This window comes from Ovis aries, chromosome 6, assembly GCF_016772045.2.
Source record: "Ovis aries strain OAR_USU_Benz2616 breed Rambouillet chromosome 6, ARS-UI_Ramb_v3.0, whole genome shotgun sequence".
In the NCBI taxonomy this organism is placed as follows: Eukaryota; Metazoa; Chordata; class Mammalia; order Artiodactyla; family Bovidae; genus Ovis; species Ovis aries.
This window is the reverse complement of record NC_056059.1, coordinates 35495456-35783813: the sequence shown is the minus strand read 5'-3', so window position 1 is coordinate 35783813 and position 288358 is coordinate 35495456. Positions and strand designations below refer to the sequence as shown.

The window sequence follows — 288358 nt, the reverse complement described above, 5'->3', positions numbered from 1 at the left end:
AAAGTCCATTTGAGTCATACTTTAGATTCCACGCATAAGTGGTATGAAATGACATTTGCCTTTCTCTTCCTGACCCACTTCACTTAGTATGACAATCTCTAGTTGCATTCATGTTGGTGCAGATGACATTATTGCATTCCTTTCTATGGCTGAGTAATACTTCTTTGTATATATGACCACATCTTTTTTGTCCATTTATTTATTGATGAACATTTAGGTTGCTTCCATGTCTTGATTATTGTGAATAGGGCTGCTATGAACATAGGGGTGCATATATATTTCTGGATTAGAGTTTTGTCTCAATATATGCCCAGGAGTGGGATTACTGGCTCATATTGTAATTCTCTTTTTAGTTTTTTGTTTTCCACTGTTCCACATCAACTTGCATTCCCACCGACATTGTAGGAGGTTTCGCTTTTCTCCATATCCTTCCCAACATCTATTATTTGTATACTTTTTGATGATGGCCATTCTGTCCAGTTTGAGGTAGTACCTCATTGTAGTCTTGATTTGCATTTCCCTAATAGTTTGTGATGTTGAGCATCTTTTCATGTACCTATCAGCATTTTTATTTCTTGTTTGAAATGTCTATTTAGATATTCTGCCTATCTTTCCACTGAGTTGTTTGTTTTTCTGTTGTTGAGTTGTATGAGCAGTTTTTTTATTTTGGAATCAAGCCCTTATTGGTCAAATCATTTGCAAATATTTTCTTCCATTGTGTAGGTTGTCTTTTTGCTTTGGGTTTCTTTTTCTTGGCCAAAATATTGAAGAAAGACGTCTAGCTTGAGTTTTGGATTACATGATCTTGAAATCTCTTCAACACCTATTTGCATCCTATTATAAAAGCATATCAAGCTTAGTAAGTAATTTGACCATTCATTTTCATTCTTATATCCTTCCTCCTCTTAATGAATTCTGCAAGATTGGAATGAGTAAACAAACCACTGTCTGATTGGAATGATATAAAACAAATCCAGGAAAAACCCATGGGTAATTTTATTGTTCAGCATTTTATTTTTTTTTCATCTATGATCAATCTGTTACCCTGTTTTACTACTTAAAAGTTTTTTTTAAAGGCTTATTGTTGTTCAGTCACTAAGTTGTATCCGACTCTTTTGGAACCCTATGAACTGTAGCCAACCAGGCTCCCCTGTCCATGGAATTTCCCAGGCAAGAATACTGGAGTGGGTTTCCATTTCCACTTTTACAACCATCATTAATTATTGTTCCATTTTACTACTGCAAAGATAAATATGCATATATACTTCAAATTAACTGGTAAAATTAAAGTTTTATCTCCAAGTTACCTGTATTTGAAAGTGAATAATGGGGCATTAACAGTACATCATTGGTATATACTGTTGTTCTTGTTCATATCACTGATTTTATTTGCTTACATGTGATGGTGATCTGTATGAGTGGATTCATCACACATGTTGACTGTGCCAGAAATAACATTGCAGCAGACATTTAGCTATCTGGAGTTTAAGGTCAAGACCAAATATGACTCTAAATGTTAGATTTTGCCCAAATGAGGAAGAAAAGCCAAATTCTGAAACATTGCTAAATTATGTTCATTGTTTGGCAACTGTCCCACAAATCATCATGAGAACTGGATGGTACTGGATCAAGAGAGAACTAACCAAAACTCACTGCACCAGTAGCATGCCTTCACACTGTATTGGGAGCCTGAAAGATATTTTTTGATTGACTAGACTGATATATACACTTACACTGAGGCCAATGTACAATTAATCGAATATTATCCATTTTTAATTTGCTTGCTAGGTAATACTTTTCTTTTGTAGTCACTTTAATACTTTTAAAGTATTAAATAAACTTTAAATATGTAGAAGTGGCCTTATTAATAGAGCTTCTATAATCAAAAAATTAAAGCTTTATTTTTTAACTTAGGTAACATCAATATATTGTCATTCTGAAGGGGCAAAATAATTTTTATCATTTCTGAAGTAATATTTTAACTGCTTTTACTATCAGTTCTCATGGAAACATTCCTTGGACAGTTTACAAAATTTACTGGCAAACTTTAAACACAGTTCTGAGTGATTACTCTTTGACACTTGCTATTTGGAGTAGTATGACCTGGAAATATTTTTTAAAAGGCTATATTCACCCTGATCATTGACCTGGATTAGTCTACATGCTAGTTTGGCATGGCTCAATATCGTAGCAAAGTTTGAAATTTGTTGCCTTATGGGCATAACAGTTTACTTTCGTACAAAAGGCTCCATATAGAGTATGAGCGGAAACACTTCACTCTGTACGTGTCTTCAGGCACATCTGCTGCAAATCCATTATAAACCCTGAATTTATGTTCCAGGTATTGCCTTCTGACCTACCTGGACTTTTATTGGAATATAGCTGCTGCTGTTATAGGATGATACAAGTTTTGAATGAATCTATTCACATTTTAAATGAATATTAAGTCCTGAGATCAAAACAGTTGAATGATATAAATATCACCTAGTCATAGTTTATACCTTGGGTTTATATTCATTTGACTAAGGCTGGGCTTTTGCTCCATTGTGCATAGAATGTCCAGCTTCTCTTGATGAACGGTATAGAGGTTATAATAAAGTGCAAGGACCTAGTATGTCTTTATTTTATTTTTTAATTTTTATTTGTATGTATGTGCATGTAAGAGAGAGGGAGGGAGGTAGGGAGAGAGAAGACTAATATGTCTTTAATTACTTTGCTACTAAGAAATGAAATAGATATCTTTCAGGTCCTTGCTTATTCCAACACAATCATAAAATCATTCAGAAGGAACAGGAATAATAAGACAATGGGAAGAAAAGATCCAAAAGTAAATGAAAAAAGATTACCTGAAGGGATATCTGGAAATTAATTGTTATATCAGAAAGAGGTTCATTATTACTAGAGTCTATTCTAGAACTGATCTTTCTCCCATCCCACCCCCCCAAAAAAAAGCACAACAGCTCATATATTCCAGTTACTGTTTTTAGTTTTTAGCTGTGAATGTATGACCATTCAGTTCAGTTCAGTTCAGTGTGATTATTGAATTTCCTTTTTATGTCCTGCTGTAATAATTGCAGTATTTTTGCCTGGAGAATCCCCATGGACAGAGGAGCCAGGTGGCTACAGTCCATGCGGTTGCAAAGAGTTGGACATGACTTGGTGACTAAGCACAGCACAGTGATAGAATAAGTAATTAATAGCTTAGTAGAGTTAAACAGATCCCAGAAATGAATTCAAGAAAATAATCTGTAATTTGAAATAAAATATTTTTCAATATTTTTAAAGCCTACATTATATATTTAAAAAATACTTATGAGACTTTTTTTCAAATGGCAGTTTTGACACAAGAATGACTACATATTCAAAAATAAAGTGATTAGCCAATTAAGAGATTAAATATTCTTTCAGAAATACAACTGGTTCATATTTGGGCTTTCAATGTATGTTGTTTAAAAACAAACAGTTGGCTGTATTTCTGGTAAGATGTCATCATGTAAAGTAAAAAAAAATAAAATAAAGTAAATAAAGTATAAAGGATTAAGGAAAAAAACATTAAAACTAATAGGTATCAGACCTCTGCACTTGAACCCATTAATGTTACCTTCCAGGTAAAGTTGCTAAAGTAAGCTCTGATAAACCACACAAATTTGGATATGGTGTGGGCAAATTTTGCTCCTGAGGCATAATAGAACAATGAAGAGGCCACAAGTTCTGGGAAAAGTCTAACTGTGCAGATTTCCAATTCTTTGAAATACTAAGTTTATAACCTTGGGCGATTTGTTCTTATATTTTTCACGTGGGAGTATAGTTCCCTTACAATGTTGTGTTAGTTTCTGCTGTGCAGCGGAGTGAACCAGCTATGTGTACATATACATACCCCCTTTTTTGGATTTCCTTCCCACTTAGGTCACCATACAGCACTAAGCAGAGTTCCCTATGCTACAGATTTGGCTGGGGCTAATCATTTAACCTCAATTATCTTGAAGTTCAATGTCAAAATATAGTCAGATTGAGGGGGTTAGGGCTTCAATATACAAGTTTTGGGGACACACAATTCAATCCAGAATGGAGGTGGAGAACAGAAAGGGGGTTATGAGTTACAGTGAGAATTTACTTGCTCCTGAATCAAGGAAACAAGTTAGAAACCAAAAGAATACGGTTTCTCTAATTCATAGTATCATTTGCCAACTCCCCATTCTGACAAATAATATTATTTAAAGGCTTGTCCCATGTTATTTTGTCTCATTTGTATCATTTTGCAAACATTGAACCCTTATACAATTTTATTTTTAATTTCACTTTTTGAAGGAAATTGTAATGTCATCAAGTCAGGGTTTCTCACTGACTTCCCACAGTGGACATGAATATTTACATGCACTACTTGAGAAAAGGCATTTTTGCCTCCCATTTTACAATTTTCATTAGTGTTTATGAATGTTACATTTATCTCCAAAAGTGTGGTGCTTCTACCCTGTCAGCCAACACTCTCATCACCATATGGAGAATGTTTGATATTAATGAAAAACCTGGAAAATCATTATGCTGATTGATTTGCTTGGCTCCTGACAGCGGCAGCTCTGTACGCTTGAATTAATGTTTTTTGGACCAACTTTCAATCCCAAGCTGTCTGTGGGGGATCCTTAGCCCGGGTAGCAAATATCTGTGCATGAAATGGAAACTTCAGCCAAATGGGTCCCCTTGTGATACTCAGTGTTGACAGCCCTGGCTCAATCTCTACTCCTCGGATGAAAAAAGTGAATCTAATTGTTCGGACCCTCATTTTCTATTCCTTCAGGCAACTAATAACATTTTTCTTTAATATTTAATGAAGATGTAGTTATTAGTACTCTTTAATTTTATAATTAGATGTAGTTATTCTTAAAGTATTTCTCCTGTTATTTATTCTCGTTTTCCTCATATTTTACTCAACTTTAACAATACAGCAAACTGGGCTTTATCATCATCTTAAATCCAAAATTATGAAATAATTTTCTTCCTAAATATCAGTCTATGCGTTTAATGGATGTTAAGTGATCAGAATCATCAAAGGTTCAGCTCCAAATGCAGCTGACATTTTTATTTTATTTACTAGATAGATATATGATTCTCAACCCTAATTATTATGGATTCAGTGAAGAGGTTTTGAGTTCATCTTTAAAATTAATACATAATTTTGTTGCCTTAAATAATTTCAAAAAGAAAATTAAGATTTGCGTTAAAAGAAAGTTGATATTTAAAACGTCTCCCTTAAAAGTCACATTCATCTTCAAGATTCCTTAATCTTAGATGTATTTGATTATTGTTAATCAGTCTTACAGTTATGGTTCTAGGTAGCTGTAGTTAATTACATCTGTGGCTTGTGATGAGGGATATATTGCCTAGAAATCATATTATTGATGAACAGAAATATTAAGGTCTCCTATAATCTGATGCTTCAGTGAACAATGAAAGTGCCTTTAGGGCCTGTGGTCCCAAGGAAGGCAATTATTAAGGGGTGAGATTTGGGGCAGCTGACTGAAATCAAATCCAAATGAGACATAAAGATCCTGTCTTGTGAACAGATACTTACTGACTTGAGTTTTATAGGAAAAATGGTATTCTAAAGCTCTAATACATTTACTTATAAACTGAGCTTTTATTTGGCATGTGTCATTGCCATAAAATTTAGTGTTGTTTTTGCCTTAGTATGTATCAGTTCATGGTTTGAGCCGTGCTGCCTGCTGCCTCCTTCTCACTCAATGCTGAGCCTCAAGTGACAAAGATGCCAGGTAGCTGCAATGCCAGACTTCTGGAAGAGGCAGGTCATTATTGTTGGATGTCTTAAACATGAGGGTCATTCTCCTGCTGCCTTATTCCAGAGGCTAAAATGTTTCTTCTTATGTTACAGCAATGCTGAAGACTACTCAGTGCCATTAACTTATTACATTGCAATATAACATTTTTTCCGGTGAAGGAAATAATTTAAAAAAATTAGAAAACGCTAATGTGCTATGAATAAATTCTTGTTTATCAACTTGAATATGGCTAGTTCTAAGACTCTGTGTCCTCGGTCGCTCACAAAGATGGTACCATTATTAAACTGAAACAGCTGTATGTTTTAGATCAAGGTTCTACTTCTAGCTCTTCACTGAGCCATTATATACAGTTCAAAGTAGAGAATCAGTTTAGATGTAAAGTGAGTTTTCCCACCAACTCTTTTTACTCAATTCTGTCTCTTTATAACAAAAATTCAACCAGCAGATGGCACTATTTATTTCAGTGAGACATTTTGCTGTAGAAATTAGCAATTAATTGCTAAATGGGAAAATGAGTGGAATCCTTCACATTTTATTGTGAGTCTCCCCTTCAATTTATTTGTATTCAAATACCATGAAAAGATGAAAATCAACACAGATTTCCTTGTTTAAGGATGGATAGATACTTGCTTCTGTGAATTTGTGTTTTTCAAACAATGATATAAGGAAAGACATGATAAATTTAAAAATATTAATTTGAGGACTTTGCTATCAGCCTTTAAAATGTAAAATGCATGTATATACATATATAGACATAAATTTATAATTTTTTTAATATAATTCAGTCATATGATACAATGTGAAAATTGTTTCCTCAATGCTTTGATCAAACACAGTAAGTGTACATTCTGAAGATCTCTTCTCCCAACATAGCAGTAGATTTAACATAAAAAGTAGAAGTTATAAAGATTTAGCTACATTTAGAAACAAGACAGTGTTCTTTGTGGACCATAAATGGAACCGAAACACAAAATGATAAATGAGGTAGAACCTACAGGCCTGCCAGGCTTTGGGGCCCGAAGCAAGCTGATGCTGCCAGGAATCTTTGATCCTTTTGGTTAATGGAAACCAAATGTACCTCATGTGGGATAAGCACAGAACTCTGTTCTCTTCCTGAAACCAAAGACTCCTATTCAAGTGGAAAAGAGCTCAAAAAAAAAAAAAAAAAAAAAGGCTGTGACTTGCCCCTGCAGCTATGGTCTGACGAATAAGAAGGAAAAAGCCTCTTAGTCAATATCTGAGGCCACCTGTCTACTGGCTCAATGATTGGTCTAAGATATTGTCAACATCACTGTGCACATGAGCTCAGAATCACCAATACTGCACTGGTTGCCAGGTAGAGGCAATTTTAATACCTCCAGGCTGAGAGGTTGTGGTTAAAACGGAAACTTTGGTCAACATTAGCCTGAAAATCAGTGTTCTTGATGATGTCAGGAGAAATTATGAAAGAAAGCCAACAGACTCAACAATTTAAAATAACGGGATCTAATTAAAATTAAAAGCTTCTGCACAACAAAGGAAACTATAAGCAAGGTGAAAAGACAGCCTTCTGAATGGGAGAAAATAATAGCAAATGAAGCAACTGACAAACAACTAATCTCAAAAATATACAAGCAACTTATGCAGCTCAACTCCAGAAAAATAAACGACCCAATCAAAAAATGGGCCAAAGAACTAAATAGACATTTCTCCAAAGAAGACATACGGATGGCTAACAAACACATGAAAAGATGCTCAACATCACTCATTATTAGAGAAATGCAAATCAAAACCACAATGAGGTACCACTTCACACCAGTCAGAATGGCTGCGATCCAAAAATCTGCAAGCAATAAATGCTGGAGAAGGTGTGGAGAAAAGGGAACCCTCCTACACTGTTGGTGGGAATGCAAACTAGTACAGCTACTATGGAGAACAGTGTGGAGATTCCTTAAAAAATTGCAAATAGAACTACCTTATGACCCAGCAATCCCACTGCTGGGCATACACACCGAGGAAACCAGAATTGAAAGAGACACATGTACCCCAATGTTCATTGCAGCACTGTTTATAATAGCCAGGACATGGAAACAACCTAGATGTCCATCAGCAGATGAATGGATAAGAAAGCTTTGGTACATATACACAATGGAGTATTACTCAGCCATTAAAAAGAATTCATTTGAATCAGTTCTAATGAGATGGATGAAACTGGAGCCAATTATACAGAGTGAAGTAAGCCAGAAAGAAAAACACCAATACAGTATACTAACACATATATATGGAATTTAGGAAGATGGCAATGACGACCCTGTATGCAAGACAGGAAAAAAGACACAGATGTGTATAACGGACTTTTTGGACTCAGAGGGAGAGGGAGAGGGTGGGATGATTTGGGAGAATGGGAATTCTAACATGTATACTATCATGTAAGAATTGAATCGCCAGTCCATGTCTGACGTAGGGTGCAGCATGCTTGGGGCTGGTGCATGGGGATGACCCAGAGAGATGTTGTGGGGAGGGAGGTGGGAGGGGGGGTCATGTTTGGGAACGCATGTAAGAATTAAAGATTTTAAAATTAAAAAAATAAATAAATAAAAAATAAAATAAAATTTAAAAAAAAAGAAAACAAAAAAAATAAAATAATGAAACATTTTATTTTAGTTTTAGAAGAAAAGTAGGAATCAAAATTATATAATTGTTTCCAAATTTTAATAAAATGAGCCTTAATCTTGGCAATTAACTTTGAGGGCTAATCAGGATAACAAAGTATATTCACAGGGAAACACAGCCTAGAGAAATATCAGAATGTCAAAAATAAAGGAAAAAAACCTTGAAATCTACCAAGGAAGACAGATCCCCAAGAAAGAAGAACAGTTAGATTTCACAAGAGCAACAAAGATGCCAGAAGACAATAATAATTTACCTTTAAAGTACTGAGAGAAGCTAACTGTCCACCTGCTGCTGCTGCTGCTGCTAAGTCGCTTCAGTCGTGTACAACTCTGTGCGACCCCATAGATGGCAGCCCACCAGGCTCCCCCGTCCCTGGGGTTCTCCAGGCAAGAACACTGGAGTGGGTTGCCATTTCCTTCTCCAATGCATGAAAGTGAAAAGTGAAAGTGAAGTCGCTCAGTCGTATCTGATTCCTAGCGACCCCATGGACTGCAGCCCACCAGGCCCCTCCGCCCATGGGATTTTCCAGGCAAGAGTACTGGAGTGGGTTGCCATTGCCTTGTCCTAGGATATAGTGAATGGAGAATAAATGTATTTTCACACACACAGAATGTAAAATTTACTATCCATATTTTTCTAGAAGGCATTACTCAAATCTATACTGTAGCAAGAAGATTAAATCCAAAGAAAAAGAATGGGATGTATGAAAAAAACAACAACCCTGAAAATTGGTAAAATACATTAGCAAATTCAACTGTTAATCGTGAAATAGAAGAATAGCCAACCTAGGAGCTAAAAAAAGATGAAACTAAAATACTTGTCAGTAATAACAGATTGGTTGGGTGGGAGGCAGAAGATTCTTGCTTGATTTAGGAGGAAGATAAGAAATAATTTTGTATATAAAGGAATAATACTTACAGTCAGGAAATAAAGAAAAACAAGAACACAGGAGGTGAACAAAGGGCTTCAGGTTATATCTTAACCTTTTACACATTAAAATACAAAATATATGAATTAAATATGCTAGAATATTAACCTTTATTGAATGTGGGTGGTAGGTACATAGGTACAGAATTCTTTATATTATTCTCTGTACTTTTGTGAATGACAGAAATATTGCAAAATGTAAAATACCAAGGGAATATAGAAAGAAGGAAATGTTTCATTACACCATAAATTCATTAATTCCTCCCCTTCTCAGACCCAGCTGCTGAAGTTTGAGAGATGAAGAATTTTCCTAGGGCTAATATATTAGAGATCCCTGGAAAATAAGTTTCCTGAAAGAAATCAAGTGAGAAGAAATAAAAATGAAAGACAAAATCCGCTCAGTTTATGTAGTATATGGTCTGCTTGTTTTCAGTTTTGAAATCCTTAGTCTTCTGTTCATTTTACATTTGTTTTAATTGATTTCTGCTAATTAAGCAGATCATCACTGGAACACTTTGTGTCACATATAAAGTTATCTGCCTGCATAAATGCAAATTAATAATCTTTTTCTAAGCACTAAATTTGCCTTAGGAAATAATACTGCTAAGTATTGGTGTGTGTGTGTGTTTCTATGAACCAGAAGATTTTAACTGGACTACTGTGGCATTTTGAAAAACATCTAAATTGGCAGTTTTATTATAAGTCTTCTCCCAAATTTAGGGGCTTACATCAATACATATGACTAGTTTGGAACATGAATACATTTAAACCTGGGCATACTAAAGATTATTAAAGGATTATTCTTGGTAGGGTAGGGGATATTATCCAATGCCATACAACCTCTATTTCTAATATAAATGAGATTATTAAAATTTTAGCTTGTGTAAAACAAAGTAATTATTTTCTTATAGAGGGAAAAATATTTTTGGAGGCAGTCACAAATTATGCTTGGATCCTAGACAAAGTTAAAAAAACAAAACTACAGAAAAGCTTTGAATATCAATATGGTTTGAAGGCCTGATGGGAAAATACATACCTGGGTAAATAAATAGATTAAAAATTGTCAGTGACTTGACTCAAAATGAGAGACTGAGCGCACACTCACTCCTCGTCTTGCTGACAAATCTCTTCATGTTACAAAAAGGAAATATGCTTGTGAAAGGTAAGCCTGTAGAATGAGAATGGATTTTGATAATAGGCCATACGTTGCGAAAGAAATCTAGAATCAGTGGAATCAGCTGTTAGAACAAGGACAGAGAAAATGATGACCATAACATACGCAAACATGTAGTTTTGGTTGGGAAAAGGCAGTTTATCCCACAAGGCCCAGAGAAATTCCATGTTCAGCGTGAACACAAACACACAGGACCTCTAGAAAGTAGTCGGGATCATTCAGTGAAGGCTATGTTCAAACAAGCTGCAAGCAGGCCTCTCTTCTGCTCATGAATGTGGAGTGACTAACAGTCCGTGCAGTCAGGATAGTTGCCCTTCATGAGACAGTGTGTGCCAGAAGGAGAGAACATAGTGGAGGGAAGACATTGAAGATCAACATTTTCGGAAGTAAGAAAAGATCTCTTTAGATTTACATTCAGATGGGAGTATCTTTCCTTTTGTCCTTTGCCATTCGCTTCTCTTCTTTTCTCAGCTATTTATAGGATCTACCCAGTGTTAAATAAGATCAATAAAAAAAGAGTCATAAATAAAGACAACAGAGAAATTTTAGAACCATGATGTATCAGCTTCCTAAAGCTATCATAACAAAGAACAGTGAGTCTTAAAGCAGTGTGTCTTTTTTTTTTTTTTTCCCTAGATAAACAATTCTTTATTAGGGGTCAGGTTTGGAACAAGGTAGAAAACAGCAGCAAGAGTCCAGGTAGGGGGATGAAGAGGGGGACACCAGGCCTGGCGAGTTGGGCCACCGCCAGAGGTCAAATAGGAGCCCTGGGATGGAAGGGATCTGGAGAGGGGGTGCTGGGGTCAGTCTACAGGAGAGGACACGGATCAGCAGATGGTGTATTGTACATAGGGGACCTCGACATCCTCGCTGCTTGTCCTTACAGCGCAGCTCAAGTACCGGCGCTCACACATGGCGGCCAAGCTTTTGTTTCCACACATGGCTTACAGTCTGGGTCATCAGCTGATCCAATCATTCCTTGAGGTTGGTGACTGGCATGAAGACAGAGTAGAGCATAGACACGCCATGGGACAGGATAGTGATCTCCAGCTTATGCTCTTTCTTGAAGTAGTCAAGGACTGAGGGTCATCTCCTCGCTGTTAGGCTGCAAACCCTGTACCTCAAAGAGGTCCCACAATGTCCACTCTTGCTAATAGTAACAAGTCTGTTCTCTCACAGACCTGAAGGCCGGAAGTCTTAAATATGTTTGGCCAGGCCATGTTCTCTTTGAAGGCTCTAGAAGAGAATTTTTCCTTGTTTCTGCTGGTTGCTTTGTTGCTGTCAGTGCTTGGTGTTCCTTAGCTTGTAGACACATCATTCCAGCCTCTGCCCCTGTTACCACATGGCATTCTTCATATGTGTGTTTTGCTTAAATTTCTTATAAAGAAATCAGTCATCAAGCTAATACCCACCCTAGACTAGTATGACCTTATTTTAACTTGGTAATATATGCAGAGACCCTATTTCCAAATATGGTCACATTCACAAATACCAGGGATTAAGAACTGAATACATCTTTTTGGGGAACACAATTCAACCCATAGCACATTCAAATGATTTTTAAAAAGAATGAAAATCCTCCAGAATGATCATTATCACCAAGAAAAAGAGAGGTTACTTATACGGGAATAAAAATAAAATTGAGAATGATCTACATCATCAACTATACAGTATGGGAGAATAAAATGAAGTAATATCTTCAAAATATTGAAGATACATAGTTTGTACCTAGAATACTATATCCCCAAGAAATATCTTTCAAGTTGAGGACAAATAAAGAGTTTTTCAGTCATGTAAGTCTTCTAAAATTTAGCCCCTTGGCAAATTGCTGTTTATTGGACCCAACTATCATTCCCATCTTCATTTCCCATAGCCTTGTAACAGCCAAGGTTGCCCACATTATATATTTGTGGCCAATAATAAGTGAAATTGTTTCATGGAGTACCTGGGAAAGTTTTTTTTCCTTGATACAGATTCTGCTCTTTTGTTTTCCTCATCTTTCCTACTATAAGGCTTGCACGAGACCTATATCAGTAGCTATCTGTAAGTATAAAGAAAGGGAAAATTGCAGAAATGGTGACCTAATATTATGTATATCTGAACCAACATCTTGTAGTTACAAGACACAAATAACTCTCTATTTGTCTAAACTACTATTATATGGGTATTTTACTTGCAGACAGGGCATTCCCAATTAATACATTACCATTAGCTCCTTTGAAATAATTATTTGAAAATTTAATCTAGCAAAGAAAAAGAGTCTAACAGGGAATATGATGGAAAAGGAAAACAATGATGGTCAAAAGAATTATTAAATTTATAGTTAAATATATACAAGTGTTGGTGAAATTATGAACAAATTAGTAACATTTTAAAATTTAAATCCAAGAAGATTTCAGGTGATAATTTGGGAGAGTAGTAAAGGAGAGTGCAAATTGGATAATGCTTGTGATATATTTGGAGAATCAATATTAACTGTACACATGTAGAATTAAACATAGATTTAAGATGGTCACAAGAAGAATAAAAAGTCTATTATTCAACTTCTAAACCAAGAAACACACAATCAAGGAAACAAACATCAATACTTTGCCTAAGGTTTGTGTTGCTTGTGGTCACCTGGATGGAGATGAAGCAACGCTGTATTTAAAGAAACTTTGTCATGTTCAGCTGTGAGTGTAAGCAACTCTGCCTTGAATAAGACTTGATTATAAAGGCAGTATTTTAAAGACTTGATTATAAAGGCCACTGCTTGAGAACATTATATTAAGTATTGTGGGATGGTCAGGGTGATCTATAGAGGGACTCCCTATAGGGCAGAGAAGGGGAAACCCCTGTAGAGGAAGCATGGGACAGAATGAGAAGTGTTGGCAGACAGGTCAGTGGGGTTTCCCTCTCCCTTATGTACCTTGGTACATCAGCAGATCACTTGGTCGGAAATAAAGGTTGCTTGGAACATCACTGAATTTAAGTGGAAGGCCTATATGCAAAAGAGGGATTCTTGCCTCTAGTGAAACTGGAGTCTTCATCTAAAAATGTGTCTGCTCTGAGATCAGACTTGACATACTAATAAATCCATTTCTCCTGAGATCCTTATATCTCTGGTATGCAACCTAATTTTTAAATAGTTTTCTTCTTTCAGACGAAAGGCAGCCACAGTGATGAGATGGGAAAACTTTGGTTTGGGCTCCTCTTCCTCAATTCATGCAACTCTCTTTCTCAGACCCATTCCTCCAAGTGCACAGAATACTCGTGCTGTCATTCCCAAGTTTACTTTGCCTCCTGCCATCATGATTGCCTGTCCTTTGTTCATCCCATTGGAAGAAACCCTAACCTGTGCTGGAAGATGATAACGGTGAATGTACGATATCTAGTAGGCATGTTTGTGTTTTTAACTAAAGATACCTAAATGCCTGAGATCCTTGTGATGTGCCAATAAATATTAAATAATGGAATTTCAGGTACCCAGGTAGGCTATGGCAAGGAGATTTGTAAAATTGATTTTTTTTTCTTGTGTAATTTTTTTTAATCTACAAAAACTGAGAGAAATAGACCAAAATTTCTTCATAGTTCCTATGGGAACTTAACACTTTTGATCTGCATGATTGAGGATGCATTCCCTCTAGATACACCCCTAATTCTAATGCAAAGGAGCATGACAAAGCTGCACACCTCACCTTACATAAAGCAAGCTCTAGCTACTGCTGTCAGTTACATGATGCAAATAGTGCCAACAGCTAAGTTTACTACCTTTTTATCTACAGGTCAAAGAAGCCATATGAACTGCCATTACAGTTTTCAGGAGACACATGAGAACATGATTCAACAGAATGCATAGCTTTCCTTTGTTACATTGGAATAGCTCTTCTTTATTTTGGGAGGGAGTCCAGAAAGGAGATAGCTATGACAGCTCACCTGAAAAATTAAAATAGCCATCTGTTAAAAAAAAAACAGTTTTCAAAGGATCAGGTAGAAATATGACAAGCATGGTTAGGATTGGTATTTTTAGTAATTGTCATTCTTCTTGGAATAATTCCTCTCTGTCATTCTTCAAAGCACAGTAGATTCCATTCTTTTTATATATATAAGCACATACATTCTTATTGGGCTTTTTATAAACCATGACACATTTCTATCCAACTGCCTCCTTTTTCCATTTTCAGACTAACCTTTGATGACTTCATGATTGCTAGCAATTTAAAGTAATTCCCTGATTGACATTCTCCTTACCAAAATGGTAATTTCTCAATGACAGATGGTATCTAGCCTAAGCTCAATTATTAATTGGGGAACTCTTTTTCTTATAACAAAAATTTGGCCCAGTCAACCAGTTATTGAGCTTCTACCATGTGTTCACATTTGGATGACAAAATATAAAATGAAAGGCTTGAATCATTTCTGAGTGTCTACTATGGCTTCAGAACTTAAAAATTAATGACTTTGCTTAAAATTCAGAGACATTTAGCCAGCTTCCAGTTGTAGAGATATATAGTTTTGAAGTAATGGATTCAAGGTCAATTTCAAATCCATATAATTTGAAGACTGAGAAAAGACAACATAACATGCTACCTGCAGGCATAGAGAGACCCAAGTTTGGAAAGCTAGGGGCAAGGCTACAGAACAAAGAGAATGCCTGGCAGTCCAAAACACATCAGAAAAACAGGCAAGAGGATAAGGATATCCCAATTGCCAATCATTCTGTGACAGAAAATTTGGTGTACCTGGCTTTTCTGGAAGCACAGAGAAGAAAAAGGGACTTCATGTAGATTTAGATCCTGGGGCTGAGAGTAGGAGTTTATAGCTGGAAGAATGGCTTCATTGTTGGGTATGAGGTGCTCTGGACATCAAAGACAAGTCAGGACTGAACAATACTGTCACTGAGGCTCGGGGACGCCCTCTCTCAATCTCCTCATCCCATGATAACAACCCTAGGCTCATATTGCGTATTAACTTCCAGCATCACAGAGTAAACAGGGAGATTGACTCTTTGGAGGCTAGAAAAGCAGTGTTCTCTCCCTTAGGCTGTAGGAGAGGGATGTTTCTGAAAGTTTGATTTCTTCTTTCCTAATTTGAATATCTTTTCTCTTTTTCTGTCCTCCTCTCCGCAACCAACCCTACCTCTCCCCTCCCCTTTCCTTGTAATATTGCCTTAGCCAGTATATTCAGTAACATGTTAAAAAGCAGTGGTAAGAGGGGACATTTCAGCTTTATCCCCGGTCTTTGTGGGAAAGCTTCGAATTTTTCACCATTAAGTGTGTGTGTGTGTGTGTGTGTGTGTGTGTGTGTGCTCAGTTGTGTCCGACTCTTTGCAGCCCCATGGACTGTAGCCCTCCAGGGTCCTGGGATTTTTGCAGGCAAGAATACTGGAGCAGGTTCCATTTCCTACTCCAGGGGAACTTCCAGACCCAGGGATCAAACCCATTTCTCCAGCATTGACAAACTGATTCCTTACCACTGTGCCAACTGGAACCCAAACTCACTCTTTGGCAACCCCATGGGCTGTAGCCCACCAGGCTCCTCTGTCCATGAGATTTCCCAGGCAAGAATACTAGAGTGGGTCTCGAATTTTTCACCATTAAGTGTAATGTTAACTATTGGGGGTTTTGATAGATACTCCTTTTCAAATTGAGGATGCTTTCTTCTGTTCTTTTATTGAGGTTTCTTAAAATCATGAATGGATGTTGATATTGTCAAATATTTGTCCACATCTATAAATCCTCTGGAGAAGGAAACTACGACTCTAATCTTTTTGCCTGAGAAATCCCATGGACAGAGGAGCCTGGCAGGCTACAGTCGATGGGATCCCAAAAGAATCAGACTGTACTTAGCCACTGAAAAACAGCAACAGTTGATATGATAATTTGGCTTTTCTTCTTGGCTCATTGATATAATTTGTTCAGTTGCTAAGTCATGTCCAGTTCTTTGCGACCCCATGGACTACAACACGCTAGGCTTCCCTGTCCTTCACTCTCTCCCGGAGTTTGTTCAAACTCACGTCCATTGAGTCGGTGATGCTATTCAACCATCTTCTCCTCTGTAGCCCCCCTTCTCCTTTTGCCTTCAGTCTTTGCAGTGTCAGGCAGGGTCTTTTCCAGTAAGTGGGCTCTTTGTATCAGGTGGCCAAAGTATTGCAGTTTTGGCTTCAGCATCAGTCCTTCCAATAAATATTGACTGTTGATCTCTTTTAGGGCAGACTGGTTGGATCTCCTTGCTGTCCAAGGGACTTTGTACAGTCTTTTCCAGCACCACAATTCAAAAGCATCAATTCTTCAGCACTCAACCTTCTTTATGGTACACTCTCACATCTGTGCATGCCTACTGGAAAAACCATAGCTTTAACTATATGTTCCTTTGTCGGCAAAGTGATATCTCTGCCTTTTAATATGCTGTCTAGGTTTGTCATAGCTTTTCTTCCAAGGAGCAGTAGCTGCAGTCACTTTTGTAGTTGCAGCCACTGTCCACAGTGATTTTGGAGCCCAAGAAAATAAAATCTCTCACTACTTCCACTTATTTCCCCTTCTATTTGTCATGAAGTGATGGGACCAGATGCCATGATCTTAGTTTTTTTGAATGTTGTTTCAGGCCAGCTTTTTTACTGTCCTCTTTCACCTACATCAAGAGACTTTTTAGTTCCTTGTTGCTTTCTGCTATTAGAGTAGTGTTGTCTGCATATCTGAGATTCTTGATATTTCTCCTGGCAATCTTGATTCCAGTTTGTGAGTCATTCAGCTTGGCATCTTGATGTACTCCTTATAAGTTAAATAAGCAGGATGATAGCATACAGCCTTTTCATATTCCTTTCCCAAATTTTGAACCGATTCTTTGTTCCATATCCAGTTTTAACTGTTGCTTCTTGATTGGTATACAGGTTTCTCAGGAGACAGGTAAGGTGGCCTGGCATTCCCATTTCTTTACGAATTTGCCAGTTTGTTGTGATCCACACATTCAAAGGTCACATAGCCAATGAGGCAAAAGTAGATGCTTTTCTCGAATTCCCTTGCTTTCTCTATGATCCAATGGATTTTGGCAATCTGATCTCTGGTTCTTCTGCCTTTTTTAAACCCAGCTTGTACATCTGAAAGTTCTCAGTTCAAATACTGCTGAAGCCTACATTGAAGGATTTTTAGTGTTACCTTGCTAGTATGTGAAATGAGCACAGTTATACAGTATTTTGAACATTCTTTGGCATTGCCCTTCTTTGGCATTGGAATGAAAACTGATCTGAGGAATTTGTCTGAGGAAGCTTTACAAATAGCTGAGAAGAGAAGCGAAAGACAAGGGAGAAAGGTAAAGATGTACCCAACTTAATGCAGAGTTCCAGAGAATAGTAAGGAGATATTAGAAGGCCTTCTTAAGTGAACAAAGCAAAGAAATAGAGGAAAACAATAGAATAGGAAAAATTAGAGATCTCTTGAAGAAAATTAGATATATCAAGGGGACATTTCATGCGAGGATGTGCACAATAAAGGACAGAAATGGTATGGACCTAACAGCAGGAGATATTAAGAAGAGGTGGCAAGAATACAGAGAAGAACTATACCAAAAGAAAAAAAAAGATCTTAATGAGCCAGATAACCACGATGGTGTGTGATCACTCACCTAGGCCCAGACATCCTGGAGTATGAAATCAAGTGGGCCTCAGGCTTTCCTGGTGGCTCAGCTGGTCAAGAATACGCCTGCAATGTGGGAGACCTGGGTTCGATCCCTGGGTTGGGAAGATCCCCTGAAGAAGGGAACGGCTACCCACTCCAGTATTCTGGCCTGGAAAATTCCATGGACTATACAGTCCATGGGGTCACAAAGAGTCGGACACAACTGAATGACTTTCACTTAGGAAGCATCATTTAGTGGAGGTGATGGAATCGCAGCTGAGCTATTTAAAATCCATTTATATAATGAATTATATTAGTTGATTTTTAAATTACTTTTTCTTGGAGTAAAGTTGTAATGTTGTGTTTGTTTCTACTGTACAGCAAAATAAAACAGCCATACATATACATGGATCCCCTCCCTTTTGGACTTCCTTCCCGTTCAAGTCAGCACAGTACATTAGGTGGAGTTCCCTGTGCTATAGAGTGTGCTATAGAGTATGCTCTCGTGCATGTGTTTGATTGCGTCCTGATTTCTTGCTACCCCATGGACTATAGCCTGCCAGGCTCTTCTGTACATGAAATTTTCCAGGCAAGAATATTAGAATGGGTTGCCGTTTCCTACTCCAGGGGATCTTCCTGAACCAGGGATCAAACCTACGTCTCTTGCATCTTTCGCATTGGCCGATGGATTCTTTACCACTTAGCCACCTGGGGAGCCCCCGTGTTCTCTTTAGTTATCTGTATTATACATAGTATCAGTAGTGTATATGTGTCAGTCCCCCAGCTCCTCCTACCCCATTCTCCTTTGTGTCCATATATTTGACATCTGTGACTCTATTTCTGCTTTGCAAATAAGATCATCTGTACTGTTTCTCTAGATTCCACATTTACATGGCTGAGTAATATTCCAGCACACACACACACACACCCCACATCTTCTTTATGCATTCCTCTGTTGATGGACATTTAGGTTGCTTCCATGTCCTGGCCATTGTAAATACTGCTACACTGAACATTGGAGTGCATGTACCTTTTTGAATTATGGTTTTCTTTGGGTACCTTTAGGTAGTTTCCATGTTTTGGCTATTGTAGACAGTTGCTATGAATATAGGGGTGAATGTTTCTTTTTGAATTATGGTTTGGTCTGGATATATGCCCAGGAGTGGGATTGCTGGGTCATATGGTAGTTCTATTTTTATTTTTTTAAGGAACCTCCATATTGTTTTCCATAGTGGCTCTTTCAATTTACACTCCCACCAACAGTGCATGAGGGTTCCCTTTACTTCACATCATCTCCAGTATGTATTATTCGTAGATTTTTTGGATCATTTTCAAATGTTGAACCAGACTTACATACCTGAAATAAATTCCACTTGGTCATGATGTATACTTTTTTTTTTTAAATAGAAATAAATCTTCCCCACGCACCAGCACCAAGCATCCTGTATCCTGTATTGAACATAGACTGGCGATTCATTTCTTACATAATAGTATACATGTTTCAATGCCATTCTCCCAAATCATCCCACCCTCTCCCTCTCCCTCAGAGTCCAAAAGTCCATTTTATACATCTGTGTCTCTTTTGCTGTCTCGCATACAGGATTATTATTACCATCTTTCTAAATTCCAAATATATGTGTTATTATACTGTATTGGTGTTTTTCTTTCTGGCTTACTTCACTCTGTATAATCGGCTTCAGTTTCATCCACCTCATTAGAACTGATTCAAATGTATTCTTTTTAATGGCTGAGTAATACTCCATTGTGTATATGTACCACAGCTTTCTTATCCATTCATCTGCTGATGGACATCTAGGTTGTTTCCGTGTCCTGGCTATTATAAACAGTGCTATGATGAACATTGGGGTACACGTGTCTCTTTCAATTCTGGTTTCCTCAGTGTGTATGCCCAGCAGTGGGATTGCTGGGCTGTAAGGCAGTTCTATTTGCAATTTTTTAAGGAATCTCCACACTGTTCTCCATAGTGGCTGTACTAGTTTGCATTCCCACCAACACTGTAAGAAGGTTCCCTTTTCTCCACACCCTCTCCAGCATTTATTGCTTGCAGATTTTTGGATCGTAGCCATTCTGACTGGTGTGAAATGGTGCCTCATTGTGGTTTTGATGTGCATTTCTCTGATAATGAGTGATGTTGAGCATCTTTTCATGTGTTTGTTAGCCATCTGTATGTCTTCCTTGGAGAAATGTCTGTTTAGTTCTTTGGCCCATTTTTTGATTGGGTCGTTTATTTTTCTGGAATTGAGCTGCAGGTGTTGCTTGTATATTTTTGAGATTAGTTGTTTGTCAGTTGCTTCATTTGCTATTATTTTCTCCCATTCAGAAGGCTGTCTTTTCACCTTGCTTATATTTTCCTTTGTTGTGCAGATGCTTTTAATTTTAATTAGATCCCATTTGTTTATTTTTGCTTTTATTTCCAGAATTCTGGGAGGTGGATCATAGAGGATCCTGCTGTGATTTATGTCGGAGAGTGTTTTGCCTATGTTCTCCTCTAGGAGTTTTATAGTTTATGGTCTTAGGTTTAGATCTTTAATCCATTTTGAGTTTATTTTTGTGTGTGGTGTTAGAAAGTGATCTAGTTTCATTCTTTTACAAATGGTTGACCAGTTTTCCCAGCACCGCTTGTTAAAGAGATTGTCTTTTCTCCATTGTATGTTCTTGCCTCCTTTGTCAAAGATAAGGTGTCCATATGTGTGTGGATTTATCTCTGTGCTTTCTGTTTTGTTCTGTTGATCTATATGTCTGTCTCTGTGCCAGTACCATACTGTCTTGATGACTGTGGCTTTGTAGTAGAGCCTGAAGTCAGGCAGGTTGATGCCTGGCTATTCGAGGTTTTATGTATTTCCATACAAATTGTGAAATTATTTGTTCTAGCTGTGTGAAAAATACCGCTGGTAGCTTGATAGGGATTGCATTGAATCTGTAGATTGCTTTGGGTAGTATACTCATTTTCACTATGTTGATTCTTCTGATCCATGAACATGGTATATTTCTCCATCTATTAGTGTCCTCTTTGATTTCTTTCACCAGTGTTTTATAGTTTTCTATATATGTCTTTAGTTTCTTTAGGTAGATATATTCCTAAGTATTTTATTCTTTTCATTGCAATGGTGAATGGAATTGTTTCCTTAATTTCTTTTTCTGCTTTCTCATTTTTAGTGTATAGGAATGCAAGGGATTTCTGTGTGTTGATTTTATATCCTGCAACTTTACTATATTCATTGACTAGCTCTAGTAATTTTCTGGTGGAGTCTTTAGGGTTTTCCATGTAGAGGATCATGTCATCTGCAAACAGTGAGAGTTTTACTTCTTCTTTTCCAATTTGGATTCCTTTTATTTCTTTTTCTGCTCTGATTGCTGTGGCCAAAACTTCCAGAACTATGTTGAATAGTAGCAGTGAAAGTGGGCACCCTTGTCCTGTTCCTGACTTTAGGGGAAATACATTAAATTTTTCACCATTGAGGATAATGTTTGCTGTGGGTTTGTCATATATAGCTTTTATTATGTTGAGGTATGTTCCTTCTATTCCTGCTTTCTGGAGACTTTTTTTTATCATAAATGGATGTTGAGTTTTGTCAAAGACCTTCTCTGCATCTATTGAGATAATCATATGGCTTTTATTTTTCAATTTGTTAATGTGGTGAATTACATTGATTGATTTGCAGATATTGAAGAATCCTTGCATCCCTGGGATAAAGCCCACTTGGTCATGGTGTATGATCTTTTTAATGTGTTGTTGGATTCTGATTGCTAGAATTTTGTTGAGGATTTTTTCATCTATGTTCATCAGTGATATTGGCCTGTAGTTTTCTTTTTTTGTGGCATCTTTGTCAGGTTTTGGTATTAGGGTGATGGTGGCCTCATAGAATGAATTTGGAAGTTTACCTTCCTCTGCAATTTTCTGGAAGAGTTTGAGGAGGATAGGTGTTAGCTCTTCTCGAAATTTTTGGTAAATTCAGCTGTGAAGCCGTCTGGATCTGGGCTTTTGTTTGCTGGAAGATTTCTGATTACTGCTTCAATTTCCATGCTTGTGATGGGTCTGTTAAGATTTTCTATTTCTTCCTGGTTCAGTTTTGGAAAGTTGTACTACTCTAAGAATTTGTCCATTTCTTCCACGTTGTCCATTTTATTGGCATATAATTGCTGATAGTAGTCTCTTATGATCCTTTGTATTTCTGTGTTGTCTGTTGTGATCTCTCCATTTTCATTTCTAATTTTTTTGATTTGATTTTTCTCTCTTTGCTTCTTGATGAGTCTGGCTAATGGTTTGTCAATTTTATTTATCCTTTCAAAGAACCAGCTTTTGGCTTTGTTGATTTTTGCTATGGTCTCTTTTGTTTCTTTTGCATTTATTTCTGCCCTAATTTTTAAGATTTCTTTCCTTCTACTAACTCTGGGGTTCTCCAATTCTTCCTTTTCTAGTTGCTTTAGGTGTAGAGTTAGGTTATTTATTTGACTTTTTCTTATTTCTTGAGGTATGCCTGTATTGCTATGAACTTTCCTCTTAGCACTGCTTTTACAGTGTCCCACAGGTTTTGGATTGTTGTGTTTTCATTTTCATTAGTTTCTATGCATATTTTGATTTCTTTTTTGATTTCTTCTGTGATTTGTTGGTTATTCAGAAGTGTATTGTTCAGCCTCCATATGTTGGAATTTTAAATAGTTTTTCTCCTGTAATTGAGATCTAATCTTAATGCATTATGGTCAGAAAAGATGCTTGGAATGATTTTGATTTTTTTGAATTTGTCAAGGTTAGATTTATGGCCTAGATGTGATCTGTCCTGCAGAAGGTTCCATGAGCACTTGAGAAAAAGGTGAAATTCATTGTTTTGGGGTGAAATGTCCTATAGATATGAAATTAGGTCTAACTGGTCTATTGTATCATTTAAAGTTTGCATTTCTTTGTTAATTTTATGTTTAATTGATCTGCCCATAGGTGTGAGTGGGGTATTAAAGTCTCCCACTATTATTGTGTTATTGTTAATTTCCCCTTTCATACTTGTTAGCATTTGTCTTACATATGTTGGGGTGCATATATATTTATAATTGTTATATCTTCTTCTTGGATTGATCCTTTGATCATTATGTAGTGGCCTTCTTTGTCTCTTTTCACAGCCTTTGTTTTAAAGTCTATTTTATCAGATATGACTATTGCCACTCCTGCTTTCTTTTGGTCTCTATTTGCGTGATATATCTTTTTCTAGCCCTTCACTTTCAGTCTATATGTGTCCCTTGTTTTGAGGTGGGTCTCTTGTAGGCAGCATATATAGGGGTCTTGTTTTGTATCCATTCAGCCAGTCTTTGCCTTTTGGTTGGGGCATTCAACCCATTTACATTTAAGGTAATTATTGATAAGTATGATCCTGTTGCCATTTACTTTATTGTTTTGGGTTTGGGTTTATACACCCTTTTCGTGTTTCCTGTCTAGAGAATATCCTTTAGCATTTGTTGGAGAGTTGGTTTCATGGTGCTGAATTCTCTCAGCTTTTGCTTGTCTGTAAAGCTTTTTATTTCTCCTTCATATTTGAATGAGATTCTTGCTGGGTATAGTAATCTGGGCTGTAGATTATTTTCTTTCATCACTTTAAGTATGTCTTGCCATTCCCTCCTGGCCTGAAGAGTTTCTATTGAAAGATCAGCTGTTATCCTTATGGGAAGCCCCTTGTGTGTTATTTGTTGTTTTTCCCTTGCTGCTTTTAATATTTGTTCTTTGTGTTTGATCTTTGTTAATTTGATTAATATGTGTCTTGGGGTGTTTCATCTTGGGTTTATCCTGTTTGGGACTCTCTGGGTTTCTTTGACTTGGGTGATTATTTCCTTCCCCATTTTAGGGACGTTTTCAACTATTATCTCCTCAAGTATTTTCTCATGGTCTTTCTTTTTGTCTTCTTCTTCTGGGACTCCTATAATTCGAATGTTGGAGCATTTCATATTGTCCCAGATGTCTCTGAGATTGTCCTAATTTCTTTTAATTCGTTTTTCTTTTTTCCTCTCTGATTCATTTATTTATACCATTCTATCTTCTATTTCACTAATCCTATCTTCTGCCTCCATTATTCTACTATTTGTTGCCTCCAGAGTGTTTCTGATCTCATTTGTTGTGTTATTCATTATATATTGACTCTTTTTTATTTCTTCTTGGTCCTTGTTAAACCTTTCTTGCATCTTCTCAATCCTTGTCTCCAGGCTATTTATCTGTGATTCCATTTTGATTTCAAGATTTTGGATCATTGTCACTATCAATATTCGGAATTCTTTTTCAGGTAGATTCCCTATCTCTTCCTCCTTTGTTTGGTTTGGTGGGCATTTGTCCTGTTCCTTTACCTGCTGGGTATTCCTCTGTCTCTTCATCTTGGTTATATTGTTGCGTTTGGGGTGGCCTTTCTGTAATCTGGGAATTTGTGGAGTTCTCTTTATTATGGAGTTTCCTTGCTGTGGGTGGGGTTATATCAGTGGCTTGTCAAGGTTTCTTGGTTAGGGAAGCTTGTGTCAGTGTTCTGGTGGGTGGAGCTGGATTTCTTCTCTCTGGAGTGCAATGAAGTGTCCAGTAATGAGTTATGAGATGTCAGTGGTTTTAGAGTAACTTTGAGCTGTCTGTATATTGAAGCTCAGGGGTGTGTTCCTGTGTTGCTGGAGAATTTGCGTGGTATGTCTTGCTCTGGAACTTGTTGGCCCTTGGGTGGTGGTTGGTTTCAGTGTAGGTATGGAGCGTTTGATGAGCTCCTATCTATTAATGCTCCCTGGATTCAGGAGTTCTCTGATGTTCTCAGGATTTGGACTTAAGCCTCCTGCTTCTGGTTTACAGTTTTGTTTTTACAGTAGCCTCAAGACTTCTCCGTCTATACAGTACCGATGATAAAACATCTAGGTTAAAGATGAAAAGTTTCTCCACATTGAGGGACACCCAGAGAGATTCAAGTTTTAGAAGCAAGGAGTCCAAAATTCAGGAATCTGCAGGTCTGGCATCTTCCGATGCTTCCATCCCCTTGGCTTGCAAATGGCTGCCTCCCGCTATCTGCTCATGCAGTCTTCTCTGTGTGTCTACATTTTTGTCTTTATTGTTAGACCCAATCTGCTAACATTTTGTTGAGGACTTTTGCTTATATTAGTCTGTAGTTTTCCTTTCCTTGTAATCTCTTTGTCTGTTTTTGGTATTAGGATAATACTGGTTTCATAGAATGAGTTAAAAAGTACTCCATTCACTTCTATTTTCTAAAAGAGATTATATAGAATTGATTAGATTTATTCCTTAAATGTTTGGTAGTAGTCACCAGTGAATTCTGGGCCTGGTGCTTTCTGTTTTGTCATTTATGGTTGATTTAATTTCTTTAATAGATACAGGTCTATTCATATTGTCTATTTTTGTGTGTGTAAGCTGGTCAGATTGTGTCTTTCAAGAAACTGGTCCATTTCATCTAGGTTATGAAATGTGTATAGAATTGTTCATTATATTTTTTAACTTTTAATGTCCATTGGATCTGTAATGAGTCTCCTTTTTCATTTCTGATATTAGTAATTCGTGTTATTTCTCTTTTTCCCTAATTAGCTCAGCTAGAAGCTTATTAGTATTATTGATCTTGTCTAAGAACCAGCATTTGATTTAATTAAATTTCTCCTTGATTTCCTATTTTCAATTTTGTTGATTTCTGCTCTAATTTTTATTATTCCCTTTCTTATGTTTATTTTGAATTAAATTTGTTATTTTCTCCTAAGGTAGAAGCTTATGGTTGATTTTAGGTCTTTTTTTTTCTAACATTTTCATTCAATGCTATGAATATTTTCTTTCTGTATACACTTTCTTTCTGTGACTACCTTTGCTGCATCCCACAAAATTTGATGTTATGTTATTTAGTTTAAGATAATTTTTAATTTCTCTTCAAAGTTCTCTTTGCCTCATATGTTATTTAGAAGTGTGTTCTTAATATGTAGGTATCTGGTGATTTCCCAGCTATATTTCTGTTAATATTTTGTAGTTGAATTCCATTGTGATTCGAGAAAAGACTTTCTGTGACTTCTATAATTTTACATTTGTTAACATTATTTTTGGAGGAGGGAATGGCAAGCCATTCCAGTATTCTTTCTAGTCCATGGGGTCACAAAGCATTGGAGACAACCGAGGGACTAACACTACCATTGTTTTATCACATAGAATGATTTTCTGCCTTTGCACCTATTCATTTCTAATAGGGGAATGCTGTAGTCTTCAACTATAATAGTTGATTTATGTCTTTCTCCTTGCAGTTATATCAGGTTTTGCCTCATGTATTTCAAAACTCTGTTGTTGAATGTGTACATATTAAGAATTGTAATGTTTTCTTGAAAATTGGTCTCTCTTTATCCCTGACAACTTTTTAATAATGTTAGCATGGTTTAGTTTTGTATGTAGTGTGAAAAATGTTCTACCTTCATTCTTTTGCATGTAGCTTTTCAGTGTTCCCAGTATCACTTACAGAACAGACTCTTTGTCCATTGTATATTCTTGTCTTCCTTATTGTAGATTGAAGTGAAAGCGAACATCTTTTAGTTGTGTCTGACTCTTTGTGACCCTATGGACTATACAGTACATGGAATTATCCAGGCCAGAATACCGGAGTGGGTAGCTATTCCCTTCTCCAGGGGATTTTCCTAACCCAGGGATCAAACCCATGTCTCCCGCATTGCAGGTGGATTATTTTCCAGCTGAGCCACCAGGAAAGCCCAAGAATACTGGAGTGGGTAGCCTATCGCTTCTCCAGTGGATCTTCCTGGTCCAGGAGTCTAACTAGGGTCTCCTGCATTGCAGGCGGATTCTTTACTAACTGAACTACTAGGCAAACCCTTATTGTAGATTAATTGACCAGAAGTTCATGGGTTTCTCTGGGCTATCTGCTATGTTCTGTTGATCTACATGTTTGTTTTATACCAGAACCATGCTCTTCTTATTACTGTAGCTTTATAGTATAGTCTGAATACAGATAGAATAACAACTTCATATTTGTTTTATAGGAAAGGAAAATTTTCACTCTTTTAGTTTTTGCAGAAAAATCAGCTGTTAGACCCAAGGGTGTTCCCTCATAATGGACACTTTATTTTTTCTTGCTCTCTTTAGAATCTTCTAACTTTGACATTTTAATATTTCTGTGCTTCCTATACCTGGATATCTGTTTCCTTCTTAAGTATTGGGAATTGTTCAGCTTTAATTTAATTGGAAAATTCTGAAAGAGATGGGAATACCAGACCACTGACCTGCCTCTTGTGAAACCTATATGCAGGTCAGGAAGCAACAGTTAGAACTGGACATGGAACAACAGACTGGTTCTAAATAGGAAAAGGAGTACATCAAAGCTGTATACTGTCACCCTGCTTATTTAACTCATATGTAGAGTACATCATGAGAAATGCTGGACTGGAAGAAGCACAAGCTGGAATCAAGATTGCCGGGAGAAATATCAATGACCTCAGATATGCAGATGACACCACCCTTATGGCAGAAAATGAAGAGGAACTAAAAAGCTTCTGGATGAAAGTGAAAGAGGAGAGTGAAAAGTTGGCTTAAAGCTCAACATTCAGAAAACAAAGATCATGGCATCTGGTCCCATCACTTCATGGGAAATAGATGGGGGAACTGGAAACAGTGTCAGACTTTATTTTGGGGGGCTCCAAAATCACCACAGATGGTGACTGCAGCCATGAAATTAAAAGACGCTTACTCCTTGGAAGGAAAGTTATGACCAACCTAGACAGCAGATTAAAAAGCAGACACATTACTTTGACAACAAATGTCCATCTAGTCAAGGCTATGGTTTTTCCAGTAGTCATGTACGGATGTGAGAGTTGGACTGTGAAGAAAGCTGAGCACCGAAGAATTGATGGTTTTTAACTGTGGTGTTGGAGAAGACTCTTGAGAGTCCCTTGGACTGCAAGGAGATCCAACCAGTCCATCCTAAAGGAGATCAGTCCTGGGTGTTCATTGGAAGGACTGATGCTGAAGCTGAAACTCCAGTACTTTGGCCACCTCATGTGAAGAACTGACTCATTGGAAAAGACTCTGATGCTGGGAGGGATTGGAGGCAGGAGGAGAAGGGGACGACCGAGGATGAGATGGCTGGATGGCATCACTGACTTGATTCACATGAGTTTGGGTGAACTCTGGGAGTTGGTGATGGACAGGGAGGCCTGGTGTGCTGTGATTCATGGGGTCGCAAAGAGTTGGACATGACTGGGCGACTGAACTGAATTTAATTGGATGCATTTTTCACAGATTTTCCCCTATCTTTTCTTTCTGGGATCCCTATAATGTAAATGATGGTACACCTGATACTGTTTCAGACATCCCTTTAACTGTTCTCATTTCTATATTTGTTTTTCTTTTTGCTTCTTATTTTGCTTAACTTTCTCTTTCTCTATGAGATTACATGAAACAGTTACCTGTTCTAGTCTTGAAAGGCTGTCCTTATGGGGAGCATCTCTGTGCATTTTGTGTGTGCCCAGTATCTTCTTTGGAAGAGTTGGATTGAATTGAGCACAAGCCATGTCTTCCCCCAGTGTGTGATGGGAGCTATCATCATGGTGGGCCTGGAGGTGGAGAGTTAGAGCCAGAGCCTCGGTGAGCTGGGGCTTTTCCTCTGCTCACTGGCCAACACTTCCCTATTGATTTGGGATCTGGTCCCACATTTCCAGAACAGAAACCCTGATGTTTGGGACCTAGCTGGCTCTGTTCCCTCCAAGTGTGTGCTCTCCCCTTTTCATCCCTGGCACGTTTGATTCATAGAGGACTGTTAGAGCAAGAAGAACTGAATAGATACTCAACATGGGTCAGAGAATGGACTGAGTTGGTCCTGGTCCCAGTCAGTGTTCCAAGCCTCTCCCAGTGTGTTGCCTCCATAACAGCCAGCAATGGCTGCCCTTGCTGTGTTCAGATTCTGTTTTGAGTCTGAGCTGGCTCCATCCATATGTACTGTGTACTCTCCTCAGTTGCTGCAGCTCTCACCCTAGTGTGGAAGTATGACATGGAGCAGGAGAGGTTGGAATGAGTGTGCATCTAAACTTAGGTTGCACACATGGATGGTCACAGGTTAGGCCCTGATAAAACCCCAGAAGTTTAAGCTCTGTTTAAATAGTGTCTCCTGAGGGTAGACCATGTTAAGGAGAACAGAATGCTTTGGTATATTTTAGGTTAAATCCTTGTTTCTCCCACTGCTGGAAGCATGAGGAGAATTTTTTTTCTTTGATGTTTACTATGAGAACCTAGTAGAGCTCTAGGAGGTAAAAACTCATAAAAGTGTGGACACATTTCCCCCATCCACCAATGCCTTGGTCTCTTTGGAGGTTTTATTTCTAAGACTTGTTCACACTGAGACTCCAACAATTCATAATTACAGTTCAGAATTTCTTGTCTAGTCTTGGCACTGGTTCCCAAGAAGGATGCTGCTCATGGGTTCTGTTCCAGTAAGTTCTAATTCTTTGTATTTGCCTGTCAGTCTCTCCAATTTGGCAGTGACTTTACCTGTGTTCTCACTTCTGTTACAGCTCTAAGTTGCTGACTTTTCAGTTTATTCGGCTTTTATCCTTACTAGATAAAAAATTAAGGAGTGTTATTAGGAAGGAGTGGTGCCATCCAAGCTTCTTACCTGTTGGACTGGAAATAGGAGCTCTACAATTGCCTTTGAAATGTGTTTTTCAGTTCCTTCCAATGTTAATTTTTTACTAAGTTTTTCAAAATTTAAATACTTGGTTTCAATTTGTCATTTGAATATTTTTGGATGTTCAAATATCTTTGGATGCATTTGGATATTTTTTTTGCAGCTAGACCTATTTTTCTGTTTTACAAAATTCTGCTGACATCTTTTCCAGTCTTCCCTCAATAGCCACATGTTGGGAATCCTCACTGAGGCTTCTCTGCTTCTGTTTTCGTTTTGGATGTTTCATAAAACCCAAACAATAAACATTTAAGCTTATCAAGAGTTATTCATAATTTAAGTCTCTCAGATCACATAGATATTTCTCTTCCTCTGAATTGACATTAATGTAATTCATTTGGTGACTGCTGCTTTGTTACTATTCACAAATATTTATTTAATATTTGTCATTTAACATTGTGTATGCCAATGGTACTAATATTCCAAGTATATTTCAAAATTATTACTAGAAAGAATTGGCCTAATACCATTCAGTAAGCATTTTTAGAGACCTTAAAACATGATTACATTTTGTTTTACATTTATTTGTGTATTTTAAAATTAATCTATAGTTTATAAATAAATACTTAAATTTATTTGTTCTATTTTTATTCCTTATAATGGATTAAAATTTATGATAGATGTGTAATTTTTAAGTTGTTAACCTTTAACAATGTGCACACCACCCAAAACAAGAAATAGAACATTTATTTCCCACAGAAAGTTCTCTTGTGTTCTTTCCAGTCAAATGTTTTTCTTCCCAAAGCAACCACTTTAAGATTTCTGTGTTAAGAACTATAAAAAGTCTGTGATTTTACTCTTCTTGAAACCAAGTAAGTCATCCTGCCAATCTCACAGATTCTTGCAGAAGACATGATTTATAATATTAGTGAAACCATTTTGGATTCTAAGCAAAGAAGCTGTGAAAAATGATTATAGCCTTTAAAGCAAGGTTGAGGATGAAAACTCATAAGATACAGTGAACAATAATAGAAGCCTTCAGTGAGATGTCATGGATTTTATTATAGACAAAATATCTGTGTACTCCCCTCTCCCAAATTCATTTCTGGAGATCCTAACCCCTCAATGTGATGATGCTAAGAGACTGGGGCCTCAGGAGGTAATTGGGTCATTAGGGTGGAGTCCTCATGAATGAGATTACTGCCCTTATAAAATGAGACTCAAGAGTTTGCTCAGGCTCTCTGGTTTCTGCCCTGTAAAGATGAAAAAGCAGGTCAACAGACTGCAACCTACAAGAAGGAATCCACCATGCTCAACCACGCTGCCACCCTGATCTCAGACCTCAAGCCAGTACAGATTGGCCTCATGTTTACCAAGTGACTTCCAAGATTCTAGGCTTTGTTCTTTGATTCTGATTCTTATTTTGAGCTACATTATTTGAAAGGCAAGTGTCCATTTAGCATATTACAAAGTGAGAAAGACATATGTGAGATGATATTATGGGTTTATATGGAAAGTTTTTCCATTTTGCACATTAGTATAAAAGTGGTCTCTAAGTGCCTAAGGTTGACAACTGATGAAGAGACCTAAGCTGAGGTGATTGTCATCTTAGAAGAACCTGTAGAGCTTGAGATTAAAGTGATTCAATTGAGTGAATCTATAATTATACTTTGTAAAAGTGCATCTCTTTCTTGACAATTGGCTTTGCAATAAATTTTCTCTAAATTTGGATTATTTTCTTTTAACCATGTTTTTTAAAAAGTAAATGTGATGTACCGAATGATACATTACAAAGCCAAGGATAAGTCTATTTCTGGAAATTGAGCATAATTTTTGAATAAAAATACTTTAAGACAGAGTGAAAGAGCTAGCCTCCAAATTTTTAATTCTACTCAGCACATTTTTGACAGTTGAGGCAAGGGAAATATTCTATGTCTTTCTTATTAAGTTCAAGGCCTTTTTTAGTTTGTTTGGTAACTGCTGATCAGCATAAAGGGTACTAAACACTGAGAACTTAGAGGATGGATAATTTTTACCCTAAAAATAGAGAATGTTGGGTAGGAAGAGGGGATCTGGGCGGCTCTAATGCAATGGAGAGATGAATAGGCCACATTTGTGGTGGCTAGGTTTGCACAGCTGATTAAGAGATTGTTTTAAAATTATACTATTTTAAAATAACTTATCATCTTCATGAATGTAATGATTTTCCTCTCCTAGAGAAATTATTTTTCAGGAAACCAATCATGTTTCTAGTCAGTTCCTGTCAGTTTGATATTTTTTGTTCACAGAGAGACTACAGGGTGCCCAGATTTGATGGAGAAGAGCTATAGACACATATTTGTATTTGTTTACTCATTTATTTTTCTGTAGTTTAATGATCAATTTTGCTGTCTTCATAGTACAAAATGGGTTTCTACCACTTTGGTAAAGAATGTCAATTGTCTTTTAAGCTAAGAGTAGTCAGTGACACAGCTCTGACCAATGATCCATAAGTGGAGGTCAGTGGTGGGGCTTTCAGGAAGCTGTTTAAAGGGATATGATTTAACTGGTTTGTTCAAATGTAATTGTTATCAGAGAAATAATTTTACCACCAGAAATTAATTACCAAAGGCCAGAGGCTCTTCTTAAGAAAAAAAAAAATCAGCATTTTAAATAAAAAATCTAACAGCAAATTGGAAAGAAAGATGAAAGAGACCAGGTAGGGGTAGGTGTGGAATACCAAGTAATGGCACGTACTGAGGCAGAGGACGCGGGGTGTCTCCTCCCGGCCGCCACTGACCTCCGACACAGGGTAGCTCCTCTTGGCCGCCGCCCCTGACCTCGGGCGCGGGATATCTCCTCCCGGCCACTGCCCCTGACCTCGAACCTAGGGTAGCTCCTCTCAGCCGTTCCTGAGCCTTCGCAGCCTGGCACTCTAAGCCGGTGCCCCTGACCTCGGACGTGGGGTAGCTCTTCTCCGCCGCGCTTAGTGCACCGGCTTGCCACAGCCGCCTGCGCTTAGTGAGCTTTGCAGCCAAAGATGGAGAAGCTCTATATAGTCAACAAAAACAAGACCAGGAGCTGACTGTGGCTCAGATCATGAACTCCTTATAGCAAATTCAGACTTAAATTGAAGAAAGTAGGGAAAACCGCTAGACCATTCAGGTATGACCTAAATCAAATCCCTTATGATTATACAGTGGAAGTGAGAAATAGATTTAAGGGCCTAGATCTGATCGATAGAGTGCCTGATGAACTATGGAATGAGGTTCGTGACATTGTACAGGAGACGAGGATCAAGACCATTCCCATGGAAAAGAAATGCAAAAAAGCAAAATGGCTGTCTGGGGAGGCCTTACAAATAGCTGTGAAAAGAAGAGAGGCAAAAAGCAAAGGAGAAAAGGAAAGATATAAGCATTTGAATGCAGAGTTCCAAAGAATAGCAAGAAGAGATAAGAAAGCCTTCTTCAGCGATCAATGCAAAGAAATAGAGGAAAAGAACAGAATGGGAAAGACTAGAGATCTCTTCAAGAAAATTAGAGATACCAAGGGAACATTTCATGCAAAGATGGGCTTGATAAAGGACAGAAATGGTATGGACCTAACAGAAGCAGAAGATATTAAGAAGAGGTGGCAAGAATACATGGAAGAACTGTACAAAAAGATCTTCATGACCCAGATAATCATGATGATGTGATCACTAATCTAGAGCCAGACATCTAGGAATGTGAAGTCAAGTCTGCCTTAGAAAGCATCACTACGAACAAAGCTAGTGGAGGTGATGGAATTCCAGTTGAGCTGTTTCAAATCCTGAAAGATGATGCTGTGAAAGTGCTGCACTCAATATGCCAGCAAATTTGGAAAACTCAGCAGTGGCCACAGGACTGGAAAAGGTCAGTTTTCATTCCAATCCCAAAGAATGGCCAAAGAATGCTCAAACTACCGCACAATTGCATTCATCTCACATGCTAGTAAAGAAATGCTCAAAATTCTCCCAGCCACGCTTCAGCAATATGTGAACTGTGAACTCCCTGATGTTCAAGCTGGTTTTAGAAAAGGCAGAGGAACAAGAGATCAAATTGCCAACATCCACTGGATCATGGAAAAAGCAAGAGAGTTCCATAAACACATCTATTTCTGCTTTATTGACTATGCCAAAGCCTTTGACTGTGTGGATCACAATCAACTGTGGAAAATTCTGAAAGAGATGGGAATACCAGACCACGTGACCTGCCGCTTGAGAAATCTGTATGCAGGTCAGGAAGCAACAGTTAGAACTGGACATGGAACAACAGACTGGTTCCAAATAGGAACAGGAGTATGTCAAGGCTATATATTGTCACCCTGCTTATTTAACTTATATGCAGAGTACATCATGAGAAACGCTGGACTGAAAGAAACACAAGCTGGGATCAAGATTGCCGGGAGAAATATCAATAACCTCAGATATGCAGATGACACCATCCTTATGGCAGAAAGTGAAGAGGAACTAAAAAGCCTCTTGATGAAAGTGAAAGAGGAGAGTGAAAAAGTTGGCTTAGAGCTCAACATTCAGAAAACGAAGATCATGGTCCCATCAATTCATGGGAAATAGATGGGGAAACAGTGTCAGACTTTATTTTTTTGGGCTCCAAAATCACTGCAGATGGTGACTGCAACCATGAAATTAAAAGATGCTTACTCCTTGGAAGAAAAGTTATGACCAACCTAGATAGTATATTCAAAAGCAGAGACATTACTTTGCCGACTAAGGTCTGTCTAGTCAAGGCTATGGTTTTTCCTGTGGTCATGTATGGATGTGAGAGTTGGACTGTGAAGAAGGCTGAGCACCGAAGAATTGATGGTTTTAAACTGTGGTGTTGGAGAAGACTCTCGAGAGTCCCTTGGACTGCAAGGAGATCCAGCCAGTCCATTCTGAAGGAGATCAACCCTGGGATTTCTTTGGAAGGAATGATGCTAAAGCTGAAGCTCCAGTACTTTGGCCACCTCATGCGAAGAGTTGACTCATTGGAAAAGACTCTGATGCTGGGAGGGATTGGGGGCAGGAGGAGAAGGGGATGACTGAGGATGAGATGGCTGTATGGCATCACAGACTCGATGGACGTGAGTCTGAGTGAACTCCGGGAGATGGTGATGGACAGGGAGGCCTGGCGTGTTGCGATTCATGGGGTTGCAAAGAGTTGGACATGACTGAGCGACTGAACTGAGGCAGAGGATGGCTCCCCTGGTGGCTCAGACAGTAAAGCGTCTGCCTGCAGTGCGGGAGACCCAGGTTAGATTCCTGGGTTGGGAAGATCCCCTGGAGAAGGAAATGGCAACCCACTCCGGTACTCTTGCCTGGAAAATTCTGTGGACTATGTAGCCTGGTAGGCTACAGCCCATGGGGTCACAAAGAGTTGGACACGACTGAGCAACATCACTTCACTTCAAGGCAGAGGATAATCCATCAGGCTTGATAAAATTTATGGCAAAAATGTTCTTCACTCAGAAATTCTTTCAGATAAAGACTAATTCTTCTTTTTTGAAAAAAAAATCTTATTCCATTATTAATTTTTCTGTGATTTATACTGGCTTTTCCTACTGAGGCTGGAATTTGCACAGTTCATTTGTTTTCAGAATGTATCAAAAGATTATCTCCTACCCTTCCCAAAGTTGTAGCCACAGTAACAATTATATTCTAGTCTGAGACTCTGTTGAATAAATGTACCTCCTTACTCAGTATTGCCAAAATAGCTGAGTCTTAGCTCCAATGTTTGATTTATGAGTTCTTTCTTCAGTTTGCATGGTCATCTAGAGGAATTTAGCCTCCTTATTCACAAAAGGGGTTATTCAACTAAGTGAAAGTTAGACATTTGTGTGACAGTGATTAAGTTTGGAGTTTTCTCACTGGAACATCTTTGACAGAGTCAGGTCTGCTCTAACAGCAACTGTACACTAAGGGGAATGGCTCCCTGTGCTGCCACTTGGTCCTTCCATGCCAGCCACCTGCATCTAGAGTTACAGTCTGTGAGGAGATGCTGGGGGAAGCAAGCAAGTCATTTCTTTTCTCTAATCTGTAAATACTGAAAGAGAACTGCTGTTTCTTCCAGTGAGTATCCAACCTGTAATTTAAGATGAGATCCGGAACTTCTTTTTTTTTAATTAAAAAATTTTTTTTCATTTGCTTCTTTTTTTTTTTTTTTTTATTTGTTCATTAAGACAGGAACTCTTCATTTAACTCATCTATTTCCAAATTAGTGATTTGTTCTGTGCTCAGTTGAGTGGCTTTTCTGGGCTTATCCTGTGTAAGCAATCTGCTGGTAGGTTGGTTGTGGGCTGATTGATCCAGGGTTGCCTGAGCTGAGATAGCCCCTCTCTTCATCTGAGATTCTCTCATTTCTCATATCTCCAGAAGACCAGCCTATCCTTGTCCACATGGTGGCAGGAGTATGAAAGACAGTGTTACACGCAGGACCTCTTGAGATCTAGGCTTAGAAATGGGACACTGTCATTCCTATCAAATCTCTTCACCAGGCCATCCCACATTTAGAGATGAGGAAAAATCCTCCACCCTTTGTTGAGAGGAGCTAAAAATTATATTGAAAAGGACATGAATACAGAAAGTAGTGAGGATTTTATGTCACTTTTGCAAACTACCCAATTTGCCATTGGCCAAGATGATGGTTTTCAGGTCAGTACTGAAAAAATTGATCTTAGTTGAAGGCAGCAACTTAGCTGATACCACATTCAAGTAAGAGATTGCTTACATGGTGTGAGGTATAAGCACAGAGGCAGAGAAGTGCCTACATATTGATTTCTGCTTTGTCAATGGACTTTACTTTAAATCATGTTATTTTGTTGTTACTCTTTTATTAAGAGAAACTAAGAAATATCTTTAAAACGTGGCGCATGCAAATCTATGCTGCAATCAGTTTAATTCAGTAAAAGAATTTCCTTGAAACAAGGAAAAAAACAAGAGAGATTCATAGCCAACGAAGATTGTTTTACTACATTAGCTTCTTCCTGTTGAGAATCTGTCAAGTCTACGATTTGTTCAGATAACACTTGTTCTTGGTATAATAATGAAATTGTTGCCTTAGCCTACTGTATTCTCCTCTGTTATTATTTTGTTCAAGCAGGAGACTGTGCTGAACTGAACCATGAAATGAATTGTACTGAACATCAGCAACAAAATTGTTCTGGATGTCATCTGAATTTTCATTTCTGTTTGTTCACTTCTTTTTAGAGTTATAGCTTTGATAAGAATGTAATGTTTTTCATTAGATATTAACTCATAGAGGAAGACAACAAAGCTGAGTTAAATTAGCATAGTTTAATATAATAAAGGAATCATCCGCACCAGTAAAGTTACTCAGCACTAAACACAGATCTCCCAGTTCCATTCTTTCACGATGCAATATTTGTTAACTGTTCTCCACACATTGTTATGATGCCCAAGAGTTGTTCTTTAGCCCCAAAACATTTGAGCATGACTGAAGTGGGTAAAGGATTTGGCCAAGCAGATCTAGGGGAAGAAATTTCCAGCAGCTGGAAAGATAGAATTAGGCAAGTTCTTTGTGTTCTCTAGGAACAACAAGCTGATCACTATAGCTGGAGAAAATTGAGCTGGAAAAAAAAGGGAGGATATTAGATCAAAGAGGCAAAGTGGGGACAAATCATGTAAGTTTAGTGAGTTTGACTTTTACTCTGAAATATGGGAAGACAGTTATAGGATTTTGAGCAGAATCCTGGAGTGATTTGTTGTGTTTTTTCCAGTTTTTTTTTTTAATTGAAGTATAGTTGATTTATAATGTATTAATTTCTGCTAAATAGCAGAGTGCTTCTGTTACACGTATATGTATATTCTTTCTCATGATAGTTTATCACAGAATATTGAGGATTCCCTGTGCTGTAGGATTTTGGATCTTGTTGTTTATCCATTCTATATGTCTTTACCTATAAAATGATCACTTTGCCTGCTCTGTCAGAATAGAACATGTGTATGTTAAGGACTGGTAGTGGACAGACAGCTATATAATAGAAGCTGGGGACACATCAAGTAGTATGTTCTCTTTTCTTAAATCCATTCTGTTTCCTTCTTCTCATCAGATCAATATGTTAGAGGTATAATCTTTGCAAAGTACAATTCCAAGGCTTCTTTGCTAAAAGGTTTCAAGCTGAATTTGATTAAAAAAAAAAATAAACACTGTCATGAATTTAAAGGCAGGAAGAAGGGAGAACCAACCTCCCTCTTTCTGTTTGCTTTGAGTTACACCTTGAGTGGCTGCCCCACGTGTTCCATGGTTAGTCCATGCTGGACAGACCACTCTGGTTGCTACTTGGGTTGGGTGATCTTAGCTCTTGGGTTCTAGTAACACTACCTCAAAGGTTAGGATAGCAACTGCTTGTGGTAAGTAATGGCCAGATTATTTTAACTCTTCTACTTGTTTCTTCAGCTATTCTAACTTTTAAAAATAATTAATTGATTTCTATTAATTCCCCAAAGTAGTTTCTGTTATTCCATTGGATCTTGACTAATACAGTGGGCTATTATAACAGGCTAAAGATAATGGTGGCTCAGAAATTGGCAGTGGAAATGATAAGAAGGCATTAGAGCAAATATATATTTTGTAGGTTGATTCAGCAAGATTTCTGATAGGTTCTATGAGTTTTATAGGAGAAATAAAGAATCAAAAATAACTCTGCTGGGTTTGTCCAAGACATTAAAAATAGCGTTTCCATTAACTGAGATGAGAAATTAAAAGTAAGAGTAAAATGGAGGAAATCAGGAATTCAGTTTTGGACATGCTCTGTTTGAGATGTCTGTTACACACCTCATAGGCAATGTCAAATTTTCAGTTGGACACACACACACACATATATATATGTATATATGTATATGCTTCTGGTGTTCAAAAGATGGGACCAAGCTGGAGATATAAATTTGAAAATCAACAGCTTTTATAATTACATATGCAAAATTATTAGATTAGAAGAGATCATCCAAAAATGAGCATATATAAAGAAGAGAAGACTATGAAAAGTTAATGAGAACTACATTTACCACACCTTCAATTATTTAAAATCTTATATATTCAGTTCAATCACTCACTCATGTCCAACTCTGACAAAACATGGTCCACTGGAGAAGAGTGGCAAACCGCTTCTGTATTCTTGCCTTTAGAACCCCATAAACAGTGTGAAGAGGCAAACAGACACTGGAAGATGAACTCCCCAGGTCGGTAGGTGCCCAGTATACTACTAGAGAAGAGTAGAGAAATAACTCCAGAAAGAATGAAGAGATGGAGCCAAAGTGAAAACAGTGCCAGCTGTGGATGTGGCTGGTAGTGGAAGTAAAGAGCAATATTGCATAGGAACCTGGAGTGTCAGGTCCATGAATTAAGGTAAATTGGAAGTGGTCAAACAGGAAATGGCAAGAGTCAACATCGACATTTTAGAAATCAGTGAACTAAAATGGACTGGAATGGGTGAATTTAACTCAGATGACCATTACATCTACTACTGTGGGCAAGAATCCCTTAAAAGAAATGAAGTAGCCCTCATAGTCAACAGAAGAGTCTAAAATGTAATACTTCGGTGAAATATCAAAAATGACAGAATGATCTCTGTTCATTTCCAAGGCAAACCATTTGCTATCACAGTAATCCAAGTCTATGCCCCAACCACTAATGCCAAAGAAGCTGAAGCTGAACTGTTCTATGAAGATCTACAAGACCTTCTAGAAATAACACCAAAAAAAGATGTCCTTTTCATCATAGGAGACTGGAATACAAAAGTAGGAAGTCAAGAGATACCTGGAGTAACAGGCAAGTTTGGTCTTGGAATACAAAATGAAGCAGGGCAAAGGCTAACGGAGTTTTGTCAAGAGAGTGCACTGGTCATAGAAAATATCCTCTTCCAACAACACAAGAAACGACTCTGGTCAATAGTCCAAAATGGTGTCAGTGGTTGAAAATCTAAGTGTTGGCAGAGTTACATTCCAATCTGGAGGCTCTAATGGAGAATCTACCTGTTTTGGCTTCTATAAACCACCTACATCCCTGGGCTCAGTCCCTCCTTGTAACTTTAAAGGCAGTGTGGCTTGTTGAACACTTCTCATATTATATTACTGTAATCTTTTCCTCTGCCTTCTGCTTGTACTTTTAAGGACCCTTGTGACTACAGTAAGCCTACATAGATAATTCAGGCTGATATCCTTATCTCAATGTCTTTAACCTTAATTACATCTGCAAAGCCCCTTTCGCCTTGTAAGGTAACATATTCACAAATTCTGGGGATTAGGACGTGGACATAGCTTTGGGGGCAACTATTCATCCTAGCAATGTGACCACTATCTTTATGATGATTAGGCACTTGAAGTAAGACTAGTGCTGCTGAGAACAAGATATTTTTAAATGAAAATGTAAAGACCTGAATGTGGTTAGTGGCTATCTTTCTGGATAGCACAGATCTAGAGGAATAGGAGAGTGGATAGAAAAGGGCAATGTATTCTGATCACAGATGAGAATTGAGAGCCACATATGGTTCATAGTCATGAGTTTTAAATAAGACTTTAGCATGGCTGTGCATATTTCTACAGCCATTGTTTAACTAGTGACGGCACCCTTACACTTGACTTGAGGAAGCAGTATCAGAAAAATAACTGTAAACCAATGAAGAGGAAAGTTTTGGATTCAAGAAGCAGTGATGAGCAAAGGGGCCGGAAAAATGTTCATTTAACTAATAATTATTGAGGCTTCCACCCCAAAGTTTAATATAATTCTTAAATGAGGATTCACAAAACTTACCTAAACAATTTCTCACATAAACAATTATAATAATTTATCAAAATTCAAAGGGTTAATTCTTGACATTGATGGAAAAATGGATTGAAATATTTTGCTCCACATTTAAGGATAACTAATAGAATAATTCTTTGTGACCCTATGGACTATAGCCTCCCAGGCTTCTCTGTCCATGAAATTTTCAAAGCAAGAATACTGGAGTGGGTTGCCATGCCCTCTTCCAGGGGATCTTCGTGATCCAGGAATCGAACCTGTGTCTCTTATGTCTGCTGCACTGGCAGGCAAATTCATTACCACTAGCACCACCTGGGAAGCCTAATAGGATACTAGAAATGAGACGTAGAATTTATAATTCATCAAGAAGGATTGGGTCAGGAATATCCACTGGAGAAGGGATAAGCTACCACTCCAGTATTCTTGGACTTTCCTGGTGGCTCAGCTGGTAAGGAATCCACCTGCAATGTGAGAGACCTGGGTTCGATCTCTGGTTGGGAAGATCCCCTGGAGAAGGGAACGGATAACCAATCTAGTATTCTGGCCTGGAGAATTCTGTGGACTGCACATCCAGGGGGTCGCAAAGAGTTGGGCATGACTGAGTGACTTTCACTCAGTCAAGGAGAAAGAAGTAGCATAGTTAGATTAAATACAAAAAAAAAAAATTTAATGACAGTAAAAACATGAATAGAAAATAAAACACAAGATGGCAACAAAAAGTTTAAACATATTAATTAGATAAATTCTCCATTAAAGACAACATAATTAGTCGTTTTTAAGAGCCACATTTAAAGGACACACATCAATAAAAACTGAGTGGAGGAGTTAGAAGCCAGACAATAGACGGAGATTTCAACAGATGTGGGAGACATTCTTCCCAGTACAGGTTTGAATTCACAATGCCTTTGGGACTCTAAACAGACCCAATACAGGTCTAATTTAAATCACCAATTAGTAGTTCACCAAGATGGCAAAAGCAAAATAAACAAATCAATGTTTTTGAGGTGGGGGACAGTGTTCCTGGGTGCTACCTGCCCGTGAGTCTTCTAAAACAAAGCTTAAAAATTCACATGCCTTTCTATGAACCCAGATATTGCTTTTTTTCTTTCAAGACAGAAAATACTTTGAGAAACAAATATACATAAAGATAATAGAACCCTGTGCCAGTGCCAATATTAATCAAATTAGTTTCCCTTCCCCCCCCTTTTTTTTAATTTTATTGACTGATTTTTGGTTGTGCTGGGTCTTCTTTCCTGCACAGGCTACTTCTCTAGTCACAGTGCTTGGGCTTCTCATGGTGGCTTCTTGTTGTGGAGCACAGGCTTAGGTTCATGGACTTCAGTAGTTGCAACACATGGGCTCAGTAGCTGTGACTCCTGGGTGCTGGAGCACAGGCTTAGCCGTTGTGGCGCTAGGGCTTAGCTGCTCCTCGGCATGCAGGAGCTTCGCATCTTCCTGGACCAGGGATTGAACCCATGTCTATCGCATTGGCCGGCAGATTCTCTACTACTGAGTCACCAGGGAGGCCCAGTCTCCCCTTTCTAATGAAGAGAAAAAATGACTGTCAGGTGTTTGCACAAAATCAATAGGATTAACAATTTTAGACATTATCGATCACTTCCTACCTTTGAAAGATCAGAATTTGCTCACACTCCTGTCTCTTCTTGCCTTTGTCATTTTTATGCTTGATATTTTTAACTCTCTGTGGTTGCCTTAGTTACTTTAAATAATATTCCTTTGCCAATCTTTCTTATGACAATAACTTTAGACAAGGATCTGAACTACTTTTCATGTTACAAGAAGACATTATTGAACCTACCATTTAATTTTCTTCTCATCTCAGGCTCTCATGTAGACACCTTCATTATTGTAATTTCAAAGGACGATAACATTGCAGTTAATTCATCTGTGCTTAGTCAAAATTTGAGCAAAACATCCAAATTAAACAAGCTGTGATTTCATTATTATGTCTTTGTTCACTCCTGAGTCAAGTAGTATACTAGAATTTACCTTTCCTTCTCAATAAGTCTGATGCCATAATCCCTGTGACTCTAAAAACATCAAGCTCAAATGAATTTTTGATTCTCATGTTCCTTTGACAAGCCAAAATCAGGCCACATTTTACACTCTGCTTATTATTAGGACCATGTCTAGCTTCCTCTTATCAGTGTCCCCGCCAAATAGGTATATGTATTACAACTGATGAACCTATGTTGACACATCATAGTCATCCTCAGGCCATGGTTTACATCAGGGTTCATTCTCGGTATTGTACTTTCTATGGGTTTGAACAACTGTATAATGACATATGTATCACTGTAGCATCTTATAGAGTATTTTTACTTCCCTAAAAATCCTTTGTGTTCCTCCCGTTCATCCCTTCTCTCCAGCCTCCAGCAACACTGATGATCCTACTATCTCCACAGTCTTGTCTCTTCTAGAATGTCATGTAGTTAAGAGTCCAAAATCTCCAGCCTTTTCAGATTGGCCTCTTTCACTTAGTAATATGCATTTAAGACGTCCTTTTGTGGCTAATATCTCATTTCTTTTTAGTGCCAAATGGTATTCCATTGTCTGGATATAACATAGTTTATCCATTTGCCTCCTAAAGGACATTTTGATTGCTTCCAAGTTTTGGCAGTTGTGAATAAAGTGGCAGGTTCTTGTGAGAACATAAATTTTCAACTCTTTGAGTAAATACCAAAGAGCAGGATTGCTGGATTACATGGTACGAGTATGTTTAGTTTTGTAAAAAATGGCCAAACTATCTTCCAAAGTGGCTGTATTATTTTGCATGCCTGCCAGAAGTGAATGAGAATTCCTGTTGCTTCATATCTTTATCAGCGTTTGATGTTGTCTGTGTTCCATATGTAGATTTTGGCCATTCTAATAGGTGTGTAGTGGTATCTTGTCTTAATTTGCATTTCCTTTATGATATATAATATGGAACATATTTTCATGTGCTTATTTGCCATGTGTATATCATCTTTGATGAAGTGTCTGTTAAGATTTTTGGCCTATTTTTAAATCAGATTTCTGTTTCTTTATTCTTGACTTTTAAGTATTCTTTATATAATTGTGGATTTAAGTCCTTTATCAGATGTCTTTTTCAAATATTTTTTTCAGTCTGTGGCTTATCTTCTCATTCTTTTGACATTATCTTTCAGAGAGCAAAAATTTTAAATTTCAATCAATCAATTCTAGTTTTGTCAATGATTTCTATCAAGGATCAATGCTTCGATGTTACATCTAAATGCCATTAGCATACCCTAAATCACCAAGATTTTCTCCTATATTATCTTTTAGAAGTTTGAGAGTTTTGTATTTTACATTTAGCTCCATGATCCCTTTTAAGTTAATTTTTATAAAGCATGTGAGGTCTGTGTCTAGATTTATTTTTATGTAGATGCACAGCTGTTGCCATTAATATTTTCTCTTGGCATTTTATTTTTTTAATATAAAGGATGTCAATTATACATTCTTTAGGTTCAGTTCAGTCACTCAGTCATGTTCAACTCTGCAACTCCATGGACTTCAGCATGCCGGGCTTCCCTGTCCATCACCAACTCCTAGAACTTGTTCAAACTCATGTACGTAGAGTCCAGTGATGTCATCCAACCATCTCATCCTCTGTTGTCCCATTCTCCTCTACCTTCAATCTTTCCCAGCATCAAGGTGTTTTCAAATGAGTCAGCTTTTCACATCAGGTGGCCAAAGTATTGGAGTTTCAGCTTCAGCATCAGTCCTTCTCTTGAATATTCAGGACTGATTTCCTTTGACTGTACAAACAAAGCCTTTGACTGTATGGATCACAATAAACTGTGGAAAATTCTGAAAGAGATGGGAATACCAGATCACCTGACCTGCCTCTTGAGAAACCTATATGCAGGACAGGAAGCAACAGCTAGAACTGGACATGGAACAACAGACTGGTTCCAAATAGGAAAAGGAGTACCTCAAGGCTGTATATTGTCACCCTGCTTATTTAACTTCTATGCAGAGCACATCATGAGAAACACTGGGCTGGAGGAAACACAAGCTGGAATCAAGACTGCCAGGAGAAATATCAATAACCTCAGAGATGCAGATGACAACCCCCTTATGGCAGAGCATAAAGAGGAACTTAAAAGCCTCTTGATGAAAGTGAAAGAGGAGAGTGAACAAGTTAGCTTAAAGCTCAACATTTAGAAAACTAAGATCATGGCATCCGGTCCCATCACTTCTTGGGAAATAGATGGGGAAACAGCGGAAACAGTGTCAGACTTTATGTTTTGGGGCTCCAAAACCACTGCAGATGGCGAATGCAGCCATGAAATGAAAAGATGCTTACTCCTTGGAAGGAAAGTTATGACCAACCTAGATAGCATATTGAAAAGCAGAGACATTACTTTAACAACAAAGGTCTGTCTGATCAAGGCTATGGTGTTTCCTGTGGTCATGTATGGATGTGAGAGTTGGACTGTGAAGAAGGCTGAGCGCCAAAGAATTGATGCTTTTGAAGTGTGGTGTTGGAGAAGACTCTTGAGAGTCCCTTGGACTGGAAGGAGATCCAACCAGTCCTTTCTAAAGGAGATCAGCCCTGGGATTTCTTTGGAAGGAATGATGCTAAAGCTAAAACTCCAATACTTTGGCCACCTTATGCAAAGAGTTGACTTGTTGGAAAAGACTCTGATGCTGGGAGGGATTGGGGGCAGGAGGAGAAGGGGATGACAGGGGATGAGATGACTGGATGGCATCACTGACTCGATGGACATAAGTTTGAATGAACTCCAGGAGTTGGTGATGGACAGGGAGGCCTTGTGTTCTGCGATTCATGGGGTTGCAAAGAGTTGAACACAATGGATTTCCTTTAGGATGGACTGGCTGGATCTCCTTGCAGTCCAAGGGACTCTCAAGAGTCTTCTCCAACACCACAGTTCAAAAGCATCAATTCTTCAGTGCTCTACTTTCTTTATAGTCCAACTCTCACATCCATACATGATACTGGAAAATGCATAGCTTCGTCTAGATGGGCCTTTGTTGGAAAAGTAATGTCTCTGCTTTTTAATATGCTGTCTAGGTTGGTCATAGCTTTTCTTCCAAGGAGCAAGTGTATTTTAATTTCATGGCTGCAGTCACCATCTGCAGTGATTTGGAAGTCCCAAACATAAAGTCTCTCACTGTTTCCATTGTTTCCCCATCTATTTGCCATGAAGTGATGGGACCAGATGCCATGATCTTTGTTTTCTGATTGTTGAGTTCTAAGCCAACTTTTTCACTCTCTTCTTTTACTTTCAACAAGAGACTCTTTAGTTCTTCTTCGCTTTCTGCCATAAAGGTGATGTCATCCTCATATCTGAGGTTTATTAATATTTCTCCTGGCAGTCTTGGTTCCAGCTTGTGCTTCAGCCAGCCTAGCATTTATCATGATGTCCTCTGCATATAAGTTAAATAAGCATGATGACAATGTATAGCCTTGACATACTCCTTTCCCAATTTGGAACCAGTCTATTGTTCCATGTCCAGTTCTAACTATTGTTTCTTGACCTGCATATACATTTCTCAGGAGGCAGGTCAGGTGGGCCTGTATTCCCATCTCTTTAATAATTTTCCACAGTTTGCTGTGATCCACACAGTCAAAGGCTTTTGTGTAATCAATAAAGCAGAAGTAGATGTTTTTCTGGAGCTCTCTTATTGTATATTGCTAGATATATTTTCATAATCATCTATAATTAGTTTAAAATGAAAGAAAGAGAGAGAAGCACCTATAGAATAGTGGTGTTAAATCCTCCAAAACCAGTTCTTTGTTAAAGAAGCAGGGACACTACTGAAACTGTCAAAATCAACCTTTTTAGAACTCTGGAAACTAACCATGCTGCTGCTGCTAAGTCGCTTCTGTCATGTCTGACCCTGTGCTAAGAACAATCACAAAAAAATTTATTTTAGCAAATACTGAATCCTGGTAAGAACTGTGAGGTTTATGGTGTTTCAGATGCCTCATTCCCATTTATTTTCATCTAACAAGCTCTGTGGTAGCCTTGCAAAGCAACAGATCCATAACTACAGTCTTCGTAGCTGAGAAAACCACCAGCATACAAACCAGCAGATCAGGAAGAGAAGGCTTGAAACTTCCCCCAAATCTCATCCCATTTTGTTGTCATTGTTTGATCTTTATGGAAGCTACCTGAAAAGCTACATTCTCAGGACTTTTTTTTTTTAAATTAAATGCTACATCTCTAATCCCCAGTTAATTCAGTAAGCCTTACTGATTCTCTTAGTGAGAGTCCTCCTAGAACTCTGTTTTTATCATGTATCCTTTACTTGATTAAGAATCTTATGCAGTCTTGGACATTGTTTCTTTTTCATATCTTCTCTCTTTCCTTTTGTTACTTTTTATTTTTTTAATTGAAGCATAGTTGACTTGCAAAGTAGTGCTAATTACTGCTGTCAAGCAAAATTATTCAGTTACATATACATTCATTTTTATATTCTTTTCCATTATGGTTTATCTCAGGATATTAAATACAGTTCTCTGTGCTATACAGTAGGACCTTGTTGTTTATCCATTCTGTCTAAACTATTTTCTACCTGGGGCTTATCTTTATTTGGCCTGATTTAGAATTTGCACTATGAGAATAATCATATCCCCAGGATATGTGTCTAAAACAATCATGGACAGTTGTTTAAAATCATAGCTGCCTGAGGTGAAAATACCACTTGGGGCTAATAAAAAGCTGGCAAAGAAATTTAAAAGGAAAACTGGAGAACAAGAGGACTTTAGAGGACTTTTTAAAGCTCCTTGTTTTCCTAGTTATCTAAAAGGCCACAAATGTGAGCATGTCTACCAAATGCATGCCTAGTAAGCACATGAGAAGGACTGAATCTCTCACCTATGGTGGCTTTGAGTCTCCACAACAGGACTTGAAGGTTAAGACAACTGTAAAATGTATACTTCATGATAGTATCTATGGGTAAAATATCTATGAATAAATAAGAGCCTGGAACAAAATATTGCAGTGTATATGATGGAGTAGTTGTTAATAAACATCCTATAGAAATAAACATATGAGAGAAATATTACTTATAAATCAGTAAGATGAAGTCATACAATACAATAGAAAAATGGCAAAGCTTGCAAACAAAATTTAGCAGCTAAAATGACAAACTAAAAGCATAAAAAAGGATCAACTTTGTGAATAAACAGGAAAAGACAAATTAAACCAGATCCTATTCTGTGTATCACTGTGCTATTCAATATGGTAGACACTAGTCATGTACAGCTACTTAAATTTAAAATAATTTAAATTAAATAAAATTTAAGATTTGATGCCTTAATTGTGCTAGCCAGATTTTAAGTGTTAAATAGCCATATATAGCTAATAGCTACTACATTAGATAGCATGGAGATATTTCAGCAACTGCAGAAAATTCTACTGGGAAGAACTGGAATGTGAAATGTAAAATGAGGTGGTGGGAAAGGGGTCATGCTTTACTGCTGAGGAGAGTATGAATGTGTCTAGTCTTTTGGTATAGAAATGTGTCAATACTTATCAAAATAAAAAATGCATTAAGTACATTATTTTACCATTATGTTTATAATATCAAATAATTAGAAATACCCTATCACTGATAAAAATTTAATTTATATAACACATTGGGTGTAGAAAACAAGTCATAAAAAATACATGATATAATACAGTGTGTGTGCTTATAGGTTCCTGTCTGTAAAAGATCTCTAGGTATTTGTAACTGGCTAGAAATTGGCTTTTGAGGACACACAGTGAACCTTTATAGTGATATAATGAGCTTCCCAGGTGGTACTAGCAGTAAAGAACCCACCTACCAATGCAGGAGACATAAGAGATGCAGGTTTGATCCCTGGGTCAGGAAGATCCCCTGGAGTAGGGCATGGCAACCAACTCCTGTATTCTTGCCTAGAGAATCCCATGGACAGAGAAGCCCAGCAGGCTACGTCCATAGGGTCACAAAGAGTCGGACACGACTGAAGCAACTTAGAAAGTGTGCAATCGTCAGCCTGAAATCAAGTTAAAGTTTCAAAGAGATTATCGCACTTGGCTGTTTTTCTGAAGTGTTGTTTTCCTTTTATGATTTAAAGGAAAGATGATGTAAAGAAGCAAGGTAGTGGTGGAAACAATGTTCCACGTATTTTTTTCCACCATTGTAGAAATTTCATTCATATCAGGAAAACAGTGTTTGGTAAACGTTGCCATGTTTGCTAAGAAATTATGAGTGTCATATCATTCAAAAACATTGTTGCATTTAGGTGTGGAATTCTCAGTAATAAAGAATTGCGCATATGCGAGAAAAAGCATCAAAGAATGCTTTCATATTTTCTAATGCAGTTCTAAATAGAATTCAAATAGAATTCAATAAATGGCTTGATTGCAGCTATACCAAAATAGCCACAGAATGAACTACTATGCAGTTCATCTCTTACTGCTGTTTCGTACTGTTCGCTTTATGCCTCGTTCATTTCTGGAGGGCTCAGGGTGACATATCCACTTATGCAGAGCTATTCTTGTACACAACTGAAAGAATGGAAGAGACATTTGAATAATTGTTTTTGTAGAAGTGACGAACATACATAAATTATTCTAGTGGGATCTTTTAGTCTACTAGTGGAAGAAGAGGTTTTACTTTAACATCAGAACTTACAGTTAAGGCATTATAAATATGTCCAGTTCTCCTTTACTATATGCAAATGATTTCTGGTGGGAAAACTTTTATATCTTATACCTCCTCATCACTTGCATGTTAATTTTGAAAATTTTAGTATGAGTTTGATGAGTCATACTTAACATTTGTCAAGACATTTATTTTCTTATATGCATGATACTTTAAAAATAATTTTTATTGGGGTACAGTTGAATTACAGTGTTGCATTTCAGGTGTATAGCAAAGTGAATCTGTTATACAGATACATATATCCACTTTTTCTAGATTCTTTTCCCATATAGGCCATTACAGAGAACTGAGTAGAGTTTCCTGTGCTATATAGTAGGTTCTTACCAGTTATCTATTCTGTATACAGTAGTGTGTACTTTTGTATTTATTAATTAAACTCCCTTTGATACTCTTTAGGAAAATACTATGTGCATATTTTTAATACTATTATGTTAGTGATAAATACTTACATTGAATAAAACAGTAAACTAGCAGAATGTATTTCTAAATCATCCTTCTCTTAAACCCTTTTAATATTTCTCTCCCAATTTTGATTAACTGCTTCCCCCCACATACATACCCTTCACCCAGGTATAGTGCTGCATTAAGGTTCCCATCACCTTAGCCCATGAAGACCAGCCCTTCCTTATTAGGGCTGAATGTTTCTTCCAGTGAAATTTAATTACTTTATGTCTTATATCCCCAAGATGTTAGTTTCAGTAGGTTTTCTGTTGGAAAGGAATGTAAAACATTGGTGGTAACAACAACTGAGATGCTACATTTCTAAGATGCTGCTAAGATGTAACCAATAAGAACAAAAAGAATGGCAGAGTTACAGACAGAGAAGCAGTAACAGATATAGAGGCCTTGAGAGGGGCATCTCTGCTGTTCTTTAGGACATACTACACAAAAGCCCTTGTTGGCCCTGAATGATGTTTCAATAAAGTATTAAAGTTAATGCATCCAATCTGTTTTATTTGTAAATGTTAAATGTTTCTCATTTATCATATTCCAACAGAAGAAGGGATGGATGTTCCTAGCCATAGCATCCTTTTTGTTGTTTACAAGTTATGTCTGACTCTTTGTGACCCGCTGGACTGTAGCACCAGCCCTTCCTGTCCCTTACCATCCCGGAGTTTGCCCAAGTTCATGTCCATTGCATTGGTGATGCATGCATCCAGCCATCTCATCCTCTGATGCCCTCTTCTCCTTCTGCCCTCAGTCTTTCCCAGCTTCAGTGTCTTTTCCAGTGAATTGGCTTTTCACATCAGGTGGCTAAATATTGGAGCTTCAACAGCATTTCCAATAAATATCCAGGGTTGGTTTCCTTTAGGATTGAATGATTGGATTGCCTTGCTGTCTAAGGGACTCTCAAGAGTCTTCCCCAGCACCACAATTCAAAAGCATCGGTTCTTCAGCACTCAGCCTTCTTTATGGTCCAGCCTTCTTTATGGTCCTAATTTATGGTCTTTCACATCTGTAAATGACTACTCAAAAAATCATAGCTTCGACTGTACAGACCTTTGTCGACAAAGTGATGTCTGATTTTTTAGTACACCGTGTGGGTTGGTCATAACTTTTCTTCCAAGGAGCAAGCGTCTTTTAATTTCATGGCTCCTGTCACCATATGCAGTGATTTTGGAGCCCAATAAAATAAAATTTACCACTTTTTCCACTTTTTTTTTAACCATCTATTTGCCATGGAGTGATGGGACCCAATGCCATGCTCTTAGTTTTTTGAATGTTTTTTAAGCCAGCCTTTTCACCCTCCTCTTTCACCCTCATCAAGAAGCTATTTAGTTCCTCTTCACTTTCTGCCATTAGGATGCTGTCATCTGCATATCTGAGGTTGCTGATATTTCTCCCAGAAATCCTGATTCCAGCTTGTGCTTCATCCAGCCCCACATTTCCATTATGTACTCTGCATATAAGTTAAATAAGCAGGGTGACTATGTACATCCTTGACATACTCCTTTCCCAGTTTGGAACCATTCTATTGTTCTATGTCTGGTTCTAACTGTTGCTTCTTGACTTGCATACAGGTTTCTCAGGGGGCAGGTAAGGTGATCTGTTATTCCCATCTCTTTAAGAATTTTCTACAGTTTGTTGGGATCCATACCGTCAAAGGTGTTAGTGTAGTCAATGAAGCAGATACAGATTTTTGGGAGATTTTCCTTGCTTTCTCTGATCCAGTGGATGTTGATAATTTGACCTCTGGTTCCTCTGCCTTTTCTAAATCCATCTTGAATTTCTGGAAGTCCTTAGTTCACCTACTAATGAAGCCTAGCTTGAAAGACTTTGATCATGACCTTGATAGCATCTTAAATGAGTGCAACTGTGCAGTAGTTTGAGCATTCTTTGGGACTGGAATGAAAACTGACCTTTTCCAGTCCTGTGACTGGAACTGCTGAGTTTTCCAAATTTGCTGGCATGTTGAGTGCAGCACTTCAGCAGCATTTTCTTTTAAGATCTGCAATAGCTCACCTGGAATTCTATTACCTCCACTAGTTTTGTGGAGCTTCCAAAAGCCCACATAGAAATGCTTCCTAAGGCCCACTTGACCTCACTTTCTAGAATGTCTGGCTCTAGGTAAGTGAGTGATCACACCATCATGGTTATCTGGTCATTAAGACCTTTTTTGTACAATTCATCTGTGTATTCTTGCCACCTCTTCTTTTTAAAAATTAATTCATTTATTTTAATTGGAGGCTAATAACTTGATAATATTGTAGTGGTTTTTGCCGTACATTGACATGAATCAGCCATGGGTGTACATGTGTTCCCCATCCTGATCCCCCCTCCCACCTTCCTCCCCATCCCACTCCTCAGGGTCATCCCAGTGCACCAGCCCTGAGCACCCTGTATCATGCATCGAACCTGGACTGGAGGTCTATTTCATATATGATAATATGCATGATTCAATGCTATTCTCTCAAATCATCCCACCCTTGCCATCTCCCACAGAGTCCAAAAGTCTGTTCTTTACATCTGTGTCTCTTTTGCTGTCTTGCATATAGGGTCATCATTACCATCCTTCTAAATTCCATATGTATGTTAATAAACTGTATTCATGTTTTTCTTTCTGACTTACTTCACTCTGTATAATAGGCTCCAGTTTCATCCACCTCATTAGAACTGATTCAAATGTATTCTTTTTAATGGCTGAGTAATACTCCATCGTGTATATGTACCACAGCTTTCTTATCCATTCATCTGCTAATGGACATCTAGGTTGCTTCCATGTCCTGGCTATTATAAACAGTGCTGCGATGAACATTGGGGTACACATGTCTCTTTCAATTCTGGTTTCTTCAGTGTGTATGCCTAGCAGTGGGATTGCTAGGTCGTAGGGCAGTTCTATTCCAGTTTTTTAAGGAATCTCCACATTGTTCTCCATAGTGCTTGCCACCTCTTCTTAATACCTTCTGATTCTATTAAGTCCTTGGCATTTCTGTCCTTTATTGAGCCCAGTTTTGCATGAAATGTTCCCTTGGTATCTCTGGTTTTCGTGAAGGGGTCTTTAGTCTTTCTCATTTTATTGTTTTCCTCCATTTCTTTGCATTGTTCATTGAAGAAGGCCTTCTTATCTCTCCTTGCTATTCTTTGGAACTCTGCATTCCAATGGGTATATCTTTCCTTTTCTCCTTTGCCTTTTACTTCTCTTCATTTCTCAGCTATTTGTAAGGCCTCCTCACACAACCACTTTGCCTTCTTATATTTCTTTTTCTTGGCGATGATTTTGGTTACCACCTCCTGTACATTGTTAGGGATCTCTGTCCATAGATCTTCAGGCACTCTGTTTACCAGATCTAATCCCTTGAGTCTATTCATCATTTCCACTGTTTAATCATAAGGGATTTGACTTAGGCCATACCTGAATGGCCTAGTAGCTCCTACTCTCTTCACTGATTCCTAAGAAGTCAATATTCACTTTTGCCATCTCCTGCTTGACTGCATCCAATTTGCCTTGATTCGTGGACAAAATTCCAGATTCTTATGCAATATTGCTCCTTACAACATTGGGCTTTAAAGGTAACATCTTGTAAACATATAGTACAATACTACCACCAGAATAATTACATTGATTCAAGTAAAATATAGAACAGCTCAGCATAAATTTGATTCCTTAATATTTATTGAGTAAATGGATTAAAATTAGTGAGAGCTTACTATGCAGTGTGTTTTATATTCTTTCTTTTATTAATTCTAAGTATAGGGCTGCTCTATGGCTCAGCTTGTAAAGAATCCACCTGCAATGCAGAAGACCTGGGTTCGATCCCTGGGATGGGAAGATCCCCTGGAGAAGGGAAAGGCTACCCTCTCCAGTATTCTGGCCTGGAGAATTCCGTGAAATGTACAGCCCATGGGGGTCACAGAGTCAGACACAACTGAGTGACTTTCACTAAGTACAGGCCACTTTTGATGAGGCCCAGTTGAAAGTAGAAGAGTAAGGTTCAAGGTCTAGCTGACATTACAGCAGTCATTTTTTCTATTATAGCATGCTGCCCCTGAAAAAAAATCTCCACAATGTGTGTCACTGCTTCACATGCCTTGCACATATATCTGGGAATATATGGGCATCTGTTTCCATTAGGAAAACTTTGCTTATGCAGCTTTGGGGAGCCTCAGCTATAGGAAGATTTAAAACATGTCCAGGTCTAGGTCACCCAGCCCGTCAGTTGTTGAGTCAGGATTAAATTTGCAGTGTTTGTCTTCTGGATGCCCTCCTTGCTGTTTCACCTTTTGTATCATAGTCTCATCTGCTGAATGATCAGTGTTAGAGCTATGCAGAGAAAGAAGCAAGGACATTGTCGAAGGAGTCATTTGTATGTTCCAAAGAAAGAAAAGTATTTTTACAATAAAATCTGTGCAGATGAGTTATTTATGTCAAAACACATGCAGTTTATTACAAAATAATAAATGCAAAACTGAAAACTAGGTTATTTCAACAGTCTTCTACCATCAAGCTTCCAATCTTTTGGAGTGTCAAAAACCAACGTCTTTCTGAGCCTCTAGGAACTCAGACCCTTACCAGTACAAGGCTGAAGTAACAATTAATTTATAGAGCAAATATGCATTGAATATCTACTAAATGTCAGACTTAAAATACTGGGGACAAAAGCCCCTAATACCTTTCTAAAGGGGGGCACAGAATTTTAATGAATATGAAACAGATGGATACATTTCATATGCTTTGTGGAGGGAAACAATAAGGCTTTCAGTTCAGTTCAGTCGCTCAGTTGTGTCTGACTCTTTGGGACCCCATGAACTGCAGCTCGCCAGGCCTCCTGAACTCCTGAAGTTCACAATGTCCATTGAGTCAGTGACGCCATCCAACCATCCTATCCTTTGTCATCCCCTTCTCCTCCTGCCCCCAATCCCTCCCAGCATCAGGGGATTTTCCAATGAGTCAGCTCTTCGCATGAGGTGGCCAAGGTATTGGAGTTTCAGCTTCAACATCAGTCCTTCCAATGAACACCCAGGACTGATCTCCTTCAGAATGGACTGGTTGGATCTCCTTGCAGTCCAAGGGACTCAAGAACCTTCTCCAACACCACAGTTCAAAAGCATCAATTCTTCGGCCCTTAGCTTTCTTCACAGTCCAACTCACATCCGTACATGACCACTGGAAAAACCATAGCTTTGACTAGACGGACCTTTATTTTTAAAGTAATGTCTCTACTTTTGAATATGCTATCTAGGTTGGTCATAACTTTCCTTCCAAGGAGTAAACATCTTTTAATTTCATGGCTGCAATCACCATCTGCACTGATTTTGGAGCCCCCAAAAATAAAGTCAGCCACTGTTTCCCCATCTATTTCCCATGAAGTGATGGCACTGGATGCCATGATCTTCGTTTTCTGAATGTTGAGCTTTAAGCCAACTTTTTCGCTCTCCTCTTTCACTCTCATCAAGAGGCTTTTTAGTTCCTCTTCACTTTCTGCCATAAGGGTGGTGTCATCTGCATATCTGAGGTTATTGATATTTCTCCTGGCAATCTTGATTCCAGCTTGTGTTTCTTCCAGCCCAGCGTTTCTCATGATGTACTCTGCATAGAAGTTAAATAAGTAGGGTGACAATATACCACCTTGATGTACTCCTTTTCCTATTTGGAACCAGCCTGTTGTTCCATGTCCAGTTCTAACTGTCGCTTCCTGAGCTGCATACAGGTTTCTCAAGAGGCAAGTCAGGTGGTCTGGTATTCCCATCTCTTTCAGAATTTTCCACAGTTTATTGTGATCCACACAGTCAAAGGCTTTGGCATAGTCAATAAAGCATAAATAGATTTTTTTTCTGGAACTCTCTTGCTTTTTCCATGATCCAGCGGATATCGGCAATTTGATCTCTGGTTCCTCTGCCTTTTCTAAGACCAGATTAAACATCTGAAAGTTCACGGTTCACATATTGCTGAAGCCTGGGTTGGAGAATTTGAAGCGTCACTTTACTAGCGTGTGATATGAGTGCGATTGTGCGGTAGTTTGAGCATTCTTTGACATTGCCTTTCTTTGGGATTGGAATGAAAACTGACCTGTTCCAGTCCTGTGGCCTCTGCTTAGTTTTCCAAATTTGCTGGCATTATGATGATGCATAAAAGAGCAATTTCATCAAATGTGAGAGCTCAGAGAAAACTCTTTAAGGAAGTAACATTTAATATGAGGATAGAATGTTGAAAGGTTTTTTTTTTTTTTTTTTTTTTTTTTTTGCTCAGAAAGAAGCCTTGTGACCCAGGGACTAGTTTTGTCTACATGCTTGCCTGTTCATTTACCAGTCAGTTCTGCTGTCCACTGAGTCCCTTAATTGGAATTATCAGTGGCAACACTTACATATGGCCTCTCCTTGTGCCCAAAGCTTCTTCACAACATGGTGGCTGAATTTCAAGGATCAGGAAGAAGAGGGAGAGGGAGCTAATGCATGATAAAATTTTTAGTAAATGTATCCCTTATTTAGGTAATTCTGAGAGATGTTTATGATTGATAGTTGACACACAGTTAAATGACCAAATAGACATTAATACATCTAAAATTAAATGTGTGGTAAATATTCAATTTTTTACTAAAGAAAAAGTCTGAAACTAAAATTTAGGTTTTATATCTATGGTACCAAAATAGACTTGCAACTTTTTACAGATTGGCTAAAAGGGTTAAGGTGGCAGCTAAACCATACTCTATTTTGTAGGTTTGAACTGTAATAGTTAATATTCCTCCACTGTCTGAACAAAAAATTACTTGTTTCTAAATGAATTGTCTCCAATCACATTAACCCATGTCCACCTCTTTCTCTTTATCTACCTCTATCCTGCCACTTTACTTATTCCTGGGTGAGCAAATCTAATGTTTTCACTTCAACAAATAGCTGCAGAAAGAAGAATGGAACTGGAGGAATCAACTTGCCTGACTTCAGACTCTACTACAAAGCCACAGTCATCAAGACAGTATGGTACTGGCACAAAGACAGACATATAGATCAATGGAACAAAATAGAAAGCCCAGAGATAAATCCACACACATATGGACACCTTATCTTTGACAAAGGAGGCAAGAATATACAATGGAGTAAAGACAATCTCTTTAACAAGTGGTGCTGGGAAAACTGGTCAACCACTTGTAAAAGAATGAAACTAGATCACTTTCTAACACCGCACACAAAAATAAACTCAAAATGGATTAAAGATCTAAATGTAAGATCAGAAACTATAAAACTCCTAGAGGAGAACATAGGCAAAACACTCTCAGACATAAATCATAGCAGGATCCTCTATGATCCACCTCCCAGAATGCTGGAAATAAAAGCAAAAATAAACAAATGGGATCTAATTAAAATTAAAAGCTTCTGCACAACAAAGGAAAATATAAGCAAGGTGAAAAGACAGCCATCTGAATGGGAGAAAATAATAGCAAATGAAGCAACTGACAAACACCTAATCTCAAAAATATACAAGCATCTTCTGCAGCTCAACTCCAGAAAAATAAACGACCCAATCAAAAAATGGGCCAAAGAACTAAATAGACATTTCTCCAAAGAAGACATACAGATGGCTAACAAACACATGAAAAGATGCTCAACATCACTCATTATTAGAGAAATGCAAATCAAAACCACAATGAGGTACCACTTCACACCAGTCAGAATGGCTGTGATCCAAAAATCTGCAAGCAATAAATGCTGGAGAGGGTGTGGAGAAAAGGGAACCCTCCTACACTGTTGGTGGGAATGCAAACTAGTACAGCCACTATGGAGAACAGTGTGGAGATTCCTTAAAAATTGCAAATAGAACTACCTTATGACCCAGCAATCCCACTTCTGGGCATACACACCGAGGAAACCAGAATTGAAAGAGACACATGTACCCCAATGTTCATTGCAGCACTGTTTATAATAGCCAGGACATGGAAACAACCTAGATGTCCATCAGCAGATGAATGGATAAGAAAGCTGTGGTACATATACACAATGGAGTATTACTCAGCCGTTAAAAAGAATTCATTTGAATCAGTTCTGATGAGATGGATGAAACTGGAGCCGATTATACAGAGTGAAGTAAGCCAGAAAGAAAAACACCAATACAGTATACTAACACATATATATGGAATTTAGGAAGATGGCAATGACGACCCTGTATGCAAGACAGGGAAAGAGACACAGATGTGTATAACGGACTTTTGGACACAGAGGGAGAGGGAGAGGGTGGGATGATTTGGGAGAATGACATTCTAACATGTATACTATCATGTGAATTGAATCGCCAGTCTATGTCTGACGCAGGATGCAGCATGCTTGGGGCTGGTGCATGGGGATGACCCAGAAAGATGTTATGGGGAGGGAGGTGGGAGGGGGGTTCATGTTTGGGAATGCATGTAAGAATTAAAGATTTTAAAATTTAAAAAATAAAAAACTAAAAAAAAAAATAAATTAAAAAAAAAAAAAAACAAATAGCTGCAGCTGTGTGTGCTAACAGAGAGATTCTCAAGGGAAAAATGGGACTAAGCAGAGAGAAAGGAGAAACACAGACCAGTGTTGTTAGTGGTTAATTGCACGGGCTCTGAAACTCTATACTTCTGAGTTTGAAATTCCAGTTTACCATTTGTGTGACTTGTTTACTTAATGTCTTTGTACAATGGTTTTCTTTCTATGACATAAGGTTTAAAATATAGTGCATGTTTAGGTGGTCAGTAGTGGCTGATCTTTGCAATCCTTTGGACTGTAGCCTGCCAGACTTCTCTGTCCGTGGGGTTTTTTTCAGGTGAGAATACTGGAATGGGTTGCCATTTCCTGCTCTAGGGGATCTTCCCAAACCAGGTATCAAGCCTGCGCCTCCTGTGTTTCCTGCATTGTCAGTGATTCTTTCCCCACTGAGCCATCAGTGAAGCTCTTACCAGACAGAATGGCCAAAAATAACAACTTCTGGAAGAGGTTTGAAGAAAAGGGAACCCTCCTACTCTGCTGGTGGGAATGTAAACTGATACAGCCACTGTGGAGGGCAGTATGGAGATTCCTTAAAAAATCAGGAATAAAACTGCCATCTGACCCAGCCATACCACTTCTAGGCACATTCCATGAAGAAACCAAAACTGAAAAAGACGCACGTACCCCTATGTTCATTGCAGCACTATTTACACTAGGCAAGACATGGAAGCAACCTAGATGTCCATCAGCAGATGAATGGATAAAGAGCTGTGGTACATGTGTACAATGGAACGCTACTCAGCCATAAAAAGGAATGCATTTGCGTCAGTTCTAGTGAGGTGGATGCACCTAGAGCCTATTATACCGAGTGAGGTAAGTTAGAAAGAGAATAGCAAATACCGTATAATAATGCATATATATGGAATCTAGAAGGATGGTACTGAAAAATCTATTTGCAGAGCAGCAGTGGAGACACAGACATAGAGAACAGACTGATGGATAAAGGTGGGGGAGAAGAGGAAGAGGGTGAGATGAATGGAGAGAGTAGCATGGAGGCATATACACTGACCTATGAAACAGATAGCCAATGGGAATTTGCCGTGTGACTCGGGCAGCCCAAATGGGGGCTCTGTCATAAGCTAGAGGGGTGGGAATGGGCAGGTGGTGGGAGGGAGATTCAAGAAGAAGGGGACATATGTACACCTATGGTAAATTCATGTTGATGTATGACAGAAATCAAACCAATCTTGTAAACCAATCATCAATCAATTAAAAATAAATTTTTAAAAAATAGTACCAATCAAGTTGTTTAAGTATAAAACAATATAATGTTTATGAAGCACAGCTCAGTACTTAGCATATTTTAAGTTCTCAGGAAATATGAACTCTTAGGCCATATTTTTTTTAATAAGAAAAATGACACTAGTGAGGGTGAGCACATGGAGAATTAGGGTGAGGTGAGTGTTTACCATATGGCATACCCTCCAGGGTCTAGTCTTGCCGTCCAGTAGACTTCAGGTAGGCCCAGGAGAGTAGCTTCGTATCACTGAGAGCCAGCACGAGTGCAAGCAACACTGGCTTCTCTGTGTGTCTGGACCTCTCATGCTTCCTCAGCAATCTAAGTATGTTAGCTCCATTCTCATCCACAATGGCTCTTGCATTTTCACCTAGCCATAGTGTCTTTAGCTCTGTAGGTCAAATCAGGTGAGGTTTGTTTGCTTTTCTCACTGGGGCTCACAGCAGGTTTATTTGTGCTTAAAAGGGAAATATGGGCCAAGCAGATTCTAGAGTTTGAAAAATTCTCTCTGAAAATAGGCATGCTTGGACAAACAAAACACACAGCTGAGTTCCTATCCATCCCAGAGAGATGAGGAATTCCTCTCTCTGATGCCTTTGTTATGTTGCATATGATGTTGTCCTGTGATGTTGCTGTCATTATGGGCTGTTCAAAGTTGGCCCCACTCTCTCGTGTAGTGGCAGTTACTTAGCTTTCCATCCTGATGACAGTTAAGTCCCAAGTTGACTGTGTTACTCAGGGATTTGCAAAGAAACAGAAGCAATAGGATCTATAGAGATAATAAAACAGGGGATATATTACTGAATCTTGGCTCATGTGTTTTTGGAGGCTGGAAATCCCATAGTCTGTCATCTGTAAGCTGGAGGACCAGAAAAGCCAGTGGTATAATTCAGTCTGAACCCAAAGACCCGAGAATCAGAAGAGCAATGGCGTAATTCCCAGGCCAGAGGCCCGAGAGCCAGGTGGCACTGGTATAAAGAGTCCCAGATTCTGAAGGCCCAAGAGCCAGAAACACCAGTGTCTGGGGCAGGAAAAGATAGACATCCTATGTGAAAAAGAGAAAGCAAGAATTCACCTCTCCATTGCCTTTTTTATTCCATTTGGGCCCTCAAAAGATTGGATGATGCCAGCTCACTTTTGTGAGAGTGGATCTGCTTTACTCAGTCTATGGATTTAAATGCTAATCTCTTCTGGAAAGACTGTCACAACCAGGAGTAATGTTTTCCTAGTGTCTGGGCATCCTTAGGTCAATCAAGAGAACACACAAAACTAGCCATCATGTTGACCAAATGGCTGTCATTCACCATCATGCTCTTATCGTTAGGACCCAAGGTCAACCTGTTCCGTGTTCTTATTTTTTTCACCTGTTACCCAGACATAGACTCCTGGGATTAAGTAGTGCTTTGACTTATTCTCGTGTCAGTACAGCTTCATGTTTCTGTTTCCTGACCCCATCCTCTCCTCGGTTCTCCCTAAACTACTTTCCTAAGTCTACCACTCCATTGTTAATGAACTTCAGAGATCCTAAAACCCTTCACTAAATATTTTATGCCCCTTGGTGTTAGATGGAATCTCGTCTTCCCTAGAAGACCTTGACTAACCTTTTCTTCTTCCCAACAAATCTGCATATCCTCTCTCTTATCTCTCAGAGCAGAGAGACAGCATCTTAGCATCTTTGCACACCATTGTCACTGAGCACACACACACTCCTTGGCCTTCTTAAAAAATTGCATGCTCTTTCATGGTTCATGCCCATCACCCATATGACCTCCATCTCTCTAAGGTCTAAGAGCAACCCATAAGCTGTTTTTTTTTAATGGTGTTTAATTCTCTGATGTAGATGATACCATCTACCTCCAAAATCCTTGGTTTTTATGCTGTGAAATTCCTACTAGGGCTTTCAAATGTCCATACAACATGGGTTTCTCTTTTTTCCACCTCAAGTGATAGTTCACATTTTTAAGTCTGAAAGTGTAAAAGACACGAGACATTATTCCACTTACAAGTTAATGAATTAGCTAGCCTTTCTTCTTCTATCCTACTTACCTCAGTTCAGTTCAGTTCAGTCACTCAGTCGTGTTCAACTCTGCAACCCCATGAATTGCAGCACTCCAGGCCTCCCAGTCTATTACCAACTCCTAGAGTTCACTCAAACTAATGTCCATCGAGTCAGTGATGCCAGCCAGCCATCTCATCTTCTGTCATCCCCTTCTCCTCCTGCCCCCAATCCCTCCCACCATCACAGTCTTTTCCAATGAGTCAACTCTTTGCATGAGGTGGCCAAAGTACTGGAGTTTCAGCTTCAGCATCAGTCCTTCCAGTGAACACCCAGGACTGATCTCCTTTAAGACTGGTTGGATCTCCTTGCAGTCCAAGGGACTCAAGAGTCTTCTCCAACACCACAGTTCAAAAGCATCAATTCTTCGATGCTCAGCTTTCTTCACAGTCCAACTCTCACATCCATACATGACCACTGGAAAAACCATAGCCTTGACTAGATGGACCTTTGTTGGCAAAGTAATGTCTGCTTTTCAATATGCTATGTAGGTTGGTCATAACTTTCCTTCCAAGGAGTAAGCGTCTTTTAATTTCATGTCTGCAATCACCATCTGCAGTGATTTTGGAGCCCCCGGAAATGAAGTCTGACACTGTTTCTACTGTTTCCCCATCTATTTCCCATGAAGTGCTGGGACTGGATGCCATGATCTTCGTTTTCTGAATGTTGAGCTTTAAGCCAACTTTTTAACTCTCCTCTTTCACTTTCATCAAGAGGCTCTTTAGTTCCTCTTCAATTTCTGCCATTAGTGTGCTGTCATCTGCATATCTGAGGTTATTGATGTTTTTCCCGGCAACCTTGATTCCAGCTTGTGCTTTCTCCAGCCCAGCATTTCTCATGATGTACTCTGCATAGAAGTTAAATAAGCAGGGTGACAATATACAGCCTTGACATACTCCTTTTCCTATTTGGAACCAGTCTGTTGTTCCATGTCCAGTTCTAACTGTTGCTTCCTGACCTGCATATAGGTTTCTCAAGAGGCAGGTCACCAACCATCTATTTATCTACTAACAGAGACAGCAAACTAATGTATGAGAAAACAGATGGGACAGAGCATTTCAACAGTGCCCTAACTCCTCTTGGGCCAACACAGTGAGGGCCAGGTATCATTTCTGCATGCAGAGGTTGCACTGTAGAATAGGAACCCTGAAATTAGGATAACTGGAATTTATAGGGCAGCTGGCACATCTCCTTCCTCCTCTCCAGAGAGAGACTTTTGCTCCAAAACATAAACAACTTTTCTCCAGGGAGGAGAAGGAAGCATTTCTAGTTTTTATGCAGTACTTTGGTATATAAACACATGGCCTCAGGGGAGATCTATATTTGGGGTTGCTGTTCAGCCATCCTTTTTTTTTTTTTTTTTTTTCCCGGAAAGCCAGGGCCATCCAGGAACATGAAGACAATAGTAGTTTCACAGGACTCTGGGCCAAGTGGTCAAACTGCTTTCGCAGCAGCCCAGACCCACTGCAGGCCCCTTTCCTGCCCTGGATCCCACTCACGTGGCAGTCTTCCATAGCATCCACTGCAAGTCAGAGTACCATTCTTACCAATGCAATGTTCTGCCATGGACGCAAAGATGCTTCTTTCTTAGCTTTCTACATACTAAAGTCCTTTTAGGTGTGACATGCATTTATTTGTAGGGGACATCCCATCATGGCCTAGGCCATTGGGCCCGCAAAACTTTACCAATATAGTTGGCCCTGATTAATTCTTCATAGGGTTTATCTCCTAGTTTCCAGAGTTCATGCATTTAACCAAAACCTTTAACATATTTGCAACTTTTTGCTCAGCTGGTTCTATTAATGTGATGTTTGTGGTATTTTGTCAATGTTCAGATGGCCCAGGTCTTCTAAGTATGTTACGAATGATGGCAGGAGAGCTAATGTAGCCCTGAAGTAAGACCATAAAAGTATGCTGCTGTCTGTTCCAAATGACCACATTTTCTTAAACCTGCCTTCATAATAGGAACAGAAATGAAAACATTTGTTTGATCAGTGGCCACACACCATGTATCTGAGCCCATATCCACATCCTGCACAGCAAACAGAATTTAAATGTTTGATTAGAAACTAATTTGGGATATAGTAATAATCCCAATAATTTGCATTCTCTGAGAATTTAATTTCTGCCAATCTAAGATACATTACTGTTTTTGATTTACTCACTTGGCCAGTGGGAGTAGGATGGGATGGTGACAGTTCAGATGTTTCCAAATGGCCTTTGCCACTACAGTGTAATCTACCAATCAGGGAAAGGAACTGTGCCAACTGAAAAAAAAATGGACAACCTAAAAGCTGAGAAATATATTTTATTTGGTGGATTTTCTGGGGACTTAAGCCTAGAAGACAGCCTCAGATTGTCTCTGAAGGATTGCTCCAAAGAGGAAAGAGAGGAGCGAGGATTCATAGGAGCTTTTGAAACAAAAACCAGGTAGTCAGAATATCAAAAGGTTACTGTTCAAGAAAGCCAGGAATCTAAAGTTAATGCATTTAGTGCTTTTCTGTGTAGGGCAAGATGCAGTAGTCTGGGCTCACTGAAATCACTTCTTTGATATATACCAGAACTGTCTAGGGCCAACTTCCCTGTTTTTCTTCTCTTGGACCCCCTTAGGGTGCATAGTTGGGAGTGGCTGCTGGCTCGATGACTGCAACGTCCTTCGTTTACTGATATGGCAAGAAACATTTTTCATCCACAGAACTTATTTTGCTGTTGTTGTCTCTTAGTTGTGTCCACCTCCTTGTGACTCCATGAATGACAACACGCTGGGCTTCCCTGTCCTTCACTATCTCCCAGAGTTTGTTCAAATCAATGTCCGTTGAGTTGGTGATGCCATCCAACCCTCTCATCCTCTGTCGTCCTCTCCTCCTGCCCTCAATCTTTCCCAGCATCAGGGTCTTTTCCAGTGAGTTGCTTCTTTGCATCAGGTGGCCAAAGTATTCAGCTTCAGCATTAGTCCTTCCAATGGATATTCAAGGTTGACTTCTTTTCGGATTGACTGGTTTGATCTCCTTGCTGTCCAAGGCACACTCAAGCCTTCTCCAGAAGCACAGTTCAAAAGCATCAATTCTTCACTGCTAAGCCTTCTTAATGGTCCAACTCTCACATCTGTACATGACTGAATTCTAAAAACAACCAAGAATGTCTATACCAATGATACTATTTGGGACCAGGGACTGGAGAAATGACCATTGAGTGATTCTGGGGACCCAGGAAACTCCCTGTGACCCAACCTGTCACAATATTGTGCTTATTATAATAAGTTTCACTTTCCTGAACATCAAGTTAGCTCAGGATCAGTGTCTAACTTTCTTGGAAATATTTCATACCCCCTTCCTGTCAGTATGTGGTTACTTGAGTGAATGGCTGTAAATCTCTTTGAGGAAAGACTGGGAATCATTTTTCTGCATGCTTGCCCACTTGCATGGTTTTGCAGGGTTTTTCCTCCTGAAGACTTCAGTCAATATGTTTCAGATCTGCAAAAGGCTCAGGTCAAGAAACTGGGCAAGAATTGGAAATATTTTATAGGCAGAGGCCCTCAGCCTTCTTTATTAAATTCTTTTGATTTTATGGATTGAGTAATACCCTTGTAGGTTACCACCTAGGTTGTGTACAGGGGAGCTATATGTTAATAATCATTTCCATGGTGACCCTCGGTTCAGGTCCCAATCTGCCACTCCAAGCTTGCAGCTCATTGACTTGATTGCAACTTCTGATGGTTAAGTGCCATTTCCTAACTTGTATTATTTTGAAATTCTGACATTCTAATTCTGTTTTTTGAACCCACTTGTAATAGAATCTCCTTCTGTTCTCTCTTACAGATGAAAAGTCATCATTAGGTGTCTTAATGATGCTAGTGGTACTCTCACTGGAGTATGATTTATTACTTTTATAGATAAAAGTATCCTCTAACTCCATGTGCAGAATATGGTCAACTGGTAGATTTTCTAACTTTATGCTGATGTCCATCCCAATGCCTACCTCCACTATCTGCAGTTATTCCATTTCTGTCTCATTTACTCTGGGCCAATTGTCTCTCCAAACTTGTAAATGTCGTCCAAATTAGAGCTATCTAATTAGCATAGTAGCACCATCTTCTGGTGTCCTTGCCAGATTATTAGATTTTGTATCCAGGAAGAATACACTTATGTTAACAGACTTTTCCGTATCCAGCCTTCTGTTCATCTACATGCTCCTTGTCCAACTTCACAGTATAGCACTCTCAGCATCCAGTTCCTTATATCATTTCCAGGCTCCTGCTGGGACATGTTGGCTAAATCATGCAGTTTTTCAGGATATAGGCCATTTCCTTTCTCTCAGTCACAGCCCTTCACTGGCCATGCTCTGTTGCAGCTTGATGCTTCTTTTTGGTCTGGGGGCTAGGAAAGAAGGTGGGGCTAGGTTCTTATGATTGGGTAGGAGTATGATCTAGAGGCTGCTGCATTGCCTTCAAGCAAGAGAAAACTGGGACCTTCAGATTCCCCTTCTAACAGGGAGGTGTGGAAAGTTACTGTAGATCCAGAGGGCTCAAGGGGATCTGAAGCTTAATTATTCTCTATCAACATAGCCTCACCTCATGTCTCAGAGTCTCACTACTTTTTAGCTGGAGCTTTGGCTTGATGGGATCACCAACTCAATGGACATGAGTTTGAGTAAACTCTGGGAGTTGGTGATGAATAGGGAGGCCTGGCATGCTGCAGCCCACGTAGACTTTCTGTTAAAAAGTTGGACACGACTGAGCGAATGAACTGAACTAAGACTTCAGTATTCTTTAGATATGAGCTACTGGCCCAGACCCTTTGCTTTATCTGTCTTAGACTGTAGAAAACAAGTTACTTTATATGTGGCCTAGGAGGACCTCTAACTTTCACATTTTGCTTTTGATTTGTGAAAGTACCCTTGACTTTTCAGTGTCTTTCTCCACATATCAATTATACTTAGCAAGAGCAATCAGATTCCATTGTCCTTATAATTAGTGCTTCTACTGAACCTTCCAAAAGCCTGATGTGTTGAACCAGCCCGTGCAGTTCCCTTTTTTGGTGTTTCATCTATTTCATCTGGAGAAAATGTAATAATGTTCAATTGCATCTAACTTCATTCTATTTTGTTTGATGCCTTTCTTTTCCTCTAAAAATTCAAACTGAGTTGCAAGCCCCTATTTCAGTGTTGGGCACAACATAATTGTTTATTATGTATGTAAATATTAGGTTTCTTTTAGGGACTGTGTGATGATTTTCATTAATTTCAATAATTTACTTCTTTTTAATATAGTGCAACTAGAACCATCTAATTTTCAAGACTTACATACTGGAATTGGATTCTTTCTATTGGAAACAGATTGCAGTGGTTATCACTGATCAAAAATCTGCCTGATCAGGCCAGTGTGATGTGTTAGGGTCTGATCAGATGGCTCCAGGCCATAGCTTTTGCTCAAGCTTTTTGGAAGCAGACGTTATTATTCTTGACAGAAGCCTCTCTGCATGTAATGAAATAAGCTTCAGTTATGGTTCTAGATTAAAATTAGAATCAATTATGTCAATATTAGTTGCATCAACCATATTACATGGAGAAGTCATCACCTTTATACACATATACACACACATTTCCTATATAAAATTTTAAAACTGAATTATAATTCACTATGGATGCCAACAAAATTCTGGTAATGTTGCCTTAACCTGTGGAACATAATAAATCAGTTTTCATACCCTCCTTTGTCTATACTCACAGAAAACTCTGCCCTTCCTTCCTAGTTCAAGGCAGAACAGCATGCTCTCATAGACAGGGTGCCATTTTGGGTAGTTTTGGTACTCGAGAGTGGAGAGGGTCCAAGAGGAACCAGAGAAGGGGACGACAGAGGACGAGATGGTTGGATGGCATCACTGACTCGATGGACATGAGTTTGAGTAAGCTCCGGCAATTGGTGATGGACAGGGAAGCCTGGCTTGCTGCAGTCCATGGGGTTGCAAAGAGTCAGACATGACTGAGTGACTGAACTGAACTGAGGATGGTCAAGATATATGAGTGTAACTGATTTCCCTCTTCCAAAGAGAGAGAGAATGAGAAAGACGGAGCTTTGTGGAAAATTCCTGGTGTTTGCCTGGATGTCATTTGCCAGTGTGCAAAACAGCAAGGCTCCCATCTCCTCACAGACATCCATGCTTGCTCTTGTCACCTGTGCACTGCTGGCATCTGGCCCTGAGTCTAACACACCGCTGAATGCTCAAAGGGATCTGTTTTTTTTGTTTGTTTGTTTTTGTTTTTTGTCATTTCTGTTCTTGCTTGAGCCCCACTGATGTTGCTCCAGCTAGGCAGTCAGCTGCTCAGACAATGAGAGCCTGTCTCTTCATCTTGCAATTTCCTGCTTCCCATTCTCCACTCCCATGATCCAACAAAAGGAATTCATTAAAGGAGTTAAGTGCTTGGTTATTATTAGAGGAGGGAAAACAGATTGAGCTATTTTTGCCCACAGAGGTCTCTCACAACAGCCGCTGAAGTCAGCTCTTTCCTCACTTAGAGTAATCATAAAGAATCAGCAACAGTTTCTACAGATCACTGCCTTATGCCAACATAAAATAGGTAGAAAAGTAACTGATTTGTGTTGCTAAAAAACAAATACAAACTATGTAATTATTTAAAGAACTCATTATTTTCTTTTGCTCTTTGCTGATTTATGTGCCTCTTGTATCATTGCTGTATTTCTTGAGAAGTTCTGAATGTAAAGCAAGTACGACTGATACATGATTATTAATTTTCCTGAAGAACAAATAAAAAACCTTCTTTACTGACTCCAAAAGCAGTCAGTAACAGAGTAAAACTCTTGAAAATCAGAGGCTCTAATATCTGCTATTTTCAAAAAGAACTGCTAGCTTATTTCTAAAAGGAAACAATCCACTTAATTTTGATATATACATTATTCTATAGAAAAGTTGTTATTCTTTTATCATTCTTTTATCACCACTATTTTGTTAGTTTATCACCACTATATTTGTTATCACCACTATTTTACAATTTCTATAACATTTAATAGAGTTGAATGATTGCACTTCACATTCAAAGAGCAAAGAGAGAAAAAATAAACATTAAAGTCTATTGAGCTGAGTTTTTTGGTTATTCAAGTATGCCTGTGTGCATGCCAAGTTGCTTCAATCACATCGGACTCTTTGCGACCCCATGAACTGTAGCCCATCAGGCTCCTCTGTCCGTGGGATTCTATAGGCAAGAATACTGGAGTGGGTTGCCATGCCCTCCTCCAGGGGATCTTCCTGACCCAGGGATCAAATCCACATCTCTTATGTATCTTGCACCAGCTGGCAGGTTCTTTACCACTAGCATCATCAAGGAAGCCGTGTGTGCTAAATTGCTAAGTTGTGGCCGACCTTGTGATCCCATGGACTGTAGACTGCCAGGCTCCTCTGTCCATGGGATTTTCCAGGCAAGAACACTGGAGTGTGTTGCCATTTCCTTTTCCAGAGGATCTTCCAGACCCAGGGATTGAACCCATGTCCCTTACATCTCCTGCCTTGGCAGGCAGGTTCTTACCACTAGCATCACCTGGAAAGCCCTATTTAAGTATATACTTATATTAAAAAATTTGGATGTATTGTGTCATGCTTCTCTCTGTTTTACAAAGGAAGGCTGAGCACATGTTTTCATTGTATCACCTAAATGGGAAATAACCTGCTCATAACTGGTGAGCAAATATTTTTAAATGTATAATCATCAACTTTGATAATCATTAAAATTTAACTAGGTCAGTGATCACTCTCTTTTTCTCTTTGGCTGTAGGAAGTAGCTCTTTGGTTAGTATCTAGCTGGCAACCATTCTCCTTCTTTGGAAACTGCCCCTGATACAGAAGGGATGGGCCTCCCCCAGTTTTGGCTGTGCTGTGTAACCTGCTTCATCTGCTACGGTTGCCTGGGTCAGAGGTGGACACCTCACCAGTGGCCATTACATGATCCCAGGAATTTAGGAAGGTAACTGAGAGACACAGATGTTGGGAGCTTCTGGTAGTTAAGTTTTATTAGTGGCAGTTCCCCAGAGCCCTGTGAACTCCAGCGGCTGGTACCTGCTCTGATACCTGATTTACCCAAGACCCAGTTATTCAGCTCTAGCTGAGCTCCTGTGAGATGTGCCAGTATCTTCCAAAGACTGTGTTTACCTGTTTAGGTCCACTTGTCATCTGTTACTTGCAACCAAATGCAATTCAACTGTATATTGTCCTTATCACACATATATATTTGTTTTCACACTGTGAGTATTAATGCCATTTTACACTTCTCCTGCCTGTTAACAAATGTATGATAAACGTTTTTGTTTGAAAATCTGTACTCAAGTTAGAACATTTGCATTAACCATAGTGAAACAAAATTTCGAGGATATATATTAGAAAATCTACCTTTAATATTGTAGTTCTCTGAATATTGTTGGAAAAAAGTCCTTAATTTAAATATTCAGAAGGTAATCGGTCAAAATTGATTAATTAAAAAAATTCCATTATTGTACTTTTGGATAACTATGTTCCTAGAGAGCATATTTCTAGCGCTCAGTACACCACCTTAATTTTTTGATAATTCAGTATTCTCATGACAGCAGTGTAAAGGGTAGTTGTTAAAGGACACAGTGTAATAAAAATTATCTCAGCATTTTAAATAATGTTACAGATCTAACAGAGCTTTTTTTAGTAACACAGATTCTCTAAAAATATTTGTAATTCTTTTTAAAATGTGCAACTTCTTGCCATTTTACAAATAAGTAATATAAGCATCCAAAACAACCTTTTGGTAATATCAGAATGTCATTCCCTAATGAGGAATCAAATAAGTGATCCCCTTTCTCATTTACTACACACACACAAAAGCCACTTATCAAAAATTCAGTTTATTCTTGGCAGATAAAGTAGCAGCTATTTTTGTCCTTTGTTCCCTTGTGTGATTATCAGCATCTCTCAATTGTGAAACAAATCTTCCCAAATGCATATATTCCGTCTCATGCTCATCGTGGATGCTCCATCAATATTGTTGAGTGAAGATATACCTCTCTGGGAAGCTAACGAAGAACAGCTGCAGGGAAAGCCAAGATGGTGCACCTAGAGGAGAACCCAGAAGCTATGAAACAGTAGTGTGAACAGAGGGAATGAAAGAAAAATACCAGTTGTCAGCTTAAATGGAGACAGTGGAGATAATTGAACAGCTGATAAAGTAGATAGGAAGGGAAAGGATGACCCACAGCATTATTTTCTTTCTTTAGGTCACAGCTGTGATTCTTGTGGAAATAAAATGTGTTTCTGATTCACTCATAAGGAACATCAATCCATATGGCCTCTGCAACAGGAGAAGCAGATACAAAGAATGAGGCTTAGGAAGTATGACAACTAGATTCACTGCTGCTGCTAAGTCACTTTAGTCATGTCCGACTTTGTGCAGCCCCATAGACGGCAGCCCACCAGGCTCCCCCATCCCTGGGAGTCTCCAGGCAAGAACACAGGACTGGGTTGCCATTTCCTTCTCCAAAGTGTGAAAGTGAAAAGTGAAAGTGAAGTCCCTCAGTCGTGTCTGACTCTTAGCGACCCCATGGACTACAGCCTTCCAGGCTCCTCCGCCCATGGGATTTTCCTATGCTTGTTTAATTGTGGGAATGTTTGATTCTTTCTTTCTCTTTGGTTTTTATCTGTTTGTTTTGACGTAGGTTTATAATGAATTCTATTTCAAAGCCTGGTAGCCATACAAATAAAATATTGTTATTCGTTTTACTTTATACATTTTACAGAATTTCACCAGTGACTATAATTCCATGAGCTTTAGCTAAGACATTCTCTCTTTTTTCCCTTTCTTCCCAGTCATTTATGGTTCCTATGTGTGTGTTTGTTTTTTCAATATACCTGCTGACTAGCTAGAGAGGAAGTAGTAAGGATCCTGGGGCAACAGAGCCAGGCATTATATTTTTCGAAGATAATTTGCCCACATGATTAAGGAATATGTGAAATTATTCATCCAGTTGAGACCTACCAGAAAACTTACCCAGTTGTGCGTAACTCTTATTACTCCCTAGAGAGTAGTGAAGCCCATGTAACTGACTAAAATTAGTTGATTTATATTAAATTCTAACATCCTCACTTGATTATCTATCACTGAATATCTGGTCAGGAAGTGAGCTCTTAAATCATCATTCCCCCAAGTGTTTTCCTTAGAACAGTGGAACTGGAAATGGTTCCACAGGAAGTTTCAGAGTTTTGGAAACACTGCCTATAATGTTACACTCATAGAAGTGAAAAAAATAAGATTGATAAGTTGAAAATATTAGATAAAATGCTAAAATTTTAATGACTCTGAAAAGTACTGCTGTAGAGAATTTTATCTATCACATTTTTTTAATGTCTATTTAACTCACTAGAAACTAGTCTTTCCTGGAATAAATTTGATGGAAATAAGCTTTTAGTGAGTTTGAGATGTCTAGGAATTATAGAGTATTATTCTTCAGTTTATTTAACCTCTTCTGAGTCATACCCAGTTTAGAAATGGACGAAGGCTGTAAATGTTTTTAGCCAAAGAAAGATGTATAGACATATGGACATTAAATTTTACATAATGTTCAAAATTTTGCATATTATTTAAGGGTGATTCCTAAAAGTCACCACTGGCACCACGTTCAGGAAACGTGAACCTTCTGGTTCACTCACAAATTAAGCTCCTCTTTGGGTACTGCTACCATGAGGAGGGCATGGCAACCCACTGCAGTGTTCCTGCCTGGAGAGTCTCACGGACAGAGGAGCCTGGCGGACTGCGGTCCATAGAGTCACAAGGAGTTGAACACGACTGAAAAGACTCTGCACTCACACATGCGCCATGAAGCATACTTCATGGTATGTCTTCAAAACTTTTACTACTGACATTTGCTCAGTGCGGTATGTGCCTTTTGTCCTTGTCATGACCCTCTTAAATCACCTCCAAGAAGAAAGATATAGACATTATCAGAGAACCAGGAGCAAGGAAGTCAAGGTTGATATTTTTGTCTCCTTTTTGTCTATTCTGAAATACAGCATTTACACTATAAAATTTTAAATGCTTTCCTTTAGTGGATTAAGTTCAGAGATATAATTTCCTTACTCCATTTGTATTATACATATTCAGAAGCATAATATTGAGAAGTTCAAGTCTGCAAAACATTCTGAGCTTTATTATAGTCCGAGTACAAAATGCATAATGTATTTGGTTAGTATGAAGTCTATTCCAGATATATTTTTAATAAATTTTTCTATTATTTTCTTTTTTCTCTATATAAGTTAGGATTATGTAAGTAAATAAGTAGATTTTCATTTGCAATTTAAGTTTCTTTGCTTACGTATATTTTTACTAAGTCAAAAGCCTTTTTGGAATTTTCAAATCTCCAAAATACAAGAAGTTATTTCTTTTTAAAAAATATATTTATTTTTTAATTGAAGGATAATTGCTTTACAGAATTTTGTTGTTTTCAGTCAAACATAAATAGGAAAAGTTATTTCTTTATTAATAAACTTGAACACTTTATTTCAGATGTTTTTCCTTTGGTTTATTTTGTCCTAAGTTTTTATGGGTCAAGATCTCGTTTGCTAATTTTTTTTTCTTCTCTTTTTATAGTATTCCTCATAGTAGAATAAGGAATTACTGCATTTAATCCCAAATGTATATTTATTGGATTGTATATTTATTCAAATAATATTTTATATCATTTTAATTCTATTACACCTTACTCCTAAAAACTTGACTTTTTCTTACAACATTGAAGAGAAGAAATGAAGAAATACTATATGTAATAACGAGTGATTTAATTAGAGTTCAGTTAATCTTTTTAATGAAGTATACTAAATACCATTATTTCTAATTTACATCTAATTTTCAGAGATACAAAGCTATTTCCTAGGGTCACATAGCTAGAAAGTGGTTGAGCTGTAACTTTAAACTGACAGATTCTGATTTTAAACATCAGTATATTTTTATTTAAAAATAATTTCAAAGAAACTGGCAAAACAAGTTTTGGGGTTGAGGTTGTTAAATAAGAATTTTCCTTTAGAGAAGCATATTGCTATGGCTAAAACACAATAAATATTGAGTTAGTTGTACAATAGACAGATACCTTTCTTCTTTATGCTTTTGTGTCTCTTACCTTTGTTTTCCCTTGTTTTTACCTGTTTTAGGATTTAGATCTATGGCATGTCATGTAGAAAAACACTCTCATAATTTTTAATACATTACACATACACACACAATTTTGTGTATTTTTCTGAAGTATATCCATCCCCTAACCCCGAATGTGAAAGGCCTGAAGTAGCTGGCCTAGTTTGGAATCTCTTCTCTGGTGTATTTGCTGAGTTCACACCTGCTGCTTCTCCATCTGCTACAAATTTAGATCAGTATAGGACCTTCTTGAAATATGTGGAAAATGTCAAACATACTCCCAAAAAAGCACTGTCTTTTTTTAAAGCTGATTGTGTCCTGAGATGACTGAGGTTTTTCTTTCCCTAAAGATTCAGTTCAGTTCAGTTGCTCAGTCGTGTCCAACTCTTTGCAACACTATGGACTGCAACGTGCCAGACTTCCCTGTCCATCACCAACTCCCAGAACTTGCTCAAACTCATGTCCATCAAGTTGGTGATGCCATCCAACCATCTCATCCTCTGTTGTCCCCTTCTTCTCCTGCCTTCAATCTTTATCAGGATCTTTTCCAATGAGTCAGTTCTTCACATCAGGTGGCTAAAGTATCGGAGCTTCAGCATCAGTCCTTGCAATGAATATTCAGGATTGATTTCCTTTAGGACGGACTGGCTTGATCTCCTTGTTGTCCAAGAGAAGATCGCCTCTTCTCCAACACCACAGTTCAAAAGCATCAATTCTTCAGTGCTCTTCTTTATGGTCCAACTCTCACATCCCTGCATGACTACTGGAAAAACCATAGCTTTGATTATATGGACCTTTGTCAGCAAAGTAATGTTTCTGCATTTTAATATGCTGTCTAGGTTGGTCATAGCTTTTCTTCCAAGGAGCAAGCGTCTTTTAATTTCATGGCTGCAGTCACCATCTGCAGTGATTTTGGAGCCCAAAAAAATAAAGTCTGTCATTGTTTCCATTGTTTCCTCATCTATTTGCCATGAAGTGATGGGATCAGATTCCATGATCTTTTTTTGAATGTTGCGTTTTAACAGTTTTTCCACTCTCCTCTTCCACGTTCATCAAGAGGCTCTTTTTAGTTCCTTTTCACTTTCTGCCATAAGGGTGGTGTCATCTGCATATCCGAGGTTATTGATATTTCAGCCCAGCATTTCACATGATGTACTCTGCATATAAGTTAAATAAACAGGGTAACAGTATATAGCCTTGAAGTACTCCTTTCCCAATTTGGAACCAGTCCATTGTTCCATGTCTAATTCTAACTGTTGCTTCTTGACCTACATACAAGTGTTTCTCAGGAGGCAGGTAAGATGGTCTGGTATTCCCATCTCTTTAAGAATTTTCCACGGTTTGTTGTGATCTGCACAGTCAAAGGGGCGTCCCTTGTGGCTCAGCTGGTAAAGGATCTGCCTGCAACATGGGAGACCTGGGTTTTATCCCTGGGTTGAGAAGATCCCCTGGAGAGGGAAAAGGCTACCCACTCCAGTATTCTGGCCTGGAGAATTTCGTGGACTGTATAGTACATGGGGTCGCAAACAGTTGGACACGACAGAGCAACTTTCACCCATCACTCACATAGTCAAAGGCTTTAGCGTAGTCAATGAAGCAGACTAGATTTTTTCTGGAATTCTCTTGCTTTTCCTATGATCCAATGGATGTTGACAATTTGATCTCTGGTTCCTCGACCTTACTAAATCCAGCTTATATATCTGGAAGTTCTTGGTTCATGTACTGTTGAAGCCTGGCTTGGAGAATTTTGAGCATTGCTTTGCTAGTGTCTGAGATGAGTATAATTGTGCGGTAGTTTGAGCATTCTTTGGCATTGCCTTTCTTTGGTATGGAATGAAAACTGACCTTTTCCAGTCCTGGGGCCACTGCTGAGTTTTCCAAATTTGCTGGCATATTGAGTGCAGCACTTTTACAACATCATATTTTAGGATCTGAAATGGCTTGGCTGGAATTCCATCACCTCCACTACCTTTGTTCATAGTGATGCTTCCGAAGTCCCACTTGACTTCACACTCCATGATGTCTGGCTCTATGGAGTGATCACACAGTCGTGGTTATCTAGGTTATTAAGATCTTTTTTGTATAGTTCTTCTGTATCCTTACCACTTCTTCTTAATAACTTCTGCTTCTGTTAGGTCCATACCATTTCTGTCCTTTATTGTGCCCATCTTTGCATGAAATGTTCCCTTGGTATCTCTGGTTTTCCTGAAGGGGTCTTTAGTCTTTCTCATTCTATTGTTTTCCTCTATTTCTTTGCATTGATCACTTAGGAAGGCTTTCTTATCTCTCCTTACTTGTCTTTGGAACCCTGCATTCAGATGGATATATCTTTCCTTTTCTCCTTTGCCTTTCACTTCTCTTCTTTTGTCAGCTATTTGTAATGCCTCCTTAGACAAACATTCTGACTTTTTGCATTGCTTCTTCTTGGGGATGGTTTTGATCATTGCCTCTTGTACAATGCTACGAACCTCCGTCCATAGTTCTGCAAGCACTCTGTCGATCAAATCTAATGCCTTGAATCTATTTGTCACTTCCACTGTGTAATCTTAAGGGATTTGATTGAGATTGTATCTCAATGGTCTAGTGGTTTTCCCTACTTTCTTCACCTTAAGTCTGAATTTGGCAATGAGGAGTTTATGATCTGAGCCACAGTCAGTTCCTGATCTTTTTGCTGACTATACAGAGCTTCTGTATCTTAGGCTGCGAAGAATATAATCAATATGATTTTGGTATTGGCCATCTGTTGGTATCCATGTGTAGAGTAGTCTCTTGTGTTTGGAAGAGGGTGTTTGCTATGACTGATACATTCTCTTGACAAAACCGTTAGCCTTTGCCCTGCTTCATTCTGTACTCCAAGGCCAAACTTGCCTGTTACTCCAGGTATCTCTTGACTTCCTACTTTTGCATCTCAGTCTGCTGTGATGAAAAGGATGTCTTTTTTTTTTTTTTTTGGTTTTAGTTCTAGAAGGTCTTGTAGGTCTTCATAGAGCCATTGAACTTCAGCTTCTTTGGCATTAGTGTTTGGGGCATAGACTTGGATTACTGTGATATTGAATGGTTTGCCTTAGAAATGAACAGAGATGTTTCTGTCATTTTTTGAGATTGCATCCAAGTACTGCATTTTGGACTCTTTTGTTGACGATGAGGGCTGCACCATTTCTTCTAAGGGATTCTTGCCCACAGTAGTAGACATAATGGTCATCTGAATTAAATTCTCCCATTCTGGTCCATTTTAGTTCACTGATTCATAAAATGTTGATGTTCACTCTTGCCATCTCCTGTTTGACTTCTTCCAGTTTACCTTGATCATAGACCTAACATTCCAGGTTCATGTGCAATATTGTAATATTGTTCTTTACAGCATCAGACTTTACTTCCATCACTGGTCACATACACAGTTGGGTATTGTCTTCCCTTTGGCTCAGCCTCTTCATTCTTTCTAGAGCTATTTCTCCACTCTTCTCCAGTAGCATACTGGGCATATCCAGTAGCATATTTCCTAAAGTTTGGCACTCCCTCCTTTGTTTTCAATGATTTAAAGTTTATTTAAAGGATGAAGTCAACTTGATTGTGGTTTAAAGAACACAGAATTATCATTTCAAAAATAAATGTCACTTACTTGATGGTAGGCACTTAAAAGATGTTATCTATGCTATACTTATGTTACTTATACACCTGAAGGGAGTCCCTGGTGGCTCAGTGGTAAAGAGCCACTTTGGTAGCCACACTGGTAAAGGTGACCGGAGTCACAGGGGATGCAGCTTTGGTCCCTGGGTCAGGAAGACCCCCTGGAAGAGGAAATGGCAACCCACTCCAGTATTCTTGCCTGGAGAATTCCACGGAATGAGGAGCCTGGTGGGTTATGGTCCATAGGTTTGCAACGAGTCAGACACGACTGCAGCAGCTGAGCATGCGCACATACACTGAATTGTGTAACAAGTTTTAGTCGTAAGTTTATTTTTGGCAATTGTACAAATGGGTTTCTTTCCATCTTACTCTTAATACATCCAGTGAAAGACACTTGATATTTAGAAATGACATCTAATAGATTGAGTTATTCATTCAAATATTTACTCTGAGCAAGTTTCTACCTGAAACTGTACTATGAAAGTTCAAGAACGTGTTCAGTAAGGACCTTTATTAAATTATATTTGTGTGGGTATATAGGTCATTCTTAAATACTAAGTTCTTATTTTTTGTGCTTAAAATTTAGACATTGAATTTTGTGTTTTATTTTCTTGGACACTTGTATGTAAATTTATTATACTTCATTACTTAAGAATTATATATTCATTTCCCAACAAGCAATAAAGAAGTTATTAGGTTAAGAGTGGATGTAGTGGTTTGGAGAAAGAAGATAATGAATCCTAAGTCTGTAGTATACGAGAACTTTCAAGGATTGGAAGCATTCTTATGCTTCCAGGGTATGTTGGATTTTACTGTTAATAACTTTTATCCCTTCTAGAGACATATACTAGAATATTGCCATGAGTTCAGGTGAATTTTGCTTGGAATAGTTTTTGCAGCAATTAAGTGTTATTGGGTGAAAGTCTATTTTAATCTAGCCAAGATGACAAGACCATACAGTCTTAGGTGTTTGCTTATTTATAAAATGAAGGCACTGGACAATTATAAAGTGATGTTCTGATGCTCAGAAAGTTCTAGGCTATCAGGCAGCTTTTTTCTGTTAGTTTACCCCTGGGAAGGGTTGACTGGGGAGGAAAGGTAGGATCACTCTTCTGTAAGAGCTGCGGACACGAATTTGTTTTCTAGACTCTGATATACAGAACTGCTAAGGTCGTTTAGTCTTCCTACGTTTGTGTTAGATCCTAAATCTTGACTTTGCCTCACTCCTTTTGTTTTTGTTTTTTTTTTCTACCTTTTCACAATCTAGACTGTCTTGAATTATTCTTGCTTTCCTTGGGGGGAAGTTCACAATAGCAATCCCACTCTCAGCTTCTGTCTGAACTTAACAGAATGAAAGCATCCACCAAAAAGAAAACTTAACTAGATAACCACAGGCAACATAAATTCAGTCAAGAATCCACCTAGGAAATTTGACCTTTTACAAATGTGTGCTTTGAGGATTTTCCTAAAGCACAATGTCAATCAATCATATTCTCGGAATTCATATGTTAGGAGGCTTTGATTTTTTTTCCCTGAAAGAAAACAAAACAGTGAACTTCTACAAAGTGAATGTTGTATCTCAGAGATTGTGAGGCCCAAATACATGAAAATATACCTTTTCTATATTTTTGTTTCATCTCTGCCCAAGATATGTATGAAATCACTTGGTTTAGAACAAAATTCTCAGCATAATCTTTATTTAAAATTCTAAATTTCTCAAAGTGTCAAGATTACAGTAAAAACTTGATTATTTTGCCAAATGCCATGAGTTAAAGTAGACATTTTGGGCTATCCAATGGATATAGTGATAAGGCATTTTAAGTGGTTAATTTTTATTCTCTTCAGTACTCACCTTTTTGGTCTGCAGCCTGACCTTGGTCTTGCCAACTCATAGGGGACTCCAGAATCTCAGTGGGAACCCCAGGCTTTGATGGAAATCATGTTGCTCTGCTGTCAGGATTCCCTGATGCTGCCTGGGTGAAGAGTACTGGTTCCTCTGTCCCAGTACTGTGTCCTAGAGCCCCATCTCACCCACATGCCCCTGGCCATGCCTGGATGAAGAGTACTGGTTCGTCTGTCCCTAGAGCCACATCTCACCCACATGCCCCTGGCCATTTCTTTCTAGACCATTAGTGGGTTACCATTTTGGGAATTTTTTTCCCCCTATTACCTGTAGATCTAAAATTTTCCCCAGTATTTCCTTCTTCCCACAGATGAGTAAATTTCAGAATATCTTTTTTCCCAGTATGTTCTGTACTACAAAGCATCCAAGCCTTCTCTTAACTAAATGTTGTGAGGTACCTTCACAGTTTGTACCAACCACTCCATTGGGTCTTTTCCTTAAGGAAAAGAAATGCTTTTAATTTTATTGCTGGGTGGACAGCAATTGGGACTTCTGCTTAGAGCTTCTAGAAACCTAGAAGAAGTGGCAAATCAAAACATCCATCTCCATCTATTCTGGACATAATGTGGGCCTGCATTAAAGAGGAAGTCAGTGCAATTTGCCCAGTCACCCATCCTTAGGATGGTCTGGGACTTCTTTCTTAAGAAAGAACCTGATTATGAATGTCCTTGACTATGGGGAGTTATGATTTAGAAGGGTTCCATTTGACTGTGTTATGTTTTTAAAAGAGCTGTTTGGTCATACATTTCTACTAGACATAAAATAGAAGAAAAATGGTTCTTCTGCCTCTCTGCAAAATTATAACAATGAAAATAATCAGAAACAACAGCAATAACAAAGTATCTTCTTCCTGAAGACATTGAAAATTATAAAGTCTTTGTGTTTCCCATTCAGATTTTGGTTATTAAGAAATTTAGATTTCTAGGGTTTAAATGTATTGTTCCACACTATATTCTCAAGACATTTTCCTCCACTCTCTATAAATGAGGTCTCACATTTTAAAACATTTCAGATTTATTTTATAGTCCAGAGGGGTTTTTTGGTTTGTTCATTATTACTGTAAATCGGGTCTGAATATTTCTTATGTAGATTAGATAAGAACAAAAAATGCATTCAGAAATCAGAAACATTATACAGATATTAAGTGGTAAAGATTAAAATGTGAACAACTTCATACTGAATGCATTCCACATTTAAATATGCAAGATTACAAGATTGGTTTGTTTTAAGCTAGTGATGGGTGTATGTGGCAATAGGGATGGAAAGGTTTATCTGTAAAGAAATTGCTTTAAAAATTCAAGTTAATTACAGACTATCAATATGAATTATCATCTATAGGAAGGTGACTCTTCTGTGGAAATTGTTGTTACTCCAAAAAGAATTACTTTGAGTGACCGGTCCCTAGTGCATCCAGGAATTGTTGGCATGAAAACAATGACTAAAAGCTGTGTCTGATATCTTGGAACTACATAGGACAGTGACAAAACAGTGAGAGCAAAACTCCTTAATATTGATTTGCAGAGCTGTTCTTAAACATGACTGACATAGCTTTGAGTTGGACTACAATCTTTTTCAGAATGACACCAATGTTAAACAATATTTTATCTCCAAACATTGCTATCATATCCAGAATTCAGTATCAGTTATAAACAATATATAATATCCAAATGTTTTAAATCATGCTTCTATTTTTGGTTTAGAGGACATGAAGAAAATTGTGAAAAAGGTTTTTTTGTCTTAGTTTTACCCTTTCGCTCACCATTCTCTGGCAAATGGCCTAGCTACAAGCTTAGTACAGGTTGCTCGGTGTGCTCACAGCTGATTGCTGGGGAAGCATGCCGAGAGGGTGTGCCAGATATCTCATCATTCAACATGGCAGCCCATTTTCAACAGCAGGAGTCTGTCCTGCAGAACTCCAAGTGCTTAGCAGCTTCTCAAGACTTGCCTTGATCATTGCCATAAAGATCTGGGTGAGGCCTTATATGACAAATAATGTATGCTAGACGTTCATCTATCTGGATTTAGTCTTTGGTTATTTTTACCCCAAGAATTGATCACTGTCAAAACTGTAGTATTGGATGATAATTTTCTGCCACTCTAACTTAGTTCCCAGAATAATCTGTTTCAGATAGTTCATGTAGCACAGGATCCTGGCAAGCATCTTACCAGCTCACTTGCTTTTTTTGCCAGTGATCCTAGGGACTCACTAAAGAGGAAACAATATTTTCCTTTGTGACTATTGGCATTTCTGTTGCATTTTGTGTAAATTTTGTATAAAATGTTGCCTCCTTTGGGGTAAAAAATGAGAGTAGTATTGGGCAAGATAATGGGAAATGAATGAGATTTGTGAAATGAATGGGAATTCAATCGCCTGTTTTTTCTCCTTTCACCTTGTGGTTAGTACAAAATCTATTTTAGACCATATATATATCAAGAAGTGAAGTGAAAGTTGCTCAGTCGTGTCCAACTCTTTGTGACCCCACGGACTATACAGTCCATGGAATTCTCCAGGCCAGAATACTGGAGTAGGTAGCTTTTCCCTTCTCCAGGGGATCTTCCCACCCAGGGATCAAACTCAGGTCTCCTGCATTGTGGGCAGATTCTTTACCAGCTGAGCCACAAGGGGAGCCCAAGAATACTGGAGTGGGTAGGCTATCACTTCTCCAGCAGATCTTTTCTACCCAGGAATTGAACTGGAGTCTCCTACATTTCAGGTGGTCCTTTACCAACCAACTGAGATATCAGGGAAGCCTACACACACACACAGACACACAGACACACAGACACACAGACACACACACACACACACACACACACACACACGTCTTTTTTCTTCTTGTGACCAGAACCAAAATTACTGAATATATGATTATACATATAAAAATCATATCACTTGAATGTGAAGATGTATGACTTGATGAGTATAGCTGTGTCTAAAGATAGATGTGTTCCATGAATACAGTGTTTGGATTTGGCACATATTTATCTCTTAGTAAGTTATGATTTCTCAACTTTCTTTGAAGCTAAGTGATATTCTACAAATATCCATACTGGTTATTCAACCATTAAAATCCTCCCGTAACTCTTAGTAAACAGTCTCTACTCAAGTCTCCAGAGTGGCTCTGTGTATGTCCAGCCATGACTCTTCCATCATCCTACTCTTGATCAATGTTGTATTTATTGAGATATAATGGACACATAGCATTACATTATTTTCAGGTGTACAATATAAGGATAAATATTTGTATATGTTGTGAAATGATCATAAGAAGTCTTAACATCCATTCAGTTCAGTTCAGTCGCTCAGTCATGTCCGACTCTTTGCGACCCCATGAATCGCAGCACGCCAGGCCTCCCTGTTCATCACCATCTCCCGGAGTTCACTCAGACTCATGTCCATCGAGTCAGTGATGCCATCCAGCCATCTCATCCTCTGTCGTCCCCGTCTCCTCCTGCCCCCAATCCCTGCCAGCATCAGAGTCTTTTCCAATGAGTCAACTCTTCACATGAGGTGGCAAAAGTACTGGAGTTTCAGCTTCAGCATCAGTCCTTCCAAAGAAATCCCAGGGCTGACCTCCTTCAGAATGGACTGGCTGGATCTCCTTGCAGTCCAAGGGACTCTCAAGAGTCTTCTCCAACATCACAGTTCAAAAGCATCAATTGTTCGGCGCTCAGCTTTCTTCACAGTCCAACTCTCGCATCCATACATGACCACTGGAAAAACCATAGCCTTGACTAGACGGACCTTTGTTGGCAAAGTAATGTCTCCATTACCACCATATTTTTTGTTGTGATGAGAACTTATGTTTTAATACTCCTTATTTTATTTATTTGGTTGTGTTGGGTCTTAGTTGCAACATACAGGATCTTCACTACAGTGCATAGATCTTTAGTTATGGCACATGGGCTTGGTTGCTTTGCAGCATTTAGGATCTTAGTTCCCTGACCAGGGATCAAACCTGTGTCCTCTGTATTGCAAGGTGAATTTCGAACCACTGGACCACCAGGGAATTCTCAACCTCTTGTCTTTTTGACAATAGCCATTCCAAGTGTGAGGTGATATCCTGATGATTTTGATGTACATTTCCCTGATGATTAGTGATGATTCACCTTTTCATAACCATGTTGGCCATCTTTATGTCTTCTTTGGAAAAATGACTGTTCAGATTTCCTGCCGATGTTTTATTTGAATTATTTGCTATTGAGCTCTGTGTGTCTTTGTATATTTTGGACCATATTAACCTCTTAACAGATATATGATTTGCAAATGTTTTCTCCCATTCAGTAGATTGCTTTTTCATTTAGTTGATGATTTCCTTTGCTTGCAGCTTTTTATTTTGATATGGTCCCACTTGTTTCTCTTTTTTCTTGCTTTTATTACTTTTATTATTTTCTTTTGAATCCAAAATATAATTGCCAAGACTGATGTCAAGGCCTTATTGCTCATGCTTTTTATTCTAGGAATTTTATGGTTTCAGGTCTCACATTCAAGTCTTTCAACCGTTTTGAGTTAGTTTTGGTGTATAGTGTAAGATGGTAGTCCAGTTTCATTCTTCTGCCTGTGTCTGTCCAGTTTTTCCAACATCATTAATTGAAGAGACTGTCCTTTCACCATTGTATATTCCCAGCTTCTTTGTTGTAGATTAACTGACCTTATATGCAGAGATTTATTTTAGGGATCTCTATTCTATTTCATTGAGCTATCTGTTTTTATTACCAATACCGTATTGTTCTGACTGCTATAATTTTACAGTCATGGAGTATGGTGCCTTCAGCTTTATTCTTTTTTAAGATTGTGTTGGCTATTATAACTTTTATATTAGGATGTACATTAGGAATATATCTAAACATTTAAAATATTTATTTCTTATTTACCTTTAAAAATATAGTGTCCCCTACTACTACCACCACCACCACTTGTAGTACTACCATGAATAGCATCATGATTCATTGATCACTTATCATAGGTAAGTCATAGTCCTAAGCATTCTGCTTCTATTAACTCATGTAATCCACACAACACTGCTTTGAGGTACTATTACTGTCTTCTGCAGTTTTACAGACAAGAAAACAGAAACATCAAGAGCTTACATAACTTGGGCAAAGTAACACAGGTAGTAAATAACATAACTGGGAGTTAAACCTACGTAGTCTAGTTTTAGAATCCAGGATCCTCACCACTGCTGCTCCCAAGCTAATTAAGCAAGCACTCTTGATTATTTTTGGTAAAGAATATTGTATTCTTTTCTAAGATAAACACATAGACTTGCCACTATATTTGTTTAGACTTGACTTTACTGGAGCCCAGCTTTGCTTTGACATTTACAGATGGTCTAGCTTTAATCTCCCTGCAAGACATAAAGCAACCTGGTATTTAGTTCACCTGCAAAAGGCAGTTAGGAAACCCTAGAGGAACCTAATTAAAATGCAGCACATTTCCAAGGCACCATATCTTGCTGTGTTGCTATAGAAACAGTGGGGATTTCTGGTCACTGACCTTTAAGGGAATCTGAGGATACATTTTCATAAGGTTCATAAGAAGAGCTACTCAAGAATATTAACTGTATTTGCAGGATCAACTTTCAAAATCCCCTATGCAATCCTATCTGATTTTAGAAGTATATTCTATCAGTAAAACCTACTAGAGGCTCAAACTGGACTTTCTGAAGGAATGTTTTTTAACTGCTTCCAATATGCCATCTGTGCCACTGGATTTAAAATAATCAAAGGCAGTAGAAAAGAAACATAAAAGAAAATCTTAGATAATTAAATGGGAGACATTGAAGCTAAAATAAAATTTATAGATTTGGTGTTATAGCTATTCTATTGCATTTTGATTTTTGAAAGTTAGCTTACTCAAAGAATAAAATATAGTATTACTATATCACAAAATACACTTAGAAAATCAAGGCTTATATAATTTGAAAATATGTTAATTCATGTACTTTCATTTGTTCATTTATAAACTCATCCATTAATAAATATGTATCATTGAAAACATTTTATTTATACTTTAGCCATTTGATAGAAGCTAAGTACCCATGATGCAATAGGAAGGTGAAAAAGCCTGCCTTACTGTAATCTACTGTTACTATGTTGATATTTTTCTGTTCTACTGAAAGTAAATAGCTTAGTTTTAATGACATGCATAATTTAGTTATAAGGAAAGGTTGATCAGGGTATTAGGAGCTCTCTAATTTCTCCTAGAATTAGAAATAAATGTCCTTATGTATGAGTATCACTTATTTTAGACATAGACACCTGAAGACTAGAAATATAGTAATAATTATATGTAGAAAAGCAAGGCTACTACCCCATTCTCTGGACGTCAGTGAGATACTGACTGACTTGTGTGTCCTCACTCTGAGAAATGGTTTGGCATTGGCCCCGTACTGATTGGACTTCTGCTTTGGCCATTTCCCAGCTCTGTGGCTATGAGAACGTTACTTAGCCTGCAGGTACTCCTGTTTGCTCATATATAAAGTGAGGGCAGGAATGGAACTTAGAGCTGTTTTGAGAATAAATCAAGTTACTATTGATCAATCACATCTATGTTTGACATATAGTAACTAAACAAAGTATCTCCAATTCAAATTCCAGGGACAAAGCAAACAGGGAGATACCAGCCTGGTTGTACTCTTTCCCAAGACAGAACCCAGTAGGATGAATTCATGCCAGATAAAAAGTCATGCAGTAGACAAGGAGTCTTCACGTTTTCAGTTCGAAAGTGTGTTTTCCTTCCTCAGTGTGGATGTGGGAGGCACTATGGTTGCCCTTGAAGTGTGTGTGTGTGTGTGTGCATGCGTGCCATGAGTGCTGATCCAATGGTTACCCACTGGATGAGCCAGCATAGGGAATATCAATATCTCATGCTGGTGGGGAGCTTTGGAAAGAGATCTGACTTGGAATGTCAAACCACATATTCGATTGTTGTACTGCCAATTGTGGCCAAAGCCCATCCTGACCTGTTTTGCTAAAGTGCATGGAGCATATGAGGCTAAATAACTCAGATCTGGGGGCATGAGGTCTGCAAAATAAACCTGAGAGCAAGCTAACCATCAGGCCACTTGTCAGGAAGTTGTCTCAGCAGTGGCTATGAGACAAGATTCCTGACAAGGCTTATGTGCCTTGCACTACTTTCTAAGTGCTTTGTTCAAAATAACCACTACTGGTATATATCTTCCCATGGTATTTTCTAGGCACATATTAGTGTTAGAATAGAAGGCTTCTTGTACAAAAAGATCTAATTTTCCATGTGGTTTCTTCATTAATGTATCTAATAAAACAAGAGACTTACCACTTTTTTCCAGTTTGACTACAGCAGTTTAACACTCTCTATAGTCTGTTTCCAATTATGCAAAAAGGAAAGTTTCTGTGGTGATCAGGCTTATAATCATTATATTCATCCTAACTTGCTTCCTTGCCAATGCCTAATATACATCAAATTACTCATGATTGCATATAAGCTGCCTAGCACTTCTAGAATAGTTTCTTAAAATTATATCTTCTACTGGTGACTTTTTAAAGGGACTATGCTATTTTTTCTCCTGAATAATTAAAAAATCAAAAGATTGATTTGTATAGGTCTTTTGACATGAAAATTTATTGTCAGTACCCATGTGCAGTTAACAGATCTTCCCTAATTCAAAAAAAGAAAAAGAAGGAAATAAACGTTTCTAGAGATATATCCTGGAATTCATATGTTTAGCAGAATTCAAAGGCATCCAGGAAATTTTCATAAATCTAGAGATCTTACGGCAATTCTTTGGTAGTTCCCAGAGATGTTTAAAAGGTATTTCCTAGAAGGAAAAACATTAAAAAAAAAAAAGAAAATGCTAGGTTAATGTGCTAATATGCCTTATGAATATCCAAAGAGGACATCATCAAAATTATCTTATTATTATTATCTTCACTATTCTATAGAACTCAGTTTTTGTTTTTATTTATTTATTGAGGTATATAGTTGATTTACAATGTGTTAGTTTCTGCTGTACAGCAAAGTGATTCAGGTGTGTGTGTGTTCTTTTCCATTATGGTTTATCCTGGGATACTGAATACAGTTCCCTGTGCTATACAGTAGGATATTGTTTATCCATTCTATGTATACTAGTTTGTATTTTATAACCCCCGACTCCCAACCCTCCCCTCCCCCCTGGCAACCCTAAGACTGTTCTCTACATATGAACACATTAGTCTGTTTCATAGATAACAGCAGTTTCCTTTGTGTCGTACTTTAGATTCCACATATAACTGGTATCACACTGCATTCGTCTTTCTCTGACTGACTGAGCACGATAATCTGTAGGTCCGTCTGTGCTGTTGCCAGTGGCCTTACCCCATTCTTGTCATGGCTGAGCAGCATTTCACTATGCACACGCGCCACATCGTCATCCTCATCCCTCTTGTCAACGACCATTTAGGCTGTTTCCGTGTTTTGGCTACTGTGAATGGTTGCTATGAACATAGGGGTGTGTGTATCTTTTAGAATTATAGTGTGGTCTGGATATATGTCCAGGAGTGCAATTGCTGGCTCATAGGATAATTCTATTTTTGTTTTTTTTTTTGAAGAATCTCCATACTGTTTTCCATAGTGGCTGCACCAGCTTACATCCCCACCAACAGTGGAGGAGGGGAACCCACTTTTTTAGTATAGCCTCTTAAGGTACTAATGCATAGCAAAACAAACTTTGGACAGTGTTGCTTTAGGAAATTTCCTTAGTAAAGGGTTACTATTTCATCTCATCTTTTTTAAACACCTCTAAAATTCCTCCTCCTTCAGATGACTGTTAAGAGCTTTCAGTGAGTTGTGTTCTCATTTCATGTTGTTTATAAGCATGGTTTTATTATTAAAGTGAGAGGAGATAAAATTTTTGTAATGAGATACCATTTTATTTTAACTTTCACCATTTATATACAAACACAAGTTAATAAAACACACCACAAAACAGTAAAATTTTATAGTTAATATTTATAGGTGCATAGTTTCATGCTCATATATTTAAGTATTGTATATATTAACAAATTTCACAATACATCATTATTCTTTAGAATCATTAAAAGACACCATAAAATCTTATAATCTATGATAGTAAATCACTCACAATTTTTCAACAGCAACAAAAAAATAGTGAAGATTTAGAAATAAGTGGTAGTCACTTAGGTGTTTTTAATTTGTTTTAACATTTTATGTTTGAAGCCACAATATCCACAGCACACAAAGACCCTGCTACCATTTATTCAGTGAGAGGGAAGCACCGAAATGCTGAGTTGGTGGGGCAGGTACAGATAATCCAATCACTGCTGATGGAAGACTTCAAAACACACTGTGAAAACTTTGAGAAAAATGTCATGACTGGGCATGTTGGAACTGAGCACTTGTACAGGGTGGAACATCTTTCAGCAGGTCTCAGGAAACTGGGAGCAAAGATATCTCTTAGGCTTCGGGTTCGTAGTCCTGATACCCTTCCTAGTATAAGGAAAATCAGAAAGGCAACATGAAGTTTAGCATAAGTGACCAGTAATCAAGGGCTTCCAGGAAAATGGGATAGGACATGGCTTGCCATTTTGAAAAAAGGATATAGTCCTACAGATCTGAAACTATTCTCCTACATCCAATACAATTTTCTTTTTAACAGTTTCATCTGCCTTTCAAATACAAAAGTGAATTAATTAGGGTGGTAGTCAGATATCTGAATTCTGCTTCTAGATGTGCTGTTTAACAATCTGTGACCTGGTCCTGTAGGACAAAGCAGCTAGTCTGTCTTCTCTGACTCTCATTTTCTTCAATTAAAGCGTGAGAACCAAATCAGGTAATTTTTTGTAAAGAAATTAAGACACTTAAAGATTAAAAATTTCATCTTCATCTTCAGCTTTAATTATTCCTATTTCAAAGCTCCTCCTTACCCCTCCAATATTTGAGTAACACGTACAATAAAAATATCAATGGTCTTAACCAAAGAGGCCAAATCAGTCCTCCTAAAGAACAACTCTAATAATATCAGAATCCTGCTTAAAAACAAACATGTTTTCAATACTCAAGCTGCTTTCTGAATAAAGTACAAACTTAAATGGCTAGGTTTTTCTAGTAGTTCACAAGTCATCTTGGACCAATCTCTGCAGCTTTCATTTGTCACTATTCTCAGAGCCTGAATCACATTTAATTACTCACTGTGCCTCAGACATATCCACCTGGATTCCCAGGCATGTGTGCCTTGGAGATTTTCTTGTGCAAGAATGTCCTTCCTTCATTTTGACCTGTCACATCTCCCACCCCTTCCCACCCACCTCTTCTATAAAACTTACCCCGATTGAGCTAAAAAAAAATCTTGTAAAATACTAACTTTGTGCATGGTGTATATTTTTGCCCCTGTGATGCCTCATGCATAAAAGGCAGTAATGATTGTCACGGGTATCATGATAAATAAATGAAGGGATACATTTGTATTATTTTTTAATCAAACATACTGAAGTGTAAACTCCTTGTGTTCTTGTACTAGTAAATACTCTTTTATTCTCCTTAGTGTTTAGCATTGTGCATTCATTGGGAGCCCAAAAAGTTTGTTTTGGTATTTTTCTGTATGATCTTATGGAAAATCCCAATGAACTTTTTAGCCTATCCAATATTAAAAAAAAAACCAGAATATTGGTAAAATTAGGAAAATAAACAATTTAGTCTGTTTCTACAAGTGGGAGATTATCAATATACTTTTTAAAAATGCCATGAAGAAGAACAACCCTACTAGAACACACTTTAACTCAGGTTTTAATGGTGATGTCTTATTTTGATATCAAGGTAATATTGTTCTCACTTATTTTTTTAATAATTCAATATTTTTGTTAGAAATCTATTCAGATTTTCTATTTCTTCCCAAGTCAGTCATTCATCTAAAGGTATTTTCTAATTTCCCTTCTGAAACATTTTCTATTAAAGAAACTTTAAATTATGCTGTTTAGAATGATAGACTGAAATATATCCACTATTAAAAACCATGCATTTATCATATTTCTACTCTATAATTTTGATTTACTTTTACTATGCACACATCCAGCTAGAAATGTATGGTCAATAATAATTATGTTGTCTCGGTATTTAGTTGATTTCTCTAACTTTCCATTTTGGGATTTGTTTTAGAAGGTAACGTTTCTAGTAAAATAATTCTTTAATGTAGTGATCAGCAAACTCTTTCTGTAAAGGGCCAGGCTGAAAATATTTTAGGCTATGTGGTGCACATATGGTCTCTGTCTCTGCTGCTGCCTTTTTTAAAAATAACTCTTTACAAATGTAAAAACGATTCACAGCTTGCAAGCTGTCCACACGCTGGACATCCTGGATCTGGCCAACTTGTGCACCTAGAGAGTAAGTCATTCTCTTTGAGAACAAAGGTGAGGGAAATCTGAAGGTGGCAGACTTGGGGTGCCGATGACTAGACCCAATGTTAAGCTTTTAAGCTTTCTGTCTGGAGTTTTATATGCGTAAATTCTTACCTCAGAAGGCATTTCATAAGCCTCATTGTCAGGATCCACAGGCATATCTTCCAGAATTCCTTCCTGGGAGGCTCCTTCTTCACCCTAATATTTAAATGAAAAGCAAACAAAGATTATGAAGAGGTACCGTTATTTACTTCTAAAAATCACAATCATATTTTGAAAAAAATCTTATACACAGTACTGGCAGGGATGTGGTAAAAAATGACACTCTTTAATATTACTGATAATATTCTAAACTCTACAGTGCCTTTGGTAAAACACTGACACTACATGTGTTATCTCTAAAAATGGATGATTTTTTTTTTTTTGCCAAGTAATTTACTATTCAGAAAACAGTCCAAAGCTAGAGAACAGAGGTGTTTTTAATAGGATCAGTGACAGAATAACAAATTATTAACCTAAATATTCTAATAGATGATGAAGAGATAGAAAAATTATCATTCAGCTATTCAATAGATAATTATGAAAGCATCTATTACTATGACATAAGTTATATGAAAATAACCTCCTTTATAATGTTTAGCAGTATGTAAGTGTTGTATATATTATAGATATAATAGGTAGAATTCAGATGCAAAAGTGAAACAGACTGGAGGAAGGCACAACAGAATATTAAGAGTAATATTTGTTGGGCAGTTATGCATATATTTTTGTAAGCTTTTAACTTATGTATGCTTTTATATTATAAATGGTTATATATATTTTATATTTTATTTCTAAAGATGATAAAGAAACAAAAAAACTGAAATTTCAAGATTGAAACTGTACATATTTGGAGGAGCAAAAATCAAATATTTGGTCAGAAATAGGATACCACAAATTCAACCTGAAATGGTCATGGTTTTATTATTGTTCTTCATTAAGTACCTTTTGTTGCTTTGCATTTATTCCAGAAAAGGAATTATATAAAGGAGTCACTGAAAATTGAAAAAGCAAGGAAGCAACATGAGTCTATATAGAATCTCTCAAATATATCAAATAGTCCTTCAGTCAGTGTGGTGTCTATTTAAAACTATGCCTGACGTGGGGCGCTTCCCAGCTGGTACTAAAGAACCCACCTGCCAATGCAGGAGACATAAGAAATGCAGGTTCGATCCCTGGGTCAAGAAGATCCTCTGGAGGAGGTCGTGACAATCTAACTGAGTATTCTTGCCTAGAGAATCCCATGAACAGAGGAGCCTGGCAGGCTACACTCCATAGGGTCGCACAGGGTCAGACATGACTGAAGCGGTTTTGCACCCACACGTCTGATGTAAATAACATCTCCCCATGTCTTCATCATGTGAATGACTGACAGGTAGGGAGAGGGATAAGGAAGTGGCTGACAGTGAGAAAAGGTCAAACTAAAGCCCACTCTTAAATTAGCTGGGCAGAGAATTTTATAGGTCATCCTCCTCTGCCCAACTCCTGTTTGATTGATCTAAAAAGTCCTAGTTGTTTACAAATGAAATAAGGTAATATAAACCTTCGCTAAAATACTCTACTTCTAAACATGGAGTAAAGGTGGTATTTTCAGTGTTTTGCCTTTTGGTAATGTAAAGAATACAAGTTCTGCTGATTGGTGGTTAGATATAAGGACTATAATATCACAAGACTTGAGTTCAGATCCTAGCTGCTAAAGATTCCAGATCTTTCATGATGTTGGGCATGTTTCTTAAGCTTTCTGTAAGCATCAAATAGCCTTGGTGATAAAATGGGGCAACAATACCATTTTTTCATTGGGAAGAGCCAGTGACATCATTAGCCCTCTCAGTAGTTATTTAGATTAACTTTTAGTGATAGTCAAGTATGAAGATAATAAGGTAAATTTCTTGTTACTATCATTTTAAGCTCTTAGAGCTTTATTTCTCTAACCTAATTTGTTTAAAGATTTTGATACAGACTGGACAAGTCAATATGCTTTCTGACTTGCTTTCTACCACAAATAAGGTGTTAATTGTACAACTAAGACTGGTGAATGTTATTGGATATGTGTGTCTATGTGTACTTGGGTGTGTCTGTTGCACCTTTCAAAGTTCATCCAAGTAATGAATTCTTTGGCTAGATTGGTCATGTATTGGGTTCAAGCAAAAGCTACCCCTATTAATTTTAAATAATGATTTACTTAGGTTGCAAGTATTTAATAATTACTCATTTTTAAAAGTACATGCTTTTCTGACCATGTATTTACCTAATCCTTAAAATTACACTTCAAATATCCACAGTTTTTGAAGTAAAATATGTCACTTGTGGGTCAGGGCTTGAGAAGCCATAGATATAATATTAAAAAGGCCAAGTGATAAGGCAGAAATGAAGATACTTAGATAAATGGGGAAAAGTGGAAGCAAGTGAAACAAATACCATGATGGTTAATAAGTATTAAGATGGCATAAGAAGAGGCCCATATTTTCAGATGATCGTTATTTTCTAAAGGAATATATGTTGATATCACAAGTCTGACTGCTGACTTTAAATGTTGTTCTTTAGAGAATAAGACTATTGGTTTCATTAAAATAAAACACATTAATAAGCTATCATTAAGATATTTACCTGTATTACATTACATGAAATAGAAATAGCTCATAGACCTCCCATGAGGCAGAATATCCTTAACCACTTCCCAAGAAAATCTGGATTTAAAGAGGTTTAGTAATTTGCTCAAACTAGCACAGGTGACTCTAGACTCTGTGCCATTAACCACTATCCTGAACTACTTCCCCAAAAGAATTTTGGAATTCAAAATGTTTTATCTATAGATTGTAGAAACTGAGCAATAGGAAATTCTGTCATATCCCTGACTATGCCTTGACTATTCCTTTAGGACCCAGTTAACAGTCTATTCCTTGTAAACAAAATTGTCTTATAACTTGATTACTGAAACCCATCAAAGTTTATTCACAAGCATTATATCTTCTATGGGCTTGTTGTACCCTTCATACTATAAAAGTTTACCCAGAGGGAAAAAAAGAACAAAAAGTATTAGTCAAAACACAAGTGAGAGTTGCCTTTGTTTATCAACCTGATAAACAGGGTTTGTTTAAAACCCTGATAAATTCTCTAGTGTGTAAAAAAAAGAGAGAAAAACAACAGAGAAACTAGTGAGGGTTAAGGAAATAGTGGAGATGAAGTGGCAGTATAAAAGAGAATTACTCAAAATTCTTTAAAAATAAGGGTTATGCTGCTCAATTGCCTATTTTCTGTCCAGTATTGTGCTGCAGTATAATTTCACCATCCTACTATATTCTTCAAACATAGCCTATTGGCTCTAAATATTCATTAAAGTGCTACCCAGGGGTCAAAATAGGATGGGGGCGTATGAGGAAAGCACAGCAGAGGTAGGAGATGGACTGCATAATTGGAAGCAAGGAATTGGAATCAGAATCGACCAGGAAAAATGTGTCACAGGAAAATCATCAAACATGTATCTTGCCTTTCCGGTAAAAACTGTACCTAGGGTAAAACTGTACCTATGCAAACCTAGATAGCATATTCAAAAGCAGAGACATTACTTTGCCAACAAAGGTCCATCTAGTCAAGGCTATGGTTTTTCCAGTGGTCATGTATGGATGTGAGAGTTGGGCTGTGAAGAAAGCTGAGTGCCGAAGAATTGATGCTTTTGAACTGTGGTGTTGGAGAAGACTGTTGAGAGTCCCTTGGACGGCAAGGAGATCCAACCAGTCCATTCTACAGGAGATCAGTCCTGGGTGTTCCCTGGAAGGAATGATGCTAAAGCTGAAACTCCAGTACTTTGGCCACCTCATGTGAAGAGTTGACACATTGGAAAAGACTCTGATGCTGGGAGGGATTGGGGTAGGAGGAGAAGGGGACGACAGAGGATGAGATGGATGGATGGCATCACCGACTCGATGGATGTGAGTTTGAGTGAACTCCGGGAGTTGGTAATGGATAGGGAGGACTGGCGTGCTGTGATTCATGGGGTGGCAAAGAGTTGGACACGACTGAGCGACTAAACTGAACTGAGGGTAATCAAATAGTTGGCCACAGGTTTTCTTTATACAGATACCGTCTTTTCTTCTAAGAAAGGAATGAATTAGAATTCTATCACCTTTTTTACAGGGGATCTAGGCAAGGATCACTAACGGCTTGCCAATGTGACATGAAGAGATATAACCGCATACATGTGCCTGATGGCAGACATACCAATAAAAATATCTTTGCCAAACATTAGAATTCACTGAAACCTAAATATCACTAGAGCTGACAGTTTACAGCAAATACAAAGGACTGAAAACCAAGTCCACATCACTGGATGCAATCAGCAACTTTTGGACTGTGGGAAACGATACAGGACAAATAACTACTTCAACAAGTAAGTATTGCAAGAAAAACAAGTTTTGGGAAACCTATAAAGTGGACTTGAGAGAGCATTAGAAAATTACAATTTAAGAATCTTATTTCAGTCTTATTTGGAATCCTCGTTTAAGAAAATGAGAAACAAACATGAGAGGGGAGAATTTCAACGTTGCTTTGGATATTTAATTAAGGAGTTACTGTTTATTTTTAAAATGTAATATTGGGGTTTTACTTAAAGAAATTCTTTAAATTAAAATAATCAAGTTTTTAGATCAAAGAAGATATCTGGGTATTTGCTTGCAAATTATGTGGTTTGGATGGACAGAATTAAGTAGGCTATATAAGAAACAGGAGTCTATGTGATAGTGATTGGCTGCATTTAAAGGGAAGCAGGATATGTACCCTAAAATATGACACTTTGACAGGTGGATTACTTGAAGTGAAAGCAGTCAAGGCCCACCAGACTCTGGAGTAGCTTTTTACCTCCTCCATAACTGCCAAAAAGAGCATGGATTAGAGGCCTGTACCAGAAAGAGCTCTTACCAGAGATAACTTTTTTTTTTTTTTAATCTGAAAGCTTCATCTGCATGGCGGGGCAAACATCTGATTACCAGACATCTGTTCTTCTCATCTTCCTGTGAACTGCCCTCCTCCCCTTTGCAACTCTGGCCTCTATCCTATTCTTTAGCTCTGGGTAGTATATAAGCCTCAGTTGCCTGACTGCCTTTGAGTTTCTTGTCTTTGTGGGGCTCCCATATGTATAAAATCAAATTTGTATTTCTCCTGTGAATCTGTCTTATGTCAAAATTTAGTTACGAGACCAACCAAAGAACCTATAAGGAATGAAAGGAAAATTTTTCCTCCCCAGTAGTCTGGCACCCAATGTGGGGTTCTGCTTTGGCTGGACATCTTTTGTTCCATGGCTGGTACAGCTGAGAGATCCTGGAAGCTCTGGTAGAAGGTAAGAGTTCTTACCACATCAGTTTCCTGGGTCTCTGCCTGCAGGACGTGGTGGAAATAAGAGTAGGGAGAGTTCTTTTCTTTTTCGGGATTTAGATTAGCAGGAGAAAATATTTGTGTGAACCACTATCTTTGGTATAGTGACTCTGGTAAAGATTTCTTATGAATATTCTTGTTTTCTTTTGTGCTGTTTGTCATAAAGAGGATAATCATAGGGTTGAATATAGGCACAGATCCCATAAGCTTGTTTTTTAAACTGGTCTCACAGACTGGTGAGTTCATTGTTCTCACTAGGCTGGTGTCTCTTTAGACAAGTTCTGCTGTGTTTCCCCTATATTAAAAAACAACAACAGATAAAGTATTCTTTCTGTTTTGCTCAGCCACATCTGCCTGTTTCAACTTCCCTTTCCTGTTAAGATCTGCAGAGAATAACTCTGTCCAGATCACTAGGCCCAGGATATAAAGAATACTTGTGTAAATCTTGAAAGCCAGGAAGTGAATTTAACACAATCACTTGGGCTGGCTTCATTGATCCTTACAACAACTCCTACTTTTCCAGGGCCCTGTAATTGAGTTGGGTTCTGCTGGCTTCAGGCTTTCCTATGCAATGCAAATATATTCTGGTCCCCCAATGCAAAGAACTGGTGTTTATGGATGGCAGTAGTTCTAGTAAATTACAAAGTCCTTTTACCTCCACTTTCACAGATTTAGAGAGGCATTAAAAAGATTAGTTGCACTTTCACAGTCCCACTTACAGGGACTCTGATTCGCTTCTAAGATGTATTCTCCCGACCATAAACATTATTTTGGATATAATGCAGTTAACAGAGAAAACAGACAGTTCCCTATGGGGAGAAGGGGCATTCTTAAAGAAGAAACAGATGACCCAGGCCCTCCTAAATAATCAGGGAAAGGCCCAGTATTCAGGGGCTAAGAGAAGCAATAGTTGAGGTTTTTCCTCCTGAGGACGTTGGTCGAAGATTGAATTGTACAGTCAGGGGAGAAAAAAAGAAAAACATTAAAAACTTTATTCAGAAGTTTAACAGGCGTATGGCGTTAAACCCTGGACTCCAGAACATAGAAATCTTTTGATTTCCATCTTCTTTGGAAATCTCCTTGACATAAGGGAGCAAATTAAGATAATGTATTTGAATGGGTGAATCAGACATTTGATATCACTCAGGCTGCAACCCAACTCCTCGAGGAATTAAAATCAACAGTCCTTGTCTAATAAACCTTCACAAAACCAGAAATGCACCTCTAAAAAACAATGCAAAATACACCTATCTTTTACCAACCTCCAAACTTCCCCTTTTGATCTCAAAATGCTTGCACACACTGTAAAAGATCAAGACATTGAAACAAGTGTTCTAAAAAGAAGAAAATAGTAATTATGCTAGACTTTGGATCATAAACACACTCCCAAACTCCTTGGAGACATCATGCATTCTTTGTCACTTAAAGAAGTAAATCTTCCATATCTTTCAAATGTAAACACCCAAGGGAGATAACTAATATATAGCCCACAATCATCTGAGACAGAAGTAAACAAGGGGGGATGGAGAAAAGGTTTTTGAAAATACAAACTGCTATAAATTTTCCCTTCCTCAAAATTTAGTACACAGCTCCCATAAGATTACTTGTCAAGGACAAATACGAATCTTAAAAGTCTTCTCCACAAAAATTAGTAAAATGCTTTAGCCATTTGAGTAGGTGAACTTCACTTGTTCCACCTTCCAGAGACACAATTTGGATTCAGCTGTTACTTATGAACTAGTGAGCTCTGTTCTGTTGTATCTGATTCGTGGCTACAATTTTGGGATGGAAGCTATCTGTTCACTACAAATTGGCACTTGCCATCTACCTCTACAAGGATTAAATCACGTGCTGCAGCAGCTGCTAATTTTCAACACACCCTGAAAAGAGTTCAGGGTGGAGAGCAGAGATGAGGCAGTCTGTGCTCTGGGAAAACTCGCAGGACAGGTCTTTAGATAGATATTTTCAGCAGCCGATTTTTATTAAGCCCAATTCTTATATCTCCTTATGCCTAGAAAAAGCACTAAAATCTTTCATGGTGATGCCTGTTCGTTGTGACTAGCAGAAAGCTTCTGAAAAATATGTGTCTGATTGTATGTCTCTCTCCCTTCACCAAAATCACATATATACTGACCATTCCTCTGCTTCTTTACAGCAGTTTCGCAAAGCTATCTGTGGTTCTGTCTCTCAGACTTGCAGTACTCATTCTGCCCCCAAATAAAACTTAGCTTCTAAAAAATGTACAACCTGAGCTGCGAGTTGACATACAGGATCTCTGTCTGTGTATTTATATACATCTATAGATGTATGTTATGCATATGTGATATTTTTCTACTGGAAGGTATAGCTACAATTACTTTGTTAAAAAAAACTGACTTTAACTGGCTTAAAAAAATATGCACTTATTAATTTATATATTTCTAAACCCTGAGAAATAAGACACTAATCCAAATGCTTTCCAAGTTCATGTGGTCTGTGGTAATCTTTGATAAATAAAACTAGTTTACAAAAAAAAAAAACAAAAACCTAGTTTAAATTTGTCAGCTTAATTAAAATAGGCATATCTTCAGAGCTTTCTACCTAGGTTTACTAATAGTCAAATAAGCTCATATTATCTCTGTTACAGAATTTATCAGAAGGGAAAATAACCTAAGATGATGGCTTGCTGCTTTAATGTCTCATCTTATGAGTATTCTAAACATGGTTATTAAAAACAAGTGAATTAAATAATTGTAACGGAGATACAAATTTTAAGTGAACTTTTCAAAAATAATTATGTTTTACTATATGTCCTAAATCTCTTTGGTAATTTAGAGTTTTGCTATATTAAGTTAAATGATGGAAATTCATTGAGGTCATTTCCAAAGTAGGTAAAAGAGAGAAACATCAATTATTGGTTTTCACTTCTTATTATAGAAAAATTAAAGATATTTGCACCTGTCAGTAACATGTCTTGCGCCATATTTAAAAAAAAATTGTACTATGAGAAAGTGTACGCTTCTAGAAATTATGCAATATACTCCTAAAACGCTAATCTATGGAATATTAGTCTGACAATTCACACTTTATGTTTTCATTAGATATTAATATTTCCAAGACTTAAGAATTATAATTAACATATGTAATTAAAACTCTGCAAGAAGGTAAGATGTGTTTGAGAAAAGGTATGAAGTATAGAGATATGATTTATTAACGGGAAAAGACTAATTTTGTCCTAAAGTAACAATTATTTCTCTTATTTTCTGCTTTTTCATTTTGAAACTAAATGGATATACAAAGTTGAGAAGAAAAGTGGGGAGGGAAGAAGAAAAGAGAATTTTGCCTTGTGTAGTTAAGTTGGATAACATTGAATAAATTTATATATCTTTTCAAGAATAAGCTTTAATAACAATTAGCATATACCTATTTATGTAAAATTTTCTTTCATCTGTTACAACAACAAGATTTCCTTAGCCTACTGGTGTGCCCTTTGTAAGATTGTGAAAGGTTTCTCATTACCCTTTTAAGTAATCTGACTAGAATAAAGATTCTATATTTTATCAAAATCATTTCTTGTGCTTCATGTTATATTTACAAGTATTTGATTACTTAAGAAAACTGAGTCTTCTCTATCAAAAGAGCTATGTTTTTTAACAGCTATATAACTTTGTATCTGCCTGCAAAGTATTTTGTTGTCACTTTGGTTATGTGGATAACTAAATATTATATCACAATGATCTATGATCCTTGAATTCCCCATATCATACTCTAAATGAAATATTTTTGCCCTTGAAATAATTGGCATTTTCAAGAGTGTCCCTGAAACAGCTCTAAAGATTTATTCTCTCATATACATATGAGGATGTTAAACATTGTTTATTTGATATTTAAATTACATGGTAAGCATTGTCAGGCAGGAAGTAATACTAAATCTTCTTTGAGCTATGTTTCTCTAGATGTATGTTATTAATGTGTACTCCAGAAATTGTGTGCAATTCTTAAAAATATTATAACATTTTCAGTCATAATTCCAATTACCTAAAAATGTCACAAAAATAATCAAATTTCCTTATCAATTGCATTATAATGAATTCTCATTAAATCTTTATGACTGTTTTTTCTTTTGTGATTAATAAACACCTTCTCTTTTACTCTAGTGCTTTGGGAAAAGTGTACCTGCAAAAGTGCTTCACCTTTAAGAGGACTCCTGGAAAAGTACTGATTTCTGATACTTTCCAATCATACCATGGAACAGACTCAAGACTTCGAAAATAAACTATGGTACCAATGGGAAAAGATGGGAGGGAAGGGATAAACTGGGAGTTTGGATTACCATGTACATATTACTATAGATAAAATAATCAACAAAGACCTACTGTATAGCCCAGGGAATTATACTCAATACTCTGTAATAAGCTATATGGGAAAAGTATCTTGAAAAAGAATAGATACATGTATAACTAAACAACTTTGCAGTATACCTGAAACTAACACAATATTTTAAATCTACTCTGCTGCTGCTGCTGCTGAGTCACTTCAGTCGTGTCCGACTCTGTGCGACCCTATAGATGGCAGCCCACCAGGCTCCCCCGTCCCTGGGATTCTCCAGGCAAGAACACTGGAGTGAGTTGCCATTTCCTCCTCCAATGCATGAGAGTGAAAAGTGAAAGTGAAGTCGCTCAGTCGTGTCCGACTCCTAGCGACCCCATGGACTGCAGCCTACCAGGCTCCTCTGTCCATGGGATTTTCCAGGCAAGAGTACTGGAGTGGGGTGCCATTGCCTTCTCCTCTACTGCAGTATAAAACTGGACATGGAACAACAGACTGGCTCCAAATAGGGAAAGACGTGCATTAAGGCTGTATATTGTCACCCTGCTTATTTAACTTACATGCAGAGTACATCATGAAAAATGCTGGGCTGAATGAAGCCCAACCTGGAATCAAGATTGCCAGGAGAAACATCAATAACCTCATATATGCAGAAGACATCACTCTTATGGCAGAAAGTCAAGAACTGAAGAGCCTCTTAATAAAAATGAAAGAGGAGAGTGAAAAGTTGGCTTAAAACTCAACATTTAGAAAACTAAGATTATGGCATCTGGTCCCATCACTTCATGGCAAATAAATGAAGAAACAGTGGGGGAAAAAAAGGATTTAGATAGGGCCTTGTACCAGAAAGAGAGCTTTAACCAGAGGTAACTTTCAGATAAATTTTATTTTATCTGAGAGGCAAAGCAAACATCTGATTATCAAACATCTGCTCTTTGCCTCTTTCAGTGAATCTCTTCCTCCCCTTTGAAGCTGCAGGTTCCTATTCTTTAGCTTAGGATAGTGTATGAATTTCAATTTCCTGGCTGCTTTTGAATCTTGTATCTTTGTGGAGATCCCACCTGTACAAAATTAAATGTCTTTCTCCTGGCACTATGTTTTATGTCAATTTATTTATTAGACCAGCCAAAGAAACTAGAGGGGAAGAAGCAAAAATTTTTCTGCCCATTTTCCATCTTTAATTTTTGTAAGTTTTTAAAAGTATGTGTTCATTTCAATAGCTTTTCTGTTTTCTGAATATGATTATTTTAAATTTCTCAACTCCATAGTATTAATATATATTTAAGCATAGTAAAACATTTGGTAACTATTCCAAGAAAATATAACAAGAAACATTTCAGAGAGTCACTAGTTATAACTTTACTCAGATACCTGTATATTTACTGTTGTATAAACCTACCTCTAAAAAACTGTTATTTAGAAAGATCTCAACATAGTTCAACTCATTTAGAACTGTACCTAAGTATGCATTGAATGCTATAAAAGGAACCTTGAAATTTTGTAGTTTATGGATATTAAAGCCTTGTTTTTAAAACAATCATATTTGATAATGTGAAATGCAGCTTCTATTCATTTTTACCACAAAAGAAAAAAAAAACAACAAACATAATAAATGTTGAACACCTTTGAAAAAACATTCTGTTCCATTTTTATGTTAATGATGTATAAACTCAGAACATGTTAGGGTAATAAAATACAGGATAAAACTATATGGATTATGATATATGCCTGCATGTTTAGGAAAAGAATCTGTGTTCTATAGGTTCTATAGGGTAGTATATATAGATGTGGTAAAACAATACCTTTATTCTAATAATACCATTTCCAGAATATCTCTGGCCTCCTTTTAAAAATGGGATTGCTCTAAGGATGTCAACATATTGTACATGTAGTATCTCACCTCTGCCCGCAAACCTTGGAAATAAAAAAGGTTATCAAAAATATTACAGTGGTACAGCCCTCCATTGCTAATGAGCAAAGATACAGACTTATGAGAAGCTGCATGGAGCAGAAATGGTTGTGACTGACCTTTCCCACTATAGGACACAAATTCATGTTATTTTTAAAATGGAGCTCTTCTGTCAAATAGCTGATATATAACCAATTACCAACTGATGTGTGTCTAGCTGAATTCTTTATAAAACAAATCATAAAATGAGACTTAACTGATAATACCTTATAGGAAACCAGCCAAGGAAGACAGAGAAGCATATCAGCTTAGGGAGACAAGACACAGCGGATCACTCAGCCCTTTCAACTCAGTTACATACAGAGAGGGCTAAGAACTGCATTATTTGTGTAGTGAGTTAGATGTAAAAGAGAATGAGTAAGTGGAAGGGCAAGGCATTGACAGGAATTAAAGAGTGATAGACCTGGTACAGTCATAAAGACAAAGCTATAATTACAGCATTTTGAATGTTTTTGCACTGTTATTTCAATAGAGTAGTATTTTAGATTTTGTTGAAATTGTTTTCTTCTTGAAAAGTTCAAGTTTTTATAACATACTGCCATGTTATGCTTTAGATCTCCTAGTCCATAATCTTTCCATGAGCTTTCATTACTAATTTGTATAAGATATGGTTTAAGATAAAAGAAAGCACACACACACACAACTCTAGACCACTGATTATCTCTGGGGTTATCTCCTGAGACCATCTTAAATCTCCTAATTAAAAAGTGTAGCTGCAGCACATCATTTTCATCACAAATTGCACTTGCTACCAACAAGCAAAATTAGCAACAGGCTGAGTGAAGATGGGGCTCCTGGTCATCTGTTAGGCTTTCTTATTAGCAAATGACCTACACACCTCATTAGCTGTGTTAGATACCTATTGAGATTGTCTCAGCAAATTTACAAATTACTGTGTAATCAACCATCTGGATCACTTGGGGTTAGTCACACTGATGAACACCATTAAATCATATAGTAAGACAATATATTATATACACATACAAAGAAAATTCATACCTACAAAGAAATGTTTTCAGATTAAAAATGCAATTCTAAGACTCCACAGAAAAACTACTAGAACTGATAAATGAATTTGGCAAGGTAGCCAGATACAAGATTAACATACAGAAATTGGATGCATTTCTTTACCCTAATAATGAAATAACAGAAAGGAAATGTGAAAAAAAAAAAACCTTTAAAACTGCACCCCCCCAAAAAAATACTTAGAATAAACCTGACCAAGGAACTGAAAGAACAAAGGAAATCAAAGATTATTCAAAGAAATGGGAAGATATCCCATGGTCTTCAATAGGAAGAATTAATATTGTTAAAATAGCAATATTACCCAAAGCAATCTATAGATTTAATGCAAACCCTATCAAATTATCCATGGCATTTTTCACAGAACTAGAATAATCCCAAAATTCATATGGAACCATAAAAGACCCAGAATCTAAGCAATCCTGAGGAAAAAAGGAAAAGCAGGAGGTATAATTCTCTCAGACTTCAGACAATACTACAGAGATACAATAATCAAAACAGCATGCTCTTGGCACAGAAACAGACATATGGATCAATGGAACAGAATAGACAGCCCAGAAATAAACCTACACTCCCACAGTCAATTAAAATTAGATAAAAGAGGCGAGAATATAAAATGGGAAAAAGACATTCTCTTCAAGTGGTGCTGGCTAAGTTAGACAGCTGTATGTGGATCAGTGAAGTTAGTACACACTGTCACACCATGCACAAAAATAAAGTGATTTAGACTTAAATATCTCCAGTACTCTTGCCTGGAAAATCCCATGGACAGAGGAGCCTGGTAGGCTGCAGTCCATGGGGTCGCGAAGAGTGGGACATGACTGAGCGACTTCACTTTCACTTTTCACTTTCATGCACTGGAGAGGGAAATGGCAACCTACTCCAGTGTTCTTGCCTGGAGAATCCCAGGGATGGGGGAGCCTGGTGGGCTGCTGTCTATAGGGTCGCACAGAGTCAGACACGACTGAAGCAACTCAGCAGCAGCAGCAGCAGACTTAAATATAAGACAAAACACCATAAAACTCCTAGAAGAGATCACAGGCAAAACACTCTCTAACATAAACTGAACCACTATTTTCTTTGGTCAATCTCCCAAGAAAATAGAAATAATAACAAAAACAAATGGGACCTGATCAGGCTTAAAGTTCTTGCATAACAAAGGAAATCATAAAAAAAATGAAAAGGCAACCTGCAGAATGGGAGAAAATATTTGCAAATGATGTGACAAACAGGGTTTAATTTCCAAAACACACAAACAGCTCATACAACTCAACAACAACAAACAAACCCAATTAAAAAATGGGCAGAAGTCCTAAATAGACATTTCTCCAAAGAAGTAGTACAGCTTACCAACAGGAACATGAAAAGATGCTCAACACAGCTAATTATTAGAGAAATGCAAATCAAAACTACAACAAGGAGCCACCTCACACCAGTCAGAATGGCCATCATTAAAAAGTCTCCAAATAACAAATCCTACAGAGGATGGAGAGAAAAGGGAACCCTCTTAGCATTATTGGTGAGAATGTAAGTTGGTGCAGCCACTATGGAAAACAGTAAGGAGGTTCCTCAGAAAATTAAAAACAGAATATATGATCCAGCAATCCCACTCCTGGGCATATATCCAGACAACAATATAATTCAAAAAGATATATGTGCCCCTGTGTTCATAGAGAACTATTCACAACAGCTAACACGCGGAAACAGCGTAAATGTCCATCAACAGATGAACGCATAAAGAAGATGTACATAATGTATTACCACTGTACAATGTATGTACATAATGGAATACCACTGAGCTATAAAAAGGATGAAATCATGCCATTTGCTGCAACATGGATGCAACTAGGGATTATCATACCAAGTGAACTAAGGCAGAAGGAGAAATACAAACGCCACATGATAGCACGTATATATGGAATCTAAAACATGGCGCAAATGAAGCTGTCGATGAAACAGAAACAGACTCACAGACATGGAGAGCGGACTTGTGGGTGCCAAGGGAAGGTGGGGAGGGATGGACCATGATTCTGGGGTTAGTGGATGCAAACTGTTATGTATAGAATAGATAAACAACAAGGTCCTATTGTATAGCACAGAAAACTATATTCAGTATTCTCGGATAAACCATAATGGAAAATAAAATTTTAAACAACATGTATGTGTGTAACTGAATCACTTTGCTGTACAGAAGAAATTAACATAGTAAATCAGTAATACTTCAATTAAAAATAAAATGAAAATCTATTATAAATAATAGTTTTAGAGAAACCAATCTGATTTTGAAATAAGTACCTAGAAATTGATCATGCTCTATTTTGGATTATATATTATCATATTTACTCATTTTCTTGCCTTTTGCTTTTCTAATTCTTTCTTTAGTCTTGGCACTCCTTTCACAAAGAAAGAGAAAGGGAACAGATGAAATGAAAACTAGTTTGTTTTTAAGAGGTTTATGAGTAGAAGAGAGAGTAAAGCTAACATATTAAATCAATTTTAGTGCTATTCTTTGGGGGTTCTTTATCAGTATTCCTGAATCCAGCTTTAAATATATTCAGCCATAAACTATAAAATAATTAGTCTGGAAATCAGGAATCTGTGTGAAATCATTTTTGAGAAGAAATTTTCCTTCTATAGCAAAGAGGTAGTATTCTATCTTAAATCTTCATCCTTGGTAAGCATAACAAGTAGTTCAGTAAAACTGCCATATTTATGAAGTTCAGTTCAGTTCAATCGCTCAGTCGTGTCCGACTCTTCGCGACCCTATGAATCGCAGCATGCCAGGCCTCCCTGTCTATCACCAACTCCCAGAGTTCACTCAGACTCACGTCCATCGAGTCAGGGATGCCATCCAGCCATCTCATCCTCTGTCGTCCCCTTCTCCTCCTGCCCCCAATCCCTCCCAGCATCAGAGTCTTTTCCAATGAGTCAACTCATTTTTATGAAAGTGGCATGTAATTAGCTGACTCACCTAATATGACTTCATAGCAAAGCAACAATTGCCAGCTTTTCTCATGTTACTTGGATATAGATCTAGCTGCAAATACTCATATACAATAGGGAGTCTGGGAATAAAGTAGTTTCAGTTTTCAGGTCCAAAGATTAATCCTCTTCTTCCATTAATAAAATATTTTATGTCTAAATATATATTTATATTTGCTTATTACTTAAATCTGCATGGATGGAGTTCTTGAAGAGCTTCCACTTAGGAAGTGCTTGAATAAGACATCATCAGTATGAAAGTGGGTCAGACTTAGGAAGATCAACTCTTCTGTTGAGCTAAGAAGGAACCAGTCCTTTCACCTTTGCAATGCATTGATATTTGGCGGCAAGTCTTAAAACTAGTGGGAAGATCCGCTGGAGAAGGAAACAGCAACCCACTCCAGTCTTCTTACCAAGAAAATTACATGGAAAGAGAAGTCTTGCGGGCCACATTCCATAGGGTCACAAAGAGTTGGACACATGTGAGCAGCATATATTCATGCACTTAAAACTAGCAACTGGAAGAGGAATCAGTGGAGAGGGTAGATTTTGGCCTTAAGATGCCTCACTAAGAACAAAGCTAGTGGAGATGATGGAATTCCAGCTGAGCTATTTCAAATCCTAAAAGATGATCCTGTGGAAGTGCTGCACTAAGTATGCCAGCAAATTTGGACAACTCAGCAGTGGCCACAGGACTGGAAATGGTCAGTTTTCATTCCAATCCCAAAGAAAAGCAATGCCAAATGTTTAAACAACCACACAATTGCACTCATCTCATGTGCTAGCAAAGTCGTGCTCAAAATTCTTCAAGATAGGCTTCAATAGCACTTCAACTGAGAACTTCCAGATGTTCAAGCTGGATTTAGAAAAGGCAAAGGAACCAGAGATCAAATGGCCAACATCCATTGGATCACAGAAAAAAAACAAGAGAATTCCAGAAAAACATCTACTACTGCTTTACTGACTATGCCAAAGCCTTTGGCTGTGTGGATCACAGCAAACTGTGGAAAATTCTTAAGTGATGGGAATACCAGACCACCTAACCTGCCTCTTGAGAAACCTCTCTATGCAGGTCAAGAAGCAACAGTTAGATTGGACATGGAACAACAGAGTGGTTCCAAATTGGGAAAGGAGTATGTCAAGGCTGTATATTGTCACCCTGCTTATTTAACTTCTATGCAAAGCACATCGTGTGAAATGCTGGACCTGGATGACGCACAAGCTGGAATCAAGATTGCTGGGAGAAATATTAATAACCTCAAATATGCAGATGACAGCACCCTTATGGTAGAAAGCGAAGAGGAACTAAAGAGCCTCTTGATGAAAGTGAAATAAGATATTGAAAAAGCTGGCTGAAACTCAACATTCAAAAAATTAAGATCATTGCATCTGGCCCCATCACTTCATGGCAAACAGATGAGGAAACAATGGAGACAAAGACAGACTTTACTTTCTTGGGCTCCAAAATCACTGCAGATGATGAGTGCAGCCAAGAAATTAAAATATGCTTGTTCCTTCGAAGAAAAGCTATGACCAAACTAGACAGCATATTAAAAATCGGAATCATTACTTTACCGACAAAGGGCCATATAGTCAAAGCTATGTTCTTTCCAGTAGTCATGTGTAGATGTGAGAGTTGGACCAAAAAGAAAGCTGAGCACCGAAGAATTGATGCTTTTGAACTGTGGTGTTGAAGACTCTTGAAAGTCCCTTGTTCTGCAATGAGATCAAACCAGTCCATCCTAAACGAAATCAGTCCTAAATATCCATTGGAAAGTGAAAGTGAAAGTCGCTCAGTCATGTCCAACTCTTTGCAATCCCATGGACTTAGTCCATGGAATTCTCCAGGCCAGAATACTGGAATGGGTAGCCTTTCCCTTCCCCAGAGGATCTTCCCAACCCAGGATCGAACCCGGGTCTCCCACCTTGCAGGTAGATTCTTTACCAGCTGAGCCACAAGGGAAGTCCAAGAATATTGGAGAGGGTAGCCTATCCCTTCTCCAGCAGATCTTCCCAACCCAGGAATCGAACTGGGGTCTCCTGCCTTGCAGGGTAGATTCTTTACCAACTGAGCTATGAGGCACTGATGCTAAAGTTGAAGCTCCAGCACTTCGGCCACCTGATGCGAAGGACTGACTCTTTGGAAATGACCCTGATGTTTGAAAACATTGAAGGCAGGAGGAGAGGGGGATGACAGAGAACGAGATGGTTAGTGGCATCACTGACACAATGCACATGAGTTTGAGCAAGCTTCGGAAGTTGGTGATGGACAGGGAAGCCTGGGATGCTGCAATCCATGGGGTCGCAAAGAGTCAGACATGACTGAGTGACTGAACTGAACTGAACTGAGACAGGGAGTGTGCTTTCATATCTTAGGGATCCTAGGGAATGCTGAAAGGCCCCTGAGAAAGAGGAGATTTCTATCAAAAGCCAAGGCTCAGGTGTTTGCTCAAAAACAAGTGGAAAACTCTTCTTAATACCTGAAGGGGAGAAAATACTTCAGGCAAAACAAACTGCTCAAACACATAAAGGTGCATAGGACCTCTAAGGCTCTGAGGCAGAAAGAAAAGCCAAGATCTTCAAGATCAGGGCATGTGAAACCCAGGAAGAGAATCTTAAAGAATGAGTAAACATCTGTCTTCTTCATCTAAGAGAGAAGACACTAGGAAAAGATGTAACATAAATGGCTGAGCAGGAATGCAATACAGCCATGTGCAGGTGACAATCTGAGGTTTCACGATTCTCCATGATACTAGGAAGAGATCCCTGTCAGATGTGAAGGGTTTTCAAGACCTGGAGGAAAATTTTTCAAGAGGACCTCAGCTTTCAAGCTGGAATATTTTTGTCTAGCACATAAAATAGGGGATGTGGAGGGAACAAATCCCACAAAACACAGTGGTCAATTTCAGTAGGTACTGAAGTTACTCTACTGTGTAAATTCTACCCTCATTAAGTTTTGCCATATCAGATGTGGTTGTTTCTTTTGGATACTGAGAAAAACTTTCCTCTATCCATGTCTCAACAAATATGAGATAAAACAGAAGATTATCAAGACTTAGAAGATTATCAAGAAAGATAATGGGTGTATACATCCTCAGGTCAGTTCAGTTCAGTCGCTCAGTCACGTCCGACTCTTTGTAACCCCATGAATCACAGCACGCCAGGCTACCCTGTCCATCACCAACTCCCGGAGTTTACCCAAACTCATGTCCATCGAGTTGATGATGCCATCCAGCCATCTCATCTTCTGTCGTCCTCTTCTCCTCCTGCCCCCAATCCCTCCCAGCATCAGGGTCTTTTCGATGAGTCAAGTCTTCGCATGAGGTGGCCAAAGTATTGGAGTTTCAGCTTCTGCATCAGTCCTACCAATGAACACCCAGGACTGATCTCCTTTAGAACGGATTGGTTGGATCTCCTTGCAGTCTAAGGGACTTTAAAGAGTCATCTCCAGCACCACAGTTCAAAAGCATCAATTCTTCGGCATTCAGCCTTATTCACAGTCCAACTCTCACATCCATACATGACCACTGGAAAAACCATAGCTCTGACTAGACAGACCTTTGTTGGCAAAGTAATGTCTCTGCTTTTTAATATGCTATCAAGGTTGGTCATAACTTTCCTTCCAAGGAGTAAGTGTCTTTTAATTTCATGGCTGCACTCACCATCTGCAGTGATTTTGGAGCCCCCCAAAATAAAGTCTGATACTGTTTCCACTGTTTCCCCCTCTATTTCCCAAGAAGTGATGGGACCAGATGCCATGATCTTCATTTTCTGAATGTTGAGCTTTAAGCCAACTTTGTCACTCTCCTCTTTCACTTTCATCAAGAAGTTTTTTAGTTCCTCTTCATTTTCTGCCATAAGGGTGGTGTCATCTGCATATCTGAGGTTATTGATATTTCTCCTGGCAATCTTGATTCCAGCTTGTGCTTCTTCCAGCCCAGCATTTCTCATGATGTACTCTGCATATAAGTTAAATAAGCAGGGTGACAATATACAGCCTTGACATACTCCTTTTCCTATTTGGAACCAGTCTGTTGTTCCATGTTCAGTTCTAACTGCTGCTTCCTGACCTGCATACAGGTTTCTCAAGAGGCAGGTCAGGTGGTCTGGTATTCCCAACTCTTTCAGAATTTTCTACAGTTTATTGTGATCCACACAGTCAAAGGCTTTGGCATAGTCAGTAAAGCAGAAATAGATGTTTTGAAGGTCATTCAAATGAAGTATCCTTAAATGCTTAATTATCCATCTTACTCTTACATGAAATAACAGCTAAGGTTTATTTAGTGTTTACTCTGTATTAGCTGTGTTTCAAGAGTTTCACATGCATCATTTCATTTTAAAAACCAACTCCTGGTGGTTACTACAATTATTTATTTTTTCAGTGAATGAATAGAGACTGGCAATGTAGCTCTAAGCCCCAAGCTCAGCTACAAGGCAATTTCTTGACAAAAGCATCTTACTAAAACATTAAATTAAGCAGAGTGTTAAACAAAAGATAAGTTAAACAGAAGATAAAATTCAGTTTCAAAAAATTAACACTCTCAAAATGCAGTGTAAAATATGTTATGAACAAATATCTGAACTATCTCTACTATTACTTAAACACTTGTCACTATAAGGAAAAAAATTAGAGGCTCAAAGAACTGTATATATATATATATATATATATATATATATATATATATATATATATATCTGAGTGGTATATTTACACAGACAAAAATCAGACAGAATAGCATTTTAACCACATGGTTATTAAATCTGCAAACACTAAGTTGATTAACTTTTTGTTACAGGGTAAAATAGCTTATTATGAATTCAATACATAACATTTTTCAAGTTTAGACCTTTTCATTACACTGGTTCTTATAGACTATATAGTCAGAAAAAAGTTGTTCATTTTTTCCCCTAAACATATGGCACAGAAATTACAGTCTTCCAAATGGTTTGAATCATCACCTGAGTTTCTTTCTTCACTCCTTTGACCAACTAATAAAGCTTTTGCCTGGGTCACAGAGCTTCTCCTCCTTAGTTTTTCACTTGAAATGGTCATCTCTACCAATACCAGCAACATAATTTATCATTCTCATAATAAAAAGTAATGATCCAATAAGTCCCTGGGCAGATTTTACACTTAGTCATGATGTTTATTTATTGATTGATTCTGTATTATTCCAAAGAGAATTGAGAAAATTAAGATTTATTCATCACAACCAATGGATAACCTTTACTTTGTCTAACATTATCTTTTTTTCTACCTTTAATTAAGCACTAAATGCTTATTTGTGTTCTTTTAATTACTTTTAAAGCATCCTTTATCTCTGGATAACATTACTGAACTCTCAGTAACTCAATAGAGTTCTATATTTTTTTCAAACATTCTTGCTTAATTTGGTTCATTTATATCTCCCTTTTATTTTGTTTTGGGTTTTTTTTTTTCAGTAGAAACTCACGATTAGTATATATCAGAGGGAGAAAAAGCAAAGAACATGCAGAATATTCTGCATTTAAGGTACTGCAACTGTCTTGATGGCCTTAAGGAGTAGGTGGGGTGGGTAGAAGCATGTGTGTGAGTGTTGCACAAACTCTCTACTGAGGATGATTCCTAATTCTAATTAATTGCTGAGAAACTGAGACTGTATGTACTATTTGTAATTTGGAAGCACAAGAAAGAAAATACGCTTTAAAGAGCATGGGATATGATGGCAGACTGACCTAGTGGCAAATTCTATCTGTGAGATTTTGAGCAATGAAGACGTCTCAACTAGAAGATGGTAACTATGACAGCTTTCTCTCAGAGGACAAAGATGGCAGAGAAGTAGGTGGGTGTGGAGTACGTCTTTCTCCACGGATACATCAGGAATACACCTCAGACACAGAAGTGCAGGCAGAACATTGGCTGAGAGGAGTACCTGACCAGCAGAAAAAAATATATAGACCCATGCAAAACTCGAGATCAAGCCCTGAGCCATTGGAGTGGGAGCACTGACTCCAAGACCCTGCTACTGCTAAGTCACTTCAGTCGTGTCCGACTCTGTGCAACCCTATAGACGGCAGCCCACCAGGCTTCCCTGTCCCTGGGATTCTCCAGGCAAGAACACCACCTCACTAGGCCTTGCCAATCAGAGGAAAAACAAACAAACAAAAACTCAGCACAAATCTCACCCTATAAAAAGCTTACACAAACCACTGGACCATACTTGGGAGGACAGAAACCAAAAGGAAGAAAGAATTCAACCTTGAAGCCTGGGAAAAGGATACCTCCAACACAGTTAGTTAAAAAAAAAAAAAAAAGAAAAAGAAAGAAAAGGCAGAGAAATACTACACAAATGAAGGAGCAAACTAGAAACACAGAAGTCCAAACAAATGAAGAGGAAATAGGCAAACTACTTGAAAAAGAATTCAGGATAATGATAGTAAAGATGATTAAAAAAACCTTGAAAACAAAGTGGAGAAAATGCAAGAATCAATTAACAAATACCTAGAAGAATTAAAGAACAAAAATGCAGAGAAAAACAGCACCATTACTGAAATTAAAAATACTCTAGGAGGAATCAAGAGCAGAATATCTGAAGCAGAAGAATGAGTCAGCGAGATGGAAGATAAAATGGTGAAAATAACTTCTGAAAAGCAAAATAAAGTGAAAAGAATGAAAAGAACTGAGGACAGTCTCAGAGACCTCTGGGACAATATCAAACACATTGACATTTGAATTATATGGGTCCCAGAAAAACAGAGAAAAAGAAAGGGTATGAGAAAAATTTTGAAGATGTTATAGTTGAAAATTCCCTCAACATGGATAAGGAATAATCAATCAAGTCCAAGAGGCACAAAGAGTCCCATACAGAATAAACCCAAGGAGAAACACGCCAAGACACACACTAATCAAATTAACAAAGACAAAACACAAACCAAGAATATTAAAACCAGCAAGGGAGAAGCAACAAGTAACACACAAGAGAAACCCCATATGCTTAACAGCTGATCTTTCAGCAGAAACTCTGCAGGCCAGAAGGGAATGGCAGGATATATTTAAAGTACTGAAAGAGAAAAATCTACAACCAAGATTACTGTATCCAGCAAAGATCTCATTCAAAATTTATGGAAAAATAAAAAGCTTTTCAGACAAGTTATGAGAATTCAGTACCACCAAATCAGCCTTACAACAAATGTTAAACAGCCTTATACAGTCAAGAAATACAAGAGAAGAAAAAAAAATCTACAAAATCAACCCCAAACAGTTGAAAATGTCAATAGGAACATATATATTGATAATTACTTTAAATGTAAATGAATTAAATGCTATAGTCAAAAGACACAGACTGGCTGAACGGATGTAAAAACAAAATCCATATATATGCTGTTTTCAAGAAACCGACTTCAGACCTAAAGACACATATAGACAAAGTGAGAGGATGGAAAAATATATTCCATGCAAATGGGAAGCAAAAGAAAGCTGGAGTAGCAATCCTCATATCAGACAAAATAGACCTTAAAATAAAGATTACAAGAGGTAGGAAGGACACTACATAATGATCAAGGGATCAATCCAAGAGGAAGACATAACAATTGTAAATATCTATTCACCCAATATAGGAGCACCTCAATACAAAAGACAAACACTAACAGACATAAAAGAAGAAATTGACAGTAACACAATAATAATAGGAGACTTTAACACCCCACTCACACCAATGGACAGATCATCAAAACAGAAAATAAGGAAACACAAGTCTTAAATGAGACATTGGATGAGATGGATCTCATTGATTGAAAGATAAAAACCATATGATAATCTCAATAGGTGCAGAAAAACCTTTGACAAAATTCAGCACCCATTTATGATTAAAACTCTTCAAAAAATGGACATAGAAGGAACCTATCTCAACATAGTAAAGGCCATATATGATAAGCCTACAGCAAACATTATTTTCAACAGTGAAAAACTGAAAGCATTCCCCCTAAGATCAGGAACAAGACAAGGGTGTCCACTTTCCCTACTATTATCCAACATAGTTCTGGAAGTCCTAGCTATAGCAATCAGAGAAGAAAAGGAAATAAAAGGAATCCAGATCAGAAAAAAAGTAAAGCTCTCACTGTCTGCAGATGACATGATACTATACACAGAAAACCCTAAAGATACTATCAGAAAATTACTAGAGCTCATCAGTGAATTTCACAAAGTCGCAGGATACAAAATCAGTACACAGAAATCACTTGCATATATACTAACAGTGAAAAATCAGAAAGGGAAATGAATCAATCCCATTAACCATGGCAACAAAAAGAATTAAATATCTAGGAATAAACTTATCTAAGGAGACAAAAGAACTGTACACAGAAAATTATAAGACACTGATGAAAGAAATCAAAGATGACACAAACAGATAGAGAGATATTCCATGTTCCTGGGTAGGAAGAATCAATATTGTGAAAATGACTATACTACCAAAAGCAATCTACAGACTCAATGCAATCCCTATCAAATTACCAGCAGCATTTTCCACAGAACTAGAAGAAAAAATTTCACAATTCATGTGGAAACACAAAAGACCCCAAATAACCAAAACAGTCTTGAGAAAGATGAATGGAGCTGGAGGAATCAACCTTCCTGACTTCAAATTATACTACAAAGCTACTGTCATCAAGACAGTATGGTTCAGTTCAGTTCAGCTGCCCAGTCGTGTCTGACTCTTTGCGACCCCATGAATTGCAGCATGCCAGGCCTCCCTGTCCATCACCAACACCCAGAGTTCACTCAAACTCATGTCCATTGAGTTGGTGATGCCATCCTGCCATCTCATCCTCTGTCGTCCCCGTCTCCTCCTGCCCCCAATCCCTGTCAGCATCAGAGTCTTCTCCAATGAGTCAACTCTTCGCATGAGTTTCAGCTTCAGCATCAGTCCTTCCAAAGAAAAACCAGGACTTGGCACAAAAACAGAAACATAGACCAATGCAACAAGACAGAAAGCCCAGAAATAAACCCATGCACCTATGGGTATCTTATTTTTGACAAAGGAGGCAAGAATATACAATGGGGTAAAGACATTCTCTTTAATAAATATGTCCTCATTTACATGGACAACTTTATGTAAAACAATGAAATTAGAATACTTCCTAACACCATACACAAAGATAAACTCAAAATGGATCAAAGACCTAAATGTAATACCAGAAACTATAAAACTCTTAGAGGAAAACATAGGCGGAGCACTTGATGACATAAATCAAAGCAAGATCCTCTATGACCCATCTCCTAGAGTAACAGAAATAAAAACAAAAGTTATCAAGTGAGACCTGATTAAACTTAAAAGCTTTTGCACAGCAAAGGAAACTATAAGCAAGGTGAAAAGACAACCCTTAGAAAGGGAGAAAATAATAGCAAATGAAACAACTGAAAAGGATTAATTTCCAAAATATACAAGCAGCTCATACACTCAATGCTAGAAAAACAAACAACCCAATCAAAAAGTGGGAAAAAGACCTAAACAGACATTTCTCCAAAGACGATATACAGATGGCTAACAAACACATGAAAAGATGCTCAACACTGCTCATTATTAGAGCAATGCAAATCAAAACCACAATGATATATCACTTCACACAGGTCAGAATGGCCATCATCAAAAAGCCTAAAAACAATAAATGCTGGAGAGGGTGTGAAGAAAAGATTACACTCTTGCACTGCTGGTGGGAATGTAAATTGATACAGCCACTATGGAAGACTGTATGGAGATTTCTTAAAAACTAGGAATAAAACCACTATATGACCCAGCAATCCCAGTCCTATCCATAGACCCTGAGGAAACCAAAACTGAAAAAGACGCATGTATCCCATTGTTCACTGCAGCACTATTTATAATAGATAGAACGTGAAAGCAACCTAGATGTCTAACGGCAGATGAATGGATAAAGAGTATGTGGTACATATATACAAAGGAATATGTCTTATCCATAAAAAGGAATGTATTTGAGTCAGTTCTAATGACGTAGATGAACCTAGAACCTATTTTACAGAGTGAAGTGAGTCTGAAGGAGAAAAACAAACATCATATATTAACATATATATATGGAATCCAGGAAGATAGTATTGATGAACCTATCTGCAGGGCTGCAATGGATATGCAGTTATAGAGCACAAACTTGTGGACATAGTGGGGGAAGGAGAGGATGGGAAGAATTGACAGAGTAACATGGAAACTTATATACTACCATATGTGAAATAGATAGCCAGAAGAAATTTGCTGTATGATGCAGGAAGCTCAAACTGGTGCTCTGGGACAACCTAGAGGGGTGGGATATAAGAGGAAGGTTCACAAGGGAGGGGACATGCGTATACCTATGGCTGATTCTTATTGATGTATGGCAGAAACCAACACAAAACACTGTAAAGCAATTACCCTCCAATTAAAAAAAATGACAGCTTTTGCCTTATCTTACTGATTCGTTGGCTTTGACTGTGCAATGAACTGCGGTGTTTTATTTGCTCAAACTGGTGCACATGCTCTCCTCTCCGTTCTCCTCTTGGCTGCCTATGAATACAGCTGAAAGCTTTTGTGCTAAATGATAGATGGACCTGTTACATCCTGAGTACATCTTAGAACTTAGATGAGAAGCAAACACTACAGAGCTACAGTGTAGATGCTACAAATACAATGTTCTAATTGTTTTTAACTGAAGACTTTTAAGCAGAAGCGGTGTTATATTTAGACAATATCAAGGATGAGAAATATTCACAGAACTTGTACTTGAAGATAAATATACTTTTCTTGATATTTATAATGTTGTTCAAGAAACACCTCTCATCCTTGAAATAATTAGCTTTTATAATTGGAACAAAACACATTATATTTTAAAAGTCCTGACTTTTCCTTTGCAAACTCTTGGGTCAACCTCACAAAAGGGGCACTACTGTGCTTGTGAAACTCTGAACTGCTAGATCAGTCAATTATAACCTCATCATAAAAATACAACACAGGGGAAAATATAATAGAGTACTGAGATCTTAGAATTGGAAAATACCAATAGTGTAACATTACTACAGATCTTTCTTGACTTAAAATGTATTTACATCCCAACACCCTACATAGGTTGTAAACCTAAGTTTAAAATGCATTTAATACAAGTAACCTACTCAACATCATAACTTAGCCTAGCCTACCTTAAATGTGCTGAGACCAATTACATTAACCTATAGCTGGGCAAAATCATCTAATGCAAAGCCTACTTTATAATAAAGTATAGACTATCTCATGTAATTTATTGATGCTCTCATGAAAGTAAGAAGTGGAATGGGCATCTGGCTATAGAATGGAGGTGTATTGTTTGTTCACCCTCCTGACTGCATGGCTGACTGACAGCTGTCACTGCCCAGTATCATGAGGGTGTATTGTACCACATATTGTTAGTCTTAGAAAACATTAAAACTCAAAGTATGGTTTTTACTGAATGAGTATCACGGTCACACCATCATAAAGTCAAAACAACCCTAAGCTGAATCATCACAAGTCAGGGACTGCATTTTTGACAGTCACTGTATAATCACAATGACTTGGGAACACTGTGACTTGCTTCCAAAAATGTGCCATACATTTTTAAAATGTCTAACACTTTGGAAGGCAAGTTTAGAATTAAAGTTGTTCTGTATTAAGATCTGACCTAATAATGATGATTTTTTATATTATTTATCAATGAGCACTGGCAAATTTGATAAAAACTATGATACAGAAAATGTTTCTCTACAGCTTAATTCAGAGATAGAAGTTCTATGTTTTGTGTTATAGTACTAAATATCAAACATGCAATCATATTGCCAATATTAACCTATTCAATTAATCAAAAGGAAATAATTAGCAGTATAAATCTAATAAACATGATTATGTATAGTACATATATCAGGAATCATAGAAGATACAATGCTATATAAGACATGGTTTACCTCAAGCAACCTCAAGTCTAGATAAATAACTAAAAGATACATAAAAGCTGGTAAAACACAAGGTAGTAAATGTGATAAAAGGGCAGAAGAAAGGCAACAATAAAATGTTCAGAATGAGTTGTGATGACTTCTGGTTAAATGAAACATCATTAGAACTGGATCTGAATGTTTTTGTCAGACTAGCAACTTCACGAAGAGGACACAATCATGGAAAAAACACAGTGACAGAGAAGTGATTTTGGCTGACTGGAGAACAGGGTATGGAGATGGACGAGTACTATGATGGTTACTCAATGGGGTTTAAACAGAGAAGAATACTTCTGTGTGGACTTTCCTGGTGCTCCAGTGGTAAAGAATCTGCCTGCCAATGCTGGTGACATGGGTTCAGTCCCTGGTCCAGGAAGGTTCCACATGCTGTGGGACAACTAAGCCTGAGCAACACAGCTACTGAGCCCACCCACCCAGCTACCTGCACCCTAGAGCCTGTGCTCCACAAGAGACGCCACCACAGTGAGCAGCCTGCTCACCACAATGAATAGTAGCCCCCGCTTGTGGGAACCAGAGAAAGCCCACAAGCAGCAACAAAGACCCAGGACAGCAAATAAACAAATAAATGAATATCTACTAAAAACAAACAAACAAAGAAAAGGCCAGAAGAACTGTTCTGTGTATCACCTAGACAAGTTGTATGGTATGCATTTTCTTTGAGGAGAAATGTCCTGGAAATGATGCACAGAACAGTTTGGAAGGAAGGGAACCAGAAATGGATGGATCATTTGTAGGGGAGCACTCACAGCAATGATCCAGAGAGAGGTGATGATATGACTAGAGGAAGGGAGTGAAAACAGAGCAAAGGGATTGCCGTTGCAAGCTACTGTGGAAGTTGATTGGACATAATTTAGCAACTGTTATTTACTAACTGTGATAACTCATTTTATCCTACCTGCAAGCCAACAAGTTATCCTGCCGTAGCTCTATGAAGGCCGGCCAAAGACACAAGAGTCCCGGGTCAGAGACAAATGACTTTATTCCTCATAATAAAAGCAGTAGCCAGAGAATCATCATTTTCTTCTAAACGACTTTTATAGTTTTGCTTACCCTCATTCTAGATTCCTCTAGATTTTGATAGCTCTGAATTGTAAGTCTAGGGAACTATTCCTCTTTCACCCTAACCTTTTAAAGTGCTGGCAGTCTTTTTTGATGTGACTTTTCTATCCCTTTTTTTTTCACATCTCAAACCATAATCTGGTATAGAGTACCATGCATCCCGTCCCTGTGGAAACCAAGACAAGGCAGTACAAAGATGGTTTCATCAGAAAGTCCACTAGAGCAGAAGAGCCAGTGCCCACAGTTTACTTTCCTAACAGACTCAGCAAACCTTCCCTGGAAAAGAATGTCTGCCTCTCTTGAATTTTTTCCTAGGCAAAATGAATATTTGAAAGCCACTGGATGCACCCCACTCCAGTACTCTTGCCTGGAAAGTCCTATGGATGGAGGAGCCTGGTGGGCTGCAGTCCATGGGGTCGCAAAGAGTCGGACATGACTGAGCGACTTCCCTTTCACTTTTTACTTTCATGCATTGGAGGAGGAAATGGCAACCCACTCCAGGGTTCTTGCCTGGAGAATCTCAGGGACGGGGGAGCCTGGTGGGCTGCCATCTACGGGGTCGCACAGAGTCGGGCACGACTGAAGCGACTTAGCAGCAGCAGCAGCAGGATGTTCTACATAAAACAAAAGTAGAACTGTATTGGTGTCATGTGCTTATGCTCAGAAAATAGCAGGTTGGAGCTTCTCCTAGACTAGTGGTTATCACAGCAGAAAAATTCCTGCCCAGAACTGACAATCTAATCATTTTAAACCTTTTTATCATCATCACATAGTAATTATTATAAAGTATAAAATAACTATTTTTATTAAAAAAAAAAACTTTAAAAAGTCTGTGTAAACAGATAAAAGTGGTTCCTGCCCACCACTCCCACTGCCCCTGGGACAGGGGACATAGGCACATCAAAGGAATTGACAGAAAGCCTTGAAGCAGGTGTGAAAACCAGAAGGATCAACTATTAACACATCAGTGTTTCTCACGAAAGAGCGATACAAGCATTATAGTTCAGGGAAAATACAGACTGATATAATACAATGTCACTAGTTAAGAAACTTCTTGAAGCCATTTTCAATGTATAGCTGATAAGGTAATTTGACAGATCATCTAATCATTTTTCACCTGCACACCTGTAAAATAAGGCCTCCAAAACCCACATACCCACTAGCTACACAGAGGTGGTATAAAACAAGTTTTTACCAAGTATCTCAATGTGAAAGCATAGTCCTTCAATTTTACATTCTTCATGGCCAAGCACAATATGTACTGAATGGATTAATTATCAGTCCAGATTGACATGGGTTAATTTGAATCACATTCAAAACAGAAATTATTTCCATAAATTAATTTAATGATGAACCTGTATATCCATTATCCCTAAACTGTTCCATGACTGACATCCCAGTTTTACTCTCAGCTATTCAACCTTAGGTGTTAGGTACATATCTCTCCTCTGGTCCTCTTTTTAATTTCACAGCTATTTCTGGCAGGTGAGACAACTGCCTTGGTGCCTGCGAACACATAACGTCATGGAGTGCAAGGCACCTGAAAAAAAAAGGATGTCACAATAGGGAAATAATTCAGGAAAAAAGACATGCTAGAAATATAGCACCTATGCACTTTTCTACTTATAATCTAATTTATATCTCAGTCATTTTAAAAAGAACAGAAGGTGTTAGAAAATTCAGTGCTGCCTGGCTGTGCTTCACACTGTGGCCACTTAATACAAAGCAGTGTCCTTGCTTGGTATCACAAAGGACAATTTAGAACTGAGAGCTCAATCTCTAAGGACGGTTTATATACTCTATCTTGAGGCAAACCAAGGAGAGAGAGTTTATCATTATCAGAAAACACTGTCATTATTCAAATTAGAGAGAGGGCTGATGGGAGATTTTTTTAAAATTTAGAAAGATCATGAAGGCAAACTGGCTTTTAACAAGAAATAATTTTATGTATTTCCTGGCTGACTGAAATTATAAAGTCCAGAAACTCAACTGATGGCTTAAGTATTTTTTTTTAAATTACAATGGAGGAAAACTGAATATTATTTGGACTATCAGTTGTGAAATTAAGCAAAAGGGAAGTGTGGCTAATGGGTTGTTTTAATATTCATGAATGTGATGGTTCAGCATTTTCTCCAATGTTTCCTCCAGCAAGATCACTAATTAACGATCATCTTTACAAATGGAACATATCATTGTCTGAGACTATTTTTTTCTTTGCCAAGAGTTAATACTTCTTATTTTGAATATATTTTATTATGCTACTCCACATTTCTCTGTTTATTTCTACTTGACAATGTCTTGATTTTTTTTCATTCAGTCCTTTTACTCTCACTATAGGATTTTTAAAAGGCTGGTTTACTATATCCAAATCTTCCAACTGTGAAGTCAGCAACATTTTGATTTCCTAGGATCCATCTGACGTTAGCTGACTTTGTGAAGCTTAGACATTAGCATGAAAGAAAATATTATTTTTAAATAAAATTCGTGAATCAAAATAAGAGGTCAAATTTTACCAGAATATTTTGTGTCTTTAAAATCTCTCTGCTGTAATTACCTGAAATTCTTGGCTAGATAATTATTAAGGGACTCTTGTGATTATCCCTTTTCTCTACATAGATCACCACATTAATTAAGAGAGGATCACTGGAGACACATTGCTGTTCTGCATCTTTAAGTATTTTTAGTTCTTCATTATCAAAAGAGAAAAAAAATGTATTGAGAAACAGGTTGCTTCTCAGCCAAATTTTCCGATATACAGATATACTCAAAAAGGTCTCTGGAATGGGCTTAATCTTATTTCTGCACTTTTTTATAAGAGGTCATTATGAATTTTACACATATTTTATAACCTGTAATGTACTTTTCTGATTCCAGCTGAGCTAGTAAAGAAATAGGAATCAGTTGCTTGTTGCAATGAAAATGCTAAAGTTATATTTATACTGTATCACTCTCTAAGGTGTGAAAGCTTAGGGAGACAAGATGCAAACTGATAACTGATTAGTCACCAAGAGATTCAAATCTGTGTAGAGGGGCCTTCCCCACTTAGTGCAGTGATGGGAGATCCTGGCTGCTGGCTATAGGGAGGCAAACCAGAGCATAACCATTCCTACACTTTGGAGAATGTCTTATTACATTGTGCTGAATTAAAATAAAAACACAAGCAAAAGCATGCAAACTGAGTGTCAAAAACTGCTTCACTTTCTTCACCAATTTTCTTAATTTTTTCTAAGGCCAGGGCACATGCCCACTAAAAGAGAAGGGATCTGAGAGAAGTAACCTAAAAGTCTTCCTTATATCCCAGAACAGTTGTAGGCACCCAGTACTTGCTTTGTAAGTATTCATCAAATGAGCAATCGTACCTCTTATATGAATTCTTTCATGATATCCTCTCCATGATATCCTCTCCCAGAGCTAATCTCTCTCCTGTGTGTACCTCTGAACATTTTCCCCACAGAGGTAGCTCAGCAGAAACTGCCTTTTTCAAAATTACTGGTATAGGCTGATGTCCTCTGTTGGGTTGTAGATTTCCGAGAGGAGGGATAACATTATACTCAACATTACCTTCTAGAGTTGCCAGGTGGCAATAAAGGTAAAGAACCCACCTGCCAATGCAGGAGATGCAGGAGACCAGGGTTTGATCCTGGATTGGGAAGATCCCTTGGAGGAGGGCATGGCAACCCATTCCAGTATTCTTGCCTGGAGAATTCCATGGACAGAAGAGCCTGATAGGCTACAGTCCATGGGGTCACAAAGAGTCAGATATGACTGAAGTGACTCAGCATACACGCACGCATGCACCTTCCACAGTTAGTTCTTTGCCCAGTGCCCAGCAAACAATGCCAGGTAAAAAAAAAAAAAGAATAAATAAATGTGTATAAAATACCAACAGAGGAAACAGAAAATGTGAGTTACTGAAAAATTAACTCAATTTAATTGTTTTAAAATAGGAATCCCTCAGTGATTTGTAATAGACTTTAGGATTCAGGTCCAAGTAAGAAGAGATACAACCACCCCAAAAAGATAACACAATTTGTTATATGTTAAATACATACTGTGTGATATTATGGTTTTACACATTTTAATTTACCTTTTATGTACAGTGAGATATAGAACATTAACATCACTGTGAATGGGTAACATTTGAAGTCCTTATTATAAATACAGAGCCCCAGGCTTTGTCCTTTAACTACTGAATCAGAATCTTTGAGGAAGAACCAACAGAAATTTGAATTTTAAAAATAAGCTCTTCAGGTAATATGCAGAGATTAAGACTAACATTTTCTTAATCCATTGTTGCAAAAATTTTACCTATGCATTGTCTGGTAAGACTCCTTTGAGAAAGGAATTTTTTCCTTGGGAGAAGGAAAAAAGATAATCAGCTTTTCCAAGAGCATACACTTCTAGAAAAGCCTTAATCCTTGGGACTCTGTATCCCATGGCAGTGAGAACTGCCTCACTCCTTAGCCTGACTCCCTTGTGGAAGAAGCTCCCAAATCTCGTTACAGATGGCGCATTTTATATTCCTGGTGTTATCTATGGGACTTCATGGCAGTTTAGTGTTCTGGATAAAGAAAGCAAGTACCTACCAATCTTAAAATACTTAATAACACAGTGGCCTTTCAGAATTACAAAACATGAAGGAGTATAAACAAAGTGTAAACTGAGAGGGTCTTGACAATAGAATGAAACTGTAGACTAGGTATTAACAGTAGCTAATACATATTTCTAAAGATTTGTTGTTGTTCAGCCATTCAGTCGTGTCTGACTCTTTGCAACCACATGGACTGCAGCATGACTGGTTAACCACTTGCTAATACTGATTAGGGACTTTACCATAGGAGGTAGGTGCTAGGATGAAGTCCACTCTACAGACATAACAAATGTATCCCAATTCTCTCAATGTGTAGGACGTGGAACCAGGAAGCCTAGCTCCAGAAACTGTGCTCTGAAGTAACAGGCCACACTGCCCCGCAAAGCAAGCCTGGAAGTGTGTGGATGCACATTTAAGCATACTGCATACTAGAGAGTTATTTGTGTTAAAACTCTCAGCCATTGCTTACTTTAAGCAATCAGAAAAATATTTATACCTTCTAAACCATTAAAACTTTAGCAGAATTCATTAACAGTTTTATCCCTGTGTATCTCAGCAGAACATTGAAAACAGAACAGTGGGTGGGAACTTACAGAACTATAATTCAAACACAAGGTCAAGAAATGTTGAAGGAAAAAAGAAAACAAACCTCTCTATTACCAGCTACTCCGAAGTCCCTCCTTCCCTCTGGATTTAACTTTAAATCCTGCCACATTTCTCAGAAACTAATATCTTCTAACAGACTTCTACAAAGGTGTTTGCAAAAAGAAAAAAACACTGAACACAAGGCATAGTGTTTACTTCTCCTATTAACTCCCTTCAAAACATACCATATTAAGAAGTGGTGACAAGAACACACAGAAGAATCATGCAAAAAAGATCTTAATGACCCTGAAAACCATATGGTGTGATCATTCATCTAGAGCCAGACATCCTGGAATGCAAAGTCAATCGGGCCTTAGGAAGCATCACTACGAAAAAAGCTAGTGGAGGTGATGGAACTCCAGCTGAGCTATTTCAAATCCTAAAAGATAATGCTGTGAAAATGCTTCACTCAATATGCCAACAAATTTGGAAGATTCAGCAGTGGCCACAGGACTGGAAAAGGTCAATTTTCATTCCAATCCCAAATAAAGGCAATGTCCCAAATAAAAGAATATTCAAACTACCACACAACAGCATTCATCTCACACACTAGCAAAATAATGCTCAAAATTCTTCAAGCTAGGCTACAACAGTACATGAACTGAGAACTTCCAGATGTTCAAGTTCGATTTAGAAAAGGCAGCAGAACCAGAGATCAAATTGCCAGTGTCCATTGGATCATAGAAAACCAAGAGAATTCTAGAAAAAAACATCTATTTCTGCTTCATTGACTATGCTAAAGCCCTTGACTGTGTGGATCACAACAAACTGTGGAAAGTTCTTAAAGAGATGGGAATACGAGATCACCTGATCTGCCTCCTAAGAAACCCGTAAGCAGACCAAGAAACAAAAGTTAGAAACAGACAGAGAACAATGGGCTGGTTCCAAACTGGGAAAAAGTATGTCGAGGCTGTATGTTGTCACCCTGCTTATTTAATGCATATGCAGAGTACATCATGCAAAATGCTGGGCTGGATGAAGCACAAGCTAGAATCAAGATTGCTGGGAGAAATATCAATAAACTCAGATATTGCAGATGACACCACACCTTTGGCAGAAAACAGAGGAACTAAGAGCCTCTTGATGAAAATGAAAGAGAGTGAAAAAGTTGGCTTAAAACTCAGAATTTGATAAACAAAGATCATGGCATCTAGTCCCATCACTTAGTGGCAAATACATGGAGAAATGATTTTGAGAGGCCCTTGGACTGCCAGAAGATAAAGCCAGTCAATACTAAAGGAAATCAGTCCTGAATATTCACTGGAAGGACTGATGCTTAAGTTCGAATACTTAGGCCACCTGATGCGAACGGCTAACTTATTGGAAAAGACCCTGATGATTGGAAAGATTGACCACAGGAGGCGAAGGGGACAACAGAGGATGAGAGGGTTAGATGGTATCAGTGATTCAATGGACATGAGTTTGAGCCAGATGCAGGATATGATGAAGGACAAGGAAGCCTTGCATGTTGCGGCCCATGGGATTGCAGAGTCAGACATGACTGAGCAACTGAACAAACCAACAAGAGCATCAGTTCAGTTCAGTTCGGTCGCTCAGTCGTGTCCGACTCTTTGCGACCACATGAAGTGCAGCATGCCAGGCCTCCCTGTCCATCACCATCTCCCGGAGTTCACTCAGACTCACATCCATCGAGTCAGTGATGCCATCCAGACATCTCATCCTCAGTCGTCCCCTTCTCCTCCTGCCCCAACCCCGCCCAGCATCAGAGTCTTTTCCAATGAGTCAACTCGTCACATGAGGTGGCCAAAGTACTGGAATTTCAGCTTTAGCATCACTCCTTCCAAAGAATACCCAGGAATGATCTCCTTTAGGATGGCCTGGTAGGATCTCCTTGCAGTCCAAGGGACTCTCAAGAGTCTTCTCCAACACCACAGAACAAAAGCCATCAGTTCTTCAGTACTCAGCTTTCTTCACAGTCCAACTCACATCCATACATGACTACTGGAAAAACCATAGCTTTGACTAGATGGACTTTTGTTGGCAAAGTAATGTCTCTGCTTTTGAATATTCTACCTAGGTTGGTCATAACATTCTTTCCAAGGAGTAAATGTCTTTTAATTTCCTGGCTGCAATCACCATCTACAGTGATTTTGGAGCCCCCAAAAATAAAGTCTGACACTGTTCCACTGTTTCCCCATCTATTTCACATGAAGTGATGGGACCAGATGCCATAATCTTCATTTTCTGAATGTTGAACTTTAAGCCAACTTTTTCACTCTCCTCTTTCACTTTCATCAAGAGGCTTGTTAGTATACCTGCTATAAAATTAGTTAGTTACAGTTTCTTATTATGTTTAGTCTTGTTAATATCAATTCAGTTCAGTTCAGTTGCTCAGTCGTGTCCGACTCTTTGCAACCCCATGAATCACAGCACGCCAGGCCTCCCTGTCCATCACCATCTCCTGGAGTTCACTCAGACTCACATCCATCGAGTCCGTGATGCCATCCAGCCATCTCATCCTCTGTCGTCCCCTTCTCCTCCTGCCCCCAATCCCTCCCAGCATCAGAGTCTTTTCCAATGAGTCAACTCTTTGCATCAGGTGGCCAAAGTACTGGAGTTTCAGCTTCAGCATCATTCCCTCCAAAGAAATCCCAGGGCTGATCTCCTTCAGAATGGACTGGTTGGATCTCCTTGCATTCCAAGGGACTTGCAAGAGTCTTTTCCAACACCACAGTTCAAAAGCATCAATTCTTCGGTGCTCAGCTTTCTTTACAGTCCAACTCTCACATCCATACATGACCACTGGAAAAACCATAGCCTTGACTAGACGGACCTTTGTTGGCAAAGTAATGTCTCTGCTTTTGAATATACTATCTAGGTTGCTCATAATTTTTCTTCCAAGGATAAGTGTCTTTTAATTTCATGGCTGCAGTCACCATCTGCAGTGATTCTGGATCCCCCAAGAATAAAGTCTGACACTGTTTCCCCATCTATTTCCCATGAAGTCATGGGACCAGAAGCCATGATCTTCGTTTTCTGAATGTTGAGCTTTAAGCCAACTTTTTCACTCTCCACTTTCACTTTCATTAAGAGGCTTTTTAGTTCCTCTTCACTTTCTGCCATAAGGGTGGTGTCATCTGCATATCTGAGGTTATTGGTATTTCTCCTGGCAATCTTGATTCCAGCTTGTGCTTCTTCCAGTCCAGCGTTTCTCATGATGTACTCTGCATAGAAGTTAAATAAGCAGGGTGACAATATACAGCCTTGACATACTCCTTTTCCGTTTTGGAACCCGCCTGTTGTTCCATGTCCAGTTCTAACTGTTGCTTCCTGACCTGAATGCAGATTTCTCAAGAGGCAGGTTAGGTGGTCTGGTATTCCCACCTCTTTCAGAATTTTCCACAGTTTATTGTGATCCACACAGTCAAAGGCTTTGGCATAGTCAATAAAGCAGAAATAGATGTTTTTCTAAATAGATGGAACTCTCTTGCTTTTTCCATGATCCAGTGGATGTTGGCAATTTGATCTCTGGTTCCTCTGCCTTTTCTAAAACAAGCTTGAATGTCAGGGAGTTCACGGTTCACGTATTGCTGAAGCCTGGCTTGGAGAATTTTGAGCATTACTTTACTAGCGTGTGAGATGAGTGCAATTGTGCGGTAGTTTGAGCATTCTTTGGCATTGCCTTTCTTTGGGATTGGAATGAAAACTGACCTTTTCCAGTCCTGTGTCCACTGTTGAGTTTTCCAAATTTGCTGGCATATTGAGTGCAGCACTTTCACAGCATCATCTTTCAGGATTTGAAATAGCTCAACTGGAATTCCATCTCCTCCACTAGCTTTGTTCGTAGTGATGCTTTCTAAGGCCCGCTTGACTTCACATTCCAGGATATCTGGCTCTAATATACACATACAGAAATACATTTGTAAACACACACACACAAGCAAGTACATATACATATCATAGACTATAATGCTTTTTTTCATAAATTTTATAAATAGAATGCTTTCTTGGAGGAGTGTTTTGACTAAATGATGTCAGTTGTTAAGTTTTCATAATACTGGTACACATGAGAAAATTAAAAACAGAAATAAAGAAAGGATTATTACTATGTGTCCTTTAAATGTTATTTTTAACAAGCTCACCAATGATTATTAAAATATTTAAAAGAAAATATCTGAATTAGATTGGGATGAAATACTTAATTCAAGCTCAAAACCTTGAGTTGTAAAATGTAGATTTTTGTACTTTAGAAAACATAATCTGGAAGAAAGGCAATGTCAAAGACATACAATTGCACTCATTTCACATGCTAGCAAGGTAATGCTCAAAATCCTTCAAGCTAGACTTCAACAGTACATGAACTGAGAACTTCCAGATGTACAAGCTGGATTTAGAAAAGGCAGAGGAACCAGAGATCAAATTGCCAACATCCGTTGGATCATAGAAAAAGCAAGAGAATTCCAGAAAAACATTCTGCTTCAGTGACTTTGCTAACGCCCTTGACTGTGTGGATCACAACAAACTGTGGAAAATTCTTCAAGAGATAGGAATACAGAACTACCTTACGTGCCTGCTGAGAAACCTATATGTAGGTCAAGAATCAACAGTTAGAAGCCGACATGGAACAATGACCTGGTTCAAAACTGGGAAAGCAGTACGTCAAGGCTGCATATTGTCACCCTGCTTATATATAATGTGAAATGCCAGGTTGGATGAATCACAAACTGGAATCAAGATTGCTAGGAGAAATATCAACCTCAGATATACATATGACACCACCCTAATGGCAGAAAGCAAAGAATAACTAAAGAGCCTCTTAATGAAGCTGAAAGAGGAGTGAAAAAGCTGGCTTAAAGCTCAACATCCAAAAAACTAAGATCAAGACATCTGGCCCCATTACTTTATAGCAAATGAATGGGGAAAAAATGGAAAGAGTGACACATTTTATTTTGGGGTTCTAAAATCACTGTAGATTGGAACTGCAGTCATGAAATTAAAAGATGCTTGCTTCTGGGAAGAAAAGCTATGACAAACCTCAGTTCAGTTCAGTTGAGTTGCTCAGTCGTGTCCGACTCTTTGCGACCCCATGAATCACAGCACGCCAGGCCTCCCTGTCCATCACCATCTCCTGGAGTTCACTCAGACTCACATCCATCGAGTCCATGATGCCATCCAGCCATCTCATCCTCTGTCGTCCCCTTCTCCTCCTGCCCCCAATCCCTCCCAGCATCAGAGTCTTTTCCAGTAAGTCAGCTCTTGGCATCAGGTGGCCAAAGTACTGGAGTTTCAGCTTTAGCATCATTCCTTCCAAAGAAATCCCAGGGCTGATCTCCTTCAGAATGGACTGGTTGGATCTCCTTGCAGTCCAAGGGACCCTCAAGAGTCTTCTCCAACACTACAGTTCAAAACCAGCAATTCTTCGGTGCTCAGCTTTCTTCACAGTCCAACTCTCACATCCATACACGACCACTGGAAAAACCATAGCCTTGACTAGATGGACCTTAGTCGGCAAAGTAATGTCTCTGCTTTTGAATATGCTATCTAGGTTGGTCATAACTTTTCTTCCAAGGAGTAAGCGTCTTTTAATTTCATGGCTGCAGTCACCATCTGCAGTGATTTTGGAGCCCAAAAAAATAAAGTCTGACACTGTTTCCACTGTTTCCCCATCTATTTCCCATGAAGTCATGGGACTGGATGCCATGATCTTTGTTTTCTGAATGTTGAGCTTTAAGCCAACTTTTTCACTTTCCTCTTTCACTTTCATCAAGAAGCTTTTTAGTTCCTCTTCACTTTCTGCCATAAGGGTGGTGTCATCTGCATATATGAGGTTGTTGATATTTCTCCCGGCAATCTTGATTCCAGCTTGTGCTTCTTCTAGCCCAGCATTTCTCATGATATACTCTGCATATAAGTTAAATAAGCAGGGTGACAATATACAGCCTTGACGTACTCCTTTTCCTATTTGGAACCAGTCGGTTGTTCCATGTCCAGTTCTAACTGTTGCTTCCTGACCTGCATATAGGTTTCTCAAGAGGCAGGTCAGGTGGTCTGTATTCCCATCTCTTTCAGAATTTTCCACAGTTTATTGTGATCCACACAGTTAGAGGCTTTGGCATAGTCAATAAAGCAGAAGTAGATGTGTTTATGGAACTCTCTTGCTTTTCCACGATCCAGCGGATGTTGGCAATTTGATCTCTGGTTCCTCTGCCTTTTCTAAAACCAGCTTGAACATCAGGAAGTTCACGGTTCACGTATTGCTGAAGCCTGGCTTGGAGAAAGCAGAAGACATCACTTTTCCACTGAAGGACCATATATTCAAAGCTATTTTTCCAGCAGTCATGTACAGATGTGAGAGCTGGACAGAGAGAAGGCTGAGAGCCAAATTGATGCTTTTGAACTGTTTTGCCAGAGAAGACTCTTGAGAGTCCCTTTGATAGCAAGGAGGTCAACCAGTTCAATTCTAAAGGAAATCACCCCTGAATATTCATTGAAAGGACTGATGCTAAAGCTCCAATACTTTGGCTACCTGATGCAAATATTCAGCTCATTGGAAAAGATCCTGATTCTGGGAAATACTGAGGGCAGGAGGAGAAGGGGGAAACAGAGGATGAGATGGTTGGATGACATCACTGACTCAATGGACATGAGTTTGAGCAAACTCCAAGATAGTAAGGGACAGAGAAGCCTGGCATGTTGCGGTCCATGGGGTCACGAAGAGTCAGACACAACTTAGCAACTGAACAACAACAGAAAACGTAATTCCAGATGTTACAGTTTCTTGACTAGTAAAATATTAACTGGTTTTGTATCTATTAGCCAATTCATTTCAGAAGCCTGTGACTCACTGTTTCTATAAATCTTTATTCCTCAAATTCTCCTTTGAACCAGTCTTACCAGCTTAATGATTCTCATTTTTATAATATTATTAGTAACAATAATAAAACCTTCAACACGTATTTATTTTGGTGTGAAACATATTTTCTTATTTTCTTTCTTTTTTTTTTTTTTTTTACTTTTTGAAAGCTATAGCTTATCACACTGTAGAAAGACAAAATGGTATATTTACCTGTGCTTAGTCACTCAGTCATGTCCAACTCTTCGCGCCTCTGTGGACTGTAGCCCACCAGGCTCCTCTGTCCATAGGGATTCTCCAGGCAAGAATATTGGAGTGGGTTGCCACTTCCTTCTCCAGATATTTACCTGCTAACTGCTAAGTCGCTTCAGTCGTGTCAGACTCTGTGCGACCCCATAGACGGCAGCCCACCAGATTCCGCCGTCCCTGGGATTCTCCAGGCAAGAACACTGGAGTGGGTTGCCATTTCCTTCTCCAAGATATTTACCTGGGGCATTGCTAAATCATTTTTCCTCTTTAAGTGTTAACATTCTATATAATTCTATGTTATTTAAAAACTCACAAAATGTTTTGTGATGTTTATAGTCTTCCTAAGTAGTATAATCTACTATCTAAGTGACATAAGTAAACTTCCTTAGAACCTTTCATTCTTTAAAGGTAAATACATAAAAGAAAACAACAACAACAACTGTGTTCCAATCTTGAGGCCATACTCAACATACTGACTCCTTAATTAGGATCTAAGCAAGAAAGTCGATTTTTTGTTTAAACATACATCCTCTGGGTGTTTCTGTAAATTATTTTTATAAGTTATATTGTCTCATTCATTTCCCTTTTTATTTGGAATGTATGACATACTCTCATGGTTTCAGAGAAAGCATGTGTCTCCTTCCAAGCATCTTTTCTGGAGAGTATATGTAAGACAAAATCTGAACAAGAACAGTTGCTACTCAGCTCATCAAGTGGCCTTGGCAGGACAAAAACCAGATGATCTAAAGCCATGAAGGGGTCTGACTATTGAGAAAGCCCTGGGGAAGTGGCCGCTCCATTTCCTCTTTGAAAAGTTTTCATATAGAGCATCTATCTGCTCTCCTACAGAGATGAGGGTAACTCCCTAGACAATGACGACTCCTTCCCTCCATGTTCCTCAGTTTATATACACACCCAAGGAGATTAATTAACACTTGTTCCAGGAAGAAACACAGACAATAGCATCCGATACTGGTATAGTTCTTAGTGACTAAGCATAAAACTTATGGATGGAGAGGAGATATTTTGGGAGAGGAAACAAGCACTGGATTTTATTGTTTTTAAAAATTGGTATTTGTGGTGAAGGTATGAACAAAACATACTTGTTTTTTCCTGAAAAAACAGATTTTTTTGAAAAAAAGAACACTGAAATTCTGCACCAAGTATCTGATGCTTTTGTGACAACAGTTTGTCACTTTGAGGGGCTTACATAAAATGAGCCATTGGACCTAAAAGATCTATTATTATAGCATACTCTGAAGATCTGACAACCTTCAACAAATGGATGGGTGTGATCCTACAGGTGGATACATAATTATAAAGGCACAAGTAGAATGCTATCCCTTTTAGGTATAAATCAGTTTATGTAATATAAATACAGATTGTTTTTCCAAAACAAAGGCAGTCAGTTTTTAAAATATCTCTACTCTGAAATGGACACTTCATCATTAAAATTCAAGAGTCCTTGTTTTTTGAAGGAAACTAGGGAACTAAATGCTTTTGAGAACTTGGCTACATCTGAGTCATTTCAATAATTAAATTCAAAATTCACTTTTGAGTGATGACTTTGGAAGCTGTCAGAACCAACCAGTCATAATTTTTCTATTTATAAGAGTTACTTTCTTCAAAGAAACTGAAGTGTTTTATGTACACTACCTAACAATTTCTTTTCATAGCGTTTCAGGAGGATAAAAAATGCGCATGCATTAACTCTGAGGTGAGGTGATACTGAGGTGTTTCTCACCTGTTTAATTGTACTCATGCAATAAATCCCATGTTTACACAATAATGCTTAATACTTATAAGCATATCCAAATTTCTATTAGAAGATTTTTACATTTTGGAAATGGATATATAGCATTTTGTGACCAAAAGCATTACCACAGTTATTTCTTGCATATTTTTAGCTCATAAATCAGAGACTACATAAATAGGGTAATGAGAGAGGAATAAAATTTCAATGCCTTCCCACAATCTATGCATAAATCCAAACTTTTTCAGTAAAATCTGAAATAGCTACAGCCTCTATATCTTCCTTCCTCTCTCATATCCCCTATATTCTATCTATGCAGGTCATTTCATGCCATTAAAACCACCAGATTCTCCCACCAACAGGACCTTCACAGGTCAGCTCATTCTGCCTTGGATTTTTCTGCCCCACATTCTAATTACCCCACCCTAAGCATTCTCTGATCACTCGGTTGGCCCCTTCTCACCTTTCTGATCTCAATTTAAATGTGACCTTCCTGTATGAACTTTTCATAAACTGAACTGACTGAATCCAAATGGCTAATGGGTTTCCATTCTCATCACATACCCTCTGTGCATCTATTTCATAATGGTTTGTTTGTGGGGAGAAAAAATGAGAAGGAAATGGTCTCAGGAGAGCAGAAGTACTGATGCAGAGGTGTAAAAGGGGAAACAGTATCTGTTCCCTGAATAGCTCTACAGATCTTAAGGAGGGGAAGAGAGAGAGAGAGAGAGGAAAAAAAAAAAAACCTACAGCAAACACTGAAGGTGCCTGTTTGATTGACGTAATTGAAGTACTCAGGGCACCAGAAGCAAGGTCACCACCAAGGGTGGCAGTGGCATGATTCCTCCCTTAGTAACTCCAAGACAGTAGATTCCAAAAAGGAAAGGAAAGCAGATGAAAGCAAGCAGATTTGTTCTTGAGCACGTGTGAGATACCCTTGGGGATGGCAATAAATCACTCGGAGCCTGCGAGGGGTGGCTGAAGCCCTGCAGATGGAGGGGATTGGAGGGGAGTAATGTTTATCCTCAGGCTGTCAGGTCCAAAGATACTTGGGTCAAGTAAATGACCCCTGGGATGATAACAGTCAGTGATTATCTGCAGTTACAGATCTGTCTCTGTGCTAAACCAGATAACACCATCCTGAAATTATCAAAAGCCACAAATCAATCCCAGTGCCTTGTCATGCACTCACATAGTGTTTTCCCTTTTCCTCCTGGCCACCTAATGGATACTGGCAAGCTGTCAAATAAACACACAGAAGTGAGAACAAATGATGCTCTCTAAATATATAAGGTGAGTCATCAGTCAGACTTGGTTTGGTCAGGGAATTTAGCTGTTCTCTGACTAGCTTTATTTTAGTACAGCCATAAATCTAGCTGTAATTAATCTCTAACTTCAATGACTCAATACATTTAAGCATTTCATTTGACTCTCAACCGTGAAAAATTGCAACTGATTTGACAGTAGAAATGTGCTCTCACTTGCATGCATATGATGCTGCCAGTTCAACATATGCTTTCAGTTTTTTTCCCTGTGATATTGATGGACTATCATGAGATGTCTTCTATCTCTCCTAGTTCCCTCTGGCCTAATATGATGCATTTTATGGGCAAGGGAACATCATAGAACTTGTGGCCATTGGTTAGATTTTTCTCCCAATATGAAACAAATCAACTTGTACAGAAACTCAACAAAGCATGGAAATAACTTTTATTGTTTTTTAATAAATTTACCTACTTCAAATATCATTCCAGTCAATGAAGAAACTCTGTCTTCTATAACTGATAAGTAAGTAAGTAAGTAAGTAAGTAAGTAAAGTCACTCAGTCGTGTCCGACTCTTTGTGACCCCGTGGACTGCAGCCCACCAGGCTCCTCAGTCCATGGGATTCCCCAGGCAAGAATACTGGAGTGGGTTGCCATTTCCTTCTCCAGGGGGTCTTCCTGGCCCAGGGATCTAACCTAGGTCTCCCGCATTGGAGGCAGATGCTTTAACCTCTGAGCCACCAGGGAAGCCCCAAAATGTGATCTATCCTGGAGAATATTCCATGTGCTGCTACTGCTAAGTCACGTCAGTCATGTCCGACTCTGTGCAACCCCATAGAGGGCAGCTCATCAGGCTCCTGTCCCTGGGATTCTCCAGGCAAGAACACTGGAGTGGGTTGCCATTTCCTTTTCCAGTGCAGGAAAGTGAAAAGTGAAAGCGAAGTCGCTCAGTCATGTCCAACTCTTGGTGACCCCATGGACTGTAGCCCACCAGGCTCCTCCGTCCATGGGATTTCCTAGGCAAGTACTGGGGTGGGGTGCCATTGCCTTCTCCATATTCCATGGCACTTAAAGGTATATTCTTCTGCATTTGGATGGAATGTCCTGACGATATCAGTGAGATCCATCTCATCTAATGTATCATTTGACTTGTGTTTCCTTATTAATTTTCTGTTTTGATGATATGTCCATTGGTGTGAGTGGGGTGTTAAAGTCTCCTACTATTATTGTGTTATTGTCAGTTTCTCCTGACAATAGGATTAAAAGAGACTATTATGAACAACTATATGGCAATAAAATAGATAACCTGGAAGAAATGGATAGATTCTTAGGAAAGTTCAATATTCCAAGACTGAACCAGAATGAAATAGAAATTATGAAGAACCTAATTACAAGCACTGAAATTGGAGCTATGATCAAAAATCTCCCAAAAAACAAAAGCCTAGGACCAGATGGCTTCACAGGAGGATTTTATCAAACATTTAGAAAGGAGCTAATGCCTATCCCTTTAAAACTCTTTCAAAAAATTGCAGAGGAAAAAAAAAAATTGTAGAGGAAGGAACACTTCCAAATTCATTCTACAAGGCCACCATCACCCTGGTACCAAAACCAGACAAAGACAACACACACAAAAAAAAACTACAGGCCAATATCACTGATAAGCATAGATGCAAAATTCTCAACAAAATTTTAGCAAACAGAATTCAGCAACACATCAAAAAGCTCTTACACCATAAGCAAGTTGGGTTTACTCCAGGGATGCAAAGATTCTTCAATATACGGAAATCAATCAATGTGATACACCATATTAACAAATTGAAAGATTAAAAACTATATGATCATCTCAATAGATGCAGAAAAAGCCTTTGACAAAATCCAGCACCCATTTGTAATTAAAACTCTTCAAAAAATGGGCATAGCAGGAACCTACCACAACATAGTAAAGGCCATAGATGACAAACCTACAGCAAACATTATTCTCAATGGTGAAAAACTGAAAGCATTCCCCCTAAGATCAGGAACAAGACAAGGGTGCCCACTTTTGCCACTATTATTCACATAGTTTTGGAAGTCCTAGCTACAGCAATCAGAGAAGAAAAGGAAATAAAAGGAATCCAGATTGGAAAAGAAGAATTAAAGCTCTCAATGTTTGCAGATGACATGATGCTATACACAGAATACCCTAAAGATAGTATCAGAAAATTACTAGAGCTCATCAGTGAATTTCACAAAGTCGCAGGATACAAAATCAATACACAGAAATCATTTGCATTTCTATATACTAACAATGAAAAATCAGAAAGAGCAATTAAGGAATCAATCCCATTAACCATGGCAACAAAAAGAATTAAATATCTAGGAATAAACTTACCTAAAGAGACAAAAGAACTGTATACAGAAAATTATAAGACACTAATGAAACAAATCAAAGATGACATAAACAGATGGAGAGATATTCCATGTTCCTGGGTAGGAAGAATCAATATTGTGAAAATGACTATACTACCAAATGCAATCTACAGATTCAATGTGATCCCTATCAAATTACCAGCGGCATTTTCCACAGAACTAGAAGAAAAAATTTCACAATTCATATGGAAACACAAAAGACCCCGAATAGCCAAAGCAGTCTTGAGAAAGATGAATGGAGCTGGAGGAATCAACCTTCCTGACTTCAGATTATACTACAAAGCTACAGTCATTAAGACAGTATGGTACTAACACAAAAACAGAAATATAGATGAATGCAACAAGATAGAAATCCCTGAAATAAACCCATGCACCTATGGGTACCTTATTTTTGACAAAGGAGGCAAGAATATACAATGGGGCAAAGACAGCCTCTTCAATAAATGGTGCTGGGAAAAGTGGACAGCTTCATGTAAAAGAATGAAGTTAGAACACTTCCTAACACCATAGACAAAGATAAAATAAAAAAGGATTAAAGACCTGAATGTAAGACCAGAAACTATAAAACTCTTAGAGAAAACATAGGCAGAACACTTGATGACATAAATCAAAGCAAGATCCTCTATGACCCACCTCCTAGAGTAACAGAAATAAAAACAAAAGTAAACAAGTAGGACCTGATTAAACTTAAAAGCTTTTGCACAGCAAAGGAAACTATAAGCAAGGTGAAAAGACAACCCTCAGAAAGGGAGAAAATAATAGCAAATTAAACAACTGACAAAAGATTAATTTCCAAAATATACAAGCAGCTCATACACTCAATGCTAGAAAAACAAACAACCCAATCAAAAAGTGGGAAAAAGACCTAAACAGACATTTCTCCAAAGAAGACATACAGATGGCTAACAAACACGTGAAAAGATGCTCAACACTGCTCATTATTAGAGCAATGCAAATCAAAACCACAATGAAATATCACCTCACACAGGTCAGAATGGCCATCATCAAAAAGCCTACAAACAATAAATGCTGGAGAGGGTGTGGAGAAAAGGTTACACTCTTGCACTGCTGGTGGGAATGTAAATTGATATAGCCACTATGGAAGACGGTATGGAGATTCCATAAAAAACTAGGAATAAAACCACCATATGACCTAGCAATCCCACTCCTCGGCATATACCCTGAGGAAACCAAAACTGAAAGAGACACATGTATACCATTGTTCACTGCAGCACTAGCTAGAACATGGAAGCAACCTAGATGTCCATCTATAGAGGAAAGGATATAGAAATTGGGGTATATATACACAATGGAATAGTACTCAGCCATGAAGAGGAACACATCTGAGTCAGTTCTCATGAGGTGGATGAACCTAGAACCTATTATACAGAGTGAAGTGAGTCAGAAAGAGAAAGATAAATACTGTATTCTAACACAAATATATGGAATGTAGAAAAGTGACACTGAAGAATTTACTTACAGGGCAACAGTGGAGAAACAGACATAGAGAATAGATTTATGGACATGGGGAGAGGTGAGGAGAGGGTGAGATGTATGGAAAGAGTAACATGGAAACTTACATTACCATATGTAAAATAGATAGCCAAAGGAATTTGCTGTATGGCTCAGGAAACTCAAACGGGGGCTGTGTATCAACCTAGAGGGGTGGGATGGGGAGGGAGATGGGAGGGAATTTCAAAGGGAGGGTATATATGTATACTTATGGCTGATTCTTGTTGAGGTTTGACAGAGAACAGCAAAATTCTATAAAGCAATTATCCTTCAATAAAAAATAATTTAAAAATATATTTGATATGTGGTTATTCCTGCTCCTTTATCAAGATTTTAATTTCTCCAAGGATTTTTATTCATCCACAGAATCATAATAGCAAGGCTATATAAAATCTCATCAAGCAATAATTTAACACCTAAGTTTTTATTAATTGATCTGTAAAGGAGACAACAAGAAGATTCAAAGGAAGAGGGATCATCTGGGGACAACTCCATTTCCAGATTCCAAGAAAACTATTAAAACATTTATAGTACTGAGCATGAGTCAGACGGTTGTGTGCTTGCCTGTATGGCCATCCTGCACAGCAGTGGGGGGTTTAGTGTAAGAAGGTTCAGCCATTCATTAGGTCTCCAATTGGAGCTCAGGCAACTGTAATTTGTGGTTACAATGATAAAGTTCCACAAAATGATGCACTATTTGTAGACCTATGTTAAAAATTATTCAGTGGAAAGAAAAAATTACCTATTTTAAAGATAAAAATGCACAAATGCAGCAAGAGAAATTGGGAGATTTAAAAGGTTTGTTTTAAATAGAATTATCACAAAATTTGCAGATGGTGACTATATCCATGAAATTAAAAGACGCTTGCTCCTTGGAAGGAAAACTGTGACAAACCTAGACAGCATATTAAAAAGCAGAGACATTACTTTGTCAACAAAGATCCAGCTAGTCAAAGCTATGGTTTTTCCAGTAGTCATGTAGGGATGTGAGAGTTGGACCATAAAGAAGGCTGAGCGCCAGAAGGGATGCTTTTGAACTGTGGTGTTGGAGAAGACTTTTGAGAGTCCCTTGGACTGCAAGGAGATCAAACCAGTCAATCCTAAAGGAAATCAACCCTGAATATTCATTGTAAGGACTGATGCTGAAGCTGAAGCTCCAATACTTAGGCCACCTGATGCGAAGAGCTGACTAATTAGAAAAGACCCTGATGCTCGGAAAGATTGAAGGCAGGAGGAGAAGGGGATGACAGAGGATGAGACGGCTGGATGGTATTAGTGAGTTCATGGACATGAGTTTGAGCAAGCTCCAGGTGATGGTGAAGGACAGAGAAGCCTGGCATGCTGTAGTTGATGGGGGTCACAAAGAGCTGGACACAACTGAGTGACTGAACAACAACTCAGCATATGTTTGTTAATATACTATTTTCATTTCATCAGTTCAGATATATGATTTGTCTGTATACAAAAAAAAAAAAACTCACACTCAGTATACTCTATATGACTACAAATCACAAAGTAAAACTTTTTATGATTATTAGCATAAGAAAGGTGTGAACAGCTAGATATCTTTCACATAATTTTAAATTATTAAATCTATTTAACAGAAAGAATTATTTCACCAATAACTTGAAATCTTAAATACATATGTGATTTCAAAACACACAATGTTATATTTGTCCTGAAAGTAACAGCTCTAAAAGAACTGAAGCAGAAATATTCTCCTAAATGCTTTGTGATACTTAAGATGAAGCACAGTCCCTCAGAACTCTTGACAAAATGCAACAGAAAGAACCAAAGATGTCAGAGAAAGTTGAAAGATTTCAGGCAAAGTAGAAAAACGGCCTGGCCTGTGTCTCCTATTCCTTACATTTTTAAACAGCAAATGGTAGATAGTTTTCTAGAGAGCCTACAAAATTGTTAAAGTTCATTGTTTGGACATAAATGAGGAATGCAGTTAGCTACCCTATTTTTAATTTAGTATTTTCAAAGGCAAAATTTTAAGCAACACTATACACTTTTAAAGTACTCAAATATATACTTTTAAAGTATTATATATACTATATATTTACAATAATGCTTTGTTTCTTACATTTTAAATGTAATTGTCTAAAATTTTCTATACTCTCCCTCCTTTGACCTATGATTTTTAAGATTCAGCAAATGGACAAGCAAAAAATTCAGTGGAATAACTGGAAAGAACCAGAAAGTAAATCAATATCTGCTATTGATCACACAGTAATGTGAAGTAAGAATTTTATGCATTATTTGGGCCTATAAATTGTCTAATGTCCTAATAATAAACATAATGGTTTATCCAGCTAATTGTAGCTGTCATCCTTAGAGACTACTAGCAACTCAACATAGTGAATTACACCCTAATAAAGAGGTCCTTTGTATAGAAATTTGCTCTTATTCTAGTCATTTATTCTCCAAATAATTTTTAGGCTCTAACTACAAAGACGGCCAGAAACAAAAATTCTTTGTATATAATAAAGGAAGTCAGGTATTCATTTATTCTCTTCTTGCCTTCAATCTTTCCCAGCATCAGGGTCTTTTCCAATGAGTTGGCTTTTTGCATCAGGTGGCCAACTTATTGCAGCTTCAGCTTTAGCATCAGTCCTTCCAAGGAATATTCAGAGTTGATATCCTTTAGGTTTGACTGGTTTGATCTCCTTGCTGTCCAAGGGACTCTCAAAAGTCTTCTTCAGCATGACAGCTCGAAAGCATTAATTCTTTCACACAATATCACTGTAATCCAAGTTTATGCCCCAATCACTAATGCCAAAGAAGCTGAAGTTGAACAGTTCTATGAAGGCCTAGAAGATCTTCAAGAACCAAGACCAAAAAAAAGATGTCCTTTTCATCACAGGGGGTTGGAATGCAAAAGTGGGAAGTCAAGAGATAACCTGGAGTAACAGGCAAGTTTGGTCTTGAAGTACACAATTAAGCAGGCCAAAGGCTAACAGAGTTAGGTAATAAAAAGACTATAACAAAACTTATTTCAGAAAACTGCTAGTTTCCTAACATATGCACAGTTTTCAGTGTCTTTGAAACTGTAAACTCTGCCAGTGTGACGAACAGATGATGAGCAGGTGGCTGTGTGGTATGATCAATTAGAAGCAGAAATTAAAGTTTTTCTGTTTTACTTTATAAGCTGTTTGGGGGTGGGGTAGGAGGGAGAGAGAATAATGTGTATAATGGGTGCAGGAGGAGATTGAATGGTAAGCCATTATCTGATGCAAAAACCAACATTTATTAAGTCATCCATGATGAGACAGTTCAATAAGAGTTGAGCACTCATATAAATCTTCAAGGGCCAGAATCTCTCAAGTATGACAGAACACGCAACTGCGAGCACTCCTATTTTAAAATACCACGTTAGGCAAATGTCTCTGGTGCTTTGAGCTCTACTCAGTGACAGGCTTGTTTTCAATATGATTAACATAATCTGAGGACAATAAAATGACCTCAAATTAAAACCCCTTTAAAATTCTTTAAAAGTCCCAGGCAGAACATCCCATGGGTATTATTTTTCAGAATGGTCTTTAACATTAAAGATAATTATAGAAGAGATTTCTTGGAAGCTAAAAAAAAAATAGCCATCATTCAATGCTGGTCTGTGCACCACTTGGAATATTATTATGAGAGGAAAAAAATTTATTCCAGAGAAAGGATATTGTCTAGCCACCAAAATCCAACTAGATTCAGTATAAGTGAGCAATGCATTAAATAGACTTGTGGTTTAAAACAGTGATGGTCAAGTACATGGTCTAAGGTTCTCACTCAAACACTTTCATTATCTAATTTTTTGAATTTAATCTTTTCATAATATTATGTGTGGGAAAAAGTCCCTATTACAGAATTCTAGATGCACATTACCACTTCTCTAACTGTGCTTGTATAATCACAAGAAAGTGAAGCCATTCAGTCAGATCCGACTCTTTGCGACCCCATGGACTGTAGCCTACCAGGCTCCTCCCTCCATGGGATTCTCCAGGCAAGAGTACTGGAGTGGGTTGCCATTGCCTTCTCCAGGGGATCGAACCCAGGCCTCGCACATTCCGGGCAGACGCTTTAACCCCTAAGCCACCAGGGAAACCCCAAACAAGTGGGTAAACCCCTTGCTGGACTGTATCATCATCTCTGCCTACACTACCACACTGATTTTGTGGATTTGGGAGTTATTTATATTGGGAATGCTTCCCCATGTAGGGCCTTTGGGACTAAACAGTGCTGAATTAACTGAGACTCTCTTCATATACTCAGGGAATAAGAAAATGTAACCAATAATCCTTCTATTGAGGCATTCATACAGAAATGCTTATAGAAAAAAATTATGTTCTTTACCTTGGCATTCTTTCATGAGAGGAAAAATAAAGGTTATATCCACACAGATGGAACAGTCTAAATCGCAGACACATTTATTCATGTTTCAGACCTGTGACTGAGCTCATTTAAAAAATATTTTCATTTATAATACAGGCCCTCTCTTCTCTAACTGGATATTTTTATACAAGTATACCATTGTCATTCTCTTATTTATAGTTATACCTTCCATTTAATTTATCCCTTTAATCGTATTTATTTGCTGATGTTTTGGTATATTTAATAAAGCATATAAATGTAATATACCAGCATTAGTCAGGAACTATTTAGCAACTCCAAACTCTTTTATGTCAAGAAAGATAGTAGTTTTCCAAGAAGCAAGCTTTTTTAATTTGATCTGTGCCAGCTGCAGTCTCAGGAGAGGGCTATGTGAAGTGAAGAGAGGGCAAATGAATGGGTCAGTCAGACGCCTGGTGGGCTATTATTATAGTAATCTTTCCTATGGTACTTTACCAAGAATTCTTGCCTTTGCTCATAAAACCATGTGTGTGTTCAGTCACTCAGTCATATCTGCTCTTTTGTAGCTCACCAAGTACCTCTGTCCATGGATAATTTCCAGGCTAGAATACCAGAGTCATTGCCATTTCCTTCTCCAGGGGATATTCCCAATCCAGGGATCAAACCCTCATCTCTCGCATTTCCTGCATTGGCAGGTGGATTCTTTACCACTGAGCCACCTGGGAAGCGCCATAAAATCATAACGATAGACAAACAGCATGAACCTGGGGAGGCACAGCCATCACTACTCTAAAGTCAAGTTGGTATGTGTCATATGAACAGAGAACTAGAAGTGTTACCTGAATAGTAAGTATGGCCACAGTGGATAGAAACGACAGTGGACTGGATATGTGTCTAGATATGGCTTGGAGCCAAAGGATGTTCCTAAAATGGCATCTACTATTTAGAAACTGGGTCGAGAAAGCCTATAATTGCATATCTACTCTATCTACACAGCACTCATTCATCAGAGAGCTCTTCCAAGAAGAGAGAGGACAATGCATAAAATACAAATGTCATTTCTTTCTCAGCCCCAATGTACATAAACCTAGGCATGAGATATTTTCTAGCTAAAAAAGCAGTCATATGTTCTAGCATCATCTTACTGTCTCCCACATCCATTTTCTGTGACAATAAAGGGATGAAGCCATTTGTATTTTATGCACATTTGTTACATCTAATTCTGTTTTTTATTTAGACAAATAGGCCTTTATACCCTAGGTGCTACAGGAAATCCCAAAGCTCAGAAAATCGCTAATGAGAATGGAAAGAATTAACCATCATGAAAGCTGAATACGCAGCTACTATGCAATACTGCTCAGAGTTCATTTAACAGTGTCACCAGTGGAACAGCTGTTCAATCAGCTTTATTGGAACTCAAGTCTCACATCCTCAATCTGAAATGTCTCCTTTTAATAAAGATGGTAACTTTATGCCTTGCAAAACAAACAAACAAAAAAGAAAAGTCCTCAAACTTTTTTTTAATGAATTAACCCTTTGTCTTTTCTCAGACCCTTTCTCTTCATCTTCAGATCTTTGATAATATTTCAAGGACAAGCCTATGTAACAGTGTAAACTCTAGCCTAGGTACAAAATCTTATACATTATAAGAACTCAAACACTTGTTCAATAAATGAATAAGTGAAGTCTCAATAGGAAATTACTGTAAATTATAAACCGACTTTAAAATAGGTTTAGAGTTAATGTCTAAATTAGCTAAATTACATAGTGTTAACTCACTGATAATTTTTCACCACTAAATTTCACTTTATTCATTAAGGAAAGATGGATGGATTATCTACAGATTCTAATATACCCAGAGGACACGAATTTTCCTAATATGTAACTGTTAAAATATAAATTCAGAACATTTAAAGAAAAATATAAATTCAGAACTTAGTCTTTTAATAAACTTCAGATCAATGTTTGCTTTCCATAAGGAAAAGACTATTAATATGAACAACAAAAAATTCATAAATTACATGTACTTATTATATGTATTTATATTTATAAATTATATGCAAGAAGTCTGAAGAGTGAAATTATGACCATAAAAATCAGCAGACTCAAACAAATGAACACATTTTTCAATAAAGCTTATAGGTACCAAAGGATATTCAACTTTAAAAACTCTACCTTGGAAAATAAAACGGAAAATGATAAAAGGGTTAAAGCTATAATTACTAATATAATTGCTGTCATCTACAAACTAATTTGATATCTATACTGGAACCAACAAGTTATCTTTTTTTAACCTTAAAGAATATTTATATGACCTTGCTATGCAGAGCTATCTTAAGCAAGATCATACCCTTGAAGAAAAAGGAAATGAGGAGATTTGAAAGTTCTCATTTTCTAATCCCAACAGATATAATTTCACTGATACTCCATTTCATTATAAATTTATATCTGTGTGTGTGTGTGTGTGTGTGTGTGTATGATCAGTCACTAAGTCATATCTGACTCTGCAACCCCATGGACTGTAGCCCACCAGGCTCCTCTGTAGTGCGTCTCCAGGAAAGAATTACTGGAGTGGGTTGACACTTCCTCCTCCAGGGATCTTCTGGGCCCAGGGATCAAAACTGTGTCTCCTGAGTCTCCTGCATTGACAGGTGGATTTCTCACCACTGAGCCATGTAGGAAGCCCCTATAAATTAGAGCATGAATATTTCTTGCAGACCAATTTTATTTTGCACAAATAATATTAGGACTATGTGGTATTCAGAGATATTGTACTGCTAATTGGCATCAATAAGTAACATTCTGAAATTATGATGAGTCTAAATGTACCAGTTGAAGGTTTAATTGGATATTGATAAATCATGCACTTGATCTCTAAAGAGATAGAATTCATATTTTAATAGGCTTTATCCTTATATTATCTGTCACAAATTTGGAACCCATTTCTTTTAATTTGCAATTTATATTAGAAAATTAAAATATAATTTTAATAGTTAAGAAGTGATTTTGAAATTTAATGCTCCCCATGGCATATCTTCTGGGATTCTTATACTTCCTTTTTCTTCCCTGGAGTCTCAGTGGTAAAGAATCTGCCTGCCAGCACAGGAGATGTAGGTTTGATCTCCAGGTTGGTAAAATCCCCTGGAGAAGGAAATGGTAATCCACTCCAGTGTTCTTGCCTGAAAAATCCCATAGACAGAGGAGCATGGCGGGCTACAGTTCATGAGGTTGCAAAAGAGTCTGACACAACTTAGCAACTAAACAAAAACAGATTCTTTTTGGGGATAAGAATTCTGTGGAAACCAACTTTGTGACTGCCCTAACTTTTAAATCCCAAATTTCTAATTTGCATTTTGGCAAAAGAGGCCAAACCCCATGAATAGTCTTTTTTATCTGTCTTTCCCTTCTCCCAGATCCTGAAAATCCTAGGGCTTCATTCCTCCTCAGATTGAAGGCTTACTCTTTACCATCATCTTTCATTCTTTCATCACTGCCTTCAATCATCCTATAGCCAATTCTTTCCAGAGCATTCTCTAACCTCTATTTTATAGTGATACCTCTCTATCAGAATGTTTTTAAACATGGATATAAATATACTTCCCTTTAGAGTAATGACCACCACTCACTTTGCAACTGCTATCCTATAAACTTATCTGGCACTCAGCAAGTGTACTGAGTCAAACACTTAAGTCCTATGAAGTAGAAGTATTTTTAACCTTATCTCACATGTAAATAAATTGATGCACATAAAGATTAAGGCATCTTGCCCAAAATCTCATAGTTGGAAAATGGTCTGACTATAAAAACGTAGCTTTCAATCACTGTATTGTAAAACTTCCTGTGTATCACTATAAACCTCTCCTTGCAAGGTCTTTACCTTTGGGATCTTCAGTTTTAAATATATTCATCACACACTCATGACACTAGGTTTTCATTGACATTGGAAGTCAATTGCAAAATAAAGTTAGTCCGCTGAGAAAATAAAGGTAGGCCTAGAGTACGTGACTGTGTTAACAAAGTCTGAACTTTATTTTGCATGGGGTAGAATGTCACTGAGGGATGTGCAGAATCGCACTGTGAAGAGCGATAACTGAGGTCATGATGGGAGAGGAGAGAAGACTCTCAACTATGTTAATATTGATAAATTGGAGGAGGGAGAGAATCAGAAAATACTTGAAAAGTGACATTTCCAGGCCCCTGTGAATGGCTGGATGGAGGGTAAGAAGGAGAGGTTGGCTGCTTCATCTCAAACACTGAGGACTATCATGACCACAGCATTAAAAAAGTGGTCTGTTTTCTGCCCTGCTCTCAGTACCACTCTCAGCCTAGACTGAGCAACCTCCTCCCATCCCGGCCCATGGCTGCTTCCCCATGCAATCAAATTTCCCAGACCCAATGTATTAGGGTCATAGAAACAGGAAAGATCATGATAAAGCCTGAGGCAGCTGGGCTGTGAGTGATCAGGTAGTTTGGCTCTATATTTGCTTATGTATCTTAGTCACTGACAGACTTGTTTTGAATAATGTTTTTTTGTTTTTCTTAAACAACAAAAATCTGGTCAAAAACAGGATTTAAGTGGTTCCTTATATCTGGAGGTAAAACTCCTCTTTGCACCAAAGCACTATTCAGAACACCATGGAAGCTGACCAAATTTAGATAACTAATTATCATAGTCATGCTTCTATAACTTAAGGGGATCCATAAATTATACACATACACACACAAATATTATATAATTAAAATCATGTGACTTGCAAGACACTTGCCCAGTTGCAAAAGTAAAATAGGTGTCATACTTCTATACCTCTACTACTTCAGCAGAAAAGCTGTCCTTAAAATGACTTTTTCTTAGCTCTGCTTGTGAAAGAGCCATGCTTTATACCAGAGAGGTCAGCACAGCTTAGGAGTCCAAAGTCATGTAAGGTAATGCTTAACTAGCTCAAGAAAGTATCAAGAGATAAAATAAGGGGCTTCCCTGGTGGTCCAGTGGTTAAGAATCTGCCTTCCAGCACAAGCGAAGCAAGTTTGATTACTGGTGGGGCAAGTACAATCGATCTCACATGTGTGGGGCAACTAAGCCTCGTGCTGCAGCTGGAAAGAGCCTGCATGCTGCAATGAAGACTCAGCATAAGTCTATATACATAAGTATATTTTTCCATGTGCACATACAGAAAAATCTCTAAAATGGTACACCCCAAATTTATGGTAATAGTTTTATTAGAATAATGTATGTATTTGGGGTGAAAATATAGCTGTATTAAAAATGGCTCATTTCATAAGTTCACAGTTTAGGGATTGTGGAGAGCAGATGATGACAATATAAGAAAAAGCATATCAAGCCAGGGATGAGCACAGAATAGGTGCTTCATGAATAGCTTGAGAATGACAGTCAAGGTGGCAGCAATTAGGACTTTAATGCAATTGACATATAAGTTCATTTGGCAAGATGCTGCATCTAAGTAGTGGCTTTCACTATGGTGCTGACTTTGAATATTCCCAAGAGGTGCAGGTCTCAGTAATAAAAACTTACAGCACACTGAATTCCTTGAACTTAATTCTCTCCAAGTGGTAAGAATTTAGACTGCTTAGAGGGGAAAATGGCTTTCACTTAGCTAGGGCTGGATCCACTGACTCTAAAAGCTGGGGCTAGAGGGTGTCTATAAATATATCCTTCAAGAAACTCTTTGCAGCCAAAGACTCTACCTCTTTTCTATCATGTTTCTTTATCTCAAGATGGAGGCAAGAAGCCTGAACACAGAGGTCGAAAAACTCAGAGATGCTCTCTCATCTGAAGCTGGAGTGAAACTGTCCTGTCCTGAAAGCATCTGCCAAGACCAGAAATGCTCTCTTAATCAGATTGGGAAGTTTTCCATTTCTGTCACTCATGAGGGTTTTAGGGACATAATGCTGATAATTCAACTCTTTATCTCCAGAGAGTTGAGAAAATCCAGCCTCAATGAGTGCTCACTACCTGCCAGGCACTTTTCTAAACACTTCATGTTAGAGCTTGTTTATATGGAATATTCCTATTGTTCTGTCCTTGGGAGATTTGGGAGAGAAGCAAACTGACTTGCCCAAGATAGCAGGGTCTGTAAATGGGAAAGCAGAACTCTTAACACCAGTAATGCAACTCAGAGACCATGGTCTTAACATTTCTACTGTAAGCCTCCTAAGAAGTCAGGGCAAATTAAAAGTATGCCATATTCTATTAACTTAAATCAGGCAGAAAAAAAATCTCAGAAGAAAAAATCTTACATTCAATAGAAATATTTTAAGTATAAAAACATAGTTTGTTTAAACAAAGTGGTCTTTATGAACTTTGCATGAAAAATGTATGTTTTGGTTATTGTTTTTTGTAATCTTTGACTGAGTGGCCTTTGTTCACAGGGATACTTCACATGCTTTCTCCCTCTGTTTTGGGAGAATTTATTTCTATTTAGACACCACAGGCCTATGGGTATCTGCAAATTGATTCATTTATTTTTCTCGTTGCATTTCACCACCGTGAAAAAGCACAGGAAATACATCTATCTGTAATCATGCACGTCTACATCTATAAATAAGACTTTGTTATATAACATAAAAATATGAAATACCACCATACTGGTTAATCTATAAGATAAAACCACTATTTGAAAATAAAGCTTAGTAAGTAGATATATGGGTAACACTAAGCTTATGACTTTCCTTTTTAATGTGTGGATTGTAAGTAAATTTGGGAGCTAATGGAGGGAGTAAAACAGTTATAAAATCATGGGCTCTAAGCTGGACATGTCTGAATTCTAAACACTAGGTCTGACCAAATGCAAGTGTTTTTAATTTCTCAAAACGCCTACATCCTAGGCTACTGTGAAGATTAAATGAAAGAATACATGTAAAGGCCATAATTCAGTGGCTGGTATATATTAAATGCTCAATAAGTCAATGATAATAATGATTTGCCACCAAGTCATAGCAAACTGAGCAGCTTAAAATATGGTGTTCCTCTGGTTCAATGACATATAGTTATCTATATTTTTTCTGTTGGTTACTGATATTGGAATACATTTTTAAAATTAGCATTATAGTCCCCTGTCTGTCTCCTTAAACTCTTACAGTATTATTGTTAAGTTCATAGTATATGTTATTAGACTCAAGAACATGCAGAATTAGTATTATGCTGTATGTTTGGTTTCAGTGGCATAAGTCTAAGAGCAATTAATCAAGACAAAAAGAGATATTCTTGGTCACTCTGAAGATTTACTCTTGAAAGCTACTATATACTGATATTCTGTTAAATTGCTCCCAACAAAGCTAATTCTGTTCCTTGTACATATTTTTACTCAACTCTTCAGCAAGCATCTGCTCTGTTATCAACACAGCACAAAGGGTTGGAAATTCCAGGAAGAATAAGATGCTATCCCTGGCCTTCAGGATCTCAAAGTCAGTAGAGCAAACACACGCACAAGACAGTCTTACAACATAGTCATTGTCTGCAGCAATAGATGGGCATCCAAAGAATAAAATTATTTGGAGAAGTAAGGGATTTCATTGGGAATTCTCACTACATGTTTGAGTATAAAGTGCCTAGCCATTGGTAGATGACAAATTTATGATTTTGGAAGTCCTGTGATCCCCTTAGTCTTAAAAGATATTGAGGGTTTTTCTCATCCAAATGTGGTGATACAGTTAATCCTTATATGAAAGGAACACTGCTCCCAATCACAAATTTCCTGCCTCTTAGAATCTCTTTGAGCCACAGATGAGCATGTGGAGGGAAGGACCTGCTGAACTAAGAATACCTTCAGTGTCAGATACGTGAGCACAGACCAAGAGGTGAAATCTTAAACAGCTGTCACCTCTGTGAGTAAGAATCTTGACATTTGAAATGTTCACAGAACTAAATTTCTTGCTGGATATTCCTCCCACAAAATCTGAGGAATAGAACAATGAGTGTGGAAAGTGAAGTCGCTCAGTCGTGTCTGACTCCTTGCGACCCCATGGACTGTAGCCTACCAGGCTCCTCCATCCATAGAATTTTCCAGGCAAGAGAATTGGAGTGGGTTGCCATTTCCTTCTCCAGAGGATCTTTCTGACCCAGGGATCGAACCAGGGTCTCCCAAACTGCAGGCAGGTACTTTACCATCTGAGCTACCAGGGAGTTATGTTTAAAAGTGATGAGAATTCATTAAATTCATTTAATTCTTTGTAGCTATCCTCTTTTAAGTCATCATTGCTTCTGTATTAATTATCCATAGGGTTCTTTATCCAAGGCTATTAATTATCCATAGGCTTACAACTGATTAAGCAAGAACAGATTTGAAAATACAGAACAAAGGAAGTAGTTTTAATTTCAGAATCACATTCTTCTCCTCTATGAATAACTGGCATCTTTTTCTTTCAGCTTAGGCTGAAACCACATTTTTCTCATTTGATTTCACAAGCATTTTAATGTTTGCTAAAAGATTTAAACAAAAATATTGGGCAGTGAAATTGAGAAACAAACAAATAGCTGACTACAAAAAAAGACCTTATAAGTTTCTCAGTCTACTGAAAATATACCTAATATTTAAATAGAGAAGCAATTGCTTTATAAAGTTATCTAAATTTAGAATATGAATGTATATCTGTGCATGCACAATCACTTTAGTCATGTCCTGCCGGGCTCCCTGTCCACGGGATTCTCCAGGCAAGAATACTGGAATGGGTTGCCATGCTGTCCTCCAGGGGATCTTTCCAACCCAGGGATCAAACCTATGTCTCTTGCATTGCATGTGGATTCTATACCCACTGAGTCACCTGGGAAGCCCATAAATGTATAGCTATAAGTTGGTTAAAAAAAAAACAAAAATAAGTTAAATTATGCTTAATGCTTATCTTATTCTATATATAGGTATTATGTATACATTACATATAAATGGACCTGAGGAAGCATCACGACAAACAAAGTTGGTTGAGGTGATGGAATTCCAGCAGAGCTATTTCAAATCCTAAAAGATACTGCTGCTAAAATCAATATGCTAGCAAATTTGGAAAAAGTAGCAATGGCCACAGGACTGGAAAAGGTAAACTTTCATTCCAATCCCAAAGAAAGGCAGTGTCACACAATGTTCAAACTACTGCACAGTTGCACTCATCTCACACACTAGCAAAGTAATGCTCAAAATCCTCCAAGCATGACTTCAACCGTACTTGAATCGAAAACTTCCAGATGTTCAAGCTGGGTTCAGAAAAGGCAGGGGAACCAGAGATCAAATTGCCAACATCTGATGGATCATAGAAAAAGGCAAGATAATTCCATAAAAATCACCTACTTTTGCTTCACTGCTTACACTAAAGCCTTTGACTGTGTGGATCACAACAAACTGTGGGAAATTCTTAAAGAGATGGGAATACCAGACTACCTTACTGGCCTCATGAGAAACCTGTATGCAGGTGAAGAAATAACAGTTAGAACTAAACATGGAAAAATGGACTGGTTCCAAATTGGGAAAAGAGTACATCAAGACTGCAAATTGTCACCCTGCTTGTTTAACTTATATGCAGAGTACGTCATGCAAAATGCCGGGCTGGATGAAGCACAAACCAGAATCAAATTTCTGGGAGAAATATCAATAACCTCAGATATGCAGATGACATGACCCTAATGGCCGAAAGCAAAGAGGAACTAAAGAGCCTCTTGATGAAGGTGAAAGGGAAGAGTGAAAAAGCTGGCTTAAAACTCAACATTCAGAAAACGAAGATCATGGCATCTGGTCCCATCACTTCGTGGCAAATAGATGGAGAAACAATGGAAACAGTGACAGACTTCATTTTCTTGGGCTCCAAAATCACTGCAGACAGTGGCTGCACCCATTAAATTAAAAGATGCTTGTTCCTTGGAAGAAAAGCTATAACAAACCTAGACAGAATATTAAAAAGCAGAGACATTACTTTGCTGACAAAGGTCCACATAGCCAAAGCTATGGTTTTTCCAGTAGTCATGTACAGATGGGACAGTTGGACCATAAAGAAGGTTGAGCACCAAAGAGTTGATGCTTTTGAACTGTGATGTTGGAGAAGACTCTTGAGAGTCCCTTGGACTGCAAGGAGATCCAACCAGTCAATCTTAAAGGAGATCAGTACTGAATATTCATTAGAAGGACTGAGGCTGAAGCTCCAATACTTTGGCCATCTGATGCGAAGAGCTGGTTCATTAGAAAAGACCCTGATGCTGGGAAAGATTGAAGGCAGGAGGAGAAGGGACAACAGAGGATGAGATGGTTGGATGGTATCATTGACTCAAAGGCCATGAGTTTGAGCAAGCTCTAGCAGACAGTGAAGTACAGGGAAGCCTGGTGTGCTGCAGTCCATGGGGTCGCAAAGAGTTGGACACAACTGAACGACTGAACAACCACCACCACCACAACCCTTATCTTGTTCTATATATAGGTATTGTGCATATATTATATGCTTCTCTGTTTTCAAATCTGCTCTTTCTTAATCAATTGTAAACATCAGGAATCTATACTCAGAGGCATAGAAACTTATCTTTTTATTTTTCAGACTTGAGTTGCATGAGGTCTGTAGGCAACAAAACCGAAATGATTATTTTCTTCATCTGCAAAACAATTCATTAAAATTCACATTTATATTCATATTAAGTCCCCTAGCAAATTAGGAAATGGGCCAAACATTCACCAGGTAAAAGGAATACATGAAAACAATTAAGCACACATCATATTTACTAGGTTGACAATAGAAGGATATCCTTTCAAATCAGGATGCCTGCTCTCACCACTCTACAAGTCAATATTTCAGTGGACGTCTTAACTAGTTCAGTGGATAAGAACCTTCTGTCCATTCTCTAAAAGTGCTCAAAAAGAAAGTCTATTAATTAAAAGAAAAAAAGCAAAGGTGAACATATTTCTTAAAAAAAAAGGTAGAGGAAGAACCTTACTAAAAATGAAGGCTTTAAGAAAAATCTATAATTATTAAAACACTATGGTATAGACATAGAGATAAGTAAACCAAAAGTGATGGAATTAAATGGAAAGCTCAGAAAAAAGAGCCATGCATAGTGGGAACTTGATCTATGTCAGAGCTGTCACAGCAATCAGTGGGGTAAAGAATGACCATTAAGTAAAATGATTGCTTCCACTCATAGGAATATACCCTAAAATCAGCATATCTTCAAGATTCAAGATTTATGTTTATCTGCATAGAGTGACAGAGTTGCCTTAGATAAAGCTGCTGCTGCTGCTAAGTCGCTTCAGTTGTGTCCGACTCTGTGTGACCCCATAGACAGCAGCCCACCAGGGTCCTCTGTCCCTGGGATTCTCCAGGCAAGAATGCTGGAGTGGGTTGCCATTTCCTTCTCCAATGCATGCATGCATGCTAAGTCTCTTCAGTCGTGTCCCATTCTGTGTGACCCTATGAACAGCAGCCCTCCAGGTTCGTCTATCCAGGGATTCTCCAGGCAAGAATACTGGAGTGGGTTGCCATTTCCTTCTCTCTATGTAAAGCTGCTTTCATCATATAGAGTCGACAATGAAAAAATTTTTTACTGCAGATGCCAAAGTAGGGCAGTGTAGGGAAAGAATGTTTTAAGGTCCCTTTTCCTTACATCCATTTGACATTACAAAAAAAAAAAAGAAAATTGTAATGTTGTAAATATATACTTATAGTAAGTCCTCTACATATGAACAAGCATGTTTGTAATTTCAACTTGTCTGTAAAGAGCCTAGGCACCCAACTAACACAGTCAGCTATATAGTACTATATTATAATAGGTTTATAAACTTTTCACACAAATAATCCATAAAAAACATACATTAAAAAAATTAAGGAAATGTTTTTAATATTACAGTACAGTACCTTGAAAAGTACAATAGTATAATAGCTGGTATACAGGGGCTAGCATCATGTGAACAAGCAAGAAGAGAAAATGATTGGAGGAGGGGAGGAGGGGGGGATTGTAGAGCTGAAGGATCATCATCAATAGGAGATAGAGGACAAGCTGCAGTTTCACCCACATGTGACACTGATGGTGCATGTTCTGGTTCCTTGTTGGACTCAATTATATCTACCCTTTCGAGAAAATGATCCAGTAATGTCCGGGTGCGTGCATGCTCAATTAGTACTAAGCTGTGTCTGACGCTTTGTGACGCTATGGACTGCAGCCGGCCAAGCTCCCTTCCTGTGGGATTTCCCAGGCAAGAATACTGGAATGGGTTACCATTTCCTTCTCCAGGGGCTCTTCCTGACCAAGAAATCAAACCCAAGTCTCCTGCATTGGCAGGTAGATTCCTTTACCACTAAGCCTCCAGGGAAGCCCCAATGTCGGGGTGGTAGCTCTTTTTTTTTCCGTCAAAGATGACACGGTAGCACTGGTTTGCACTCTAAACAGCTGATGCAACCTTTCTGCACCATTCTATGTTCAGGTCTTATGCCTCAAAAACTAACAGTGCTTCCTCAAATAAAGAAAATCCCCTTGCCACTTTCTGCAATATGAATCTCTTAGGCTCTTCAGTTACTTCTTCCTCCTCTGGTCTCTATTCCTCCCTTCTCTGGGCACGTTTGAAATTTTGAAAGTTCGCAACTTGAAGTTCTGGATGACACACAAGCTGGAATCAAGAGAAATATCAATAACTTCAGATATGCAGATGACACCACCCTAATGGCAGAAAGCAAAGAGAACTAAAGATCCTTTTGATGAAGGTGAAAGAGGAGAGTGAAAAAGCTGGCTTGAAACTCAACATTCAAAAAAATGAAGATAATGGCATCCAGTCCCATCACTTCCTGGCAAATAGATAGGAAAACAATGGGAACAGCAACAGACTTATTTTCTTGGGCTCCAAAATCACTGTGGACAGTGATTGCAGCCATGAAATTAAAAGATGCTTGCTCCTTGGAAGGAAAGCTATGACAAACGTAGGGAGCATATTGAAAAGCAAAGACATTACTTTGCCAACAAAGGCCCCTATACCCAAAGGTATGGTTTTTCCAGTAACCATGTATGATGTGAGAGCTGGACCATAAAGAAGGCTGAGTGCCAAAGAATTGATGATTTCAAACTGTCGTGTTGGAGAAGACTCTTGAGAGTCCCTTGGACAGCAAGGAGATCAAACCAGTCAATCTTAAAAGAAATCTACCCTGACTATTCATTGGAAGAACTGGTGCCGAAGCTCCAAAACTTTGGCCACCTGATGTGAAGAGCTGACTCACTGGAAAAGACCCTGGTGCTGAGAAAGATTGAGGGCAGGAGGAGAAGGGGGCAACACAAGATGAGATGGTTGGATGGTATCATGGACTCAATGGACATGAGTCTGGGCAAACTCCAGGAGATTGTGAAGGTCAGGGAAGCCTGGCATGCTGCAGTCCACGGGGTCATAAAGAGTCAGCCACAACTGAATGGCTGAACAACAAAAACTTAACGGTCACAAGAAGGGCAACATGTCTCAATAAAGTAATCTCCTTAAAATTAAGACATGTAAAAAAAATGAAAAAAAAATAGAATGGTATAAGACCAAAAAAAGCAAAGGATCCTTAATCTGAAAAACAAGAGGGGCCAAGGAGAATCACGATGCTGCTGCTTACTTTCTATCACTGGTAAATATTAATAGAACTCTGTAGCCAGACCAGAACAGCTATGGCGTTTGCTCTAGAATCATTTTGAAGGGTAAGCCTGGAGCTGCGATACTAAGCACAGACAATTTGGCATTTGGCTCCAAAAATATGCTCAGTTTGTTTCATCTTCCCTCAGCAACAGGCTCTCAGCCAAATAATTTTTAACCAAATCTCAGGGCCCAATTTTGCTTCGACTACTGAGATTCTATTTCAAGTTGCTGTCAAGATAAGGAGGAGAGTGAAATACTAACACTTGTGAGATCCCAAGACTAAAGCCATCCAATTTTTGTTTCTGCATTAAAAATAAAAAGATATTGAGGAAAGAAAGTGTGATATTACTCATCCACTTAATTGGTTTCCTCCACCTTAAAGTCCAAGTGGGTAAGTTTTTGCGGTTTCTTGGTTTTCTAAATCTAGATTTGGTAGAAGACAAAGTATAGACTCTTTAAACAAAATATTATACTTCCAGAATAATGAATCATTTAAAATCTAAGTCTTCGACTTTCCTTAGACTGAGTCTTCAGTTTATTTTTTACAAAAAGTAAAATATGAATTTGATTTCTAAAAGGTACAGAAATGAATAAAAACACTTTACCTGTTTCATACTTCGATATTCAATTCTTTTAACACTATGTAAAATTTCTGCTTTTTCTTCCCAAATGACAATAGAATGAAGCATTTTCTTTTAACATATTGATATAATTGATAAAGTTTAGAATTACAAAGTATCTTCCACCTCCTGGTATAACTGTAAAGCTGAATTTAAGCTTTTTTTTTCCCTTCAAATATGAAATAATTGTTACACATCATAGCTATGTCTTAAATTAAAAGTCAAGATCTAGCACCAACTTTAATCTCTCCTAAAATTTTAAATATAATAAATATGGCTTGATGTTCCAAACATGTCACATTTGCTGGCTGATAACATCTGTTTTGTTTCCATTGAATAAAACATATTTTTCCTTAGCACTTTTTGCTTTTTAATCATATCTCATAACCCAATTCTGCTTCCATGAATATATGAATAGGTAGATAACATAAGGTCCATTAGAAAGACTTTTGGTATAGTGCATCATACTCTTTCTGTTTCTTTCTCAATAGCATTAACTTAGATTTTAAAATTGTTATAATTCATTCTGCTTTTCACAATTCATCAAATAATAGTCTATCTACAAAATGAAAAGGGGTCTCCACATCATTCAAAGAACTACATTTTAGAAGTAATAGCGGATTTTAAATTCCTATTTTGGTAACAAAACTCTTATGATCATTTCTAAATCATTTTAGTATTATGCCCGCTTAATTTTCCTTCATGATTTTTAGTTAATTATAGTTTTCCATTGCTGCTACAACAAAATATCAAATATGAAGTGGCGAAGACAATAGAAAGGTATATCTTACAGTTCTAGATGTCAGAAGTCTGGAATGGCTCTCCCTGGGTTAATGTGGAGGTGTCAGTAGGACTGTGCTTATAGAGGTTCTAGAGCAGAAACCATTTCCTGTGTGTTTCAGCTTCCTGAGTGCCCACATTCCCCTTGGCATGTACTTCTTTTGGCATATGGCTTTTCTTGGAAAACCAGAAATGGCTTTTCAAGCCTTTCTCAAGCATCATCTCTCTAACACTGACTCTTCTGCATCCCTCTCTCATTTTCAAGAATCCAAATGATTAAACTGTGTGGCTCAGTGGTAAAGAATCCACCAGCCAGTGCAGGAGACACAGAAGACTTCGGGTTCAATCACTGGGTGGGGACAATCCCTTGGAGGAGGAAATGGCAACCCACTCCAGTAATCTTGCCTAGAGGCTTTCATGACAGAGGAGCCTGGCAGGGTCAGAGAGAGTCCGACACGAAAGCACACATGCACACTATTAAACTGGGCCCATCTGGATAAACCTGGTGCCCTCCCCATTGCCAGGTCAGCTGACTAACAAAGCTAATTCCATCTGCAACCTTATTTCCCTTTTTCTTGACATAATACTGTTACAGGTTCTAAGGATTAGGACATGGACAACTTTAGGGGGTAGGGAAGTGAAGGAGGAAACATTAGCCTGCCCACAACACCAACATTAACAGAGGATGAGATGGTTGGACGGCATCACTGACACAATGGACATGAGGTTGAGTAGGTTCCGGGAGTTGGTGATCACAGGTGTGCTGCAGTCTATGGGGTCACAAAGAGTCGGACACAACTGAGCGACCGAATTGAACTAAGCATTAACCTATCATTCTTAAAGGGAAGAAAAAGTTTGTTTTGTAAATAATATTTTTCCTCAATATTATGCCTTCCTTTCATTCAGGAATTTAGTTAGAAATAAGATGAATAAATATGAATTAAATACTAAAATGTACCAGTACTACCAATAAGACATACAAACTAATCTTAGTATTTCAATAATACTCAATAATGGTACTTGTTTGCATCTGACACTAATTATTATAGTTCTTACCTATCAGAAGATGATTTATATCTTGTTATATTTCCTTAATTCCAGGTCTTTCCCATAAGTATAGAAAAGACTCTACTGTGACACAAATTAAAAGGCTATCATCTCACCATTTCTCTGTATTCCTTTCTCTTCAATGGACTCCATGATTAGAACTATTATACTAAATAAAAAAATCACTGGGCCACCTTCTTTTAGAATTCTTTAGGCAATTATTTTTTGTCTTTAATTAGTATATAGTATACATTTATGTTTTTGTCATATCTCCAAGTAACTAGTATTCTACATAAAGTGGTTAGGGATTTATTTATCCTCCAAATTATAAATGTTCCAAGATTTCATCAAAGACTAATCACTGGAGACAGAAGTCTGCCTGTGTTTCCTCTCTCTTACATTCTGCTAAGACAAACACACACACATTCACACACAAGGTTCCACTAATGATTATTTCTTTGGTTCCACACCAGCTCCCAATCCTAAATCACTTGTGTCCACACAGATACTACTCCCTCCTCAAGTTGCCTCCATCAGAAGTACCTCCGTTTAGGATGCCCTGCCTTTCTGATACACGGCAACAGATGAGATGCTGAGACTAAGGAGAGAAAGGGCATCTCATCTGCCTAGAGCAACCAACCAGCAAACTGTCCCCTATTGAAGGGAAAGTGGCTTCACTTCAATATATTTTCAAGATATTTGAAAACTGGAACAGATCCTTTTCAGTTACTTTGCTTTCATCCATGACAGAAAAGACCAATTTTTAGACCGAGGCAATGAAAACTGAGACATTTTTACTAGGATGGCCTTCATGCTGAAGAGCTGACTGCAGCTTCAACTACACTTCAGCTAGAACTCTTCCTCTGTATTCATTTAGGGAACTTTGATTCCAAGACACATCAACAGTTGTGCTTCTCCTGAGCTACCATTGCATTTATAGGTGGATAAATCAGAGATTATTTCCATAAATTTGATCACATTTTCTCCTTTGTGCCACTACACACTGGGACTGAAGATAGCATGTTTCAAACGTTTTTTTAAAAAAATTGTCAGAAAGAATTATTGGATTAATCACTGATTTCTGATTGCAGAAAAGTAAATAGTAAAGCATGTAATAAAAGTAACACTAATTTGAAAGAGAAACATTTCCAACTAGCAACATTTGAGTCTAGATATAGAGATCATGGACAAAATTCACAAAGAACACTGCCAGCAAAGAACTGAATCAAGTCTTTCCCTCCCAAAGAAATTTGCCTAATGCTTTTAAAAATTACTCCCAATATTTATACTTGTTTACATACTTTCAAATATATAAAGGTTTATTTGTTTCATCTAAGAGACAAGTTTTGGGAGCACACTGAATTTTTTTTTTTTTACATGGCATGCCTAATTGCATTTTATTATTATTATTATTATTATTATTATTATTATTTTAATTTTAAAATCTTTAATTCTTACATGCGTTCCCAAACATAAACCCCCTCCCACCTCCCTCCCCACAACATCTCTCTGGGTCAGTGTTTAAAAAGTTCATCCACACGCAGATGGAGGGGCTGAGTAAAAAAAAAAAAAAAAACAATAAATGACTTATTTTTTTCTCCCTCTTGTTTCATATCAAATCTGTTAAATTCTCTTGATTACACATCATAAGCATCATCATGGCAAATAGATGGGTAAAGTGCAAAAAGTGTTAGATGTTATTTCCTTGGCCACATGAAGCAAAGAGCTGACTCATTAGAAAAGACCCTGATGAGGGAGGGAAAGATGGCGGAGGAATAGGACGGGAAGATCACGTTCTCCCTCACAAATTCCTCAAAAGAACATTTCAACGCCGAGCAAACTCCACAAAACAACTTCTGTAGGCTGGCAGAGGACATCAGGCAACCAGAAAAGCAGACCATTGTCTTCAAAATCAGGTAGGAAAAAATATAAAAGACGAAAAAGGAGACAAAGGAGGTGGGGAGGGAGCTCCGTCCCGGGAAGGGAAGCCCGTCCCGGGAAAGGAATTTTAAGAAGAGAGGTTTCCAAACACCAGGAAACACTCTCCCTGCCGAGTCTGTGGCGAGCCTTGGAAACACAGAGGCAACATAACAGGAAGGAAAAATAGATAAATAATTAAAACCAAGAGATTACAAGCCCACCAGTAACTCCCCCAGCGGAAAAGCAGCACAGACGCCTGCATCCGCCATTGGGAAGTGGGGGCAGGGCAGGGACGCGCGGGAGGCACGGGCTGCAGAGCTTTGTAAGAATCGGGCAGGAACGCCCCACGCTCCACCAGAACGATCTAACTTGGGCTAGCAAACCAGACTGTGGGATAGCTACCACGCGAAAAGCTCGAACATAAGACACCGCCAGGACCCAGCACAGAACAAAGGACGGAACGGAAAAGCCGGCTGCAGACCATTCCCCGCCGGGGACAGGCAGCCAGAGCCGTAAGGACTGGAAAGGGGCAATTGCAGACCCGGAGAGACTTTACTTACCTAACTGCAAGCAGGCTCCTTTGCTAAGACTTCTGGGGGTGCTGGACAGTCACAGTCTGCCTCACGGGGTGCGCCAACGGTCCACCCAGAGAGCTGAGCGGCAGCGGCGGAAAAGGTGACAAGCCGCGGCGATTGCGCTCGCCAAACTCCTGAGCTACTCGGACCTGGGAAGAGCACAAAGCGCAGTCCCAGCCGCATTTGTGCCTCTGAGGGCTGCCTGAGGGCCGAACCTGAGCGGCTTGGACCGGGGAAGTGCACGCAGCCTAGGGCCGGCCCCAGACGGTTCCCGGCTGAGCATCGTAGAGCCGGAGCGGTTTGTGCGCCGCGAGGAAGGACAGGTCAAGCGGGGCAGAGATACTGTGTACACACGACAGTGCTATTTGTTTGCAGCATCCCCCCTCCCCACAGCGCGACTGAACTAGTGAGCCTAAAAACCAGCAAACAGAAGAAGTTAAACAGAGGGAACCACCTTGGAAGTGAGCCCACACGGCCCATAACATCAGAGAAGAGCCAGATATATTTTTAATTTTTTAATATTTTTAAAATCATTCTTTTTTTTTTTTTTTGCCTTTTGCTTTTTTTTTCTTTTTTTCCGAGCTTTTTTTTAATTGTTAAATCTTCTATTTCTCCTCTAATTTTTATTTCTATAATCTAGTATTACTATTTTTTTTAAAAAAAAGACTTTTTTTTGGTTTGTTTTTGTTTTTTTTTAAGGCAAACACCATATATACTCTTTGGATGGTTGTTGGTGTTTTGTTTTGTTTTTTTTTGTTTGTTTGTTTTTAATAATTCTTTTTTTTCTTTCTTCCTTTTTCCTTCTGCTTTTCTTTAATATTATATCTTTGAAAATCCAACCTCTACTCCAGATTTTTAATCTTTGTTGTCAATTTTGTACATTTAAAAACCCAAACTTCACTACCCAAGTTTACCTGAGAGCGAGATTACTGGCTTGTCCACTCTCTCCTCCTCTGGCCTCTCCTTTTTCTCCACCAGGTGGCCTCTGTCTCTTTTCTCCCCCATCTCTTCTCTATCCAACTCTGTGAATCTGTGTGTTCCAGACGGTAGAGAACACCTAAGGAACTGGTTACTGGCAGGATTTGTCTCTCTCCTACTCATTCCTCTCTCTTATCCTCCTGGTCACCTCTGTCTACTTCCTCCCTCTCCTCTTCCCCGTATAACTCTGTAAATACCTCTGAGCGGTCCAGACTATAGAGCGCACATAAGGAAGTGACTACTGGCTAGCTTGCCCTCTCCTCTCTTGATCTCACCACATCTCATTCCAGTTACCTCTAACTACCCCCTCCATCTTCTCTTCTCCTTGTAACTCAGTGAACCTCTCTGAGTGTTCCTCAAGGTGGAGAAACTTTTCATCTTTAACCTAGATGTTTTATCATCGGTGCTGTATAGATGGAGAAGTCTAGAGGCTACTGTGAAAATAAAACTGAAAACCAGAAGCAGGAAGCTTAAACCCAAAGCCTGAAAACATTAGAGAACTCTTGAATTCAGGGGACATTAAGCAATAGGAGCTCATCAAAAGCCTTCATACCTACACTGAAACCAAGCTCCACCCAAGGGCCAACAAGTTCCAAAACAAGACATACCACGCAAATTCTCCAGCAACACAGGAGCACTCCCCTGAGCCTCAATATACAGGCAGCTCAAAATTATCCCAAAACCTTTGATGTCTCATAACCCATTACGGGTCACTCCACTGCACTCCAGAGAGAAGAAACCCAGCTCCACCCACCAAAACTCCAACACAAGCCTCCCTAACCAGGAAACCTTGACAAGCCACTGATAGAACCCCACCCAAAGTGAGGAAGCTCCATAATAAAAAGAACTCCACAAATTATCAGAATATAAAAAGGCTACCCCAAACGCAGCAATATAACCAAGATGAAGAGACAGAGGAATACTCAGCAGGTAAAGGAACAGGAGAGTTGCCCACCAAATCAAACAAAAGAGGAAGAAGTAGGGAATCTACCGGAGAAGGAATTCCGAATATTGATAGTGAAAATGATCCAAAATCTTGAAATCAAAATGGAAACACAGATAAATAGCCTAGAGACAAGGATTGAGAAGATGCAAGAAAGGTTTAACAAGGACCTAGAAGAAATAAAAAGAGTCAAAATATAATGAATAACACAATAAATGAGATCAGAAACACTCTGGAGGCAACAAATAGTAGAATAACGGAGGCAGAAGATAGGATTAGTGAAATAGAAGATAGAATGGTAGAAATAAATGAATCAGAGAGGAAACAAGAAAAACGAATTAAAAGAAACGAGGACAATCTCAGAGACCTCCAGGACAATATGAAACGCTCCAACATTCGAATTATAGGAGTCCCAGAAGAAGAAGACAGAAAGAAAGATCATGAGAAAATCCTTGAGGAGATAATAGTTGAAAACTTCCCTAAAATGGGGAAGGAAATAATCACCCAAGTCCAAGAAACACAGAGAGTCCCAAATAGGATAAACCCAAGGCGAAACACCCCAAGACACATATTAATCAAATTAACAAAGATCAAACACAAAGAACAAATATTAAAAGCAGCAAGGGAAAAACAACAAATAACACACAAGGGGATTCCCATAAGGATAACAGCTGATCTGTCAATAGAAACTCTTCAGGCCAGGAGGGAATGGCAAGACATACTTAAAGTGATGAAAGACAATAACCTACAGCCCAGATTACTGTACCCAGCAAGGATCTCATTCAAATACGAAGGAGAAATCAAAAGCTTTACAGACAAGCAAAAGCTGAGAGAATTCAGCACCACCAAACCAGCTCTCCAACAAATTCTAAAGGATATCCTCTAGACAGGAAACACGAAAGGGTGTATAAACCCGAACCCAAAACAATAAAGTAAATGGCAACGGGATCATACTTATCAATAATTACCTTAAACGTAAATGGGTTGAACGCCCCAACCAAAAGACAAAGACTGGCCGAATGGATACAAAAACAAGACCCCTCTATATGCTGCTTACAAGAGACCCACCTCAAAACAAGGGACACATACAGACTGAAAGTGAAGGGCTGGAAAAGATATACCACGCGAATAGAGACCAAAAGAAAGCAGGAGTGGCAATACTCATATCCGATAAAATAGACTTTAAAACAAAGGCTGTGAAAAGAGACAAAGAAGGCCACTACATAATGATCAAAGGAACAATCCAAGAAGAAGATATAACAATTATAAATATATATGCACCCAATATAGGAGCACCACAATATGTAAGACAAATGCTAACAAGTATGAAAGGGGAAATCAACAATAACACAATAATAGTGGGAGACCTTAATACCCCACTCACACCTATGGACAGATCAACTAAACAGAAAATTAACAAAGAAACGCAAACTTTAAATGATACATTAGATCAGTTAGACCTAATTGATATCTATAGGACATTTCACCCCAAAACAACGAATTTCACCTTTTTTCAAGTGCTCATGGAACCTTCTCCAGGATAGATCACATCCTGGGCCATAAATCTAAACTTGATAAATTCAAAAAATCGAAATCATTCCAAGCATCTTTTCTGACCATAATGCATTAAGATTAGATCTCAATTACAGGAGAAAAACTATTAAAAATTCCAACATATGGAGGTTGAACAACACACTTCTGAATAACCAACAAATCACAGAAGAAATCAAAAAGAAATCAAAATATGCATAGAAACTAATGAAAATGAAAACACAACAACCCAAAACCTGTGGGACACTATAAAAGCAGTGCTAAGAGGAAAGTTCATAGCAATACAGGCATACCTCAAGAAACAAGAAAAAGTCAAATAAATAACCTAACTCTACAACTAAAGCAACTAGAAAAGGAAGAGTTGGAGAACCCCAGAGTGAGTAGAAGGAAAGAAATCTTAAAAATTAGGGCAGAAATAAATGCAAAAGAAACAAAAGAGACCATAGCAAAAATCAACAAAGCCAAAAGCTGGTTCTTTGAAAGGATAAATAAAATTGACAAACCATTAGCCAGGCTCATCAAGAAGCAAAGAGAGAAAAATCAAATCAATAAAATTAGAAATGAAAATGGAGAGATCACAACAGACAACACAGAAATACAAAGGATCATAAGAGACTACTATCAGCAGTTGTATGCCAATAAAATGAACAACGTGGAAGAAATGGACAAATTCTTAGAAAAGTACAATTTTCCAAAACTGAACCAGGAAGAAATCGAAAATCTTAACAGACCCATCACAAGCACGGAAATTGATACGGTAATCAGAAATCTTCCAGCAAACAAAAGCCCAGGTCCAGATGGCTTCACAGCTGAATTCTACCAAAAATTTCGAGAAGAGCTAACACCTATCCTACTCAAACTCTTCCAGAAATTGCAGAGGAAGGTAAACTTCCAAACTCATTCTATGAGGCCACCATCACCCTAATACCAAAACCTGACAAAGATGTCACAAAAAAGAAAACTACAGGCCAATATCTCTGATGAACATAGATGCAAAAATCCTCAACAAAATTCTAGCAATCAGAATCCAACAACACATTAAAAAGATCATACACCATGACCAAGTGGGCTTTATCCCAGGGATGCAAGGATTCTTCAATATCCGCAAATCAATCAATGTAATTCACCACATTAACAAATTGAAAAATAAAAACCATATGATTATCTCAATAGATGCAGAGAAGGCCTTTGACAAAATTCAACATCCATTTATGATAAAAACTCTCCAGAAAGCAGGAATAGAAGGAACATATCTCAACATAATAAAAGCTATCTATGACAAACCCACAGCAAACATTATCCTCAATGGTGAAAAATTGAAAGCATTTCCCTAAAGTCAGGAACAAGACAAGGGTGTCCACTTTCACCGCTACTATTCAACATAGTTCTGGAAGTTTTGGCCACAGCAATCAGAGCAGAAAAAGAAATAAAAGGAATCCAAATTGGAAAAGAAGAAGTAAAACTCTCACTGTTTGCAGATGACATGATCCTCTACATGGAAAACCCTAAAGACTCCACCAGAAAATTACTAGAGCTCATCAATGAATATAGTAAAGTTGCAGGATATAAAATCAACACACAGAAATCCCTTGCATTCCTATACACGAATAATGAGAAAGTAGAAAAAGAAATTAAGGAAACAATTCCATTCACCATTGCAACGAAAAGAATAAAATACTTAGGAATATATCTACCTAAAGAAACTAAAGACCTATATATAGAAAACTATAAAACACTGATGAAAGAAATCAAAGAGGACACTAATAGATGGAGAAATATACCATGTTCATGGATTGGAAGAATCAATATAGTGAAAATGAGTATACTACCCAAAGCAATTTACAAATTCAATGCAATCCCTATCAAGCTACCAGCCACATTTTTCACAGAACTAGAACAAATAATTTCAAGATTTGTATGGAAATACAAAAACCTCGAATAGCCAAAGCAATCTTGAGAAAGAAGAATGGAACTGGAGGAATCAACTTGCCTGACTTCAGGCTCTACTACAAAGCCACAGTCATCAAGACAGTATGGTACTGGCACAAAGACAGACATATAGATCAATGGAACAAAATAGAAAGCCCAGAGATAAATCCACACACATATGGACACCTTATCTTTGACAAAGGAGGCAAGAATATACAATGGAGTAAAGACAATCTCTTTAACAAGTGGTGCTGGGAAAACTGGTCAACCACTTGTAAAAGAATGAAACTAGATCACTTTCTAACACCGCACACAAAAATAAACTCAAAATGGATTAAAGATCTAAATGTAAGATCAGAAACTATAAAACTCCTAGAGGAGAACATAGGCAAAACACTCTCAGACATAAATCACAGCAGGATCCTCTATGATCCACCTCCCAGAATGCTGGAAATAAAAGCAAAAATAAACAAATGGGATCTAATTAAAATTAAAAGCTTCTGCACAACAAAGGAAAATATAAGCAAGGTGAAAAGACAGCCTTCTGAATGGGAGAAAATAATAGCAAATGAAGCAACTGACACACAACTAATCTCAAAAATATACAAGCAACTTCTGCAGCTCAACTCCAGAAAAATAAACGACCCAATCAAAAAATGGGCCAAAGAACTAAATAGACATTTCTCCAAAGAAGACATACGGATGGCTAACAAACACATGAAAAGATGCTCAACATCACTCATTATTAGAGAAATGCAAATCAAAACCACAATGAGGTACCACTTCACACCAGTCAGAATGGCTGCGATCCAAAAATCTGCAAGTAATAAATGCTGGAGAGGGTGTGGAGAAAAGGGAACCCTCCTACACTGTTGGTGGGAATGCAAACTAGTACAGCCACTATGGAGAACAGTGTGGAGATTCCTTAAAAAATTGCAAATAGAACTACCTTATGACCCAGCAATCCCACTTCTGGGCATACACACCGAGGAAACCAGAATTGAAAGAGACACATGTACCCCAATGTTCATCGCAGCACTGTTTATCATAGCCAGGACATGGAAACAACCTAGATGTCCATCAGCAGATGAATGGATAAGAAAGCTGTGGTACATATACACAATGGAGTATTACTCAGCGGTTAAAAAGAATTCATTTGAATCAGTTCTGATGAGATGGATGAAACTGGAGCCGATTATACAGAGTGAAGTAAGCCAGAAAGAAAAACACCAATACAGTATACTAACACATATATATGGAATTTAGGAAGATGGCAATGACGACCCTGTATGCAAGACAGGGAAAGAGACACAGATGTGTATAACGGACTTTTGGACTCAGAGGGAGAGGGAGAGGGTGGGATGATTTGGGAGAATGACATTCTAACATGTATACTATCATGTGAATTGAATCGCCAGTCTATGTCTGACGCAGGATGCAGCATGCTTGGGGCTGGTGCATGGGGATGACCCAGAAAGATGTTATGGGGAGGGAGGTGGGAGGGGGCTTCATGTTTGGGAATGCATGTAAGAATTAAAGATTTTAAAATTTAAAAAATAAAAAACCAAATCCTAAAAAAAAAAATAAAATAAAATAAAATAAAATAAAATAAAAAAAAAATTAAAAAAAAATAAATTTTAAAAAGAAAAAAAAAAAAAAAAAAGACCCTGATGCTGGGAAAGATTAAAGGCAGGAGGAGAAGGGAACAACAGAGGATGAGATGGTTGGATGGCATCAACAACTCAACGGACATGAGTTCGAGCAAGCTCCAGGAGATGGTAAGGACAGGGAAGCCTGGCGTGCTGAAGTCCATGGGTCCAAATATTGGGACACAACTGTGCAACTGGACAACAACAATTATTTTCTTGGGTTGCAAAATTACTGCAGACAACAACTGCTGCTGCTGCTGCTGCTAAGTCGCTTCAGTCGTGTCCGACTCTGTGCAGCCCCACAGACAGCAGCCCACCAGGCTCTGCCATCCCTGGGATTCTCCAGGCAAGAACACTGGAGTGGGTTGCCATTTACTTCTCCAAGCATAAAAGTGAAAAGTGAAAGTGCAGTCGCTCAGTCATGTCTGACTCTTAGCGACCCCATGGACTGGAGCCCACCAGGTTCCTCTGTCCATGGGATTTTCCAGGCAAGAGCATTGGAGTGGGTGCCATTGCCTTAATGGCAATTAAAATTGCTGTAAAATTAAAAGATGCTTGCTCCTTGGAAGAAAAGCTTTGACAAACCTAGACAGCATATTTAAAAACAGAGACATTACTTTGCTGACAAAGGTCCACATAGTTAAAGCTCTGATTTTTCCGGCAGTCATGTATGGATGTGAGAGTTGGACCATAAAGAAGGCTGAGTGCCAAAGAACTGATGCTTTTGAACTGTGGTGTTGGAGAAGACTCTTGAGAGTCCCTTGGACTGCAGGAGATCAAACCAATCAATCTTAAAGGAAACCAATCCTGAATATTCATTGGAAAGACTGATGCTGAAGCTGAAGCCCCAATAGTTTGGCTACCTGATGCGAAGAACCGACTCATTGGAAAGGACCCTAATGCTGGGAAAGATTGTGGGCAGGAGGAGAAGGGGGTGACAGAGGATGAGGCGATTGGATGGCATCACTGACTCAATGGACGTGACTTTCAGCAAACTCTGGGAGATAGAGGACAGGGAGGCTTGGCATCTTGTAGTCCTTTGATTCACAAAGAACTGGACACGATTTACAGAATGAGCAACAACAAAATCATTATTCATCAAAATGGCCTTCCTGACTAGTTTTGCTGCCTTCAAGTCAGACCTCAACATTGGTGAGAACTCATTCTAAAACACTAATCTTACATGAAACGAGTCACCAGTCCAGGTTCAATGCATGATATTGGATGCTTGGGGCTGGTGCACTGAGACAACCCCGAGGGATGGTACGGGGAGGGAAGAGGGGGGGTGTTCAGGATGGGGAACACGTGTATCAGTTCAGTCGCTCAGTTTTGTCCGACTCTTTGCGACCCCATGAATCACAGCACGCCAGGCCTCCCTGTCCATCACCAAAACCCGGAGTTCACTCAGACTCACGCCCATCCAGTCAGTGATGCCATCCAGCCGTCTCATCCTCTGTCGTCCCCTTCTCCTCCTGCCCCCAATCCCTCCCAGCATCAGCGTCTTTTCCAATGTGTCAACTCTTCGCATGAGGTGGCCAAAGTACTGGAACTTCAGCTTCAGCATCAGTCCCTCCCAAGAAATCCCAGGGCTGATCTCCTTCAGAATGGACTGGATGGATCTCCTTGCAGTCCAAGGGACTCTCAAGAGTCTTCTCCAACACCACAGTTCAAAAGCTTCAATTCTTTGGTGCTCAGCCTTCTTCACAGTCCAACTCTCACATCCATACATGACCACTGGAAAAACCATAGCCTTGACTAGACGGACCTTAGTCAACAAAGTAATGTCTCTGCTTTTGAATATGCTATCTAGGTTGGTCATAACTTTTCTTCCAAGGAGTAAGCGTCTTTTAATTTCATGGATGCAGTCACCATCTGCAGTGATTCTGGAGCCCAAAAAAATAAAGTCTGACACTGTTTCCACTGTTTCCTCATCTATTTGCCATGAAGTGATGGGACCAGATGCCATGATCTTCATTTTCTGAATGTTGAGCTTTAAGCCAACTTTTTAACTCTCCTCTTTCACTTTCATCAAGAGAATTTTTAGTTCCTCTTCACTTTCTGCCATAAGGGTGGTGTCATCTGCATATCTGAGGTTGTTGATATTTCTCCCGGCAATCTTGATTCCAGCTTGTGTTTCTTCCAGTCCAGCATTTCTCATGATGTACTCTGCATATAAGTTAAATAAGCAGTGTGACAACATACAGCCTTGACGTACTCCTTTTCCTATTTGGAACCAGTCTGTTGTTCCATGTCCAGTTCTAACTGTTGCTTCCTGACCTGCATGCAGATTTCTCAAGAGGCAGGTTAGGTGGTCTGGTATTCCCATCTCTTTCAGAATTTTCCACAATTGATTGTGGTCCACACAGTCAAAGGCTTTGGCATAGTCAATAAAGCAGAAATAGATGTTTTCTGGAACTCTCTTGCTTTTTCCATGATCAAGCAGATGTTGGCAATTTGATCTCTGGTTCCTCTGCCTTTTCTAAAACCAGCTTGAATATCAGGAAGTTCACAGTTCATGTATTTCTGAAGCCTGGCTTAGAGAATTTTGAGCATTACTTTACTAGCATGTGAGATGAGTGCAATTGGGTGGTAGTTTGAGCATTCTTTGGCATTGCCTTTCTTTGGGATTGGAATGAAAACTGACCTTTTCCAGTCCTGTGGCCACTGCTGACTTTTCCAAATGTGCTGGCATATTGAGTGTAGCACTTTCACAGCATCATCTTTTAGGATTTGAAATAGCTGAACTAAAATTCCATCACCTCCACTAGCTTTGTTCATAGTTATGCTTTCTAAGGCCCACTTGACTTCACATTCCAGGATGTCTGGCTCTAGATGAGTGATCACACCATCGTGATTATCCGGGTCATGAAGATCTTTTTTGTACAGTTCTTCTGTGTATTCTTGCCACCTCTTCTTAAAATCTTCTGCTTCTGTTAGGTCCATACCATTTCTGTCCTTTATCGACCCCATCTTTGCATGAAATGTCCCCTTGGTATCTCTAATTTTATTAAAGAGATCTCTAGTCTTTCCCATTCTGTTGTTTTCCTCTATTTCTTTGCATTGATCGCTGAAGAAGGCTTTCTCATCTCTTCTTGCTATTCTTTGGAACTCTGCATTCAGATGCTTATATCTTTCCTTTTCTCCTTTGTTTTTCACCTCTCTTTTTTTCACAGCTATTTGTAAGGCCTCCCCAGACAGCCATTTTGGTTTTTTGCATTTCTTTTCCATAAAAATGGTCTTGATCCCTGTCTCCCGTACAATGTCAGGAACCTCATTCCATAGTTCTTCAGGCACTTTATCTATCAGATCTAGGCCCTTAAATCTATTTCTCACTTCCACTGTTTAATCATAAGGGATTTGATTTAGGTCATACCTGAATGGTCTAGCAGTTTTCCCTACTTTCTTCAATTTCAGTCTGAATTTGGTAATAAGGAGTTCATGATCTGAGCCACAGTCAGCTCCTGGTCCTGTTTTTGTTAACTGTATACAGCTTCTCCATCTTTGGCTGCAAAGAATATAATCAATCTGATTTGTGTTGACCATCTGGTGATGTCCATGTGTAGAGTCTTCTCTTGTGTTGTTGGAAGAGGGTGTTTTCTACAACCAGTGCATTTCCTTGGCAAAACTCTATTAGTCTTTGCCCTGCTTCATTCTGCATTTCAAGGCCAAATTTTCCTGTTACTCCAGGTGTCTCTTGACTTCCTACTTTTGCATTCCAGTCCCCTATAATGAAAAGGACATCTGTTTTGGGTGTTAGTTCTAAAAGGTCCTGTAGGTCTTCATAGAACCATTCAACTTCAGCTTTTTCAGTGTTACTGGTTGGGGCATATACTTGGATAACTGTGATATTGAATGGTTTGCCTTGGAAATGAACAGAGATCATTCTGTCGTTTTTGAGATTGCATCCAAGTCCTGCATTTCGGACTCTTTTGCTGACCATGATGGCTACAGTGGCAGATTCATGTTGATGTATGGCAAAACCAATACAATATTTTAAAGTAATTAACCTCCAATTAAAATAAATAAATTTATATTAAAAAAAAAAGATCCTCCAGGAGCTTCTCATCATCTGTGGGATAAAGTCAACTCTCTCTAGCAAGAGACTTAGCCCCACCTAACTTTCTTATCCCAACTCCTGCCTCTCTTCCACATGCCTCCCTGTTCTGACTGACTCACAGTCAGTAAAGACACAACACGCCTTGCCTTTTCCCGAATTTAATTTGTGCTCTTTGCTGCCCATGTTTTCGCACGTTAATCCATTGATCCAGTATGCCTTTACTAACCTGTATACAGGGGCAACTGTGGTTCAGAACAAAAGGAACATCAAAAATCCCACCCTTCATAGTCCCTTCCCAATCTTCTGATGTCAGCCGCTGCTGGATGCACAATTTCTTATGGGCTTTGATTGATTTTGTGCCAGCACTTGCCTTAAGTATGCTGTGCCTTCTTACTTTCTGCCTAGGGTTTCCTCCAGCACCAGAGACAAGATGGAACCCTGGCAGAATTGCAGAGCTAATATTCTGGTGGCAGCTCTCAAAGAATGGAGCACAGGAGCTAATGGGTAAATGTTTCTTATTTTTGTCCTTCAGGCAGATAATTCAGGGAAGCTGTCTACATGGTTCTCAAGAGCTTGCAGAGACTGGAAGGCTCTGTTGCATCCAAAAGCATACCTTTACATTGGCTTTTTCTCCATACCTGCCACACTCTTTCCTGTTCCTTGGGATTACCATCAAAGTCAGCTACTTGCATTCCCCAGTGTGTATGAGACTCTGCTTTGGAAGACTCTGACAAAGCTAAGATGAGGCCCACAACACAACCTCTTTCTGTGCTCCCAGGTCCCTGAACCTGCTTCTATTACAGAACTTAGCACAGAAACTTCTTTAAGTGTGAGGTTCCCTTTATTTATCCTGAAACTCTAGTTTAATACAGTCCCTGACAAACTACAGATGTTCAGTCAATGATGATTAAATAAATGAACTCATAGTTCTCATTTATGGACTTTTTGTTAAACAGCAAATTTTAGGAAACAGACCTGTAAGACACACCTGTAAGTGTTATAGAACCTAGTACTGAATGTCAGCTCAAAACTGGGGAATGAAACAAAATGAAGGAAGCTGATTCACCAAAAGAAGAGACAGTGGCCAAAGTCTGGAAATTAGATATACTGCCCCAGTGTAACTTCTGATAAGTTGTGACAGAGAAAGAAAAACAAGACAGGCAACTTTTCTCAGCTTTCACATCTAGAGATATTAACCTAGGGAGGGGAAAAATGTGTAGTCTGAAGAAAAAAGGGAAGCAAGTGTGACTTTCACCTCCCTCAGACAGAGTCGGCCTTGCTGCAAAGCAGGCTCAAGACAGCCCTGGCCAGGACATATCATTAGCACTCTAACCATTGACATTTTTATTTTTCAAGATCCATCAGTTCAGTTCAGTCGCTCAGTCAGTCATGTCCGACTCTTTGCAACCCCATCAACCGCAGCACACCACGCCTCCCTGTCCATCATCAACTGCAGGAGTCTACCCAAACCCATGTCCATTGAGTTGGTGATGCCATCCAACCATCTCATCCTCTGGCATCCCCTTCTCCTCCTGCCCTCAATCAAGATCCATAGCTATAAATAAATGGTGCTTCCCAAGTTTTCTTCTCTTTTAAAGTTTTATGAAAACGTCACAGGAGAGCACAGATACTGATGTTTTGCTGGGTCATGCAGAGTTCCATGTCCCTTTGACCCTCTGATTGTGACAGCCAGTGTGATGGTCACTCATGGTCTCCTTATACAGTACTCACCAATCCACCAGTGAAAGGTTATGAGATTTCCAATAATCAGCCCAGAGTCTCCTGACCATCCCTCTACTGGCATTCTGAAGGTCTGAAAGTGAATTCTGTTTGTGTGATAACACATAAAACACAGGAAAACTTTTTACCTGAAGGTAAAACTCATGCATATTCTTACAACTATGCCAGCAATTTCTTTAAACTAATATTGCTTTTCAGATGTAAATGTGGATTCCAGTATCATGGTTAGTGTGCACAAAAGTATACCTTATCAAGGTTTGGAGAAAATATTACTAGTAATTGTATAAAAATGTGAAATTATGTGAACAGCATCATTACAAACATAGACAACAAAGTTGAAGTATTTTTATAATCATGTTATACTTCAAATGACTTGAAATACTGTATATAATATTTCAAAATTATTTAATAAGTTAACTTCCAAAATATTTATTGTAGCATTTCTACTTTTTATGGAAAAATAATGTATCCAGTTGTAAACTTTTCAGGGGGCTTCCCTGGTGGCTCAGTGGTCAAGAATCCACCTGCCAGTACATGAGATGTGGGTTTGATTCCTGGTCTGTGGCGTTCCCCTGGAAAAGGAAATGGCAACCCACTCCAGTACTCTTGCCTGGGAAAGCTCATGGACAGAGGAGCCTGGTGGGCTACAGTCCATGGGGTCACAAAGAATCAGACATGAGTGAGTGACTGAACAACAAATTTTTCAGGTTAGGGAAATAATTTATTTACCTTAAATATTTATGAAGATAAATGGTTATGGTAAAAATTATTAAAATACAAAGCAAAAGTTCTACCCACACTTATACACAATACTAGAGAAAAAGGACAATAAATCTTTGATCTAGAATTCTGGGAGGAAGTAGAACTCTCTTGATTTCCTGCCCTAGGTTTGCAATGGAGTTTAGAGGCAAGGGAAAAGGCTAGACTCTTTTTTCAAACTGAGTCTATGAAAAAGGTTGTGAAGATTTATATTTTTTAAAGTTCCTGGCTGAAATGATAAATCGCTAACGTTTTATTCATAGAAAAGCAAGTATTAGCCCTTATTAGCTCAAATACTCAAATTTTCATTCACTCCTAAGAAACGATTCCACACTTAGTCATTCTTCACACACACACACCCTCTTTCTCTCACCCTTCTCACACCGAAATTGTTAACTTTCTTCCCTATTATCACATTTGCAATCTCGTTCAGACCTTCAGTGACCTCTCACTTACACTTGTGGTTAAACTTCTTAATTGGAATTCCTATCTCTAATCTCTTATTTCCATTTGTGTCATGAGAGTTTTCTTTCTAAAATCAAATGTGATTTCACCACACCTCTGTTGAAAAATGGTCAATATGTCCATATTGCTACCAAGTAGAGTTCAAATTCACATCATACAAAGAGTCATCCACCACATGGTGCATGCCACTTCCCAGCTTCACTTCTTAGTATCTATCCCTTTCTGGGTTCTCAGCAAGGCGCTGAAGACACAAAAGTGATTGCAATAACCATTGCTCTCAGTGAGCTCACAGTCTGATTGGGGAGATGAACAATCAGACCACTATAAAAACAGTCTGGCTAGGGCAAGGCCAGGAATGTGCAAATGGGAGCAAAGAGAAAGGATATCTAATAAGCCAGAATGGGAGGAGGAGAGGGTTCAGGAGGACTTCCTGGAAGAGGCAGTGCCTGTGTGAAATAGTGAAGCAAAGAGAAGGCTAGGTAAGGGGAGAAAGAGGCACAGGGGAGCAGCACAGTGGCACCAAGGGAGGAAAAGCCTGGTTACACACAGCCTGGTGCTGCTGATGTTCAAACCCTTCTGTGAAGCTTTTCACTATCTTCTCATTCAGAGTTCAACTCTTGACTCTCAGTGTTCTCACCTCACTTTATACCAACATCCACTGCTGTATCTATCACATTCTTTCTAATACTTCGACTGACATGCCATGACCATCGTTTGTCTTTGTCCCTCAAACCCACAGTGTGACTCACACAAGTATTCTGTGCGTACAGAGGCTGCATAACACTGGGCGGTTCAGTGGGGTTGGAAATTTAAAATCTCCTATTGTGGACTTGCAGAGAAACTGGGAGAGACAGTCCCTGTTGTAAAGAAGCACATGGTCATAAATTATCCCTTTTGAATATTATGTTAAATCTTGAAAATTTTAGAAATTAGAGCCTAAAAGACTAAATTCAAGAAGCATTACCCAAGAACTTAATATTTGGGGTCTCAAACTATTGTGAGATTGGTTATAATAAAAAAAAAACAGATGCCCCTTCCCTATTTTTTTTTTGAAATTGCTGTAATTTCTGAACCCACTGATTTCCCAGGAGGTGCATCTATGTCTCACTTTCCAGAACCAGCCTGACTTAAAGCCCCAGACACTTAAGTAACTTCAAAAGCCTACCTACAACATCTCTATAATGGACCTCTCACCTATTTCTGTGTCCACAACGTATCATTATTTCCCTTCTCTTTGGAGTCAGACCTGAAAAACATTAGACACCACGTCCGTTCCTGTGAGGCTCATCATGGAAGTGCCTGGGAACTGGTCACTAGGCATCTCCCGTAAGATTTGTCTATTAACGAGCTGATGGTATCCGCCTGGCTCACAGAAGCATCTCCTTGCCCTGCGTGCTCCACAGTACACGCATAAACCGATCACCCCCTGCATGACATGCAGGGCTCTGTCCCAAGAGGGTGCTTTCAGGCCTACGTTCCAGAGATGCAGTTCCCCTGCCTGAGGTGCCTCAACTTGTACACCTCGGATCCTGCCTTGAATTCTGCTTCTCAGTGCCAAGCACCTGTGCCTGCTCATTAGGTTGGGCCCCTGCCATGTTCCTGTGGAAGCAGAAACCCACTCCTTAATGGTCACCCAGGATGCCTATCAGTACTATCATGGCCCTCTCTCCCTGGCTCACCCACACACTCCCTATGTGTAGTGGTGGTGGTGGTGGTTTCCACTGGATTCCTGAGGAAAATCTCTCATGGATCTCATCTACATGGTTACCTGCCTTTTGGTAAAACCCCAGTGTAGACCTCTGGTGCCACTGAGCTTTCTCACCAGTGCTACACATCTTATATAACACTTCTTTTTGCTGCCTGTTAGGAGATGTATACCCTTAGCCCATATCTGAATACAAAGATAGTGAATAAGGAGTGAAAGTCGCTCAGGCGTGTCTGACTCTTTGCTACCCTATGGACTGTAGCCTGCCAGGCTCCTCTGTCAGTGGAATTCTTCAGGCAAGAACACTGGAGTGGGTAGCTGTTCCCTTCTCCAGGGGATTTTCCTGACCCAAGAACTGAACTGGAGTCTCCTGCATTACAGGCAGATTCAAAGATCACAAAGGTTTAAATATGACACAAACTTTAAGGAGAGTTTTTAGAAAACAAGTGAATGTACAGAATATATGTGGTCATGACCTCAACCCATAAGCAAAAATTTCACTCCTTTATAATGATGACCTTAAGAAACACTACACCAGCTTATCATTTCATAAAAGTCTATCAATAAGTGACACGCAAATCATTTTTCAGAAGTCTACATCCATATTAGAAAATAGGGAAAATACTTTTCAAAAATTATTATGCATGGGCCATTGTTAGCAATCTTTTTATCTTAAAGAAACTATCTTTTAAGCATTTGATGGCCAGTTAGAAATATAAATAAGCACTCCAAAATCTTGAGATTCCAGATGAATCTATTAGGGCGTTCAAATGATCATTCCTACCTGTAACTTCTCCCTTCCGTGCATTCTGTGCATTGCCATGAGTTTTATTATTTGAAAGCTTCAATTTTATCATGTTATTTCTTTCATCAAAAATTTTCAAGGACTTCCCTGGTGGTACAGTGGATAAGAAACCCCCTGCCGATGCAGAGGACATGGGTTAGATCCCAGGTCTGGGAAGATTCCACATGCTACAGAGCAACGAAGCCTATGTGTCAAGACTACTGAGCCCACATGCCTAAAGCCTTTGTCCTAAAACAAGAGAAACCACTGCAATGAGAAGCCTGTGCACCACAATGAAGAGCAGCCCTCCTACACGGCAACTAGAGGAAGTCTGTGTGCAGCAACCAAGACCCAGCGCAGCCAAGACTAAATAGTTTAAAAAATTTCAAGGATCTGATTAAATTTCCCTATTGTATGCAGACCCCAGACAATCAACCCCTAGCTGTAACTATTTATTCTTCTCCAGAATTATTGTTTATAATACTCATACAACTCTTTATGAATGTGCTGATTTTATTGTTTGATTATTAAATAACTAAAATATTAGTCATAGTAAGTGATTTTAAAAATTCATTCATTCATCTTCCCTTATCAGTTAGTCTATAAATCGAAGGGCTTTTGAGTAGAGGCCCAAATGACTGCAGAATTCAATTATATTTCTTTATATAGAGCCTCACATAGAGGGCCTTCTTTATGCACTTATATGTCAAACAAAATCAACAGCAAATCAGTTGATTGCCTCATCAACTGGCTGAAGTTTGGAACAAGAACTGCATGAACAATATATTGTAGGAAAAAGTGTGAAATATCCTTCACTAACTTGAAAAAAGGCAACTGAAAGTCATGAAGTTCCCTAGTTTATACTCTCATAAAGTCAAAGCCTATTAGACTCATAGCTTCATATCAGGTATCACTCTTTGACACAAGGGGAGAGCATCTCTAAGCCTGACTGCCTGCATTGCCACACAAACTGTAGTCACAAGAGAGGTATATATCTCAGTACCATTCAACATCATTCATTAAAAAGCAAGTTGTGTACCAGTGAGTGTAGAATCCTCTTTATAGCTCACATTTAATGTGAAACAAGATGCCAGCTTCTTTTACTCTCAGTTAAATGGCTCTACAGTAAGACAATAGGGGCTTCTCTGGTGACTCAGTGTTAAAGAGAACACACCTGTCAATGCTGAGACTGGGTTTGACCCCTGGGTCAGGAAGATCCCCTGGAGAAGGAAGGGGCAACCTACTCCAGTATTCTTGCCTGGGAAATTCCATGAACAGAGGTGCCTGATAGGCTCACAGTCTATGGGATTGCAGAATTAGACATGAATTAGTGACTAAACAACAAAATAGTAAGAAGATGGTGCAGCATTTACCTAATGCCATTAGCATCCCACTTTCCTTGACAATTATACACTGGCCTTAGATTTTTTAAATCCTTCATACTTTGTTGCTAAACAAGCCCATAAAAGGAAAAAAAAATCCTAACATTTATTTTATAAACTTAATTCTCAAAGGAGAGATAGTGAAATACCTGACTTTTGCTAGTTTTCTTTCAGATACATGTCTTTTACAAACACTGAGAACTAGTCAACTTGAGTAGTAAAAATGTTATTTGGTTCCTTTCTCAATCTCAGAGGATGTCATTTGAAATTTGTCATTAAAAAATGATGTAGAAGGTATTACTTTTACAGTTTTCCTTGAATATGGTGAAATTATTTAAGTAATGTGAGAATGAGTACGATCTAGAAAAAAAAGTCTTTAGATTTGAGACTAGATGGTTAATAATCATAACAGCAAAGAACATCTCCAAGGTGAATGACCTACATGCTGAACTTGTTTCAATTTTTAAAAGCCACTACCAATTGAAAATATCCTGCTTTAGTTGAATCTGTTTTAGCTGAACCAACAGAAGCCTTTTTAAAACGTTTCTTTGAACCTTTAGAACAGTACCCTTGCTGCTGGCCTCTCTGGAACAATAGCAGGATTCTGCGTGGCTGGTCCTTCGTGAATACAAGGCGCATGCATATGGACATGGTGGTTTCTGCATGCTAGGAGGGCATGTTCTGACATAATAACATCTTAAGTACAAAGTTTTCTAGAATTATTTCATTCCTTAGAACTCCAAGCCTAATTCTAATCACCCTTGGACAAATTGGTCCCTCCAGCAATGGTTAACTTATTATTTATCTGCTAACCAAAGGCCACATTAAGGTCCATTCATATGATATTGGAAGACTCAGGTAAGACAAAAAATTAAACTTATTCCAGTTGTCAACAGAACGATAAGAAAGATTTTTTAAGAATAGTAGTTCCAGGTTTCAGTTATTTGATACATTTCACAAGGGGACAGGAAAGAAAAAAAGACTGTGTCTACAATGTAATTTAAAGGTTTACTCTCCTGCTTATATATATATTTTTTATATGATGCCTTGAGAAAATACACATTTCCTCCTATTCTTTACGTACATACTTTTGGTGTATCAAACACTTTTACTTGAGATACGCAATCTCATACCACTACCTGCAACTACTGTTCTTATGATCAAGTGAATGGGCCACTGGCAATTGAACCAAAAGAATGTTTCATATCCAATTTTAGGATCTATAAGTATGGCTTCTGAATGGAAGAAAAGATATCTCCCTGAGTCTACATTTAAGCATAGTTAAAGTTACATTATGAGAAAAGCGTTATCATTTTTCATCCACTTACGGTACAAAAAGAAGATTTAAACATTTTATCTCTAGCTTTAATATCTACCTTTACAAAAATTTTAAAATATTTCTTTTGAAGAAGAATTATATACTTGCATTCAAACTTAAAAGTCTAATAAGTAAATGGAAGTTTAGGAAACATGCTTTTAACTGTGGGTTTATAAACTATATGAATAGATCTTTGTTTATAATGATAGGCTTATTTTCCAGGATAAATGTCTTAATATAGCTTTCTTTCCCTTTTTTTTTAATGTTGACTTTCAGTATGGGGTTGGGATAATAAAAACTAATTTATACGAGGTTTGTATTTTTCAATGTCTGTGTTTGAAACACTTTGTAAATTTGACATAGACAGTACTATAGTTTATGGTCTATGATTTATTATAATCTTTCAGGTCAGAGTTACTTTCATAAGTGAAGAAACAAAATTCCCAAGAGAATAATCTGCGTTACAGAAATAACTTTAAACAATAAGAAACGTGAAGTACAACAAAGAGACCACGGTCAAGGCTAGATAAGATAGAAGGAAATATACTGAAAAAGGAAGAAAAAAGAATATGCAATGGCTTCACCCCAAATTCCTCCATGACTCAATGATAAAATTAAATCTAAGGGCAACTTAATAGTAGTCAGTAATTATAAGGTGAAATAACAAATGAATAGGTGAGAGATGGATGGACATCTGGTGACCCTTGGCCATCTTGCATGAGTAGTCTAAACCTGTTAGACAAATTCCATGTGATATACTTCTTCCACCTGTGAATAAATTGCCTCAGTCATAGGCATTACGAGAACACGGGATGGAACACTTAGATTGCTATCATAAGGGGAGGGAAAAGGCTTGAAAGTTCTTGTTGATGAAAAATTCTGTACACTTGATAATGTGTAACAATTCTAACAATGAACATAGAAGTCCTGCCTTGGAGAGAAACATTTACATTGGATGTTGTCACTATCAATCATCTTTCAGTAAAAGAAGACAAAAAGTGAAGTCGCTCAGTTATGTCCAACTCTTTGCAAACCCATGGACTGTAGCCCGCCAGGCTCCTCTGTCCATGGAATTCTCCAGGCAAGAATACTGGAATGAGCAGCCATTCCCTTCTCCAGGGAATCTTTCCAACCCAGGTCTCCTGCACTGCAGGCAGACTCTTTACTGTCTGAGCCACCAAGGAAGCCCATAAAAGGAGAGAGGATGATGATAATTGTTTTTAAGTTCTAAGATGTATTGGAAATGGGGAACAGAGGAATTGTATCTCCACTGCTTGAAAACATGAACCATCAAGGAAAGGACATCTACAGCAAGAAGGGTCTTCGTAACTTTTGAAACAAAGAAGCCTTAGTAATTAAACTACAGCACTAAGGAAAGCAACAGTAATTTACTGCCCATTCTACTACGTTCCAGTTTTATGACCTTGGCCAAGTCACTTGATTAGTCTGGGTCTAAAAATGAATCTGAAGATGAGGGCCTGTAATGGTCCATTCCAATGCTAAATCTGGTGATCCTGAGTCCACAGTTACATCTCAACATTTCCCTGGCATTTCAGAAGCTTCCAAATGCTATCAAATTTAGTATATGTTTATAAAAAATTCACATAACACTACCACGTGTGTAAAGAGACGTCTTCATTAAAATTTCTCTTCAGTGGTTCTCTTCCCAAGGTAGTGGGCTGCTCAGGTGGCTCAGTAGTAAAGAATTCACCTGCCTACAAAGGAGACACAGTTTGATCCCTGGGTCAGGAAGATCCCTTGGAGAAGGGAATGCAACCCACTCCAGTATTCTTGCCTGGAGAATCCCATGGACAGAGGAGCTTGGCAGGCTACAGTCTTCAGGGTCGCAAAGAGTCAGACACAACTACGCAACTACCTGTTCCCAAGGTAGTGGAAGCTGAAAAAATCTTAGAAACTCATTTAGAATTGTTGATCATTCTACCTGACTACTAAATTTCAGGATCCAATAATTTTCCTTTTAAAATAACAAAATATTTTACTTTAAATATCTGAAGTATTATTAAATCATTTTCATCTATATGCATAAATTCACCTTAAAGTAACTCTTTTTTTAGAAATACAGAATGAGACTATTAACCAATATTTATCCAGCAATGTTTACTCTTCTAAGAGCATGGGAAGGGAATGTGAAGGTCTAGCAACATAAAAGAGATTGATCGCACATATTATGTAATACAGATTTGGAAGACGGGGTGGCAAAATTTTATTATTACAGAAACAAGCTGTTCTTTAGGAGCAAGGCCATTGAATTTTCTGGTTTTCTCCTTCCAGTCCCACTATGCCTCTGGCTTCACATAACTGCTGCCAATCAATTTTATCCAGAAGGTGGGATAAAATGCCAAATTATATTTTTGGCAATATTTCAGGGATTCTGCTTTTTTTTTTCTTTTCCCTCTTTAAAACTGTACCAGATGAGCTAGATTTTTGAAATCTCCATGAAAAACAAGTCAGGTATTATGAAATTGGCCCCTTTTAGAGTTAAATGTTTTTGAAGATGCTTCATATAATTCCATTTGTTCATTTTATTATTTTTAATCTTGTGTATAAATCTGTACTCTAAAAAGAACTTCAAAATTTCACCATGTTCTGACATTATATAGAAATATTATATTTATTGAAAGATAGAGGTTAACATATTAATAAATGTCTTATTAATCATAAGAAATGTTAGAGAAAAAAATATAACCTAAAATTGATATTAAAGATCACTCAATAAAGTTGACCATTTTATTTATCAAAAATGAATGATAATAAAAGTATACAGCGTTTTACCACTTGTTAAATACATAAGCATAAACACATATGTTTTCATTTATTCTCACAACTACTGCTCTAGATGAGTAATATTACCCTCCTATAACACATAAAATTTAGGGATGATAAGTGACACAAATTAAGTCAGAGAGCTCTCAACTATGTGATGATTATCATTCTTGAATTATTCCTAGAGGATCAGCTACTTCAATTGATATCAAAAGATATATTCAGTTATATAATTATGTAAAGTTCTACTAACTGTTTAGTGATCTCATATGTATTTGTTCAGGAAATTGCTGCAAAAGCAAGGTGAACACATTAAAAATAAAAAGTATTTATTAAATATAATACAATTATTGTACATCAGAGATTTTCTCAATATTTTTAGCAGCACATATGCATCTTCAACATTTACTTCTCCAATCCTTCCTAAGGAATTGGTGACAATATAAACAACAGTTTAAACTTAAGGATATTCATCATAACGTTATTTATAATACACAAAATTCAACTAAATTGTGTTATTCACAAGGAAGTTGAGACACGTGATTTGCTCATAGACAGAGAAGTAGTTAGGGACCAATTTGGGACTCAGCTGCATGTTAACTATCTCTTGGTCCAGAACTCTAACAGGACATTATACTGCAGAATCTATGGTTTTCCCAGTTGTTTGTTGTATATGGGTACGGATTTATGTACAATTGTGATTAAAATTATTAGTCTTTTAAAAGAAAGGGGAGGAAAAATAGATTATAGCTAGTAAGTTATTATGCTGCCACATGTATCAAATGCTAGATAATACACTTCATATTAAATATATTGTCAAGGTAGAAAGAAAAACATACTGTAACACAATAAAGCTTACATATGACAAGCCTACAGCTAACATCATACTCAGTGGTGAAAAGCTGAGGCTTTTCCACTAAAGTTGGGAGAAAGACATGTATGCTCACTCTCATCACTTCTATTCAACACAGTATAGAAATCCTAGCCAGAGTGAGAATAGCATATGTATTTGTTATAAAAGGTGATGACCTAGCTGAAAGGGTGTCTGACCTCCAAAAATACATCCATTAATAAGAATATAAGGAACATTATAATAAGAGTGAATAAGGCTATCTAAGAGTGGAAAAGGACTGACTCATTGGAAAAGATCCTGAAGCTGGCAAAGATTGAAGGCAGGAGGAGAAGGGGACAACAGAGGATAATACGGTTGGATAGCATCATCAACTCGATGGACACGAGTTTGAGCAAGCTCTGGAGTCCGGGAGGGACAGGGAAGTCTGGTGTGCTGCAGTCCATGGGATCGCAAAGAGTTGGACACAACACAGAGACTGGACTGAACTGAACTGAAGCATATCTACAACACAGATGGGTTCATGGCATTTTGTCCATCTCTGCACTCCTAGCTGGATCGATCTTAATAGTCAGTTCAGTTCAAAATGGTCAACATGATTACTTGATTGCATAAAATGTAGAACTGGTGTTACTAACATGTTCTCTTCTGGTCATGGCTATAAAAAACAGTCTCTACTCCCTGAATGTCAGCATGTATAAACATGCTTAAATATAGAATTCTGAGATTAAAAAAATTAAGAACTGATATTTACTATAATTATTAACTCCCAAATCCAAAACATCATCTGCCTCTTCTTGACATAATATTCAGGATGACTTTTAACCATCCAACAGAAATTAATTACTAAAATGGTACTCATGAATATTAATTTTTCTTAAGTGACACAAGCCCTATGTATGATATTACACATATTCATCCTGTGTGAGCTCGCTGACACAAATGATTATGTCCCTTCACAAAATTTCTAAATCTTCATTACTTAGATCAGTTCCAGTCAAAGAGAAGGTGTACAATATATGTTTGTTGAAGTGAAAAGAAATCTCCTTCTAGTTAGCATGTATCTACAAACAATGCTTAAAAATAGGTTATATCATAATTTTTTAGCTATCCACCAAAATCTGTTTTCTCTCATTGTCAGCACAGGTGGACTATATTTTATTGATACATTTTCCAGTCTACCTTGAATTAGTAGTGGTCAGCATCCAATTAAGGGAGATGGGAAATAATGCATGCTAATTCAAACTGGGGATGGATATGTCCCTTAGACAATGACAAGGCTGCAAAATGGAAGGAGTCTGAATCCTTTAATCACTCTTTGGAGGAAACTCATTTAGCAGCCCAAAATATCCATGTGAATGACAAATAGCCATTTATTATCTTTGAGTAATTTTATAGAAATGCAATCTGTGGTATTAAATACATATGTGTTTAGTAGATATTTATGGAATAAATTAATTCATTTTTGCAGTTTGATTTTTTTAAACAACTCAAAATACACTCAAACAAATCAATCCAAGTCTGTTGCCTAACCACTAATGCCAAAGAAGCTGAAGTTGAACCGAGAAGACCTACAAGAGCTTCTAGAACTAACACACAAAAAAAGATGTCCTTTTCATCATAGGGGACTGGAATGCAAAAGCAGGAAGTCAACAGATACCTGGCGTAACAAGCAAATTTGGCCTTGTAGTACAAAATGAAGAAAGCACTGGTCATGGCAAACACCCTCTTCCAATAACACAAGAGAAGACTCTACACATGGACATCACCAGATGGTCAATACTGAAATCAGACTGATTATATTCTTTGCAGCTGAAGATGGAGAAACTCTATACAGTCAGCAAAAACAACACTGGGAGCTGACTGTGGCTCAGATCATGAACTTACTACCAAATTCAGACTTAAATTGAAGAAAGTAGGGAAAACCACTCGGAGAAGGCAATGGCACCCCACTCCAGTACTCTTGCCTGGAAAATCCCATGGATGGAGGAGCCTGGTGGGCTGCAGTCCACGGGGTCGCTAAGAGTCGGACACGACTGAGCAACTTCACTTTCACTTTTCGCTTTCATGCATTGGAGAAGGAAATGGCAACCCACTCCAGTGTTCTTACCTGGAGAATCCCAGGGATGGGGAAGCCTGGTGGGCTGCCATCTATGGGGTCATACAGAGCCAGACACGACTGAAGTGACTTAGCAGCAGCAGCAGGGAAAACCACTATACCATTCAGGTATGACTTAAATCAAATCCCTTACGATTATACATCGGAAGTGAGAAATAGATTCAAGGGACTAGATCTGATAGACAGAGTGCCTAGAAAACGATGGACGGAGGTTCATAACATTGTACAGGAGGCAGTAATCAAAACCATCCCCAAGAAAAAGAAATGGAAAAAGGCAAAATGGTTATCTGAAGAGGCCTTACAAATAGCTGAGAAAAGAAGAGAAGGAAAAGGTAAAGGATAAAAGGAAAGATATAGCCACTGAATGCAGAGTTCCAGAGACTAGCAGGAGAGGTAAGAAACCCTTCCTAACTGAGCAATGCAAAGAAATAGAGGAAAACAATAGAATGAGAAAGACTAGAGATCTCTTCAAGAAAATTACAGATACCAAGGGAACATCTGTTGCAAAGATGGGCACAATAACGTACAGAAATGGTATGGACCTAGCAGAAGATATTACTTCTCCAGGGGAACTGTCCCTGGGATTTCTTTGGAAGGAATGATGCTGAAGCTGAAACTCCAGTACTTTGGCTACCTCATGTGAAGAGTTGACTCATTGGAAAAGACTCTGATGCTGGGAAGGATTGGGGGCAGGAGGAGAAGGGGACAACCGAGGATGAGATGGCTGGATGGCATCATGGACTCGATGAACGTGAGTCTGAGTGAACTCCGGGAGTTGGTGATGGACAGGGAGGCCTAGCGTGCTGCAATTCATGGAGTCGCAAAGAGTCGGACATGACTGAGCGACTGAACTGAACTGAGGGGAACTGTCCAACCCAGGAATTGAACCCAGGTCTCCCACATTGCAGGCAAATGCTTCACCAACTGAGCTCTGTGGGAAGCTCCAAGAATACATAGAAGTATACAGAAAAGATGTTCACAACCCAGATAACCACGATGGTGTGATCACTCACCTAGAGCCAGATGTCCAGAAGCTGAAGTCCAGTGGCCATTAGGAAGCATCACTCTGAACAAAGTTAGTGGAGGTGATGGAATTCCAGCTGAGCTATTTCAAATTCTAAAAGATGACGCTGTGAAAGTGCTGCACTCAATATGCCACCAAGTTTGGAAAACACAGCAGTGGCCATAGGATTGGAAAAGGTCTCTTTTCATTCCAATCCTGAAGAATGGCAATGCTAAAGAATGTTCAAACTACCGCACAACTGCACTCATTTCACATGCTAGCAAAGTAATGCTCAAAATCCTCCAAGCTGGGCTTCAACAGTATGTGAGCTCAGAACATTCAGATAGACAAGCTGGATTCAGAAAAGGCAGACGAACCAGAGATCAAATTGTCAACAACTACTGGATCATGGAAAAAACAGGAGAATTCCAGAAAAAAAATCTACCTCTGCTTCACTGAGTATGATAAAGTCTTTGACTGTGTAGATCACAGTTAAAGAGATGGGAATACCAGACCACCTTACCTGCCTCCTGTGAAATGTATATACAGGTCAAGAAGCAACAGGTAGACCTAGTCATGGAACAACAGACTGGTTCCAAAGTGGGAAAGGAATATGTCAAGGCTGTATATTGTCACCCTGCTTATTTATCTTATATGCAGAGTACATCATGTGAAATGCCAGGCTGGATGAAGCACAAGCTGGAATCAAAATTGCTGGGAGAAATATCAATAACCTCAGATATGCAGATACCACTGCCCTTAAGCAGAAAATGAAGAGGAACCAACGATTCTCTTGATGAAAGTTCACCTTCATCAGAGGAGAGTGAAAGAGCTCACTTAAAACTCAACATTCAAAAAGCAAAGATCATGGCATCTGGTTCCATCACTTCATAGCATCCAGTTCCATCACTTCATGGCATACAGATGGGGAAACAATGGAAACAGTGACAGACTTTCTTTTCTGGTGGACGGTGTCCAAAATTAGTGGATGGTGACTGCAGCCATGAAATTAAAACATGCTTGCTCCTTCGAAGAAAAGCAATGACAAACCTAGATAGCATATTAAAAATGCAGAGAGATTATTTTGCTGACAAAGGTCCATATTGTCAAAGCTATGGTTTTTCCAGTAGTTCTGTACAGATGTGTTAGCTGGACAATAGAAAAGGTTGATCTCCAAAGAACAGATGCCTTTCAAACTGCAGTGCTGGAGAAGACTCTCGAGAGTCCCTTGGACAGCAAAATCAAATTTTTAAATTCTAAAGAAAATCAATCCTGAATATTCATTGGAAGGACTGATGCTGAAGCTCCAATATGTTGGCCACCTGACGCAAAGAGCTGACTCATTAGAAAAGACCCTGACAAAGATTAAGGGAAGGAGGAGAAGGGGACGATACAAGATGAGATGGTTTGATGTCACCAGTGATTCAATGGAGATGAGTTTGAGCAAGCTCCAGGAGATAGTGAAGGACTTGGAAGGCTGGCGTGCTGCAGTCCATGAGGTTGCAAAGAGTTGGACAGGACTGAGTGACTGAACTGACTGAAACCTACAGAAAAGTGTTAATAACTGTACTAGAAATCCCAATACCCCTATTATCCAGAACCCCTAATTACTAGCATTTTGCCCTCAGTTGCTCTCTCTGCCCATATGTTTGAAAGTGTGTAATTTTTTCCCTGGCCTGGTGGTATATTAATCTTAACAATACTCCAATGTGTACCTCCCCAAAACAAGAGGATTCTCCTACACTGACACAATACAATTCAGAATCAGAAAGTTAACTGTGATATGACACTAACAACCAAAGCAAAATACATGAATTTATTATATATTTATTGTTCATTCAATCATTTGTTCAGTATGAGAAATATAATCATTCTGGCTACGTGTTTCACCCACCATCTTAGGACCTGTCCGTTCCTTTCCCACTTTCTTTGTGGGCACATTGCATTTAACCTCTGCTGGGCAACCCCTTCCCGCAGACTTGCTCAGACATCTGGCACCCAAGTTAGCATGTCTCCATGCCAAAAGGGAAGGAAATTGAGGAAAGAAAGGAAAAATGAGAAAAGCAAGAAAAGAATTTCTAATTAAAGCTACCTGAAAGGAAATGTTAGCAAATGACATTTTTGAAAGTCAGTAGCAAAAATTTCTGGGGACTGCCTAATGTGGACATTTATATGTCTCTCAAAACTCTATCTGAATTGAAGGGAAGAGTTGAAAGGGCTGAGAAATCTGAGTTGGCTGCCTGGACTTATAATTCTTTTTAATGACCAGCATCTTTTTGCTGCCTCTCTAAATAACAGGGTTTGGCACACAAAGATGAACACTTCACTCAGCTTGAAATCTCAATCTTTCTTCTCTTGTTTCCTTAATTGTAAAATATCTTTCTGGGCATGAGACAATTTAAAAGTAGCATGAGAACACTGAATATTCTTTTCAATGGTCCAGTAACATAACTTGGATGACCAACGAGACCCTAATTACATGGGCCCTTTTTTTTTAACCTTTTCATTGTCTTTATTACAAATCAGAATGCTATTTACCTTTAAAATCTATGTGTAAGCCAGCATGATTTTTTTTGGTCGAAATAAAACTCTTTTCTGAAATCTAGCTACAGAACAGAAGACGTTTATAGGAGGTGTATAGTTCACATTCAGAAACATTTTGCCTCATAGATGTTTTAGTAAATGCTTCATTTCTGTGTAGGATATATAAGGTTCATGCTAGAAGTACACTCCCTTCCTTGATTATTCACAATTGATGCAAAAAATTCTCACAAATTGAAAAAAGAGCTGACAGGGCAGTATCTTATTCAAGATGCAACAATAATTTTGATTTTATATAATATTTCATATGTATTCATTATACTGAATAATCCTGTAAAAATCTCCTAATATACTACATTTAGAATTTTATCAAGTACTTTGACACAGTAACAAAAACATAAAAGTTGTCTTCAGTATCTGTAATATTATTACCAAACTGGGCTTAAAAGAACCAATGCAAGTAAGGATAAATAAGTCATAAAACAAATTATGACTTAACGATTTCAACAGGAAGAGAACACTGTTACCCAGGGCACTATCTCCTCAATTACGAATGTGTTTCTTCCAAAAATGTGTTTGCAAATTGTTTTCTGGAACAAAGACCTTATTTCCAACACAGGAATCACATGAAAGGTGTTTTAGTTCCCAAGGTAAATCCAAAACAGTGTCTCTTATTCATGATAGTCATGAGACTATAAAACAGTATTATTGGTACTACTATGTAACCAAGAAAACCAAAAGTTTATTTTCAAGACCCACGTTTCTCTGTTAGCTCTAGTTGTTCTGGTTCTCAGTAGTAAGTTTTTCTAGTTTTCAAAAGTAAGAGAAATCCCAGCGTCCCAGGCAGTAGTGGGGGTCTAGGCAGCAGAGGGTAAAAGAAGAGATGCTGCAGAAAGGGACTGAGTCTGCATGAGCAGCCATGATCAGTACCTGTGATCTAGTTCTTTGCTGCCTAAATCTCTGTGCCCTAGGTCTTCAGCAGCAACTAGCAGAGAGAGGCTGGCCCACATCTTTGGTAACAAGCGATGGTCAAAGAAAAGTGAGAAGAAGCATAGGCAATGAATAAGGTCACTGAAAAGGTGGAAGGATAATGCCAGCAGTAGCCTCTGTGGGTAACTGAATCCCCACCTCAGGAAAATCACCCCATTCATGAATACATGAACACAAACACACACACACACAAATACACAATCAGCAGGTATCAATTTAATATCCTAAATGGAACGCTGCAAGCTAGTTCAAAATGCTAGTTACAATTCAATATTTTTAACTGCCCTAATTCAGCATTTTCTGCCATGCTCTCTGCTATTAGTGAGAATGACTTACATTCTACATATTTAATTGATGTGTTGGTATATAACCCCAATTAAAGACTTTGTGCTAAGTAATATTTGTGGTCTTGTCTCACCTTTCTCAGGGGACATACAGACATAATTGAGACAGCTCAGTAAGTCATATGGAAAAATCTCTTAGAAAATAAAGGTCAAAGATTAAGCAGGATAGTCATTGAATTAATCTGTCTTCCTAAGAGGAGTTACTCCACAGGTCAACACTAAAGTCACTGATGGATAGGTTTCTCATCCTGTTCTCATCCTGTGTGTGAGAAGAACAAGTTGCTGATTTCCTCTGGTGGCCATTTTCTTGTCTCAGAAGAATATATTCATAAATTCTGTATAGCTGTGATTTAGTAGTGTGACAAAAATGAAGAATGTGTTTCCCTTTCCACAAAGAAACCAAAGTACAAATCTTATCACTTGATCACCCTCCTCCATCATCACCACTCAGCCAGGTGAAGGGTTTTTTTAACCCAACAATTGGCAAAGGTAATGAGATACTGCTGCCTGAAAGTCATGCTGACTAAAATTTTCAGGCTTTGCATAAATATACCTACTACTGAACTGCTGACTTTTATGTTTTATGGCAATGATTCCTACAGATTAAAGTGTCTTGCAAACAAGTAATTTTGACCTGCATGCTAAGTGCTCTTCGATCGTAACTGACTCTTTGCAACCCTGCGGACTGTCATCCGCCAGGCTCCTCTCTCCATGGAGTTCTCCAGGCAAGAATACCAGAGTGGGTTGCCATGCCCTCTTCCAGGGATCTTCCCGACTGACCCAGGGATCAAATCTGTGTCTCTTACATCTCCTGCATTGGCAGGTGGGTTCTTACCACTAGTGCCACCTGGGAGCCCAAATTTTGACCTATCCTCAGATACAAATACTGATCCCTCCAAATTGTTTTAGAGAATTAAAAAGAGCTCAAAATAGAAAAGGGCTTTCCAACTTAAGGAAATCAAATCTTTCAACTTTTACTAATAATATCACAAAAATTTCTCATCTTTGGATGGTTTGTATTGTACTGTTGACACATTTTGAACAGAAATAAAGAAATAGAATCTAATCATTATGTTTAATTCTAGAATGCTTTTTTTTTACATGTTTTTTAAATGAGTGCTTCTGATCCCATCCATTTAGAGCATTTTAATATAACAGCAAATTTCTACTGTGGAGACAAGGAAGAGTTAAACAATTTTATAGCTAGAAAGAATCTTAGAGATCCTGTAACACACATCCTCAGACTTACAAATGAAACAGGGTATGTGAGTTTGAGAGACCCACCTAAGCCATAAGTTAGTAGTGGAACTGGCTTATTAGGCCTATTGTGCTCAATTCCTCCCTAGGGAAACACAGCGATGCAGGTCATACCAAATTCCTTCACAACAGCGCAACATCTGGCCAGAGAATCGTTCTGTGGACACCATTCAATATTAACACCATCATTACTTATTTATTCCCATTGATAATTTCCTGGTAAAGATTGTCACCAGTATATAAAGTATGTCAACCTATTCTCTTGATATTTCCATCGTCTCATTATTCTTAAACACAGACTAATCAGAGTCTAATTTATCCTTTAGCTTGCATTGTTCCTCTTAAAAGCCTACCATGGAGCTTGCACTGCCTTGTGAATTAGATTTAATCCAATAAAACATACAGTTTTCCCTAATTTGATAGCAGATATCTATCCTTATATCCTCTACTACAACCTCTACCTCAGCAAGGATATCTTTTTTATACCTCTTTATGTGCATGTCATTTGTCTTAGTGTCTAAATTTTGATAATGATGATAATATTAAAGCATCTATTACTTATGTCCGATTCTGTTCTCAGTGCTTTAAATCCATTTACTTCTTTAGCATTTACAATAATTCCACAGCTATAATTTGTCACATTCATATTTTATTGTTCCATGATGTAAGTATTTTGATATAGTTTTATTCTACTGTGGCTGCAATGAATTATCATACATTCAGAGGCTGAAAATCACACACTTATTAGCTTAGCGTCTTGTATAAGCCTGACAGGGGTCTTACTGAGTTAAAATTTAAGTGTTGGTAGGGTTGTGTTGATTCTGGGGGTCTTAGGGGAGAATCTTCTTCTTTGTCTTTTCTACCTGCTTAATTAGCTCTTAATTCATTCTTAGCTCTTATCATGATCCAGTATCCTGTATATCATACTTTTGTGTGTGTTTGCTTAACCACTGTGAAAATGTAATTTCCCTGATGGCAAGACTTTTCACTTTTTTTTTTTTTTTTGTAGTTATGTGCTAGTGTCTTAGAACAACGCCTGATACATCATGGGCACTCAGTCCAGTTATGAATGAATGAGTCAAAATTTTCCTTTGCCACTTAATAACATGCTATCTGGGAAAGGATAGACTTTTAAAACCTAATTTTCCCATATGTAAACTGGCAGTGTTTTTCAGGAGACATTGAGGTTATATCTGGGAATACCTGGAGCACAGGACCTGGCATGTAGTATGAACAAATAGTATTATTATTAATTAAAATAGAACTCTGTTCTATTTTCTTCACAGAACCTATCCAAATTACCCTAGTTCTTTACTCATATATTAACTGTCTCATGAAATTAAATCTTATATACTTTGCCTCTGTATCTCTAGGACCCAGCCTAGGAACTGGTACAAAGTAGGAGCCGAAGAATGTTTGCTGAATTAATGCTGCTTGTACAGGTAAGAACTTTAGGGGCCTTTTATTCTACCACATGGAACAACAGACTGGTTCCAAACAGGAAAAGGAGTGCATCAAGGCTGTATATTATCACCCTGCTTATTTAACTTATATTCAGAGTACATCATGAGAAACGCTGGGCTGGAAGAAGCACAAGCTGGAATCAACATTGCCAAGAAAAATATTAATAACCTCAGATATGCAGATGACACCACCCTTATGGCAGAAAGTGAAGAGGAACTAAAAAGCCTCTTGATGAAAGTGAAAGAGGAGAGTGAAAAAATTGGCTTAAAGCTCAACATTCAGAAAACTAAGATCATGGCATCTGGTCCCATCATTTCAGGCAAATAGATGGGGAAACAGTGGAAACAGTATCAGACTTTATTTTTGGGGGCTCCAAAATCACTGCAGATGGTGACTGCAGCCATGAAATTAAAAGACACTTACTCCTTGGAAGGAAAGTTATGACCAACCTAGACTATTGGAGAAGACTCTTGAGAGTCCCTTGGACTGCAAGGAGATCCAACCAGTCCATTCTAAAGGAGATCAGCCTTGGGTGTTCTTTGGAAGGAATGATGCTAAAGCTGAAACTCCAGTACTTTGGCCACCTCATGCGAAGAGCTGAGTCATTGGAAAAGACACTGATGCTGGGAGGGATTGGGGGCAGGAGGAGAAGGGGACGACCGAGGATGAGATGGCTGGATGGCATCACCAACTCAATGGACATGAGTTTGAGTGAACTCCAGGAGATGGTGATGGACAGGGAGGCCTGGCATGCTGTGATTCATGGGGTCCCAAAGAGTCAGACACGACTGAGTGACTGAACTGAACTGAGACAGCATATTAAAAAGCAGAGACATTACTTTGCCAACAAAAGTCCATCTAGTCAAGGTTATGGTTTTTCCAGTAGTCATGTATGGATGTGAGAGTTGGACTATAAAGTAATTAGCCTCCAATTAAAATAAATTAATTAATTTTTTAAAAAAGAAAGCTGAGTGCTGAAGAATTGATGCTTTTGAGCTATGGTGTTGGTGAAGACTCTTGAGAGTCCCTTGGACTGCAAGGAGATCCAACCAGTCCATCCTAAAGGAGATCAGTCCTGAGTGTTCATTGGAAGGACTAATGTTGAAGCTGAAACTCCAATACTTTGGCCACCTGAGGTGAAGAGCCAACTCACTTGAAAAGACCCTGATGCTGGGCAAGATTGAAGGCGGGAGGAGAAGGGGATAGCAGAGGATGAGATGGTTGGATGGCATCACCGACTCAATGGACATGAGTTTGGGTAAACTCCAGGAGATGGTGATGGACAGGGGCCCTGGAGTTCTGCAGTCCACGGGGTCACTAAGAGTCGGACACAACCGAGTGACTGAACTGAACTGAATATACCACTTAAAGCTGTGCCCACTATTATGATGACTTTGTTGTGTGTTCTTATGGATTCAGTTTCAAAAGTCAAAGTGGGATGCAGAGTAGCGTCTGTGTAGTGAGGAGGGGAGAAGCTTTGAATTCTCCTTATTGTAAAAGTTCTTTACATTTTATGTGTTATTTAACTCTATTAGAACCTGATGAAAGCCAAGAACACTCCCCTCAAATTTCACATCCCTACCACAGCAAAGTATTTTAGGTCCTAAAGACCATTTGACCAAACATGTTCACAAGCCTCATATAAAGAACCTTAAAATCTACCTAGAGGTTATGGTATATGATTAAATATGACACAGTATGTTAATATAGCAGGAATAGGCTATGGTGACAGAAAGCAGACACCAAGTTATTATTACAGGCCAGGTGAGGTACTATTTTGAAGATCTGAATTAACACTGTTGTGGTGGAGCTGGAGGAAACACTTAAGCAAAGCCACGTCCATTGTCTGAGTGTTTTGGAGAGTGACAGAGAAGAAGTCATCCCTGACTCTAATATTGTCATCCTCGGTAGTCCTGTACTTTGTATGTTTTTTACTTAAAATGAAAATAGCTATATTGGCTATGTGAAGAACTTGTGAAGAAAGAAATAAACGTTCAGAAGCACTTTAATGAATCTTTCCTCTATTTACTTCCCACATAATAAACTTACAGTTGCTTTAGTTCTCATCACATTACAATCCAGACCTCATCCACCAGATGATGACTCTTTGGGGATTCTTTGGCCTATAAAGAGAGGACTTCACAACCATTACAAAGTCCCTAATACACGCTCCCACGGAGCTGCCTCAATTGTCACCGCAGTGCAGTGTTATAACTAGAAATAGCACCAAGTCACGCAATGAACGGAATATTCCTACCTCTACTGTCAGGGTGTCAGGAAGGACCCTGAGCTTCTTGATCATCAGATATTAAAAAGCAGCTGTTTCGTGTCACATGAAGTGACCATGACTGCTTACAAGTCAGGATAAGTAAATCTTGCCCAATCTCGATGGGGGATTGACACTTAAAATGGGCTCTAATATATACTGGCCAGAATAGATTGCAAAAAAATTTTTTCTTTTAATTTCTTTTCTTTAATATTCCAAGAGGAAATAACTCCCCACCACATACAAAAAAAAAAAAAGTCCAATTGGGAGATTTCAATGAAACTAATTTATACTACAATAGAAAAATCTAGTTTGATATCTGCCTCTATTAAAGGTGGTGAATTCAAAAAACTCCTGAGTCTTCTTTGTCAAAATATCACTCACAAAGATACTGAAACTCTTTTTTTTTTTTTCTCTTATGGAAAACTATTAGGACGATTAGAGAAAGAAGCTGAAGAAGGAAATGGCAACCCACTCCAGTATTCTTGCCTGGAAAATCCCATGGACAGAGGAGCCTGGAAGGCTATAGTCCTCAGGTTGCGAAGAGTCTGACACAACTTAGTGACTAAGCAAACAACAACAACATAGAAAGAAAACTTTTAGAAAGTAGTATCTCTAGGTTCCCTAAAATTTATGTCAAACTCAGTATTATTTACTTTACAAAGGAAAAAGATCATGACAATTTTTATTAAAAAAAAAGAGAAATAACTCACTAAATAACGATTGATGTATTTCATTTGGGGAACCTCTCTGTTTAAGGACTCGATAGAAAGCTGTGAATTTTTTAAAAATGAGAAAGGTACAACTCTTGCCCTCAGGAAGTTCCTTGCCAAATATTGGAAATAAATTATTTAACCAAGTCACTATTCATCAAAAGCCATAATATTTATTAAAAGATATGCAGATCACACCCAGAGAGCACCAAGCAACCAGAAGTGAAATTCTGGGGCAACAGAAGCAAGAGATGATGTGGAAAGAAAGCCTGAACTGGGAACAGAGGGGCTTGCAGAGGCAGGTCAATGCCTGGGAGAGCGTACTGAATGTGGCGGGTGTTAACCCGCCAATGGGAGTTGAGCAGGTGACAACTTTGACAACTGTGAAGCATAGACTTGGTGGCAGGAAAAGAAAAAAAGAGATAATCTGGAGATACTGCAATTGCTTACCTAAGAGATTGTGAAGTCTTGAGGTGAATTCTAGAAATATGGTATCTAGAAAGCAAAATCATAGAACTCTATGACTGACCACAATGAAGCGAGTGAGTGAGGGAGAGGAAGAGCGGAGGATGACTGAACAACTGACTGTCGGGGAGGAAGAGAGGGGACAGCTGGGGGAGGAAGGTCAGGTCCTCATAGGGCCAGTGACAGAAAATGACCCCTGCATCAACTCCATTCCATGTGTTCTGAAAGTTCAATACCTCATCCAGCAGAGACCTGTTCTATTTCACCTCTCCAGACTCCGTCAATAGATCTTTAAGGTTTTATTTCCCTGGACAAAACAACTAACCCCTTCATAGATCCAATATTTTATACTGGAAAAACACTGTAACTGTTTCAAAATGTATGTTATCAGTAGAACATTTTTTTTTAAGTTTGTTAATTTAGAACAAGGTACATCTTCCCCTCCCTTGCTAAATGTCTCATGTTTCAATCATCTTCAAGTTAACTACTGCTGTGCTGATCACAAGGCACCTAATTTGGGGGGAGGAGGGTGGTCTCAAATTGTTCTTATTATAAACCAGAGTCTGTAACTTTAGAATTCAACTATGCTGCTGCTACTGCTGCTAAGTCACTTCAGTCGTGTCCGACTCTGTGCGACCCCATAGACAGCAGCCCACCGGGCTCCCCCATCCCTGGGATTCTCCAGGCAAGAATACTGGAGTGGGCTGCCATTTCCTTCTCCAATGCATGAAAGTGAAAAGTGAAAGTGAAGTCGCTCAGTCCTGTCTGACTCTTAGCGACCCCATGGATTGCAGCCCACCAGGCTCCTCCATCCATTGGATTTTCCAGGCAAGAGTACTGGGGTGGGGTGCCATTGCCTAATTTGGAGATCAAACCAGTCAATCCTAAAGGAAATCAACCTTGAATATTCCTTGAAAGGACTGATGCTGAAGCTAAAGCACTAATATTTTGGCCACCTGACGTGAAGAGCTGACTCACTGGAAAGGACCCTGATGCTGGGAAAGATTGAAGGCAGGAGAAGGGGATGACAGAGGATGAGATGGTTGGATGGCATAATCGACTCAATGGACATGGGTTTGAGCAAACTCTGGGGAGATAGTGAAGGACAGGGAAGCCTGGCATGCTCCAGTCCATGGGGTCGCAGAGTCGCATACGAATGAACAACATAATTTGCGTAAAATAATATGCATATATTTAAATGTACATTTCTAGAGTTTCAATGTATTAATGATCTCATATAACAACCACCACAATAAATAAATCATATATTTCTATTACCTCCCCAAATTTTGTTTATGTCTTTTTCTAGCTAATTCCCTCTCCCTAATGGTCCAGTGTGGTAGCCATGAAGGTCGGTCTCTATTCAAAAGTTTATTCAGGGAAAGATGTGTTATCAGTCTCCCACTGCAGCAGCCATGAGATCCACTGCAGTGTAAGTCTAAGGTCAGGCTCCAGCCAATGACTGAGAACAGCAATGAAACTAGGACCTGGACATTTCTGCCCAGTGTATGACTCCTCAACCAGCGATCTTTATACCAGAGCTCTTTGTTGGAAGCTCAGACATCCCCTGAGCTGCACCGCAGCCTGAGGCTCTTCCTGCCCAATTCTCCTTCAACCTCTTCTTAAATGGATCACAAACCTGCATGGTGGTCTCAAAGCTTTCTGAGCCTCCTTTTGCTCCCATTCTCCCTTCACAGGTTATTACCCTCAATAAATTTCTTGAATTCTTACTCCATCTTGGTCTCAGCTTCCTGGATGACTTCCTCATGCTTCCTGAATTGATACTCTGCTTCCAACAACAGCTGATCTACTTTGTGGAGATAAGATTTGTGTTTTCTATGATTGTAGTATGTGTTCATTTGTGCATGGCTTCTTTCACTCAGCATGACAATTTGAGGACTCATCGATTTTGCTGAAGTTATCAGGATCTAATTGCATTTTTATTGCTAAGTAGTATTCTATCAAAACTGTTAACTGGCAATTGAGTTGTTACCAGTTGGAGCTAGTAATAGTGAAGCTGCCATGAATGGCTCTGTGTAATTCTCTGTATGAACATATCTTTTCATTGATCTCAGTTAAATATGTAGCAGTGAAACTACTGGTCATGAATTAAGTATGTTTTCAACTTTATTGAAAACTGCATTTCTAAAGTTACTATAGCATTTCACAATCTCTTTGAAAGTATATAAAAATTCTAGTTGTTTCACAACTTATTACACATTATAACACCTTCGGAGAAGGCAATGGCACCCCACTCCAGTACTCTTGCCTGGAAAATCCCATGGACAGAGGAGCCTGGTAGGCTGCAGTCCACGGGGTTGCTAGGAGTCGGACATGACTGAGCGACTTCACTTTCACTTTCCACTTTCATGCATTGGAGAAGGAAATGGCAACCCACTCCAGTATTCTTGCCTGGAGAATCCCAGGGACAGAGGAGCCTGGTGGGCTGCCATCTATGGGGTCGCACAGAGTTGGACACAACTGACGTGACTTAGCAATTATACCACCTTGCTATTAATAATAGTTTTTTCATTCCACATATTACAATGGATATGTACTGGTATCTCACTGTGGCTTTATTTCACATCTCCCTATTGACCAATGATAGACAGAGTGCCTGATAAACAATGGACGGAGGTTCATGACATTGTACAGGAGACAGGGATCAAGACCATCCCCATGAAAAAGCAATGCAAAAAGGCAAAATGGCTGTCTGGGGAGGCATTACAAATAGCTGTGAAAAGAACAGAAGCAAAAAGCAAAGGAGAAAAGGAAAGATATAAGCAGCTGAATGCAGAGTTCCAAAAAACAGAAAGTAGAGATAAGAAAGCCTTCCTCAGCAATTAATGCAAAGAAATAGAGGAAAACAACAGAATGGGAAAGACTAGAGATCTCTTCAAGAAATTAGAGAAACCAAGGGAACATTTTAGGCAAAGATGGACTCGATAAAGGACAGAAATGGTATAGAGCTAACAGAAGCAGAAGATATTAAGAAGAGGTGGCAAGAATACATAGAAGAACAGTACAAAAAAGATCTTCACAACCCAGAAGTTGAAAAGATCTTCACAAGCCAGATAATCACGATGGTGTGATCACTCACCTAGAGCCAGATATCCTGGAATGTGAAGTCAAGTGGGCCTTAGAAAGCATCACTACGAACAAAGCTAGTGGAGGTGATGGAATCCCAGTTGAGCTATTTCAAATCCTGAAAGATGATGCTGTGAAAGTGCTGCACTCAATATGACAGCAAATTTGGAAAACTCAGCAGTGGCCACAGGACTGGAAAATGTCAGTTTTCATTCCAATCCCAAAGAAAGGCAATGCCAAAGAATGCTCACACTACCACACAACTGTACTCACCTCACACGCTAGTAAAATAACACTAAAAATTCTCCAAGCCAAACTTCAGCAGTACATGAACCATGAACTTCCTGATGTACAAGCTGGTTTTAGAAAAGGCAGAGGAACCAGAGATCAAATTGCCAACATCCACTGGATCATGGAAAAAGGAAGAGAGTTCCAGAAAAACATCTATTTCTGCTTAAGACTGTGCCAAAGCCTTTGACTGCGTGGATCACAATCAATTGTGGAAAATTCTGAAAGAGATGGGAATACAGACCACCTGACCTGCCTCTTGAGAAACCTATATGCAGGTCAGGAAGCAACAGTTAGAACTGGACATGGAACAACAGACTGGTTCCAAATAGGAAAAGGAGTATGTCAAGGCTGTATATTGTCACCCTGCTTATTTAACTTATATTCAGAGTACATCATGAGAAACACTGGACTGGAAGAAACACAAGCTGGAATCAAGATTGCCGGGAGAAATATCAACAACCTCATATATGCAGGTGACACCACCCTTATGGCAGAAAGTGAAGAGGAACTAAAGAGCCTCTTGATGAAAATAAAAGTGGAGAGTGAAAAAGTTGGCTTAAAGCTCAACATTCAGAAAATGAAGATCATGGCATCTAGTCCCATCACTTCATGTCAAATAGATGGGGTAACAGTGGAAACAGTGGCTGACTTTATTTTGGGGGACTCCAAAATCACTGCAGATGGTGATTGCAGCCATGAAATTAAAAGATGCTTACTCCTTGGAAGAAAAGTTATGACCAACCTAGACAGCATATTGAAAAGCAGAGATATTACTTTGCCAACAAAGGTCTGTCTAGTCAAAGCTATGGTTTTTCCAGTGGTCATGTATGGATGTGAAAGTTGGACTGTGAAGAAAGCTGAGCGCCGAAGAATTGATGCTTTTGAACTGTGGTGCTGGAGAAGAGTCTTGAGAGTCCCTTGGACTGCAAGGAGAGCCAACCAGTCCATCCTAAAGGAGATCAGTTCTGAGTGTTCATTGGAAGTACTGATGCTAAGGCTAAAATTCCATTACTTTGGCCACCTCATGCAAAGAGTTGACTCATTGGAAAAGACCCTGATGCTGGGAGGGATTGGGGGCAGGAGGAGAAGCAGATGACAGAGGATGAGATGGCTGGATGGCATCACCGACTCAATGGACATGAGTTTGAGTGAACTCCAGGAGTTGGTGATGGACAGGGAGTCCTGAAGTACTGTGATTCATGGGGTCGCAAAGAGCTGGACATGACTGAGCGACTGAACTGAATTGACCAATGAAGCTGAGAGTTTTTCATCTTATTTTGCCCATTAATTTTTTTTTATTGAGTTGGAGAGTGTTTTAAATATTCTGCATACAAGTATTTTACCATGACACACTTGGTAGTTTTCTATTGTTTATCTGAAAGCTTTATCTGAAATATTAACTTTAGCTTTATTGATAGAAAAGAAGTTTCAGATTTTTAAAGGACCAAGATACCAAGAGCAGTACCTAACATGTTCTGATGTAATACCATAGCATTTTTACTATGTACCATTATATTCTACATTCTTAATCTCATTGAATCTGCATAGCAACACTCTGGAATTTATCATTATTATCACTTTTCAGATGAAGAGGCAGAAGTACAGCATGTATGTAACAGTGCACCAGCAGGCGGCACAGGTTTTCTGGCTCTAGATCCAAGCTCTGTGCTGACTAGCTCCTTATGGAAAGAGACCTATTTTTATTGAGCCATTTAGAGATTCCACAATGTTTCGCGTTAACATTTAGGCTAGAAACAGTAAAAACTGGGACACAAACTCAAACACCCCAGGGATCTGAACAATTAGAAGAATAATGAGCACTTGACATGTGCAATCAAACTGTGCAACATACAACCCAAATGTTCCCAGAAATCTCAGTGCCATGAAAAGGTAATTCTTGAGTTAAGTATTCAGGTAACTTGGGTCCTTCCCTGTAGCCTTACTAGTTAGTCTAAAGATGAAAACCTATAACTAACCTGCACTTAAACACCTACACATAAGGGAAAACTGTAAAAATAATGAATCATCAAGCAATATTAATATTTTATCTAACCATATTGCTTGCACACACATTAAAAACTCATTTAATGAGTATGAGTTTTGGCAGTACTGTCCAAAACAAAATTTTTTGTGAGTCACATATGTAATTTAAAATCTAATTGCCACATTAAAATCTAAAAGGAAACAAATGAATTTTATATTTAAGATATCATCCAAAATATTACAGCTTTAACATGTAATCTACATAAACTCGAGAAATTTATGAATTTTTTCCAGACTAAGTCTTTGACATCAAGTGTGCTTTTTACACTTGCATCTCAATTTAGGCTGGCTACATTTCAAGTGCTTAAAAGCAGCATGAGTTTAGGGTCTACCATAATGGATGATGCAGGTGCAGAAAGCAACCTGAAACATTTATTAAGTACCAATCATACATAAAAATTGTATTACCTACTAAGTAAACCAATAGGAAAAAAATCACAGTGCACCACTAAACTAATTACAATGAATTTGTGAAAACAGATTTTCTACTGAGGACAAATGACAGCATGCAGCCATCTCTGAGAAGTTCAGCAGTGTTTATAACAGCAGGTTTTGTAAGAGCAGGTTTGTAGAGCAGGTTTGGCAGGGATTTCTGAGATATTGGGCAAAAGTATGTGTCTTAAGTATGTGAGATTTAGGAAGAGGATTTAGGCATAAAATATATACATATACACAGAGGTAGAAAAAGCCTGATACATTCCAGTGACAATAGATGAGCCAGCATTACAGACTTCATAAACTAGAAATTGAATTTGTAGAGTGTTCAAAGATTAGCCAGGTCTTAAGCATATGAACAGAGAAGGCAATGGCACCCCACTCCAGTACTCTTGCCTGGAAAATCCCGTGGACAGAGGAGCCTGGAAGGCTGCAGTCCATGGGGTTGCTGAGGGTCGGGCACGACAGAGCGACTTCACTTTCACTTTTCACTTTCATGCATTGGAGAAGGAAATGGCAACCCACTCCAGTGTTCTTGCCTGGAGAATCCCAGGGACTGGGAAGTCTGGTGGGCTGCCGTCTATGGGGTCGCACAGAGTCGGACACGACCAAAGTGACTTAGCAGCAAGCATATGAATAAGCAAAGGAAGAGAGATATAACATTGGAACAAAAAAATGTAAACACTAAAATATCAGTCTAATGACATAAATATTCTTTTCTAATAAATGAGGTGCTAGTTAAATGTCTGAATGTTTGAATGGGATATGATGTGTTAAATGTATATATAGCAGCTAAAACTTTATTGGGAGGAAAAGGAAAGCCACAGGTTGATAAGTTGAGAGCCTAGTGTGCTGATGAAGACCTAAGTTGATGAGAGTCTTATCCAAAACAAAATGGAAGTGATGGGAGAAATAATGGAAAAGATAAGGATCCTAGAGTCATTTTATGACTAAATGTGGAAAGAATACATCAAAGGTTTACACTGTGGATCAAAGGGGAAACACTGGTGTTGGTGGTGATAAATGAATGGAGGGTTTCATTCCTTGTTTGTAGGAAAGACTAAGTGTAACTATAGACTTAATGAAATCAAAGAGATTGTGATATCTAACTAAATATTTGCAGTGGACAGACATATGAGAGTGCTTATTAGGAAAGAGAGTCTGCTAGAAGCATGCAAAGCAATAGTCATGAGACTATGTGACACTGCTGAGGGAAAAGGAACAGAAGTTAGGGAGGGTAAGTCAGAAATCTATAAGGCAGAGTGAAATAGAGGCCTGCATTGTGAAAATGTGGGAAAGTTTCTGTAGAGAATGCTCTAGAGAATAAACTAAAGAAGAATAAAAGACTCAAATATCAGCGAGGTAGAAAGGCCATACGTATTGGTATGTGCAAAGATACAGCTGCATAAATGTCAAGTTTACTATCTTATATGGCAATATTTCTATGTACACGATAACCTTTAACAGTACAGAAATGAAAGCAATTGAGGATTGCCTGTGTAGTCACAAAATCCTTTTTCTAGTATATCCTTGTCCCTGTCTTGCATAACATGACTGCATGTAATCTTAGTATTATGTGTTCTCTTTATTAATAAATCCTTGTATAAATCTCACAAGGATTTCTCTAAAGACAAACATGGCCTGCCAAACCACACTTCAGGTTGAATTTTAATAAATTCCATAAAATGTTACCAAACATATTTTTGAGACTTTTATATTTTCACTGTTATTTCTTCCCATGCCTTCTATTTTTACTGGTTTCTTTTGTGGATATACTGGTTTCTTCCTTTTACCTTTCAGAGACTCTCTCTACCCCACTCTTGTTTTATGATAATAATGTGATACATTATTATAACTAAAGTCCAGAGTTTACCTTAGGGCTTACTCTTTGTGTTGTACAGATCTGCGAGTTTTAATAAATATATAATGCCATGTATCCATCACTGCAGTATCATTAAGAATAGTTCTACTGGCCTGAACATCCTCTCTTCTCTATCTATTCACTCATCCCTCTGTCCTTACACCAACCTCTGACAACCACTGATCTTTTCACTGTTTCCATAACTTTGTCTTTTCCAGAATGCCATATAGTTTGAACGACATAGGATGTATTCAGACTGGCCCATTTCACTTGGAAATATGCATTTAAGGATCTGCCATGTGTTTTGTGGCCTGCTAGATCATTTCTTTTTCTCGCCACATAATCTTTCATTGTCTGAATGTACCAGAGTTTATTTATCTACTTACCTATTGAATGATGTTTCAGTTTTTCCCACGTTTTGGCACTTATCTATAAAACTTCTAGAAACTTCTGTGCTGAGGATTCCCTAAAGAATATATTTTCAATTCCACTGGGTAATTGCTGAGGATAAGATTGCTGGAACATACGAGAAGCATATATTTAACTTTGAAAGAAAGAGCCAAACTGTTTTCCAAAGTGGCTGCAGCACATTGGATTCACACCAGTAACAATTGGTGGTTGTTACTGCTTCACATTTTGCCAGCATTAGGTGCTGTGAATGCTTTGGATTTCAGCCATTCTAATAGGTGTGTAGTGGGCTTTACAGTTTGATACCTATTTTGTGTGTTGGTAAATGTCTAAGGCAATATCAGAGGACCAAAGGTTCTGCTTTTCTCTTACTGTTGTGATTCAGGCACTCAGTCATGTCTGACTCTGTGACCCCTTGGATGACAGCATGCCAGGCTTCCCTGTCCTTCACCATTTCCTGGAACTAGCTGAAAGGCAGGTCCATTGAATCAGTGATGCCATCCAATCACCTTGCCTTCTGTCACCCCCTTCTCCTCCTGCTTTCAATCTTTGCCAGCATCAGGGTCTTCTCCAATGAGTTGGCTCTTTGCATCAAGTGGCCAAACTACTGGGGCTTCAGCTTCAGCATCAGTCCTTCCAATGAATATTCAGGGTTGATTTCCTTTGGGACTGACTGGTTTGCTCTCCCTGCAATCCAAAGGACTCTCAAGAGTCTTCTCCAGTACCACAGTTCAAAAGCATCAATTATTTGACACTCAGTCTTCTTTATGGTTCAACTCTCACATTCGTACATGACTGATGGAAAAAACATAGCTTTGACTATACAGAACTTTGTTGGCAAAGTGATATCTATGCCTTTTAATATGCTGTCTATTTATGTCATAGGTTTTCTTCCAAGGAGCAAGAATCTTTTAATTTTATGGCTGCAGTCACTGTCTGAAGTGATTTTGGAGCCAAAGAAAATAAAGTCTGTCACTGTTTTCATTGTTTCCCCATCTATTTACCATGAAGTGATGGGACTGGATGCCATGATCTTTGTTTTTCGAATGCTGAGTTTTAAGCCAGTCTTTTCACTTTCCTCTTTCACCTTCATTAAGAGACTCTTTAGTTCCTCTTTGCTTTCTACCATTAGAGTGGTATAATCTGCATATATGAAGTTGTTGAAAATTCTCCCGGTAATCTTGATTCCAGCTTGTACATCATCCAGCCTGGCATTTCACATGAAGTACACTGTATATAAGTTAAATAAACAGGATGACAATATACAGCCTTGACGTACTCCTGTCCCAATTTGAACCAGTTTGCTGTTCCAGGTCTAGTACTAACTATTGCTTCTTGACCTGCATACAGGTAAGGTGATCTGGTATTCCCATTTCAAAGAATTTTCTACAGTTTGTTGTGACCTACACAGTCAAAGATTTTAACGTAGTCAATGAAGCAATAGATGTTTTTCTGGAATTCTCTTGATTTTTCTATGACCCGACAGTTGTTGGCAATTTGATCTCTGGTTCGTCTGCCTTTTCAGAATCCAGTTTGTATATTTGCAAGCTCTCGGTTCACGTATTTCTGAAGCCTAGGTTGGAGGATTTTGAGCATTACCTTGCTAGCATGTGAAATGAGTGCAACTGTGTGGTAGTTTGAATGTTCTTTGGCACTGCCATTTTTGAACTTGGAATAAAAACTGACCTTTTCCAGTCCTGTGGCCACTGCTGAGTTTTTCAAATTTGCTGGTGTGCTGAATACAGCACTTTCACAGCATCATCTTTTAGGATTTGAAATAGCTCACCAGGAATCCCATCAACTTCATTAGCTTTTAGTGATGCTTCCTAAGGCCCACTTGACTTCTCATTCCAGGATGTCTGGCTCTAGGTGAGTGATCATACCATTGTGGTTATCTGGGTCATGAAGATCCTTTTTGTATAGTTCCTCTGTGTATTCTTGCCAGTTCTTAATATCTTCTGCTTACTCATCTCTCCTTACTATTACTTACTTTGGTACTCTGCCTTCAGATGGATATATCTTTCTTTTACTCCTTTGCCTTCCACTTCTCTTCTTTTCTCAGCTATTTGCAAGGGCCTCTCAGACAACCATTTTGCCTTTTTCCATTTCTTTTTCTTGGGGATGATTTTGTTCACTGCCTCCTGTACAGAGTTATTCCATCCCTACTTCTTCAGGCACTCTATCCAAATCTAATCTCTTGAATCTACTTGTCACTCCCACTGTATAATCATAAGGTACTTGATTTCTATTATAGTGATGAGGAAATGTATTGAAATTATAAAAAGGCTGGTTGCTAAATGAAAGCGTTTTCTAACAGCCAAACTGTTTAACTAAGGAGTGAAGAAGGTTGACTTAATGACACACATAGGACATAAACCTTTCCCTGCATATTCTTGCACTGATGCCAGTGTTCCATTTGGTGAAGACTTGAACACTACTGACTGTCTATACCTATTAGTCGCTAGCAAGTTTGAGTAACAGGACACTTTTTCTGATACATACAAATTCACAAATGAGAATCATGTGACTCGAGATGCAAGACTCTCCTGGGACATGCAGTGATCTCTATAATGTGGGGCAAGCACTTAGCCTGGCATCACTGAGCTTCAGTTTGTTCCATCTGAGCCACACAATAATCAGGTAAAGTTGGTTCACTTGATTCCTAAAAAGTTCAAAACTGAAATGGAAAATTCAGTGAAATGGAAAATACATTCTTTTTCTCTAGCCATCTTTTTGTGAAGCTGTTGTAATAAAAAACAAGCACTTAATAATAACTATCTGTGTGTCTGATACCATGCGAACAATTTGAGAAAGATAAAGCACTACCTGTAAGGTCGTACCCATGATGGTCTTTACCCCAGAGTTCACTGTGTGTCAGGAAAGCTCACAACTAAACACAGAGTAAGATGATCTGTGCTGCAGAAGCACTACTACACATGTCCTCTGGAACACTAAAGCAGGATGGGGAAGAACTACGCAACTATGAAACTCTCTTGTGCCAGGCTCTGGGCCCACTCTTGTCTCAGGTGGTTACCACACCTCTGAGATACGAATTTTAGTATTCTTACTTTACACAGATCATGTGACTGAATAAAGAAGCAACTTGTTCATGGATACATAGCTAATGAATTTAGTTTAATTCCACTTTTCATGGAGAACTGGAGAAGGCTATATCATATACCCTTAACTACAGTGGCCATTTCTAGAATTCAAATAATACCACATACAGTAGATTATTCTTGTTAACAGCAGGAAAATGTGGGAACAATTTACATGGGATCCTTAATGGCAAGCTTCCTATTTATTCAAGAATTAGTTTTAAAAAATTAGCTTTATTTGGTTCCTTTAATAAATGATACTGGGAAAACTGGACAGCTATGTGTAGAAAAAAACGAAATTAGAAAATTCTTTAATACTATACACAAAAATAAGCTCAAAATGGATTGTAACGGCTGTGTGCTAAGTCACTTCAGTTGTGTTCAACTCTTTGTGGCCCTATGGACTACAGCCTGCCAGCCTCCTCTGTCCATGAGATTTTCCAGGCAAGATTCCTGGAGTGGGTTGCTACGCCCTCCTCCACAGGATTTTCCCAACTCAGGGATCGAACCCATGTCTCTTATGTCTCCTGCATTGGCAGGCAGGTTCTTAACCACTAGTGCCGCCTGGGAAGCCCCAGAATGGAGTAAAGACCTAAATGTAAGACTGGATATTATAAAACTCTTAGAGAAAAACACAGGCAGAACACTCTTGACATCAGTCACAGCAATGTCCTTCTTGATCCATCTCCTAGTGTAATGGAAATAAAAACAAACAAATGGAACCTAATCAAACACAAAAGATTTGCATAGCCAAGGAAACCATAAAGCCAAAAAACTGGCAGAATGGGATAAAAATATTTGCAAGCAATGAGAACAAGGGATTAGTCTCCAAAATTTACAAACAGCTCATGCAGTACAATATCAAAAAGAAAAAAGACCCTAATCAAAAATGGACAGAAAACCTAAGTAGATGTTTCTCCAAAGAAGATACACAGATGGCTAGTAAGCACATGAAAATATACTCAGCTTCACTAATCATTACAGAAATGCAAATCGAAACTACAGTGAGGTATCACCTCACACCAGTCAGACTGGAGATCATCAAAAAGGCTACAAACAATAAATGTTGGAAAGGGTGTGAAGAAAAGGAAACCCTCCTGCACTACTGGTGGGAATGTAAATTGGTAAAAACACTACGGACAATAATATGGAAGTTCCTTAAGAAACTAAAAGCAGAAGTACTATATGATCCAGTAATCCTACTCCTGAGCATATATCCAGAGAAAAACATGGTTTAAAAGGATACATGCATCCCAATGTTCACTACAGAAATGCTTACAATAACTAAGATATGGAATCAGTCTAAATGTCCACTCACAGATGATGAATGGATAAAGACGATATGGTACATGGATACAATGGAATATTACTTAGCCATTAAGAACAATAAAATAATGCCATTTCAGCAACATGGGTGGATCTGGAGATTGTCATATTAAGTGAAATAAGTAAGGCCGAGAAAGACAAATATCATATTTTATTGCTTATGTGACGTTGCTTATATAGAGTCTTAAAAATGACAAAAATGAACTTACTTACAAAACAGAAACAGACTCTCAGACTTGGAGAATGAATTTACAGTTACCAGGGGGTGGGGAAGCATGAGGGGAGAGACAGACCAGGAGTTTGAGACTGACATGTACACACTACTATATTAAAACAAATAACCAACAAGGACCTACTGTATAGCACAGGGAACTCTTCAGTACTCTGTAATAACTTAAGTGGGAAAAGAATTTGAAATAGACATATGTACATGTATATGCATAAATGAATCACTTTGCTGTGTACTTGAAAATAACACAATATTGTTAATCAACATAAGGCAAAAAAATTTTTTAATTAGTTTTATATATTGGCTCTGGGCTTATATTGCTGTTTTATTTTTCATCTTATCAACTAAGAAAGAAAAAAAAGGAAAGGGAAAAAACCACACAAAACAGCTACACTTTATTTGTGACCTTCAGAACCAATCAAGACTGAATAGTATATCAAGATAAATTTGTGGCAGATGTAGTATCCTCTCTATCTCATTTTCATGGTTGCCCAGAAGTTAAGAGGCTTGGAATGATTCCAGCTCGATAAGGAGAAAAAGACATTGAACTAAGCGCCTAGAGTCTAAAATAGATCTGGGAAAACTATTCCTTTAGCTTTACTGAAATTTGTTGAAATAGCTGTTACACAGAGTTGGGTTGGATATTCTTTACTTTCCTAAGATCAAAGAACATTTTTATTCATTCTCGTATCCTAAAAGTTATCAGCACATATAGCACTGGACATAAATTCATTAAATATTAATTGAATATCAGATGCGAAAGAGGTAGGAATGTAAATAGGACCTCATATAATTTGTGGGAGCTATTTATGTTCTCTGTTTGTCTATGGGCTTGCTCTTTAAACAGTTTTGCTGTTAGAGTCATTACTGGTTGCTCTCTAGGGAATCCCCTTCAACCTTCACTGAATATACAATGTTTAAAAAGAACACGTGTACACCTGGATTCATGTTGATGTATGGCAAAACCAATACAATATCGTAAAGTAATTAGCCTCCAATTAAAATAAATAAATTTATATTTTTTAAAAAAAGAATGGAAACGAAGAATGCAAACGGTGTCTAACAAAGATCACCTAAAGGATCTGAAATGAGTAGATAAAAGATGACAAGTTTTAATATCCAGACAATAATTGGTTCTGAAAAGAACTAACTCTATCAAATAGTGTGAAATGTGCCTGAATGAAATCCAACAATGGTATTCTCAGAAACAATGCACCTTAGAAAACTGAATATCAGCCAAGTACATTATAACACACAACCCAACTTTTCTCCCAGTGAGGTTTAGAGAAACAATGTATCTCCAACAGGAAAAACTCCAATGTTATATTAACTGAGAACGACACTTTAAATATTTTAAAACAGATTCCTAAAGTAGCAAATTGAACTCTAAAAAACTAATAAATCATCTATCAATAATCCTAACAAGAACATACAAAAAACAAATTAAGAAAGAAATATTTAGAATTGATAGAGAGCTCATAGGTACTACCATTAAAAGCAAGTTGTGAATCAATTTGAAAAATAATATTAGACATATAACCAAAGTAAAAAAGAAGAAAATTCACAAAAATATTACATAGATAAACACTTTCAAAAGTCTATTTTACCAAATTTAAGAAATTAATTTTAAAATAATTAACCTTGGGGAAAGTAAAAGCCATCTCTTTGTACGTGTTTGGCTAATTTGAGTTCAAAGTTTGGGTAGACAACAACTAAGTGAACATTTTAGGCTGAAATAATTCCACAAAATGTTATAAACAATAAACAAAACAAAATTTGGCACCCTGATTCATATAACCAATTTTCCAAAAAATTTTAATGTAGTAGAGAGCATGAATTCCAAGCAAATATCCAAATTTGTCCAGACATAAAAATATACAGATGATCACCATAACTGTGGTTGGCTTTGGGAGTCAAGTGTGGAGAGGGATACAACCGTCTGCTCTCGGGCCCCTCAAATTTTACTCTATCAATTAAAAGGGGTCCTAACACAGAAAGTGAAAAGGACTGTGGCCCTCAAGTTATCTTGCTCACACAATTGACCCTGGCATCTCGATCTGAGAAATATATTTTGGATCAAGAAAGAAAATATATGCAAAATTTGCCTTGATTGTGAAGCTAGTGGCACTTAACACATAGTTTTCCTATAGGTAGGATATCAATTAATTCCCTTCTACAAAGGAGGATATGTTAAACTAAAATGGTTTCAACCAGATCAGACATTACAGTAGGCAGAATTTATCCCTTGTTTTCAATGTATTGTTTACTGTAAAGAAAATCTATCACACTCAAAGATACACCTTGCAGTTAGAATATTCTAGATAAACCAGTACAACCTATGAATAAGTTATCAAGTTTCACTTGATCAAAATTCAGAGATGACTACTGCATATCACAAAAGATATCTAGCTATTAATGTTTTTCTCTGCTCCTAATGACATCTGTATTGCTGAAGTATTCCAGAAGAAATAAGTGAAGAAGCCTGTTGTCTCAGCCAGTACCACTCAGAGTTGCACATGGCTGATGAGTCCGGGCGGTGACAAACGACACATTGTTCCTCAGTGAGCAGCCTTTCCCTCCTTCTCATCTTCTTGCGACTGAACACTGTCACATTCCTTGCTGAGAAAACACATTTCAGAGCTGTCAGCCTTGCATAAAATGCAGAAGCGGGGGGGGGGGGGGGAGTTCCTTTTTCAATCTGCTTAAACATTTCATTTTATTATTTATATATCAATTACCATGTGAAAGTCTTGAGTTGGTGGTTGGATATAAAACACGATAAATTGTTTTGGGAGGCATTATTTTCAAAGGAAGACACACAGCAGCAAGTCAGGAGCAAGGGCTCATCCCTTGCAATCGGAAGCTTCCTGCCTTGCTAGTCTCAATCTTCTTTCTGGCATCTTCTGCTCACCAACTGCTTAATATTGGATGCCTGCAGTTCAGCCCATCTGTCCAACAGTCATTCTAACTTATGTGGTTTACTAAGAAAATGTTTATTGCCATATGAATAATGTATAGTGATGAGAAGTTTTGAAAATCACCAATATTTATCTTATGAATGACATGGTTGCTTTGTTCCTAAGGAGAAAGTTAATTTCTTGTATCAACTAGAGTTGTAATGAATGTGTGCAAAAGCAAGAACTTATGTGAATGAAGGATAAATGTGATCTCATTAGAACAGGTTCATATTCCATAATATACCAAATTACTAACAGGCATCAAAATCACAGGGAAATCTGGAGGAGAGACTATCTTTGCCATTTTATACATTCTTGTGTGGTTTTTTTTTTTTAATTAATATCTGAAATTCTGAGTAGTCAGGTTTTGTTTTTTTAAAGACTATACCATTTGCATTTGCCTTCAAAAGAAGGAAACAGTCCACATTTAAATGCATAAAACTCATTTTATGTGTATTTCTTGACCCCTGGAAATGTGCTTGGCAGGTCTGAAGGACAGCAAAGAGTCCAGTGCAGCTGGAGGACAGTGCACCAGGGGAAACTGGGGGCAGGAAATGAAACAATGGAAACCAGATGACGTGGCCTTAACCCCACCCCTTGAGCAAGGGCCTGGATTCATTCTCTGTGTGATAGGAGGCACTAGATGATGGAAAACAGGAAAGGGATGATTTGATCTGCTTCAGAAGAATTTCTCCTACTGGTGGAGAACAGACTATCAAGTTTGCACAAGTGGAAACAGAGAGATCACTTAAGAGGCAGGGGAAGGAATGCAGGTGAGAAATGATGAAGGCCTGGCCTAGGGTGCTGGCAGTGGAGAAGGGAGACGTGGCGAGATCAGACATATATTTTGAAATACAGGTAAACTAATTAGTTAAAGGACTGAAAAAGTGAAAGGAAAAGACAGTTTTATCCTTAGCAACCAAATACACATGTGTATGGGTGTGTGCTCCATTACTCAGTAACATCCGACTCTTGGCGACCCCATGGACTGTAGTCCAGCAGGCCCAGTCTAGCCATGGGACTCTCCAGGCATGAATCCTGGAGCAGGTTGCCATTTCCTTCTCCAGGGGATCTTCCTGACCCAGGGATATATTCTGTGGCTCCTGCATCTCCTGCACTGCTGATGGATTTTTTACTGCTGAGCCACAGGGAAGCCCCAAATATGTACCATAGGACATATCTGCAAACTCTAAGAGATCTAAGTGAGGTGAAATTATTATGCATTTCAGCAGTAAGGGAACGTTTTTGGAGTTCTGAAAGCTTGAACTGGGCTTTTTAGCCTGGATAAAATTCAGACAGGAGTCATAAAGCCTTCTCAAAGTTATGGTAGAATTAACTTACATACTGTGTTAAGAAACTGGAAGGTCTTTTGAAGACACTTGTCTGTCTCAACTGCAGTTTTCTTGAGTAACTGTGGAACACATGGTTGAATAGAAAGGAAGGATCTTGAATAACAGGATTAGGTCTTGGGGCTTGATTCTATGGGTAGTGGACATGGTTAATGTTCAAATTTCCAGAATACTACAGGAAGTACTGCCAAAGTCATTTCATGTATGCCAATGACAGAGATTTATGAAGATGCATTTATAAAACTTTTGAATTCTGAGAAGAGCAAATAGAGTTCCAAAGAAAATGCAACCATGAATTGCATTTTGCACATACACATTACACATTCATATAAAACCATCAATGATAACATAAGCACCTCCCTCCAGTAAGTCTTTACAGTTTCTTTTTATAAAGGCATAAATTAGTTTCAAATAAGAACAAGAAATGTGTGAAGGAGGGAAGAAATTTCATTCTTTCTATAAAGAGTGAAAACAATATCTAAAAAGAGGCACTTTGGGAAATTTTTTCCCTCTTAAAGCCTTTTTGTTTTAATCATAGTTGCCTATATTTTTAAGAGTGAAAAACTAATTTCTATTTGCAAATGTAACTAAATTCTATTTTCGAAAAGATACAATATTGGTTCAATTCTTGTTACATTTCAATAAACTTTTAGGTCCAAAAATGTAATTTATATTGAAATATGACCCTAGCCATTTGGGATGATCAGATTTGTTAGTTACTATTAACCAAAGGCAGTACCTATTAATGAGATGATATTCAGTGATTATAGAGAGGCGGTCAGGAAGCAACAGTTAGAACTGGACATGGAACAAAAGACTGGTTCCAAATAGGAAAAGGAGTACGTCAAGGCTATATATTGTCACCCTGCTTATTTAACTTATACGCAGAGTACATCATGAGAAACGCTGGACTGGAAGAAGCACAAGCTGGAATCAAGATTGCCGGGAGAAATATCAATAACCTCAGATATGCAGATAACACCACCCTTGAGGCAGAAAGTGAAGAGGAACTAAAAAGCCTCTTAATGAAAGTGAAAGTGGAGACTGAAAAAGTTGGCTTAAAGCTCAACATTCAGAAAACGAAGATCATGGCATCTGGTCCCATCACTTTCTGGGAAATAGATAGGGAAACAGTAGAAAGAGTGGCTGACTTTATTTGGGGGGCTCCAAAATCACTGCAGATGGTGACTGCAACCATGAAATTAAAAGATGCTTACTCCTTGGAAGAAAAGTTATGACCAACCTAGATAGCATATTCAAAAGCAGAGACATTACTTTGCCAACAAAGGTCTGTCTAGTCAAGGCTATGGTGTTTCCAGTGGTCATGTATGGATGTGAGAGTTAGACTGTGAAGAAGGCTGAGTGCCGAAGAATTGATGCTTTTGAACTGTGGTGTTGGAGAAGACTCTTGAGAGTCCCTTGGACTGCAAGGAGATCCAACCAGTCCATTCTGAAGGAGATCAGCCCTGGGATTTCTTTGGAAGGAATGATGCTAAAGCTGAAGCTCCAGTACTTTGGCCACCTCATGCGAAGTGTTGACTCATTGGAAAAGACTCTGATGCTGGGAGGGATTGGGGGCAGGAGGAGAAGGGGACAACCGAGGATGAGATGGCTGGATGGCATCACGGACTCGATGGGTGTGAGTCTGAGTGAACTCCGGGAGTTGGTGATGGACAGGGAGGCCTGGCATGCTGTGCTTCATGGGGTCGCAAAGAGTCGGACAGGACTGAACGACTGAACTGAACTGAAAGAATGTAAGGTCCTCCTAGTCCAGGGACAAAGCTTTTGCTTCTTCATAAAGTAAAGTGAACATGGTTAAGATGGAGTTATCCCAATAGAAATAAACTGACTATAGTAAAAAGTCTATCAAAAAGTGACACTTTGCAACTTCCTGTATATTATAAGAGAGGTTAACAAAAACATTGAGAGGTTATTTGTACTTCTGGGGATTTGGTCATGCTGCGGGCATGCTGGTACTTCACTGGTGGCTCAGATAGTAAAGAATTCACGTGCAATGCATGAGATCTGGGTTCAATCCCTGGGATGGGAAGATCCCCTGGAAAAGGGAATGGCAACCCACGCAAGTATTCTTGCCTGGAGAATTGACAGAGGAGGCCGGTGGGCTACAGTTCATGGGGTCACAAAGAGTCAGACATGGTTAAGTAACTAAGCATGTGAGAATACACTGAAATGAGAAAGGCAAAGTTTTGAGGATATATGAGTGTAAGAAGATGACCTCTTTATCAGAACCCAAAATATTTATCATCACATTTTGTAAAAAGATTTGGCAAAGTCAAATTGTGAGTAAGGCCCTAAATGAGCAGATATACTTGCCAAAAAAGAGAGAATAAATAATTTAATTCAATTGGGAAGAACACTCCATTACTCTTCAAAAATCCTGGTTAAAATTTATCTTGAAATTTGGATGTGGAAACCAATATTATTAGATAGCAAAATAGACTTGTTGAAATAGTTTAATTTTGTTTGATAATTGTGATCAACAGGAGTAAATGGAAAAAGTGTACTATAACCAGAATTTTTTGAGAAATAATACAAGACTATGAGTGGTATGATATCTCACTCTGAGACAGCCTTACTTCAAATCTGAAGAAAAGAGAAGTAGCTGGAGATGCAATCTTCAAACACACTATGACTAGACAGACTCCTACATATGCTCACCATGATTAACAGCTAGATGTCAATGCCTAAAGGAGAAGAAATTGGTCTCATATATCCCCATATTTCTGATGATGCCTGGCACAGTATTTTACACATGGCATGACTGTAACAAATATGGATCAAATGAATGGATGAATAGATAGCTGAGTGGCTGAACAGTAAATACTATACTTGTATTTTTCAGTACCTATAAAGCTAAGATGACTTTTGTTTTTCAATCAGTTGAACAAATATAAGTGGGAACTAGGGCACTAAGAAGGAAATTAGTCTCTTTAAGTTCTAATTATAGTTAAAGCAGAAGGATGCTTAGTCAAATAAATGTTGAATAGCGTATGATATTACAAGTACCATTTATTATCCTTTTGTTATGAATGCAATACATACTTATTAAAGGAAATTGAGGAAAGTGTAAGTAAACAAAGGAAGACAATAAAATGAATGTAATCTGTGACCTGGAAATAATCACTCAGTTGCAGTGTTTCCTCAAGAAGGGCTTTTTCTGGTTGGTGTGATGCCTGGGGAGCACTACTGGCATTTAACAAGTAAGGCCCAAGGCTGGGAAACATCCCACAGTGAATGAGAGAGTCCCCACAGCAAAGAACTGTCCAGCCTGAAATGCAAAGTGCTTCACTGAGAACAACTGAGAGTCTGGTACATTCACTTCAGGTCTTTGTACACATGCACAATACACACAGTTATTTTTTAAATAAAGATGGATTATACTATACAAACTGTCCATATTGTTTTATAATCTGTTCTTTTCAGTTACTGCAGCAAGAGTATCCTTCCTCTCCATCAGTTACTCTTCCACATCAACGTTTTGATGACTGCTCAGTGTAACCATTCTAAGGATCAACCAGAATGCCTTTAACTAAGTCCTTACTGTCAAACTTCTAGCATATTTTAAAAACTTCATATGATAAGCAATGCTGAAGTGAGCATCCTTATACTTAAATTTTTATGATCATTTAAGTTCTTTGAAGTGAAACTCCTGATTTGAAGAATATGCATAATATCAATGTTCTAAATATAGATTTCCAACATGACCTCAAGAATGATTTGAATCAATTTTTCTCCAACCCTTCTGTTGAAAGAACATCTCCAACATAGAGTGGCTGAAAATGTAGCACAAACTGAGGACACTGTGATCCAAAATAATAGCTGGTCCCTTTTCTATCCCACACCCAAGTTAGGTACCAGAACTCATTGTTGAGACAATCACACTAAATCATGAAAGTTCAAATACCAGACTGTTTCATTATTCTTCCATCAGTAAAGTACAAAAAGAAAGAAGAAGGAGGGATTTTCAGGGGAACAGATATGAAGTGGAACACTAGGGTTAGTCTTTTCTCATGAACCCTCCTCTGTGGAGGCAGGTGGTACCTCATGAGGTTGGAGATGTCTGTCAGCAGAGATACTGGCATCTTATTCCCTGACAGATGCAGCCTGAGAAGCAGGGCCTGCTGAGCTTTCCTGGTGCCAACAGAGTATGAGCCCACAACCTCTCAGACCTGGGGACTGTCATACTGCACTGGAGAGTTCAGTTTCCATTGCCCGCACGTACCCTGACTCCTAAGAGTTCAGGCTGATGTGGGAAGGCTCCTAGGTTTCCTATGGGTCCAGATAAGGCCTTGAAAAGAAGTGTTGGCAAGGGGTTGGCTAGCAAAGATGTGAAGGCAATGACAGGGCAGCATGCTTGTCCCAGACCCCTGAGATGAGGCGGTGACCAGTCCAGCCCATTTAGACCACACTGGAGAGTCAGCAGGACATCAGTAGCTGTGTGGAATGAAACCCACACCCCCTCAAGAGCAAAGCTATTCCTACCCGCATCCATCATCCCTTCCCCCTCTACAGACTACCTTCCCATTTCAGCTGAACTTGGGGGAAAGGGAAATTTGAGCTCCTGGTAAGCTCCAGCAAAAAATAAATCTTGATTTGATTGAATGTTTATAGAATGAGTCTGTTTTACATTGGAAATAACTAAAATAAATTTAAATACAAGGCCTTAAAGATGAAACTAAGCCTTAGTGCTTATCAGGAAGTTGTCAAAATCAGATGAGCTTGAGGTTGTTCCTCCTCTGGAAATGCTCTCATTCTAGAAATTGATGGCATGGAAAGTTAGCTTGAGGAAGCCCTCTCTGGTCCTTTTCCTTTTGATGGATTTCCTTGCCTTTGAGTAAAATGGAAAAGGGCCAAGAAGATGCCTAAGCCAATTTTCACAATTGCAAACTACTTAGACTTGCCCCCATCTGGAAGCTCTAACGGAACTAGGTACCAAAGCTTCATAAGAACAGAGTGCTTTTGTTGGCCTTGTCCCAGGGGAAATGGGCTTCCTAGGTGGAGCAACTGGTAAAGAATCTGTCTGCCAGTGCAGGAGATGCAGGTTCAATACCTCAGTCAGGAAGATCCCCAGGAGTAGGAAATGGCAACCCACTCTGGTATACTTGCCTAGGAAATTCCACAGAGGAGCCTGACAGACGTGGTCTCAAAAGAGTCAGATACAACTTAGCCACTGAACAGCAACAAAGGATCTTCTAGAAAATGAGTATAAAAGAAGAGGATTTGGATATGGGATGCTGAGGCCTCGTAATCTCTCTAAACACTTCTAATCCAGAAGCAAAAAAGCAAGTCGTAAGAACATGAGGCACTGAGTGAGCGGCAACAGTTTCAGTTAGCCTGGGGCACCTCAAATCTGTGTTCCACAGAATAGCCAGTACTACTCTCCATGGGTTTTACATCAAAAAACCGCAAGGAAAGACAGCAACTATGCCACTAACACAATATATTAAGGCTGTAGATTCTCCTCAGTTTAAAAGAAAGATCGCTAACTTTGTTTTCTACAGCATTTCCCAAAATTATATCTTTCCAATTTTCAGCTCAGTCAGTCACTCAGTCATGTCCAACTCTTTGCAACTGCATGGACTGCAGCACGCCAGGCCTCCCATCCATCACCAACTCTCGGAGTTTACACAAATTCACGTCTATTGAGTCAGTGAGGCCATCCAACCATCTCATCCTCTGTCGTCCCCTTCTCCTCCTGCCCTCAATTTTTCCCAGCATCAGGGTATTTTCCAATGAGTCAGTTCTTCACATCAGGTGAGCAAAGTATTGGAGTTTCAGCTTCGACATCAGTCCTTTCAATGACCATTCAGGATTGATTTCCTTTATGATAGACTAGTTGGATCTCCTTGCAGTCCAAGGGACTCTCAAGAGTTCTCCAACACCACAGTTCAAAAGCATCAATTCTTTGGCACTCAGCTTTCTTTATAGCCCAACTCTCACATCCATATATGATTACTGGAAAAACCATAGCCTTGACTAGACGGACCTTTGTCGGCAAAGTAATGTCTCTGCTTTTCAATATGCTGCCTAGGTTGGTCATAACTTTTCTTCTAAGGATAAGCGTCTTTTTATTTCATGGCTACAATCACCATCTGCAGTGATTTTGGAGCCCCCCAAAATAAAGTCAGCCACTGTTTCCACTGTTTCTCCATTTGCCATAAAGTGATGGGACCAAATGCCATGATATTCATTTTCTGAATGTTGAGCTTTAAGCCGACTTTTTCACTCTCCTCTTTCACTTCCATAAAGAAACTCTTTAGTTCTTCTTCACTTTCTGTGATAAGGGTTACAAATTTAACATATATGTAATAATCATTGGAACTGTATTGGGGAAATCCAATGCAAAATAATGGCAGTATGACTTTATTTTACTTATATAAATAGATTATTCAGACTTCCCTGGTGGCTAAAACGGTAAAGCATCTGCCTACAATACGGGAAAGACCCGGGTTCAATCCCTGGGTCGGGAAGATCCCCTGGAGAAAGAAATGGCAACCCACTCCAGTACTCTTGCCTGGAAAATCCCATGGATGGAGGAGCCTGGTGGGCTGCAGTCCATGGGGTCACAAAGAGTGGGACACCACTCAACGACTTCACTTTCTTTCTTTTTCTGTGTTTGAAATTCACTTGTTAAACATCATCAAAATATAAACAAATATAGAAGAGACCTTCTACAATCACTAATCTAACACAACTCAGGGAAAATGTAGGCTCCTCCTTCGCAAAATGTTTTAACTACAATGCATTGCAGTTGGTTTATTTCTTGTCCGCAATATCTCATTTCATTTATACTCTCACTCTGTGCAGGGGCTGGCCAGTTACAGACAAGTAGGTTTGGTTCAGAAAGGTTAAATGAGCTGCCAGGGGTCTGGCAATGCATAATTGAGCAAACTGGCCTAAACGTCAAGCCATTAAACAGACTCAAAATATTCTGAACTCATTTAGTCCAACACTTTTATTTCACAGATGAGAAAATCCATGCTCAGAGGGGTGAAATGACATCATCCAGAGAGACAGGAGCAACTCCATGTTCCCTGACTTAAAAGCACATGCACTCTGCACTCAGCCATGCTTCTCCTATATGTGACCAAATCCAATAGTGTGGATAAGCCAGGTGCTCAGTACAAAGACCGGCGAAGGCGATGGCACCCCACTCCAGTACTCTTGCCTGGAAAATCCCATGGATGGGGGAGCCTGGTAGGCTGCAGTCCACGGGGTCACTAAGAGTTGGACATGACTGAGCGACTTCATTTTCACTTTTATGCATTGGAGAAGGAAATGGCAACCCACTCCAGTGTTCTTGCCTAGAGAATCCCAGGGACGGGGGAGCCTGGTGGGCTGCTGTCTGTGGGATCGCACAGAGTCGGACACGACTGAAGCAACTTAGCAGCAGCAGCAGCAGCAGAAAGACAGAGACCAGTTAGCTATCATAGAAAGCAGTTTTAGTCAGAACACTTGTTATCTGCCCTTGATTCAAACACTAATATTAGTTTCCTTTTTCAGGAAGAATACTATAGGAGAAGGATTGTTATTATAAGCAGTTATTAATATTTAATGGAGATTATTTTAAGTGCTTATTTTACATACATTACAATGCTAGAAATTAAAGATGAAGTCTTTTTAGTAACATTATACATTTTGTGTGATGATTATATTAAGCCCTAAAGTCAGTGACACACATAGGAAGTACATGCTTTTTCCAATTTTGCTACAGACAGTAAATAATATATAACCCACTGCATAAAAACTGAGGCCTTAAGGCAAATCTGTGTGTGCTCATTCAGGAAACACATATGGCATGAAATAATACAGTGTATGATGAAAGGGCAATTTTCTGCTTTTTTATAAAATGTATATACATGTGAATTGGAGATGATATGCTAATAGGGCTTCTCAGACTTACATCATTCCCTTGTGAGCACGAACAGTTAAATTCCATGTGATTTTCTTAAATTATAAATTCACATTATTCTCAGTTCCCAAAGCTGCAACTGAATTCATTCTTATGAACTGAGTTCCAAATACATTCATCATATTGTGTAGGTGTGAAGAACACAAAAGAGAAATAAGATAGTTTCCATCTTTAATCAAGAAGATAAAAAATATATATCTCTTTTTATTTTTGTATTTATTCAATTATTTCTTTATTCAAACAGTGTCTCAGTGTTCTTTGTATTAATGTACACTACAACCTTAACAGGAATTAAATAATACTTTTGGAATTTTTAAAACATCCCTTCAGTGATACTAGAACTACCAGGTAAAGAGGAATGTTTAAAGTGCAACTTACATATACAAATGTTTGGTAAAGTTTTAATAAAGTTTTTTAAATAAAAGAATTACCTCACATTTGAATTGACAAATTACTAATTTTCCCCTCAGAGAAGAACAATTAGATTGATAAATCACCTAACTCTAGTTCTCATAATTGTGTATTTGCATGCAAAACACAATTGGAATCTCATTTATCTTATTCTTATTCCTCTGAATTCAAGTAAACAAATTTTGTTCTAGATTTGTATTTTGAATGTTTTGAGAACCTACGATCTCTTTCTGTATTGTGTCTTGACAAAGTAAAAATCACCAAACACTTCCCTGAAAATTAGGAAACTAAAAGCCTTTATCTGACAGGATAAAAAATCAAATTATTCTTATTTTTTAGGAACATGCAAGTTGATTATCACTAAAGTATGGAATCAGATTACTGTATGTCATAATCAATAAACACATCTTACTCATTTTATTCCTACCATTAAAATTATTAATGTTATTTTCCAGGCTTTTGATTGAATTACAAGGTGAAAATATGGCTCAGATGGTAATACAAGTTTAAAAAAAAACCTACATTTAAAATAATCTGACATATAATAGTATCTGATTCATGAGTGTGTGTGGGCTCAGTCATGTCCAACTCTTTGCAACCCCATGGACTGTGGCCTGCCAGGCTCCACTGTCCATGGAATTTTCCAAGCAAGAAAACTGGGGTGGGTTGCCACCATTAAGAATATTGTAAATTTTGCATGTGAAGGACTGGTAGCCGTAGATGTTAGCCACAGGCACAATGAAAATTAATTCATGAAAGTATGAACATTGCTCTCACACAGCATTCGGCAGAATTTTAATCCATGTGGAAATGGCAACCCACTTCAGTATTCTTGCCTGGAGAATCCCATGGACAGAGGAGCCTGATGGGCTACAGTCCACGGGGTCGCAACGAGTCGGACATGACTGAGTGACTTCCCTTTCACGCATTTATGAAGGAATAAACCAAATGCACAAATATGATCTGAAGCTGTTCGCTGGTGTGCCTTGGAGCAGTTCTATCACACTCTTCCTATATTTCTCTAACAAGCAAAACTATCATCATGATCAGTTCTCTGCAGACTAACACTGGATCTGTAGTCATGTATATATTGCAGGGTTGTAATGCTTACAAATTATTAACCCCTGGTGCCAGAACTCAGGTGCAAGTCTTTTTATGTTCCTGTGTCTCAGCAACTAAAATATTGTGGCTCTTATCTCCATGTGCGTGAGGTGATTCCATAGTCTACTGTCAAAAACAAAATTCAAGGATAATATTTATTGAGAGGCTAAGTCTCTCTCATTTCAAACAGAAAGTGTTTTTCCTATGATGGATATATACGTGTTACAAAAACAAGTTCTCAAAGACCAGAGATGCTCCTTTTTCCCAGGGGTTAATAAATCAGTCACCTGCCTGGATTGCACGTTCCTTGGGACCAGAGCCATTCACGTGGTATTCAACTTCGCATTCCCCATAGTGCCCAACTGAGCAACCAGCACATACAAATACCTATTAAATGACTGAATGCTATTGAATTGTAATGAAAACGTAACCCTAAGTCTATGTCCCTTATAATCTTGTATGTAATTAGAAGGTGCTTTCCTGCTTATAATTTTATAAGATTAAGAGTCATTAGGAAACATGGCTCAGCGAGTAAAGAATCTGCAATACAAGAGACACAGGTGCAATCCCTGGATCAGGAGATCCCATGGAGAAGGAAACAGCCACCCACTCCAGTATTCTTGCCTGAAAAATCCCATGACAGAGGAGCCAGGTGGTTTACAGTCCATGGGGTCACAAAGAGTCTGACACAACTGAACAACTAAGCATAGGAATCATGATTCATCCATCAAGAATCTGGTGAAATGTTAGATAAGAGAAATCTCATCATAAGAGATGAGTTTCTAAATGGAGACAGTTTACACAGCATTAGTAGACTTTCATAAAAGTATAGAATATTGACTTTTACATACTACATTGCAAAATATTATTGATTATAGTCATTTTGAAACAAAGCAACTGGGTAAATTAGGTTTCTCCCCTATTTACCACATTATGTTTTAATCAAAGATTACAATGATATTAATAACATACACTGTTTCTACCACAAACAAATCAGGCAGTACATTGTTCACCAAAGCTTTTAGTTTAGGTTTTAAATACAACGAACAATTATGTTGGTTATGCTCAACCACAAGGCAGGACTCAAACTAACCAATTATTTGATAAAATATATTATTTCAATTATTAAAAAACATTAAAGGAAAATTTTTACTGTAAATTAAAATATTTCATTAATCTTGACATATATTACCACCTTATAAACAATAATAAAGTCATATATATGATATGTGTATACTTCTTCAAAGAAATCTGAAAGGTCACCTGTGACCTTTGGCTTATTTGTGAAATCAGCCTTAAATGAATTAGCTGATGCCAACATTCATCATCTGATTAATCATTTAATTAAAAGGTCTGTGGTACTCAAGTGTTTCCATACAAATGTGTATCAAGCTAAACATGACAGCTCTGGTAAATCAAGGAAAATAAGGACACTTAAATGTTATAAATCATAATGTCAATCTGACATTTTTCATTTCAGCTTTGTCTTATTCACCTAGTACATACTTGGTGAGCGATTCTCCTACAAATTAAGGCAGGATCATAGAGCATACATGCTTCTACACACTTGACATCAACATTTTCTGGGGTACTGTTGATTTATAATCTCAGTTAATTTTTCAAGATGGCACTGTTTAGGAACTTTATTCTGGCTCTGAAGAAAAAAAAATAAACAGATGAAACCTGAATATTTCAAGTATCTGAGATTATAAATATTTCAAGTTTATTTCTTGCACAAAATCTACTCATCTCCATGTACATAGGTCAGTGCCTAAATGGGATGTGATAATGAAGTTGACTGCTGTACTAACGGCAGAAAGCCAAGAGGAACTAAAGAGCCTCTTAATGAAGGTAAAAGAGGAGAGTGGGAAAGCTGGCTTAAGACTCAACATTCAAAAAACAAAGATCATGGCATCCGGTCCCATCATTTCATGGTAAATAGATGGGGAAAAAATGGAAACAGCGACAGACTTTATTTTCTTGAGCTCCAAAATCACTGCAGACAATGACTGCAGCCATGAAATTAATGCTTGCTCTTTGGAAGAAAAGCTATGACAAACCTAGACCACATATTGAAAAGCAGAGACATCACATTGTCAACAAATATCCATATCGTCAAAGCTACGGTTTTTCCAGTAATCATGTATGGATGTGAGCCCTGGCCATAAAGAAGGCTGAGCACCAAAGAACTGATACTTCCCCCAAATTCTGCTCCTGGAGAAGACTCTTGAGAATCCCCTGGACTGCAAGGAGATTAAACCAGTCAATCCTAAAGGAATTAACACTGAATATTCACTGGAAGGACTGATCCTGAAGCTGAAGCTCCAATACTTTGGCCACCTGATGAGAAGAGCCAACTTGTTGGAAAAGGCCTTGATGCTGGGAAAGATTGAGGGCAGAAGGAGAAGGGGACAACAGAGGATGAGATGGTTGGATGGCATCATTGACTCAATGGACATAAGTCTGAGCAAACTCTAGAAGACAGTGAAGGACAGGGGAGCCTGGCGTGCTGCAGTCCATGGGGTCACAAAGAGCTGGACATGACTAAGCGACTGAACAAGCTGTACTATTTGTCAAGCAGTGGCCTTAATTAGTTTATTCAGAATTTTCACTTTCTACATGGGCAGACAATTACAAAAATATAAACTTCAGGGATACTGAGGCTCCAACTCTTTTAGGGCATTCCAGATAATATTAAAGAGATGTTTATTTGTTCATTAAGGATTTACTTGCGAAAAAACACATGCAGAGCACTATTGAGCGAATGGAATGGAGCAAACGCTGCAGTGAACAGCTGTATATTGTGAACCTAGATACACTCACTACATAATAACACTCCAGTGTCTTTCTTTTATAATATTCTTGGTACGAGAGGATCATCTGTTCTCAATAGAAGTTACCAATTTTACTTGTATAACATCACTGTTTGAACTTAAAACTTGAATACTTCTGCCAATGCATATTTAGACTATTCTTACTGTGCCAATCAAGTGAATGAGCCTCAAGTAATGAATTCTAAGGTTGGCAACTTCTTGGTTGTACACAGGTAAAAATATAGATCAGTAGATGGATTATGCTGATGTATTAAAGAAGCTAATATCTGATTTAAAAAATTCTTAAAATTCATGACAGCTGATTTGTCCTTTAATCTAGTATCATAGAAATTATTACTAAGGGTGGCTTCATCCATATGATCAAATTCACAAAAACACTTAGGTATCTGTAGTCATACATCTCTGTTAACATCAAAAGGACACGAGTACACCAGAATAAATATTCTCAAAGGCATAACTTTAGAAAATAAAGAGAGAAAAATAAAAATGAGCTACTAGAACTGTTGGTTTAGAAAAACAAACAAAATGGAAATAAGAAAGAAAGGAGAAAGGGAAGGAAGGAGGGAGGGAGGGAGGGAGGGAGGAAGATTTGTCCCTTCATCAGTCAGGGAATGATGGGCCAAGTACCCTCAAAGTGCATGAGGACTGAGCACCGGTGCAGCCAGTCATTTTGCAGGAATCATGACATTCAAGGGAGGCCTCAACCACCAAGACAATGGCGCACTTCAACAAGCAACACCCAGTAGCTCTGCTGGTCACATTCCTCTTCCACCAAGCCTTTTGAAATATATCTCTGAATCGCTTTGATATTACTTCCTGTGTAGTCTTTGAATTAAACCATTTCTTTCTTTTTCCCTCACCAACACCTTGGTATTCACAATCATCTCCTCTTCCCATGTAGTCCACTAACTGGTTCCTGATTTTCAGTATTTCCCTTCTTTAATCTGTTTCCCACTCTACAAGCAGACATATCTTTTCAACACGCAAACCTATAACCTGAAATCCAGATTAAGTGCTTACACTACTTGACTAGGTCCCTTTGTTTTTAGAACAAAGACCAATATTTTTACCATGGCTAGCTGTGATGTGGGCTGGCTACATCCTTATCTTCTCTGGCTCCAGCTGTCCTTTGATTTGCCATGGTCCCTTCCTACCACATTAGACTTTCTCATGCTGATACTTTAGCCTGGAATGCTTTTCCTCTAACTCTCACTTCTAATAACTGCTAGTCATTTTTTGGATCTCAGTTCAGACATCATTTCCCCAAAGGAGCATCTGGCCTTACCCTAATCCACAGTAACTGGGTCAAGCATTCAGTTAGATATTCTTGGCATCAGGCACACCACTGCATTTTTCACCATTTATAACTATACACTTATTATGGGTAATTAGATGATTATTACTGATCTTTGTCACTAGACTATAAGCACAATGAAGAAAAAACAGTGTATGGTTTTCTCATAATTTTAACCTTAATATCTAGCAAAATTTATGGCACACAATGAAGAACAAGTATTATTTATTCAATGAATAATGTGTGTCAAAATGAGGTTGTTAACAAGCGGTTAAAGCTACAACAAATTGCTTCATTTCCATTCACCAGAATCACTCTGATCTGAGTCTAAAGGATGAAATTACTTCACATTTCATAATGAACAAATGCAATGATTTTGTTTAAACTCTAGAATTTTTAGCATCCCATAGATGTGGCCAAAATGAAAGTTCATTAGCACCTTTCATTAGTTATTACAGAAACAGAATTCTACTGCTAAATTGGGATTTTAAAATTTTCTATTATCGATCCCTCATTATATAAGAAAGAGTCTTAGGAGATCTTCAAAAGGTCATTCAGCCTGTTGGTGACAGCACAGGGATGAAAATTAGCCATTTAAAATCCCAGTTCAATTTTTTTTTTTTTTTTTGCTACAACTATGCTGTAACTTTTAGGTTTATGACTTCATTTTCATTTTTGGACACTTGTAAGACACAACAAGTACCCATAAGAGAAATATCTCCAAATGTTTAACTTGGTCACATCATTTAGACTTCTGCTTTAAAACATGAAAATAAAGAGCAATATTTTAAAAAGTGTACAAAGCCTAATTTCATAAGAAATGAAACATTTTCATGCCTTATTTTCAATTTACATTGTACACATTAAATGGGGGTGAGATGAGTACAGTACAAGCTTTCCTGGTTTCTTAATATTCTGAAGCAAATAATTTTTCCAGTTAAATCGGCTTGTCCGTAATTCTATCTATGAAAACTCAAAAGGAAGGTAAATTTTGAGGAAGGGGTTGGGGATGTGACAATAGCAGGTGGGAAAGCACTGCTGGAATCCAGTCTATCACAACTGGCTATGTGGCCCTGGCCTGAGCACTTCCCCTCTCTAACTTTCCTCATCTGTACAGTCAGGAAATTGGTCTAAATCAGGAGCTCTGCCTGTTGATGGGTTTCCATGATCCCATTAAGCCCTCTGGGGTGTGTATGTACATTTTTCTGGGAAGAGGGTCCATAGTTTCCATTATGTTGGCAAGGATCTGGGAAACAAAACATGTTAGTTGCCTCTGTACTAAAACCTGAGGGTCCTTCCTAGTTTTGAAAATAGAATAAAGCTACACATAGAATTATAATTTTAGATGGAAATCGGAAATAGTGTAATTATTAGCATGAGCAATAAGATTATTTGAAGAGCATATTCTGCACAAAGGAATACTATCATCAATCACATACTTGAGCATTAGATGAAGAACTTCACTGGAAGGCCAGTCCAGATTTTCCATGAGTAGAATCAATTGTTGCAGACCAATGTAATAACTACATATAATAAAATCTCAATATGTCACATATTTTCAGTCATTTTATCACTGTTTTAATGACCCATTCATGTAGGCCTGCTACATAGGATTACAAGGAGTGGAAGGAATCCAGGGAAGTTTGTCAGCAAATAAATACTTTCTTACAGATTTCAGGATATCTATTCCAAAACATTTTGATGATAACTTCTGGATAGTTGAAGAGCCATGGTTGCTATAGTACACACATATTTATTAAAGACAGAAATAAAAGTCACTCTACACATCACCTATTTCCTTGTTCTATGTCTTAATGTAATAAAAATTGCTTAATTTTCTCCTACATGTACTCTTCTAGACACTTGTGAAATATCAGTGAACAAACTAATATCTTCTATCCTCATAGTGCTTACATTTCGGGAAGGGAAGGGAAGAAATAAAATAAACAATATGCATAAAAATAATTAAGCCAGTTATTATTTCTAAAGGTGATAAATGCTTTGGTCAAAAATTTAAAAAGAGTAGAAAAATTAGGAACACCAGAGGTAAGGAGAATGGTTCTAATTTTAAATAGGTCAGGGTAGGCTTCACTGAGAAGGTGTTATTTAGCAAAGACCTGAGGAGATAAGGGAGTGAGTCAGGGTTACTTACACTGGAGAAGAGCTTTCTAGACAGTGGGAAGAGTCAAGGCAAGGGTACACTATATGGATTTAAAGAATAGCCAGGAAGCCTTTGTGGCAGGGAAAAAACAAAAATCATTCTGCTGCTAATGATGCGACCGGCAAGGACTTAATATCTAAGATACACAAACAGTTCATACAACTCAACGATAATAAGAAAGCAAACAACTCAATCAAAAAAATGAGAATACCATAATAGACATTTCTCCAAAGAAGACATACAGATAGCTAGAAGGCACATGAAAAGATGTTCAGCATTGCTAATTATTAGAGAAATCCAAATCAAAACTGCAATGAGGTACCACTTCACATCTGTCAGAATGGTCTTTGTTAAAATGTCTATCAATAATAAATGCTGGAGAGGGTGTAGAGAAAAGGGAACTCTCCTACACTGTTGGTGGCAATATAAGTTGGGGAAGCCACTATGGAAAACACGATGATGGTTCCTCAGATAACTAAAAATAGATTTACCATATGATCCAGCAATCCCAGTCCTGGGCATATACCCAGACGAAACTATAATTCAAAAGAACCCATATACCCCTATGTTTGTAGCAGCACTATTCACAATAGCCAAAACTTGAAAACAACCTAAACGTCCATTGATTGATGAACAGATTAAGAAGGCATGACATATATACAGTGGAATTCTACTCAGCCATAAAAAAGAACAAAATCATGCCATCTGAAGCAACACAGATGCAACCAGAGATTATCGTACTAAGCGAAGTCAGAAAGAGTAAAATAAATACCATATGACACCACTTATATGTGAAATCTGAAGTAGGATGCAAATGAACCTCTCTGCAAAACAGAAGTAGACTCGCAGACATAGGATCAGACTTGTGGTGGCCAAGATGGAGAGGAGAGGGGAGGATGGACTGGGAGTTGGAAGCTGGTAGATGCAAGTCATCACATTTAGAATGGACAACAATAAGGTCCTACTGTGGCACAGGGAACTATATCCAATCACCTGGAATAAACCATAATGGGAAAAATATAAAAAAGAATATATATACGACCATAACCGAGTCACTTTGTTGTACAGCAGAGATTGGCACAACATTATAAATCAACTATACTTCAATTAAAAAAAAAAAAGAATCTGCTTATGGTGATGAATTTTGTAAAATGTTCATCTTCCAGTTGATACCTCATTTTCTGTTGCTTATTTGTTTAAAATGAAAGTCCTAACTCTTGGATAATTTTCCTAGAGTCTCATATTTGTCAAGAAAGGAAAAGTAAGAATTCTGAGAATTTTAAAATCACCCCAAAACCATGATCATTGTTCAAGCCCCTCCGTTTCCACAAACATATATTTGGCAGTGAATTGTTATATAATAAGCAAATATGCCATTTAATAAGAGATGATGTCACTATAAAGAAATTAAGTAAAAGATTTTCATTTTGAACATTTAGAGACTGGGCACAAAGCCTTTGCTATACTCCAACAAAGAAAAATTCCAAGATTCACAGCCAACATAAAAGCACCCATTCTTTCTGAAATGTCACGGCTCTTTTAAACATTTGTTACACTGTTCATTTCATTAACTTTTTTTTTCCAGGAAATAAAACAATCACATTTATTGTGCGATTTTCACAGTATTTATCTGGGTGAGTTTCTCCAAAAAGAATACATATAAAGGGAGTACTTTTTTTTAATGAGGGAAGCTCAGTCAGCTCTCCCGCAAGTAAGCATCTTATTCTTGCCTCTGTGCCTTGCTGAAAATGCAATGGTGATCCACAAGCTTAGAAATGGAACAAGATGTACACAGTCCTACCTTGCCCAGATGATCCTTTTTGCCAAAGCCAGTGGCAGCTGCAATGCTCCCTGCTCCTTCTACTGTCTTCTGTGCCACTGCAGTCACCCCTGTCACCACTGCCTCTCCAACGTTTGTCACTTGCTCTTTGGTCTTCTCAGCCACTGGGATGAATCAAAAATAATGACAGATTAAGGGATGGTGGACCAACAGCCACTAGGAATAATTTCACTTCCACTAACCATCAACTTCCAAAGACCTATATTCACACACGTAGATAACTGGTGAGTCAGGAGAAGAAAAAGTTACTGGGATTGCTAAGTGAGCGTGGCTTAGCCAAACACAGATTCTTTGCCAAGACAGTCTATGCAATCATGCAGATATTTAAAGGTGTTTCAAGCCTAATGATCACAAATTTAGGGCTATAAGCAATTTCACTCTGGTTTACATTTTATGAAAGAAAGTTTACAGAAAGCAAGGCTTGCAGGTGTAGTTGTATCAAACTCTGCATGAAATATTTCTTTATTTCAATTTCAATGCCAAGTCTTTGATCTCACTCAGCATGTTTTTTTCATCACACCTTCTGAGTCACAGAATCATACACGCTCTCACATGGTACCATCAGAAATAAAACAGAGGGAGGGATGACTATGCTGATCCTTTTATGAAGCATCAGGTAGTTGAAACAGAATGAGTTTTAGTGTTAAGATTTATTTTCAGTCATTTTAATGGGAACAAAAGAGCTGGACTTAAAGTATGAAATGAAATTGTTTGTTGAGCACACTTAATTTCTTTTCATTAAAAATAAGATATGGAGATTCGGTAGGCTTTTAAAAATGAGTTAAATTTTAAGATGATGGTATAAATAGTTTGGGATTAGATTTAGAAAGAGATTCGATCTCATGTCAAAAATTATCCAAGACTATATATAACTGTTGAATTAATCTTTCTATATTAACTCCAGACAAATATCAAATAAACAAAGCTGCAATAAAAAAAGTCTGTTTCAATTAAGAGTTTTATGAAAAAGCAGTTAAAGATGAGATTCTACACTTTTAACAATTTCAAGGTCAAGGGAAACAAGACAACTCTCCACCCAAACCTTTTTCCAGTAGTCATGTATGGATGTGAGAGCTGGACTATAAAGAATTCATGTTTTTGAACTATGGTATTGGAGAAGACTCTTGAGAGTCCCTTGGACAGCAAGGAGATCAAACCAGTCAATCCTGAAGGAAATCAGTCATGAATATTCATTGGAAGGACTGATGCTGAAGGTCCAATAATTTGGCTATCTGATGCAAACAACTGACTCATTGGAAAAGACCCGGATGCTGGGAAAAGATCAAACGCATGAGAAGGGGATAACAGAGGATGAGACGGTTGGATGGCATCACCAACTCAGTGGACATGAGTTTGAGCAAGGTCCGGGAGTTGGTGATGGACAGGGAAACCTGGCATACTGAAGTCCGTGGGGTCGCAAAGAATCAGACACAACTGAACAACTAAACTGAACTAAAACCTTATAACACTTACACTCATAAAGCCTGGGTCTTGCATTCTTATCTATATCTAATGCTTGCCTTCTTTTCTGAGGAATTCAGTGAGTTGCACTATGTGAGCTGTTAAGTGTTATGTGCTAGTCACCTGATTATTGTACAGATTTTATTTCACCAGTTGGGAGGGGCCAGTCCCTGGGTCAGGAAGATTCCCCTGGAGAAGGAAATGACAACCCATTCCAGTATTCTTGCTTGGAGAATCCCACGGACAGTGGAGCCTTGAGGGCTACTATTCAGAGCACTGCAGAGTCTGACACAGCTAAACAGTAATAGTGTGGTCAAAACAATTGGGTTTCGAATACAGTATGTAGGTCATGGAAGTTGAGGAGGTACATAAGGGAAAAAGGAAAACAAGTCTCACTCCTCAGTGTAGACAATAGGGGGGAATGAAAGTGGCCCCAAGAGTCTAAAAGCAGGAAGAGTTCACAGCAAGTATTGCTTGATATTTGCCTTTTGCTACTTCTGGGGATGTGGTGGATGCCTACCAACTAGTCATGGCTATACTCAATGCAAAGTTCAATTTAAATGCCAGTGAAAAACTGTACTGGAAATCTCATGTTTTAAAACATTTCCAGAATGTTGATGCTTTAAAAATAGTGAATTATGGGCTTCAAGTTCTCATTTTTTTTTCTTTTCTAAGAACACAAGTAGAAAATTTTACTTGAAAATGAACATTTGTTATAAAATCTCACAGACAAAAATAAATTTTGATCTTTTTAGAGATTCATAATTTTTCTTCTGCCAGCCATGAAAGTTTATTTTTATAATTCTAGATTTATATACATACTTTTTTAATGCACATAAACTGCACAGTAAAATGTACTTTGTAGTTTATCATAATTTATTAGATTTTACCACTGTAGGAATAAGGAAATTATTTACATTTAAAAAATGGCAGAATTTACATATAGCAGTGGTGGACCATTTTATTTATTTTCTTAATTTATTTTTATTTTTTGGCTGTGCCATGCAGCACATGGGATCTTTATCGACCAGGGATCGAACCCAGGGATCGACCAGGGATCAAACCCCTGCATTGGAGGCATTTAGTTTTGACCACTGTACCACAAGGGAAGTCCTTGATAGACATGTTTTAAGATTTCTGTAGGAACTGATTTATCTAGCAGATAATTTACTGACCTTAAACCCCTTTGATAAAACCCACCTCAAAAGTTAAATTCCATGTTAACAACCTCTTTTCCCAACAACTGTCCTTCTTCCTCCTCCTGGGTGCTCATAAAATTTTAGGTATATCTTTACTACTGAACTTTTTATTTGCACCATAATTATTGATTTCCCAGTATATCTATCCACCTCCACTAGTATATTTTGAGTTGATCAAAATCAAGAGATCATATTTTCTTTATTTCATAGTAATACTCATTAAATAATTTTGAGTACATTAAAAGAAATTTTGTGTATATGTGTAATTTATACATTAATTTCAACAATTATTGACTCTAATTAACAATAAAATTCCACAAAGGAAATGTGGCACCAACTTTTAGAACAGACAATAAATCTAACCTATAACATTAAAAAAAATTACAAAATTAAGATCTAGTTTTGAATTAGTATACAAATTACAGATATGAGGACAAGAAATTTATATTTTAAAGCAGTTTAACAAGGAAGTAACATGTAAAATGTAACATGTTGAAAATTAACTGTGTTCATTATTGTATAACAAATTTCTGTGTGTAAGAATCAAAGCCTGCAAAAGATCTCCAACAGTAGGAATTTCTTATATCATACTTTCATGAGGGAAAAAATGAGAATGAGTCAGCTTATATCAAATTATTTTTTAATACCTTCAAAGGCATGTCATTCAATAAGCCCAGATTAAGTGCACTCTCATTATTTTCTTATAATGTGATGTACTGACAACTGAAATAATAATGTCCTGAGATCAAAAAGCCAGGGATTAAGGTAGAGTTTTCTGGATTTTATCTTCAGATTATCTAACTGGGAGGATTAATTTTCCCTGGATGTTGTAGGTAGAAAATGCCTGGCCTAAGTTTACTAAAGTCTGTATTTCTACAAAATAGTTAATGAAATGAATCTTGTGGAAATTTTTCTTTTAACATTAGCTGATAATGTTATGCACTTTATAACAGTTGCTCACTTCCCTGCTTTAAAAGTAATAACAAAATTAATAACAATTATTTAGTATTTATTATGTACCATGATAAACATTTTAGGTCATATATAAAAAGCAACCAATTCTCTCTCCGATTAACTGCTGAGGTTATTACCTTAATCATTTATTTACCCTTATAATATGAATTTAGAATTTTACATGAAATAACTTTACTCAACAAATTAATTTATCTGATACGAGAGAGGGATGGCCCTTATTGCAACTGGTTAATTCTACTGCAATTTTCATGGCCAGATTACTTATAACTACATTTTTGATATTTCACTACTGCCAGGGTGATTGACTGATGCTGTGCTAACTCACTTCAGTCATGTAGACTCTTTGCAACCTGCATGGACAGGCTTTTCTGTCCATGGGGATTCTCCAGGCAAGAATACTGGAGTGGGTTGCCATGCCCTCCTCCAGGGGATCTTTCCAACCCAGGGATTGAACCCAGGTCTCCCACATTGCAGGCAGATTCTTTACCATCTGAGCCACCAGGGAAGTCTTTGACTGGTGCAATGATGTAAATGCATTTAACGTCACTTATGCAATGGTGTAAATACTGCCCATACCAAAATCATCATGGTCTCCCTGCTTAGAAGGATTTTCCATAGTGTTCTGGGGAACATTCACTGAATTGAACTCTAGTAACTATTGAAAAGGCTTCCCCTGTGGCTCAGCTGGTAAAGAATCCACCTGCAATGTGGGAGACCTGGGTTTGATCCCTGGGTTGGGAAGATCCTCTGGAGAAGGAAACAGCTACCCACTCCAGTATTTAGCCCTGGACAATTCCATGGGCTGTGTAGTCCATGGGGGTCACAAAGAGTGGGACACTACTGAGTGACTTTCACTTTTTTCTCAGCTATTGAAAGAAAGTCAAATGAGTTTTGGAAATCCTGGGTTAAACTAAATTATGTAAATTTATTTACTATAGAACAGCTCAGTTTCTTTAATATGCTAAAAGGAAGACAGGATATGCAAAAACATTTTATAACCATGGAAACATTAGCTGGCAGGCTACTGTTTTTCAGAAACAATTTGCAAAATATTGCCTTATAGTACAAAACTTCAGTCACTTGTACCAGGCCAAGTCTGTACACATGCATGCACACAAACACCTCAAAAACTCGTGTGTACATTCTGTCATTCTAAAAAACTCAAAACTTCTGACTTTGTCAATAGTTATCCTTGCAGCCCATCTGCATAGCCTCTATTGGATGGTAGTATTAGTTTATTCTCTAATTTTTACCACAGGTTCTAAACTTTGCAACATGCTTAGCCGCTTTTTCATCCATACGGATTCTCTATCAATTATTACAATGAAAAGCTGTTAATCCAAGTAGACTATCTTCATATAGCATAGTCTACAACTGTCTGATAGCTAGTTTTTACAAAAGTCATACTTTATAACATGCCATTTATAGAAGGTCCCTACAGGGCAGTTTATATATACTGAATTCCAACAGAGCAAATGTATGTTGCATACTTTAACTTAGCTTCTAGAAGAATTAGTTTCAAAGGGTTGTTTTTTATTTATTTATTTATATTCAGCTGCACTATGTGGCTTGCAAGATCTTAGTTCCCTGAACAGGGGTTGAACCTAGGACACGGCAGTGAAAACCCATAATCCTAACCACAAGGCCACCATAGAACTCCCTGTTTTTATTTTATACTCTAACTTTTTTAGTCAAAAGTATGTATAAAAGGGCTTCCCTGAGAGCTCAGTTGGTAAAGAATCTGCCTGCAATGCAGAAGACTCCAGTTCAATTCCTGGGTCAGGAAGATCTGCTGGAGAAGGGATAGGCTACCCACTCCAGTATTCTTGCATTTCCCTTGTGGCTCAGCTGGTGAAGAATCGGCCTGCAGTGCAGTGCGGGAGACCTGGCTTTGATCCCTGGGTTGGGAAGATCTCTGGAGAAGGGAAAAGCCACCGACTCCAGTATTCTGGTCTGGAGAATTCCATGGACTATATAGTATGTATAAAAGTATGTATAAAAGTCATATAAATACCTTTCTCCACTAGCTACAAAAATGTAGCTCAAGGTAGATTCACTACAAAATGATAGTAAAACCTAGGTAATACATACTATTTGCCTTCAGTATTCTAGGTATTTATATATATTCTCATTCACTGAGTTCTTTTACAGATGAGGAAACTGAATCACACAGAGGTAATGAGTCTTGCAGAACAGTCACACAGCTAGTAAGGGGTAAGCAGAAATTTGGACTACAGAGTTCTGGCTTCGTCATTTGTGGCCTTAACCAAAACACTGTATTAATTTTCCCACTTGATTTTCTCAAAATCTATTTTATAACTTAGCAATAGAAGCATGTTATTTTGCTGAGGCCCTGCCATATTTACTGTTTTCTCATCATATGAGTTATATTTTATATCTGATCGTATGATTATATCTTATTTTATCATGCCTGCCAGAAAGCTTGGAGTACATAAAACATAAAATTCAATCACAGCAAGTCCATATATTAAAGTTGCTAAATTGTGATTTTTCTATTTCTATCATTATCCTCCTCTTCTTCCTCATCATTACCACCATAATTTTCTTCATTTTTGCTATTCAGTTATTGTAATCTTGTTACCGACCTAATTTCAAAATTTGGGTGAAATTAGGCCAAACAGAAATACAATAAATAATTTACTGACCATCCCAAGAGTATTTCCTAAAATGTCTTCTGAATCAAGGAAGTATTATAATTTGTATAATTTAGTGTCAGAATATTTCATTGTACTCTATAGAAAAGTTTCATTCAACTCTTTAAAAATGGCAGTCCTTATATGATATTGCACTATTATTTGCCAGAACATTAAGTAGACCAGAATATTCAAATGTTACACTACTATAAGTTAAACAATGAAACCAGTCAATTCAGTCATCATTCTTGACAATTACAAACACTGTGTTTTACTTATTTATAACAAATACTTAACATACTTAAATATTTAATATTTCATAAAGAATCAAGGTTAAACAAAGCTGATGTTTTCTAGAATGCTCCTCTATGGGCAGAGTGGTTATTTATATTTACATCCTGAACGATCAGTGCTGGGGCTATCCTGCTTACTAGATATTTTCAATATCATCCTTGAATGCAAGTTCCACAAAGCTTACCTGTTGTCACACCATGAACTACCCCTTCCTTGGTTTTGGATCCTACAAAAACAAACAAATTCAAACCATGAGCTTCAAAGTCACCTTTACTGCTAATAAGCTACTTTTAAATAAGTCTAATGGAAAAACAATATCTTACGCTTCAAAAACCCATGTGTAAAGGTATCTTCAGGGAGCAAAAAATTTAAAACAAAGAAATTCAGTAACCATTACAACAAATACAACAAAGCAAAGCTAACAGGATATGCTCCAATTAAGATTTTAGCACACAGTGAAGAGTTGACTCATTGGAAAAGACTCTGATGCTGGGAGGGATTGGGGGCAGGAGGAGAAGGGGACGACAGAGGATGAGATGGCTGGATGGCATCACTGACTCGATGGATGTGAGTCTGAGTGAACTCTGGGAGTTGGTGATGGACAGGGAGGCCTGGCGTGCTGCAATTCATGGGGTCGCAAAGATTTGGACACAACTGAGTGACTGAACTGAACTGAACAGCTTTTCAACCCCTTGTGTCCCACTTCATGTATCAACTTACAGAAAGTTGAAAAGAAAAAGTGAGACAACACAGAGTCTGGCTGGGAAGGTGACTTTGGATTCAGAAGCTCTGAATGCTTTGGATGCTGAAGCTCTACGCAAATGCAGTACAGAGAAAGATTACTTAACCCATGGAACACAAATGGATGGGGGAAGGAGAGAAGCAATTCATAGTTGTTGAACATCTATTATGAAAAAGGCATTTTTCATCTCATTTAATGTTTGTGATAACCCTCCATTTCAAATCATGCCCATTTTATTCCACAATTACCAATTAAAGTTACATGATTTGTCTGAAGTCACCAGCTATAAGCATGTTCAAATTAAGGGCTCTGTGACCCTAAGCCCATATTGTTTCTATGAAACCAGGCAAACCTTTAGAAGGAATACAGTATTTTATACTGAAGTATAACTAATGCTAGCTTCAAGAAGGGGCAAGATAGGAATTTTCCCAAAATCATGACCATTACCAAACTTTTACACAAAGAATTTATTAATACGTATTGCTAAAATTAAGTTTGCGAATAATTTTATTCATCAGCTCTCTAATATTGGATTTTATTGTACTTCATACAGCTTTTTAATGATCTTGGAGAAAATAACAACAAAAAGAAAATTCATTTGAAAACTACCCTATAAGCTAAATAAAGTAATTCTATCAGACAGAGAAGAATGTAAGGAAATTAGGACCAAAAAACTGGGAAATGAATATTTATCATTCGCTACCTGCCACTCCTTCAACCCCTTATTTTTAAAAACAACTAGTAAAAATATATTTTAACAGTTGGCCTGTAGTCTATTCTCTCTGCCTCAGTTATACCTGATAATTTAATCTTTGGCTAAATCATGAAATGTATCCTGAACCAAACCTACAAGAAAGTCTTAATGAGGTTGCTTTGCATCAAACCAATCACCTTTTATTGGCTGTCATAATTGTTTAGTAGTATATGTTACTGATGATTAACTTTTAATTGATAAGCAATCTATAATGAAAAGATAAAGCTACAAAATACATGCCAAGTGCTATGTCACCAGTAATGTGATAGACAGATAGACCTTATAGATAAGTAGATCTCATAATAGGTAACAGCTGAAGGGACCCTGGATCTGATGGCTTCCCTAAGCTGATGTAGCCCACATCCATTCCCCTCTTGTCTCTTATGACTTCACAAAGCTGCAGACTGGCGAAGATCAGAAATAATGCCTGGGCTTTGCCGAGGACTCAATTATGCTGTTGTGCATGTCATGTTGACTATCTCAGTATGGTGGAGGTGAAGTAAATTGTGACTTGGGAGTTTGATATCAATCCACAGTCTTGACCACTGCTACTTATTGAGCAGAATGTCACTGGAAGAGTTTTGAGGGTCATTTTCTTGCCTTTGAGGTGAGGTGAAGTCGCTCAGTCATGTCCAACTCTTTGCGACCCCACGGACTGTAGCCTACCAGGCTCTTCCATCCATGGGATTTTCCAGGCAAGAGTACTGGAGTGGGTTGCCATTTCCTTCTCCAGAGGATCTTCCTGACCCAGGGATCAAATCCAGGTCTCCCACATTGTAGGCAGACGCTTTACCATCTGAGCCACCAGGAAAGTCTTGCCTTTACTGTTACAATACTTGGCAGAGAGCTACATTTTTTTTTTTTTTTGCTTTCGAATTTCACTCTCAACTTATAATTTCTAAACCATTTGATTGAGAAATTTTTGGTCCATTAAATTGAAGTAGGTTGATTGAAAATTTGTATACAAAGATATCACAAAAGGAGAAAAAACATAAAAATAATACTGATCCTTATGGGTGGTTCATCAATTAGCATTAAAAGCTAGCTGTTGAAAGTATATTATAAAGGAATGAGATTACTCTCTCATAAGGCTTAAGAAAACAGTATGCTAAACTTGTTCAGCCATAAGTGAAACAGGAGAATTTTCCCTAGTTACTTCTAATCTTTCAAGCTAGTTATTCATAATAGTTTTATAATGAAGGATAAAATTATAGAAAGAAAATACATTGACAAAGAAATTATTCTGTTGCAGAGTTTGTGTGCATGCGTTAATTATGCGTTAATTGCTCAGTCCTGTCAGACTCTTTGCAACCCCATGGACGGTAGCCCACCAAGCTCCTCTGTCCATGGGATTCTACAGGCAAGAATACTGGAGTGGGTTGCCATTCCCTTCTCCAGGGGATCTTTTTGACCCAGGGATCAAACCCAGGTCTCCTGCTTGGCACAGATTCTTTACCAATGGAGCCACCAAGCAGCGTTTATTTGACAATAATAACCACGGCTCCTACATATAGAAGTACACTAACAAAAATTCTCAATGAAATGTTAATGAATCAAACACAACAATGCATGAAGAGAATTATACGTCACAATCAGGTGGCATTTATCATAGGTATGCAAGGCTGGTTCAATGTTTGAAAGTCAATTAAGTAATTCTTCACATCAGCAGGCTCAAAAAGACAAATGTCACGATCATATTAATAGGTGCAGAAAGAGAATTTGCAAAACCCAACATCTACTTGTGATTAAAAAAACCCTCCCAGTAAACTAGAAATAGAGAACTTTCTCAACCTGATAGAAAGTATCTACCAAAAAGTCTACAGCTAACATTGTATTTCATTGTGAGACACTAGGAACTTTATTACCAGAAACAGGCAATAATACCCCCTTTCACCATTCCCTCAACATCTTACAGGAAGCCCTAGCTATTGCAATAAGACGAGGAAATAAAAGATATCTGACTGGGAAAGATGAAACAAAACTGTCAAGAATGAATAAAAAATATCCTGGTGCTAATAAGTTATTATAGAAAGATTGCAGGATGTGAGGTTAAAAAGTCAATCACCTTCCTATATACCAGTAATGAACGGAGCAGAACTTGAAATTAAAAACACAGTATCATTTACATTAGCATCAAAAATAAATAAAATAACTGGGCATAAATTTAATGCAATATATACAAGATCTATATGGGAAAAGTTATGAAGCTTTGATAACAAAATCAAAGAACTACATAAATGGAGAGATATTCCACATTCATGGATAGAAGAATATTAACATGTTAGCTCTTCCCAAGTTGATTTTACAATTCCATGTTATATACACACACACACACACACACACACACACACACACATAGAGAGAGAGAGAGAGAGAAAGAACCACCAACTCAATGGACATGAATCTGAGCAAATTTCGGGAGACAGTGGAGGACAGAGGAGCCTACTGTGCCACGGTCTACAGGGTCACAGAGTTGGACACAACTTAGCGACTGAGCAACAACAATCTCAAGCAAAACCCTGGTTATTTTATGGATATTAACAAACTGATTCTAAAGTTTACATGGAGAGGCAAAGATCAAAAACAGCCAAAATGGTATTGAAGAAGAACAAAGTTAGAGGACTCACACTACCAAACTTCAAGACTTCTTACAGAGCTGTCATAATCAACACAATGTGATATTGGTGAAAGAATAAACAAATAGATCAAGGGACTAGAAAAGAGAGCCCAGAAATACACAAACATAAATGTAATCAACTGATTTTTGACAAAGGAAAAAACACAATAAAATGGAACAAAGATAGTCTTTAAACAAATGGTGCTAGAACAACTGGACATCTACATGAAAAAAATAATTTTACACAACTTTATACCCTTCACAAGTAAATAATCCAAAATGAATCATAGCCTTAGGTGTAAAATGTGAAACTATAAAACTTCTAGAAGATCACATTGAAGAACATCTACATAATCTCAAGTATGGCAATGGCTGTTGAGATATAACACCAAAGACACACTCCATTAAATCATTAGTAAGTGAGAATTCATTTAAATTAAAAACTTCTATGAAAGACAATTTTAAAAGAATAAGAAAACAATCTACAGACAGGAAAATATTTATGAAATATCTGAAAAGAAGACAAAGAACTCTTAAAAATCAACAGTAAAAAAACAAATAACCTGATTAAAACATAGGCCAAAGATCTTAATAGATACTTCATCAAAGAAGATGTGGAGATGGTAGATAAGCATTTGAGAAGATGCTCCACATCCTATGTCACCAGTTTCAAAATACAAATTAAAATAACAGTGCACTGCCACTACATATGTATTAGTACGGCCAAAGTCCAGAACAGGGACAGCATCAAATTTTGTCAAGGAAGTAGAGTAACAAAAACTGTCGTTAATCGCTGGTGGGAATGCAAAATGGTGCAGTCCCTGCAGAAGACAGTTTGATGGTTTCTTTGAAAACTAAACATATTTTATCATATGACCCAGCAATTGTCGTGCTCTTTGATATTTACCCAAAGGAGCTGAAATCTTATGTACACACAAAAACCTGCACACAGATGTTTATGGCAGCTTTATTCATAACTGCCAACTCTTGGAAGCAAGTAAGATGCCCTCCAAGTACCAAGATGTAGGAGGGGAATGATAAACTATGATACACTGAGACAATAGAATATTATTTGGCACTAAAAAGAAATGAGCCATTCAAAGACATGAAAGAATTTAAATGCATATTATTAATTGATAGAAGCCAATCTCAACAGGCTAAACAATATGTGATTCCACTGATATGACATTTTGGAAAAGGCAAAACTATGGAGAGAAAAAGATCAGTGATAGCCAGGGGTTGGGAGAAGGCCATGAATAAGCAGAGCACAGAGGATTTTTAGGACACTGAAAATACTCTATATATTATAATGATGAATGTGTGTGTGTGTTAGTCACTTAGCCGTGTCTGACTCTTTGTGACCCCATGGACTGTAGCCTACCAGGCTTCCCTGTCCACGGGATTCTCCAGGCAAGAATACTGGAGTGGATTGCCATTCCACATTCATCCAAACTCACAGAATGTATTGCAGCAAGAGTGATCCTTAATGGAAGCTATGGAGTTCGGATGATCATGATGTGTCAATGTAGGTTCAGCAGTTGTAATGAATGTACCATCTGGTAAAGGATGTTGGTAATTTGAGAGGTTATGCATGTGTGGGGTTTGGGGTACATGGGAAACCTCTATATATCAATTTTTCTGTTAATTTAAAACATAAAAATTAAGTCTTTAATTTTTTAAAAGTATGCCTTTTTACTTATAGGTTCGGCTTTATTATGATGTTCTCACAAGAACTCTACAGGGTACTTGCATGTATTCAAACTGTATTTTTACAAATGAGTAAAGTGATGCTTAGATATGTTAAGTACCTTTCCATTATCCTAGAGGTTAAAAAGTGCTGTAGTCTGGACTGGAATTCAAGTTTGACATCAAATCTACATTTTTTTCCTACTTTATCAGGAGTCAGTAAACTATAGCTTATGAGCCAAATAAACTCTCCAGCTGTTTTGGTAAGTAAAGTTTTATAGGAACATAGTCACCCTAATTATTGTTTATGGCTGCTTTCACTTCAGGAGAGCAAAGCTGATCAGCTGAAACAGACATCATACCCTAAAATTATTCACTACCCCTTTAGGGAAAAAGCTTGCCAAAACCTGGTAGTACTATAACTTCACAAGGTCATACTTCATCCTGAATTATGTATTTGTGTTCAACTTTTAATTGACTTTAAAATATCAACTGATAAATAGTATATAGAATGCACTCTGTTAAATACCATAATGAACACTGAAGATTATTTTTTAAAATATGTATACATAAACAAATTGAAATTTCATATAATAATCTCAGAGAAAACAACAGAATTAATCTCTAAAAAATTGTTATTTTATTTGCCCAAACTCATGGGTGAAAATGAAAACAAGTACAATGTTTTCCAGATGATAATCCTGCTTATTACCTGGAAAACAGCACCATGTTAATTTAATAGTCAGTGGTTCTTGGACTCATTCAAAACTAATAAATCAATATTATCCAACTAAAAATATCTTAAAAGTAACTAAGCTATAAAGTAACTGAAATCAAGGAATGGTTACAAAGCATGCACTTGTACAACTTGGAACACTGAGGACAAATATAAAAATACTGATTATCTAAATGTCACTGATTCAGTATTCCAAATTCCACCTAAAAAGATACAATCCACATTTCACAAGAAAAAAACTGAGTTTAACTCATTGACTTTTCCCTCTTGTAAGATCTTTCAATTCAATGATTTTCTGAAAATACATTTTAAGATAAAGAGTAATTTAACTAGAGGTTTGTGGTAAGATTGAACCAAAATAAAAAGTCTATGAACAGTGAGAAAAAATATGAGAAATATTCATAAAAATCATTCCAAGTATAACTTTTCTCCAGTCCATCTCTATTGAAGAGACGATATAGCTTTCCTTCACCCCACAGACATAGACAGAGTATTCTACACAATCCATTATGCTCATCCTCCACTTTATTACTCATCCTTTGGCTACTGGTGCTACACCTGCTACCAGAGAATGTGAGGAAAAGGAGGAAAAGCTCAGAGGAGAAAAGAGAATGGGCAGTGTGTGAGTGTATGCTCATGTGCCCGTTTGTATCCCTATAGATGAGTGTGTGTCTATGTGTATGCCTATTTCTTCACCCAAAGAATTCCAGGTGACTTGTAAAACAACACCCAACCTAACACAGTTCAAGATTAAAAAAAAAGAGTAGGGCTTCCCTGATAGCTCAGTTGGTAAAGAATCTGCCTGCAACGCAGGAGACCCTGGTTTGATTCCTGGGTCAGGAAGAGCCTCTGGAAAAGGGATAGGCTACCCACTCAAGCATTTTTGGGCTTCCCTTGTGGCTCAGCGGGTAAAGAATCCAGTTGAAATGTGGGAGACCTGGGTTCAATCCCTGGGGAGATCTGGGTTCAATCCCTAGGTTGGGAAGATCCCCTGGAGAAGGAAAATGTTATCCACTCCAGTATTCTAACCTGGAGAATCTCCATGGACAGTCCATGGGATCACAAAGTATTAGACAGGATGGAGCAACTTTCACTTCACTGCAAGAATACTCTGATGTGGGAATTTATAAACAAGGAAAAACAGTAAGCATCTAATTTATTGTATCATTTGATAAATGAACTATATAAATGTCTCAGAGATATTAGCAGCCTTCAAGCACTTTCTTGAGCTTAGTCCCCAACTTACCAAGTGGTCACAAGAAGTAACTCCAAAGACTTGTCTGTCCTTTTCTTTTTAGAGTCACAGTAGGTCTCTCTTTACATATCTCAAGATTATATCAACGTCTTACTTTTAAATTAGAATACACTGAAGTTAGCATATATTATTCATGAAGATAAATCAAAAGCTCATGGAGGAGTTTGATTTTAAGATACTATTGAATATTTTCTGAGACTGAGTTTTTAAAAGTGTCCTCAGAGCTATAGTTACTTATGCATAGAAACATTCATTTAAAAAAAGAAAGTCCTAAATATTACTGCAAAATTAAATAGTCTGGAAAAACAAAATAGCCCCACTTTGTATATTAGCTCAAACACACACATTCACCTACTTACACACACCTCTGATTCAGCCCATCACTTTGAGGAGTGGTGAGAAATACCAGCATTTAAAGCATCAATCATCCTAACCCATCAATCCCAAATAAATATCAAAGTGACATTTAGGGCTTACCTACCTACATAGAGAACACCCTCTTTTGTCTTTCCTGCTGCTTCTGCCACACCCTGCTTGGTTTTTTCAGCAGCAGCCACGACTCCTTCCTTGGCCTTTGAAAGTCCTTTCATGAAAACATCCATGGCTAACGAATTCCTTTACACCACACTGGAGAAGACAAAATACACTTTAAGAACTTCTGCGTAAAAAACAAAATTAGAACCACCCAAAGTAAAAACTATTGAAAGATCAGTAGAATCCTCAAAAGAGTGAGATTCTCTTAAGTGTACCTCCATTTCAACCACTGGACAAAGGAGGCTTTTCTTAGCTTTTGCATTAAAAATTTAGCATCTCCCATCCATCTTGGCTGGATAAAGTCTAGCCGCCTAAACATGGATTAGGATGAATCATATGAGCTGTTCTTACGCGTTTCCGAAGTGGAATTGCACGGAAAGATAGACTCCTCTTTTAACTTCCCAGGGTCCAAATGGTGACAGTATAAGTTAGAAGTGCGTTTAGAAGACATCACAGGAAAAGGAAAGGGACCTGAAGGCAGGGGGTCAGGGACACGCTTACATTCCAAAAGGCAGCTAACAGATCAATCACGAATAGGGGAGGGAAGGAACCACTCACTCTGGGTGTGGCTGAACCTCAGGCCAACTGCGAGCCCACCGCCCTCGCTCTAATTCACCCAACCATGCACCCGACCCTGGGCTATCAACCCAGAGCGTGCAGGAGGGCGCGAGTTCACAACCACGGAAGCCTCAGGAGGCGCGCCAGCCACCCGTGGGGGCGTTCTCAGCGCCTGGAACCCGCCCCCTACCCTGCGCCGCACCTGTTAACCCCTTATCACCTGTTGACTCGCCCTCTCAGCGCTCCCACTTAACGATTTGCCAAACATAGCTTGTTTACTTCACAGAGAGAACAGAGAGGGCGGACTAGAGGCGGGGGGCGGTTAAGGAAAGCGACAAACAAAAGTTGAATACTCATACTCCCTGGAGCATCCTCGCGTTTCCCAAAGGAGAAGCTTATCCCTGAGAATCCAGACCTCTCGGCCTCTGAGGACGAGAAGAGGGAAGCAGTCGAAGCAGGAGGCAAACAGGTCAGTTGCCTTTCCTCACGCTCACCCTAGGGATAAGCACTCACCTCTGAGAGAGGCTCGACTACAGCTGGTCCTCGCGGCAGCACGCCCACCCCACCCCCGCGCGCCCCGGGGCGCCCGCAACGACTCTTCTCCCACCAGGTGTTCTCCACGACTTCCAAAGCTGCCCAGTTAGTTCCACAAGCACTTACCAGATTTCCTCGGCTCCACGAACTCCAATTTCTCCCCCACCCCCACTTAAAAAATTTAAAAAACAATTCCCAAATGTTATTTAAGTGGGAAGAGAGAGGATAAAGAGCGCACAGGAAGGGTGGAGGCGGCACCAGAAGAGGGATGGTTCCCAGAGGAGGCGGCTGTCAGCACAAGCCTGCGCTGGGAGGCGGGGAGCGTGGGACGCAAACCCACAAACCTGCCGTCGAATTGCCACTCCTCGTCCCCCGCACGAGAGGATTCGAGAGAAGAAGGCAGAAGGTCGGAAGGGAAGGGTTGGGGGGTGAGGGGAGCGGGGAAGAGCGCCAAGGATGCTGCAGGCGCGGCTCGGTCCCTGGGTCCGCTCTAAAGCCAGCACACACCTCACCCCGCGTCGCCGCGCTCGGTCGCTGGCCCCCTCTCCTGCTAGTCTCCGCGGTCCTCCTCCTCCCCTTCCTCTCACCGCCCCCGCGGCTGATTTGCTAGCTCCTCTCCCCGCCCCTCTCCCGGCGCCCGCTGCTCTCCCAGCCGCGTGCACTTCACTCTCTCCTCGGATGGGGTGGGGGCGGGGAAGACGGAGCCTCCAGCTCCCGCCTCCCGCCTGCACCCAGGGGCCTGGAGGATGGGGTGCTCTGCGGCTCGCCTGGAGCTCAGGGTCACGGGAGCTCGCGTGGGGATCCCGAGTGTTAGGCTTGGGCTGAAGTCTCCCTCTCCCATCACCCCCCATGCTTGTCTCCGCCCTCCCCTCTGGTTGCTCGCGGGGACCCCCACGTCAGATCCAGCCTCGGGAAGCGGGACCCCGTGTGACAGGTCGACCACCAAGGCAGAGCCAGTCTCTGGAGGAGCTGCTGAAAGAGACAGGCGCTCTAGGAAGCGTGCTCACATCAGCTCTGCCAGGGGCACGTTTCCCTCAGACCAACGAAGTGTGATTAACGGTCGTAGGACAAAAGGTTAACGATGCTTTTGTTTAAATATCCCCCAGATTTAGGCCTACTCTTAACCTCTCGTGGGCCCGATATGGTCTCGCGGGTGGAGAGGAGACTAGTAATGAAGAGTTACAGGTCGAAGAGGCAGGAGGAGGCTAGTCAAGTCCTCTCTCCACCCCACTATCACCATTTTCTTTTCCACCAATCAGCGGCTGCCAGACGCTGTTTTCTATTCCCATCAGTGGAACAAGGAATAAACATTCCCCAGCCGTCGAAACCAAACGGCTGTAAGGTTTTTCATTCTCAGAATGGAATTTACTTTCCAGATGCAGGTGCCTAGATGGAAGAGGCACATCCAGCGTGATTGACTCTCCTGAACCAGTATATCCAATCTTTTCAGAGCCTTCTGAAAAGGGAGATTCTGTCAACACATACCACTCACCTTCCTTACTTCCAATTCGCGTTGTCCTCGGTGCTGACACGCCACCCCATCTCCACACACCGGCACACAGACAGACACACGCAAGGGGTTCGAAACAATTTTTGCACTGTTTAACACAGTTTCACCTTTAAAAGCTGAAGGAGAAACAGCTGTTCCTGGATCACACCGAAATGGAGAACGAAACTCCTCCCCTCAACGGACTCCCTCTGCTTTCTTTGCCTGGAAGAGAGGATGCTTTTAGACCTGTAACGGAAAAACGCATCTTTGCTGTATGTTTTTTGTTCCTTTGTATTGTGCTTATTTTTTGTAGGGCAGGAAAAAAGGCTTTCTCTGAACCTTGCACCTCTCTCTGATCCTTGCACTCACACTCTGAAATGTGAGTAAAAAGCAATTTAGATCTACAAAACAACCCTTTGAAACCAAAAGAGATGGGAAGCGAGTATATGCTACTTAAGCAACTTTTTGCACTATTGGTCGGCTCATTTGAAAAGTGGTCTTTTCAAAACATTCATATTTTACTTCGTTGGGATCGGAGAAGTTGGGAATTGGTTTGCTTTATGACTTTGAGAGTTTCAACAAGTTATGTCCTTCTGTTCATCAATCCCTCTCTTTTCAACTTTTTACTATGGGAAATGTTCAAACATATACAAAAGTGGAGAAAATAAAGGACTCTCGGTGGAATAGCACCCAACTTTCACTATTTTCCAATTCATGATTAATCATGTTTCATCTATATTCTCATCCACTCCCCATTTTTTAATCACTACTCCCATTCCCCATTTTAAACTAAATCCCAAGAATTATGTATATCTTTTCATTTGTAAATAATTCAGCATGCATCCATAAGATATCAGAACTATTTTAAAGTAAACACAATGATGTTTTGCTGGTCTTTTTAAAACTTTAAAAGTAAAGTTTGCATGCAGTGATATGTTCCACTCTGTATTCCTTTAAATCCATTTTGAAAAGTACATGCATTAATGTACCCCACACCATTTTGAAGAAATAAGACATTTTCAACCCCTAGAAATTTCCCTTGTGCCCTATTCAGTTGTACAGCTTCTAGAATTTCATAAAAGTAAAACCATGCAATATGAACTTAAAAAAAAAATCTCTCTGGCTTCTTCACTCAGCCTAATATTTGGTCATTCATGTTTTTGCATGAACCAGTGGTATTTGTTTTCAATTTGTTTCTTTTTATTACTGCCAATAATAGTGTTTTGCATTGTGATGCATCACAACTAGTTATTTAATATATTTCAGTTCAGTTCAGTTGCTCAGTCGTGTCCAACTCTTTGCAACCCCATGAAATGCAGCACACCAGGCCTCCCTGTCCATCACCAACTCCCGGAGTTCACTCAAACTCGTGTCCATCGAGTCAGTGATGCCATCCAGCCATCTCATCCTCTGTTATCCCCTTTTCTTCCTGCCCCCAATCCCTCCCAGCATCAGAGTCTTTTCCAATGAGTCAACTCTTCGCATGAGGTGGCCAAAGTATTGGAGTTTCAGCTTCAGCATCAGTCCTTCCAAAGAACACCCGGGGCTGATCTCCTTTAGAATGGACTAGTTGGATCTCTTTGCAGTCCAAGGGACTCTCAAGAGTCTTCTCCAACACCACAGTTCAAAAGCATCAATTCGTCGGCACATCAATTCGCCAGCCTTCAGCTTTCTTCACAGTCTAACTCTCACATCCATACGTGACTACTGGAAAAACCATAGCCTTGACTAGACAGACCTTTGTTGGCAAAGTAATGTCTCTGATTTTGAATATGCTATCTAGGTTGGTCATAACTTTCCTTCCAAGGAGTAAGCGTATTTTAATATATTTAGTACATATTTAATACTCAAATATATATATAGTTAACAGAGACCCTCTTGAGTAGTTAAAGGGATGAATAAAGTAACAGATATTTTAGACTCTGTGTAGACCAATGAGAGGATTATTTTTTAGGCCCTGTGAAGACAAAAAAGAGAATTATTTTGGAGCTGTTGTTACATTTTTCTACTTCTTACAGCATTATATGATTCCACATCTTTATGTGTTATATTATGGTTGGCAAAAGACTATATATGATCATTTAATCATAACAAATGGGTAAGTTAAGTTTTATTATGTAACTTTTGTATTCGGGGAATCTAAGGCTCAAAGAATTTTGGTAACAGGCAGAAATTGCATAGCTTTAAAGTGGCAGAGCTGACATAAGCCAGCAGGAACTATTCCAAAAGACCAGTTGTCTCCTGAACTGGCAGTACTCTCTGGTACCTTACTGTCTGGGCATGCGATAGGGTAGGAGGTAAAAGGTGAGACCCAGTTCTATTAGAAATAGCCTTTGAATTTGGATATGACCTGGGAAATCAAGGAGAGTTTCTGTTCTAAAACATTGCCTTCATATTTGAAATGTTACCATTTCTATATTAGTAATTATAGGAGAAGTTGATTTCTCATCAACTACAAAAAAGAAAATTATAAAATTACAATTAAAATTATAAAATAATTTTTTGCCATTTAAAATGAAATGTTTTACTCCTCTTTTCATCCCTCACAGTGCCTTGAATACAGTAAGCATTCAATAAACTTTTAGTTACTGGTGATATCAGTAGTGACATTCCTTTTGTTCTACCTGTATTCTCGGAGCTCAGTATTCCTAAGCAGGCAGAGCAACTCAAGCACAAAGAAGGGAACTGGAAGTTAATAAAGGATTGTTTTGGCTTATCCTGTTTTGTTTTTTTTCACTTTCATCATTAGTTTAAAGCATAGCCTTGAGATAATTTTTAACTATTAGGATATAACTTTAAAGCTTAAACTAGAAATATTTAACTAATTGAATAACTTGAACCTCATAAAGAATATGGAAGGATAACTGGTTGGGAGGCATTACTGACTGTATGTTTTGTTAATGACTACACTCATGTTTGTTTTACTCTTTGATAAATGAAATCTAGATATTTTGCTTCTTTCTAATAGGAATGCTTGAGTTTAATTAACTAATTTAGCTTAAGAGTAACATACTATGAAAGAGATGGGAATACCAGACCACCTGACCTGCCTCTTGAGAAATCTGTATGCAGATCAGGAAGCAACAGTTAGAGCTGGACATGGAACAACAGACTGATTTCAAGGAAAAGGAGTACGTCAAGGCTGTATATTGTCACCCTGCTTATTTAACTTCCATGCAGAGTACATCATGAGAAACACTGGACTGGAAGAAACACAAGCTGGAATCAAGATTGCTGGGAGAAATATCAATAACCTCAGATACGGAGATGACCCCACCCTTATGGCAGAAAGTGAAGAGGAACTAAAAGCCTCTTGATGAAAGTAAAAGTGGAGAGTGAAAAAGTTGGCTTAAAGCTCAACATTCAGAAAACGAAGATCATGGCATCCGGTCCCATCTCTTCATGGGAAATAGATGGGGAAACAGTGGAAACAGTGTCAGACTTTATTTTTTCGGGCTCGAAAATCACTGCAGATGGTGACTGCAGCCATGAAATTAAAAGACGCTTACTCCTTGGAAGAAAAGTTATGATCAACCTAGACAGCATATTCAAAATCAGAGACATATACTTTGCCGACTAAGGTCCGTCTAGTCAAGGCTATGGTTTTTCCCGTGGTCATGTATGGATGTGAGTGTTGGACTGTGAAGAAGGCTGAGTGCCGAAGAATTGATGCTTTTGAACTGTGGTGTTGGAGAAGACTCTTGAGGGTCCCTTGGACTGCAAGGAGATCCAACCAGTCCATTCTGAAGGAGATCAGCCTTGGGATTTCTTTGGAAGTAATGATGCTAAAGCTGAAACTCCACCTCATGTGAAGAGTTGACTCACTGGAAAAGACTATGATGCTGGGAGGGATTGGGGGCAGGAGGAGAAGGGGACGACAGAGGATGAGGTGGCTGGACGGCATCCCCGACTTGATGGACATGAGTCTGAGTGAACTCCGAGAGTTGGTGATGGACAGGGAGGCCTGGTGTGCTGCAATTCATGGAGTCGCAAAGATTTGGACACAACTGAGTGACTGAACTGAACTGAACTGAATATTCTATGAAATGCATGGTTAATCTAAACTCTCTGTCTTTAGCATAAAACAAGTGAATTTTTAGGTGTGCCATGTGGTAAGCTTGAATTACAAGGTGGAATGACATGAAAAATAAGGAAGCTTGAGTGACTATAAACGAAAGGAAGGATAAGAATTGATTTAATGTGTGTCAGTAAGGAAAATGCAATCTTTACTATCTCTGAATGATTTTATTCTATATTTGTTGTGAACACAAGGAACAATGTAATGTCAATTCTTGGGCCCCTCTGTTCTTTTTCTCTGCACTTTCCTCTCGTCTTCTGTAGATGTATGAAAAACAGGAGCTAGTGAGATCTTGGTAAGCTTCTCTTCTATTTTGCAGTGGGTACAGAAGGGAAAGCCTAATGCATCCAGTTGGGATGACATTGTGTGTGGTACTGGAAAGGGTTGCACTTGAGACAAGGCAGTAGGGTTACTCCAAAGAGATATAATGAGGAATAAAGAAAGTGTATAAAGTCCAAAGAAGATTATCTAATTTGACCCTGTGTAAAACTTCGTGTTGTTTTTACAGTGTCATATACAGCAAAAAATAAACTAAGAAAACTAAATTCACTCACACTCAGTCGTGTCCAATTCTTTGTGGTCCCATGGACTATATCCCGCCAGGCTCCTCTGGCCATGGGCTTTCCCAGGCAAGAATACTGGCATGGATTTCCATTTCCTACTCCAGAGGATTTTCCTGACAGAGATAGAACCTGAATCTCTTATGTCTTCTGCATTGGCAGGAAGGTTCTTAACCATCAGCGCCACCTGGGAAGCCCAAAAAACAGTGGGCATTTATTCTAGCACAATGTCATTTATCATATTTGTCATTATTGTATTATATCCTCATTAATGTTTAGTGACCATAAACTGTGACCACAAGAAACATCATATGAAATATGTAAAATTCAATTGGATATCATTTTAAATATCCTTGTGATTTTCGTGCTAAGAATATTAAGACATGCAAGATCCAAGATTAAAAACTTCAAAACTAGATGGAAAAGATTGTTTAAATATTTGGGGATCTAAAAGTTCAAATAGGTGGCCAGCAGACACATGAAAAGATGCTCAGTATCATGAATTATTAAAGAAATACAAATCAAAATCACAATGAAGTATCATCTCTCACCAGTCAGAATGACCATCACCAAAAAGCCTATAAATAATAAATGCTGGAAAGGATGTACAAAAAGGGAACTCTCCTATGCTGGTGCTGGGAATGTACTCTGGTGTAGCCACTATGCAGAACACTATGGAGATTTTGTTAAAATACAGAATTACCATATGATCCAGTAATTCACTCCTAAAGCAAAAAGATAAGAAAACACTACTTTGAAAAGATACATGCATCTTAATGTTCATAGCAGCAATATTTACAATAGCTAAAACACCTCAGTGCCCATCCACAGATATATGCAATAGGATACTACTCAGCCATAAAAATTAATGAAATAGTGCCATTTGCAGCAACATGGATGGATCTAGAAATTATATTAAGTGAAATTAGACAAATATGATATCACTTATATGTGGCATCTAAAAAATGATACAAATGAACTTATTTATGAAAGAAACAGACTCACAGACATAGAAAACAGACTTATGATTATCAAAGGGTGAATTCAGATGGAGGGATCAATTGGGAATTTGAGATTAACATACACACACTACTACCTAGGAATAAACCTACCTAAGGAGACAAAAGATCTGTATACAGAAAACTATGAGACATTGATAAAAGAAATCAAAGGGAACATAAACAGACAGAGAGATATACCATGTTCTTGGATTGGAAGAATCAATACTGTGAAGATGACTATACTACCCAAGGCACTCCTAATCAAATGCATTCCCTATCAAATTCAACTCATTTGAATTGGGATTCAATGCATTCCCCATCAAATTACTAAAGGCTATTTTCATAGAACTAGAACAAAACAAAACTTCCACAGTTCATATGAAAACACAAAAGATCTGAATAGCCAAGGCAATCTTCGGAAAGAAAAATGGAACCAGAAGAATCAACCTTCCTGACTTTAGACCATACTACTAAGCTACAGTCATCAAGACAGTACTGTACTGGCACAAAACAGAAATATAGGCCAATAGAACAAGACAGAAACCCCAGAGATAAACCCACACACCCATGGGCACCTTATCTTTGACAAAGGAGACAAGAGTACACAATGGAGATAAGATAGTCTCTTCAATAAGTAGTGCTGGGAAAACTGGACAGCTACATGTAAAAGAACGAAACACTTCCTAACAGCATACACAAAGATAAACTCAAAATGGATTAAAGACCTAAATGTAAGACCAGAAACTATAAAACTCTTAGAGGAAAACATAGGCAGAACACTCCTTGACATAAATCAAATCAAGATTCTGTTTGACTTGCCTCTTAGAGTAATGGTAATAAAAACAAAAAATAAAGAAATGGGACCTAATTAAACAAAGGTTTTGCACAGCAAAGGAAAGCAAACAAGATGAAAAGATAACCCTAAGAATGGGGAAAAAAATAGTTTCAAATTAAGCAACTGAGAAAGGATTAATCTCCAAAATACATGAGCAGCAAAATACACAAACTCAGTACCATAAAAACAAACAACCCAGTCGAAATAATGAGCAGAGGACATAAATAGACATTTCTCCAGAGAAGACATACAGTTGCCTAATAAACACATGAAAAGGTGTTCAACATCACTTATAATTAGAGAAATGCAAATCAAAACTACAATGAGATATTACCTCACACTGGTCAGAACGGCCATCCTCAAATTTCTACATACAATAAAATCTGTAGAGGATACGGAAGAGAGCCCCTTTGCATGGTTGCTGCTGCTGCTGCTGCTAAGTCACTTTAGTCATGTCCGACTCTGTGTGACCCCATAGATGGCAGCCCACCAGGCTCCCCCGCCCCTGGGATTCTCCAGGCAAGAACGCTGGAATGGGTTGGGGGAATGTAAATTGATACAGTCACTATGGAGAATAATATGGAGATTTCTTTTTAAAAAACTAAAAATAAAACTACCATATGACCCAATAATCCCACTACTGGGCATATACACTGAGAAATCCACAATTCTGATAGACACATGTATCCCAATGTTCATTGCAGCACCATTTACAATAGCCAGGACATAGAAGCAATCTAGATGTCCATTGGCTGATGAATGGATAAAGACGTTGTGGTACATATATACAATGGAATATTACTCAACCATAAAAAGTAATGAATTTGAGTCAGTTCTGGTGAGGTGGATGAAACTAGAGCCCGTTATAGAGAGTGAAGTAAGTCAGAAAGAGAAAAACAAACTTCGTGCATTAAGGCATGTAAACGGAATCTAGAAAAATGGTACTGATGAACCTGCTTGCAGGGTAGCAATAGAGACACAGACGTAGAGAACAGACTTGAACACAGACCACGAGAAGGAAGGGGTGGGGCGAATTGAGAGAGTAACACTGAAACATACACATCACCATACACTTTACACAAGCCTGCACATTACAGATGACCAGTGGGAATTTGCCGTATGACACAGGGGGCTCAAATCTGCTCTGTGACGACCTAGAGGGGTGGGAGGGGGTGGAGGGTGGCAGGAAGTTTCAAGCAGGAGGGAACTTATATATACCTGTGGCTGATTCATGTTGAAGTATGGCAGAAACCAATACAACATTGTAAAGCAATTATCCTCCAATTAAAAATAAATTTAAAAACTTACACACATGACTGTATCTACTGCATAGCACAAGGAACTATATTCAATTTCATGTAATAATCTATAAAGAAAAAAGAGTCTGAAAAAGAATGTATATATTCTGAATCATTTTGTTGTATACTTGAAACACTGTAAATCAATTATAGTCAAAAAATGTTTTAATTATAAATGAAACAAACAAAAATAAAATGATTTAGTACTAAAAGGGAAAATGTATTTATGAACTCAAGACATGCATAAGCATGGTAGACCAGAAATTAGAGGTACTGGGTACAAGTTAAACGCAGGGACTTATCTAGGCTCTTCTATTTTGTAGCCTGACTGGGAGCAAGTGTACATACTCTCTAAGCTCTAATTTTTGTTTATCTTTAAAATGGGGATTATATCTTATGACTATTGTAAGAAATAAACAATACACTTAGCAAAGAACCAAGCATAGTAGAATCTCTCAATATAAGTAGGCATTATTATTATCTGGCCACTATGTTTCAGGGTGCCCTGCTGCTGCTGCTGCTAAGTTGCTTCAGTTGTGTCCAACTCTGTGCGACCTCATAGACGGCAGCCCGCCAGGCTCCCCCGTCCCTGGGATTCTCCAGGCAAGAACACTGGAGTGGGTGGCCATAACACTTTTTTTCATTGCAATAGTTTTCATTACTATTTCCAGCCCTCTGCAACTTCCCCTACCCCACAAAACAGCTGAGGTATCTGATGCCTCCCCATCAATAATATTAACTTACTATGGCAGATAAAATATTTCCAGCCTGGAACAGAAGTTGTGGGGGGATTAAAGACATTGTTAGTGGTCATTAGATGAAAATCTGCCAGTATCTTTTGTCTCTCCTTAATGCGTAGATTACAATAACAACAGCACTCATGGCAATTTGCTTCAGGAGACTGAATTAATACAGTAACAGAAATATTTTGCTCTCTTTATTGACAGTTTTACATTCTTGGAATCTGGTTTCTTTAAAGGGGTGGTGGCTGAGTTCTATATGAATTATGTTAATTTTCCAAGGGAGAAAAATAAAATGAAACAACAAATGGAGTTCCAAGTTTGACGGAGTCGTTGTGACAGCACCTCTGAAATGCTTCAGAATGAATATCCAGTTCAGAGATAAACTCAGCCTCTAATGTTCCAGGTGAGTGAAGAATGGGCAGACTGATGAGACCATGACAGATCGACTTATACTTTTCAACAGCATCTGTGTGCAGAAAGGCAGAAAATAAGTGGATGAAAAAGCATTTCATGGGAATTTATAATTTGTGTGTGTGTGTGTGTGTGGTGTTTTAAATTGAAGTTATAATGCCCTTGTAAGCAGAGAAATCATAACAAATTAGCAAAATGAGTATATTTCTTATAATACTGTAATTATCTGAGCATCTGATATATTTCCCTCTGAAGACAATTTGACAGGATGAAGTGGCATTTAAGAAATTTTCTTCAACACTATAAAAAAAATCACTAATATTTGGAAAGCTTGTTATCCCATCTAAAACTGGGAATTTTTTAAGAGAGTGAGATAAGAAAATGAGAATAAATTATTTCTTAACGGCTACTTGATAAATACATTCACAAAACATATTCACATAAATAAATACAGATTTGTTACATCATTTTGCCTAAAATATTATAATGTATCATATATTTAATCAGTTGTATATTTTTAACTTTTTATTTTTTATTTTTATAAGCATAACTTGACAATTTTTCTAGTATCTTCACAAAAGTAGGATAAAAACGTCTATATATTCAGTCTAATAATTGTTCATATACAAAGTATTATGAATGAATTCCTTTTAAATCAACTTCTCTATAGTAAAATATGATTGTTCTGTAAGTCATAGATTCTTTTCTGAGTCTATTTTTATTTAAGTTTCTCTTAACTTTCTTCCTTAATATATTGTACTAAATGTTTTTTGTTTCTGTTTTTAGGTTAGGCTAAGCAGAGTGAAGTGAAGTCATTCAGTCGTGTCCGACTCTTTGCGACCCATGGACTGTAGCCTACCAGGCTCCTCTGTGCATAGGATTTTCCAGGCAATAGTACTGGAGTGGATTGCCATTTCTTTCTCCAGGGGATCTTCCCGATCCAGGGATCGAACCCGGGTCTCCTGCATTGTAGACAGACGCTTTACCGTCTGAGCCACCAGGGAAGTCTAAGGTTAAGAAGAAACATGTAGTAAATTCCAGGGTACCACAAAGAATGAATTTTTTAATAGAACTTGGGTAATTTGAAAATGGTTAAAAAATAAAGTTGTGTATTTTTATTTTTAAATTACCAAAAGTTAAAGTGCAGAAAATAGACCTGCTTAAATATGAAAATCTCCAATTTCCACAGGATATCTGACTAGATGTTTCACATGTCACATGACTACATACTCAAATCACAAGTATAAGAAAGAAAAAATAGCATTCAAACATCTTCATATAGTGCAACCATCAATAAGAAAAACTGATTCATGTAAAAATCTAATTGATAGTAATTACTTAAGGGTGTACAGCTTATTTTCAGATAAGGAAGTAGTGTATACGTACCAGATCATCAACATGTTGACAAAATAATTTTGTTGTTTAGTCTCTAAGTCATTTCCAACTCTTTTGTAACCCCATGGACTATAGCCCATCAGGTTCCTCTGTCCATGGGATTTCCCAGGCAAGAATTCTGGAGTGGGTTGCCATTTTCTTATTCAGAGGATCTTCTGACTCGGGGATCAAACCCACATCTCCTGCTTGTGGCGGATTTTTTTCACTGCTGAGCCACCAGGTCAGAACTATAGGGAACATTTAAATAATTAAAATCACTCCCATGCTAAGTCAATTCAATTGTGTCTGACTCTTTGGGACCTCATGGAGTATAGCCTACCAGGCTTCTCTGTCCATGGGATTCTCCCAAGATATGTTAAAAATCAATCATAATGGGACAGACATATGATAGTCTATAAATATAATAATCACTTGAAACAGCAGAAGAGTTATCAACATTGTTGTATATATGTAATATTTAGTTAATAATCATATATATATATATATATATATATATATATATCTGTGTGTAATGAAAAGAGTTGTTTAGCAAAAGTGTATTTAAAATGGTACACTGCTTTTCTTTAGGAAGTTTAGAACCTTGACTAAGGATAGTGCCAATGGTGAGGGTCCCCTATCTTTATTACAAAGTTTCAGGATGCATCTTGCAATGGGACACAGAGAGGTATCTGGAGATGAGCAGAGGTTCACAAGCATCTAGAATTATAGTGGCTAAACAGATGGTGACTGCAGCCATGAAATTAAAAGATGCTTGCTCCTTGGAAGAAAAGTTATGACCAATCTAGACAACATATTAAAAAGCAGAGACATTACTTTGCCAACAAAGGTCCGTCTAGTCAAAGCTATGGTTTTTCCAGTAGTCATGTTTGGATGTGAGAGCTGGACTATAAAGAAAGCTGAACAGTGAAGAATTTATGCTTTTGAACTGTGGTGTTAGAGAAGACTCTTGGGAGTCCCTCAGACTGCAAGGAGATCCAACCAGTCCATCCTAAAGGAAATCAGTCCTAAATATTAATTGGAAGGACTGATGCTAAAGCTGAAGCTCCGACACCTGATGGGCATCTGATGCAAAGAACTGACTCATTTGAAAAGACCCTAATGTTGAGAAAGATTGAAGGCAAGAGAAGGCGACCACAGAGGATGAGATGATTGGATGGCATCACTGACTCAACAGACATGAATTTGAGCAAGCTCTGGGAGTCGGTGATGGACAGGGAAGCCAGGTGTGCTGCAGTCCATGGGGTCACAAAGAGTTGGACATGACTGAGCAACTGAGCTGAACTGAAACAGGACCTAGCAGAGTGGCAGAGAGCAGTAGTGAAGCAAGGCAAGTGTTTTTCTTCACTGTGAAGAGGGTCAGCATCTCAGAGACTGCTCCTCAAAGAAAAACATCTAGAGAGAGTCACTTGTCCTTTTCAGAGAGAGAAGTAGGCTCTCTAATTCCTACACAAACCAGAGGACACTTCAGAACATATATACTATTGATTCTTGCTTTACTAACCAGTTGGAAACATCCATGGAATTATTTTTACAAGATAGTTTTCTCTATTAAGTTCAGTTCAGTTCAGTTCAGTTCAGTCACTCAGTTGTGTCCGACTCTTTGCAACCCCATGAATCGCAGCACGCCAGGCCTCTCTGTCCATCACCAACTCCCAGAGTTCACTCAGACTTGCGTCCATCGAGTCAGTGATCCCATCCAGCCATTTCATCCTCGGTCGTCCCCTTCTTCTCCTGCCCCCAATCACTCAGAGCATCAAAGTCTTTTCCAATGAGTCAACTCTTCGCATGAGGTGGCCAAAGTACTGGAGTTTCAGCTTTAGCATCATTCCTTCCAAAGAAATCCCAGGGCTGATCTCCTTCAGAATGGACTGGTTGGATCTCCTTGCAGTCCAAGGGACTCTCAAGAGTCTTCTCCAACACCACAGTTCAAAAGCATCAATTCTTTGGTGCTCAGCCTTCTTCACAGTCCAACTCTCACATCCATACATGACCACAGGAAAAACCATAGCCTTGACTAGACGGACCTTAGTCAGCAAAGTAATGTCTCTGCTTTTGAATATGCTGTCTAGGTTGGTCATAACTTTTCCTCCAAGGAGTAAGTGTCTTTTACTTTCATGGCTGCAGTCACCATCTGCAGTGATTTTGGAGCCCGAAAAAATAAAGTCTGACACTGTTTCCACTGTTTCTCCATCTATTTCCCATGAAGTGATGGGACCAGATGCCATGATCTTCGTTTTCTGAATGTTGAGCTTTAAGCCTACTGTTTCACTCTCTTCTTTTACTTTCATCAACAGGCTTTTTAGTTCTTCTTCACTTTCTGCCATAAGGGTGGTATCATCTGCATATCTGAGGTTATTGATATTTCTCCCGGCAATCTTGATTCCAGCTTGTGCTTCTTCCAGTCCAGCATTTCTCATGATGTACTCTGCATATAAGTTAAATAAGCAGGGTGACAATATACAGCCTTGACGTACTCCTTTTCCTATTTGGAACCAGTCTGTTGTTCCATATCCAGTTCTAACTGTTGCTTCCTGGCCTGCATACAGATTAAGCATTGGGTTTTTCTTTATTAAAGCATTTGGCCTGGATGATTTTTACCTTCATGATCACTATAATCCTACTTCTCAAAATTTCTTTCACATTTTTCTTCTCCCCATGGAAAAAAAGCATGAATTTAACACCTTTCAGAGTAGAGCTTAATTGCATATAAAGAATGTTATACCTTTTAGAGTGCTAATTAGAGACAATAATAATATGACAAGTCTCATCTAAATTCCTTTCAAATTATTCTATCAGTGTTGGAATGTTGTTGAGTGTCTGCATGCTTGCCAAATGTGCAAATTTATTTTTTCTGTGATTTAGAGATGGTATCATGAGAAAATTTCCCATATATGAACTATGTATTCTGATTGGCATATTGAGACTTTTAATGAAGGTAAAGAAAAATACAGAAAACTCTCTGAATACGTAGAAGATAGGATGCAGAAGCTTTACATAATTAGGGGGCCTGTCATCTAGTCAAGATTTTTCTTTCCCTCTTTTCACCCTAACCTTTCTCTCTTTTAGTTTTGTCTTTTGATTTCTCATGCCTTTCTCTCTCTAATACTGGTCTTCCTTTACCAAGGAACTAACAGCTAGTAGAATTAATATCCCAAGTGTTATGGGCTGAATCATGTCCCTCCCAAACACATACGTTAAAGTCCTAACCTGTAGGATTTCAGAATATGACTGACATTCGAAAGACCATCTTGAAAGTAGTAGGTAAGTGAGGTCATTGAGTTGAGCTTGATCCAGTATAACTAGTGGCCTGATTAGACGAGGAGTTTAGGGTAAAAATACACACTCAGAGAAGACAGTCATAATGACAGGGGAAGACAGTCAGCTACAGCGAAGGAGAGAGACCTATGTTGGAAGCAACCCTGCTGACACATTGATCTCAGGCTTCGAGCCCAAGAATAACAAAAAATAAATCTGTTATTTAAGACATCCCGTCTGTGGTACTTTGTTATGGTAGTTTTAGAAAACGTACACTTCACAATGTTAGTTATGCTGCTGCTGCTAAGTCGCTTCAGTCGTGTCTGACTCTGTGCAACCCCATAGACGGCAGCCCATCAGGCTCCCCCGTCCCTAGGATTCTCCAGGCAACAACACTAGAGTGGGTTGCCATTTCCTTCTCCAATGCATGAAGGTGAAAAGTGAATGTGAAGTCGCTCAGTCATATCCAGCTCTTAGCGACCCCATGGACTGCAGCCTACCAGGCTCCTCCGTCCATGGGATTTTCCAGGCAAGAGCACTGGAGTGGGGTGCCATTGCCTTCTTCAAGAATGCTAGTTATAGTTTCAAATAAAACTATGTAGCTACACAGTGAGCCTTGTCATCATATTTTCCTGGGGAAATCTGAAATTTCTAGAAGCTATGTGACTGGCTCAGGATTAAGCAACCAGTATCACTCCAGTGGAGGAGGAGGCTCTAATTTTCCTGCAGATACTAATCCCTTTGTCTACTCTCTCATAATTAAATATGCCAGGGAATAAAATATGTACAATTAACACCAGCCCATCTCCTTCTTCATAAGTGCTTGTCTTGCACTTTATAGGCTTCAGAGGGTGGAGGACAAAATCTGGGGGTGGAGAACAAAAGCTGGCACTATGAATATTTTTAAATAAGTATGCACAACCAAAAGTAACATTCTGAAGCTTGAATTTAAGGCTCTAAATCCATTCTAACCAATATCATATGACTTACTATCTCATCTCTGATTATTAAAAAAGGCGTGGTGAACAGGTTAACCTAAAAATCATTGGTGTATTAAACAGTTTGTGACTGAGAATTTGAAGACCTGAATTATAATCAGGTTATAAGGAATGTCTGAATTCACCACCCTTACAACCAGCTGGAATATCAAAAGCATCCATTAACTCTTAAACTTCCTACCCAACAGCATTTTCATTTCCAAACTGCCCAGACAACTCGATAGAAGGTGGAGATGTTGACAACTAAATAGGGCATAGAAGTCAGACAGCATCATTTATATTCTAAGGGATTCATCTTTTAGACGTATCTTTCTCGGCCTTGAAATTCCGATTGTAAACCTATGTGGTACTAAATATTCAATACATATAATTGCTATTTATTGAACAAACGGGGGGCACTCTTTTTCTATATTTGGTGCCTAGCATGTGTCCAGGGGAAGGACCCAGGAGGTTCCCAAGCACTTCCTCACCACTTGATCTTAAGTTTACAGGACTCAGTCTCTCCTTGAATTCCATTGTTTACTTTTGCAGGAAACTATTTACTCACCCGAGGGAATCCTGTGAGGACAAGGGTTCTGCTTTAATTCTGCCGGTACTTATTTTGAAAACATGGCAATTTGCTCCAAAATCTTCCGAAAGGCAGATTGCTGCATTGGTGAGAAGATTTAAATGCCATTTTGATTTTATTCAAAATATTATTCCAAAAATTATTACAAAAATGAAAATCAAAACAACAATGAAATATTACTTCACACATGTCACAATGGTTATAATCAAAGTATCTTCAAATGTTGAAGAGGATGTGGAGAAAAGGGAACCCTTGTACACTCTTGGTGGGAATGCCAATTGTTGCAGCCACTATGGAAAAGAGTACGGAGTTTCCTGAAAAAACTAAAAATAGAACTTCCATATGAGTTAGCAGTTCTAATCCTGGGTATAAATCTGGAAAAACAAAAAACACTAATTTGTCATAATCATGTCCCCATGCAAGATGGGGCTTTCCTGCTGGCTCAGAGAGTAAAGAATCTGCCTGCAATGTGGGAGACCTGGGTATGATCCTCGGATCAGGAAGATCCATAGAGAAGGGACTGGCTACCAACTCCAGGATTCTTGCCTAGAGGATATGCGAACAGAGGAGTCCTGTGGGCTCCAGCCCATGGAATCGCAGAGTGGGACACGACTGAGTATCTATCACTTTCACTTTCATTGTTCATAGCAGTACTATTTAAAAACTCAAGATATGGAAACAATTCAAGTGCTCATCAACAGACAAATAGAGCCAGTGGAGATGATTGCATGGCTGCAATCACCATCTGCAGTGAAAATAAAGTCTGACACTGTTTCCACTGTTTCCCCATCTATTTCCCATGAAGTGATGGGACCAGATGCCATGATCTTCATTTTCTGAATGTTGAGCTTTAAGCCAACTTTTTCACTCTCCTCTTTCACTTTCATCAAGAGGCTTTTAGTTCCTCTTCACTTTCTGCCATAAGGGTGGTGTCATCTGCATATCTCAGGTTATTGATATTTCTCCTGGCAATCTTGATTCCAGCTTGTGCTTCTTCCAGCCTAGTGTTTCTCATGATGTACTCTGCATATAAGTTAAATAAGCAGGGTGACAATATACAGCCTTGACATACTCCTTTTCCTATTTGGAACCAGTCTGTTGTTCCATGTCCAGTTCTAACTGTTGCTTCCTGACCTGCATACAGATTTCTCAAGAGGCAGGTCAGGTCGTCTGGTATTCCCATCTCTTTCAGAATTTTCCACAGCTTATTGTAATCCACACAGTCAAAGGCTTTGGCATAGTCAATAAAGCAGAAATAAATGTTTTCTGGAACTCTCTTCTTTTCTCCGTGATCCAGCGGATGCTGGCAATTTGATCTCTGGTTCCTCTGCCTTTTCTAAAACCAGCTTGAACATCTGAAAGTTCACAGTTCACATACTGTTGAAGCCTGGCTTGGAGAATTTTAAGCATTACTTTACTAGCATGTGAGATGAGTGCAATTGTGCGGTACTTTGAGCACTCTTTGGTACTGCCTTTCTTTGGGACTGGAATGAAAACTGACCTTTTCCAGTCCTGTGGCCACTGCTGAGTTTTCCAAATTTGCTGACATATCGAGTGCAGCACATTCACAGCATCATCTTCCAGGATTTGAAACAGCTCAACTGGAATTCCATCACCTCCAATTCCAACTGGAATTCTATCACTGAACCGAACCGAGTAATTAATAAGATTAATAAAATTATATATATATATAATAGATATCTTCAGTCATTAAAACTATTGATATATCATTATTTGCAGCAGTATGGATGGGCCTAGAAAATATTATGCTTACTGAAATAAGTCAGACAAACACTGTATGATATCACTTATATGAAGAATCTAAAAAATAATACAAATGATGAATATATATGCAAAACAGAAATGAGCTCACAGATATAGAAGACATTCTCAGTTCAGTTCAGTCGCTCAGTCATGTCTGACTCTTTGTGACCCCATGAATGACAGCACGCCAGGCCTCCCTGTCCATCACCATCTCCCAGAGTTCACTCAGACTCATGTCCATCGAGTCAGTGATGCCACCCAGCCATTTCATCCTCTGTCATCCCCTTTTCCACCTGCCCCCAATCCCTCCCAGCATCAGAGTCCTTTCCAATGATTCAACTCTTCGCATGAGGTGACCAAACTACTGGAGTTTCAGCTTTAGCATCATTCCTTCCAAAGAACACCTAGGGCTGATCTCCTTTAGGATGGACTGGTTGGATCTCCTTGCAGTCCAAGGGACTCTCAAGAGTCTTCTCCAACACCACAGTTCAAAAGCATCAATTCTTTGGCACTCAGCTTTCTTCACAGTCCAACTCTCACATCCATACAAGACCACTGGAAAAAAAAAATGGCCTTGACTAGATAGACCTTTGCTGGTAAAGTAATGTCTCTGCATTTGAATATGCTATCTAGGTTGGTCATAACTTTCTTTCCAAGGAGTAAGCATCTTTTCATTTCATGGCTGCAATTACCATCTGCAGTGATTTTGGAGCCCCCAAAATAGTCATCCACTGTTTCCACTTTTCCCATCTATTTGCCAAGAAGTGATGGGACCAGATGCCATGATCTTAGTTTTCTGAATGTTGAGCTTTAAGCCAACTTTTTCACTCTCCTCTTTCACTTTAATCAAGAGGCTTTTTAGTTCCTCTTCCTTTCTGGTGATAGAAGCAAGGTCCAGTGCTATAAAGAACAATATTGCATAGGAACCTGGAATGTTAGGTCCATGAATCAAGGCAAATTGGAAGTGGTCAAAAAGAGATGGCAAGAGTGAACGTCAACATTCTAGGAATCAGCGAAATAAAATGAACTGGAATGGGTGAATTTAACTCAGATGACCATTATATCTACTACTGTGGGCAGGAATCCCTCAGAAGAAATGGAGTAGCCATCATGGTCAACAAAGGAGTCCGAAATGCAGTACTTGGATGCAATCTCAAAACGACAGAATGATCTCTGTTCATTTCCAAGGCAAACCATTCAATATCACAGTAATCCAAGTCTATGCCCCAACCAGTAACACTGAAGAAGCTGAAGTTGAACGGTTCTATGAAGACCTACAAGACCTTTTAGAACTAACACCCAAAAAAGATGTCCTTTTCATTATAGGGGACTGGAATGCAAAAGTAGGAAGTCAATAAACACCTGGAGTAACAGGCAAATTTGGCCTTGGAGTACAGATTGAAACTGGGCAAAGGCTAATAGAGTTTTGCCAAGAAATGCACTGGACATAGAAAACACTCTCTTCCAACAACACAAGAGAAGACACTACACATGGACATCACCAGATGGTCAACACCGAAATCAGATTGATTATATTCTTTGCAGCCAAAGATGGAGAAGCTCTATACAATCAGCAAAAACAAGACCTGGAGTTGACTGTGGCTCAGATCATGAACTCCTTATTACCATATTCAGACTAAATTGAAGAAAGTAGGGAAAACCACTAGACCATTCAGGTATGACCTAAATCAAATCCCTTATGATTATACAGTAGAAGTAAGAAATAGATTTAAGGGACTAAATCTAATAGATAGAGTGCCTGATGAACTATGGAATGTGATTCATGACATTGTACAGGAGACAGGGATCAAGACCATCCCCATGGAAAAGAAATGCAAAAAAACAAAATGGCTGTCTGGGGAGGCCTTACAAAAAGCTGTGAAAAGAAGAGAAGTGAAAAGCAAAGGAGAAAAAAAAGATATAAGCATCTGAATGTAGAGTTCCAAAGAATAGCAAGAAGAGATAAAAAAGCCTTCTTCAGCGATCAATGCAAAGAAATAGAGGAAAACAACAGAATGGGAATGACTAGAGATCTCTTCAAGAGATTTAGAGCTACCAAGGGAACATTTCATGCAAAGATGGGGTCGATAAAGGACAGAAATGGTATGGACCTAACAGAAGCAGAAGATATTAAGAAGAGGTGGTAAGAATACACAGAAGAACTGTACCAAAAAGAGCTTCATGACCAAGATAATCACAATGGTGTGTTCATTCACCTAGAGCAAGACATCCTGGAATGTGAAATCAAGTGGGCCTTAGAAAGCATCACTATGAACAAAACTAGTGGAGGTGATGGGATTCCAGTTGAGCTATTTCAGATCGTGAAAGATGATGCTGTGGAAGTGCTGCACTTGATATGTCAGCAAATTTGGAAAACTCAGTAGTGGCCACAGGACTGGAAAATGTCAGTTTTCATTCCAATCCCAAAGAAAGGCAATGCCAAAGAATGCTCAAACTACCACATAATTGCACTCATCTCACATGCTAATAAAGTAATGCTCAAAATTCTCCATGCCAGGCTTGAACAGTATGTGAACTGTGAACTTCCAGATGTTCAAGCTGCTTTTAGAAAAGCAGAGGAACCAGAGATCAAATTGCCAACATCTGATGGACCATCGATAAAGCAAGAGAGTTCCAGAAAAACATCTATTTCTGCTTTATTGACTATGCCAAGGCCTTTGACTGTGTGGATCACAATCAACTGCGGAAAATTCTAAAAGAGCTGGGATTACCAGACCACCTGACCTGCCTCTTGAGAAATCTGTATGCAGGTCAGGAAGCAACAGTTAGAACTGGACATGGAACAACAGACTGATTCCAAATAGGAAAAGGAGTACGTCAAGGCTGTATATTGTCACCCTGCTTATTTAACTTATATGCAGAGTACATCATGAGAAAGGCTGGGCTGGAAGAAGCACATGCTGGAATCAAGATTACCGGGAAAAATATCAATAACCTCAGAAGACATTCTGCTAAGTCTTTTCAGTCGTGTCCGACTCTGTGCAACCCCATAGACAGAAGCCCACCAGGCTCGCCCAATCCTGGGATTCTCCAGGCAAGAACACTAGAGTGGGTTGCCGTTTCTTTCTCCAGTGCATGAAAATGAAAAGTGAAGGGAAGTCGTCACTCAGTCGTGTCCAACTCTTAGCAACCCCATGGACTACAGCCTACCAGGCCCTTCTATCCACGGGATTTTCCAGGCAAGAGTACTGGAGTGGGGTGCCATTGCCTTCTCCAAGAAGACATTCTAGGAATGTCTTCCAGGAACAGAGATGAGTATGGAAGCAGGGAAAATTTTGGCAACATGAAGGGCTAGTGTCTTTATATACTAAATTGTATATTTATACGCCTAATCAAATCACTGTCATATTTTCCATCATTGGATACAGTAAACAGGAGCTTGATTTTAAAATTGGGCAGATTCATCATATAGGACTCTGTTGTATGAGTAAATCACTAAAGTGGAGCATATGTGCAGAAGATAAATAATAATAGCTTATAATAATTTTTGTCATTTTACAGTCATAGAAGATATATCTTATTAATATCTAGAGTTTTGACAAAAGTAATAATCTTTCAGAATTAATGCTAACTATACTTCAACAGCTCTCAGATTGTATTTACATCAAGATATTTAACATTAAACTGAAAAGTATATGACAATATTAATTTACTTTCCACTAAAAACAGATATTCAATCCTTTGTTGGTGGAGTATTACCCAAAAAGTATACATTACTACCTGGGTATTTGCTGAACAACCGTGATGGCGAGAAAGATTTGGCTAAATTTATGAAATGTCACTCTGCCAGTTACAAAGCTACTGTTGTTAAGTCCAAGTTTATTTTTCTTTTCTTTTTTATCTGGTACTGGGGCTTGGCTCCAGGAACCATGTTCCTTTGGTTGCTGACTGTTTGGATTCTGCCAAATGAGGACCTTAGAGGTATAGCAGAAAGAGGAGGAAGGGATTTGATCCTTCTTACCTGATGACTGTGGTCACTGACATCCAATTCCAGCCATCTTCACATTCTAGCAGCAGCAATCGGTCCTCATCACTAGCTTCATTCTTGCTTTCTAGAATCAATCTCATTGCTCCCCTCAGGGTTTCCAAAACCAGGAGGGCAGCACCTCTCCTTGGATATCTGAGGTCCTACTAGGGACTCTTCTCCTGGACTTGTGAGTTATCAGCACCAGCTGTCTGGGCAGTGCTTCTTTCTCTGGATTTGATTTCCTCATCAGATCTTTCCTTGTGGGTCTGATTGCAGCTCTGAGCTCCTGCCACGCCAGCACAAGCCTGGCAGCACCCTTCCTCAGGATCATTAAAGCCAGCTCTACAGGAGGCCTGCTTCCAGACTTTAGGTTTCCATAATAACCCCAACCTGTGACCTCCATTGCCCCAGTCTCAGCAGCAATATCTACTTTTGTACTTAGTAATCTTTGTGTTATCCTATTTTGTCCTTTTTCAGTCCTTCAATACTATTTAAACAGTTCTTATATTAAATTTCCTCCTCTGAAAATCAACTATTGTTCCAGTTTTCACTAAAACTTTATTGACTGACTGAGTGATTTAGGTAAATAAAACATAGTTAAGACTATTCTGATCTAGTGAAAATAAAATTTTAGAATAGTTCACAAAAAGTTTATCTTAGGAACATAAAAATAGATTTAATAAACCAAGCTTTTTAGGTTCTTGTTCTTATTTAATACCTAAAATAATTAATATTAAACATATTAATTATTCAAATACACAATAATAATTTAGTATTTTTAATATCATTTTTGTAGTTCTTTCAATAAGGCAAGAAAAAGTAAACCTTAGTCTCTGCCTCAGTAACTAATTTAAAAATTTGAATTAGGATATGGATGAAAAGCTTAATTCTTTTAGAATTTCACGGTGGAAATTCCGTCAACATATCAATGTATAGAATTCTGTTTTGTTATTCCTAAACGAAAGTCTAAAAACTAACAGTCTCACCATCTAGTATGTGTGTGTGTATTAGTCACTCAGTCGTGTCCAACTCTTTGCAACCCTGTGGACCATATGTAATCCACCAAGCTCCTCTGTCCATGGAATTCTCTGAGCAACATGGGCAGCCATTCCTTTCTCCAGGGGACCTTCCAGACCCAGGGATTGCACCCAGGTCTCCCACGTTGCAGGCAGGTTCTTTACTGTCTGAGCCACCAGGGAAGCCCCACTACCTAGTATAGCACAAGGATAATTTGACTGAAAACAGGTTTTCTTCAAATCACAAATTAAAAAGTACTCAAGATAGTTTCTTGCCTTTACCTACCTGGATATAAAACAAACAAGAAAATGTACAGATTAAGAGCTTGTCTCCTCTCATAAGGAGAAAGGGAAGGAATAATATTTCTTGAACACTCACAGCGGGCAACATTCTCATTGCTTCATTATAGCATTTAATCCTTAAGTTTTGGGGTATTAATCATTAGTCACTTTCTTTCTTTTACTTGGAACATGGGAACTGAGGAAACCAAGTCCTTAGAGAGCTGTAAGAGTCAGTCCTGGATTTGAACCAGATCTCCGGCCTCCAATCCCGGTGCTTTTTCTATTTAATGGATTTCTAGCCTACTTGGTGCTTAGTACAGTCATCACATGAAACAGTGGGTCCAGTTTCTAGCTGTCAATAGGAGTCACTTCTCTATCACATAACATTTTCAGAATGCCCTGAGTTATCAAACGGTTTACCCCCGGGCACTTCCCATCTCCCTCCTGCTTCCTCTTTTTCCCCCGGCTTCTTGCTTCTCCTCTCTTTTCACTTCTCAAATGTTTGTATTTAAAATCTGTGAAAAGCTGAAGAGTTGCTTTCCTACTAATGCATTGTTATGATTTTTTTTAATCCTGTAACATATAACTTTGAAATATATCTCTATATATTTGGACATATAAAGATACATGCATGTCTAAAAATATATGTATTTATGGTGATCAGTAGGAATCCATAACTGCCATAATTTCCTCAGCTTTACATGCATGCTTAGTTGCACTTGGGGAAACTCTTTGACTCTTTGAGACTCCATAGACTGGGGAAGCCCTTTCTCAGGTATATCAGTTTCTAAAATGGCCAATCTCACAGTAGATCCATTTGTCTTTTTTTGGCATACAATCTTAATTAAAGTACATGATTATCATTAAGAATACAAAATTAAATCCTCATTTATGTCTGAAAATTTTGTCTAATACCAATTTTTGTGAAAATTTTTAACTCATATTCTTTTCAGAAACAGTCAAGTATGGTAATATATAGGTCTTATATTTCTTTAAACTGATTTTAGTAATTTAATAGATCCACTGCTCAAATGCTTCAGTAGTATCACATATTTATTATTGTCCTTCTTTAAAATAACAAATTACTTTTTATTATTTGCAGATAAAATACTTGAACTTTTAACATTCTTGAACTATGTCTTTAATTCTTTAAGATTCACATTTTAAAAACATTGCAGTGTTTTTCACCTGATTTAACATTTTAACTTTCAGAGCTAGCAGGTGTTAAAAATCTCAAAGTGGCAAGAGGAGATTTGAAATGCATTAACACTCAATGTTTACTTCAAATATGAACAACTCCCACAGGACAGACAGTGCCAGACAGTTTTCATCCTGGGAGTATGCTGAATTCAGAAGAACCGGCAGTAAAATATTGAATTCATAATGCCAGACTTAAAGCTAGACCTTAAGTGATCAAAATGACAAATGGCCACTTTCAGCAACTTTCTCAGTAAACCTGAAATGTTCACAAGAAGGCATAACATTTCAAGTGGTTAAAGTAGGGGATTTTTTCCCCCAAAGTAATAACTCCATATAAGACTGTGGCTCAAGACCTTTCACAATGGTGTCATCACCAGGATAAACAAGTATTTCTTCTCTTATCTACAAACACCTTCTTCCCCAAGCCTCATATCCAGTTGATATTGACCATCAGTAGATTATGCTGCTAGGATTAGAAGCAGTCCAGACCAGTTTATCAACCAGCCTTAAAAAGGCACACACTGTTGGAAATCTATATGCTTTAAGAAACATAAACATTCACATGTTTAGAACTGTTAAACTGTGGCTACTCTGATAAAATTTAATAGATATTATTACCAACTGTAAGGGCCAGAAAATTCTTAAAGGAGCTAAATTGATAGTATTTACAAATTTATGTTTCATTGCAAGAAAGTGATAGAATATAGCAAGAAAATTAAAATAAGTATATTCATCAGACAAAGACTGTCTCCCAATAAGGGGCTCTGGGAGGTCAAGTGAGGGCTTCTATCATCATTCCCTCTGTAAGGGCTGTCTACTGCCACTCTTGAATTAGGAACAGCATACCTGGGCACAGAATTCCTCTGAACCAGGGAGTGTAATATGGAGTGTAAGCCAGGCTTCTTATATTTTGCTGGTCATGTAGGTTTATTCTTGTTATGTAACCATCAAGTCCCTTGGACAGCAAGAAGATCAAAACAATCAATCCAAGAGGAAATCAACCGTGAATATTCATTGCAAGGATTGATGCTGAAGCTCCAATCCTTTGGCCACCTGATGTGAAGAGGCTACTCATTTGAAAAGACCCTGATTCTGGGAAAGATTGAAGGCAATAGGAGAAGGAGGCAACAGAAGATAAAATGGTTGGATGGCATCACCAATACAATGGACATGAGTTTGTGTAAACTGTGGGAGATCGTGAAGGACAGGGAAGCCTGGCATGTTGCAGTTCATGGGGTCGCAAAGAGTTGGACACGACTTAGCGACTGAACAACAACTATCTCCAATGACATAATTCTCTAGGGGTCTCACTGAGGCTAGGTGGAAATCACTGAACTCCTAGTTATTAACAAACAATACTGACAAGCTGATACAAACCCTCTGGAAACTTATCTCATCCTCAGGATTATAGAACAATGCTACTTATCACCCCATGCCATGCCTTACGTAGGTATCAGGGACAGGGAGGTAGATGTTTTACTCTCGTTCAACAACTAAGGCCAGTTCCAAGGCCATTGGAATCAGCTGTTATGGGACAAAGTTTTCATAAGAAATTAGTGAAGCTTAGGGACTCACGTGCTCCCTCGCTGGTTCAAAAGGAAAAGGGCAGGAGCCCACAGCTGACCTCTCTGGATTCCTTGTCAGGAGATAGTGATTGGCTCTGATGCTTTACTTTTAATCTTGTCATCATATTGTATCACTTTCCTGAAATAAAACATAAATTTTTAAACTTTATTCTTTTGGGTCCTCTAAGTTTTCTTCTTCAGTGTGGAGGCTGCACGGTGCTGGAGCAGTGCTAGAGCAGCGGCGGTGAGGCGCTGGAGCAGCGGCTGCTCTGGAGTGGCCAAGAGGAGATACCCCACGTCCAAGGTCAGGAGCAGCATCTCCGCTTCACTGGAGTGGCCACAGGAGATATCCCACATCCAAGGTCAGAGAAACCCCAGCAAGATGGTAGGCGCTGGAGTGGCAGCTGGATGGCACTGGACAAGCTGTGAGGAGATACCCCACACCCAAGGGCAAAGGAGAAGCCCCAGCAAGATGGCAGGAGGGTTGAATTCCTGTTTAGAACCAAACCCCATTCCCACCAGAGATGCTCAGGGGGCTCAAACAAACCTTGTGCACACCAGGAAGCCCAAAGAGACTGAGACAGAACTGCGTTTGAGCATCTCCTGTGGAGGTATGGATCAGCAGTGGACTGCCACTGGGACAGGGGCTCTGGGTGCAGCAGACTTGGGTATGGCATACACCCTCTTGGAGGAGATTGCCATTAAACCCACCATAGAGCTGCCAGAATTATGCAGGACTAGGAAATAGACTCTTGGAGGGCACAAACAGAAATTGTGTGCACCAGGTCCCAGGAGAAAGGAGCAGTGACCCCACAAGAGACTGACCCAGACTTGCTGGGAGTGTCCAGGACTCTCCTGTGGAGGCATGAGTCCGGGGTGGCCTGCTATGGGGCTGGGGGCAGTGACTGTAGTGATGTGTGCATGGGATCTTTTGAAGGAGGTACCATTACCTTCATTACCTCCACCATAGTTTCAAGGTGAAGTCGCTCAGTTGTGCCCAACTCTTTGTGACCCCATTGCCCAAAGCCTATTAGGCTTCTCGGTCCATGGCATTTTCCAGGCAAGAATACTGCAATGGGTAACCATTTCCTTCTCCAGGAGATCTTCCCAACCCAAGGATTAAACCCGTGTCTGCTGCATTGTAGGCAGACGCTCTGCCATCTGAGCTACTTTGTGAAGTCATATGAAAGTCACTCAGTTGTGTCTGACTATTTGTGACCCCAGGGACTATACAGTCCATGGAATTTTCTAGGCCAGAATACGGCAGTAGGTAGCCTTGACTTTCTCCAGGGGATCTTCCCAACCAAGGAATTGAATCTAGGTCTCCTGTACTACAGGCAGATTCTTACCAGCTGAGGCACAAGGGAAGCCTTCAGTTCAGTCGCTCAGTCGTGTCCGACTCTTTGCAACCCTATGCATCACGGCACAACAGGCCTCCCTGTCCATCACCATCTCCCGGAGTTCATGCAGACTCATGTCCATCGAGTCCATGATGCCATCCAGCCATCTCATCCTCAGTTGTCCCCTTCTCTTCCTGCCCCCAATCCTTCCCAGAATCAGAGTCTTTTCAAATGAGTCAACTCTTCACATGAGGTGGCCAAAGTACTGGAGTTTCAGCTTTAGCATCATTCCTTCCAAAGAAATCCCAGGGCTGATCTCCTTCAGAATGGACTGGTTGGGTCTCCTTGCAGTCCAAGGGACTCTCAAGAATCTTCTCCAACACCACAGTTCAAAGCATCAATCCTTCAGTGCTCAGCCTTCTTCACAGTCCAACTCTCACATCCATACATGACCACAGGAAAAACCATAGCCTTGACTAGATGGAACTTAGTCGACAAAGTAATGTCTTGGCTTTTGAATATGCTATCTAGGTTGGTCATAACTTTCCTTCCAAGGAGTAAGCGTCTTTTAATTTCATGGCTGGAGTCACCATCTGCAGTGATTTTCAAGCCACTGAAAATAAAGTCAGACACTGTTTCCACTGTTTCCCCATTTATTTCCCATGAAGTGATATGACTGGATGCCATGATCTTCGTTTTCTGAATGTTGAGCTTTAAGCCAACTTTTTCACTCTCCTCTTTCACTTTCATCAAGAGGCATTTTAGTTCTTCAATTTCTGCCATAAGGGTGGTATCATCTGCATATCTGAGGTTATTGATATTTCTCCTGGCAATCTTGATTACTGCTTGTGTTTCTTCCAGTTCAGTGTTTCTCATGATGTACTTTGCATATAAGTTAAATAAGCAGGGTGACAATATACAGCCTTGATGTACTCCTTTTCCTATTTGGAACCAGTCTGTTGTTCCAAGTCCAGTTCTAACTGTTGCTTCCTGACCTGCATACACATTTCTCAAGAGGCAGGTCAAGTGGTCTGGTATTCCCATCTCTTTCAGAATTTTCCACAGTTTATTGTGATCCACACAATCAAAGGCTTTGGCATAGTCAATAAAGCAGAAATAGATGTTTTTCTGGAACTCTCTTGCTTTTTCCATGATGCAATGGATGTTGGCAATTTGAACTCTGGTTCCTCTGCCTTTTCTAAAACCAGCTTGAACATCAGGAAGTTCATGGTTCATGTATGGCTGAAGCCTGGCTTGGATAATTTTGAGCATTATTTTACTAGCGTGTAAGATGAGTGCAGTTGTGTGGTAGTGGGTGCATTCTTTGGCCATTCTTTGGGACTGGAATGAAAACTGACCTTTTCCAGCCCTGTGGCCACTGCTGAGTTTTCCAAATTTGCTGGCATATTGAGTGCAGCACTTTCACAGCATCTTCTTTCAGGATTTGAAATAGCTCAACTGGAATTCCATCACCTCCACTAGCTTTGTTCGTAGTGATGCTTTCTAAGGCCCACTTGACTTCACATTCCAGGATGTCTGGCTCTAGATGAGTGATCACACCATCATGATTATCTGGGTCATGAAGATCTTTTTTGTACAGTACTTCTGTGTATTCTTGCCACCTCTTCTTAAAATCTTCTGCTTCTGTTAGGTCCATACCATTTCTGTCCTTTATCGACCCCATCTTTGCATGAAATGTTCCCTTGGTAGCTCTAATTTTCTTGAAGATATCTCTAGTCTTTCCCATTCTGTTGTTTTCCTCTATTTCTTTGCATTGATCGCTGAAGAAGGCTTTTTTATCTCTTCTTGCTATTCTTTGGAACTCTGCATTCAGATGCTTATATCTTTCCTTTTCTCCTTTGCTTTTCGCCTCTCTTCTTTTCACAGCTATTTGTAAGGCCTCCCCAGACAGCCATTTTGCCTTTTTGCATTTCTTTTCCATGGGGATGGTCTTGATCCCTGTCTCCTGTACAATGTCATGAACCTCCGTCCATAATTCATCAGGCAGTCTCTCTATCAGATCTAGGCCCTTAAATCTATTTCTCACTTCCACTGTATAATCATAAGGGATTTGATTTAGGTCATACCTGAATGGTCTAGCGGTTTTCCCTACTTTCTTCAATTTAAGTCTGATTTTGATAATAAGGAGTTCATGATCTGAGCCACAGTCAGCTCTTGGTCTTGTTTTTGTTGACTGTATACAGCTTCTCCATCTTTGGCTGCAAAGAATATAATCAATCTGATTTCGGTGTTGACCATCTGGTGATGTCCATGTGTAGAGTCTTCTCTTGTGTTGTTGGAAGAGGGTGTTTGCTATGACCAGTGCATTTTCCTGGCAAAACTCTATTAGTCTTTGCCCTACTTCATTCCGCATTCCAAAGCCAAATTTGCCTGTTACTCCAGGTGTTTCTTGACTTCCTACTTTTGCATTCCAGTCCCCTATAATGAAAAGGACATCTTTTTTGGGTGTTAGTTCTAAAAGGTCTTGTAGGTCTTCATAGAACCATTCAACTTCAGCTTCTTCAGCATTACTGGTTGGGGCATAGGTTTGGATTACTGTGATATTAAATGGAAATGAACAATTTCCATTTCTTGGAAATTTTTCCATTTCAATTCTTGGAAGTGAACAGAGATCATTCTGTCATTTTTGAGATTGCATCCAAGTACTGCATTTTGGACTCCTTTATCCATTTTTTCTGAGGGATTCCTGCCCAGAGTAGTAGATATAATGGTCATCTGAGTTAAATTCACCCATTCCAGTCCATTTTATTTTGCTGATTCCTAGAATGTTGATGTTCACTGTTGCCATCTCTTGTTTGACCACTTCCAATTTGCCTTGATTCATGGACCTGACATTCCAGGTTCCTATGCAATGTTGCTCTTTACAGTGTCGGACCTTGCTTCTACCACCAGTCACATCCACAACTGGATATTGTTTTTTGGCTCTGTTCCTTCATTCTCTCTGGAGTTATTTCTCCACTGATCTCCAGTAGCATATTGGGCACCTACTGACCTGGGGCGTTCCTCTTTCAGTATCCTACCATTTTGCCTTTTCATACTGTTCATGGGGTTCTCAAGGCAAGAATACTGCAGTGGTTTGCCATTCCCTTCTCCAGTGGACCACATTCTGTCAGACCTCTCCACCATGACCCGCCCGTCTTGGGTTGCCCCACAGGCATGGCTTGGTTTCATTGATTTAGACAAGGCTGTGGTCCTAGTGTGATTAGATTGACTAGTTTTCTGTGAGTATGGTTTCAGTGTGTCTGCCCTCTGATGCCCTCTTGTAACACCTACCATCTTACTTGGGTTTCTCTTACCTTGGGCCTGGGGTATCCCTTCACGGCTGCTCCAGCAAAGTGCAGCTGCTGCTCCTTACCGTGGATGAGGGGTATCTCCTCATTGCCGCCCTTCCTGACCTTCAACGTGGGATATCTCCTCTAGGCCCTCCTGCACCCTTGCAGCCACCGCTCCTTGGACGTGGTGTAGCTCGTCTCGGCCGCAGCCCCCGACCTCAGACTTGGGTAGCTCCTTTCGGCTGTTCCTGCATGGTCACTGCCTGGCACTCTCAGCCGCTGCCCCTGACCTTGGACATGGGGTAACTCCTCTTGGCCCCCATCCTTCAGGCATGGGGTCCTTCTGGCTTCTGCCCCTGACCTCGGACGTAGGGTAGCTCCTCTCAGCCACGCTTAGTGTGCCGGTCGCAGCCAGCTATTTACCTGGGACCAAGGCTTCCCTTAAGTAAGTAAGTAAGTAAGTGAAGTCGCTCAGCCGTGTCTGATTCTTTACGACCCCATGGGCTGTAGCCCACCAGGCTCCTCCGTCCATGGGATTCTCCAGGCAAGAATACTGGAGTGGGTTGCCATTTCCTTCTCCAGGGGATCTTCCCAACCCAGGGATCGAACCCGGGTCTCCTGCATTGCAGGCAGACACTTTAACCTCTGAACTACCAGGGAAGCCCAGGCTTCCCTTGGTCCCAGGTAAATAGCAGGGATTGAACACAGCTCCACCCATCAACAGATAATTGGATTAAAGATTCACTGAGCATGGCCCCACCCATCAGAACAAGACCCAGTTTCCCCCTCAGTCAGTCTCTCCCACCAGGAACCTTCCATAAGACTTCCCCATCAAAGGGCAGACAGACTGAAAACAACAATCACAAAAAACTAACCAAGCTGATCACACGGGCCACAGCCTTGTCTAACTCAATGAAACTGTGAGCCATGCCATGTAGGGCCACCAAATATGGATGGATGGGCCATAGTGGAGAGGTCTGACAAAATGTAGTCCACTGGAGAAGGGAATGGCAAACCACTTCATTATTCTTGCCTTGAGAACCCCATGAACAGAAAGCAAAAAGATAGGACTCTGAAAGATGAACTCTCCATTTCCATAGGTGCCCAATATGCTACTGGAGATCAGTGGAGAAATAACTCCAGGTAAAATGAAGGGACAGACCAAAAAAAAAAAACAACACCCAGCTGTGGATGTGACTGGTGATAGAAGCAAAGCCCAATGTTATGCAAGAGCAATATTGCATAGGAACCTGGAATGCCAGGTCCATGAATTAAGGCAAATTGGAAGTGGTCAAACGGAAATGGCAAGAGTGAACATTGATTTTTTAGAAATCAGTGAACTAAAATGGACTGGGATGGGTGATTTAACTCAGATGACCATTATATCTACTACTACGGGCCAGAATCCCTTAGAAGAAATGGACTAGCCATCATAGTCAACAAAAGAGTATCTCAAAATAACAGAATGATTTGTTTGTTTCCAAGGCAATCCATTCAATATCACAGTAATCCAAGTCTATGCCCCAACTAGTAATGCTGAAGAAGCTGAAGTTGGATGGTTTTATGAAGACCTACAAGACCTTTTAAAACTAACACCCAAAAAAGATGTTCTTTTCATTGTAGGGGACTGGAATACAAAGGTAGGAAGACAAGACACACCAGGGGTAACAGGCAAATTTGCCCAGTGCAGATTGAAACTGGGCAAAGGCTAATAGAGTTTTGCCAAGAGAATGCACTGGTCATAGTAAACACCCTCTTCCAACAACACAAGAGAAGACTCTACACATGGAGATGACCAGATGGTCAATACCAAAATCAGACTGATTATATTCTTTACAGCCAAAGATGGAAAAGCTCTATACAGTCAGCAAAAACAAAATTGGGAGCTGACTGTGGCTCAGATCATAAACTCCTTACTGCCAAATTCAGACTTAAATTGAAGAAAGAAGGGAAAACCACTAGACCATTTAGGTATGACCTAAATCAAATCCCTTACAATTATACAGTGGAAGTGAGAAATAGATTCAAGGGATTAGACCTGATAGACAGAGTGCCTGATGAACTATGGACAGGGGTTCATGACACTGTACAGGAGACAGGGATCAAGACTATCTCCAAGAAAAAGAAACAAAAAAAAAAAAAGCAAAATGGCGGTCTGAGGAGGCCTTATAAACAGCAGTCCCAAAAGAATAGCAAGGGGAGATAAGAAAGCCTTCTTCAGTGATCAGTGCAAGAAATAGAGGAAAAGAATAGAATGGAAAAGACTAGAGATCTCTTCAAGAAAATTAGAGATACCAAGGGAACATTTCATGCAAAGGTGGGCTTGATAAAGGACAGAAATGGTATGGACCTAACAGAAGAAGATATTATAAAGAGGTGCAAGAATACACAGAAGAACTGTACAAAAAGATCTTCATGACCCAGATAATCTCGATGATGTGATCACTTACCTAGAGCCAGACATCCTGGAATGCAAAGTCGAGTGGGCCTTAGGAAGCATCACTATGAAGAAAGCTAGTGGAGGTGATGGAATTCCAGTTGAGCTACTTCTAATCCTAAAAGATGATGCTGTGAAAGTGCTGCCCTCAATATGCCTACAAATTTGGAAAACTCAGCAGTGGCCGCAGGACTGAAAAAGATCAGTTTTTATCCAATCCCAAAGAAGGGCAATGCCAAAGAATGTTCAAACTACCACACAACTGCACTCATCTCACACGCTAGTAAACTAATGCTCAAAATTCTCCAAGTCAGGCTTCAACAGTACATGAACCATGCAATTCCAGATGTTCAAGCTGGTTTTAGAAAAGGCAGAGGAACCAGAGATCAAATAGCCAACATACGTTGGATTATCGAAAAAGCAATAGAGTTCCAGAAAACATCTATTTCTGCTTTATTGACTATGCCAAAGCCTTTGACTATGTGAATCATCACAAACTGGAAAATTCTGAAAGAGATGGGAATACCAGATCATCTGACCTGCCTCTTGAGAAATGTGTATGCAGGTCAGGAAGCAACAGTTAGAACTGGACATGGAACAACAGACTGGTTCCAAATAGGGAAAGGAGTACATCAAGGCTGCATATTGTCACCCTGCCTATTTAACTTATGTGCATTGTAAGTACATCATGATAAACACTGGGCTGGATGAAGCACAAGCAGTAATCAAGATTGCCGGGAGAAATATCAATAACCTCAGATATGCAGATGACACAACCCTTATGGCAGAAAGCGAAGAAAACTTCCGAAATCTAAGATCATGGCATCTGGTCCCATCACTTCATGACAAACAGATGGGGAAACGGTGGAAATGGTGACAGACTTTTGGGGGGAGGACTCCAAAATATCACGGATGGTGACCATAGTCATGAAATTAAAAGACACTTACTCCTTGGAAGAAAAGCTATGGCCAACCTAGACACCATATTAAGAAGCAGAGACATTACTTTGCCACCAAAGTTCCATTTAGTCAAGGCTATGGTTTTCCCAGTAGTCATGTATGGATGTGAGATTTGAATTATAAAGAAGGCTGAGCGCTGAAGAATTGATGCTTTTGAACACCGAAGAATTGATATGGTGTTGGAGAAGACTCTTAAGAGTCTCTTTGATTGCAAGAAGGTTCAATCAGTCCATCCTAAAGCAAATCAGTCCTTAATTTTCATTGTAAGGACTGATGTTGAAGCTGAAACTCCAATACTTTGGCCACCTGATGTGAAGAATGGACTCATTGGAAAAGACCCTAATGCTGGGAAAGATTGAAGGCAGGAGGAGAAGGGGATGACAAAAGATGAGATGTTTGGATGGCATCACTGACTCAACGGACATGAGTTTGAGTAAACTCCAGGAGTTGGTGATGGACAGGGAGGCCTGGCTTGCTGCAGTCCATGGGATCGCAAAGAGTCAGACACAACTGAGTGACTGAATTGAAGTTTTATTTAGCAATTAAACTCTAACTACCACCATTAGTGCATTCTCAAATTTACTCTATAGATAGTTCCTCATTTTGCCTATTAATAGATTCTGTTCTTACTACTACTACTGACTACTAAGTAGCTTCAGTCGTGTCCGACTCTGTGCAACTTCACAGACGGCAGCCCACCAGGCTCCCCCATCCCTGGGATTCTCCAGGCAACATCATAAATAAAATAAGCATAATTTAAAAAATGAAAAACAACTTTATAGAAGAAACTCATGCCTTTTTCTTACTTCATGTCCACCATCCACACAATCAATGTTCCAAAGATTAAAAAAGACAGTAACTTGGCATTCCTAAATTACTGGGAAACATACCTAGCCATTTCCTTTCTATGCAAGCCTCCTAGTACAAACTTTTCTTTGTCCACAGCCTCCTCACATGAAGCACTTGATGCCCATTTCTAGCCATACCTTGGCCTTATGTAATTGGATTAGAAGTGGATTCATGACATCTGTCCAGGTTCTCAACATTTTTCTTGAGGGAATTTTAGAGACAACAGGTTAGACAGCTGTCCCTGGGGAACTAAACTGGAAGGTCAGTCTCATTTTCTTGTTGAGGTAACTGATTAGCCATGGCCAAGCAGGTTGGGTGAGCCAAGAAGCCAATTTACAGAGAGAGAAGTGGAAAATCAAAGAAAAAGCCATTTGGTCCTAGAGAGGGGATGAGTGATAGAGCATAGTTCCCAGCGACTTTCTAAAACTCATGGGCCTGCTTATGACTTTCATTATTAAGCTATACAAAATTATCCTACGTATCTAAATTCTACTTTACAGAAGGTAGCCAGATGGATTATTAAAATAATATTCTTAGCAGAAACACCATAATCTCTTTAATGAATTCCTACTCATTCTTGAAAACCCAACTCAAACTTGACTTTTGTTGGGAAGCTTATTCTGATTTGCATACTTTCTTTCCTCTATTTTCCCTATTTTTAATTATGGCCTCCTCAGGATTATTCTCTATAGTTTGTATGTGCTTATACTTTTCATACATTGTTGCACAGAACATGGTATTTTATAATTTAATAAAATATGTGACTTTTCCTTATTCCCAAATTTTGGCAAAGACCCCAAACTGAGGAATGAACAGTAAAGAATCCACATTCTAGAAGAGATTCACCAACAACTGGGGTTAGATATTTTTCTCTGGAATTCACTTAAAGACAAAACTATTTAATTCTATACTATGGCGATAAAGAGAGGTCTGGACAGTTAAGCTGGATCTGGCTCTAAGAAAATTACTCACAGAGTTAAGGTATCCAGCACAAGAGACTATGTCTGTTGCCTTGGTTGGATGGTTGCTGAGCTATAGGATATATAAAAATTTTTGGTGTGGTCACAAAATTGACATGGATCCATTTGTTAGGAGGATGATGTAGACATTGTTAGTGTTAATCAATCAGTCGTGTCTGACTCTTTACAACCCCCGAACTGTAGCCCTCCATGCTTCTCTGTCCATGGAATTCTCCAAGTAAGAATACTGGAGTGGGTAGCCACTTCCTTCTCCAGGAGATCTTCCTGACCCAGCGATCAAACCCAAGCCTTGTGCATTGCAAGCAGACTCTTAACCATCTGAATCACCTGCACATAGTGACTAGGGCCAGTTTCTGATTTAGAGATTTCTGATGATGGAAGCCACATGTAACCTGAAGTCCTTGAAAGGACAGAGATGGTGTGTGCCTGAGAAGACTTGGATAAGAGTCTCTCCACTACAGTCCCCTGCAGCCCTGGAGCAAGGAGAGCACACCCAGTACTTCCTATACCTCCAGTGAAGGAGGACAGAGCTTGGAGGAGAGACGTGTAGAGCTCCGGGGATACTCCCCACTGGAGCACATGGAGTAGGGCTATGTGAGGGATGACACCTCTGCTCCATAAGGAACAAGAGACCAGGATAAAGTGATACTGCCCACAAACACCATGCATAGAGCCACGTGTCAGCAAACTGAAGTGAAGTGAAAGTCACTCAGTCATGTCCGACTCTTTGCGACCCCCTCTTTGGTGTGGATAGGCCAGAATAGTGGAGTGGCTAGCCTTTTCCTTCTTCAAGGGATCTTCCCAGCGCAGGGATAGAACCCAGGTCTCCCATATTGCAGGCGGACTCTTTACCAGCTTTGCCACCAGTATCAGCAAAGGCTACCATTAATTGATAGAACTGGAAGAAAACAAATGGATCAAGGATGTGCTCATATCATGTACAGGCAAACAGTGCCTACATTCATCTCTACGGACTCCAAAGGAGGGGAGAGAGAAGTCTCTCCAGAGACATAGTCCTCCCTCTTCTTACCGCAGCTCTTTGGAGTGACATGTCCAGCCTAATGTGAGCTAAGAGAAAGTTTGAAGTGGTTTTGCTGCTGAAGCTTTATCATCTCCTGAAAAAAGTAAAAGCATTTTGTCACTCAGTCCTGTCCAACTCTTTGCAACACCATGGACTGTAGCCCAACAGGCTCCTTTGTCCAAGTGATTCTTCAGGCAAGAATAATGGAGTGGATAGCCATTCCCTTTTCCAGGGAATTTTCCTGACCCAGGGACAAAACCCAGGTCTCCCACATTGTAGGCAGATGCTTTACCCCATCTGAGGCACCTACTATATCCTAGACTGAATTTAATAATTGAAATATGTCAGAAAGTTCTGATCTGGTACCAAAAGGAGAAAATAGACATAGTAAGGTTAAAGGCAATAGAGAACACTGTAAATCTTCACATTTCTATGCAATCAAGGTGAGGTTGAATTTGCTTTCCTCTCTGGAGCCAAAATTCCTTGAGCAGAGCTTGGCCCATTCAGGTCAGTATTTACAGTTCCTTGCCTAGAACTCAAAATCTAGAAGAACTATCTCCAATAAAAGTGGAATTGCTGCTGTTTAGTCACTAAGTTACGTACAACTCTGACCCCATGGACTGCAGCATGCTAGGCTTCCCTGTCCTTCACCATCTCCCAGAACTGACTCAAAATCATGTCCATTGAGTCAGTGATGCCATCCAACATCTCATCCTCTGTCATCCCCTTTTCCTCCTGCCTTCAATCTTTCCCAGCATCAGGGTCTTTTCCAATGAGTCCATTCTTCGCATCATGTGGCCAAAGTATTTGAGCTTCAGCTTCAGTATCAGTCCTTCCAATGAACATTCAGGATTGATTTCCTTTAGGATTGATTGGTTTAATCTCCTCGCTGTCTAAAGGACCCTCTAGAGTCTTCTCCAACACCACAGTTTAAAATCATTAATTCTTCTGCTTTCAGGCTTCTTTATAGCCCAACTCTCACATCCATACATGACTACTGGAAAAACCAAAGTTTTGACTAGACAGATCTTTGTCTCCCACATTGCAGGCTGATTCTTTATGGGCGAGATAGCCTCCCCCAACTTGTCCCTCAGAAAAACAATGGCACATCCTCCCTGATGCAGTTAAATTGTCCTTTCTTTCATGAACCTTCTTTTCTCTGTGCTCCCTGATGTTTGATCACATCCTCTTTTGTGCCCTTACTGTACCTTGAACCTAATTACCTCCTCACTTGTGCCCTTATTTGGTTATACCTCTGTTTTGTTTCTTTTTCTTTTCTTTTTTTTCAGTTTCTCTGGCTCCAAGCATTACCAGGGCATTGCTCAACTGATAAAGAGTAGGTGGTCAATAATAGTTTGTTGTTAGAGTAAATTAACATATTTAAAAGAAGGTCAAAAACCATATGGCTATACCCAGTAATCAGAGGATAATGCACTTGGACTATCCCTGGGACTGAAAGGAGATTAAACCAGTCAATCCAGAGCAAATCAATCCTGAATATTCATTGGAAGGATTGAAGCTGAAGCTCCAATACTTCGGCCACCTGATACAAAGAGCTGACTCATTGGAAAAGATCTTAATGCTGGGAAAGATTGAGGGCAAAAGAAGAAGGGGGCAGCAGAGGATGAGATGGTTGGATGGCATCACTGATTCAATCACAAATTTGAGCAAATTCCAAGAGACAGTGAAGGACAGGGAAGCTTGGCGTGCTGCAGTCCATGTCTTGCAAAGAGTGAGACATGACTTAGCGACTGAACAACAACAATCACTAATAACAAAACTTTAGTTGTAGATATAGCTATTCAAAATTTGATGATCATCAGTAAATGCCTATTCACTGCCAAACATGGTGTTGAAAATCAGGTGGACAAAATGTTTAAGACACAGTCCATGATTTTGATGCACTCAGATTTTATAACAGACAAATCAGAGTATGAGATCAATCTTATTTCTCTTAATAGAAAGATGCATATTGTGAGTGAAGTCTTTGCATATACAAAATACAGAATTCAAACTAAATAATGAAGGCAATGAAAACAGCAATTATATAATTTGTTATTCAAACCAGACACTTATAAGAGCAAAAGGAACACTACAAATAATCACACTAGGACAACGGATTGTAAAACTGGACTGCATTTGGGTCAATATTTGGGGGTACATAATTATTTCACAGATAGAGATAATGATAAAGAGTTCAAAGGAGAAATGTAATCAGTGTAATCTGCTTCATTTTGCCTAAAGAGCATACTCTGATGTTATCCTGTAGATGTTTCAGTTCAGTTCAGTTCAGTTCAGTTGCTCAGTCGTGTCCAACTCTTTGCGATCCCATGAATCGCAGCACACCAGGCCACCCTGTCCATCACCAGGGATGAAAACAACATTCAGAGAAACCAGTTAGGAAGTTGTCCTAATTGTTTAGAAAGAAATTATGAGAGTTAAAGAGAAGATACTGACAGTGAGGATGTATAGGGAGAAAATAGATGTAAGAAATTCAGGAGATCCCATGGATATGACTTAAAGATAGCTTGGATGTGAGAGCTGAAGGAGAGGGAGAAGTCAAACGACTTTCTGATTTCTGTGTCAAAAGGATAGAAGGATGTTAAGAGACTTCAATGAGAAGATGTCTCCAAGATATATTTGATATGCTCTTAAGTTAATGAACTCTTTATTTAAAAGAAAGAGTAAATGAGGCAAATCTATTTTGCTATTGAAAGTGTGATTTGAACTGATCTGAATAAAGCATGCTATGTATAATAGTTATACAAAATATAAATGTTTGCCTCTGGAAAACATATTTATCAGTTTCAAAATAAATGCAAATTTCATCATTTCTTCTTAAAAACCTTTCCTGATCTGTGAAATTGGCCTTAGCATTCACAAGCCACTGTGCATACTGTTGTTACTATATCTATAACCATTGGGGTGCACATTCTTAGAATGCAGGGATATTAGCCTGTTATTCTTCCTACCCAGTGCTTT

General features: G+C 38.5%; 1 protein-coding gene across 8 annotated transcripts; it reads right to left on the bottom strand.

Annotated features, from left to right (window-relative positions):
* Positions 1 to 88001: 88001 nt before the first annotated feature.
* SNCA (synuclein alpha) lies at positions 88002 to 249731 on the bottom strand. Of its 8 annotated transcripts, none has more exons than XM_012179345.3 (6): positions 249543 to 249731; positions 246906 to 247051; positions 238819 to 238860; positions 232013 to 232155; positions 90619 to 90702; positions 88002 to 88600 (listed from the first exon to the last, which is right to left on the bottom strand). In XM_012179345.3, the coding sequence occupies exons 2-6, from the start codon at positions 247024 to 247026 to the stop codon at positions 88568 to 88570; spliced, it is 423 nt and encodes a 140-aa protein (XP_012034735.1). In that variant the 5' UTR covers positions 247027 to 247051; positions 249543 to 249731; the 3' UTR covers positions 88002 to 88567.
* Positions 249732 to 288358: the final 38627 nt, after the last annotated feature.

What these genes read in the sequence shown, in the direction of transcription:
- SNCA (XM_012179345.3), bottom strand. Translation starts at nt 247,026, where the DNA reads ATGGATGTTTTCATGAAAGGACTTTCAAAGGCCAAGGAAGGAGTCGTG. An exon ending in AAAAGGATCATCTGGGCAAG is followed by an intron (nt 90,703 to 232,012) that starts GTAGGACTGTGT and finishes TTTAAATATTAG; the next exon opens with GGTGAAGAAGGAGCCTCCCA. An exon ending in CTTATGAAATGCCTTCTGAG is followed by an intron (nt 88,601 to 90,618) that starts GTAAGAATTTAC and finishes TCCTTATACTAG; the next exon opens with GAAGGGTATCAGGACTACGA.